Below are 265,000 nucleotides of genomic sequence, written 5' to 3'. Positions count from 1 at the left end.
CCAAAAGCTATGCACCATCACGCCCAATATAAGGTTTTCAAAGTTAGACATGTGTACAACATCCTTAGGAAAATTTCTAATAGCAATTTGTATTAGTCTTATACAATTTTCTATTGGTTTTATAAGTCTTGTATTAGACTAATAGAAATGTGCATTGGTCTTTACAGTTCTGTACTAGTTGCATTGAACTAATACAAATATATATTGGTTGTACATACTGATGTACAACACCAATAACTAGGTCCTCTGTAATATACTTACCAGTTTTATAGAGGTTGAGCTGCTCGTCTATTAGTGTATAATTGGTTACCCTTATGCGACCGTGTGGTCGTATACAAGAAACAAGAAAAATGGTCGTATACAAGAAATGTGTCCGAAAATTCTCAAAAAAGGAAATTGCAAGGTGAGGGGGAAGTGTACCCCCCCCCCCCCCAATGCTGAGTCATCGACGTAGGGGCTTTGCAAATAAATTGCTAACATCGTTGCTTTCATGGACGTCCTTGGGACACGATATTCACATTTGTGCCGCAGAATCGCATAATGTTCATCAATAGATATAAAATATTGTATTACCTCTTGGGAAAATACTTATTACACTCACATATCTCGTTTGGTTAGCATCCAGAAACGCACGCTAAAAATTATAACCTTTACATCCCCCCGTTCATCATCCAAGCCCCTATTTCTAAAATTTAGTGTGCTACCTGTTGTTTGCACATACAAAGCTAGTCTGATGGTCTTGCTGCATAAAGTGATCAACCGCCAAGTTTCTATTGATGCCTTTCCAATTGATCAATTCATTAATAAGAACACGACCAGGTTTGCTCTGTCAAATAATTTTCTGTTACCGAAAGTCGCTAAGAATTATGGCAAGCAAACTGCTTGTTTCAGCGCGGTTTCCATTTGGAACACTTTAAACCCTCATTTAAAAACGTTATCACTAAACCGTTTTCGATCATCTTTGAAAAAATACTTGCTCTCGTGACTTTAATTAATATACCATTCCGTTTTTGCATTGCCTTTATTGATCCTTTACCGTGTGTTTTTACGTGTTTCTGAACATACGTGTTCTCATCACTTTAGTTATTGTACCATTCCGCTTTTGCATTGCCTGTATTGATGTTTTGCCGAGTGTTTTTTATACTGTTTTTAAACATACCTGCTTTCATCGCATTAATTCGTCTATTCAATTGGTTATTGTGTTGCCCATATTGAGCTTTTCTATATATTTTTTTATTATATTTGTGAATGTATATTAAATTTATTCCCTGTGCTTAATAAAAAATTTTTTTTTGTCCAATTCTGAGAGGAGGTCCTCCCGCAGTTTTTACTTTTGGGCCTCCTTCTGAAAACTTTGCACTTCGACATATATATTGTATACTACGATTCTTTTTAATAAACTAATAATAATAATAATTAAGGATAGAAAGCAAGTGTGGTAAAACGACTCGCAGAAAATCTTAAACTTTTCATCAAGTTTCATCCTCGCAAGAAATAAGCGCGAGCGAGAACAGAGTACAGTAATAAATGTTGTCTAACAAAATTCTCGAACAGGGAAATGTGATATTTGCTCTCTAATTACTTATTCTGTCGGCAGCCGTCTTAAGACGAATAGACACATAAATTACTGTTGTAATTAACAAATTAAATTAATTACCTTTGAAGACTGGCGGTAGGGTCAAATGGTAGAATTGCAGCCATTTCTTCGAAGAGCTCATTGTCATTTTCAGATAATAATAATAATAAAAAAAAAAAAACGGCCGCTTGCAATTTTCGCAGGGTGATGAAATTCATTGCCGCTGAGGCAATGAATGTCATCGCTCTGAAAAACCAGAAACTTTTTCGAGGGGGGTGCGCTGGAGAAGGGTTCAACTACGCTTTATGTATGTTCATGCGTGCGTTTGTATGTGTGCGTGTATATATACAGTGCATGCGGTTTTAGCGAACGCGTTCTCTTCGTTCGCAAAAACTGTGTGCAACTCAGCCATATAACCACTGGCCCCTGCAGAACCTTCAACTTATCGCCGCGGACTTCCCCTGCGGCAGCAGTGAAACTGTTATATTAAAATCACGGATGAATATGTTTCGTTATACCGAAGTTCAAAATACATGGTGCTCTATGGGCATGAAGTTGTCAAAAATTATATCGAGAATTTGGTCGGACTGAGGTTATTATAAAAGTTTAGGTACAACAGGAGAGCACATCGCGACATTAGAAAGCTTTGGTCCGTCCTTATAGACTTGTGTTTTTCCGATTAAAAGTTACCGCTGCATAAGTTATGCTAGCAACAACACTGGTATCGACATCTGCTGAAGAGTAGCCTAAAAGCTGTTTGTGACTGTGACGCGTATGGAGCAAGGCATTTTCGTATACAGAATGGCGCTATGTTTGTCTTATGCCAGTGGCAACATATGCGATAGGGCGTCACAGAACCAAATGGCAACATTTCTTTTGCTTTGACTTTTTCACATGCAGGTACTGCTTAGTCATGATGCATACGGCCCATAAACACTGAGCTTCAGAGCTCACACGAAAGGGGGAGGGGATTCTGGTCCATTGAAGGGAAAGGCAGGTGCCTTTTAAACCTGAACTTGTAGTCGCTACTAGAAATAGGAGGAATTACGCTAAACACTTAAAATAAAAAATTTACCCAACTGAACAAGCTTGTGCACACAAGTTTACCTTCATACTCCTCCCCCACCAAGGGTAGGTACCCTGATGGCAGTAGCTACCTTGATGAAGACAAATCCATTTGCAGAGACATTACTTGCGCAACAAGTATTCGTGCTTTTGCAAATGATTCGCTTTATTCACACACACACAAAAAACATAACGGTGGTCCCTTGCAACCTTAAAGTGCCCCCACACGTCATCAGTCTTTCTTTAAGTCCTCTAGAGTAAGAGAAAGCTTGTCTAGAACACTGTCTACAAATTCTTGAGTGAGGCCAACCTCCGACAGCGTCGTATCTTTAGCCCTGCCTTGAGCATACTTTAGAGCTAGTACCTCCTTGTGGTGGTCTACGGACCACATCGCCGGCATGAACTGGGGCTGCATTGAGTCCAGAAAATGCTGCCTCCACCTCATTTCAAAGGAGACCAGTCCGCTTGTGCTTTTGAAGTGTTCCACAACTTTGAAGCCGTGCGGAATGAACTCCTCGTTGTAAATCTTGGTGTCGATTTCCGAGGCCGTCCTAATGACGTCGTCTGTGACTTCGTCAACGTCAAAGTGCTTCTTGAGGACATCCTCGAGAAGTGCCACCCTGTCCTGCGGAAGTGACTTCCGCGCCTTGAACAATGCTCGCCCGGCTGAACGCACTTTCCGCAGCTCGGGGTCGTCCATCACTTTTCCCAGCACGCCGCTCTCGATGGGTGCATTACATTCCTTCGCCAGTGCTCTGCGAAGTTCTCCGTCCCTTAAATTACTGATCTGGTGACAGCGGAGGCACAGCAGCAGGATGTCGTGTGATATGTGGTTCTTCATGATCTCTGGGAAATATTTTCTGAAAAGAAGAAACAAAGGATGCGATTCAGTTCACACTTTGTTTCAGCGATAACATTCATCTGCAGGCCCCTTAGTTACATTAAAGCTGTTTTTCAAAGCGTACCTTTTCCACAAAGCAATAACAACATGCAGCGATGCCCTAAGCACTTATTCATTGCAGGGATATTGCTAGCAATGTCTTACATTATGAGGCTGAGACAGAAGGTGGATATACTATATACGATTAGTGCGGCATGTCCAATGCATAGATGGTGACAGAATCTTTTTTTTCTCAGCAACCTGCATCTGTAATTTCACGAGGCTTGTTGTACTTAAAAGCAAAATTCAAAAAAAAAATCTTAGTGATCAAATCTACAACTCGTAACTATGCGTTTAAAATGACATCACAGTCATGAAGCACACAAGATATAGTCTACACCACTCCAATGTATAATGCTTCAGGTGAAGTATATTTTTTGCAATACCCTCATAAACAGTGCATAAATTTGAACATGGTAGCATGTGCAAACACTGACACAAGAGAAAAGAACAAGGCAACAGAAACATAGACTATCCACTGACAGCAGTGCACTCTGTCACGCAGAACCAAAAGCTTATCTGAGTGTGCGCAGGCATGACAGCACCACATGTTTGTCCAATACATGTTGTTCAGACATTTTATTTCATTTCTTCGTTATGTAAGTTATTCGAAGGGCGACTCATGCATGCACTCTCACTAGTACTATTGATTTGCCAGGCCTGAAGCATTAGACATGTTTCTTCATTCTTGTGCCTGCATAACATTGCACATTCATTAAATTTTGGCAGGCAATTACACTCATGACAATGCAAAGAAAGATTAGGCTGTAAGCCTCTGGTTAATAACCTCTTATGCTCCATTAGTCTCTGATTAACACAGTTGTCCATTTGCCCTATGTAGAAGCATCATACTTTCTTTTGTGATAAATCCTTACCAACAAGCTCAACTTTTTGTCATTCTAAGCATAAATTTGATTTTATGCATGCTGTATTTATCTGATTTACTCTGATCTGACATGCGCCTTTATTCCAATAAAATGAGTCCAACAATTGCCTGTGTATTAAAATTGAGTACAAAACAAAAGATTCATATAGAGTCTCATTGATGTTTAAGGGTACAGTTTTATTGGAAGTTGGAGCCTTCAATAGAACGTTTTTAGGCAGCATCGGCATAGGGTTCTTCATCTTTCCAGGGTTCGTCAGCATCTAGATGGGCTCCATGCAATGCGCATCCCATGACCCCCAAAATGTGTGTTTGGCAGTCGGAATTTTTCTGATGTGTACAAACTTTCAGGTTGGCTTTACATATTGTTCTAAAGGGGGCTTTTGTTCAAGCACCATGAAACTCAACAAAGCCTTCATGAAAAGTGTTCTTTAAAACATTTTTTTCACACCGCAGGTACAGCACATTCGTATGGTTCACATATATACACATTCTACAAGCATAGTTGCGCAGCCCAGTGGTTCAGATACTTGCATTTGAAGCGCGGGGCCAGGGTTTAAACCCAGCCCCACCAAGAAAATTTATTTTTTTGTATTTATCCATTTATTTATAGTGGTGATTGTCTTACGTGACAGAGGAATGGACAGTTTATTTTTTTCATTGTGTCGGCATAGAAATGCTTACGGATTTAAATCATGTTTGCAGCATTGGCAGCAGCATTGGCAACGTGAGAGGGGTCAGATGCAATACCATCACCATCACAAAATGGCTTTGGAGCACATTTTGTTGCAAGTTCACGTAGGTTCATTTTACGCTCAAATGGAATCTGTGTGCATTATATCTGTTCCCAATGAAGTGCGAACGGTGATGCACCACTTTCATTACAAAATCTCATGTCAAAGGTAAGTTATTCTGTACACTTAGGTAGCTGCGTCATGTCTTTTATTGAGTTCCTGATGCCTGTGGCTGTGAGTAGCATGAACAAAGGGGGGGGGGGGGGATCTTCAGCTGGATGTCAACCAGGAAAAGTTTCTAGGGGCTGAAAATGGGAAGATGTCTGGACCTCAAAGACAAGCTTACACACTGTCTTAGGCAATTCAATGTAGACTGAGCTTGTCAAAGTAACCACCTTTGGCTCGACATGCGATCGAGGCATATCCAGAAGCAATCTCAAAGATAGGAATTCTGTAGGCTTGTGCAAATAGTAAATTTTAGGTTCGAAGCGAATAGTGATTTTGGTCTAATAATTTCGAATCGAATTCGAATAGTATATATCACATATTATAAAGAAAAATGAGCATATCTGTCATGACCCAACCAACCTGCACGACGGTTTTTTTTAATTGTAACAAGGATTGTGCAAATGTAATTCTTTTTGGTTCAAAGGAAGTGGAAGCAACTTTGAATAGTAGCAGTATTTGGCTTTCGGTAGAATGCAAATGACAACCTGAAAAATATGTTACGTTTTAAAATTTACTATACTTGGAGCATATAAGCCGGTATAACAAGTTTTTAAACTTAAAAAATGATGAATCGATGTGAGGGTAATGTGTTCATTTAACCTTAAAGTGGGGTTTCACGGAAGTGCGGATTTTCTTTGGAAAGGTGTACTCACGGTATAGCACCCCTTCACTGCAGTGAAACCACCTTTACAAAAAATTACAAACGGACCATGCGGATTTTTTTCGAAAAGGTGTATTCACGGTATAACACTACAGCGCTGCAGTGAAAGCACCTTTACAAGGGGGTTATAAGCGGATTAATATACACCTATTCGTTCATTTCGAATACTTCGAAATTTTCAATAATTTAAATTCGAATCGAAGGGAATTCGAATACTGTATTATTCGTTCGAATATTCGAAGTGCTCGAATATTCGCACAAGCCTAGAATTCTGGCTCACAAGAAAGGGAACAGTCAGAAGAATAAACTTCCTATTCTATGAAGGCAAATCGTACTTGTCTCTTTACCTTTCGTGGGAATCGAGCGCGCCCTCCCCTTCGGCACCTCGTTCCTCGGCTAGCACATGTGCTGGCCCCGCGCACTTATCCACTTATTAGACGTGTAACTGGCAACTTTGGTCCCTAAAGCACACCACCATCATGAAGAGCAACTGAATGCCCCTGACCTACAAGCCTAGTGGCTATGGTGCTCGACTGCTGACCCGAAGGTTGCGGGATCGAATCCCAGCCGTGGCGGCTGCATTTCGATGGAGGCGATATGCAAGAGGCCCGTGTACAGTACTCACGGATTGAAACAGGACAATTTAGGGCTAAGTAGCGCTCATACTTTCATTTCCACCGCCTTCAGTTCAAGTCATATCCGCTTAATTTCAACACCAACGCGTAGATCAGAGCCAACATTACCATTACAGACCAGATTTGTCGCGACATAATGTGGTTATCTCGAGCAATTGCACATACCAGTCGCTATACTAAAAAAGTGATGTCGCTTTTGAATCCATGAGTACTGTACTTAGGTTTAGGTGCACGTTAAAGAATTGCAGGTGGTCAAAAGTTCCGGAGCCCTCCGCTACAGCGTTCCTCATAATCATATTGTGGTTGTAGGACATAAAACCCCCCAGAATTGTTGTTAATTATTAATGCCCCTGACCTGTACTCGTGAGGAACCACATTCTTGCGGACGAGTGACTGCCTGGAGTTGCAGACAACGCACAGGTTGTCCTTGTTTTGCGTGTAGTACTGGCTGTCAAGCACTGGCCGGTTGGATGGCTCAAAGTTAAGCTGCACGGCCACTGGCTCGTCGTCACGGGAAACAAGTCTCCCTAAGCCCTTGTCGATGTACCACTGCACCTTCTTGTAGTTGCAGCTGCTGAGGGGCTCGCCATCCGGTGCCTGCGAGTAAAGGTGTGCAGAGATGAAATGGCATGGTTGGGAGCCTAGTCTTGTCTTTTCACCACAGCGATGACAACCTCCACTATTTGCCGTTGTTATTAAAAGTTGACTGCAACAAAACTTTAGACTGCATAGAATCCCAACGTCAGACAGTGTTACTATAGAGGTGCCTACTAGCAAGATTTTTCGTTTGCAATAAGAGTGCAAGCATCACAGAAAGCTTGCAAAAGTGACCTTTGTGAAACCAGAACGGAAAAAAAGTGCCACTATTACCACTTGCCGGGAGTAACGCTCGACATTACCGACATTATGTATGCATCTTTGGCGCCGTGCCTCTTATGCACAGCACAGGAGGTCATGGGGCGCCGAAACATTTCGGAGACGTCCTTCGACTAAACCACAGTGACAACCGCCAGGCACATGCGTGAGCTAACAAGAAAACAATACACCTACTAGCCCTACATCCTTGCAGAGGTTGCGTCGTCTGTATACAACTCGCTCATAACGAATTTAGTGAAAGCGAAGTTCCATTGCAGTTCACCCCTACGCACTGTTACACCATTCGATGGTCATGCTCGGAGATTCATGTGACGTAACTCTGGTTATTCTTCTTTATGCACCATCGAGCTTCCAAACTTAAAAGTGATTGAAAAAGGACTGTTGTTGGAGCCACCGTTTTGACAAGTGCATTCGCCTATGCGGACGTACGACGTCGCTACAGCAAGCATTCACAAACTTTACAGACTGCCTCCTTTCGAAACACTGGCTCAAGCGACAATCCTTGTCTGGCCACTTCAAGCCTCCAAGTTTCTGTGGACTCCTGTTCCATTTCAGCCTTCCCAACATTTCTTGCTAATGTTCAGTGTGCCAACATTTAATTTACAATCAGTGTCTTTAAAACTCCAAAGCTTCCTCAAAACAGGGCCCATTCCTGTTCACTTCAGAATGTGTGCCTCGGGCGCTCCTTGCTTAATTTAGTGTGCTTGCAGTTTACGAAACTGCACACTTCCTCAATCTATTTTGCTTCCAGCATGAAAGGTGCGCAGCTAAGAGCAAGGTTGTAACTGCTATAGCTTGCAAATGCCTTTGAGGCAATCCAAGCCAATGTCTCAGTGACACCTGTGAGATGAGCAGAAACAGGCCTACAACATGAGCATAGGCATCTTGTTATTCACACAAGAGGGGATGCCGTGTCAAATCAGCCGCCATGAACAAGCCCAGTGATGCCAACCAGCGAGTCAGCCGCCGTGCCACAACTGTTCTTAGTCAATAAACTAGCTTAAAGTGTTTACTTTTTCCTATCTATATCAATAAAAAAAAACTTGCTGTGCATCTAGTACACCGTCACTTTATTTAGTTCAAATCTAAGCTAAAATACCGCATAGCACGGATTCAACATGGGGCAGAGAAAGAACACTGATGTACAGGACAAGTGGCGCTACTCACAACTGTTGCTACAACTAATAACGGCAACAGGCAAGTGCATTACAGCACCTGCCGCGGTGATATAGCGGCTATGGCGTTTCACTGCTGAGCACGAGGGTGCGGGTTCAATTTCCAGCCATGGTGGCCACATCTTACTGGTGGTGAAATGCGCAGGAACACATGCGTACTTAGATTTAACTGCACATTAAAGAACCCCAAGGAGGATTAAAAGAAAACTGCTGGAGTTGAAGTTATGCCTAAAAAATGACAAGAATCTGCCATCTTACCAGTGGCAAGATAAAAAGTTAGCAGCGTTTTTCTCAGACGTTATACCGGTTTAATATGGGAAATTTTTTCGGACAGATAGTGCTCAATGTGCAGCTTTGTGTTACAAGCTTCCTTAAGAAGCAAAGAAGTCCAGGCAAATTTTAATGCCGATCAAGTCATGAGCCCCCTTCCCCCTTGCTACACCAGTGTCAGTACTCATCTCTGCAGGTTACTTTCATTAAGAACGATTGCTTAAATTATAATTAGCCTTTGTGTCTAGACGGGCGCCACCCGAAAAGAGCATGTTTCCAAGACAAACAATGGGCAAACCGTGGCTTCACTTTTGCCAGTATTGCGTTATGAGAGCTTCCACTCCAGAATTTTTTTTTAATCCTCCTTGAGGTGGTCAACGTGAATCGAGAGCCCCCCCACTACGGCGTGTCTGACAATCATATTGAGGTCTTGTAATGTGAAACACCAGAACATAAATAACTTTTTAACAGCATCAGTGGCAATTATGAAGTTCGTCTCTATCTTGACATTTGAGTCGAACAATGCATGTATGCGTAGTGTACGTAAGCCATATCCACAAAATCTAATGAAAAAGCTTGCATTTGTCTCGAAGTAAGCAACACTCTGGTACACTACGCTGGTTTCTCCAAACTTCCTGGGATCGTTTACTAGAACAGCATGTGTACAGTAGTAAGAGCAGTCCTAGAATGTTGGCTACTCTCGTGCTGAAAATCTTTACCAGCAACCGTAGTGCATTAGAATGGTGTACACCATACCAGCAACATGCAGTTGTCGTACAGCGGCGTCTTGCGCGTCATGTAAGACCGGAAACAGCCCAGTTTCTTGGGCGTCGTGCCCGAATGGGTCGAGCCGTTTGCTGCCATGCTTGCTGCCTTCGTCGCGGACATTCGATTGCACTTTTCCTCGGAGAAAGGAACGTCCAGCAGCGGTCCGCAGGCGTCCAAGGTTTGGGCCCTGAGCCGGCGATACCAGCCGGGCCTGAACGAGAACAGCGTCAGCCTGTCGCGTACGATCTGCTCGAAGATTTGAACGGGGAGCAAGACGTCGGTCGCGGCGTAGTCGATCTGCGCCTCGTTGAGGGCGTCGGCCTCCCAGTTGCTGCATGCGAGCTTTGTGGTGTCGCCCGTACGCGCGCCCAGGATCGCCAGCGCCTGTTTCTTCAGCCCGGCGGCCGGGTAGTGCCGGAGCTCCGGAAAGAAAGTCAACACATATCTGAGGTCGAGACAGCCGCGAACGGACAGTCCGTAGTCGCGGCGAAGCTTGGAGGCGTCGTCGCACACTGCGACGCCTAGCTTGACGATGGACTCGTCGTCCAGCACGGCTCTCAGCGACTCCGGAAGCACCGACGCGTCCTCGTTGGGAAGCATTTTGCACAGCCTCAGAAGCACGCTGAAGTCTCTCGTGGGGGCCAGCTGAAGCAGGGCAATCTTGTTCCTCTCCTTCTTGCTGCAGGGCACCCATTCGCAGTCGAGTCCCAAGATTCTAGACTGGCGACACAGCTCCAGGAAGAGAGCTTCCACTCTCTCGAAATCCTCGAGAGACGAACACACGACGACATTCGGGGCAGACCTCTGCTGGAAGTACTTGTAAAACTTCTTTTCGCACAGATACGCACCGAGCCCAATGAACGCGGCAGCACCTGCGGCGAGGCCGATCAACTTGTACGAGCCATCAGTGCCCATCGTGGTAGCGAGTGCGATGGTTGACGCGCGACCACTGTGTTTTTATAGGGCAGCCCGATACAAACGGGCAGCATAACCGTCGGCATGCACGTAGCACCATTCTAGCGAATCGAACGACAGTAAATGACTAGACACAAAGAGATGATTTCGGGCACGTCAAGCCGTTTGATAGACATCGCAACCGTCACAACAGAAACAGAAAGCACGTGTCCGAATGGGGAGGTGGCATTTCCTAGACAAATGAACACAGTGAATGAACACACGGGCGGACAGATGAGACACAAGCCAATTCCCCCTTGAAGCGCCGTGGTTAACATTACTTAATCACGCGTAAAAAAATTATTCGTTAACATATTCGCAACAAAACGCGAGCAGAGTTCGCAAGCGTCAAGTGTAGGTATTTTTGGAAATACGTTTAACGGAAACCGTTACGTAATCGTCTCTTCTTTCGGAGCATGAGATAGCTGAAAATCAACAACGCGCGTTGCATCATGGGATAGAAATGGCCATATGCTCGTCTTGCGACGAAGTTGTCTGCGTAGGTTACAGCTAACTTTGCGCCTAAAAGTTGTCCACTTGCGCAGCTTTGTATTTAGCGATACCAACTCTTAGCGACAGAGGGAGGACGGAAGATACTTCTAATACGGTCAGTACTTCGTCTTCGATGTCATCGCTAGAGCGAAGAAGAAGTAAAGAAAAGACGTCACCGCGCGGCGCGCGGCTTGCTCGCGCGTTTCCAGGGGCAGTGACTAGTGGAATTTAGCTGCGCCTGCCACCGAAGTTCTTTTTCCCTTCTCGTTCTCAAACCGAGGGTGTTCTTCGCTTGTGGTCGCGCCGGTACCAGGCGCGTCGTCGTAAGTTACTGTTTTTGTTGTAGAAAATGCGGCTCTGTCGCGTTCTGGCTCGCTCCACTTCGACTCCTCGGGAAGTGACCTAATTCTTTGTCGTCCGCATCAGAGCTGCGATTCTACGCGCATCGAGCACCTCACACTCGGCTCACGTGTAGCGAACACCTCTTAGCTTTTGGTATGCATAGAGATGAAAATACGCCTGAATTTGCGCGTACTGTACGCACGTAATATTTGTACGACCGCGCGCTTAGTCTCGTTGCGTCGGCTTGAAAAAGAAACCTATGCTGTAACACGAGAACGACGTTTAATCTTCCAGATTAACAGCGCCTCTTACGAGTGGTACTTCGATCGAGTCACCTCTTGCATTTTGGCAGCCTACTGGGGCCATGTTCCAAGACGATCGCTTTTCGGAGATGTCACTTTCAGTGCGCGCGGTATGTTGAGTAAAAACGGGTAACTAGCCGCTTCAACCGTTGAGATTCTACGTCACGCTAAAGCGACACTGTCGCCGAAAGTTATCGTCTCAGACTACGGCCCTGCTTTTGATTCTTGAATCACCTTAGTACCGAGCGCTTGGTGTTAGAATTAAGCGCCTACATGAATCCCGAATAGAGTTGCACGACGGAAGCACACACTGCGTAATAGACCTAAACAAGCAATGCTTTGTTGCATGTACTACGCCGTGCACATATGTTATTTGTCATACTCTGTTTCTGTTATAACCTTACGTAAGTAAAACTTGTTGTTGGGCTAGTTGGTGTATGCTTCATGAAACTACAAAAGGCAAAACACCAAGAAAAGACAGGCGAAAGCAAAGAGCGTCTTTTTTCTTTATCCTGTCATTTCTTGGTGGTTTGCGTCTTGTAATTTTATGTAACTTTATGTAACTTGCCCCGTAAACAGTCTCTGTAACAGTAATTTGTTGTCTACCCTCTACAAAGAACTATCATCGGGGCAAAGTTGTCTGCTGGAAATGGCAAAAAAATAAATAAATAAAAGTTCAGGCTAAATCAGCTCTGGTTTTTGCCCATGTTCTATGCAGAGAGCGTATGACTCGGACGCACATTACGACACTAAATTCTTTGCTCTTGATGTCTTTGTTCACTCTGCATCTCATTTTCGACTCTCACAATGGAAAAAAATTGTGCGCTGAATGCTAAAGTATGTGGCATATCTGGAACCTTTTAGCTGCGTATCAAGTCGGTCGACAGCTAAGTCACTGAATTCGGACCAAATGAGGGCAGTGCAAACAACATACAAGACCGCAAAACATTTCTTTGTGGTCTCGCGTGTTTGCGCCACTGCTCAGTTATGCATTTCAACCAGCTAGCTCAAGTATTAGTGTTATTACTACGTTGCTTTTATAAGATCCAACAGCCGACAAGCAACCATTTAGCCAACATTAGTCGGTGCTAGTAGTGCAAAAGTAAGTGCGGTAGGCAAAGGCACGATTGCTGCTTGCACACCACTCGTTCTAAAATCGCGAGTAGAACCCGGCCACGACAGTTGCATTTTGATAGAGGTGAAATGCTAGAGACCAGTGTGCTTGTATTTAGGTGCACGTTAAAGAACCCCAAGAGGTCAAAGTTTCCAGAGCCCTCCACTGGGCATGCCTCATAACCATATCGTGGTTTTGGCATGTAAAACCTCAGATTTTATTGTTAAATTCGCGTGTAAGGGAGGTGGGGAGGTAAGATATATTGTGAATAAAATTGTGCCTTTGTCCCCCTCACACACAATGCAACTGGCCACACACGTGCACCTTTTTTTGTTACTAATGAGCACTAACAAACAATAATGCCACGGAAAGTATAGGGGATGTTATTTGTAATAACTGGGATATAAATGAGAAGAAAGTAAAGCGGACGAAAAGATAACGTGCCACCGGCAGGGACCGAACCTGCGACCTTCGAATAACGTGTCCGATGCTCTACCACTGAGCTACGGCGGTGGTCATCCTCCCGTCCACTTTATGGGGTATATACAGCGTTTCAAGAAATGTGTTCAACCTTCTAAAAAAATCGGGAAAATGCGATATTTGCTCAGGGCTTTCAGAATTGCTTTTTCTGTAGCGGCATGAATCTTAAGGTAGTTAAGGACATCATTTAGGACAGTAATTAAGAAAGTTACATTAATTAACTTTTTAATTAGTGGAGTTAGGTGATTGTGTCAAATGGGAGAATTGAAGTTCTTCATGCGAGGAACCCATCCGAGCTTTGAGATTTCGAAAAAGTGTCCTCTAGTAATTGTTGTGGCGTAATGAAATTCAACGAAATGCAACGGCTTTTAACAGCAAAGCCATCGAATTCGGTTGAATTTCATTACTTTGTAATTATTACTAGAGGCCGCTTTTTTGAAATCTCAATGTTGGGATGGGTTTCTGGCTCGAAGAACTTCAATTCCCCAATTTGACACAGTCACCTAATTCCACTAATTAAAAAGTTAATTAATTTAACTTTCTTAATTACTATCTCAAGTCATGTCTAACCATTTTAAGATGCCTAGCGCTAAAGAAAAAGTCATTCACTCATTTTGGACGTCTCAGAAGAATATGGCAGTTGCGTTCTTCCATGTTTCTGTTTAGGTTTCGCCATTGAGTTTGGTTGAATTTCATTACTTCGTAATTATTACTAGATGCCACTTTTTCGAAATCTTAAAGTTGGGTTGGGTTTCTAGCATGAAGAACTTCAATTCTCCCATTTGACACAACCACCTAACTCCACTAATTAAAAGGTTAATTAATTTAACTTTTTAATTACAGTCCCAAATATTTTCTTTAACCATCTTAAAATCCCTGCCACTACAGAAAAACCAATTCTGAAGGCAGCAATCAAATATTGCATTTTCCTGATTTTTTGAGAAGGTTGGACACATTTCTTGAAACACACTGTATGTGCATTTAAACCTAGAAGTGTTAGTCAGCGCCAATCGCAGCCATGGCGGCGAGTGTGGAACACTCACCGCCATGGCAAGTTATCCTTTCGTCCACTTTACTTCACATTTATATCCTATTTACTACTAAATAACATCCCCTATACTTTCCGTGGCATTATTGTCTGTTAGTCCTCATTAATATTATGTCTAACAACGAAAAACGAGCCCTTAAATATATATATATATATATATATATATATATATTCTTTTTTGTTACTGTAACTCAACAGTAACTAAAAACTGTTTGGCTGTCTTGTAGTAACTGGCAGTCGGGAAAGAGACGAGGCATGTTGAGGAGATGGACAAGAAGCAGCCGCAGCACGCTCCAGCTGTTGATGACCTGCAGACTGCGTTCAAGAAGTTGAGGGTCAATTTCAACAGGTACGGAACTCTGTTGCCCAGTTGCAGTCAGCTATCAGCAGGGTAATAATCCTCAGTAATGCCATTTTACAAGCTGTTCCGGGTGCTCCCTTCTTTTGGTTGCTTTTATGCCTGCCTGCGTCTGTTGAGAGTCCCGTAGTCTTTTGCGAAAAGGCCTATCAATGGCTAAAAACAATTTGCAGTACTCCTAGGTAGTCAGAGCTTAACTCTCGGCCACTTGATCGATGGTACAATGGTGCATCGATAGCTGGAGGTTGTGTTGCTACTGTCTTTTTCGGGCCTTTAAGGGACACCTAAGTGAAAATGCTGCATCAATTTAGGCCAATAAATTATGCGTTGACAGCTCCATCGTGGTTAACGTTGCAATAATAGGTTCATTATTGGGAAAGAAAGTGAAGGTCTGTTTCATTTGGAATATCACTTTCATTTTCGAATTTTAGAAACAGCAGAATGTCAAATGGGGATGTGAATTTCACTCTTTTCACATATTTTGTCCACATTAGATCAATAATTTCATGAAACTTGCAGCTAAGTTTTTCTCTGTTACGAGCTACAATATGATGTAATTTGTTTTTGCTAATGAGTTGTTTAGGACCAGCAGACACTGTCAGAATCTATGATGTCATGGTGAGCTGATGCGGGCATCTTGATTGGTATTGCCACCCGCATTTTCTTTTGGCACATTGCATGGCTTACTAGGCATCTTGTGTCAATAGTGGTGCATTTCGTATTCTGTGAAGGCAATGCAAGTGAATCTGTTTTTCAATTGTTTTGCTGTGGTACTACAGGTATTAAAGGGATACGGAACAAAAGTTTTGCCGCCAAGATTTTCAGCTAAATTGCAAGATTGGATGCGGAAACCGATAGACACAACCTTTATTTCAGTCAGAGACTAGGGGAAAATGATGAATTTATTGCATTTTTCACAAACTGCCGCATCTAGCTGTTGCGCCATGAACTAGAGGTGACGTTTCATAAACAGGCGTGCCAGCCGCTGCCTGCGTCTCTCAACCTGCTCGGCTCCCACTACAGTTCCGACAACCACTACGAACGGCACTGGCAGCGAACAATACTCCTGGCTGGGGTAAAGCCCCTAAATGGTGGGGCATGCCTCAGTGCCTTTGTAGAAGGGGGAGAGCAAGATGTAAAGGAGAGGTGGAGAAAGGGAAGAGGACAGGAAAACGGGCACCGTGCATGCGCCACGGTGAACGTGATGTCACGGCTCGCTCTGGCGTGCAGCCGCTAACAGTCCTCCAGAAATGCAGCCAACCATTCAATAATACGTGAAATAAACTCTGTTTATCAGAACACTCATGTTTTCCGAGTAGAATTTTGATGTTTTTGTCAGTTTTTCTAATTTTTGTTCAGTATCCCTTAAGTAATGAGAAATCCTTGAACAGGGGGTGTCGCTAGAGCTAGCATTTCAACAAGTGGTCTTGTCTTCAAGGCAGCAACTGCCTTCCTTAGCTGTGTGTATCTGTACACTTTTGTTGACTTACCCCCAGCCACGAAGAAGAGTGATAGAGTGCATGAAAAAATCACAGCATATCCACGGAGTGAATGATGATGAGTGGGCGAAGCTGCGGAGGTTCATCGGTAAACCGTGAATCTTCCGTGAATTCTGCCCAGTACATCATCACCGACATGAGATCGGGCGCGTTTGTACTAAAGGTTCGATGAGTTATGACGACTTGCAGCTCACTTTAGTTTTACATGTACGCTGTGAATTTTCATTGTTTAGAAAACCATTGCTTTAGAAAACATCTGGCGTCTTTCGTTAAGCAGCTGGCGTCTTTTCGTTTTGCTTTAGAAACATCTGGCGTTCTTTCGTTTTGCTTTTACAAAACATCTGGCGTCTTTCGTTGGTTTATTTCATCAATCAACGGCGTTTTGAACAAAATTTTTATTGTTTAATTACGCACAGGAGAAATCTCACCAGGCACTACCTTGGAGGTAAACAATGGCTGCTAATGGAAATGAGAGACAGAAGAAGTCGGCTTTTAGCTAACACTTACACTTCTACTTCTACTAACGTTTCGTACTGGAACATGCCAATGGCTGCTAATGGGGAATGAGAGACAGAAGAATTCGGCTTTTAGTTAACGCGCACGCTGCGAATTTTTATTGTTCAACAACGCACAGGAAAAATCTCCCACCGGCACCACCTTGGAGGTCAAAGCGTAAGACTTGTTACGGACTACGACTACGACTATACTACTCCTACGACGACGACGACTACGAGGGACGGACGGGTGCCGCCTTAAGGAGCTTCGCCCCTAAAAATGGAGAGGGGGAAAAAGACAGGAGGTGGATATTGAGATGGACTGGCCTGACAAATCTGGCAAGGGGGGAAAGCACATCAATCAAAGACAGAAAGTTAGGGGGCAGTACAAGCCGTGGGTAAGGGTTTTGTTTCTGTTCAAAGGGTGGGGGCACTTCCCTGAATTGTGAGAGATTTGACAGGCCAGCCTAGCTCAATATCCCCCCCTTTCTCCCTCCCCCCTTTCTCTCCTCCACTTTTGTAGGTGGGGGAGAGAGAAGGAAGCAGGTACAGATACACACAGCTAAGGAAGGCAGTTGCTGCCTTGAAGACGACCACTTGCTGAGACGTTGGCTCTGTATTTGTCGTCTCTTCAAGACTCCCGTCTTCCCATTAATTTAGGCCTTATTTGGATTTAGAAATGTTAAATGAGCACTTTTAGCAATGATGGATTACCGGCCATACTCAAACCTCGTTGCAGTCAAACATCACTCTAACAAAGTGTTTGGGACCTTCATTGCACTGTGTTACACAGGCCAGTTTGTTGTAAAGGTCCGGCACCATAACTCTCGCAGTGTTGCCGGGACTTAACGAATCCTTTGTTATACACGCGGTGATGGAAGTGCTGCTCCAGTTGCTTTAAACTGCTCCAAAATAGAAATGCTGCTCCAAAGTGTAATATTTGTTAGTAACTGCTCTGAACCTGCTCCAAAATGGTGCTGGGAAACTGAAAACAGTGAATTTAACTGTGTGACCATCCAGCAAGCCTAAACAAAAACAAGAACAAGCTGTATACTATCATCTAGTATGCAGCTTGTATACTAGCTGTATACTAGCACATTGACAATGCTACATATACTGGCATTGTCGATATATATCTGATTTAGTTGTATATTTGTATCTGACAAGCAGACTATTTTAATGAAATGTGTGCACGATTTGATCGATATCATACTGATCACTAACTGCTGCTTTGGAAGTAGTTACATGTGATTGTGGCTACTTTTGTAATTTGGTGCTAATCTTTTATCGCTTTTATATCATTTGTGCCACAAGTACTGGTATTTTAAATATTTGTTTCTCATCTTTGTGTTCAATGACCATCCTTGACTTACTTATTTGTTTCTTGCAATTTGAAGTGATTATTGTATGTGCAATATGTTTAATAATAAATATTAATTTGTGAAATATGCTTAATAATAAATATCGATACTTATGAGATGCTTAAATCATGCTTTAAACTCCAGGAGTTGTTTGGAATATTTTGCCATCTGCTCCGAAAACACTAATAGCTGCTCTAAACTAGCATTTTTCTGCTCGGAAAACACTTATGGCCGCTCCAAAGCACCATTTTTTCTGCTCCAGAATCTGCTCCAAAAATCAAAATGTCGCTTCCATCACTGTACATGTCATTTTGTTGTAGGGGTGTTCGACTGTATAACGAAGTCGCATCCGACGCGAAAATAACTTTGTTATACCCAAAAATTCGTTAAAGCCTATATGTGTAACACTGTATCTATGGTAAGACTATTCTTCATTTACTTTGTTGTAACTGATAATTCATTATATCAGTGTTCATTATGTTGAGGTTTGAGTGTAACCACAAATGCTAAGCGTGCCACATTTCTCTCGACATGCAGTGAAGGGCGGCGAGTGGCCTCCGGTCTTCAGAAGCACCACCACCACCATCACCACCACTATAACCACCTTTCTGCTCCGGTGCGCAAGTTCCGGTCACGGTCCACGTCCATGAGTGCCCCCGACGCCAGCAGCACGGAGCAGAAGTTGGCTGCTGTCTCCGAGCAACTGCAGCAGGCCAGGCTAGAACCCTCGCCTGCCTGCCCTCCCAACAATGTCTGGTAAGTCACACATGCCTGCCACTTATGCCTTCTGCGCGTTGAGTCTTTTGCAAGGTTTACATTTAGCCTGTTCGGTGCTGAACTATTGCTGATCATTGGCATACATGATGATGTTAACGATACATGATGATGATGGCATGCATCCAGGGCTAAAATTAACATGGGCTTGGAGGAGCCGGGTCCCTCCACTGGAATTTAGTACTCACGCGAAATTTTGCATGTGAGACAGCTTGCAAGATAGCTTTGTGTGGACACGAGCACGTCACCTACAAAGTATTGACGGCTCATATAGCCGTCAAACACGTTCAAAATCAATTTTTAAGTGTGTTCACACGACACAGAGCACCTTGCAGATTTGAAATCAACTGGGCTTGGATGTAAACAACCATCAACTGTCTAAATCACAGGTTTGTGTTGGCTGCCATGCTCACATGCACGCGATGTTGCATGCAGCACCCGTGGCTGACCTCAAGAGGTCAGCTGTGTTTAGAAACAAATCCCGCTGGGTCCCGCCACTCTCGGCACTCTCTGAAACCGGTACTGGGCTGGGTACTCTAAAAATGTCTCCAAATAATTAACTGTTGGGCATTAGAGTAAATGAGGCTTGCAGCAGTGATACAGTAGAACCCCGCTGATACGTTTTTGAAGGGACCGTAGGAAATAAACGTAAGAGACGGGAAACGTAAGAGACGAAAAACAGGAAAAACGGCAAAATATTTAGTGGTACAGAATTTCATTTCAATTCTTACGAGCAGCACGAAAATTGGCGCGCTCAGCCGCGATCTAGTCGATGGCTAGAAACGCGGAGCTAAGGACGGCCTCATCCACAGAAATGTAATCAACGTATGTGATTTTTTTAACACCAACAGCTGTAGGCATGAAAGAACTAAGCACACGCAATCACGACCAGCGCAGCGAGTCCGACCGCGAACCGCATGCACGACCATGCGAGCTCCAACCAGCTCGAATTCCTCCCGTTCTCCGACAAATAACGATGATGATGAGTCTACGCCAACGCGATGGCAGAAGTGAATGCCAATCTCGAAGGCCTTGCTTTCGCAAGCAATTACGTCATACACGCCATCTTTGTGCAATGCAAATCTCAAAGGCTATGCTTTTGTCAATAGTAAATGCCAATCTCGAAGGCCTTGCTTTCGCTCGCAGTTACGTTATAGACGCCATCATTGCATTTGAATCTCGAAGGCCATGCTTTTGTTTGCATCAATTGAAAGATTTTGTTGCTTGCGCCTCTCATGCGGCTAATATTACGGTCAAACGAGGCCAAGCTGCGTGAAAATGCACCATGGCCGCTCTCTTTGGTAGTCACTCGGTCGGCTCCGAGCGCACTTCGCGACGTATCATACGGGAACGGTCCGACAGTTACGACGTAACAGCGGGGTTCCCAATACATTGTATCCTATGGGAGCTATGCCGGGACCGGCGGAAAACGACGTAGCAGCCGGGAAAACGCAGCAGTGAGGAACGTAACAGCGGGGTTCTACTGTAATTGGGTTGTTGGCTACTTGTTGCAACAGAAAAAACAAGATGTCAAATTTTTGTGCAGGTACTTCGTTAGGGGGGGGGGGGCTCTCCCTTATCTAGGTCTTACCAAGGAGCCATTCGTTCTCGGTCATGTCCTTGTGCTGTGTCACTTCCGGCAGACTATCAGGCTGTTACTGTTTTCTGTATCAAGAACAGCTATCTTTGCTAGTTTTGCAAGTGGGCTTCTCTATATCTACAATATTGGGAGCTAGACTTTCTACATGTGTGTTCCAAAATTTTTTGTCGCAGCTGGCGTTTAAAGGTGCCCTGTAATACCTTTTGAATGTACAGTGAAATCTCGGTATAACGAACTTCAGGGGACCGCGGAAAAATGTCCGTTATTCTGAAAGGTCGTTATAGTGAAAGCCCAAAAATTTACCATAACAATAGAATTTCAGTAACGCAAACGTCCTACCTTTGCAACGGTACGTCCTTGAACTCGTTTCTCACAACAATGCACACGTGAACGTCAGACAAGGCACGTTTATTTGAAATAGTCCGTGATCGTTTTTTTGACGGGTGCAGCACAAACTCTGCGTCACGAACGATTCTAGACCGTCCGCATTTTTATCCGCCGCTTCGGTCGCTGTTCCGCTTTTTTCTATGAATATGCGGAGTTTCCTCAAGTAGTCCAACGCATCTGTGGCCGACACGGACTCGTCGCGATCTTCGGGTGCTACCGTGACATCGTCGTCCATGTCATCGCTGCAATCCTTTAAGGCCCAGCTGCATGCACGCGAGTTTCGAGCGACGGCCGACAGGATTTGCTGTCGCGGAGGGCCATCCATCGCCGTTGCTTGTCGCAGGGGTGCAATCGCGAAACGATGCTATTTCCGATTCCACACGGCTGGCTGATCGCGCTGATAACGCGGACAGACCGTCGTTCTGACCACTGGCCAAGCGCGAAAAGCACGAAAGGCATTGGAATCTGAAATAGAATCGTTCCGCGATAGCATCCCAGGTTTCTGGAAAGCCAGAAAACATCGCTTGTCGCCCGGAAGTGAGCGATATCCAACAACATGGCAGCATCTCTGACCCTTGCTTCGGTTGCAATTTGCTCGTGATGCTTCCAATCGGCGCGTACTTCAAGGAATGCAAGTTATAGACTACCTTATTTACAGCCCCATCTCACGCGGAGAGCGAGGCAGCGGCCGTATTTTGTCGTTATTTATGATCGACGGTTCGTTTTGATGTTTCGGTGGTAGCTTGCTGCAATGTCAACATCGTCGTTGTGTGAGGTAGCCCTTCTCCCTGCGAAGCAACGATGTCGACGATGTGAGGCGCTGCGGCTTTTCTTAAACGTTCTATGACAGCAAGAGGAAACGTTGTCGAGATGCGCCTCGTGGACTAACCCCGACATAACGCTGTTTACAAAAAAGTGCGACGTAGCGTAGGCAGCGTACGCTTCCGGGCGCCCCATGGGATCACAGCAGATACTACTGCCGCGGTTAAACATAAGATTGCGAAAAAAGGAAGTCCCGAAACGCTTTTATGGCATCTTTATCTCAAACAAGACAGTAATAAATTTGGCATGTCATTCGTCTACTCTGTAATTCTTTTTCGTAATTTGCCTGCGTGCGCGCAATAGTTTTCAATCGAGCAGCGCGACGGAGCCCGTTTGTCGCAGTCGCCTTCGCTCGAAAGTCGCGTGCTATGCATGCGGTTGGGCCTTTACAAAACCTGATGCGTTGTCGCCTCCGCAACGAAGGGGAAAAAAAAAAAGTTTCCCACCCGCGTCTTTCTCCTCCCGTGCCATCTCAGGTTTTAGCGGGAGGGCGTCCGCTCTTCGCGCTGCGTCGTCTGCTACCTTACAGCTCCGACTGCCATGACCGATACACTGAAATCTAAGAATCCTCGCATTTCGGGATATAAGTTCGTAGTACTGAGGTGTTGTTAAGATTACATGGGAATTAAATAACGATCGTTATTCTGAAATGTTCGTTATTCTGAAGTTCGTAGTAGTGAAATATTTTTACATTGAAACTATAAGCAGTCGGCACGGGATTTCTTAAAAGTTCGTTAATTTGAAATGTTCGTTAATGTGGTGTTCGTTGTAACGAGATTTGACTGTAGTTGGAAAACGCTGCTTATCGTTAGTCAAGGCTCCTGTGAACATGAGCCAAATATTTTATCACTGTAGGCGGCATGGAACTTCCAGCTCTGTCCCGAAAATGGCTAGAAATCGCTCGACCTTTTGTCGGTAAATTACGCCATTGATGAGCCTGACTACATCAACGGAGAGAAGGACTCGGCCATTGGCTGATTAGATGATCACAAGAACATCTTCAGTAGTATTCATTTCTCTGTCTCTAGTACAATAAATGAATAATATACACGTTTATTTCTTCAGAAACATTGAAAATGTAACCATCACAGTACTTCCAATCTCGATCTACGATCAAGCTAAGCAGTGTGCTTATTATCTTTTCTCCTATCTTCATATCTGAGGCCACATGTTGTGGACTACATCCATGCTGTTTCAAACACTTCGTGCCTCAGTCAGTTGCTTGCCTTGGAGCCCACTACTGCACTTCCCACCGATGCATATCATTGTTTCCTAAACCACCAGTACTGTCGCCATTACACATTTTGTCTCTTTTACGCACCTCGTGAGCAAAACTCCTTGCCAGACATCGCTTGGTGTTTAGCCACTTGATTTCACTTGACAATGCACTGTCTAGATTTGGCTTTTGTCCCTCGATCAAGCTGACACAAGACAATACCTTCACGCACCAACTACTCGCAGAGCTTGGCCAGACTTTTCTGGCGCGATGGTCTCAAACCAGTGTGCTCAAGGTCATGATGCAAGCTGACACGGCTTCATGATCCTTTGTCATCCCTTCCCTGTTTAGCCTCCAATGCACTTACCAGAACGAAAGAAATTCCTGTAACTCTGCTCGTACTTGACGAACTCGAAAACTTTTTGCTGCAACCGGTTCACGAATCAAACTCCAATAGTGAGGTCATTCTCTGGTTACTTGGGAGAAATGTTGCAGGGCCCCATTAAGGATGGCAGATCGGAGCAAGCGATAATTTTGATGGCTTATAGTCGGTAGCGGCAAATGTTAAAAACGTGCCAAGGAGGTTCCAGCAAACCTTTCTTTCTTTGCAGCCCTACAGTCAAGACGCCACCCGGGCCAGATCTGACGTGCTCGCAGCAGGCGAGGATGGACGACACGACCGTCGACGAGCTCGCGGGATATTTCGACAACCTCGTCTACATCCCGCGAAAGATGTCCGTGATGGCCGAAATGATGTACACGTAACAGCGTCGGCCGTATTATGACGCACAGCCCGAAAATGAAACGGAGTTGACCTCCGTTGCTATTATCTTGCCGGTTTGTGCCGAGGCAATTTGTGCCGAGGCAATAAACCGTAGGCAAACGAAGGCTGCAGAGGTAGAAAGTTCATCGCCCCTCTTATCCCCTACCCCATATTTCGTGATTTCGTGATACAGGTTTCTTACGCGCTTGCTTTTACTGGCCTAGAGCAAAACGTTTGTCCCCCTCCTTTGTGATAAGTGGGCCCCGCCTCTCTCTTGTACAGTTAGGTGAAGGCAAGCACATGCTCGTCTCTTGTCGCAGTTTTTTGTAAGCCGAGGAGTGTGTTTTATTTGGAGGTGTGTGCTTATTGAGAGTTTTTCATTCTTTGTACTTGATAAACTGCGCAAGACTGTTTGCTAAGATCAAACTCGTAATGTGTATTGGATACAATGCGCTGCAATATGCCAGAGTAAGTACGCACGGAAGGTTTGTGTGCGGGCAACTGTTACAGTGCCGTGCTATCAAACCCCCGAATCCCTCGGCGCAGCATGCAGTTGTGTCCAGTCATGTCTTTACAACAGTCCTTAGTCTAGCAGTGAGGTTTCAGAAGCCAGGTGAATGCGTTTAGAAGTATAGCCGAGTGTGTGCCCGCAGCCGTGTGTGATGCGTCGTGTGTGAAAACCGCAGTAGAGACCCCTTGGCCGAGCAGCAAAAGGATGTGATGGCTGGGTGATTTCCTGTGCGCCAAAGAGAACCCCTTAGACAACCTTTTCTAGCTTTACTACAATTTTTTTAATGCCTCACGGTGGCAACTTCGGTGTGTGGTTCCCTCTGGTGAGAGTTATGTGCAGGTTGTCGGACGGTACGAATAAAGATGTTTTCAAATTCTTTTTTCCTGTTTCTGTGTGACTTCTTTCTCTTGGAGTACTGACAGAAAGTTCAAGGTGGTCGTTCTTGTGTTGCGTCGGCCTGTCTTGTCCCTCGCTGTAACGGTGAACAAGCGCAGCGAAAGATGAAAGGGTGAGGAGGAATGCCTTGCTGCGTCGTGTGTTCATCTGCCAGCCAGTGCTCGGAATATGGTCACGTGGTAACTTTTCGTCAATGAACTTAAGTCTTACAATTGAGCTGTTAGAACCTCGCTAAAATGAGCACAGTGTCCGCAGCTTTGCCTAGCAGGTATATGGTCGGGCCTATTTAGCGCAGCCCAGAGAGGATTGGCGGCGCCCAAGGAGCCATCTGCAGTGATGAAAGTGCTGCTCCAATTCCTCCAAACTGCTCCAAAAGAGAAATGCTGCTCCATGCTGCTCCAAAGTGTAATATTTGTTAGCAACAGCTTCAAACCTGCTCCGAAATGGCGTTGGGAACTGGCAACAATGAACTATAACCATGAAACCATCCAGTGAGCCTAAACAAATCCAAAAACAAGCTGTATACTATCATCCTTATATGCTAGTATGCAGCTTGCATACTAGCTGCATACTAGCATATTGACAATGCCACAAGTACTGGCATTGTATATATATCTGATTTGGCTGTTTATTTGTACCTGGCAACCATACTGTTTCGGTGAAATGTGAGATTAGTTCAATATCATACTGATCACTAACTTCTGCTCTGACGACTTCGATATGGGGCTGATTACATTTACCACTTTATCAGCTTTGACGTCATTTATGCCACAAGAACTGGCATTTTAAGTGTATAGCTCATTTAGCAGTCTTTTTTTAAATTTTCAATGTGAAATATATATTGTGGAAATATGAAAATAAGATATCATTTTGACATTGTACCGATTATAAACTGCTGCTTTGGCGATAGTTACATGTGATTGCGGCTACTTTTATAATTTGGTGCTCAGCCTTATCGCTTTTATATTTCTGCCAAAGTGCTGGTATTTTAATTATGTGTAGCTCATCTTAGTGTTCAGTGACCATCCATCTGCTTAATTATTTGTTTCTGGCAATTTGGAGTGATTATTGTATGTGCAACATGTTTAATAATAAATATTAATATTTATGAGATGCCCAAATGATTCTTTAACCTCCAGGAGTCGCTTGGAATATTTTTGCATCTGCTCCGAAAACACCAATAGCAGCTCCAAGCTAGCATTTTTTCTGCTCCAGAATTCGCTCCAAAAAGCAAAGTCACTGCATCTGTGGAAAGGTCTGGACTCTGCTTGCCAGTAAAATACCACATTTGAGTTTCAGTAACGGCTACAAGCACCACCCATTTCCCCCAACTTTGCCCAAGCTCGTTGAGGTTGAGAAACAACTCGTTTCCCCTCGCCTACCCTTTATAAGCATACGTAGGCTGACCCACGGCAGTGGACAATATAGGATACGGGGTCAGGTTGTGAATGTGCCCATAGATGTTCAGGCTACTGTGAACTGCCTTCCCAGAAATATTTTCGACAATGTTCTAGAAAGAAACCGCTTTCGCTTGTACGAACTCATTGACTGGCTTCAAAATGCTTTAGAGTGCTTGTGAAGTTTCGTGAAGCTTAGCACTGTGACGGAGAACGCTTCGCTGTTTCATCATCCTTCGCGACGTTAAGTCACTGAAGCTGACCCCTCGGCTCCGCGAAAGTATTGAAAGACTCTATGACGTTAAGTCAGTTAAAGCCACACATAACTTTTTGCACCATGCCGACCTTTCGCTTCTCACGTCTTCAAGTGGATAAAGCAACATTCAACAATTTCACAACAATCGTTATTACTGTAGCATTCAGTAATTTTAAGAGTATATTACTTGTGTGGATACACACAAAATTTGTGCCATTGGGATTTATGTTGTCTGGCAGCCTGGAAAATGTGTAGAGCTGCGCTCAAATTGCGCATTAGGGAGTGTCGTAGTAGTCTGTAATTTCTTCTAGTCTTCATCGCTTTCTTCAAAGGTATACTGCGCTATAAGAAAAAAGGCACAGAAAAAGGAGGGGACAACACGCGCAGTGTTGTCCCCTCCTTTGAAGAATGACCATCCTTTGAAGTATACCTTTGACGAATGAGCATCAACCAACTAGACCAACTTGGCGCTCTTCATCGCTTTATTCATTTTGAATTCCTGGGACTTCTGGTCTGCAGATGTGCTAGTAATCACCATGGAGCCTTGGTTTCACGAGAGCGCAGCAGATAATTTTATTACTCACGTGGTGACCAGTTCAATATGTGTGCCACGTGTAGTGCGGTGCTGGGCACACACACAAAAAAAAGGGAAAGCTCCAGGTCGTCACGAGACCTAACCTCTTGTGGCACCTCTTGTGGCATCTCTGGTACCACTTGCAACCGACACACACAGTTTTTGAGTTGATGTTCAAGCATGTCATACAACATGATCGTTGTATAACCTGTCAAAAATGCTTATGCACTACCTATAAGCGAGTTAGAAGTTAGGTTATTTCATCCCAAGATGCTGCACATTCCATTGAAAGAAGGCCACGGTGATGAATGTTTCATTGTGCATTCTCTAACGAGATTTCATGACTGCAGAATAATTATATAATGAATAGGGGAATTACACATTAACTCTAAAATTTACATTTAATCTCTGAGTAATGCTTCTGGCATTACCTTGACAGCCATTGTAAATGAGTACTTTTGGTTGATTTGACCTCTGTACATTTTGTTTTGGAAAAATACATCTTGTAGCTAATCTGCTGTAGCGAATAGAACATTTGCATCGGATAAATTTTACGTCACTTTAAGCTCTGTGTATAGCTGTAGATTTGAAGAATATGTTACTGCATACATAACTGAGAAGACTTTTATAAATCATAAGTAAGAAAGGTCCAAGAATTCATCTTGGTGGATGAAATTGATCTTAGGCTGAAATCAAGACTCTTCTTATTTCAGCCCGAGACATTATTTATAATGATGTGCTGATAAGGCTATATTAAGTATTTTGTAAAAGTTCAGTATGACATCTCATACGCCGTAGTGTTCCAGCTTGCTTACTCATATTAAATCGAGACACACTGAATGAAATGCTTTTCCAAGGTCTCTAAATAATAATGTTTACATTCTGTTTGCAGTATTTGTTATTACTTCATGTTTGATATTAAACAGAGCTATTTCACACGACATATTTATTTTTATACAGGGTTTCAATTAGTGAAGCTATTTAATTGTTTTGATTTACTGCGCAAGTAATGACAAACACTGAGCTCAAGGGTCAAAATTGCACTGCACGCTCGAGTGATGCAAAAAAAATACATTATAGGCTTGTGTTTCACTCGCTTTCGAATCACAGATCACCTGCAGTATTGCAAAAGAGCTTTCAAAAGTGACCGTCATGTACAGCGTTCTAGGAATTTGTCTCAAAATACATGCAGTGTATAAACACCACACACGTGAAAAAGTTGCAGATACCCAAGCATTTTCTTACAGGATGAGAACATGAAAGCGTTTCTTACGAAGTGCACTGAGTATGCCTAATCCGCTTTCTTTCTATTTATTGAGTTGAGACTTCCTCCTGTGCTGCGGGGATTCCCTTCTCTTACATCGAGGCTGCAGCTGGTTGCTGTGGCATAGTAGAGCGCATGCCACTCTGTTGCCATGGTGATGCCACCTGGTTGCGTCCATTCGCCAACTTAGCCAAGAAATGCTTTTGCGTTCTTTAAATGCGAAGCATTTCTTAGCGAACTTCTGCGACTTTGAGCGTACTATCTATCTAGCTAGCCGCCTACGACTTCGTGCTCTCCTGGCCGTTTCGTTAATGGGATGTATACCTAAATTGATGTGGCACAACATGACTGTATGAAAAACATGAATGACAGGTCATAACATGAAAATCATGACAAGCATGTCATGAACGACATGATATACATGCCACTGTCTTGGTGCTCTTGTGGCCACTTCGTAAACTTGATTATATACAAAAATTGGTATGGTTCGACAAGAGTGTATGACAAACATAAGTTGAAGTTGAAGTTTATTTCACCACAGTGTTACATCATTTTTTTTTCAGACATTCTTGAAAAGTGACAGGTTCTACCGTGCGAATCACGTCACGCGTCATGCACAGCATGATTTACATGACATGGTCTCAGAGCGCTCACGGCTATTTAATTGAATGGATAATACCAAAATTGGCATCAGAAAACATTTCTGCATGACAAACATAAATGACAGGCGGTAACATGAAACTCATGACACGCATGTCATGCACGGCATGGTTTACATGCCACGGTCATGGTGAGCTCGTCGCCGTTTCGCTAGCTTGACATGTACCAAATTTGGTATTGCGTGGCGTGACTGCATGACGTAAATAAATGATAGGTGGTAACATGGCGATCATGACATGCATGTCATGTAGGGCATGATTTACATGCCACGCTCATGGTGTTCTCGCGACCTGTTTGCTGGCTTCATATACCTGAAAACTGGTATTCCGTAACGTGACTGTGTGAGGAATATAAATGACAGGTGGTGACATGAAAATCATGACATGCATGTCATGTACAGCATGATTTACATGCCATGCTCATGGTGCGCTCGCAGCCAGTTTGCTACCTTGATATACACCAAAACTGGTATTGCATAAGGTGACTGCACTATGAACATAAATTACAGGTGGTAACATGACAGTGATGACATGCATGTCATGTATCACATGGTGTGGTCACGGCCAGGTCGCTAGCTTGATATACACCAAAACTGGTATTGCATAAAGTGACTGTACGAGGAACATAAACGACAGGTGTTAACATGATAATCATGCATGTCATGTACGGCGTGACTTACATGCCATGCTCATGGTGCGCTCGCAGCCGTTTCGCTAGCTTGATATGCAACAGAATTGGTGTTGCTTGATGTGACTGTACGACGAACATAAATGACAGCTGGTAACACGAAAATTATAGTATGCATGTCATGTATGGCATGACTTACATGCCAAGCTCATGGTGCACTCGCGGTCGTTTCGCTAGCTTGATATGGACCAAAGTTGGTACTCCGCAACGTGACTGTATGATGAATATAAACAGGTCCTAACATTCAAATCATTACATGCATGTCAAGCTTTACATGACACTGTCTTGGGGCACTTCCGGTCGCTTTGCATGCTGGATATATATCAAAATTGGTATGGCATCATATGAGTGCATGACGAACATAAATGACAGGAATTGTATGTACCAGAATATACGTTTCATTAGCCTGGTATATACCATATTGTATATGCACGCATGACAAAGATGCAATATATAGTGGCCTAGATGTCATGACATGAATGACTTCATTTGCCTCAAAGACAAATAAGGCGATGTATGCAGCTGCTTGCTGGCTGCTTCGCATTACACCAATTCCCACAGTACGTGGGATCTGCCGGATTTTTTTTCTGCTATTGCTGTTCATATTGTGCATGCCATCATTTAAGCATGTGCAAATATTCAAGCACTTCGAATAATTCGATCAAATGTTATGGTATTTGAATTCGCTTCAACATGAATTGCAAACTTTCCGATAATTTGAAGTATTCAAAATGAACAAACAAACATTCGTCTTCAATGTCTATTTCAAAACCAACAAGCCAGAGTTCTCAATATCTTGAGTATTTTACCTACCTGAAGGATCTGAGGTATCCGATTATTTTATCTGAGGTATATTTTACCTTATGCAACTTGCCTGAAAAGGTGGTTTCACTGTAACATGGGGCCGCTATGCCGTGAAACCACCTACTCAGGAAAAATTCGCATAGACCGTACTGCTGTGAAGCCAGATTTAAAAGTTGCATGCATATTACGAGCTGTACATCGACTAAATGTCAATTCTTTTTAGTTGAAAGGCGTGTTGAAAGGGCTAGGTATGGCAAATTTTAAAACAATGTATTTTACTGCTTGTAACTTGCTCCCTGCTACTATTTCAATTTGCTTCAAAACTATTTGGTACTAATATTTACAGTTTACTATTATTGTACTAATGTGGTGTGTCATTGCGTTGCGTGAGCATTCCTTTCGTTGTACTGATGATTTTTTGAATAACGATTCTTTACGATTGTATAACTGTAGTTTCCCCATTACCCAATGCCTTCTTGAAGGTCTCCAAGCCTCTCAAGTATCCATAAACAGAATAGAACGAAGTCAGCAACAAGCACACGCGTCGTAGTACAGTGGGGCTACATATTTAGTTTTATTCTCACCATCAATGATTAACTGCCACATGTATCTTAACATATCTTGGCCTGTAATAGACATTGCATGAGATAATTTAACACTGTACAATTAGTCTGCTGAATTCGTTAATGAGAAGGTGTTTTAGTGTGTTCGAGAATTGGTGTAAACGTTCTCATAGACTGCTTTCTATGCTGTGGGAAATTGCACGAGTCTGTGCTGAGGAACGTAGCCAAGTGTATTTCCAAATTATATTGTCTCACCACAACAGCAGTACAACAAATATTTTGGTAATGAATATCAGCTGTAACGAAGTCATCTTCATCTGGGACGATAGTTCATTCTTATGTAGTCTCTTACTGCATTAAAGATGTAGGGTCATTTGAGGAGCCAAATGAATCTCTAAAGCTTCCCTTTTCTAATGCACTTCATGTTATGGAATAAACTCTTCAAGTACTTTGTTTGCAGAGTCTCAAATTGTCATCCATTGTTTTTATAAATTTTTCTGTTATTTGCTCGTTGGGTAAACCGTACCCACTTTGTGCTACAACAATGAGCCTATGTTCCAGGAGTTGATTGTCACCGAAGAATCGCTGCAATTTTATTCTCAGAAGTGTCGCAGTTTGGCCCTCAATGACACATTGGAAGAAATTAGCTTCGAAAGAAAGCACTTATGGGATAGTTGGTACATTTTGTTGAATTGTTCCAAGTACGCGCAGCGCAAGAGTCGGCACCAGTCCACGTCGTTTCTGTGTTCCCTTCAGTCTCAGTGTATTTTTTTCTGCTGCACTAACTTCGTACAAATCAGCATACTGGAAGAACCATCATCATTAACAATTATAAATGTGCCGACTCTCTGTGGACTTGGTGGTGGTACTGCATCAGAGATCACTTATCCACTTCTCATTATGCAAGTTGATGACCTGTCCGAGATAGGCATTGGGTTCCAGGTTCCATATACCCAGATGAAGCTTTCTTCTGCCACTGTGAACCGTTCCAAGAAACCTGATCTTTTAGCATCAGGCGACTTCCATTTTCCATTCATGAAATCTCAGTTAAGTGACGACTTTGTTCAGCAGCAAACCAACCATCCAGTTGAGATTATAGAAAAGACCAGAAATTTACAAGTCGCATAATGCACACAGCAGACTGCTCATTCATTCATTCTTTTGTCATCGAAATTGTTACAAAGCAAGAATTTTCTAACCTGCAATACTTACTCTAATGCCTCACTGATAGCTCTGCACGCCTATATTTTAACATTAGCTTTTATGTTGCTTTTAAAGTTATTTGCACTAAAATATTGTAAAATTTCCAACTTTTTTTGTTCAACATTAGCAGCAGTTAAACTGACAACTAGAACGTGCTCGGCGATCACTTCAATAATGTTCTAGGGAGCGAAGCATTTGATCCCCTCAACAAATTTGAAGCAGAACATAACGATTTACTCCAAGGCCAGAACAGGTAGCGACAAGAAGACAGACAGCTTATAGTACATGGTTTAAGTATCTTTATAGTTTAAAAAGAAGCATACATTGCACTCAACTGAATGCTACGCATGCGAACAACATGCGTGGCTCTGTTCATAAATTGTCAAGGGTGACGCTATCACAACCACTGACTTTGCACCACCCGGGACGACTTGAGTACGCGGAGGTTCAAATAAAAAAGGATGCAATAAGCAGTGCGACATCACATCATAAACCCTCGGCAATCCCAAGTTAGACTCGCTCTCACACAACCCCTGTGGCCGCCCCCACTCCTCCAAGGCAGCTGCCCGTTGACTGCACCACCTATCACATAAAACTCGCAAGTTAAGTTTAAAACTGCAGCTGAGGAAAATGTCTCAGCACTATGTCTTAGTAGCATAGCCACAGTAAATCAGTGATGGCGTGCAAGTCCATACATTGAGAGGCGATAAGATTTATAAATTGCCAACGGAGTCTGAGTTGCAGGAAAACGATGACTAAAGGCTCATTTGCAAAAGCGACTTTCAATGGTTGCACAACCACGTTGGTCGGCTTTGGTCAAAAAAAAGGCCATTCGCTCACTGCTCCATTTGTTCTGGCAGTGCGACTGCAGTCACAAAGCTTGTGAACCAATCAGATGTGCTGAAACCGGACGTCTGCTCGCTTGACACGCCACCATCGGTCCGAGCAGACGTGAACTGCACCAGTTGCGAGACGTTCCAGTGTGGTGAAGGGCAGGTTGCGCTAGCTGGTATGAATATCAGTCACCTCACGTTGCTGCTTGTTCACCAGTCACAATCGGTCATGTGACTGCTGTCGAATGCCAGGGCGAATGAGCCTTAAGAACCGGCCTCTATATAGCACGAAATGTCCACTGAACATGCATGGCAGGGATCGAGGAATGGTTAAAAAAAACGAAATAATAAAAAGGCTTTGCAGTCAAAGGGTTAAGTATAAGAGACAGGATATCACATCACATTCACATCGTTGGGTGATGTCTAATTTCAAGCATGATCAGTGCCTGGAACATACAATACTTGAAACAGGTCAACCGTCCCAAGGCAGCACGATTAACATCAGCAATCATTCACAGCCCAATGCTTACTCCTATCTCCATACAAAGTATGTGCAAATAAAACAAACAGATAAACATAGATAATAAATACAATGCACCCCTCTCTTTGTGAACTGCAGAATGCAGACAAAATTATAGTACTACGTATAACTCCATGGGTACCTTTACGCATGCAAAAAAATTTCCTACACAAGACATATCAATTCATTCAGACTACAAGTCACTTAAGCTGTGAACCCTTGATTCGTTGCAGCCACAGTACATGATTCAAGTTTGCTTGTAAGAAAAAAGAACTAATGCAAACATGATTACATCCAATAACCATGACTTGCTATCGAACTAAGAAAATACAGCTGAGCAATGCTTGCCCCAGCTCCCTGAAAAAAAATCAGTTTCTGTCTTTCCATCTGTTGTATTACTTCAGAACATAAAAATTTACACGCCGGAGAAAAAGTAAACGGGTTGGTCATTATACATGGCTAATGCCTAGTTCTTACGCAGAAGGTGTAGTGCCCCGTTCATTTGCTTTCTTCATAGGCTCTTTGGCAAGCAAAGTTTGTGGCTCTTCAGACTTTTTGCTCGTGGTTGACAGACTTAAAAACATGCACGTTCTGGCAAGCCATAAAACATACTTAGCAAAATAAAGGCATAAAAAAAAAAGTACAACGTGATATACATGGCGTAAGAGGGTAACGACAGACGTCTCATCAAAAACTGCCGAAGCGGTGCCAGTCTGCGGCTAAATCCGAACACAGTTGGATGCCGTCCGATCCTGGCACGACTGGTCTGGACGCAAAGGTGGACTGCAGTGGATGGGCTCGCTGGTGCATAAGCCTGCTTATATGTCCGGAATGGAGTGGTCCATAAGCTTCTTCAACATGCCTCCAGACGTGCTGAAAATCGCAGAAGATCGGACAATGGGCAGCTTTAGTAAAGCGTTTTTGGTTGTTTAGCTGGGTACAGGCAAAATGACAATGATCACGCTATCCACAGGCCCTTCATTACACATTTAGTATGTAGCTTCGTATAGGCGAGCAGATAGTTGATGCCACACATGGTGGTGCCACCTGGTACATAAGAATCAAAATGCTGTGGCTTCTTTCGTTAGGCCTCGCACCATCTGAACAGACGACTGACCTCAATAATGACGGTAACGTATCACCCACACTTGGTCCTCAAAGAGAGATCGGACCAAGTGAAAGATGATGTAAAGAGTTACGTTTTGCTGCTACAATGAAGAATGAGTAGTAAGTCCAAAACAGAGACAGCAAACAGAGACAGCAAAACAGAAAAGCAAGTGGCCTTGGTGCCACAATGTTGCTACGCCAATGAATTTGACAGTGGGACATAGCATAAAACGTCTTTGACTGTGTTCGGTGTTTACTAGGACTGTCACATGGGTGTGACTGTTAGGACAGCAGCGGCCCAATCGGTAAAGATTTAACTCCTCATTGGGCAAACTGGTGCACAGCAAAACAAGAGACTCACACTACACTGATAGCAGTGGACACAGTCATTTAAAATCTGATCCTTTGGCAAAGTGCATTGGCTTTCCTGTACATTCCATAAGTTCTAAAATGTACTAAACCATCAGCGCCATGCATGTTATGTGAATAAAGCATTGGAAAACATTCTAGGAGGATCTGACACAATCAAGTAGATTTTTCAGTATGCATCTTCCTCTCCCTTGTTTGCAGAGCAAGACTGAGTGTCAATGGGGCAAAAGAAGAGTAGAACACAATATTCCTTTTACTTACTGTTTGATCATGTGGTCGTAGACAAACGATGGGATTACTGTGACTGTGATGACGTCCCCTGCACTCTCGATAATCTTTGTTATTTCCGGGTCCTTGATCCCCACCACATTTTGTCCATTCACCTGCAAAGAGCCATGAACCATTGTCATATACACACCCCATATTTATAACCCACATATAATGAATTATTGTGTATATCAAACAATCGTGAAGTCCCCTTCAATATATCTTCGATATATAAAATATTTCATATATCGAATTATCCATATGCAGAACTTCTTTTTTGTGAATCCCTTCAGATTTGATATATCCGGCTTTGAATGTACAGTGACAGGTCATCCATCACAGTACCTTTTCCTTTATAAGTTTTTTTGCATGCATTAAGTGGCTCAAAGAAAAGGAAGCATGGTCGCGAGATTGAAACTTGCTTATAACTTGCAGATGCAATTAAAAAGTTGATTAGATGCTGGGTTTTTACATGCCAACACCACGTACGATTATAAGGCATGCTGTTGTGAGGAACTCCAGATTGATTTGGACTTCCTGGGGTTCTTAAGGGACACTAACAGCAAATATTACCGTATTTGCACGAATATAACGCGTTTTTTCCCAAAAATTTGCGAGTTAGAAAGGCGCCTCGCGTTATATTCGGGCTCGTGAAAAAAATAACATAAATATAGCGCGAAATTTTTTCGAGCTTTTTTTTTTTGTTTAAAAATCTTCATCCCTGTAGCGTGCGCCGCACGTTCCAGGGACTTGGCGGGTTCGTCGCACCATATAGCACATTTTATTCCTACTTGCGCCTCCGGTGACCGCGCGCGGGAAGGCACCGTGTCGCCGACGCCTGCCTGGCGTCTCGGAACACCGCCGCTCAGTACGGAAACCTCGTGCGTATCGCAGTTGACGCACGCGCCACTACGTTATGCTGCGGCGATCGCACTGTGCCGCTAGCGCTGCTAGCGCAATGGGAGCCACAGCGGCAACACGTGGATAACAATCATTTCAGAATAACTTCGCCTCCTTACGCCTCGCGCTCGCTCGTCGCTGTGTTCGGAACGCACTTCCTTCCGCACTGCCTGTCATAATGAACAAGCAGAATCAATATACTGCCGCGTTTAAAAAAACAGGCGATCCTGCTGGCCGAAGAGAGGGGCAATTCGGGTGCGGCGCGGCATCTCGGAGTGACGGAGTCAACCGTTCGAGGTTGGAGGAAGTGCCGTGACCGCATCTTCCAAGCTGCACCAACTCGCAAGGCGTTCCGTGGGCCCAAGACCGGCCGTTTCCCAAAAATCGAAGAGGACCTGGCAGAATTCGTGCGCCAAGGTCGCGGCCATTTTCTGCCTGTCAATTCCGAACTCGTCCAGATTAAGGCAAGGGAGCTTGCACGTGAGGCCGGCGTGCCCCGTGACACCTTTAAGGCTCGTGGGTGCAGAAGTTCATGCGTCGTGCGGGATTCTCGCTTCGCCGAAGGACTTCGATTTGCCAGAAGCTTCCGGCCGAGTACGAAGAGAAGCTAATTGAGTTTCAGCGGTATGTAATTAAGATGAGGAGGGAGAAGCAGTACCCCGTAGGCCAGATCGGAAACACGGATGAGACGCCAATCTTTTTGGACATTCCGGCTGGCTACGTGATCGATGAACTCGGCACCAAGGAGGTACGCGTCCGCACAACGGGCAACGAGAAGACTCGGGTGACGGTGATGCTGGCGTGCACGGCGGACGGGCGCAAGCTGCCGCCTTTTCTCATATTTAAAAGAAAGACTCTCCCAAAGAACGAGACATTCCTGCCCCGGATGTACGTCAGGTGCAACGAGAAGGGCTGGATGGACAGTACCATGATGACAGAGTGCATCCGTGTTGTGTGGGGAAGACGTCCGGGTGCGCTCCTCAACACTCCAGCTATGCTTGCGCTAGACGCATTTAGAGGCCACTTGATCGATGAGGTCAAAGAAGCGCTCCGCAAGTCTAACACCGACCGTGTTGTCATTCCCGGAGGAATGACTTCGCAGCTCCAGCCACTGGATGTCTGCATAAACAAGCCCTTCAAGGATCTCGTACGACGGGAATACGAGTAGTGGCTGGAGGCTAGCAATCCCCAACTGACTCCATCGGGTCGCATGAAGCGAGCGTCAGTGAGCGAGTTCGCTCGATGGATTCATAATGCTTGGGACGCCCTGCCGTTGGCAATAGTGTCACGGGCATTCCTGAAGTGCTGCCTCTCCAACAGCCTGAACGGCACGGACGACAACGCAGTTTTTGCTGACAGCGACAAGGACTCGAGCAGCGAGGAAGAGTAATCAGGCGAGCTAGTGGTTCTAGCATTTCCGACGGATGTAAATGTAAATAAAGCCCTGCGCGCGACCACTTTTTGACTGCTGTTTACAGTTGCATCACTTCGCGTTATAATCGTAATAAACTTTTTTTTTTTTTTTCGTCCAGGCCGATAGTACCCCCCTCGCGTTATATTCGCGGTCGCGTTATTTACGTGCAAATACGGTACGTCTATGTGCTGGTTTCACGCAAGAAAAGAAACACCTTAGTTTAAACGGACACTAAAGGCAAATGTTAAGTCGACGTTGATTGCTGAAATAGTGTTCCAGATACCTCGTAGTGCTTGTTTCGTGCCAAGGAAATGCTTATTTAGAAAGAAAATCACATTTTAGTGGTCCGCACAGCGTTAGCGCACTTCAAATCGCCCGCCTGAAGAGGGCCTTCTGATGTAACGTTTGCCTTGCCCAACGTTGCCCGCCTTTACCATCCGGCAACCGACACTGTGGTTTCTGCTCTGAAGGGTACATTACAAGCCTTGCCCAAGTTGCGGTTGATCTCGTAATCCTCTCCACGGAAGTGCAGCGAGCACACATGCAGATTTCTTGGTTGTTTAGCACACTGTTGCAGAGGCACGGCACTCGGCCACCTCGGCGTAGGAGTTTACTTGCAGCACCCATTGCTAAATCACGTTGGTTTCTTTGCTGCAGCTGCTGTTGCTCAAGCAGCGCACACTAAAACCAACACATGGAGGGGCAGCAGACACGATGGAGGGGCTTTGATGCACACTGTTCAGGCAGCCAGCAACACAACAGGGACGCAGCATTTTGTCGAACTTTCTGTAAGGGCGACTCATGAGCGTGCAAAGCACAAACAATAGCACGCGGTAATGAAACTACCACTGAAATGCGACCGCACAAGCGGAGAGCAGCCCGACGAAAACAACTTTTAAACCACCCGCACCGTTCTCCTTGGTAACGCCAAGTTCCTTTTTCCATGAATGAAACATACGCACAAGCAGCATTTTATTACGTTGTGTAATGGATGGAATGTCACTTTTTAATTATAAGTAGTTTGAGTACTAGTGATTAATTGTACTCTGGACTCTTAACATCATCGGGCTCATTCCAAAATGTCCCACTGGTGGCGCATATCGTGTCCTACATTTGCCTTAATTTTTCGGTGAGTAGAGCACTGCTGTTGATAATACTGACGTTCTAGGCATTTTCAAGCATTCACCTTTCCCTGACATAAATTGTTATTTGCCTTTAGTGTCCCTTCAAACAGCAATATCAATATGCAATTTCGGCTTAATGATATTCTACTTTACTACGTAATATGTTTTAGTCCACAGCTTTGCTGCAGTGGAGTTCACTAAAGAAAATTCATCATCGTAATGCACATCCACGTTTTGGAAGACATCTTGCTCTTTTTTCCTCCATGTCATGCACTTCCCTTTAGGTTCAATGCATTGTTTGACAGCGCCTATCAAAAATGCCAGTTTATCACCATGTACATTTCCAATGACACGCAAGATGGTGGTGCTGTTAAGAGACGTTTGCCTGTAGGGTTTGATTTATTGAATGTGGCATTAAATGTCTTCAAAATGCAGCAGAATCGCAGTAAACAGAATTGCTGCTTTTATGAAACAACTAATACAACTAAATCATCCCAGAACCACGATCCAATTATAAGGGACGCCGTTAGTGGAGGGCTCCGGATATTTCGACCACCTGGGGTTCTTCAATGTGCACCTAATCTAAGCACATGGGCCCTGAGCATTTTCGCCTCCATTGAAAATGCGGTCGCCACGGCTGGGATTGGCCATAACCACTAGACCACCATGGTGGGGCTTTATGGAACAACTGCTGCTAATACGATTGACTTTGTACTTGAATTCTACATCCCAGAACATTTCTCAATAAACGGAACTTCCATTAAATGTAACATATCTTCCTGGACTCTTCTGGTTATGTTTAACCCCTTGAGGGTTTTCGCCGTACATGTACGGCAGAAGCTTCCTGGTACCAAAGGGCTTTCGTCGTACATGTACAGCATACCGTTTATTTTTAAAACGCGCGCTTTTTTCGATCATTTCTCTTGCTTGAAATGTGCTGCCACGCTTCGGGAATACGTGGAATTTTTTTCATGCGCCGATGTCTCTCCCTTGTTGCTTTTTTTAAGCTTCGCAAAACGGCGCGCCGGCTATCGCTTGCGCAACCGAGAGCACCCGCGGTGCGGTTGGTTGGTTTCAAACGCGCCCCTTCTTCGATCATTTCTCTTGCTTGAAATGTGCTGCCACGCTTCGGGAATACGTGGAAATTTTTTTCATGCGCCGATGTCTCTCAGTCTTTTTTTTTTTTTCATTCCAAAGAGGCACGGTGGCTTTCAGTTGCCCATCAGAACGCGCGCACGCGGTCCGGCTGGTTTTGGTTTCGTCCTTCGGGTGGTTTTCGCTTCTTGCGCCCGCAAAGCTGATGGCTGTTTGGTTTCTAATCTATCAAAGGGTGACCGCTTGTTACTTTCTCGTTTATTGCTCCCCGGGGCGCGATTACATCTGTTTCCGTGCGGTGCTGAATTAATGAAACGATGCCGCTGTGATTGCGTTTCCTGTTCTGGCGTCTCGGAAAAACTAACTACGTTTTGTTGGCGATAAGACGAAGGATTACTGTAGCTTTTTCACTCGTTTTGTTTTCTGGACGGGCGCACAACCATAGAGTTTTCTTCCGTGCGCTCACTGACGCAGTTCGGTTATGCTATGGAATCGTGCACCGGTTGCTCTGCTGCCGGTGAGTCAAGCAGTGATTCTTCCGATGCAGACCAAGTGCCGAATCAGAATCTGATTCATTGGATTTCAGTTTGTTAGACAAGGATTTTTTGATGAGTTCAGACTCCAATGACGATCAAGGAGCGACATCTGAAAATTGTGCGCGGCGAGCCATGCTTCAAAGACTATCACACGCTGAAAAGTTTTTAGTGTTAGAGCACGAACATTTTTAACCGTAAAAGTACTCTGGTGCGCTTATTTTGTATGTCTGTGAGCTATGTTTAATACATGCATAATTTTTATTTATAAAAAACTTAAGTATTTTTGGGGGGGATATTGCTTGATTTTACTACAGTGCAGTCCACTTATAACGATACCACATATAACGATATATCGGTTATAACGATGGGTCGAGTTATGTGTGTGATTTTATGCATTAAGTCTATGAGGGAAAAAACCATATATAACGATATGTTATCGGCCGCATATCGGATATAACGATCAAAATTTGCCGTCTGGGCGGCATTTTCTGTGTATAATAATCGTTACATTTGCGTTTCCAAGTTCCCCTGAAACGAATGATGCCGAGACGGGGCGAAACGTTTACCTACGCGAGTTCGTATCTGCCGCCATTTCCGCGCTGCGTGCGCCGCCCGCCCGCCCGCGCAGCCCACGCGCCGAGTGCCATCGCGAGCTTGCGCAGCGCGCCACAAGATGGCGCTAGCCGCACATGTTGTGTAGGGAGCCTAATGTTGTGCCTCGCCACTCGTGCGTGGCCCACAATCGCACCGAAAGGAGAGGGAGAAGAAAAGAAAAAAAAAGAGGCGAAAAGCAAGGTGGCGCGCCGCTGCGGCGTCCCGGGCGTCTCAAAGAATTACGTCATGATTACGTCACCGACACCATCTTGTCGGCCCGCCTCCGTGCCGACAAAACTGTGCGCCCCGCGCCGGCTGCGCGCGCGCCGCGACGCTAGTTTTGAATTCCTTGGAAGTTCCGTTGTAGCACGAAGCGAGTGTTGAGCGCAGGCACCAGGCTGGCCGTGCAGGCAGGCTATGCTTGGCGGCAAGTCTCCCGTTGTGGTTGGCGGGTCATTGTTCGCTCTTGAGACTTATCGGAGTGGTCGTTATGTCAGCCGTGCTCCGTCGCCGCCATACTGGAGCTCGTCCTAGTCGCCGGCCTTGATATGAAGTTTCGTGATGTTCCGTTACATGAAGCGAGCTTTGGCCGGCGTGTGGAGTTTTCGTGGTGTTTGCGTGTTGTGCGCTCTTGCCGCCGTGGTGGTTAACGGCACGCACCATTCGTACATCATGCGATGGCGCACGGATACTTCAAGACTGTTGAGATATTTAGGTGCGCCTAAAGCTTGACGCTCTCGTTGGAGCTTAAAATAAAGCTTTGTTTTTGACATCCTGCTTTCTAGAACATCTATTCTTTAGTGCTAGTGGTAAATTCGGGATCGGAGCTACGAAGATACGTCCCGCGGTGGTTTTTTCTTTTTTTTTTCGGCAGTCCAGATATAGCGATCACCGGTTACAACGATCATATTTTTCGTTTTTCTCGATATTGTTATAAGTGGACTGCACTGTACGAATAAACAATGTGTATATAACAACAAAAACAATTTTTTTATCACTTTACGGTCACGAAAACAAATTTTAGACAATTTTTTTCTGAAATAGAATCGTCTGAAGAATGTATTTCAGCAATAAAAAAATTACAAATTTTTGGACTGGATTTCGCGAAAAAATTAGACCCTCAAAGGGTTAATGAGATTCTACTGCATATGGAATACGGTGCTGTAATTTTGCTACTGTTTCTCGCTATAATAGAAAATAATTTGATACGCTGGAGCTATAAAACTTAATGGCTAACTGGTATAGTTGCGTAAAAGGAAGCATAAATGCCCTATTTCATCTTTGCAATGGCGAGTTGCTGCATCCTTTCTCACCAAGCGCTTTTCAACATCACGCTACAAGTGTCACAAGTCGTACAGCCCTTTCTAGGGTCAGGAGTGCTAAGAGATCACGCAGTGGGTGGCAGAGAAGCACAATGTTGCAATACAAAACTAAAACTGCCATATCGAAGTACCAAATGCAAAAATTGCACAAAGATGACCAACATAATGCGTTAATTAATTTGCATTGCCTTCACTGATTCTAGCATGCATGTCGCGACTTTTATGTCTTAAATTTAAAGAAACACTAAAGAGTATGTTAAATCTGCTTTGGCTAGACAAGATTCAGAGCACTCTCAAAATTCTGTTTATATTTTATCAGAAAAAAGGAAACAGTGAACAAAATGAATGCTGCAGTTTTAATTCTCGAATTTCCCGCTGAAACGGCAGCAACAATGACAAAGTTTAACGCTTCCTCAGTCTAACATGCAATGTAATTATTTTGTCAAGACAGATAACTAATTATCCTGACAAAAGAACTTTAAATACCGGCACCATTACAAAACGAAAGAGCAAGAAATGCCGCAAAATGTTGCCTCTGTGTTTTACAAGCCTATAAAAATCTGCCGAGAGCATAAGACCCCAGGTATTTCGTTCAACAAAGGAGACCTGCTGTTTCAGTGGACAACATGCACATGTGGAAAAACCCACCTCCAGCAGTTGGTGGTCGACCAGAAGGCCGTTCCGCGTTGCTGACGAGTCCTTGACGAGGGAGATGATGCGGCCGTCTCGGAATGCAAATCCAACGTGGCCAGTGCTCGACTTGTGCATTGTTACGGTGCGCTCAAACGGCCTGCAAAAATTGAGTGCAAGGAACTTGTTACTGGAATGAGATTAGGACAATCCTCTTGGCTGAAGCACCAAGAAGCACATCAGTGTTAAAGGGACACTAAAGAGAATAAATGAATCTGTTTAGATCGATAAATTGTGCTCTGAGAACTCTAATGTTGTTAATTTCGCTATCATAGGTTTAATACCAGAGAAGAAAATCAAGTTCAAAGTTTCATTTTTTAATTTCGCGCCAAAATCTCCCTGCGTGACGTCGCGGATTTCAAAGTGTATTTATCGTATTTTGGCGCCATTGCCTCAACAAAATTACCCCAAACTTGGTATGTTAAGTCTATGGCCCCCTCAGAGGACAATGTACTTCATTTTTACCGATTAGGAACTATGTAGTCCCTAGCAGGCGCCGTCAAAACATGTGATGTCACGGCGAATGGTGCGGAAACTTCAAGGTGGCGTCGCCACCCACATTTTTTTTTCGCGTGTTTTCTCGCTTACTAAGCGTCTTCTTGCAGCAAGCGTGGTGTTTTTGGTATTGTGAAAGAGTACTTAACTAATATGGGAAAAATCGTTTTGCTCTTTTGTGTCCCTTTAAGGGACACCAAATGCAAAATACCATATTTTCTTGCATATAACCTGCAGAAATTACAGATAATTCGGAGCTGAAGTGGGGTGCAGCTATAAGCGAATTTTGGTGTGCAAGTTTGCTTCACGGCAATATGTGTATATTTTTTCTGAACTCTTATTTTTCTATAATTTGCAGTTGCAGTGCAGGTTACATGAAGGGTTATCTGTGAGAAGACACGGTATTACATTGATGTAAACTGTTAAAGCACCATTCCACAAACCTCTAAACACAAGGTTTATGCAAGGAAAATGCTTAGTTTAAGAGGAAATCATGTTTGGTTTGAAGGTTCTACATACTGCTATCACAATTCAAATGACTGACCACCCAAGTGAGGGCGGAGGGGTGATGTTTGATAAACATGAGTATCGTTGTCAAGGGCTTCTTTTACGTTTCTTTTATGTGCAAGCGTAAATTTGTCAAATTCCTGTCGCGGAGTGTGTCCCAACAAGTACAGTATAGACCGCTTATAACGTAAGTCGCCGGAGTCGCGAATATCTGCACTATAAGCGGTACCGCACTATAACCAAAACAACCTTCTACAAAGGCTGCACTTGCGCAAAACGTGTTGAGCATGTAGCCTCGCGTGTCCGATAATGGACATATGCGATTTGGGGCGCTTACAACCACTTAAATGTCCGAATGTTCAAAAATTAACCACCAAAGACCTGCATTGCCAACGAAATGAACACGGGGGAAAAAAGCAAACAAAGTGCCATCGCGGAAATTCGCCGACTACGTTTCAGGCCACCTCGAGGTATGCGCATTACACAGAAACCATGTCGAATCGCGACCGAAATTTCACGTGCTGAGCGGTACCGATCGTTCGATTTCGCGGGCGCGCACGCGATGTCCAAGACATTGCAATCGAATCCGGAACCACAATTCGAGAGTTGCATGTGCCAACCGTGCCCTCGTTTTCATTAACTATATGATTCTCTTCCCTTCAAGTGCAGCCATCGAAAAAAGTTTCGTTGATTCCGCACCAAACCGCAACTTTTATCGCCCGCGACCGCTACTCCGCTACCGAAAAGCAACCAACGCTGATTAGGCCTAGCGTGCCGTTCAGCATGTTGTCGTGGGAAGTTTGTCCAAGACAACATGAAGATCGGACGTCGAAAAGATCGCACTCAAGCACTAACTTAAGAACAGCGCGCGTGATACGAAGTTTGTGTTCGCGGCCGGGAGATCAACGGCGACAAAAGCCCGCCAAGCTCATTTAAGTCCGCGCACTGGCAGAAAAGGCGAAAGCTCGCGTCATGAAGCCGCAAAACTTTTTAATTTGCGGCCGAGGTCGCAAACGCGATATCTGTAGCAAGTGTGATAACGACGACGCTTTTCCCGACAGGAAACTTACTTTAAAGCGCACTTGATGAGGACGCGATCGTACGTTCCACGCGTAACGCGCTGCCGGCAAGCGGCCGCGGAGCCTTGCCGCCTTGCCGCCGCCGGTGCAAAGGCTACTCCGTCGCCTAGGCAACCACCATCCTTCCCCACTCGGCGAGCCCGCACAGCGCTGCCGCGGTCTTTTTCCTCCCTCCGCCCCTCGTTCGTTCACTGTGCGTGCCCTCGCCCTTCGTAACGACCTCGTCGCTCCCTCCCCAGCGGCGTACCTCCTTTGAGAACCGCACTCGCTACCGCGTTTGTCAGAAATATTTTCCCGCAACCGCATTATAAACGGTATTTCATCTTGGGGGACTGCACAATAAGCGGTATGCGTATACATGCGGTTCTATGGGAGGGTGAACGGGAGTCGAAAAAGACCGCATTATAACCGGTCCTGCACTATATGCGGTTACGTTATAAGTGGTCTGCACTGTAAATCCACCAAGGGGCAAAGCAGAAGGAAATAGATGAAGTGGTGAAGCGTCGCAAAAGGCATCCGTGAGCCAAGAACAGCAACGTAAGTAGGCGAAGAAAACATTCGCGTACTAATTACATTACCGTATTTACTCGATTCTACCGCGCCCTCGATTGTAACGCGCACCCGTTTTCCGCGACCAAAAAAAAAAAAAAAGTAATACATCGATTGTAACGCGCACCCATTTTTCGTGAGAGAAAAGAACAAAAAAAGTCCGTAGGAGTCAAACTTCGCACATTCAGAAGAACAAGTATTTGGGTTTTAAAGAACTGAAGTTTCAAAAAAGTAAAACACAAAGTCAAAAAGTGGGCCTTGCCGCTAAAACTGTCACCACTACGGCGGCGATACGAGTCGCGTAATGGATCAGTCCTCGTCGCTGTCGGACAACTCCTTGTCGCTGTCAACACTCTTCGATTTCGGGAAACCGGCCCTGCTTTGGTCCACTGAAACCTTTTCGTGAAGCTTTGCTGTAAAAAAATCTTCTGCTTCTGTTTGCGCCAGTCTCGCACGCACGTTTCGGGAACTCCGAACTATATCCGAACGACCGCGATGCGGCCCGATTTCCGTCCGTCTCTCTGCACATGTAATAACTATTTTAAATGCGGCATCGTGGTACACTCGTCGAGTATTTGGAGTCGGCACTTCCATGCCGTCGATGCGAACGCAGAACGGGATGACAATCTCCTCAGCACACGTACGAACTGAAAAAATGGCAGAAATGGCCAAGGCGCGTAGGAGGCGGCCATTTTGAAATGTCGATGGCAATACGATAACCGAGTTTCTTTTTTTTTTTCGGTACTCGATTCTAACGCGCATGCGATTTTTGGACTCGTTTTTCCGGAAAAAAGGTGCGCGTTAGATTCGAGTAAATACGGTAAATACCACGGTGTCTGGTTGCACAAGCAAACGCGAACACCTCATCTACACTCGATGACCCCGAAAATTTGATTTCCCGATGCTGAGTCAAGGGGTAGCGGGTCAAACCCTGTTAGGCGCAAGCGTAAATGCCCCATTTGTCAAATTGCTGTTGTGTAGTGTCAAAGCGATCCTGGTTAACATGAATAGACTTTCTACGGGGAACGCGCAAGGGAACAGCACCAATCCGCTTGTGTGTCACACAATTTCATGAAATGAAACATCACTGTAACTTTTTTTTTTCAAGAATCAAAGACTAGAAATGAAATAGCAATCTGTTCCATCTTACAAAGAACTGCATGACCTTTATATTACGAGCAGATGAGTACTACAGTTACAGAATTATGGAGAGAAGTTGCTACTCACCTGTCCCGGACGGCCATGACGATGCGATCCGGGTTGGCCTTGACAATGAGCGTGTGCACCTTGTCGACCGAATAGCCAGCGAGCACTTCCTCGTTGATGGTCAGCAACTGATCGCCAAAGCGAAGGCCTGCCATGGCTGCCGGGCTGTTCGCTTGGACAAGTACGACAAAGATGCCCTGCGAAATAAGGTTAACATATTGCAAGTTTTGTAACACAATCCAACAGCCCTCTACGGTAGCCGACGAGAATGCTGCCATTAACACTTACACTGCCACCTGTTGAGACAACCATAAGGTCAGCTTTTATAGAAGCCCTGTTACCAGGGCTTCTACATGAACCTCATCTACACATCAGCTACACATTTTTTAATATGTTCAAAAAATGTTTGGCGCTCTTGGGAGGCACGCACCTGTTAAATCCTGCAGCCTAGCCACAACGCAAGGAAAAAAGAAATCCCCACACAAGCCAGATAACGAATGAAATTCTATAAGGTGCCCCTCTCCACTGAGATAATGAGGGCACTGTTTTATAGATAAACGAGGCTTTATCAGAACAGACAGTGTCACACGACTATGCAAGCAACAAAGCTTTGTGATAGCCACTTACACTATCAGTGAGATTACAAGCATGCCCAATGGGAAAGTTGGCAAGAGCACAATATAAAAGAGTGGTTAAAAACAAGGGCACTAGATAAGGCAGACGGTGACACACACAATGACTATGACTGAAAGGCTTGCCTGCAACCCCCGACGCCATTACAGGTCCGAGATTAATCAGTCAACGGATAGTTGGATGCCAAGTGTGACTGAAAAGGGCCATGGCCAATAAAGATGCGCAGATTTCGCCTACTAGCAGTAGCGGTAGTAGTAGCAGTACTTCCTTGCATGTACACAAGAATGGAAGTAATGGGCACCATTCTATGCACCTGACAAAAAGCCTTCAGCAGCCATAGTTTGCAATGAAGGCAGATATGACATCTTCATTGACATCACACCTGATGCATCGACAGGTGTACAAAGATACTGTAACTTAATGAATACTAGGTACTCGCAGAAACCTCGCCTTTCTCTTGCAATATCTTGTCCTTACCACTGATTGCTTGAAATACAAATAAAATCGTGGAGAGATAGAAGTCGTTGTCTTACCTGGTTGATGGCTTGCACGCGCAGTCCAACCTTGCCCTTCTTGTCCTTGCAGAGGATGACCTCCCGAATGCCGTGGCTAACATGCGCCCTCTTCAGGCCAAGAGATGAACCCGAAATCGGCGCAACCATGTTTGAGAGGAAGCTGCCGCTTCCTGCAGGCTGTGGCACGGCAACTTGGTTCTGCTGTACATGACAGACAGATGCAAAATAAAAGGGTGTTAAAAAAACTAAACGGTGGGGCTCTATGTGCCAAAACCACGATATAATGATGAGACGTGCTGTAATGGGGTGCTCCGGATTAACTTTGACTACCTCGAAGGATCAACACAATTGATTGAGAAGAAAAAGAAGATGACTTTCGCCTTGGAGTCATCTTAGACGAAAGCATAAGAGACCGTTTGACTTTTTGGAAATGTTTCATGCTCGAGGCTGACTTATTTCACAATGATGCCTTCTTGGGAATCATCTAAGTGGTGGGAAGCATGGTAAGGGTCCAAGAATGCAAGCATGCTGCATGGTCTTATTACGAGACAGGCTGCCATGGCAAGCTGAAGCAAATGCCAGATAAAAAAAATGACAGGGTGCAGCAGCAAGATGAAATGAGTTTAGTCCAGGACGAAATGAGTCACTGCCACAGCAAAATGAAAGCAACTTGATAGAAGCAAAAGCCTCGTGCAGAAACAGGATCTAAAAGTCAGGAAAACCAGGCTCGGTCCTCGGAATTTTGACAGCCTAGTGTGTAATAGATTTCCTAATACGCATAACAAAGTACTATCGCGCTCAGTATGAGCTACATCACGCGAGCGCGTGGCCGAGCGCTCTGCAAGGTTGTACAGTGGCGCCGATTACGGCATATTTTCGAGTTATCGGGAGAGAGTTTGGCTGTCCCTGCGAGCGCGCATTGCCTCCACTTGCTTTCATCCTCGCTCTCGTTTTGCCCTGCGGTGATATCAGCTTCGAAAATGATAACTTCGAGGGTGAAAGCAAGCAAGTAGGGGCGATGCGTGTTCGCACGAGCAGCCAAACTCTCTCCCAATAACTCGAAAATATGCCATAATAGGCGCCACCGTACAACCTTGCAGAGCGCACGGCCACGCGCTCGCATGTTGTAGCTCACACTGAGTGCAATAGTATACATAATCATCTTGCATTCGGCCATCATCATAATGCAGACCCCATGGCTTGGTATGGAATGTGCAACTTTAGATAGCAACCTCAGTCACCGAGCTACAGCAGATGGTTTTGCGTGCACTTCAAGAGTGGCATGTCAGAACACTGTTTGAAAACGCGCCATGTGCATAGTGAAAGCAGAAGGGAACTGCTACAATCAGCCTTGTACTAAAGGTGCAAGCAAGTGCAAACCCATAATCTGCGAAACCGCGAGAAAGGCATGCGTGAAGTCTTGAGCACCCGACAAGTGAAACGGTGTGCAGTGCTTCTCTGCACGGAAGGCAGCACAGCTGGCATCATGCAATTTACTCGGCAAGGCAGGCACAGTTTTAAAGTACGATGCGATCAGCGGACCTATCTTCGCACCCTCAGGTAGGCCTACTTTCTGTTTTCTTTCAACCTGTGCAAGCTTTGCTTATGGATCAACAGAAACAGTATTTGACATTATCATGAACATCCTTCAACAATTAACATAGGGCATCACACGTGCACAGGAGTACAGCACCACTTTTTTGCAAAGACACGCATGCAGCACTGACGAGCAGCCATCATAACTGGCCACTTGCCAGTACAATTGATTTGTGCAAACTAAATAGTCATAAAAACACACCATTAAATGACAACATAACACACTTTTACAAAACACTTGTGTGCATATTAGTTGTAATAACCGTGTTAACATAAACAAGAAAGTGGAATGTGGGCCTCTTTGATTTGCCACTTGAGGCTGTGTGCAGTCTCCAAGAGCGCACACAGCTAGACATTTTTTTTCTTAGGTGTTCTGCCTATAGTGCATTGGTCGGGCATCTTCATCTGTTTGCAAAGCCTTGAGCTATGCAATTTTAATATGGCAGCTATTCTGAGGCTCTCAAACCGCAGGCAGATGCACTGTGTACTGCAACACAAGCACTGTGTACTGCAACTCCACACACCAGGTTAAAAACTGCATTCAAAGGAAGTCACAAAACTCTTCTCGGTGCTTTGAGATATTCGCAGATTATTAAATTATGTGCATCCCACATGGTTCCCATGCATCAAACAGTCGCCTCAGAGATCTTTGTTGATTGCGGACACCGTTCCACCCAACCTATACCACCACCTTTTTTTTTGCATTGCATGCGTTCGACCGGTTGCTTTCCAGCATGCAAAAATGAGTGCAAAGAAATTATGTACTATGGATTCCTTATTGCGGTCATTTGTAATAAAGTGCACTTGTTTTGTGCAGTCTTACACTGACACAGTATGTTAGCATTTTCGAAAAAGAGCTATGCTGGTATCTTGTATTTATCCCATTTCACGTCTTTCAGGTTCGGTGTTCTGCAGCTGCATCAGCGTTTAATGTTCACATATATTGAAGTATCGCTGCCGTTATCTCTGTACTTATCAAATGAAAATTGAAGTTCAGTGCTTGCAGCAGAATTGCTGTGTCAGTTACTCTACAATGAACTCTTCACCAATTCAGTGCACAGCTGCGGTTCTGAGCTGGCCTTGACTTCAACATGCTAAAACGACGGAACTAGACACACAGCATCAACAGATCTGTAGCACTGTCTGTGATGTTTGCTATGTTGGTACCACAAAGACTGTGACAGCGCATATGAGTGCCGAGAACATAGTCCCGCAGCAATTTTCGTGTGTCCTCACTGACCGTAACTCCTGTCAGACTCAAGAGTCAGAATTCCTCCACAGATCTGGAAATGTGGCATTGACTGGCGACATAATAGCAACGAAGCGAATTGCATTCAAGAAGGACAGCAAAGGAAAATGATGTAACTATGAGTAGATAGCTCACGACAACTGCACACTTCGAAGCAGGTGTGCTGACTTGACAGATCCCTTCTTAGTGAAACAGAGTTAGCTGCCTCCGCGTGCCCAACCTAACTTGCCGGCTGGAGCCATCGAGCTGCCCGATAGCGGCAAATCAAAGAGGCCCAGTGTTGTCCACGTGCGGACAAACCTGGGAAATGGTTGCCAGGGCAGTGATCTCGGGCGGGACGTCCCGAGACAGGGAAAGGCCCATGTAGTCATCTAGAGCAGGGTAAAGGGTCTCAAATCTGTCCGGGGCAGCTGGCGCTGACGGGTACAGTCCGTAAGGAAGGGGAGCGGATGCCACTGGAGCTGCCGGAGCAGACGATTCCAGGGGCCTCGTCTGCGCCTAGGAGTATGGGAGGAAATGAATGAACATGCACTTTCTGTTGATCAAAGAAAAAAAAAACATGAAATGTTGGGCCATGGAATTTGGTGAGTAAAAGAGGTCACCGTGTTAAATAAACCTAAGTGCACACTACAATGTGTTGATGAAAATGTGACTAGCACACACATCGCTTACTTTTCCCTGCTATTTAGTTGCTCCTACTCTTACACATGTTGCTACTTACGTCAAACAGTTAATTGACAGCAGGGCTGATTAGAAGGACATCTTGCGGTAAGCAATCCAAGAACAAGTCCGATTTTTGCACTGTGTTACGTACTTACACTGCTGAGGCTTTACAATTCGGTTTAACTTTACTATTGGTTTCACCAAGGTTAAAGAAACGGAACTTCATTTTATCCCAAGCATCACTGCCCAGTAAATCCTATCACGTAACACAGGCGTACTTGCATACTAAGCAGAGTGCCACACATACTAAACAGAAAATGGCATCATGAAAAAAAACACTATTTTGGGCCACGAAACTAGGAAGGAAGTAGAGGAATTCATTAAACAATGCTTTGTCATATAAAGCATGGCATAGCTGCTCTGAAAGAAACACAAATGCAAGGGTGAAAAAAAAAAACAATAAAATTCAACCACATGTGCTCAAACCTCATCCATAACACGTACTGAAACAATAGACCACATTCCATAGAAGAGTGCATTGTCACAAACATGGGAGCCAGGCTGCTGAGCTGCAGCAAACACGTTGTGGCCGCTTTTAAAGTCTTGTCAATGTTAACAAAGCCCGATGACTCATGAATTAATGCGTAGCTCAACACACACGTTTAACAGGTTCTTAACAGGCAACTGTGCAGGACAGAGCGTTTAACAAGAATCCCCAAGCTACATGCTTTGACAGATCTGAACATAGGACTAATTTGCCTAACTTTTTATTTAATTAAATCTAATTGATCCACTTCAATCTAATCGATCTACTGCAACCACCAAATCTGGTAGAAAAAAGTAATGTTTTAATGTTTTCCCAGTGATGTTTGGCTAGCTGAATTGGAGTGTGGTCTGTTATCGTAAATGCTTGTCTAATTGCAAAATCAAACTCGAACATTCCTGATGAAAGTGGTAACCTTAGTTTACTATCAATGACATTACCTCTAATCAAAATTTGCCACGATTTCACGGCTTCACTCTAAAACCAGCAGCACAAAGGTGTGTATGTACCAATATTTGCACGGCAAAACTAGCTGTGTTATACCCCTGTTACATGGCAAATCTAATGTCATTTGCAGTGAACGTCATTCGTTTGTAATGTCATTTGTTTGCTGTCACACTGGGAAACTAATGCCATTCGATGGAAACGACATTTCTTGTCAAATGAGTTCCCGAAACACATTTGCATTGAATTTCGAACCGAATGCGTAGCCTCGACGCCAGGGACCTTTTAGGGAGATGGCTGTTGACTTATGTATATGTAACTTTCGTAATTTGTAAATATCTTATTCTTTACTAGATTAACTTACTACTGGAGTGATGACATAACAGCACACGCGGAAGTTTCTAAAAGGAAGTCCTTCTGAACTACAGCGGCTGGCCGCCGGCCATGTTTCATTTGTGCTCTGTTGTTATTGTTGCCTGTATTGTGGGTGCTGATCGCCTGATTGCACGTGATCAAGGTGGCGACTACATGAATTAGCTGCCGCCATCTCATTTCTGCAGCCGTAGTGTCAGTTGTGCTCCCAAGCTTAGTTCACAGTACCCACGTTAGTCATATCGTTGGCCATGTTCGGTTTCGATTGGCTCTTGGCTTGAGTTCGTTTGTGTCGTGCAGCTGTGGCAAGTTGTGTAGAAGAGCTGCGTTTATATTCTTGGAGCAGCTTCTTAGCGATAAAAAATTATTTTCGAGGATACATGCGTGTTACATGCAAGATTTTGATAGATCTTTACTTCTCCCAAAGTCACGACTCAGGAGGGTTAAGGTCATAGTCATCATTTTAAAATATTTATTTTCGTCACGTGACAGCAGGCAGGTAAAATGACATTAAGTTCACCTAATGTCATTTGTTGTAAATTACGTTAGATTTTCCGTGTGACAAGGGTATAAGCTCAGTTAAATGGCAAATTTATTGTCATTTACAAGGAACGATATTCGTTTGTAATGTCATTTCTTTGCTGCCACACTGGGAAAACTAATGACCTTCGGTGAAAATGACATTTTCAATCAAACAGATCACGAAACTCATTTGCGTTTGATTTGAGAATGAGTGCATGGTTTCAACGCAAAGAGTATTATCACTAATGATTAAAGTTTTTCTACTCTATGTAATAGAAAAATTTGTTTGTTTTATGACGAAAAAGAAACACGATAGTCATGCTTCTTCCACACCCCATCTGCATACCATACTTAAAAGTATGGTATGAAGCTGTGATTAATCATGTAAAACACTCATGCACATATTTTTAGCGCTACTTTTATAACAAGATTATTTTAAGGACATACAAGTGTTAAGTGCAAGACCTGTCAGCTTCCCTCTGAGGAGTAATCGCTTTAAAATGAAATTTGTTTTCATTGTGTGACAGCACACAGGGAAAAGGAAAATGACATTAAATGCAATCATGCACAATGTTGAGCTAGTTGGTACACACTAAGAATCTAACTGCACTGAAAATGGGACACAAAATAATGCAGGACAAAGCACAGATTGCCAGATGGTTTCATTAATGTAAGAGAGGTTTTATAGAGCATTTTATTTGTGCAGAGAAGGATCCGACCCCTTTAAGGAGTCCTGGAACACTTTTACAAGTAATCACCGAATGACCTCATTATCCGAGTTTACTGCATTGTGAATTGACTACCACAAGATTTTTTTTAGTCTGTCAAGTACAAGCGGGGTAAAAGGGACAACCCCCAGGCTACAGCCATGCTCTGGCTCGAGGTGATTGGCAAACAAAGCCTCGCAAAATTCAAGCCTTGTCCCTTTTCTTGCTCTTTTCCTGCATTTTGCTAGCTTTCCCATTTTCCAATGGGTGCATGAAAGCCCCCTGGTGTTAATAAAACCTTTAAGTTGACAGTCATAGTTTCATTTAGTCCTATTTTCTTGTTTGTGTCAAATTCTCAGTACTGTTTGATTCTCAAAATGACATTTGATTTATAGTGTGAGAGGGGTATTAGGCAACCTTGGTTGCTAAGCACACTTCCACGCTCTTTATTTTTGAAAATGGGATTGCAGTGTGCCATACGTGATATGTGCGCACAATGCTCAAGTAAAAATTGTAGAGGTAATAATAATAATATATGGGGTTTAACGTCCCAAAACCAAGATATGATTATGAGAGACGCCGTAGTGGAGGGCTCCGGAAATTTTGGCCACCTGGGGTTCTTTAACGTGCACCTAAATCTAAGTACACGGGCCTCAAACATTTTCGCCTCCATCGAAAATGCAGCCGCCGCGGCCGGGATTCGATCCCGCGACCTTCGGGTCAGCAGTCGAGCGCCATAACCACTAGACCACCGTGGCGGGGCAAATTGTAGAGGTAGCTGACAGAACTTGCACAATGGCAGTGCACAGAGTGGCATAGGATGGTGCGACTATTTACCTAGTGTTTCTCGCTGCAGCCTCACTCAATAGGCAGCTTTAGAATAAGGTACCCAAAGCGTACGAAAATGCTTGCGCCTGTTTCCACAGAGGCGTGCGCCTTAAGTTAACCTCTACAAAAGCTTGCGTTCCCTGGGTACGCGAAACTTGGGTACCCAAGACAACGCTTGGTGCGAAAGTTTCGAGCATCGCTGCTCCAAGTGAAGCCCAAACCCCATATGCGCGAAAATGCACGCGACAGCGACGAGCGATGCTATGAGCGACGAAACGAGCCGTTCGTGCGACGTGTCGCGTGGTCGATTTCGCGCGATCGCTCGGTTTTTCAGATTTGGAATCCGTCGCTCGTCGCCCGGAAGTGCTGTGCTCATGCAGCCAATAGCAAAACACCGGAACAAGATGTATCAGTGACGTACTGCTACAGTACTGCTGATTGTCGCCGCTTTCTTATCGACGCGCATCAACAACAACGTTCATCAACATGGTCAACGGCGACGAGCGCAACGTTGACATTGTTGAACGCGAGCGTGCCCTCAGGGACGGGAACTACAAGTCCTGCGCCGTCGGTGACGCGGCTTGGCGGCACGTAGCAGCACTGATGGGATCGAAAAAAATGCTGCAAGACAATGATAAACATTTTATGTACCATTAAGCAACAAAACATCGTATTTTACATTGCATACCGCTGACTACGGGCCACTTTTGGCACGAGTAAACGCCCTCATGCCAGCAACAGTGGAGATCGCTCGCTGAAGCCGTCGCGTGAATGGGGTTTGCCCATCCAAGCGACCGCTTGCGCGAACACGATCTACGTCGCGTCGCTCGTCGCTGTCGCGTGCATTTTCGCGTATATGGGGTTTGGCCTTGAATGAGACAGAACACTCACCTGGATCATGTGATCCACTTTCATATCCTCCAGAGTCGGGTAAAGGCTCGACATCTTGCCTGCGATAGGGAACGAGCGACACAGTCAGATGAGAACCCGATGCAACAAGTACGTATGCCAAGCCCGCTTATGCGCACGGAGCTCTGTATGCTCTTATCGGCACACTAGATGAACTACCGAATGGCGATTGTTCGATAACGCGCGCCACAGCTCTTATCGGTTCAAGTCACAGGGAAACAAACGGTGTATGAGTAATTCCAAAAGCGTTATGAAAGCTACCGCAGCGAAGAACCTTTCTTATTGGACAACCCTTGTAGCAGAATGTCTTTATCAGTGAGCATTATAAGTTCAAAACCAAGGCTGTACCAAGGCAAGGGGAGCGACTTGTTTACGGAACTGCTGGCTCTACCATGGCCGCACTACTTTTCAGTTATAAACACTAAAGCGAAGTCAACCTGACTCAGTCAGCACGGTTACCTCGTTTCTAATCAGTCCTGTGCTACAACGGACGGTCAAAACAAGCGCTTGAACAGTACTGTCGGTTGCGTTGGCCTCGCTGAGCTTGGCGGCTGAAAAGGCTCTCCACCGTCACCGGATCTCTACACCGACGTCAAATGCGCACACCTACCCCGATGTATTGACGACCACCGTTGCAAGAGCCACACGCGCCTTTTTTTGTTGTTTCCGTTCACTTGAGCAGTGAGTGACTCACACAACACACACGTGACGAAAATGGGAGGGGAAAAACGCAGCGCGCAAGAGCGGAGCGAGCTTATCGCAGTGGCGCTAGTTGGTCAACAGCGCGCAGCACCTGACGTCAAGGTAGTCAAGGCGATTAACGCGCCAAGCATATGGCGCTAAGTTGGCCAAGTGACCAACAAGAAAACACCAAGATCAGCGTGGAAATTTGGCAGATATATTGAAAAAATGGAAGCAGTAGCGGCAAGAGTTTGGCTGTCGAGAGAACGCGGTGTGATGCAATCGAAAGATGTTCGAAAGCGAGCGATAAGAAAGCGAAACCGAAACTTCCTGAGCGCACGTCAGCGCGCGGCTTTACGGATGAAGTTTCGCGTTTTCGATCGAAGTAGCAAGAGCTTGTCTCAAATCGGCGGGAAATTATTGAATTTGCGTTCGTTGGATTTGTACAAGCGCACCATACATTATTTAGAATCGAGTTTGTTCTCTGTCTGCAAAGCCATACGCAAGTAAATCGTGCTGCGATCTTCACGTGATCAACGCAGAGGAGTTTTCGGAACAACTTGGGCACAGAACACCTGAACAACTTAGTTACGAGCGCTATATTGAAAACATGGGGGCTGGAGCAAGTTATCATTTGTTACAAACATCATGCAACTTTAGTATCACACCTTTAGACGATGCTGCGAGTAACCGGCTACCATTTCTGCGGCAGGATTGGGCTTTTCTTCATCATAATGCTTGACCACGCATTTGACTAATGGAAATGTCACTGCGTTGTCTCGATTGTCCTTCTCTCAGGTGCCCACACTGATATTTTCAGTGACACTTATGTTTTCATATATAAACGGATTTCCTTGTGGCTTCGTGCTACAAACGGGTGGTTGTCTATTTTCCCTTTATTAACCCTTCCGCCACCTTACGGGTTTCCGCAGAACTGATTTGCCATATATAAACGATGGAACATTCCTGACAAGAGTCTAAAAGTGACTGTTAATGAAGATAAACAAGATGTAAGGATCCACAGAAAACTCAAACAGCCAGGCCAGCTTGCTATTACTGCATTTTCACAAATTTACTAAATGTAACAGCTATAATTCCTCAGCTACTTTCTTGAAGCAGTAAGTGATTAGTGTAAACAATTACAATATTGAAGTAATTATAATAGATTACTTTTCCTATGCAACATGTAAAAGATTAGTAGCAACTGGCAGATAGTAATCTGTGCACGCCGTCTAGCACTAAACGATCAAGCACAAACTCAGAGAAGCAACCGGTAATTAAAACGGCTCTGAACACTGGTTGCTCATAGCATGGTTGCTTACTACTCAGCAAGTGCTGAAAGTGCGCTCCATAGAGTTTCCTACAATACTTACTAGAGGGAACTCTGGCGCTAGTGTCTATGGGAGCTGCAATGCATGACGCTTCAGCCAGCATGGGAATGATGGGTAGTACACGGATTTGTCTAAACTTCGCTCTTTCGGCTCAGTGTGGCTCCGTGTCGCTTGCATCCGTTTTGTCGCAAAACGATGTTCAGCAAAGGTCAGCAGTTCCACTTCACCACTTTAACTTTTTTAGGCTCACCAATTCAAATCTGGTCACGAAGTTCACAACAGTCTATTCTTTAATCCGAAACAAACGCCAAAACACAGCAATAAACAAAGCCACAAGTGCGTTCGAAGCCGTAAGCACAGATTAGGCAAATCAGTGTACTACCCATCATTCCCATGGTGGCTGAACGATCGCAGTGCCAGAGTCCCCTAGAGTTAATTTTAGGAAACGCTATGGTGTGCTCGACTGAAGCAACACGACAGATGTCATGCAGGCTAGCTAGAAGATAGCAATTCATCTACGGAGACTGAAATGGAGATCCTGCTTCAGCTGACTCAGTGCCTTGATAGTCTGTTGCATTGGGATGCACCTGTGGAACACCCCATTCAGTAGAAGGCTCCCTAGCAAACACCTGCTGCTGCTGCCACCTAATCACTTACTGCGCATGCTATAACTTCTACCCACTGCTCTCACATGCACGCTGATGCATCAAAGCTTTCCTCAAATAAGGTTGCCCTACTTTTGTATAGCAGCTTCCACATTGAGCTGGAGGATTTAGCTCAATTTTGAATCTGCATTTGCAGTCCTTCCCAGCTTAACTTTTCTATGTTACACATAAAGCCGAAACCAAAAAACGACTGCGTAAGAGGAGACATTTAATTGTCATAATTGCTGACAACATGGTACAGTACAAAAAAAAAATTCAATTGAGGTGAATGAAACAAGGAAATGTGGTTGCACTGCTTTGAACAGTTTCAGCTGAAACGAAGCCTGCAGACGTCAGAGTTGCACAAATAGGTGTCGCAAACTCTCAGCTGCATTCAAAATCCACTCCTTGCCGCCTAGCCACATGACAAACTTACATTAATCTAGATTCTTGGACATGCCACTGGGTTAACTTTCACTTCCAAAGCTGCTTCTGGAATATCTTGTTCAAAATAAGCAGGATATTGGTAACAGCTACCACTGACCATAGGTCGGCAAAAAAATTGGAGCTCACTCAGACTCGCTAAAGAAATATATTTTGCTCTGAGGACTCACTCAGGCTCAGACTCTCCAAAATTTTCTTGAACCGGACTCACTCACACTCAGCCTCACTAAACTTTTTCTCAAACAGACTCACTCGGACTCAAACTCACTAGCACATTACTCAGCCGAACTTACTCAAACTCGGACTCACGGCTTGACCTGAGACTGAGTGAGCCTGAGTGAGTGGACTCGAGAGTCCGTTAGGGTAAAATTTGCTGTTTTGAACATGGTGTCAATGCTTTTTAACGCCAATATCTCACATAATCTGTGCTCTACGATACCCCATTTGACCTTGTACCGTCTCATAAGAGTTACCAGTGGTTTCAATCCACTAAGGACACTTTTATGAAATACGTGACTTACACCAGATACCTATATCATGAACTTCCCGTAAAAGGTTTGCGGGTGAAGTCGACCCCCCCCCCCCCCCGAACTCGCACCTCTGATCAATAAATATTGAGATGGCACATGAACGCTAGTGCATTAAGATATATGCGAGTAGACTTGAGTATAAACTTAAGCCTATATAAGGCTGGTAGTAATGCTGAACATCAGTAGATAGGACCATAGGTTGGCAATAACAGGTGGAGCTCATTCAGACTGACTCAAGAAATATATTTTGCGCTTAGGGTTCACTCGGACCCAGACTCGGCAATATTTTCCTCAACCAGACTCGCTCGGACCCAGACTCACTAAAAATTTCCTCAGCCTGACTCACTCGAGCTCAAACTCACCAAACTATTACTCACCCGGACTCACTCAGACTCACGGCCCAGTCTGAGTGAGACCAAGTGAGTTGACTCATGAGTGAGCCTGCCAACCTAGGCTGTTGACCACAAGTTGAAGCACTGACATGCACATTGCCTACACCATCTTGAATGTGGATTTAAAAACTACATAACAGCAAAGTTTTCAGGTAGAACTCTGAACAGTGCGGCAAATGCTATCGGCAGAGCTGAAAACGCCATACGTCCATACACGACGCAAAAGAAGACTCAACCAGTAGTTAACAATGATGTTCACGTTGAAGTTTGCAAAAGTATCTTTATTTCTTTTGATTGTTGCATTCTGATCAAGAACAGCAGTTTCTCAACACAAGCAACTCCAGGGACGGGCAGATCAATGAATATTTGTAAATGTAAAAAATATTCCATGTCGTTAACATGAGGAATGCTTGTGTGATTTGCACAAAAACGCCAAAAAGATGTGGCACATATGCTGCGAAATCATACGCGGTGAAACACCTCGTCGGATATGGCACGAAAGAAATAACAGGGAAAAAAAAAACAGTATGTATATTTTCGGCAACAAGAAACATCAACAAGGTAAAGAAGAAGGTAGCACATATTCCAATCTACGATCACATATGAAACTACCGTGTCACAATACTCATTCCATTAGAAGGTACAGTAGTTCCTATCGTCGACTATTGTAACATCCACATATTAAACAGAGTGTAAAGAAATGATTTTCACGAAACATACGTCTCCTATCTCAGCATAACAACAAGAAAACAGCAAAGTACGCAAAACCGCATGGCTTATTAAGTCATCGAAAAGAGGCAGGACGGGAAACAGCAAAAGTACCCGCAAAACCCAGCTGCAAGCATTCAGCAAGCTTTCCATGCTGGATTCAGGTGCCTCAGATCAGTACCTTGCAACGCCACCAGCAGAGCTTATGATTGGCACCTCAAAACAGGATTGCACCAATGTGATATGCGCTGTAACTTGGGTTACAACAAAAATTAAGAACTAACTGTACAGCGACTGCGAAGGTCCCCTAGCTGAACCTGGACAGTAATGTTGTGACAAAAGGTGTTAGGATGCAAACAATGACGTCGTAAATACAAATGCTTGGGCACACAGCTCAACAGAAGAAATATTTCCGTCACTAAGAATAAAACGATAGCGGTACGCAGGGAACTTTCCGGCAATCGCAAGCGCGTCACTCGAGAGATGTGCTTCTACGTATAAAAATCGTGAAAATGTCAAAAGTATGCCGTGCCAAACCGAAAGTTGATTCCAAACATCCGCAAGGCACAGTTTTTGTCGTCCACAACATTATATAAGTACCGTGTTCACCCATTATCACAATGAGGCAGTCACAAGAGAGAACTGTGAAGAAGAAAAATAACGAAAAGAGCCGAGGGGAAGAGCCAGTGACTCGTCGAGATCACTGCGAAGCGCCGTGGATTCGGGCGCTTTCACACACGTCCGAGCACCATAGCTAGGAGTGCCATGCGGACGTACATTCCAGCCTCGGCTTGCCGGAAGTAGGCTGCTCGGGGGTCTGTGTCGAAGTCCGGACTGCATAAAGGGAGGATGAAACGGTGCACCAACGGTTAGGAACAAGCTTGTCATCATACTCAGTCTACTTTATGTCTGCTGCCAAGACAAAGGCTTCTCCCAACGACCTCACATTCACTCTATCTTGTGCGAGCGAACTGATTCCATTTCATCCCGGCGAAACTTCTTAATTTCGTCGCTCCATCTAACTGCCATCCTTGGCTGCGTTTCCCATTCCTTGGTATTCATTCTATTGCTCTAACTGACCTGCAGCTGCCTGCCCTGTGCCTTACGTGGCCAGTCCAGGTTGATTTCTTTGGTGACTTGTACTGACTTGTATGCTAAATTAAGCAATGAAGTTTTGCTGGCTGACTTGAGGTGGCACCAAATATCGCATTTTCTCGCGTATAACCAACCCAGGCATATAACCTACAAACTGTGAAAAAATAAAAATGAAAGAGATAACCGTGAAGCCACGCTGTAAAGCAAGCTTGCGCAACATCCACACCCCAACTTTAGCTCTGAACTTTCTGCATACTTTGAGCTGGTTACATGCGTGAAAATACAGTACTGCCGAATAACATCACGATGTGAGCCATATTAGACCAATGCCTGTGATTCTCTGCCCATTGCCCATTTGTGGTTGTTGCAGTCTTCCATCTTAAAGCTAAGCATTTCTTGCCTCACTCCAGCTGCTTTATGGAAGGTAGGTTCCTATCTTATGGTTTCAGGTCTCCTTGAAAATTCAAACTGAAGCGAGGGGCCCGAGTAACTGCAATGATTATGAGAAACTTGCAGCACCAAAAAGGAAGCTTGGCAGACCATAAAACTCAGCCATTTTCCAGACATCCTGCCCTTAGTGAAAACCCGCATAGACGGCGACATATGGATTGGCAAATGTGCAACATGGTGAGCCCACACTTGCAAACTAGGAAAATGGGTCCAATGGCATGCTATGAAAAGCACGTCTACACACCTGATTTCGAAGACCCGTGGCAAGGGATGCATAACAATCATGCGTTTCTTGGCCTTCGTCATCAGCTGAGGTGTCACCACATAGAGGCCACAAGCCTGCGCAATATCCAAAGAAAGAAGAAAAAAAATTAGACAGGACAGTTGAGCACAGGAGCACACACACGTACAGCTGAACCTATACAGAATTTCTGAAGTTTGATCTCTTATGCAACGTATACAGTCGGCAACAGATTCTTTCTTTACATGGTGCTGCAAAAATGTTTGAATAATAGAGCACTGCAGGGGCCAAAAAAAAATTACTTCAATTTTCCAAGAAAATCAATTTTGTCAAATGCGAGATCTGGTAAAAATGACCTGATGTCACACTGTGGTGAAGTCCCCTCTTCACCGTGGCTGTACACCACGCATAAAGCAAAAAAGCATGTCCAATGCAGTGTGGTAATTAGGTAAGCAAAGCTGTCACGCTGATTCCGCCACTGCAGTTTGCCATAAAAACTTTGGTTGTTGTACACAGTTGTACGACACTGAACTGAACTACTTGCCCTCCACTTGTGCAATGAGTGCACTTTGAAAACTGTCATGTGCTTCAAGAACGAAGCGGCTTCCAACCTGAATTACAGCATCTTTTCTCACGATGCCCACAGTTTCTGTTTTGAGATGTTACACGAAGATGATGCCTGAAGAAGTCAGCAATAACTGACACAGCATCTGGAAGGGCTTCTCCTCTTGTTGGCTCTTTGACAAGCTTTTCTATGGCCATGTGCTGCCACTGTGCTTGAGCATTGCATTTCGTTGTCATGGGAGCTCCGGGCCCAAAAAATTTTCAGTGCTTGTTCACAGCAGCGTTTAAGAGGGCTGCTGTTTTTTATGCCGAAAAACTAACTGCGCTACGGGGTGCACATCTGGAACTTCTCAACTGACAGTGCAGCAGTGGCAACTGCAGCATGACCAAATTTTTTACATGTGACGTCAGGCGCGGGGCCTTTTATGGGCTGAAATTGAGACGCTTTCCAGAGCTTGCAGCACAATGGAAAAAAAGGAAGGAAAAAGAAAGAAAAATGAAGAAAATCTACCAATAGACTAATTTCAGTTTCGCTAACAAAAGGGCCAGTGGCATCATTAGCAATGCACAAAGGTACTTGTCCTGCTGTCTTCTGTGACAGTTCTAAGAACTGGGTGAGTGGTGAGTGATTGGGATGAGAAGAATGGGGAGTATATTCTTGCCACCACACACGCAGTTTTCAAAGATAGTTTGTTTCAAAATACCACGTGACTGATTCTACAATCTTTACTAAGAGGCAAGAAGAATTTCTCACAAATCCTGGAATTAACAGCACTATGTGATGAGATATTAAACTGCAATTTTCTGATCTTTGCAGTCACATGTATTCTTATGGGGGAAAAAAAAGGAAAGGAAGCTCAACACCTCAATGGGGTTTTGTTACTGGCAAAGGTCCCGCTGCTGCCAGCTTTTGGCAGCAACGGAGGTGGGTCTATATTTCAGTTTCAACAGTAAGAGAACTCGAAAGTGTACTGAGCAATGTTGCAAATAAATCCCTAAGCTTTGACCATCACGTTCGTTTCACTCTAGAATGAACATGAGGTGGCCGTACCCTCTCATATTCCTCCACGCTGCTGAAACGCTCCTTCTGAATCCTGGTCATGTACAGTACGTCCGTGTCTGGCAGTGCTGCTTCCAGGCTCTCAATGTCCTCCTGCTCGAAAGAAAAAGAGCCAGGAAAATCCATCATGAGGTCCAAATTTACACCTTGCGCACACATGAAAGACAAAGAAATGTGTTGTAAAACGAAGGGGAAAAAAAAATACAGCAGAATCCAGCTGTTACGTTCCTCACTGCTGCGTTTCACCATGAAAGGTAAAATTTTTTGGGAGAAGAATTTTGGAAATCAAACAAATTGCAAATCGAAATTTTTAGGATGGCTACCGCAACCAAAGAATATCAGGCTGGCCTGACACATTCACTTCGCTTTGCATGAATTTCTCCACAAAAATCATGGTGTATATGTGAAGGATCGCAAAAATTGAAAGAAGGAAACTGGCCATTTCAACATATCCAATGCCAGTATGCTTACTTTTATCTACGCTGCCTTTGATCTACATTATATGAAAACGATTTTTCAGTTGTATGTAGCTATTTGTAAGACTGTAATCTCAATAATGTATTTTTTGCATGCAGTGTACCATTGTGTACCGTATCTTTGTTTCTGGATGACAATGATGTTCATGTTTCTGAATTTTTCTTGGTCTAATAATTTTCTTTTGAATCTTCTATACCTATATATGAGAATTACAATTTCAATGCATATGCCCTGTTGCCACGTTGCCACACTGCCCGTGAAGTGTCATATTGTCATGTTAACCATGGTGCTGTTACCACTCAGACTATTTTCTTTTTGTGCTTTTTTTTTTCTGGGGCTGAGAACTAGTCAAGCTGTTTTATACACAGCTTTTGTTTCAGTCCTTTCTTTCTGTAAGACAGAATGAAAAAATAAACATGACTTGATTTCGTTGAAAGCGTGTGCACTGTGCCCAAAGCAAGTAACTTAGCACGGTTGATCAGAAAAAAGCTCAAGAATGCACAAAAACACCAAAATCCACGAAGGTGCGTCCCATCTTTCCCGCTTTCAAGCACCACCATCTCAGTGTGATTCAAAAGCTCAAGGTTTTGCCTTTCTGTTCCCACCCTCCTTGCATACAGTGGCTGCGTAACAAAATAGTTGGGAGAGGGGAATGATGATACAGGCCTGTCTGACGAAGTTAGTGAAGTATGCAGACCCCTGACTGGCTGTTGCTATGGCGATTTATGCACTGTCGCTACTGGTGCTCACTTCTAGGCCTGCTCTGAAAACATCGCGGCTCCACAGTTTCTTTACTGGACAACTTTGCGACCACAAACTGCAGCGAACCAAAGTTCGTTTTGAGAAGTTCAAAACCGGAACCATGTATAAAGAACTTGGCGTGACCTTTATCTGACTATGTGGAGAAAAAGAGGAGGTGCTTGTTACAAGACTCAGACGAGCCTGTGATTGCGTGGGAACAAAAAAGTGAAACACATCAAGCAATCCTTTGTCACACAGGCAACTTAGCTATAGCAAGGCAATACTTTGTCTCACCAAGTCATGCACTATGTGCAGCAATCCAAAGGTTGTGCGGAAGAGAGCACAGATGATGTGCTGGCACTGCTTCCCTCGCCCCCCCGCATGGCTGCGGGCTTTTGTCAAATGTTTCGAGGTACGGTGCATCTAACGTCACCATTAGAGAAACGATGTGGGACAGTAGCACGTTTGAGTGCATACTGAATAGGTTTTAATGGCAGACATGTGCACACCGCATTCATGCCAAAAGGCACAAGGTATATAACATGCGAGCGTGGTAGCCACCTTGCAAAACAATGGACATGCAACATCATCGCTGCCGTCATCGCAATGTTACATCTCCTCAGTAAGTTCGGGATGCGATCATTAGGCGAATGTGATCATTAACCCAGCAAACATGGTATCCCCGTTGTTTTGTTGTTCTTCCAGCAGTTGTAGCAGTAGAACACATTATTTTTGGTTGTTTATCTTCAGAGGATAGAGCTCTCAGTGATGCGCTTGTCTAAACCACTTTGATTTACCAAACATTTGTCGTGTTCTTCTCCCTTGAAAAGACTGCGACAACACTAACACACTCGGTGCAAATTATGCAATTTTTGCCCAAATGTAGCAGGCTGTAGCGTGCGTCGACTCTTGGTGCAGTTTGGCAAAGTGGCAAAGTAAACACATACCGTATATACTCGTGTAAGGGCCGCACTTTTTTTTCGAAATTTTTGCTTGGTGCGGCCCTTACACGAATCAGGCCGATGACAGCTCACCAAAGGTCTGTACTGTTTCCGCGACAGTAGCAGAGTGTAAGAGAGTCGCAAATGACATTCCAGGAATGTTTTTATTACGATTCCATTTCGCTATCGCTGTCCTCGTTCTCGGAAGAGCTCGCCTCGGCGTCGGCGTCCTCCCAGAGACGTTCATCCTCAGCGCTGCTCATGCAGTTTGAAATTCCAGTCACCTTGAAGCTTTTCGCGACTGTTTCAAATGACACGGCACGCCACGCACTCAAAATCCACGCACACACTTGTTGTAGCGATGCCCGCTTCAGCCGTCCTGTAGGGGTCTTCTCATGATGGCCTCCAGCCATCCATTCCGAGTAGCATCGGCGAAATGCCAATTTAAACGGACGATTAATGCAGACGTCGAGCGGCTGCAGCACACTCGTCAGTCCTCCAGGAATAACGGCCAAGTCCGTACGAGTCGTGGCGAGTTGGTCCTTGACGCGGTTTGTCAAGTGGCCCCTGAAACTGTGCAGAACAAGGAAGGCTTTCCGTTGTAACAGGCCTCCAGGTCTGTTTGCCCAGACGGTCTTTGTCCAATCTACGACGAGTTCCTCGGACATCCAACCCTTTTCCTGGGCACGTACGATGATTACCTGGGGGAACTTCTCTTTAGACGGACTCTTTCGCTTGAATACGACGTACGGCGGAAGTTTTCTGCCGTCTGCCGTGATGCACAGCATCACAGTGCATCTTTGACGTTCTGCGCCGTTCGTGTGCATAGACACACTTTTCGCACCTTTTAAATCCACTGTGGTGCTTTCAGGTGCATCGAACCACACAGGAGTCTGGTCCACATTCCCAATTTGGGAGAGGTCATACTTATGCTCCCTCCTGAGACCATTCACAAAGCGATGGAACTTAATCACATGGCTTTCGTACTCGCTTGGAAGCCTTTGACAAGGCGTTGTTCGGCAGGGGATGGAGAGCTGGTTACGGTTCATAAACCGCGCAGCCCACCCCCGATTTGCCTTGAATTGTGCCTGGGGTATTTCCATGTGGCAAGCGATGGCCAGGGCTTTCACGTGGATCATGTCAGTTGAGACGGCGTAGCCGTCCCTTCGAGTGTCGATGACATATTTGACAAGTTCGCCTTCGAGTTCCGGGTACTTGCACTTCTTTCCGCGAAACGCCTTTCGGCTCCTGTTGGTAGCGGCGAGGGCATCTTTCTGTTTCATCCAGTAACGCACGCGCTTCTCATCGACGTCAAATTTGCGTCCAGCTTCTCGCTTGCCGTGCTCCTCGGCATATTCAAACACTTGCAGTTTAAAGGCTGCAGTGAAAGATCTCAAGTGCCGGCCCATCGTCCCTCACCTGCGATGGCTCAAACAGGGCTCACTACTACAGACAAAGTGACACCGACAACACCAATCTGAAGAAGCACTTCCAAGCTACCCACACGATGCCAACGATGCGCCACACAAAGCAATAATGACGCCATCGAGGTCGGCGGAAGCGGAAAAGCTGGCAGCACCATCTAGCTGCAATTTAACTAAGTACACTTTTCTGGTGGGACTTTTTGAATTTTTTTTTTCGAAATTCCCCCTCCAAAGTAGGGGTGCGGCCCTTACACGAGTATATACGGTAGCTGTACCACATAACCATACATATAAATGGCAAGGTAGGCTACACTAAAGCCAGTTTTCAGAGACACAGTAAAAGAATGCTGTCTACAAACAAACATAGGTGTACACCCCTGAAAATTTCCGAACTTAAAGGGACACTAAAGTCAAATATTAAGTCGACGTTGATTGTTGAAATAGCGTTCCAGAAACCTCGTAGTGATTGTTTCATGTCAAGGAAATGCTTATTTTGAAAGAAAGTCACGTTTTAATGGTCCGCACAGCGTTAGCACACTTCAAATCACCCGCCTAATGGGCCTTCTGACGTAGCAGTTGCCATGCCCAACGCTGACCGCCTTTACTGCCCGGCCGCCAACGCTACGGTTTCTTGCGCAACAGTGGCCATCAACCTTGTCAAGATGCAGCCATGGGCCACTCCGAAACTGTACAGTTAACTGTAATGGAGCTTAGCTTGGCCAGCAGCACCAGTAGAGTATCAACAGTGTGAAAATAGCGAGAGCCAAGCACACGCAGCAGTACGTGATACCCAAACTATCACTGAGACAAGCAGCTCGGTGAAAAAGGAACTTTTGAACCACTCGTGCCGTTCCCCATGGTAACACCAAGAGGTTGTTTTTTCCATGAATCAAACAGAAACAAACAAGCAGCATTTTATTATGTCTTGTGATGCACGGTAAGTTCTTTTTTATCACAACTAGTTTGATTACTAGTGGTTAATTGTACTCGGGACTCTTGACGTCATCGGTATCATTTCCAAAATGTCCCACTCGTGGCGCACATCGTGGCCTACAGTTACCTTGATTTCTCGATTGCTAGAGCACTGCTGTTGATACTATTGATGTTTTAGACGTTCTCACACACTGACCTTTCACTCTGACATAAATTGTTATTTGCCTTTAGTGTCCCTTTAATCAGATCATTCAACTGTCGACTGTCTTTGACTGCGCTTTTCGCCTGGCATCCATTCTGAACTACGGTATGAAAGGCCACCGTTTACCAGAACTACGCATCGTATAGGCTGGTCCAACCACAAAACCAGCTAAGTTAATGTGACCATATTGTTTGATTACGAATGAATGCCCGTGGAAAGAGATCATAGCACACAGCACTCCAAACAAGGCAAACATGGCAAAACACTAAATTGATCCTCTCACCTGAGTGATTCCCTGCGCAGCCACGACATCGCGCACAGACTGTGGCATGCCCAGGTTAGCTGGGGCCACGTACCGCAGCTGAACGTTGTAGTGGGTGAGCAGCCGTGCTAGGGAATGCACCGTGCGGCCGTGCTTTAAGTCACCCACGAGTGTCACCTGCGTCAAATTTTAAGGTCGTAACGTGCATAACGCAATTACCTTCTGAAAACAATGGCATACTTGCCAAGTTTGGAGAAACGGAATTCGGGAGATCTACTCAACGAGGGGTGGGGGGGCAACTGCGATAGCAATTATATGGACACTGTCAGCGGGATTTTGAGGTCGCCGCTGATCTCTACAGAGTCCAAACTGATAACATCGCTTACGCATCGTCTGTTTCACGGGCAAGTAAAAGCACTGTGGAAGCTACAGAGCTAAAGTGCCTGCATGCGCGCGCGCCAGGAAATAGTACCTATCTTTATTTTCTAATTCCAAAAGTTACCTAGCTCGAATAAATAAAGATTTCTTCATTATACTAATAGAACGAGTATGGGAAGCCGTTTGTAAAAAAAAGTTATTGTAAACTTCAATTTTGTTTCTGTCTTTTTTATTTCTTGGACACCAACACGTTTTCCTCACGCCTGCTCTCTCAGTAAACATGGCGTCCGCGATGTCGACTGAACCGTGTGCGGCCGCAAACTCGCCGTCTCGTTCTCCGAAGAAGCTGTACACTAAATGTGACAGAAAGTGGCTATCAAAACAGACCAAGCAAGTTATCTGCAACGTCTACGCTGGAGTGAGGCGCTGTCAGCGTGACTTGTCTGCAAATGCAGTGTGCCGGACTGTCACCGAGCTCACCGCAGTGAGCGAGCGAACGGTTAAGTGTATCAAGGCTGAAGCTCTGTGGGCCCCACGTGCCTCCTCGAAGTGCAAGCAATTGAATTCCTCGGGCCAAACTGAGAAGCGCATCACCGGCAAGACGCGGCGGCAGCACTATGACGTTTGCGTTGGCAGCACTGCGGCGCAAAGTGCACAGCTACTTCATGCGCAATGAAACTGAGTTGAACCTTTCTACCATCGTTAAAAAAAAAGAACCCTTTCTACTACGTGGCCAGACAAAGTTTGCTCATGTGGCCAGACAAAGCACTGGACGCGCGGGGCAAAACTGGATTTCCGGGAGATTTTCCTATGACCCGTACAACCGGGAGAAACATTAAAAATCCGGGAGTCTCCCGGATAAACCGGGAGACTTGGCAGGTATGCAATGGCATCGTGTTAAGATTAATCAAATATTGAATCGAATAGCGTCCCATTTAATTCAACCTTTAAGTTGACTACTCACTATTCATAAATACAAGTGCTCTTCAAATAGTTCAAGAATATTTCAAAATGTCAACAATATCCCCTGACAGACACAATATTGGTGACAAAAATGCAATCAATCTCCTCCTGGCAGGCACAGAATAGGCAGAATATACATGGAAAGCAGCTGGCTTTGTCGCTCATGGAGTCAGAGTTTGTTGACTTTACCACGATCATTTCCACCCTCCGAGGACTTCTGAGCATGTGAAGAATATGCTCCTGTGTTCCCGACTGCCCATTTTTGCTTTTCATGTCAAAATTATGAATAGTATAGTCAAGTGCAAAATAGAAGGCAGCGGCATTTCTTCAAATGTGAATGAATAGGAGCCTGCACCAATGGGCACAGAATATAGACTGATGTCATGAGTCAGACAGCCAGTGACTCTTTTGTCAATCTCATGAGTGGGACTACTACTTTAGTCGAAGGAGCAATTGGCGGCCGCGATTTGACAATCTGGATGGGGCCTCTCCTGCCTTCCCAAGTTGTATCCAACTATAGTATGAGAAACTCGATTTATACTGATTGCATAAGTGGCTTTTCAATACTAATTGAGAAACATTCAAAGAGTAATCAAACTGTTTCACTTCGGGCACTATTCGATTCGATTTGCTCTCCGAGATTACTATTCCCGCACACATACACAAAAGCATCCAAGTGTGACATTGAATTAGCAGTAAGCTCCTGTGAGCAACGACGCCAATCTGCTATAGAAGAACTCGCCATTGCACTAGTTGGCAACTCTACAACAAAGGTCTCTCAGCTTTTCTGCCATAATAAACCTTTTCTCTCTACAACAAAGGTAACTAAGTTTCTGGTAAAGTGGCTCCGCTTACAAAGGCACACTAGGCTTCTTCAATTTACAAGTATGAACGGCTCCAGATGGCCCAGGATGCCCGTGCAGCATCCATTTCTCTTGGGCACAGACGGTCATCTTAACACTGAAAACTTTCAGCATGCTGTTTCACTCTCGTCACTTTTCTCAGCACTTCTTGTGCTCTCTCGAATCTCGCATAAGTTGTGCACCCAAGTTGTTGTGTCATCTGTACTGCATGCCTCGATAAGCATGTGCACATTTCTGAAGATTGAAAAAATACACATGGCACTAGGCAGAAAAACACTGACGCAACACCAATCTTTGACAAAGGAATGCTGCAGTAGTTTTGATGGCAAGTCGTACCCCAACAGAAATAATTATTCTTCCTTATAACCCCAGTTGAGGTTGGGATCAGGTAGGCATTGAGGCCGGTACTGCCACTGGGAAAGTGATTACCACAGCAGCAGTAGGGCAAGACGGCATGCAGTTTGGATTACCCATGGCGAAGCTGATTTGCACGTGAATTAATGAGCTTTTAAATACACAGTGCTCCGCAATGCTTGGGCCACTCAGTTTAAATAATTGAAAAACGAAAAATAAAGAGATGCGAATTAATGAGCTTTTACTGCAACAGAAAGAAAAATCTGCAGGTGACCCTACCGTCAGGTTGTTGACTGTGCCGATTTCCTCACGGATTGTGTAGACGTCGAGGAGAGCCTGCGTAGGGTGCTCGCCAATGCCGTCACCGGCGTTGATCACCGGCTTGCGGCAATGCTTCGAGGCACGCTGTGAGAAATGAATTGAAGCTTACACTCTCACATACATGGCAGACAGTGCTACAGAGGTTAGGGACACTCCTCTCCCCACTTGTGCTTGGAAACAAGGAACAGAGCACCACACATAACAATATACGCATGCATCATGTAACTGAAAATAATGTCAAGTTCGATAGTCTTATGCTGTAAAATGTGATGGTTGCCACATAAAAGGCATTGCAGATTTCAACCTATTTAGCCTTACTAAGTTTAGAGCTCAGTAATGTGTTTCCATGGCCACTGGCCACTGTGCACTTCAAGTTTCAAAGAGGACAATTAATTACAGTATTGCTTACACATAAGGTAGTGCAAGTCCTAACTGTGAAGGAAGAGCACGGGACGAGAGCATTCTTCACAGTGTTCTGGTTTGTGCTACAGCGCAAACCATTTATAACGTAACTGCTTACAGTGCAGGACCGGCTATAATGCGGTTTTTTCTGACTCCCGTTTACCCTCCCATAGAACTCTATGTGTACGCATACCGCTTATTGTGCAGTCCCCCGAGATGAAAGACCGGTTATAATGGGGCTGCCGGAGATTTCTCAGAGAAGCGAGGGAGCGAGCGCACTTCTCAGCAGAGATGCGCAGGCCAGGGAGAGCGACAACAGCGTTAAAAGGAAGAGGGGACACAGAACGAACGAACAAGGAGAGGGGGGAGAAAAGAGAAAAGGAGTGGTGAGGTGCAGCAGCCCGACGCGGGTGTGTGGTGTGAGGAGGGGGAGAAGCCCCCTTTGCTTTGGCCGCTTGTCATGCGCGCTCCGCTACAAACGGGCGCCCGCATCAAGTGCACGTTACTGCTGTTTGTCTCTTCGGTTTTCTGTCGGGAAAATAGTTGCGTCGTCGTAGAGCACAGATTTCTCGCGTGCCAACTTGATTCCTCCGCAAGTTACTAGGCTTTGAGACGCTATCGAGCTTTCGCCTTTGACCCCCAACAGGCGGACTTACAAGCTTGGATGACTTTTTCAGGAAAGTTCGCCGGATGTACTCCCGACCGCAAACCGAAACTTCATTTCACGTGTGCTGCCCTCGGTTTGACTCGTGAGTGCAATTTCTTCTACGCCCAATCTCCATGTTGTTTTGGGCAAGCTTCTCACGACAGCATGCCAAGTTGCAACTCACACGGTAGGCCTAACGAGCGCTAGTAGTCTCGTCGATAGTGGCCGCGGTCTATCAAAGTTGTGGTTTGGTGCCGAGTCAACGAAACGTTTTGCAATTGTTGAATTTAGAAAGGGTGAAACATCTTCAACGAAAACAAGGGCGTGTGTGTGCAACACTTGAGTGGTTGTTTGTGGTCGCCACTGTTTTTGACATCGCGCACGCGCCTGGAAAATTGAAAGCGTGCGGAAATTTCAATTGCTGTTTGACGTAAAGTTTCTGCGCAGTGTGGTACCGTGGCGAAGTCCGCATAAACGAGGAGGTCCAAAAGGTTAGTTGGTGACTTTCCGTTATGGTGCATTTCTTTTTTCCATGTTCATTATGTTTGCATGGCAGGTCCGCGGATGCTAAAAGTTCAACATTTTCAAATTTAAGCGGATGCAAATTTATCCCAGCTGCATGCCTCGATTGTCAGAATCAAGTGGCTGCCTGTTGGTCATGTTTTGCACACATGCAGCCTTTAAAAATGTTTTTTTGGTTATAGTGCGGTACCACTTATAGTGCGGATATTCGCGACTCCGGTGACTTACGTTATAAGTAGGCTTGTGCGGATATTCGAGCACTTCGAATATTCGAACAAATATTACAGTATTCGAATTCGCTTCGAAACGAATTTAAATTCTAGGAAATTTCGAAGTATTTGAAATGACCGAATAAACATATATAAACCGCATGTAACCCCCTGTAAAGGTGGTTTCACTGCAGTAGAGGTGTGCTATACCGTGAATACACCTTTCCAGGAGAAATCCGCACAGCCGCGAAGCCTCACTTCAAGTTTAAATGAACATACAGTAAAAACTCGTTAATTCAAAGTCACTGGGACTGTGAAAAATCTAATTATGCGGGTTTTCGAATTAACCAAACATACAAAAAGCGGGATGCAAGGAACTTTGAATTACTGGAAGTAATCAGATGTGCTCGTTTGCTGTTCATGCTAGTTTGCGGCTACAAGGGCTATGTCTTCCAGCAGTACCTGGTCCCAACTTTGCCGCTAAACCGGGAAAACGGTGGGCCTCGCTGCTGCCAGCGCAAGAAAAGAAAAGGAAGAGGGGGAAAAAACGGTCTCGTGATCAACCGAAATGCGCGCCTGCGGAAAAGACGTGCTTCGCTGCAACACAGCGGTGACACGCAGGCAGCATGTCACCTGCTCCTCGCAGCGTCAGCGCGTCATGATGCAACCATTCGCCCATTCTTTCTGGTAAAATAAAGAATTTAATAATGACCAGTGTGCGATGTGTTCTGGGTGGAAAAGATTATCATTGAAGTTTTCGAACTGAGTTTTCGAAGTAGGCGTTACAGGCAAGTACTCCGCCAGCAGTGCAAGTGCGCAAATTACCGGAACAACCGCCAATCGAAGGTTCGCATACATTGCGAATTCCATCAGACCGCACTTTAATAATTTCTCTATATTCCCAGAAAGAATGGGTAAATCATGACGCGCTGACGTTGAGAGAAGCATGCATCATGCTGCCCGCCTGTCACTGCTGTGTTGCAGTGAAGCACGTCTTTTCTGCAGGCGCACTTTTCAGGTGACCACGAGACCGCCTTTTGCTTAGTTTTTTTTCTTGCGCTGGCAGCAGAGAGGCTTGGATGCTTCACTTGTCACTCATTAGTATCGCTACACTGCATTGCCTTGTGGCTCCTAAGGGCCATTGTTTCTGCAAATTTGCAGCTAAATCGGGATCGGGGGAATTGGCACATGGCAGCCATAGTTTTCGAATTAACCAGGCTGGTACCGACCACCGCTTCAAATTATCCACTCAAATTTACATTGCAAAATACGGGGCCAAGGAAATCCTTCTAATTATGCGGGATTTCGAAATAAACGAGTTCGAATTAATGAGGTTTTACTGCATTACCTTCAGATCGATTCATAATTTTCAAGTTTAAAGCTTGTTATACAGTCTTATATGCTCCAAGTATAGTAAATCTTAAAACGTAACATGTTTTACAGGTTATCACTTGCATTCTACCGAAAGTCAAATCCTGCTTCCACTTCCCTTTGAACCAAAAAGAATGACATGTGCATATACCTTGTTTGAACTTTAAAAATATTGCGCTGGTTAGTTGGGTCATGACAAATATGCTCATTTTTCTTCATAATATGTGATATAAACTATTCAAATTCGCTTTTAAATTCGCTTTGACTAAATCACTATTCGCTTCGGACCTAAAATTTACTATTCGCACAAGCCTAGTTATAAGCAGTCTATGCTGTACTTTACATTTATCGAAGCCCAGCTACAAGTCCAGTGAACATTCTTTAACTCAAGCTCTCATCTTTTGAAATATCGATTAAATTGAACTTTTTTTTTCTGGCGACAGTGAATTCAATGTATTTTTCACCTCTTATCTAGAAAATTGCCTGCGCCAGATTCTGGATGTCTCAAAATCTTGACGGCAAGAACACCCCGAAAAGCTCATTTTTCATAAGTGTGCCACCTCAACATCAAAAAAAAGGAAAATGAAATTCTGCGACGCAACCTTTGTGTGGGGATTGGAGCTAGCATGAGCGATTGCATGAAGAAAATGCGGGAGATCCTTTCAAGACAGACGCTACAAAGCTGCACTCCCCACTTCACCTTCTTCTGTCCACACATTTGTTCATACGTGCGCACACATTTGTTCTGCTGCTCTCAGCCATTTCACTGCGACTTCACTCTGCAGCGGTTAGTTAGGGCTCATGTCTCCTCTCTTCCCCCACTCATTTGGGATGCTGTCAGTTGTGCACCAAACCTCAGCAAGATGACTGGCACTTTTGGGCAGGTGCAATATATTCATCCATGCTCAAGCAAGGTAATGATGCCAGCCCAAAGCACGTCACTGAGATCATTCATGCCATGATAAGGGCGCTTGCTCCGTCCTCGTAACGTTAACAGTGATAAGGACGCTCGCTTTATGCTCTTGTGACATTCATAAGTTGAGGGGCCTAACCAACATGTCATACGTGGGCATCTGCGAAAGGCATGACAGCGCTGCCCTTAGGCATGCTGTTTTGGTACAGTGCCAGGAGCACTGCTGCCTGCAAATGGCAAGGTGTCCGGTACTAAGGCATGCAAAACTGTTACTGTATTACTGACAGCATTAAGGAAGCCACCATGGGTCTATGCAAAGCGAGCAGTTTTTCTTTTTGCAATTTCACTTATCTGGTATTTCTTTTCGAGTTAATGGGGTTTTTCCCTGTACAGCTAATAATACTGTGTCAACAGCCCATAAGTAGTAGCTTGTTTTAAGAAACACAGTGCACAGAAAGGTCATCTTACAACTGAGATATGTATGCCTTCAATATTTATTTAATGAGCAAGGCAAATGAAAGGTTATGCATCGTCAAGCAACAGTCAAAAGGCAAACACAATAATCTTACCATAACAGCTCCAGGTTGCGGATGCCTCAGCACAACCACGTCGCTGTAATTGGACATGACGGTAATGGTGTCTGTGGAAAAGAATCGCAGAGGAAAGCCAATGCATTCAGAAGGAGAGCAAGGCAGTCAATTAGATTCATAAAACACAAAGTAAGGCAGTGCGCAATCCCGAACACTAGGGATGGGCGAATATTCGGACGTTTCGAATATTCGAATGAATATCAAAGTATTCAAATTCGCTTCAATACGAATTTATATTATTCGAAATTTCGAAGTATTCGAAATGAACGAATATATGTATGTTCGACCGCACATAACCCCCTGTAAAGATGGTTTCACTGCAGCGTCGGGTTGCTGTACCGTGAAACCACCCTGCCAGGGGAAATCTGCACTGCCGCGAAGCCACACTTCAAGGCTAAGTGCACATATTTTTTTAAAATTTAACAGCTTGCTATATGGGCTTATATGCGCTAAGTACAGTCATTTTTAACTTGTAACATATTGTACCACTTATAACTCCCACCCTACTGCTATTCAAATTTTGATACCATTCAAGGCTTCTTCCACTTTATTTCAAACCAAAAAAGTGACACTCACTCATACCTAGTTCTAATTCTTAAAAATACTGTGCAAGGGTCATGAAGAAAATGCTAATTTTTTCTTAATAATATGTGGTGATTGCTATTCGATTCGAAATTATTCGACCAAATCACTGTTCGCTTCGGATTCGCTTCGAACCTCAAATTTACTATTCGCCCATCCCTACCGAATACCCTTCCAGTACATCTTGGCAAAAAATTAACCAGCGTACAAGGGGCATCCGTTAAGGACAGTGACATAACGTGCATCAGTAGGGAAGCAGTGCTCATGCTAACTCATGCAAATTATCTTATGCATACCGTATTTATTCGAAAATAGGTCGGGCACGAATATAGGTCGACCCCTACTTATAGCACTCTACGAGAAATAAAAAAAAATATTCGAAAATAAGTCGACCCATGTTTTTTTTTTTTTTTTTAGAAACAGGAAAATTGAAACATAGCACACCTTTATTTACAATTAACTTAGCGCCCTAGTCGCTGCCGGGAGTGTCATGTTCGTCAGATGTGCAAGGAAGGTTGTCGGATTCTTCGCAGGCATCCTCGGCATCCCAAATGACGTCGACTTCGCTGCCATCGATTGCGTTGGAAATGCAGCACTTTTTAAATCCAGTCACGATAATTTCCGCTGGCCAGTCTTTCCGCGCGTCCTTCACCCACGTCGCAACTTCATTGAGGGAAGCCCTTCTCGCGGCGTCCCGTCGGTGTCATTGCAGCATCCTCCTTCAAGCCACTCATTGTAACTCTTCGCCACCCGGTCCTTAATGTAGCCGGGACGTCATACCTAGCGGTATGACGACCAGGTCTGTTGGCCTTCTGCAGGGCCTCCTTGACGCCCGGAGCCTCAGTTCTTTTTCAAGAGCGTCATGCCTGCCAGTTGCTGGGCCGCGAAAAGCACGACGCTATCCATTGCACACGAACAGTCGGTCCCGCTGCTTCCGCCAACCCCTAATCAACTTTTACGTCGAACTCACGCTGAGCGGCACAATTGCTGGAATTCTCGGCAAAAAGTATCACTTGACGCTTGAAGTCAGCTGTGTAGTTCTACCGACGTGACACCGTCCAACCGCGCATTTGCAAATGCGAACCGTCACGTCAGATCAAACAACAAACAAAGAGTGAGGCCTTAGGCCAGTGCCAGTGCGGCCGTGCGGCTGCGCGTCGGCAGGCAGCACGGCCAGCACGGCTAGGGGGCTAGGGACTTCACGGCCTACCTAGGGAAATCACGGGTTCCAGCGCAAACATGGCGGAGCGGCTGCATTTCGCGGGGGCTTTGAAAAGGCGGTGTGCAGCTATTGCACAAATAACTTTTTTTTTCTTAGTTACTTAGTCGGAAAAGGCGAACGGGTACGGTTTTTATACCAAATTTAATGGAATATAATGTGCGTATGTAGCAGGAACTGCTTGAAGAACAGCAGGCGCGGCAGTTGAACGCCATAGGTGCGGTGCTTTTGGTCGCTTTGATCGCGAATATAGGTCGAGATTCTTTGGTCACGAATATAGGTCGATAGCTGATTATGGGCAACATTTTTGGGAAAAAAAGGTCGACCTATATTCGAATAAATACGGTACGTATCGCATATACTGCACTTACACAATTGTAGGTAGATGTGTTATGTTGGGGCGTCAGTTTACAATCGAAACCAGAGCTAGACGTACCACCAGTAAAGACAAAATAAACGGGAAATCTGGGGCACTACGGCATGGTCACTTCTTTATGTTTACCTCCTGGCTCTACCCATAGTACATGGCTATTCCGGGCATTTGTTTGGAGAGTTTTTTTTTTTCTTTTCAACTTTTTCTGTTTGTGCCTACATATTTTTTTGTCCTGTCTTTTACGTGCGCTACAAGGAAGCTTACTGAAGATACACCATAGAGTTCATATATGTCGTGTGCGGTGTGTATGCATCTTGTAGGAATGTCAATCGGAGCCGCTGTTCCAACATGCAGCAGCACCCTTTGGCAAACAGCAGTGATTTGTTCAGGGGGCACCAGTAATTGATGGAAGGGCCTCTCTTTTTGGCTATTTGGCACATTTCTTTGAACTGTCATTCCCAGCACTGTTCAAGAGGGCTACTATACATCATGCCAAAAAAACTAACAACTGGGCAGCATAATGCATGTTTGGAGTTTCTCCCCAGGTGGTGCGGCAGTGGCGACTGAAGTGTGACCAAATTTTTCCACGAATGAAAGAAGGGGGGGAATGGCTAGGGGTGGTGTTGACTAACACGCCCAGGCTCGCATGCACATAAATGCCCAACAAAAGTGGACGAGAGGACGACCGCCACCATAGCTCAATTGGCAGAGCATCGGGCACATTATCCAAAGGTTACAGGTTCGGTCCCTGCCGACGGCAAGTTGTCTTTTCGGCCACTTTCTTCACATCTATATCCCAATTCCTACAATACACTTAAAACAGTGCAATTAATGTCCCCTATACCTTCCTTCGCTTCATTTATTAAAATTTTTACGTGTGACATGAAGTGCCAAGGTTTTCGCGGATTGAAGTCTGGACGCTTTCTCTAGCTTACGTGACCGAACTATGCAAATGGTCTACACTGGTGACATCTGAAATGGTCGTGCATGAAGCCCTTGTCTTTGCTTGGGCATTGGAAATACCAAAGATGCACTTCAGAAATAGCAGTGTCTGGCCATCAAACTTCATAACGAGCACTGGCTTGACGTTGATGCTAGTCAGGAGAAATAGTCACTTAAGCGACTAAGTTAATAAATTTTCAGGGTGAAGTACACAAGCGTGCATTATGTTCCTTTTTTTTCTGATGTGCAACACAGGAGGGTCGACCGACATACAAATTGATATACAATCGCGTAAATACTGCACATCTCATTACAATGCTTTGTTTTTCATTCTCATTTTTTGCAACACAAAACAAAAAGAGAAAGAGCCATTCCAGCTTTCATGTAATGAAGTATCATTTCATACAGATTAAGAAATGGATGCAAACAATTCTGTTCTAAGCGCTCTCCCGGATACTTCGTTCCTGCGTGCTATGGCCATGATATCTAAGGCATGCTCCAATGCTTGTGACAAATGGCACTTTTGACTCAGTTATAGCTCTCGAGATAGGAAGCATAGAAAGCCGCCCCAGCTGAATGCACTAGCTGCGGTCAGAGTAGGGAACAGCCCCACTATTCCAGTCTCATCTTGGTCGCACTCTTGCCTCGAAGGTTAGAGCACCTCCAAAGCTCAGAGAACATCTTAGCAACTTGCTGGCACAAGCTGTGGGTTCCACCATAGCATATTATTACAGTTTGAAAACAGTTACATGGCTCAACATATTTTTACATAAACCTACATTTCCCAGTCAGGCATTAAATGTAGGAGGAGGGGGGGGGGGGGGCTTCTGTGTTTTGAGTGAGAACAGACAGATCATTTTGAGTGAGAACAGACAGATCATAACGAATTTTTAAATCTGACTTATTTTTCTGCTTTTCACTTGCATATTTGTACAAACGTGACACTATTGCACATGCACGCTAACCTGAATTGGTGTCTCTTCTAAAAAACCAAAATCGATGTCACAGGCTACCTGAATGTGGTGCAGTAATGCATGTAAGTACTCACGGATTGAAACAGGACACTCGGAGCGTGTGGCCGCCGGTACATGCAGCGCCGTTCCTGGGTACTAGTGGAACCAAGGTGTTGCATTGTGGCATAGAACGAGGGAGAGAACATCTACGCTGCAGAATTGCTCCTTCCGGTCGCCAGCGAGCCGGCCTGCAGTTCACCACACTGCCAGCGGGGCGCTGCGAGGCTTGCACGCTTTCTTATGCGAAACGAAAGGGCTTGCCAGTGCACACCTATATTGTGGCGCGAGCTGAGGAAGCTCTCATTAGACGCGGTTTGGCGATGCGGCACACATGCTGCGGAAATAATACACCGGATCCAGTTAAGTGGTTGCGCCTTACGTGTGTTCGTTGATGCTACATCGGTCGCTGCTTGCGACACGATGTCGAACGTGGGCGAAGAAAGCGGGAAGAACGCAGACATTATTTTAGTTCCCCGTGATTTGTGACTGCGATTGATAACCGCGACGATAGCGGGCCCTCCACTTGAATGTTGGCAGAATGCAATGCTTGCATGCACGCTGTAAGGCGCAATCTCTTAGCTGAGTCCTGTGTTTTACTTGCACAGTATGCATGCGGCATCGCCAAAGCGCATGCAACCAAAGTGTCAGTTGCTCTCGTTGCAATATACAAGGCGCACACTGGTGAATCATTTCAGTCGGCATACGAAAGCGCGCAAGCGTTGCAGCGCTACGCTGGCAGTGTGGTGACGGTGAACTACGAGCCGGCTCGTCGGCTACCGGAAGGAGCAATTCTGCTGCCCAGATGTTCTCCCCCTCGTTCTATACCAGAATGCAGCACCTTGATTTCATGAGCTCTCACGAGCAGCGCTGCATACACCAGCGGGCACGCGCTCCGAGTGTCTTATTTCAATCCGTGAGTACTGTACACAAGCTCTGCCTTTCCATTCACTCCTGTGGTGAAACGAGTACAAGTACACGAGGACGTCATCATTTTGCCGAATGGCCAAGGCTGGTCAGAAACAGCCTTTTGGTACCTTCAAGCGTCTCGCCCTTTTGCGTTGACGACGTGGCCTGGTCCATGTAGATGACCGAGCCTCCTAGCCGCTGCATGGCTGCAGCAAAGCTGCATGATGTCCGTGTGCTCACCTCATAGAACACGGAGGCCATCACCTTGCCCTGGTGGAAGATCGATGGGCAACATGGTCACATAAGTGCCCAGATTGTCAAAACTGTCACAATGAATCAAACTGAATCACTAAGAGCACCCAAAAGAAAACAATACTTTCAGAGAAATAAGTACATCAGCGCTGTGTGTGTCGTTTTTATGTCTTGTTCGTCTGAAATTTGTTTAGGTTACCAAAGAATTAACAAAAATGGTGCTTTAAAGGGGTCATGAACAACCCCTCGTGCTTGATGAAAAAACCCATCATGAGGAAAATAGACACTGCTGTGAGCATCTCAGCCAAACCTTGCAGTCGTGCGCGGCAAGGAGAGTTTAGAAGTGGAGTGGAAAGCTGCCATTTTATTAGGCGGCCTCTTTTCACACAGAGGCCTGTGCTCACTCTCTTCGGAGCTGCCGGCGCCTGCTGTTCAACGTCACACAACAGATAGCATGCTATTAACGAAGAGCAGGCGTATATCAAGAGTGGTGTTTGGATCAGATGTGCTGCTTGCCATGGGGTTCTGCCACGTGTCGGTGCTGCGCTCCATAGTCTGCTAACATTACACAGTAACCACACTAGCATACACAGGAATTACAAGTGGAGAGAGCAATCATGCTTCATCGTGCATGCTCAAGGTCAGGACGTGCACTGACACAAATTCTTTCCCCCTTGCCATCCCTCCCTGTGTAGCTTACAGATGGGGCGAGAGAAGAAAGAAAGTGCTTAAGGGGCACCTAAACCACCTCCGCTAAATTTTTTAACAATTCAAGTAAACGTGCACATAGAGTTCAGAAGCCATCATGATCAACAATGCCAAACGCGGCAGCGCTACGAACTGCCGGCACCCCACAAATTCCAAGAAACAATCCCTTCTCCTCTCCGTGCCTTTTGGCATTCCTCATCCCCATAGCGTTAAAGGGACTGTCTACCGCTCGGAAAAATATTTCTGATTGAGGTGAAAATGAGAAGATCGTTCGTCACATCGGTGGCAACGAGTATGCTTTTGTCCCATCAAAAAGGAATTATATTTTTAATTTGATGTTGAAAATCGTGAAAGAATGATCGCGAGCGTCACCCAACGGCGATGTGGTTCAATCTATTGGTAGGACAGAAAATCCTCGCAGGTAGACTCATTTTGCTTAAAAACAAACATGTATAACTTACAATTGTATTTTACGCACTTGAGGCAGCTTTCGGTTGCGTCAGAAAATTTTTTGCCTTTTTTTCCTCAAGCGTCTAAAAAAAGGTGCCCGGTGGTGCTGCTTGCGCCACCGCCTTCTATTTCGTCTGCTTCAACTCATGCGCTATTCAATGCGGCCCTCCGCGCTGGTCTTACCGTGCCGCCGTATTGCTGTTAGGATGTCTCACATGTGTTGCATGCATTTATAGTCTCCTTTTGATGAATCAACTTGGCTTGAATTGCAGCAGCAGTGCTAAAATAAATGCATAGACTGCAATACAGCAAAAGAAGTGTTCTGTAATTGTATAATAAGGCTTCATTTAACTGCTAGCACGCTGAAGACGACTGTTATATTCATTTCATTAGTGTTCAGCGAAAACAATGTAATCCTACAGAAATCACATGTGCTTTCGGTTTTAATTTTTACCGGCACTACAATCGTCATCACGTCCACCAACCAGTGTTGTGGGCATGTTTCACGCCAATGGAAGAAGACCGAACGCAGATCGAAAAATTCTGTTTGTAAAAATTTCTACTCACTTTCCAGAGAAACCACTGCAGGGTTGGACACTTCAGGCTGTATGCTTTCGATTGCGGTACAAAACAGAAAAGCGATGAAGGACGGTAGACAGTCCCTTTAACCGTGATGTCAACATGTCTGCTCATCATCTACAACATCTGTTTGTCCGCTAGCAGGTACGTACGCTTGCTGCTCTTCCTCCTCGCATGATGAGGAGGAGCACTCGGCCAGGAGGAGAGACGAGCCGACAAACGGAGCATAACAAAGGAAAGAGGGAAACGAGTGAGGGTTTCTTTTGTATCATCTAACGCGTGTAAATCCACTGTTACGGCACCATTTCAAAAAATTCTCATGGCTACGTGTTTGTTGGAGACTGCAACACCACAATTAAATTTCGACCTCTGGGTGGTTTAGGGGGCCTCTAAGGTGTGCAACAAATACCCGTAACTTCGCTCATTCTTGGCGGATTTGAGAAATTATTGAGGCAATAAATTCCAATATTGAGGTCATTCGATGATGACTTAAAAATGTGGTTCAGGACCCCTTTAAAGAATACTTTACATAAGCTTGATGCAATGTTTACCTTCAGTGCTCTTCTAAAATAGAAGCTTGTCGGCTATATATCGTGAATGTGCAAATAAAAATGAGATGATAAAGAAAAAAAAAGTTAATGAATGTACAAAAGGAATCCTGTACTATTGTTTCCTTTGTTTCAGTCTTTCTGGGACAGTTCAGTACAATTTTCTTGTTACTTCCAGTGCACTGTTTATATTATAAAGCACCGTTTAAACTGCCAGTCCCTTCTTTATTCTTCTGCGCAGGTGCCTGACCACTCAGGCCCAAGGGGTGATGGTGAGCATAAACAGATGAGAAGATGAAGTGTATGAATAATGCTCACACTAATTGCTCCTGTATGTGTGAGCAGACAGTCCAGCTGCTTCTTGAGACAGGAAAAGAAACACCGAATGAATGGCTTTAGACATGAAACGAGAACTATCTCGGAACCACCGAAATTACAGTCCGAAGAAGCCTTGATGGGAGTGACATGATGGTTCCTTGCAAATGATTTCTGCGGAATCCTGCGATGTGGCAGCAGGGTTATGAAAGGGATAAGTGACAACCACTTATTCGTAGCACAAAGCCACGAGGAAATTCATACGGATTTCTCAGAAAGAAAAGCTACCAGTTAAAGACAAATTCATCCTGGCCCAGGGATAGAATCCATGACCAATGCCTTTCTGGAGTGGTCACTCTACACGTTGAGCTAACCAGGACGCTAGTAACGGGCAGCACTAGAGTGAATTAGTTGATAACTCTAAGCACATGGACACAGAATATTGCAAGTGAGTTCTGCGGAATCCCACAAGGTGGCAGAAGGGTTATGAAATGGATACACTCAAACCTCGATATAACGAACACGAATATAATGAATTATTGGTTATAAGAAAGTAAATGAAGAATAGTCTTGTCACAGATACAGTGTTACCAATAAACGTTTATAACGAATTTTTGGATATAACGAAGTTATTTTTGTGGCAGATGTGACTTTGTTATAATGAGGTTTGAGTGTATTTGACAACCACCTGTCTGTAGCATGAAGCCACAAAAATTTGTGACTAATTTGCCCTCGCACTGCCAACTACAGTAAAAGCTCAAAAATTCGGATTTCACGGGACTGCAAAAAATGTCCAAATTAACCAAATGCCAAATTAATGAATGAACAGGAAAAACAACATTAAAATCAAGTTGGAGAAGCATACCTTTAGTTACTGAAGTCTTTTGTAATGGTCGTCTGCGTTTTGACGCAGATTCCGGCTGACATTACAATTTTTCCTAACTCTTCCAAATGGCCAACAGCACGCAAACTGTCGGAAGTGCTCAGGCAAACGTCCTCTAATATCAAAAGCGCCTCCGAGACTTCCCGTGAGGTGCGATGAGGTCGCAACATCATTAATAATTTCTTGATCGGTCAGGAGACCAGTCTTGGCGACACAATCATCAATCGCGATGTAGTCCTGAAGGGTCACATCTATGGGAACGACAGCATCGAAGGTTGGGCAGTCAATGTTGGTGGACTCGGCTGACACCTCGTCGACGCCATCGTCAGCTACTGCCGCATGCTCAGGCCTCACATGCAAACACCGACACAAAGAAAAAAAAAAAAAAAAAACAGAACTCCGCAAGAAGAGACGGTGCCGACACAACACAAGGGAAAATGGCGTCGGAGGCGCAGTGGAGCGAAGAAAGAAGACGCCGACGTTCGGTGATGCTGCGATCGCCCCCCCTAGTTGATGACAATGGCGATCTCACTCAGGTTTCGGTTTCACTCCAGTGGTGCCAGCGCTGCTTTACCACACGTTTGTGTAGCGGCAGCCGTCAGCATTTGTCCGAATTAAGCGGTGCGGAGCTGAATTCTGACGAATTAACGAAGGTTTGGTCCCATAGATTAACATGCACTTTGGCCGCGACCAACAGAGCCGTCCGAATTATCTGAATTAACGGGTGTCGAATTAACGAGCTTTTACTGTACCAGCATCCTGGTTAGCTCAACTGGTAGAGGGACCGCCAAGAAAGGCGTTGGGTCATGGGTTCGATCCCCAGACCAAGACGAATCTTTGTTCAACTAGATTTTCTTTCTGAGAAATCCATAAGGATTTCCTTGTGGCTTTGTGCTACAAGTGGGTGGTTGACAACATGATAGTTCATCGGGGATGTTTGTTCGATAATAATGTTGGGTCCAAGGAAGCATGATTGGAACTTTTCACACAATCCGGAAGTATGAATAGGTGTCCAATTCAGTACTTCATCTCCAGGCTGGAAGGAGACATTGTAATGAGAACTGTCGTAACATTGCTTGCGATCTTGCCGACTGGCTTCTGTGCCGAGGCAAGCATGTCGCTGACATTTGTCAAGTCTTTGCCGAGGTATTAGCAGAAATATTAGCAGAACAGTGAGCCAACGATTAGTGGTATGGCCTAAAACCTGCTGAACACCACAACCATCAAGGTGTTGCCACAGGCGATTGTAACTGCAGCACTCATTACCCACCTTGAGCACATGATCGAGAGGGCGGTCCTTCTGCACAAAGACGCTGAAGGCGTGTGCCAGGTTGAACAACGAGTGCATCTGGTCCTTGGAGAACATGTCGGCAGTCAGGATGTGCCTACCGTGCAGCGCGTTGGGAATGTCCGGGAGGTTCCACGACAGAGACATCGTTCCTGCCGCCAACGCTGCCCCGCCACCGGAAGTGCTCATCAGCGGACTGATGCTGCGCAGTGATGACACGGCAGCTGACGCAGATGTGGTGCCCAATCGTGACCCCGACACCGCTTCATCAGACGAGCTTGCTGCTGCAGCAGCCACGCTCGTTGGCACCATCAGTTTATCCGGGAGGCCCAACTCCTGGAACATCTTGTTGTACATTTCTGCCGAAAAAAAAAAAAAAAATAACAATAATAACTGTTAGGGTAGTACGTCCCAAAACAGTGATATGATTATGAGGGACGCTGTAGTGGAGGGCTCTGGAAATTTAACCGCCTGGGTTCTTTAACAAGCACCTAAACCTAAGCAGCCCCTAGCATTTTGCCTCCACCGAAATGCGACCACCGCAGCCAAGATCTGACCTCGCAACATTTGAGGCAGCAGTCGAGCACCATCAACACTAGACCACCACTGCGGGTGGTTCGGAATTTTCAGCTTTTATTCATTTCATATACGTCGAAATTTCGAGTGAATATTTGTGACGAAGTGAGTTTGAATAGTGTAATATTCGTTGGAATATTCAAAGCGCTCGAATATTCGCACATGCCTAGTTTTTACACATCAGCAATCACACTGATACCTATTATTATACAGTGCGTACAAGTGTGTATAATTAAGAGACGAAATGTGTTCCGTGACAGCTGGTGGCCCCTTCCCAATCATTAGACGCTTTCCCGCATTACACCAGGTACTGCGGCGAAAGTGACGTGAAGTGTTTGGCACGCGAAACACCAAGACCAGACCGTGTAGTTTTTTTTTTCTTTTCTTCCTCAGTATGACATTGTTGGTGTGTGCGGTTTAGTCATTTTGTAGGCAGACAATCGGCTTCATTTACGACTGTTACATAAAAACGTGAATGTTCGGCTAAAAGCAACAAATGCAGCAGATACCGTATTTACTCGATTGTACTGCGCCCTCGATTGTAACGCGCACCCGTTTTCCGCGACCAAAAAAAAAAGTAATACATCGATTGTAACGCGCACCCATTTTTCGTGAGAGAAAAGAACAAAAAAAGTCCGTAGGAGTCAAACATCGCACATTCAGAAGAACAAGTATTTGGGTTTTAAAGAACTGAAGTTTCAAAAAAGTAAAACACAAAGTCAAAAAGCGGGCCTTGCCGCTAAAACTGTCACCACTACAGCGGAGATACGAGTCGCGTAATGGATCAGTCCTCGTCGCTGTCGGACAACTTGTCGCTGTCAACACTCTTCGATTTCGGGAAACCGGCCCTGCTTTGGTCCACTGAAACCTTTTCGTGAAGCTTTGCTGTAAAAAATCTTCTGCTTCTGTTTGCGCCAGTCTCGCACGCACGTTTCGGGAACTCTGAACTATATCCGAACGACCGCGATGCGGCCCGATTTCCGTCCGTCTCTCTGCACATGTAATAACTATTCTTTTAAATGCGGCATTGTGGTACACTCGTCGAGTATTTGGAGTCGGCACTTCCATGCCGTCGATGCGAACGCAGAACGGGATGACAATCTCCTCAGCACACGTACGAACTGAAAAAATGGCAGAAATAACCAAGGCGCGTAGGAGGCGGCCATTATGAAATGTCGATGGCAATAAGATAACCGAGTTTCTTTTTTGTTTTTTTTCGGTACTCGATTCTAACACGCATGCGATTTTTGGACTCGTTTTTCCGGAAAAAAGGTGCACGTTAGATTCGAGTAAATATGGTATTTCCAGGCATGGAAAAGCAAAAAATTTGAACTGACCGAACTTGTGCAGTAGGGCAGTTTGAATTAAACGGCTTTAATATACATTGAAAACATAGCGGACCAACCCAAAATTTAGGATTTGTTTGAATTAACTGAAAGTTTAAACTATCGAGAGTCTACTGTAAATCATGGGGCCTGAGAAAGATGGCAATTTGTCTGCTACATTTGCAAAAAAAGAAAAGAAAACGTCTACGGCCCAGCCACTCCATGAAGATGGTATAGTACATTGAAGCTGTACTGTCTATGCGCGACGATCTGCCTTGTGACATTCCTTGCAGTGGCCCTTGCTGCTCTCGGTAGTGGCAGCAAGCCTGTGTTGCTGTGTTGCTGTGTTGCCTCGGCTTCGCAAGTTTGCACTTCGAAGCCTTCGGCTCTCCACAAGCGAATTGCCTAAGCTTAGTGAGCTCACAGTTCAGAGTCGTTGGCTCTCCGCTGGCGCTTGGCCTCTGCTTCGCGAGCTCACAATGCTGTCTTCAGCACGGTAACATCCACATGCGTGAGTTTTTACGATTGGCTAGCGAGATAATGGCTGGTTAGGAAAGTCGGGTAGGTCTATATGATTGGGTAGCGAGATCACGTGATGTTGTGAATCCGTTGCTAGAGTTGAAATGCGCATGCTTAAACCTGATTGGTCAAAGCAGATGACATGACTTGATGGCCAATGGCGCATACCCATTAGGAGTTTTCTGCGGATGCCGACTACTACTACTATGGCACAGGCTAGACTAAGCCTCCCTGTAAAAAAAACCAAACATGACAGAGCAAATTGCAGAAATCACATTACTGCAGGAACGCACACCCTGAAAATGCCAACTTATAAATTCAAACAACACCTTCACCTGTGGTTAGAGACTTGACCGAGTTCCGCCAGTGTCGTGGCTTCCCAACTGCAGCGCCTGCAACACCGAATGTTTCGGAAACACCGGGGCTTCCTTTTTCAGTTGATGCCTGAAACAAATGGAAGTTGACCAGTCCCAGCTAATTTAAAACAAATATAAAGTGAAGCCCAAACCATGACATTCCTTCTCTCTTCTTTTTGGAACAATGTGGCTATGACTGATAGAAACTTAACCCCACTAAATGCCACAGCTACGTCCAACTGCATAAGAGATGCCTTCGCCAAACACACTCAGCTTCAAAAGTGGATGGTTATATTGCCTCCAGACTAAAGTGTTCCCTGTACTTAAGTGACACTTCTTGGTAATTAGCGGATACAAATTTCCACTCACAGCAACTACCATAAAATAAACGAACAAACATAAGATTCTCAAGCGAACAATCATTGCAGCAATTAGTGCCAACTGTTAGTGAACTGGTCTGGTGGAGTGAAAAGGCAAGACTATACAATGCCTTGAATGCCGTGAATGCCTTGAAGGAAAGACGATGACTTTTAAGGGCTCGTTTCTTAGTTAGACACAATATTAATGAGAACCAACAGACAATAACGCCAAAGAAAGTACAGGGGATGTTATTCGTTGTAATTAGGATAAAGTGTGAAGAAAATAAAGTGGACGAAAAGATAACTTGCCGCCAGCAGGGACCGAACCTGTGACCTTCGAATAACGCCTCCGATGCTCTACCACTGAGCTACGGCGGCGGTCATCCTCCCGTCCACTTTATGGAGTATATACAGTGGAACTTCGATTATACGTCCCCTGGTCCTGCGATGACCCGCGTTTTACGACGAATTGGCTTGGTCCCGGCAAAACCCCCATAGAAATAATGTATTAAAAACCTCAATTGTACGACGCAATTTTACGCCGGCCCTACCTCGTACGACGCTTCGCTGGACTGTCCGAGAAAAAAAAAAAAGACCTACGATGACGCGGGCTGGCACGCAAACACACTGCGACCGGGCGAAAAAAGTCGGGAAACCGAGGAACCGAGTTCGTATCCGCGCTGCCACCACAGGGCCTCTTCAATTTTTCGACACGCAATCGGCCATAGCTAGCCAGAGCTAATGTTGGCCGGATCCAGCCAGAGCGCATTCGTTTTGTCGCATTGCACTGCGCACTTCCGTTGTCGCCTTTTTTTTTCTCTCTCTCTTCTTTTGGGTGGTTTTGTAGTGACCGTTGTGAGCCGATAACATGGCAGATAATTTCGAGCTCGCTTTCTAGTTTGCGATAACTTTCACTAGATTTCGTGTCGTTATACCGGACGTGTTGAACGGCGATTGTTGAGCCAACGTTTGCGACAGCCGCGGGAACCGGAACTCACCGCTGTCTAGCTACAAGAGGGCTGGGGCGTTTTAGCCGCTCGCGATTGGTTGAAGCTTGCAAATCGAATAGGCCTACTGCCGTGCTGCCATTCAGCCATTCCTTCACGTGTTTGCCTCATCGGTTGGTTGTGCTGCGCCGCAGCTGCTGTGTCCACGTGCAACATTTTCTGTGTTCGGACATTGGTGTGCGAGGAAGCTTTCGAATTCTTGGTTGCGAGTGCTGCGTCTCGAAATGTCGTGGAACCGAAAACCGCTGACGCTTGGAGAAAAGCTTCACATAATCGAGGAGGCGGAGAAGCGGAACGGAGCAACAAAGGCCAGCATTGCCCGCGACCTGAACATTCCCGAGTCGTCGCTGAAAACGATCCTCGCGAAGAAGGACAGCATCCTACTAAATGCGGCAAAGTTCGGCCTGAACAGGAAGGCCGCGAAAGATGGCAAATATGCTGCCATGGAGAAGGCCCTCGTCGAGTGGTTGCATCAGGCCCGCAGTTCAGGAATTGCCGTGGATGGCGCAATTTTGAAGGAGAAGGCTGAGACAGTTGCATTGCGCTGCAGCATTGACGACTTTAAAGCCTCCAATGGCTGGTTGGATTGCTTTAAAAAACGCAGTGGAGTTGTGTACAGCTGCTGCTGTGGAGAGAGCGCGTCAGTCAGCTCCGACACTGTAGAAAAGTGGACTGCATTGCTGCCGGAATCGATACGGGAATACAAGCTGTCCGACGTGTTCAACGCGGACGAAACTGGATTATTTTATAATATGCAGCCAGAACAGACATTGGCATTCAAAGGAGAGAGCTGTCACGGGGGTAAGCGAAGAAAAGAGCATCTTACCGTATTGCTTTGCGCTAATGAAGACGGCTCTGAAAAGCTTCCTGCCCACGTGATCGGCAAGTCTGAGAAGCCGCGATGCTTCAAGAATTTGAAAAGGCTGCCGTGCCAGTACACGTTCAACTGGAAAGCCTGGATGACGGCTGCTATGTTTTCTACATATCTGCAGCAGCTGGACTCCAAAATGGGGGCTAAGAACAGAAAGATTCTTCTGCTTGACAATGCGCCATGCCATCCACCAGATATGTCGCATTTGAGAAATGTGAAAGTTGTATTTCTGCCCCCCAATTGCACTAGCCAGCTGCAGCCACTTGACGCTGGCGTCATCAAGTGCATGAAACAGAAATATCGGAAGCTTCTGGTGCAGCGTCGGCTGGCGGGCATGGAACGCAAGCAGTTGGATAAGAAGCTTTCTGTGCTTGATGCAATGCACTACATTGCTAGTGCATGGGACGCAGTCAGGCCAGAAACCATCGCCAACTCCTTCAGGCACTGCGGCTTTAATAGAAGTGGTGCTTGTTCTACCAGTGAAGCTGCAGTGCCTGTTGACGACGAACCAGAGTTCGGCAGCCTGGAGCTGCCTGGATCTTTCGCGGACTATGCTGGTGCCGACAACGACGTTGCAGTGTGCAGTGAAGTGTCGCTGGATGACATTATCGAAACTGTGCGTCCCGACACTGCGGGAACTTCCGACGAGGAAGAGATGGACGACGCTGCAGAGGCTAGCGTGTCCGTTCCGACTTACGCGGACGTGTTGTGCTACGTTGACCACATTCGGCGGTTTGCTTGCGCACGCGACGAGATCGGCGACTTGCTGCCAGATGTTGCAGCTATCGAAAGAAAGCTGATGCGTCGTGGCTGGGCAAACTCTCAGAAGAAAATCACAGATTTTTTTAAAAGGTGAGAAATAAAGGTTCGTTCACACCTCCGATAAAATGCGTGGTTGTCATTTTTTCAATTAATTTAATCTACGTTCCTCGGAGCAGCGTAGGTTTGCGCCGCGGACTTTCTCAGGCATTAGGTGCCCGCTGTTGTGAGGCAACAATGACCGTCACTGCCCATATTCTCGGTTTTTCGATTATACGACACCCGGATTATACGACGATTTTGCGCGGTCCCTTGAAAGTCGTATAATCGAAGTTCCACTGTATGTGCATTTAAACCTAGGAGTGTTAGTTAGCGCCAGTCGCAGCCATGGCAGCGAGTGTGGAACACTCTTTTTCTGCCTGTTGGCGTCACACGTAGCACGTGATCTTTTTACGACCTGGCAGCTAATAATTAGGGGTGTGCGAATATTCAAAATTTCGAACATTTTTCGAATAGTGTTTGCTATTCGATTCGAATCGCACTGGAATTTTACTATTCGAACTATTCGAACTTCCCAAAAACAAATACAGCCAACGTCTGATTGAAAGCGACCCCTTCAGATTTTCAATTTTTTTCACCTCGTCACACCTCGGTATTGCGGCAAAGCTACCTTTCGAGCTCAGTTACGGTCGAACTTTGTCAAGACACAGTCAACGTCCGATTGGAAGTGGTCCCTAGATTTTCAATATGCTTCACCTCATCACAGCCCGGTACTGCGGCAAAGCTGCCTTTCAAGCTCCGTTACGGTCGAACTTTGCCAAGACACAGTCAACGTCCCATTGGAAGTGGTCCCTAGATTTTCAATATGCTTAACCTCATCACACCCTTGTATTGTGGCAAACCTGCCTTTCAAGCCCCGCTACGGTCGCAAATGTATTAGCTCAAGAAAACGCTGGTTGCAACATGGAGATGAAAGATGTGGCAGAGGTGGGGGCTCAATTAATGCTGTTTTGGACCTAAAATTTGGGCAGGAAGTCCGAAGCTTTTTAGCATCCAAAATTTCAGATGTTCTTATATATCGACGTCTACGAGGCAGATTTGGAACTCCGGACTTGAAGGGAGCACACCCTTGTCTACCACATCAGTTGGGCTTCCACAGAAGTTGAAAGAGGAGGAGAGGCTGAGGAAATGGCATCTTTGCCCATCATGTGCAAAGTGTTATCAGCAACACTTTGGTTGCACCAAATCATGTACATAAATACAATTCGGCCTCCACATTGCCTCATTCTTGATAAGACAACTATGAAACACCACTCCGCCGGTGCTTCATCAATTTAACGAAAAGAAACACTTTCATGTTGCTATCTCATAAGAATATGCCTAGGAATCCTCTACAACTTTTTTTCTGCAATTTCACTTCGAAGTATTCGAGAAACATTCTAAAAATATTCGAGAAATATTCGAGAAATATTCGAAAAATATTCGATTCGATTCGCACTCACACTTCAATATTCGAATTCGCTTCGCACCCAAAATTTTGCTATTCGCACAGCTCTACTAATAATCCCTCGCATACTACCTGAAGGCATCAAGTCTGCCAGAATGAGACCCTCGCTATGAATGAAGGAAAGACGATGACTTTTAAGGGCTCGTTTCTTAGTTAGACACAATATTAATGAGAACCAACAGACAATAATGCCAAAGAAAGTACAGGGGATGTTATTCGTTGTAATTAGGATAAAGTGTGAAGAAAGTAAAGTGGACGAAAAGATAACTTGCCGCCGGCAGAGACTGAACCTGCGACCTTCGAATAATGCCTTGAAAAGACAAAGTATCAACTTACATGCGTAAGGCTCGATATACTTCCACTCCGTTCCAGTTCCGAAATGGCCAAGACATCTTGCCCAAAGCCAGGCTCCACAAGCACCTGTTGTGGGAGAGGCAGAAAGAGGCCAAGATGCTGAACCGATGCAGCTATGTTTGTGCTGCTTAGTTGTATCATTTAGTGCGTCAGACTCTTCAAGACCTCTGGAGAATGATATCTCGTAAGGAGAGAAAAAAACCAAAGAAAGCCTGCCTAAATGCTGGGCTACATGGCGAAAAATTTGTTTATAGAACGAAGACTGCTTGTAGAATGAAGTCGGTTATTTCTTCATGAATTCAAGATTTTGGACTCCGAATTCTTCTGACATTTAGATAATCCCCATTGAACCAGTCTTCGGACATCTTACATATCACGATGTTCTGTTCAACTTTTTTTTTTGCACAAAGAGCACAGCACGTGATAGCAAGGACGCACCTGACCATCGACAAAGACTACTTCACCACGGATGACCACCCGACGGACTTGGCCGCGAACCCTACGGCCGGCGAAGGGTGTCCAGCCGGCACGACTGTAAGTTGGAGCTTCGGGTATCGTCCATTCCTCGTCGAGGTCGACCTCTATGTACGTGTCCTGCTGGACTGGAATGTTGAAGATCCGTCTCGGGTTGTCGTACATCTTTTTGACCAGGGCCTGCGCATCAGTAAACATTCAAGCACTTGAACTACCTCGACAGAGTGCCTAGCAAATCGCTCTCAAAATCCTCAGTTTTACAGGTTTTCCTCTAGCTAAACAAAAAACTGGGGCAGCTATGCACTAGTGGTGCGAAGACTGAGGAAGACGCGGAGCTGGTGGCATTCCCCTCCTCCTCCTCCTCACCCTCACATCGCTTTCCCACCTCTTGCTATACTATACAACACTATGCTATGCTTTACCCTCTATACTCGGCGACAACTTATCTTGGCATTGGAGCGAAGGCTACGGAGGCGGGGCATCCGCACATTTGTGTTACTACACAAGTAGTTCGGCATCTTGCAGCCGATTTCAGTTCCAGTTTCGGTTTCGCTTGCTCGCATCGCTGGAGCGTTTAGCCCCACGTATACATGCAGAATGGGAACATCCGTGTGCGTAGATGCATCTACCTACTGTACTGTATATTGTCACAGGGTTGTTACGTTGACGAAGGCAGCAGTGGGCCTGTCGAAGATGAAATTCTTTATTTGGCCGAACTTGTGGGCGGGAAACGAGTCAGTCAGAGCGTCGTCCGTCAATAATTTTGACAGGGGTGAAACGTATCGGCTTTTATACATGTTCTTGCGAATGTTACAGCGTTATCGCTGGTGGCCACGTAATCTCTCGACTATTCGCGTACCGCGCGCAATCTTAACGGAAAGATCTAGAACAATCGTGACGCTTCTGGAACATCGCATCGCGTTCTGCGCGGAAGATTCCAAACAGTCTTTGCGGGTGAAGCCCGAAGACAACAAAATAAGACACATGGGAATATGATGAACACCGCCAAGCGCACACCGCAGCCTGAATACGGTGTTTGCTCGATTGTAACGCGATCACGATTGTAACGCGAGGGGCGACTTTAGTAGCAAAAATTTGGAGAAAAAGCTCGCATTGTATTCGAATAAATACGGAATGCAAGTACCATGATGCCGCTGAATTGGGTTTCGATTTAAGGAGAGCTCTCGCTTAATTAAAAAGAGACTGACGCAGAATATTTTATCAAGCTTCGCTGGTCACACACCTTCACAGAGCGTAGTTTCTCGGCCGTAGGTATTTCATTGCGCATGAAGTAGCTGTGCACTTTGCGCCGCAATGCTGCCAACGCAAACGTGTAATAGCGCAGCAGCCGCGTCTTGCCGGGTGATGCGCTTCTAAGTTTGGCCCGAGAATTCAATTTCTTTCGCTTCGGGGAGGCAAGTGGGGCCCGCAGAGCTTCAGCCTTGATACACTTAACTGTTCGCTCACTCACTCCGGTGAGCTCGGCGACAGTCCGGCACACTGCATTTGCAGACAAGTCACGCTGACGGCGCCTCACTCCAGCGATGACATTGCAGATAACTTGCGTGGTCTGGTTTGATGACCACTTTCTGTCACATTTAGAGTACAGCTTCTTCGGAGAACGAAACGGCGAGTTTGCGGCCGCACACGGTTCAGGCCAGCGGTTCAGGCGGCATCGCGGACGCTATGTTGACTGAGACTCTGAGAGAGCAGGCGTGAGGAAAATGTGGTGCAGGCGCGAGGAAAACGTGGTGCTGTCCAAGAAATAAAAAGACAGAAACAAAATTGATGTTTACGATAACTTTTTTTTACGAACGCTTCCCATACTCGTTCTCTTTTTATTATGAAGAAATTTTTATTTATTCGAGCTAGGTAACTTTTCGAATTAGAAAATAAATATAGGTACTATTTCCTGGCGCGCGCGCATGCAGGCACTTTGGCTCTGTAGCTTCCACAGTGGTGCCAAGAAAAGTTGTCGCCGAGTATAGCTTTCCTGCCTTCCCTCCTTTCCCACCTCCTCGGCTATACTACAGTCGAACCCATTTACAACAAACTCGAAAGTGCCGCGAAAAATGGCCGTAATATCAGTAGTTTGTTGCAAATGGACTCGCCCTCAAAAACGTGCATTTAGCGACCAAGCCGCTTTTTTTTTTTCTGCGCATTTTTATTGAGAAGTGCTAACAACCTCTCCGGTGTCACGTTAAGCTTTTTCGCTTTGTGAAGCGACGCCCGCTGCGTTTCACCTGCTGCGTGCACGAGTGTTTGCAGCTAAATGACACCGTTTTACTGAAGCGTGGTACTGCCATGTGGAGCCGATCATCCCTGGCTAGTTGCGTGCAGCGCGTCGCCTACACAGCTCACGCCATCACTGCCGGGCCGCTTGCTGTATTAAGCACGCACATTTGTGCGTTCTTCGTGTCCGCATCCCTTCAGACCGTGCGCGGGTGCGGCAGGTAAGCTGTTCGTTCAACATGGCAAATACAAGCATTTTGCAAGGAATGCGCACTCTACGTTTCCATGACGCTCTGACAGTCCTGTGCAACGAGGCGCGGCGCGCTTCGGTCGTCGCCATAGTTGTCGCCTAATAAAACACGAAGTAAATGCGGTATATGCTCGCTGCTAGTGAATCGACGTTTCTCGGTGCCGTGCCGCTCAACATCAGCGAGCTACTTTCGTTTTCACGAAGCGACGCGCACTTTATCTCGCACGGCGTGGCGGTGGCGAACTTGCGAACGGCAGCATCGTGCTTGTACTGCTCGTACCGCCGTCAATCCGAACAGTTTACGCCACGCGTGCAGCCACGCAGATAGCTGCAGATGACTGCAATAAGGTTGTCGGCGATAAGTCATAATGGCACGTTCATCGCCAATCGCCTTCACTCTCTTCTGATGCTTATCCGTGAAGGCATCGCCACAATCGCGTGGAAGTCGTAATCATAGATCGACTGGTCTCTGCCGTTACCGAAAAGATGAGACATTTTGCTGCACATTGTGCCGTCAACACAGTTGACTTTTATGCGCCGAAAAGTTATCGCTGTCATCGCTTATTGCATTTTATGACTTCTTGCGTTCCAAGGCATAGGTTCATCGTAGGCGGTCATAGCTGCAGAGAATGGCGCCAGAAAAGGTTACCGTGCGAAAAGCTGACCACAAGGCTTCATGCTGCCTCTTATTTTTCTTTGTTTATTCCTCACTGCCATTCTGCCACTGAAGAAATGACTTGAAAGTGAGCGACCTCGCTCGCAGCGTCCGAAATCAGCGTGCGGTGCTCGCCGATCTAGGGTATCTTCGTCGCAAGTAAAATGGAGCTGAGCACGCGCGAGCGCGCGCCTCTCTCATGCTTTAAAACATGCTTTAGAAGGCCTGTTTTAATTTTTTTCGCTTCGTATACGCCATATTTTTACCGCGACCGTGTATGAAGTGTTCGTAGTAAAAGTGGGAGGCTTTGAAAAATGTTAGCTATATATGGACGCAATTTCAATGAATAGCATAGGAAAATCGTAAGAGCACCGAAATATGGTCGTTATGACCGATAGATCGTTATATCTGGGATTGTCAAAAGTGGGTTCGACTATACTATACAAGGCTATGCTATACTTTAACCTGCCCCTCCTCCTTTCCCTCCACCTCACCTCATTCATCCTCGCTTCCTTTCCTACCCCCTTGCTATACTATACAAGACTACAACGGCGCATGTGTTTGGGAAGCGAAGATGAAGAGGACGAAGAGAGTACATGCCAGCATGATGATAGTTCTCAGATCATGCCACGCGGCGCATGACGAAAAAGCTTGAAGGGACACCAAAGAGCAAAACGTTTTTTCTCGTATAAATAAACTACCCTTCCACAATACCAAAAACACCACGCTTGCTCCGAGAAGACGCTTATTAAGCGAGAAATCGCGCAAAAAAAAAAACGCCAGGCCTGCGCTGAAACCGCAGCACAGTCACAGCGAAAGCTGGAAGAGCAACGCTTCTAGAGCCCGTTGTAAGATCTCTTGGGGTTACAATACAAGTACACTAGAAAGGTACCCACTACGCCATAAATCACAATTTTTGTGAAGTTGGCAAGCACCTACTAAGCCATTATTCGTCATTCTGCGGAGAAGCGAGGCACCAACTACACCTCTGTAAGGCATTATGTGCACTTTGTAGACGCGACGACTGATGACGATGAAGAATTACGGCTCAGCCCTTTCTAATGGGTTGGAAGTTTTAAACGGCCCACCAGTTATGTAATTTAAGTTATGTAAGTTAAGTGGGAGAGAGACGGGGGGGGGCGAAGAACTTTACTGAGACCCCGAGGAAATGGATCATGCGCTTATGGGCTTCCTTGGCAACCAATACAAGCGCACTTGCGAGGAACCCACTACGCTATAAATCATTGTAATTTTTTAGAAGTAGGGCAGCAGGTACTGTGCCACTTTTCGTCATTCTACGGAGAGCCGTGGTACCTGCTAAACGCATGTAAGGCGTTATGCGCACTTTGTTGATGCTGTGCCTCATGACAACGAAGAATTATGGCAGAGTCCTTTGTAATAGGTTGGAAGCATTCAACAACCTACTCGTTGCGCAATTCGCATTGCGTGACGCCTGGTTACAGAATTCGCGTTGTGCGACGCTTGGTGCTTATTTTACTCTTCTACCACGCTATATTGCATGTGCTAATGTGGTTCCTTCCCGACACGAAGCCTGTATAGGACCTTTTTGCAAAGCAGTTTCAAGCACCGGCATGGCTCAGAGGTTGAATACTGGGCTCCCACTCAGAGGGCCCAGGTTCGAACCTCGTTCCTTCCTGGGCTTTTTTTCTTATTTCGTTTTTTTTTCTTATTTCGAGCGATACTGGTTACGGACACCGGCGGCGGCGGCGGCGGCGGACAACTACGGCGCCAAAAACGGCCGGTGAAATGATCTCATAACAGCTTTCGCTGTAAAAAAAAAAAAAAATGTGGGTGGCGACGCCACCTTGAAGTTTCCACTCCATTCGCTGTGACGTCACATATCTTGATCGCACCTACTAGGGCCTACGTAGTTCCTAAACGGGAAAAATGAAGTACACTGTCCTCTGAAGGGGCCATGTAGTTAACATACAAAGTTCAAGGAAATTTTGTTGAACCAATGGCTCCAAGCACGTGGAGATTTTGGCGCAAAATTAAAAATGAAACTTTGAACTTCATTTTCTCCTTTATTAATACACCTGTGATGGTGAAATTAACGACATTATAGTTCTCAATGTACAATTTATCAATCTAAATCGATTCATTGTTTCTCTTTAGTGTCCCTTTAACAGATTCACTGTACAATCTCAGTCTGAAAAATGAGACGACTATTGGAGGCACTCTTGTCGATGAGAAGTAATTCAACAAGGAATGTCATTGAACCGAACGTGTCAAGGGGGCTTGTCTTAGTAAAGACTGCAGCGACACTGCTTGCTCAACACCTTTTCATTGCTTTTGAACGTCCATCTTGCCCCACACATCTGTCTTGTATAGATTTTCTTGTTGAGAAACAATAAAACGTAACTTTCATAGCAATAGCTGAAAGAAGTGCTACACAACCTCAGGCTCTGTCCTTTTACACTCACATTTCCCTGTTCAGGTCAACCAAATTGAGCAATGAATATCTTTATTTACACTTCCAAGAAAAAAATTGGCCGCGTAACTGCGTGCTTCGCTGCAAATGTCGCCGAAAGACGATAGTCTTCTGCCGGCCTACATGAGTCCTCTTCCTGTACGTTGAATTGCTGCACCTGGCTCATAGCGTCGCATTTGCAGTGCAGCCCAAAAAACACTTAGCATTTTTCGCGCAGTCTAAGAAACACTAGGGTCTTTAGAATTATGTATCTATGCATTTTCTAGTAAAGGAACACACCACCTAATACTTACGTATTGATTTGCGCCTCAGATATGCGTAACATTTGCTTTTTGATCGACAATGTTCACAAGTATGAACGGCACCACCAGTTCAAGATGGCTGGGCGTTCAGCAAGTGGTTAAACTTTGGCCGGGTGGCTGAATCGGGTGACAGACAAACAGAAAGAAAGAAAGACAGACAGACAGACAAAATTTCTGCGTTTAAGTCTCCCAAGAAAGACTATCGTCTTTAAAAGCTTGAAGTGTGGTTTTCATTCGGATGTGTATAGAAACCGTATTTTCTCTCGTGCAACCCACAAAACATACAGAAAAACTCTGACCATGTGAATTATACACAAATTTCGATGCATAAGTTGGTTTCACAGGACTGCTTCATGGTACTGCAATGAAGACTGCTTCGCAACAATATGCGGGGAGCTTTTATTTTCTAATTTTTATTTGGACGCAGTTTGAAGTTGAGGGAGCAGGATGTATGCAGGGGTGCATTATACACAAGAAAATACATTATACAAAATGTATCATTTCACTGAAATGAGGCAAAAGGAAACAGGCAAAGTGCGCTACTCAATGACGCCTGCATCCCTGATAAAAAGACATCAGCAAAAAAAAAAACAACTGAGCCTGACAGGGTTTTCGAGTTGCGAGCCCAGAGGCCGTGTGCTTAGGACCACAAACGCAGAGACGAAAGCTCTGCCTTTGCAGAATACTAAAGCAATTCTTTAGTTGAGAGAATGTTTCGAAGGTAGGGCAATGTGCAGCTCACCGCCATGGTTATCTTCCCCTCGGCCACGGCTGTGAGCATGAGTGGCAGGGAGGTCTCCAGACCTGGGAAGCCAGGTGGTGCGTTGGGCTGGATCTTTTCATCGTAGGTGTGAGGTGCTGCCAAGGATAAGAACATGGCCTGTGTAAATTTACAGCTTAGTATGTAACATTACAAAGTGCACCCAGTGAGAAGTTCTTTTAAGTGGTCTTTGAGTGCGCTCTGCATTCTTGCAAAGTAAAGAACGAGGCAGATTACAGGCACTCCAATCAGAATTGACAAAAGTTCCGATGACACATTCCAACAGCCGTAGATTTCGACTTCCTGGCCATCAAGGTGTCTAATTACCTGAAGTCTAACAGACTGAAGTTGCAACATTGCGGTACATCGACCTAAACTCATTAATCCAAACGGGGCCCCCTGTGAAGAGAAATCTTAATTTGGATGCCATGCATGGCCATTTAGCAACAACCAGTCGCCATTTCAGCCTAGTGGACGAAAAATGCACCAGCACAGTGCTCCATAGGAAGGTGAACGGTACAAAACAAACTTGCGTGGCTATATTTATACAGGTATATTAATTTAAAGCACCATGTCTACAGAATTCAATGTGTCACAGACTGCCATAAAATGAGAAACCGATTTACCCGGCAAACCAGGGTTTGTCTAGTGCAAAAGCACGCAAGCATGAAGGCACTGTTACGTGCAAGAAGCCCCGTTTTGGATTTTGTCACTTGAGGCAGTGAAAGGAGGATGCAAGAATAACTTTTCACCTTCTTAGCTCGCGTACAAGCAGTTCCAACTGCAGTTCAAATGCTCTTCTTTAGGAAAATAAAACCCAAGCTATAAAGATAAAAAAAAAAGAAGGAATTTTATTTTGTTTGAATGAAAAAAAGAAGGCTGCCTTGTTTTAATTAAAATGCTTAACAGTGAACGTTCATAATAATGTCATTGACTACTTGCACTTAATAACAGCTCTGATAACTCAGCTCATTGGCTTCAAAACTCACTCGAATGGACCTTTGGTTTGTGATGTCTGTAGCCATGAAGCGTGCTTGTAAATATGATTCCCAATTATTGGCCCAGTCATAGTTTGCACACTGTGCATTTTGTTGTAGCATAATACTCCATGAAATAAAACCTGACAATGCAAATTTGGGCTTACTTTGTTGTACCATATAACAGATAATGTCAACATCTGAGAGTATTCAACTTGCTGCAACCGGTACTCTGAAACCTTGATATAACGAACATAGATATAACAAAATGTCGGTTATAACAAAATAAACGAAAAATAGTCTTGCTATACATACAGTGTTACGAATATACGTTTATAACGAATTTTTGGATATAACGAAGTTATTTTCGTGTAAGATGTAACTTCATTATAATGAGGTTTGAGTGTATTGCCTCGGATACAGCATTTTTGGTTTAGCTACAGCAGAAGAATACTCACTGACGAAGAATAGCCAACCAAATCTTAGAATTGCCTTGTTACGTACAATAATATTTCATGCAGAGGATCGACCGTCCATGTTTCATAAACATGCATTAACCCCCACTTATTTGGCCAGTGTCCAGTTTTTTTTTTTTTACAACAGAGCTGTTAAGCTTTTTTTTTATGCCAGTTCGAGTCACCAGAAAGCTATCATCAACAGAAACGGGCATGAGCCGCTAAAAGCGGGCAATCCAAGTCGCATTCCCAGTGAGGCTAGTGAAGCCAAGCTCAGGGAGACACTAATTACCAGTGACCGAGTCGAGACAATTAAGCCTAATTAAGTCTAATTTGTGTTATTTAAACAGCCTAATTATGACTAAGTTGCATGTTAACGAACCAAACACACCCGAGAAACGAGTTTCATGTGGTCTAATTATGCTAATTAAGCCTAATTGAGATTGAGCCAAGCCGGCACTAGCTGGGAAACCACCAGCTCTGCTGTAACTCAGCCTTGTGCCTCTAGTGCAAGATGCCCACATTTTTCTTTTATGTGTCCATTACAGCAGTCAAGTTTCATCTGTTCAGAAAATGTGTGCCACTAAAAGTATCGTGCCCATTCTCGAGAGATAGCCCACCGTGGTCAGTGGCGATGCAGTCGATGATGTCAATGTTGTCCCAGAGTGCCTTCTGGTCCTTGGCTGTCATCAGGGGTGGCTTGACCTTGGCCACGTTTGGGCCGAGCCGGTCGATGTCGTCAACGGTGAGGAACAAGTGGTGCGGTGTCACCTCGCAGGTCACTGCGTGGCCCTGTGCCTTGGCTGCCTTGATTATGGATATCTGCATCGCAATGTACGACTTAGTACAATCAACTCCCCATAATTCGTACATGCTGAGAGCACAGCACGAGCAAAGGTACGGGCAGTCTGCTGATCCTCGTCAAGATAGGGTGCACATGAACGCACCCACGTCAATCAAAGTACATAGTCCATGCAGGAGCAACGTAACATTTTGCTCAATTGAAAATCAGTTCTGCGGAATCCCGCAAGGTGGCGGATTCCGCAGTTCAACGCCCTCCCCTTTCGTAACATTTTGCTGCATAGGCAGTACAAAAAACACTTATAGAAGGCACGAAAGAACACAACATGAACAGGTGGGTGCAAAGTAACAACTGTCTAATCATTCATGAGGTGCCACGTCAAGTTACACTCAAAATAGAAGGAAAAAGCAGGAACATGGGAAGGGGTGAAAGTATGAACAGGAAAAACGAAACATGAAAACAGAATGATAGAATTGCTTATCGAGACTGGTGCGCATAACAATGTTCTCCATTTGCAAGTCTATGTCGTTCACTGTTTTCCAGTAAGACAGTTGGCGGCACTTGACATGTTAGCATGTTTTCTTTGGGAGCACCTTTGATAAGATGAACTTCTCATAAGATGTACAAGCTTTCACTGTCCTTTTCAGTTTGTCTTAAAAAGAGACTACTGTACATATTAGCATCAGTGTTAGAGAGCCAAAGAAGACCTTAAGAACGGCTGCTCTCATGGCTCACCTCTTCCTCCCTGGCGACGTGGCAGATGTGCACGGGCCGCTGCTGAAGACTAGCCAACAGTATGACAGCTGCCGTCCTGGGGCCCTCTGCGTGACAGCACAATGGCATGTGCCTCGGCCATTTCTCGAAGTGCTGCGAATGCAGGGGGCAGCATGCCATGAGGTTCATACTTCGGCACACGTCAACACTCCTGAAGATCACTGTTTCTTTTTGAACCAGTCTGCCCAAGTGCGCTGCTGTCTTTACTATGTTGTTAATTGAAATTATAAGTAGAGCTGTGCGAATAGCAAAGCTTTGGGTGCGAAGCGAATTCAAATATTGAAGTGTGAGTGCGAATTGAATCGAATATTTCTCGAATATTTCTAGAATATTTTTCTAATACAGTCGAACCCGGGTATATCGAACTCGCCAAAAAACGTTTATTAGTTCGATATATGGCATAATTCGATATAGGCCCGCTATAGGATTTAATGACACAAAGGCACATAACAATAAGAAAAGTACTTTATTAATATGGTGGCTTACTTGCGTGCCCTACTTTGGAACAAAATAGTCCTGGATTTTCTTCTGTGTCAACGACTTCGCTGCCTGCGACAGCACGCACGCCTCCACGTTGTCCAACGAGTCAAAGCAGCTGAGGCCGCAACCTTCCACATTCACGCAGTAGCGCCGGACCAACGCAAGTGCACTAATCACTTCGGAGGATGTAGGCAATGGGCCATCGTCAATTTCCTTATTGCTGTCGCTTTGGCTCGTGGTCGGCACGACGTCTGCAACGTAGTCCTCATCTTGTAGCTCACCCATGATGGCGACATCATCGTCCGCACTGACGAACTCGTCGAATGTCGATCCGTCGATAGCTCCCGAGAACTCTGCCAGCTCGCTCCAAACTTCGGCGGAAACAGCTGCGGTGTCTTCAGTGCTGTCATCGGAATTTGGGGTGTCATCACCAGGCATGCGGAAGCCGGCATGCCTAAAGCAGTTCTGGATCGTCTCCTTCGTGACATCTGCCCACGATTTATGATTTATGATTTCAAGTTTCGCGGCGAACGGCAAATTCTGCCTCTTTGCACAAGCCATGACGACAGCACGCCAATAAAGTTCACAGAGCACCAACAGGCAACACCACCAGCACGGACCACGCTGAATGAGGACTCGAGGAAAACAGGCAGCAGCAGGCACACAAGCATAAAGAAAGAAAAAATGGCGCTCACTTCTACCGCCTCCGCGCCTCGGAGAAAGCACGACGGCCTCTGATTGGCTGTAAGCGCTGCGAGCGGGCCAGGATCATTTCTTGCAGGGGGGTGTTCGCCCATGCACAACCGGGTCTGAACCACTTTTTCTAGGGTGGCGCCGGCAGTTTTCCCCGCCACCGCGAGCGAAAGCCAACTTGCTGGAGCACTTTTGAGGCACATGGAGTTTGATATATCGGTTGTCGTTGCTATTTTCGTTCGATGTAACAGTAACTTTTGCTATATACTCTCAATGTAAATTTACCGTGTTTAGAAATTGTTCGATATACGGGATAATTTGATATAAACGGGTTCGATATAGTCGGGCTCGACTGTACTTCGAAGCGAAATTGCAGAAAAAAAAGTTAGAGAGGATTCCTAAGCATATTCTTATGGGATAGCAAAATGAAAGTGTTTCTATTAGCTAGGTTGATGAAGCACTGGAGGGGTGGTGTTTCATAGTTGTCTTATCAAGAATGAGGCAATGTAGAGGCCGAATTCTATTTATGTACATGATTTGGTGCAACCAAAGTGTTGCTGATAACACTTTGCACATGATGGGCAAAGATGCCATTTCCTCAGCCTCTCCTCCTCTTTCAACTTCTGTGGAAGCCCAACTGATGTGGTAGACAAGGGTGTGCTCCCTTCAAGTCTGGAGTTTCAAATCTGCCTCGTAATCGTCGATATACAAGAACATCTGAAATTTTCGATGCTAAAAAGCTTCGGCTTCCGATTTTTCAGACTTCCTGCCCAAATTTCAGGTCCAAAACAGCATTAATTGAGCCCGCACCTCTACCACATCTTTCATCTCCATGTTGGAACCAGCGTTTTCTTGAGTTACACTCAAACCTCGATATAACGAACACGGATATAACGAATTATCGGTTATAACGAAGTAAATGAAAAATAGTCTTGTCATAGCTACAGTATTAGAAATAAACGTTTATAACGAATTTTCGGATATAACGAAGTTATTTTTGTGGCAGATGTGACTTCGTTATAATGAGGTTTGAGTGTAGTACATTTGCGACCGTAACGGAGCTTGAAAGGCAGCTTTGCCGCAATACCGTGGTGTGATGAGGTGAAGCATATTGAAAATCTAGGGACCACTTCCAATCGGACATTGATTGTGTCTTGGCAAAGTTCGACCGTAACGGAGCTTCAAAGGCAGCTTTGTCGCAATACCGGGGTGTAATGAGGTGAAGCATACTGAAAATCTAGGGACCACTTTCAATCGGACGTTGACTGTGTCTTGGTCTTGGCAAAGTTCGACCGTAACGGAGCTTCAAAGGCAGCTTTGCCGCAATACGATAGTGTAATGAGCTGAAGCATATTGAAAATTTGAAGGGGTCACTTTCAATCGGACGTTGACTGTATTTGTTTTTGGGAAGTTCAAATAGTACGAATAGTAAAATTCCAGTGCGAATCAAGTCGAATAGCAAACACTATTAAAAAAATATTCGAAATTTCGAATATTCGCACACCCCTAATTATAAGTGAAGAGCTCTGGCGTACTCATAAGTGTTTCAATGTTTACCGAAGCTATGAACGTCAGTGGCAAAGCTGTTTGACACATATTGTGACATTGTGTGACGCAACACTGTGTGCATGAGAGTGCTCAGTTTTGTTGGCGGCTCATTATTTTTGTAGTTGCATGTGTGTGAAGTTATGCATGAAAGTAACATTGAATAGGTGACACGTGACCATAGTTAAAGTGCAACTTCAAACTAGTGAACTAGGATGACTGATGTTCATTACTGTACATATGACACCACAGCTCAAACTTCTGTGATATCAAGAGAGGTCCTGCATCAGGCTCAAAGTTAGACTTTTAACTAAGTATGTGTTTTCCACAAGTCGCTTTAAAAGAGGCCATAAATCATTTACATTATGCCTGAGAACTTGAACCTGCATACAGAGATTACGGAGTTGGCAGCTACCACACGAAGCAACAGAAGAGAGGTACTTTGGCAGATCTTGCTTTTTTAGGAACACCCGCCGCGGTGGTGTAGTGGTTATGGTGCTTGACAGCTGACCCGAAGGTTGCGAGATCGAATCCTTGCCACGGTAGGCGCATTTCGATGGAGGTGAAATGCTAGAGGCCTGTATGCTTAGATTTAGGTGCAAGCTACAGAACCCCAGGTGGTCGAAATTTTTAAGACCCTCCACTACGTCTCTCATCATATTGTGGTTTTGGGATGTAAAACCGTAACAATAATAATCACAACAAGAATAATTATTATTGTTTAGGAGCACCAGCTCTGACTGCAGTGATCTACCAGGAGTACAGTAGTCACTATCAGTAGTGGAGCCAGAGAATGCATGATGGTCTCACCGTAACTTATCAAATCTAGCGTACGAACGTTTGGGCAGTTGACCAGCAGTGGCAAGTTACAGGGTGAAATAAAGAACACAGATGTGTATCAATGCTCACCTTGAGCCAATCCGAGACTGTGTCCATGCAGAGAGGTCCATAAGTGTCGTTCAGATACATCTTGAGCCCGACAACAAATGGTGCCAGTGACACCACAGTCTCGGCATTTGTCTGATTGGCGCCCGCAAAGAGGGCGTAGTCACACCGAGCGCCAGCTCTGGCTGCCTGCACGTTGGCAACAGGGAGGCACAAACAGACTGCACACTTAGAGATGCTTATCTGGATGATTTGTAATCTATAAACTATTGGAAACCCGCTTCCTGAAGCTGTCACATCAGCAAAAAATGTGAAATAGCCCGAAGTTGCCATCAGTAACAGGTAAGGTGAGAAACACACGTTTATGTCTGTGGCACTTGTTGAAACTTTAAATTTGAATGGCGTAAGCAATTTGTAGAACAGCAAGGGTCTCCATTAGAGAGCTTAAGAGAGTGTAAAACGCTTACATTATCGTGTAACACAACTAGGCTTGTGCAAATAGTAAATTTCAGGTTTGAAGCGAATAGTGATTTGGCCTAATAATTTCGAATGGAATTCGAATAGTATGTATCACATATTATAAGAAAAATGAGCCTATTTGTCGTGACCCAACTAACCTCCACAATAATTTTTAAAATTGAAACAAGGCATGTGCAAATGTCATTCTTTTTGGTTCAAAGGAAATGGAAGCAACTTCGAATAGTTGCAGGATTTGACTTCCGGTAGAATGCGAGTGATAGCCTGCATAATATGTTAAGTTTTAAAATTTACTATATTTAGAGCATATAAGCCGGTATAACAAACTTTTAAAGTTAAAAAACGATGATGCGATGGGAGGTTAATTTGTTGATTTAACCTTGAAGTGGTGCTTTGCAGCAGTGCGGATAGGTGTATTCACAGTATAGCACCCCTCCGCCGCAGTGAAACGACCGTTACAGGGACTACATGCAGTTTGTACATGTCTATTCGTTCATTTCTAATACTTCAGAATTTTGCATAATTTAAATTTGTTTCGAAGCAAATTCGAAAACTGTAATATTCGTTTGAGTATTCGAACTGCTCAAATATTTGCACAAGCTTAACCACACCGCTATTGCTAAGGTAAGCGGCATTGCACAGCACAAAGTAGTCTTTTAGGAGTGACACGCTAATGCTAACAAAAAAATATGTACAGCAACATGTATGCAGATGTAAAAACACTAATTACTGAGAAGCCGAACCTGTAGGATCATGCCTTGTTTTGCCTCAGAAAATATGATAGGTCTCGGTTCGACTTGTGGCCACATCCTTTGAAACAGGCGACAATGAAAAATACTGTCGCCAACCATTTATTCAGACACTGAAAATTAGGACATGCTCGTTTATTCAGACACCTTTTCAGCACCGCCACTCATCCCATTGAAGTAATGTAAACTCACGACCGAAAATTCAGGCACCCTACAGTGCGCCGTTCAATTTTTCGGACTCCGGTCGGCTGATTGAGTGCAACGTGGAACGCCATGACAAGCTGTCAGCGATGTTTATAATATTTTTGCTAGGGTTCCAGTACTGAAATGTTGCACTGGCTATAGCTGGAGATCGTGTCAAGTGTCAAAATCCCCACAGAAATTACAACTGCCGATCTCGAAGGCTATGTTTGTTGGCTACACGTAACGGTTGCCTTTTGGCTTTAGCCAGTCAAGTATCCATTGAACGGCTACCACGGCCAGAGAGCAGGGCAAGCCAAGTCAATATCGCAATCAGCTCGGTGCGGCATTTGAGGTGAATGACAGCACATATGAGTACGACGTGAATCCTAACTCAGACGAAGAGAGAATGACAACACGAGCGCTGCAACATCAACTTGCACAACGTCGTTCCCTTTTGGCGTTTGAGAGTTTGCGTTGTCAGATGTTTCTGTGGCTAGGTCTGATCTGCGTCCCACCCTTCGTGTCTTGCTCCCTTGTTTGTTGCTTCGCCAAGCAAATGGCTTCAATGCCACCCATGTGCGCTATCTGAACTAAAGAAACACGGCAACTACAAGGCCCTGACGATGGCAAAAAGAGCATCAGTTATTCACCAGGTGGAAGTCGGCTGACCTCAATTGGAAGTTGCTCGGGAGTTTTCGCCTAGTTGGGTGATGAGATCATGTCAGCTACTCGAACCAGTGCACATGGACAGTGACTGCCATGATGACGCACCTCCCACACCACAGCCATCAAATGCAGATTTAGCGTAAGCCATTACAGTGCTATTGCCGGCCTGCAGGAGTGGCCAAACATTGGCTGAAATACAGGTCGACTTGGTCGTGCGTAAGCATGCACGTGTACAGATGCGCATTGACAAGTTTCTCTTGGCCAATGAGCCAAAAAGGGTGCTTTTTTCGGGTGAGTCCTTTTTTTGGGACTCCCGTTTATTCGGACTTTTAGGCAGTTCCCGCCGAATCCGAATAAACGGTCGGCTACTGTATAGGCAATGATGCCATTTCAATGCAGTTACGGCAGACATGAGACAATTTTTTTTTTCAGGACATGGATCCTGAAATGTTTTTTTAATTCTTTATCGATTGAGATGAAACTAGCCGAGTTAAATGTATATTTGTGTGCAGATTTCAAATATGCAATTATTTTTCTAGTATAATATGTAGTTTTCAAAACATGAAACATTTTATATGCTTTTAGGGAGCCAAAGTTTGCCTAAACTGAGAGAGTTACAAAGTAATAATAATAATATCTGGGGTTTAACGTCCCAAAACCACGATATGATTATGAGAGACGCCGTAGTGGAGGGCTCCGGAAATTTCGACCACCTGGGGTTCTTTAACGTGCACCTAAATCTAAGTACACGGAGAGTTACAAAGTAAACAAGCATATCAGAATGACCTGGAATGAGTGCTGAATGCAAGAAAACAAGAATGGATGTTCTAAACCCGTTTGAACAAAAGTTATGGCATGTTGAACATTTGCAAGTGAGTCAACGTCAAGTTGGGATTTCAGTCACAAATATTCAACATATCACAACTTTTGTTCAAATGGGCTTAGAACATCCATTCTTGCTTTTTTTGCATTGAGTACTCATTCCAGGTCATTCTGATGTGCTTAATTACTTTGTAACTCTCTCAGTTTAGCGAACTATGGCTCCCAAAATGTCGCCTGGAATTTAAAAACATGTTGTACTAGGAAAATAATTGCATATTCGAAATCAGCACACAAATATACAGTCGATCCCGGATATATCGAATTATTGGCTATATCGAACAGTTGAGAAATCCCCTTGAATTTCCCATGCAAAAGTATGGGGTTGGTGTGCACGTATATCGAACTCCCGCACAGCGAAACATCCGCTATATCGAACGCTGCCCCGCACCGAAGCCCAGAAAGTGCATTTTTCCTAACAACTATTGACCATTTTTCGGCCGCGTTCTTATAAGTTCCAATCCCTCGTCGCGCGCAGGTGACGAAATTGCGTTGCTCTAGTTCGTTGCGCAGCGCTTGTCAGTTCACCGGTATATTTGACGCCCGGTCCGCAGGTTTTAACGCATGGGCTAGTGTTTTTCAAAGAGGCTGATTGCGGAGGGCACCAAAATGAGAATATGAAGTGACTTGGCAGCCTTGTTGTAACGTTTGCATTCCCTTCTCTGTATCTTCGCGCACGATGGCATGCGGGCCCGCAAAGCATGGCCTTCGAGATCCGCAACTCGTGACGTATTTTTAGTGTTTTCGGTTTTAAAATGCTGATCTCAGAGGCTACGCTTTTTTCGCATTTCTCGCCAAAGTAGCGGCTGCCTTCTGCAAAGCCACAAGTGCCATCGGTATCGCCAACATGTCGACGATGGAGAAATGTTTCTTCGTGCAGCGTCACTCTGGCAGCGTTCTCTCTTGCAGAATGTGTACTACAGTTGAACCCGTTTATAACGAACTCGAAAGTGTCATGAAAAGTGGTCGTTATATCAGTAGTTCGTTGTATATGGACTCGCCCTTAAAAACGTGCGCTTAGTGGCCAAGCAGTTTTTTTTTCTTTGCACTTTTATTAAAGTGCTAACAACCCCTTCGGTGACAAGCTAAGCCTTTTCGCGTCGTGAAGCGACGCCCGCTGCGTGCTCACGAGTGAATTAACCACCTTTGCAATGAGCTGACACCATTTCACCGAAGCGCGGTACCGCGACGTGGAGCCGATCATCCCTGGCTAGTTGCGTGCAGCGCGTCGCCTACTCAGCTCACGGAGTCACTGCCGGGCCGCTTGCTGTATGCCGTAAGTGCGCGCTTGTACGTTCTTCGTGCTTGCTTCACTCCGGACCGTGCACGGGTGTGGCGACTAGCCTCTTCATTCAACGCGGCGAAAAGAAGCATTTTACAAGCAACGCGCACTCGACGTCTCCGCGATGCTCTCGCGGCCCTGCACGACGATGCGCGGCGCACTTGAGTCGTCACGTAGTCAAACACGCAGTATATGCTCGCTGTCAGTGCATCGACGTTTCTCGGTGCCCGCGCCGCTACACAACAGCGAGCTACTTTCGTTTCCACAAAGCGACGCGTACTTTAAAGCGGTCTCGTACAACGCGGCGGCGGCGAACTTGCGAACGGCAGGCAGCATGGCGCGCCCGTCGTCAATCTGCAGTGTACGGCGTACGCCACACGCGCAGCCGAACGGATATCTACAGATGACTGTGATAAGGTTGTCGGCTATAAGTCATAATGGCACGTTCATCGACGGCCGCCACCTCGCCTTCACTCTTTTCTGATGCTTATCCGCAAAAGCATCGCCGCAATCGCGCGAAAGTCGTAATCACCGATCGACCGGTCTCTGCCGTTACCGAAAAGACGGACGACCTTTTGCGGCACATTATGGCGTCGACGAGTTTAGGGACGCAGTGAACCTTTTTGCGATGGAAAGTTATCGCGGTTATCACTTCTTGCATTTATGCCTTCTTGCGTTCCAAGGCATTGTTTGGTTCATCGCAGGCGGTCATAGCTGCAGAGAACGGCGTCAGGAAAGGTTACCGTGCGAAAGCTGACCGCAAGGCTTCATGCTGCCTGCTATTCTTTTTCTTCCTCACTGCCATTCCTGCCACTGAAGAAACGCCTGGAAAGTGAGCGACCTCGCTCGCAGCGTCCGAAATCTCGCCGATCTGGGATATCTTAGTCGCGAGTTAACTGGAGCGGGGCACGCGCGAGCGCGCTCCCCTGTCACGCTTTAGAAGGAATGTTTTAACTTTTTTTCACTTCGTCTGCGCCATATTTTTACCGCGACCGTGTCTGAAGTGTTCGTTGTAAAAGTAGGAGGCTTTAAAAAAATGTTCGCTATACAGTAGAAGCTCGTTATAACGAAGCGGGATATAACGAACTAATGGATATAACGAAGCAATCGTAATTCCCCTTGAAATTCCCATAGACGCCCATGCATTTAAAACCTCGTTTTAACGAAGCTAAAATTTCCTCACAATGGATATAACGAACCTTTTTTTTTCCCCCACCGAGCATTTCCTGACCATTTTGGTAGCCGGCAAGTCAATGTCTTATAGCGCGCTACGGTTTACGTCCCATCACGGATGCGGTAATTCAAAACTCGAGCCTCGCGCTCCCGCGAAGCCGCCTGCCAACACGCGCGAGGGTGCGCGTCTGCCTGCCTGCCTCCCCTTCCACTGAAACTCGTGGACCCACCCGCGCAAGTCACCCGGCCTCCCCTCTCACGCGGAACTCGTGAACCCGCCCGCTCTCCTGTTACGCACGTGGACCGCGTGGACGGCGACGCGGCGACCGCGCGGGCCTTTTTGCTTGTCGTTCGCTGCGTGTGCATCAGAACAGCGTCTCTCTCGGTTCCCGCCGCTAGACAAGAGATGGACGACGGCAACGGCAAATGAAAGCGCAAAACGATTACAATCGAGCAGAAGGCGGCTATGTTGAAAGCCGTTGAGTCCGGCGTCAAGAAGAAAAAAGTTGCCGAAGATTTCGGCGTGGCGTTGAGCACGGTACCGCAAGCGTGTAATCGACCGAATTCTACTCAATATGAGCACGAAGCGCGAAACTACAATCGACCTCTACATGGCGATCGAGATGCTACAGACTGCTTGGATGTCTAACAGCAAGCACGATCGCCAACTGCTTTCGGCATGCCTCATTTGGCGTCAACAGCGGCAGTGACAGCGAAGATATCGGTGCTGCCGCCAATGAGGGTGCCGCGGGTGACCAAGACCTGGCGTCGTGGGACGCTCTCCTTGACGCCAAAGTTGTGCCCGACTGCGACACCTTCTGCACGTACGTCAGTGCCGATGCTGACGCGGTGACAACCGAAGAGCTGACAGAGGCTGAAATTGTGCGCGCGGTGACAGGGGTGGTGAATGACGACAGTCACGAATGTGTCGACGACAGCCCGGAGTTGGTCAACCCGAGGTTCCGACGTCCGCGCGAGCGCTGGATGCGGCAGACCTGCTGCGCCACTTCTTCGGCGCTCACGATGACGGCGAGGACGGACTCGACATAGCGGCAGCGGCCGAAAAAGCCATCATCCGTCTGAGGAAGACACGGCAGAAGTCTATTAAGGACTATTTTTCTGCTAAGTGAGCCGCCAGCTGGTGTGCCGAGTTTGGCGTGAATAAAGTAGCAGTTCTTTGCTGTTCTTTCTTTTTTTTTTCTTTTGCTAGTTTTTCTCCGTGCGACGGCCGTTTTTCGTTCGCGGGGCGGGCTGCTGTGGGATTTGGTGGTCAGTACATCCTCTCTTGCGTGCTATTTTTCGGTAGAAATGGATATTGGCTATAACGAACTAATGGTTATAACAAAGTAATTACGACTCCCCCTTCAACTTCGTTATAACGAGGTTTTACTGTATGTGGACGCAGCTTTAATGGTTAGCATAGGGAAATCGTAAGTGCACCGAAATATGGCCGTTATAACCGATAGATCGTTATAAGTGGGTTCGACTGTATGTGTACTTCGCGCTTTGTTCTTGATAAATCATCATTCGGGAGTCAAACTAAGCATTGTCCCGCTCGTAGCGATAAAAATGACGACCGGTGCTTGGAACGACGTTAAGTAAAGCACCGTCGTGCACTGTTTCCTTACGGGCCTTGGTGCCAGGTGACGACTTCGGGCGCGTCATGACCGCCAACTACGGCGACTAAAGCACCGTCAGTGAATTTTGCGACTTAGCGTTTCCGGGCGCCGTATCCGACGGGAGCACACCGAGTGACTTAATCGGTGCAGATAACGTTGTAGCTGTTTCTTACTGCATCGATGGCGAGATCATAGCTGACGTTGCTGGTGCTGCGGAAATGGAACCGTGCGGCGCCGTGCGGTTTGAAGATGCCAGCCGCCGTTGCCACCGCTAAACCCTTTACCGCGCTACAGAGCTCGCATCAGCGTTCAGCGTCGATCACCGCTGTTGTGGCGGAAGGTGCTGAATTTACTTATTTGGAAAGCTTCAATAATGTTGACGATGACTTGATGAATTCACGGCCCGCAAGAAGCAAGACAAGTTGACGGACTTTTTTTCATGCGAAATAAAGTGCGCTAACTTGCAAAAGAAGTTCTCACCTTGTTCTTTAGCATATGTGAGCGAATCGTCATGTTCGCGCTTTTTACGATTTCAGAAAACTGTGTCGAGGCCTGCAGTGCTTTAATTAAAGCCTTACATACGCATATTTCGTATTTCAAATTATCGATATATCCGGGATCGACTGTATACATAAGCTCAGCGAGTTTCATTTAAGTCGATAAAGAATTTGAAAAAAGAAAAAAACGTTTTCAGGCGCAGTGTCCCCCTTAAACCTCCTACATACAGTAGAACCCCGCTGTTACGTTCCTCACTGCTGCGTTTTCCCGGCTGTTACGTCGTTTTCCGCCGGTCCCGGCATAGCTCCCATAGGATACAATGTATTGGGAACCCCGCTGTTACATCGTAACTGTCGGACCGTTCCCGTATGATACGTCGAGAAGTGCGCTCGGAGCCGACCGAGTGACTACCAAAGAGAGCGGCCATGGTGCATTTTCACGCAGCTTGGCCTCGTTTGACCGTAATATTAGCCGCATGAGAGGCGCAAGCAACAGAATCTTTCAACTGATGCAAACAAAAGCATGGCCTTCGAGATGCAAATTGCAAAGATGGCGTCTATGGCGTAACTGCTTGCGAAAGCAAGGCCTTCGAGATTGGCATTTACTATTGACAAAAGCATAGCCTTTGAGATTTGTATTGCACAAACATGGCGTGTATGACGTAATTGCTTGCGAAAGCAAGGCCTTCGAGATTGGCATTCACTTCTGCCATCGCGTTGGCGTAGACTCGTCATCATCGTTATTTGTCGGAGAACGGGAGGAGTTCGAGCTGGTTGGAGCTTGCATGGTCGTGCGTGCGGTTCGCGGTCGGACTCGCCGCGCCGGTCGTGATTGCGTGTACTTAGTTCTTTCATGCCTACAGCTGTTGGTGTTAAAAAAATCACATACGTTGATTACATTTCTGTGGATGAGGCCGTCCTAAGCTCCGCGTTTCTATCCATCGAGCTAGATCGCGGCTGAGCGCGCCAATTTTCGTGCTGCTCGTAAGAATTGAAATAAAATTCTGTACCACTAAATATTTTGCCGTTTTTCCTGTTTTTCGGCTCTTACGTTTCCCGTCTCTTACGTTTATTTCCTACGGTCCCTTCAAAAACGTATCAGCGGGGTTCTACTGTATCTCAAAAACGAAGCCAATGCATGATCAGTATGTGGCTGTCAAAGCATCTTTACTCAAATCTAAAGCAAGTATGAGGAGTACTCGGCAATGAATGAGCTGGACAGCAGAGGCCAATGACATCACAGATTAAAAGAGGGTTGCCTCACTCTGATGGGCGTTGTAAAGTTGCACTATGTGAGGCTCCCCTTGTGTGCGCTGAATTCAGCGCAGAATGCTACTTACAAAAACAGCATATCTATCTAAGAGTACCGGCTAAAGTTACACACAGTGCGTGCAACACTCATGCTATCTCCTTGTATTTGCTGCCTTATGCCGTACTAAAGCGGTACTAAAGACGATAAATGTGGTAATGCACAAAAAGTGCAAGAGCTTGCCAACTTAACACTGAGATACTAATGACAATATTAACAGTTGACAGGTTTCGTTATGATATTTTTTATGTGGCTAACAAGTTAAGGACAAGAGCAACATGTCACATCTTTTACATTCATTTATGAGGAGAGGAAGGCAAGTAAATTATAAATTATGAGCACAGACGTCAGAGAAGGAAAACAACTAGGAGGAGATGGTGTGTGTGAGGCATCTTCCATAGCACTGCCGCAGATTTAAAGCGCCCACCATTGCATTTGAAGTTTTGCATGGGTCACTGTATGAAACGAGATGTGCGTAAATTTATTTCGCCTAATTCGAGGCCTTTAACCATTTTGTGGTCCAAAATCCTTTCACACCTTCCATCTGTTCTGGTCCGAAAGTAAAAGACTCAAAGCTCAAGCAAAAGAAGCTTACTTTCTCTATTACACATGGCGCATAGTGTAGTGAGGAAATGCACGCGTGAACCGCGAAAGAACTTGTTCAGCAGTGCCCTACCACGAACTGCTGCGGCTGTGTTGCGTTGTCGGGCAGGGGCGACAAGCGTAGTAATCCGTTGTAAAACCTGAAATATCGCAAGATCTATGGACAGATAACTAGATTACTAGGGTTCTACAGCATATTGCTGGAATGAACAATTTGTAAGGAATGAATCATGTGCTATAAAGCTTTAAAATATTGATAATTTTTTTTTAGTGTGCCTCCAGACGCACTGTTAGTTCAGCTTCCACAGCAAACCTCCCTCCACTCTCATAAGAAAAAAGCGAGAGGTTCTTGTAGTGCGACTGGTTTTTGGCAGAGTGGTGCACTCTTCAAAACACCACCACACTGCACATTCACCACTGTCTTACCATTTGGCAGACTGCGAGTGACTCAGAATCACACAGGGGTGGCCGGGTGTTTGGCATGGCACAGACAACTGTGAAGCCGCCAGCCAGGGCAGCAGCTGTGCCGGAGGCATAGTCCTCCTTTTCGGTCGCACCAGGCTCCCGCATGTGGACGTGCACGTCGATGAGACCCGGAAGGCGTACAATGTTGCGTGAAGTCAGGCAGTCAATGTGCGTTTTGACGGGTGGTGCTTTACGAATCAGCCGCAGAGCCTGTACAGAAAAAAGTGAAAAAGAAAAACAGGGATATGGATAAGCATTCCATCCAAATTGTGGCAAGAAAATATGATCATGGAAACAAAACAGCATAATGGAAAGTTGGGCGAGCTAGCTTTGACTCATGACATGAAAAAGCGCGAAAAAGACTCCAACAAAGAGTAGAAAACACAGGACTAGAATTAACCATTTTATAAATACAGTAGAACCCCGCTGTTACGTTCCTCACTGCTGCGTTTTCCCGGCTGTTACGTCGTTTTCCGCCGGTCCCGGCATAGCTTCCATAGGATACAAAGTATTGGGAACCCCGCTGTTACGTCGTAACTGTCGGACCGTTCCCGTATGATACGTCGCGAAGTGCGCTCGGAGCCGACCGAGTGACTACCAAAGAGAGCGGCCATGGTGCATTTTCACGCACTTTGGCCTCGTTTGACCGTAATATTAGCCGCATGAGAGGCGCAAGCAACAGAATCTTTCAATTGATGCAAACAAAAGCATGGCCTTCGAGATTCAAATTGCAAAGATGGCGTCTATGACGTAACTGCTCGCGAAAGCAAGGCCTTCGAGATTGGCACTTACTATTGACAAAAGCATAGCCTCTGAGATTAGTATTGCACCAACATGGCATGTATGACGTAATTGCTTGCGAAAGCAAGGCCTTCGAGATTGGCATTCACTTCTGCCATCGCGTTGGCGTAGACTCATCATCATCGTTATTTGTCGGAGAACGGGAGGAGTTCGAGCTGGTTGGAGCTCGCGTGGTCGTGCGTGCGGTTCGCGGTCGGACTCGCCGCGCCGGTCGTGATTGCGTGTGCTTAGTTCTTTCATGCCTACAGCTGTTGGTGTTAAAAAAATCACATACGTTGATTACATTTCTGTGGATGAGGCCGTCCTAAGCTCCGCGTTTCTATCCATCGACTAGATCGCGGCTGAGCGCGCCAATTTTCGTGCTGCTCGTAAGAATTGAAATAAAATTCTGTACCACTAAATATTTTGCCGTTTTTTCCTGTTTTTCGGCTCTTACGTTTCCCGTCTCTTACGTTTATTTCCTACGGTCCCTTCAAAAACGTATCAGCGGGGTTCTACTGTAAATGTTTTCTAGAATAAATAATGTCAGCTGCTAGCAGCCACTTTGTTCGAATAATCGAAAGATTTAAATGCACAAAGATCGCAGAAAGCATACAGCATGTTTTGTCAGCATGTCATTGCAGCCATGAAGAAGCCAATAAAAATTTATTTAGCCCCCTGCCCGAGGCCCCAGTTTGCAAAGATAAATTGTAAAATGTGAAAGATCCTGCACTTAAGAAATGTAAAATATGGCCAGAGTATATGGCACAATGGCCAGGAATTCATGAAACGAAAGGACTCTACTTTTCGGAGTAAAGATACCATTTAGGTTTGATTGCTACAATAAATAACAAATCTTAAAGTATGGTATTAACCTGCTGAGGTGTTTTGTACACATTTGTGTACACAACTTGTTTTTGTTAGTTGTGCCAACTAGGCGCTAAGAAAGAGAAATATACATTGAGATTTGGATGAATTGAACCTCCCGCATAATAAACGTGTCTTCATTAAACTTAATTCTGCAATGTACTGTTGCATATATTCACTTTGCTGAAGGCACTACCATGCTTGACAAATTGTTTGATGTGCCACTTTCTGCGAGCCATGTAAAAAGTTAAATTTTTCTTTGCTCGAAATGAACATAAGTGAATACAAAATTGCACTGTATTTATAGCCCAAAATTTGATTCCATTAATGCAAAAACAGAACACTGATTACTTCAGCATCAAGTGAAACTTAATTAGGATTACTTTAAAACACAAGTCAACATGATTCTTTTTGTTGCAATAGAACAGGGGTCGGCAATCTGCGGCTCAAGTAGCAGTGTCATGCAGTCCCCGGCACGACGTCAGAACCCCCCTCCATCCCCTTGTCGCTTCATATCTGAAGACCGACTTGGCAGTTTTGACCTCAAATGGGTTTATTGCTTGTAACCTGGGTTTGTAAATTTCAACCTTGTGGCATGCGTGCTGAAAATACACATTTTTATTTCAGTTTTGTACATTACACTCAAACCTCGATATAACAAACATGGATAAACGAATTATCGATTCTAACGAAGTAAATGAAGAATAGTCTTGTAATAGATACAGTGTTACAAATAAAACGTTCATAACAAATTTGCGGGTATAACGAAGTTATTTTCGTGGCTGATGTGACTTTGTTATAATGAGGTTTGAGTGTATTGTAAATTCGCCGAATTTACAATAATTCCCCCCCCCCCCCCCCCAAATCGTGGTTTGGCCCCCGCAGTGTCCGCTTCATGCAACTCAGCCCTCCGCCTCAAAAGGTTGCTGACTGCTGCAATAATATATCGAACGCCCCTTGAAATAATTTGTAAATTTGATGCATTTACAGACAGTTCTTCATAGGTCGTGCCTGAAGGGGTTAAATGCAGCAGAAAAGTGGAAATTGTGGCGACACACGGCACATAAGTGGCGCAGCCTCCGCCTCGTCACTAGCTAGCCCGGCGTGACACGGCTGCATGCTGCACCGCGCCTCCGATAAGGGACAGTGCCACCGCAACATCACCGAAGGCTTACGTCACCGATGGTGGCTATAAACCCAAGCTGCAAAGCTCGGAGCACAGCGTTGGTATCCTCGCCCCGCTGCTGCTACTACACTAATAACATGGTTCGTACAGGTTTCAAAGGAGAAAATTCAAGGATATTCAAGAACTTTCAAGGCGCTATAGGAGGATTTTCAAGGCCCTCTTCGAGAGGTAAGCTTTTTTTCCCATGTCGAAGATCTTGAAACAGTGCTCTCAAAAGGTCTGACATTTATGGTACAAAGAAAAATACATGCCACAATACAAGTCTGCTTGTATTGCACGCAATAAAAAATAAATAAAGATATGTTTACCAAATATCACAATGTAAATTCGTCAGTGACAAGCTCGTGCGTTTTAGAAGCACCATTTAAGCTTGGCGACTGCAACGGAGACGCTGTAGTGGACTGCTCTGTCGCAACAGGCGTCAGGTAGCTTTTCAACGCACTCCCTTGCTTCGTCTTGATTGCGCCAATATGCTTGGCACTTTTCATGTGACTTTTTAAAGCGGATTCACCCGTGGCAGTCACATCAAAAGTTTTGCCGCAAAGCTCGCACTTAGCCTGATGTGGATTCATCGTGTCAGGTGCCATCCAGTGCTTTTAGTCGTCATGGTGGAGCCACGTAGTCTGAAATTTGCTTTTTCTGAGCATTGTTTCCCATATCCACACATCACTTGCACCCCTTGCACTAACACGTAGAAGGCAGGCTCATTCAAAAAAGCGCTGGTAGCACAAGGACACGACTACGTTAATGCCCGCGCACAAGCGCGGACGCCGCTGACGCCACGTTGCACTAGTTGGACAGAGACAAGACAATGGACATGCGATAGCAATGGGGCGACTGTGCTCGCAGCCGATACTACTTCCGCTAGTACCGGTGGTGACGTTTTAAGTCACTGACACGACGTCTAAGGTGAACGCTGCCTCCGAGACTCGCACCAAGTCTAATGTTGCCAGCTACCTAACGAGAGTCAGCTAAATAGGTATAAAAATTGGTATGGTTTCTTGGCTGCATTTCAGAACTCCAAACAAAAGACAAAAGTTCAGCAATGAAAACCGTTTCCATGATGACAAATACCAATTCAAATTTAGCATTCAACAAATTCAAGGTTTTTAAGGGCCTTGAAAACAGACTTTCGATTTTCAAGGGTATTCAAGGGTTTCAAGGACCTGTGCGCACCCTGTAATAAACAGTCGTTATGTTTTATGTTGGGATGCGTCCTTCCATCAACACGGCATCCCACAAAATTAAGGACAGGCTTGGTGAGACCAGTCACCGCTGCATTTCAGAGGTGATTCTCTCCCAACTTCAACCCATTCGCCTATTCATTTGCGCAACTTGCCTCCACAAGTAGCTTGGCGCACTTGACGTCTGTGACGAGAGGCACGGCGTAGTCGACAGCCATGCGACGCGTCCGGTATCCCTGGGTGAACATGGTCGAGATGCGGCGGGCCCCGCTGCTGCACATGGGCAGATTCACTACCAGGTCAAACTCCTTCTGCTCCAGGAAGTCCGCAATGCTCAGCTGCGCCTGCTGCGAGATGCACTGGTTCCCACCGTCCGACCCTCCGTTCACTGTGTCCTCGTCGTGGTCGTGGAAAGGCCACGTCATCGGTTCTATCTGCCAGAAGCATAGAAAAAGATAACAGTCACTTGGTTGCTGATGCAAAGAAAGCGTTCACATTCGAAGGAAGGCGTTGCCACACAAAACACAGCAAAAGAATCGTCACAGATGACTCGGTTCCAACCACATTACTGGGAAGCATAAGCGCAACCATGTTCCTCAAAATTTCTGGCCAACATACATGGCCTTAGAGCAGACTATTTTTGCAATTGCAATACCACAATGCCCTCAAAGGGGCCCTCCAACAATTTTGGAGCACCTATTTTTTATTTGAGGGTTGCGTAAACTAAAGGCTGGGGATAATTTTAGCATAGGTCAAAGCACCAATATCAATAGATTTATCGTTTTAATCACGCAATGAAATCACTACATCGCTGCCGACCACATCAATGCGTAGTGGCGCACGCCATAACTATTGCGGGTGGAAATGATGGAGAAGAGCACAGGCGTTTGATTCAATAAACGTGACATTAGAAGTGATAGAGACAATGCATCATAAAAGAGATTATTATCGGGTTTTCTTTTGCGTGCTTTTCCAAAGAACGCCAACTAGACACCGTTACGACAGAAAAAACCTAGATTATTAGCAAGGTATTAATTAGTATGACCTTAATTGGAAAAGGTCTTAATTAGCCCGAGCTTAGTTAGGACAGCACCTCCTCTATTTTTTTCAATGTCAGTCAGATGTGTCTGATCCGGCCGTTTACCACCCTCTCCTCTTATTCTTTCCTACTCTACCCCATTGGCTAGCCTTCGCGCCTGCTTTGCATTCATGGGGGAGAGTACCTTTTACGAGGTGCCACATGACGGAAACCAGCAGAGGTAATTTTTTGTTCAGTTGTGTTCATATCCGCGGAGCGGCATCTTGCATCCCTCATGATCACTATGTTGGCTGTCACTCTAAGAGACGCGGTGTTTTGAGATTGGCGCATCTCTGTTCCTGGCACTGTGCAGGCTACCAACGGGAACGTGTCACTGCACGCTGCTGCATGCGCTGGCTTGAGATGTGCCACATGAGCACTGTGAGGTGGTGGCGGCACTGCCTCGAGCCACAAAGGAAGGAGTACGAAGGAGCAAATCTGACAGACACACGATGCAGGAGAGGGACGGCGCACCTACTGCATCTCCACGGGAATGCGCTCTGATGCATGGTGACGCAAGCCGTTATACCCTTTAGGTGGTGTCGCACCATGAGAACTCCTTGAACTAAAGAGGACCAATGGTTGCCATTGAGAAGCGAGCGTTCGCTCTGGCAGTGAAAAAAAATAGAGACCTTGGTTAGGACGGTCCTAATTAAAGCTCTTAAGGGGGAACGTGGCAATGAAAACTATCTTGGTTATTTATGGAGATAAAGTGATGAAATTTGGCATGCAGATGTGATATGTTGTGCTGATATCATAACTGAAATCGGTTTTGAGCTTCCTGTTGTAGTTTTTGAGTTACAACACTTGATATTCTCTCATTGTCATCGCAAAATTAATTAATGAATTAGACATAAGTTTGTCACAATTTTTACATAAGCATATTCACAAGGGCCCATTCTATGCCGTAAAGCTATTGGTTTATTTTTTAGTATTCAGATAAGCACAGAAAAAAAATTTTTGAAATTTCTTGTACTCATTGTCTTACTAACAACTTTTACAAAAAGCCAATTATAAAATTCTGTATGACGTGCAGACAAATATGGACAGCTTTACGGCACTCACCAATGCCTGAGGATCTAGGCGCAGAAAACGGAATGGTTATATCCTTATTTGTCGAGAAATGGCACAGGGATGACTGACAGCAACTGTTCAAAAAAATTAAGGCTGAGAAAATGGAGCTCCAAGAAAATGGAGCTAAAAGCTAAGAAAATGGAACTCAGAAGGAAGCTGGTTTTATTTTTCATTGGAGAAATGTAGCTTTGTGCCTATCTTGAGCTCTATCTGTCCTCTTTATGATGATGCCAATAGGGTGGCATTGTGTCAAGGGAAAACAGCAGATTTTCATTTTCTAAAGCCCAATTTTCTCATCGTTTTTGATGACAGCACACTAGTAAAATGCTTTTTTTTTTCAACTTCTACTGCTCATTTTGGTTTAATATTTCACCATGACGTAAAACATGGTCTGAGGATTGCAGAAAAAAATAAATTGAAAAACTGAACATTTTGACCAAATTGACCATTCCCATTGCCACGTCCCCCCTTAATTAACATGGTCTTAATTGGCAGTGCCCTAATTAGCAAGATTTTATCTATCATGGTGTTAATTAGCGCTGCATCAGGAAGGTCTTAATTAGAAAGGTCGTAACTAGCACGGTCTTAATGTGGTCTTAAAAAGCAAGGTCCTCACTCTCTTTTCCTTTCTCTTCCTGTTTCTTTTTCTCATTTTCTCCGTTTGTTTCTCTTCCGTTTATCTGTTCTGTGCTTCTCATTTTTTTTTTTCAGAAGGCACATGCACTGAAGAAATGCCTACACTGCACGTCTATTGTGTCAACCTCAATGGGTGTGCCAGCCACAGGCCTTATTATCCGCCAGATTACTAGGCGATACAGAAAAATGTACTGTAACTGTACTCAGTTCTCGAATGTACGTTGCCAAGAGCAACCTGTCTATTTATAGTCAATCCTAAGATGAAGAGGACAGAGAGTGCGCCGGCCAAGTTATTGCAAGTGCTAGGCGCAGCCACGCAATATAGTTTTCTGGTCACACAAAAGGAAACCACATAACGAAAAGCTTACAAAACACAATAGAGGCGCTGGCTGCTATTTCATCTCTGGCTTTTTGCTTGTGCACATCGAATGTCTATATGAAAGGCTCCTCTCGCTCTTCCTCTAGCTTGTGTACGTCCGCGAGCCGCCTCATTTTGCACATGCGGTATGCCCCCTTTAAGTTTGAAGAATATTTGCTTGCTGTAATTTTTATACTAACGAAAACGGACAGTGCCATAAAAAAAAAGAACTTGGAAACGTGGTAGGGGCACTGCCTGCTTTTCAGCCTGTGGCCTCCGAGCATAGAAAAATGCACTGACGTTTGTCGTAACACGAAAGGTTTTCTTCTTGCCTGTGTGCCCTCCGAGCAGCCTCTTGTGAGTTTTATGGCATTCAAAAGGTGTAAGTTTTTCACCTCGACGCATTTATATTGGTCTCACCTTTTTTTCCCAAAGTGTGAGGGGTGCAGCGCCACATTGTTTGTAACTGTAACAAGCGCGTGATCGCTGCATTGAATGGAACAGGCAACAATGATGCACAAGCTTACCCTACATAGGACCTTTCAGCTCATTCCATTGGTGGCGCCTGGGTGTGTTCAGATAAGGACAGACCAAGGGGGGTCCCGACTATTTTTTGTTTTGCACGAAATTTTTATATGAGCTGGGCAAATGTCTCTATAGAAAGGAATGAACCTTCGTTTTGCGGAAATTATCACGGATTTCTAGGAAAAAATTCACGTTTCACAACAGGTGGAAAAAGGCAATTCTGCAACTTTCAGATTTCACAACTTTGGAGGCCTATCACTAAAAACTTAACGCATTGTGGACATCAGTGTTAATTTTTCGTAAATCTTCAGTAATAGTACTATCGGCCTACGGAAATTTCAATTTGTGTGACTGACAAAACATTTTTGAAAAATTGCCAAACTTTGATTTTTGAGCGGCTGCCTCTGGCTGACCCCAAATTCAAGGGTCTTTTTTCGCAGTTTTCGCTAAAGCGCTGAAGCTGAAAATATTTCTCACAAGTCTATGAAAGGTTTTTCGCTAATTAAGCAAAAAGTTATGCGACTACACTGCATATTTATTTCGTTATAAAATCCCAAAAATGCCATAATTCCAAAACTAGCGAAAATTGCAACATTTTACGGTCGTTTTAAAAAAAATAATCATCACCGATTTTTATGAAAATGATGAACTATACCCGGCCATGACTGCTAAATATTGTGCTGCAAAAATATGTTGCATTATTTTGTTTTAAGTGAGAAAATTGAGCTTATTTTAATACCCATGTGTGGTCTTAACATCAATGTGTGGCGTTCTTATAATAAAATAAATTTAATAGACATATTTAGTTCGTAGCTCGCTTTTCTGGTTTTAATAATGACGATTGACCCAGCTTGTGTCTTTTTGACCGTTTTGAGTCACAGAAAAGCTGAGCTTGAATTTTCAGAGCTCCTCTGTCTGTGTCCCTACCAGTACATTGAGGCAGCCGGCGCCCGAGAGCGCGTACAAATGAAAGCTCGTGGTGTAGAGTGCAAATCTTTCTGCACGTCAACCATTTTAGTTCACATCATACCACGTGTCTAACGCAAAAGAGATTTAACTAGTATTTCCCTAACAGTACGGGAAAATGTTATTGTTGCGTTAGTGTGCCTAGACCCAATTGCTCGCTGCTGGGTGGTAGAGAAAGGGGGCCCGAAATGTGAGGTTCGCGTTTGTTTCTTTAAGGAAAATGATTATAACCTGCCCTAAGACTACTTGAGGGCCATATTTCGATGAAAATCCTGCAAAAATATCTTCCTATACTTTATTAATAATAAAAGCCTTCGTGTTACCATCTTCAACTGCGTACTTACCCTGATTTTCTTCCATCAAACAATGAAATTTATGGACTAGAGTTGGTTACAATAATGTACAAGTGGCTCGAGCATTACCATTGTGTGGGAATATTAAGACCGTTGCGGTCTTAATATTTCGACGAATTTATCATTCGCAGAAACGGGTTGAGATGGTGGGAATGAGGGAGTTATGAATCTACAAGAAGCACGTTCATGTTGCGCATTAAATAGTTTATTCACGTCACCTAGAATGAGTAATATCCATTCGGGCAATCAAATTTTGCACACTGCAGATTCACAACTCCTTCCACTCTGTGTCTGCGCACCGCGCTACGTACAGGAAATTCCCGTGGTCCGATTTCATGTGTTTGCACATGTGGGTTGCCTGAATACCTTGAACCCGTCTGGCAAGTTTCCATTCCTTCTTCAGTTCTCTGAAGGCTTCCACTTCATTCTTCTCCATATGCAGTAAGAAAACCTTTTTAAGTTTACTGGCTACAATAGTAACAAAATCACTTGCGCACTGAACGACCTCGGTGGCGGGTGAACGCAGGTTATGTAGTGTGGCTTGGTGTTTCACAAGGCCACCGACGCCGTCGCAGGCATTTTTGCCGTGCCCCGTTGCCGAAAAAAGCCACTTGGTTGTCTGAAGCTGACTGCATTGCAATTCGTGCAGTTGGAAGCGCTTCTTAAAATGGGCAGCTGCTCCATCACTCACAAGTGTTAGTTTCGTGTAAATTGGAGCATAATCTTCAATGTGATCCTTGATTTTTCTCAGGGCCTAGCAAGCATGTGCAGAGTCGTGGCAAACGACATCGCTAATTATTGCGTAGTTCCATGTCGACTTTCTTGTCGATACAACGCAAGTAAAGATGCTAACTTGCGTACTTTGCCAATGGTAAGGTTGTACTTCATCTGGGAGTACGATGGACCAATTTTCGGCAAAGTCAAAGTGGAAAACAATGGAACCCTTTTCAAAACACTGTTTTTCCTCGTGTATGACATTTGCTTGCGTGCGCGTGAGGTAGTTATGAGGGATCCATTTTATGGTCACATTTTGAAATTCCTTTAGGAATGCTGGAGGCATCATGGTCTTCTTTATTAGTTCACCTGATTCCCAATAAAGTAGCAAATACAATTTCTTCGTCCGGTGCTATGCCAAGAGTTCCCAGGCTGAGACCATTCTTCACAGGACATTGTTTGCACTCGCCTAAGAAGCATTTGGTGCTAGGCTGCGTGCACACACAGAGCGCCTGCACATCATCAGTCGACATCAAAGGCCCCGACGCATTTTTGATCCCAATAAGGCATAGTTCGAAATTTGCACAATATGCCCATACACACCCCTCCCGATGCGGTGAGCATTTGACCCATTCTGGGCGCAAAGATATGAATTTTGTCAGACCAACCGCTGACAGCGGATTAGCAAGTTTGTAGACTGAGTATGTCTCTCGTAGCGACCGCGTCATGAAACGCTTCGAAATGAATTCGGCTTTTCCATCGATGCGCACGCGCACCACATCTTTCTTGTTTGGACTCTGTCTTGAACAGTCCAGCTCATCTTTTGTGTAGTATTCAAGGATTTTGTTGGTGTCTGCTTCACTCAATTTTTCTCTGCAGTACGGCTCCAAAAGGCTCCACAAACCTTATTCTGCAGCTATCTTCCTGGCCCTTAGAATCGCGTGCCTCGTTGCCTCTGGAATGAAGCGTTGCACCTCTTTTATTGTTAGGCTCAGGTGTATCAAGGGTAGCAGACGGCAGCGCTCTCGAAAAGATGTGCACTTGATGTACGCTGTGTGTAGGTTTTTCTTCCAGCTGGCACAGGCGCAGCAACTGAATTGTGATGGAATGTCTTTAATACCGTATGCTGTGCGAATTCCGCATCGAATGTTTCTTACAGCAGCTCTAGTAATTCCATTTGCCTTGCGCTTTGCGTACGAGAGTCCCTTCCCTTTCTTTACACTCCGAGGAGGCTTTAGTGGCGACACTGCTGATGGGGCACGAACGACTGCCTTAATGCTTTCCATAACTTTCTCTGTAGTCTGGAAACCTTCATCGGACTGACTGGATTCCTCTTCCATATGCTCAATGTCTTCCTTAAAGTTCCTAAAGCAATTCTGGCACACAAAGTGCGATTCATGCACTTTGTGTGCTGTGTCAGCTTCCAACACTTTCTTTAGATTGTCAATTCCCAAGTCTTTGACACTGCGGAAATTCCTTTGAAACCTGATCTTCCGCTTGTGTCTCTTTAAGTAGTCGGCGCAGCAATTTCGTTCAGGAAACTTTGCCATCAGAACTGTGCCACATTGAGGTCTCTCGGTGACACAGTAGGTTACAGTGAGTATAAGGTACAATCACTTTGGGGTGAATGTAGCGTCCAAGGAAGTTCTTAGTGCAATAACGAAAGTTCAGTAGCCGGATCGCAGCTGATGTCTTGACACCAGGGTTTACGTGAAGAGAGCTGCTTGCAGTGGGCTTCTTACTTACTCCGCAATCTCCATCTTATCTGCTTACGAAATAACTTATTATTAATAATAGAGGACGACACGAGAGTAACTACAATGAGATGAAAAAACTGCATCAGTGACACACGTAGAAAACAACACGACTTCTTTGTTCGAGTTCACTATCCAGACTGACATATGGTCTACACCCAAAAAACTGCTTTTCAGGGGTGAGGGGAACGCTCTCTTCTGTCTGGGTCCGACCATTGCAGGCGCACCGCGGTGCGTCTCGCATTTCACGACGGTCATGTGTTCTCCTTCACAGGTTCTCGAAGTGCTTGGCTGTTATACGTACTTTTGTTTCCCTCTCTTGCGGGTGGCATTCAATTACGCTCTGGTCTTGCTGGACGCGCTCTCGCGTGCCTGCTGCCTCAATGTGCCGTAGTATGGATACAGACAGAGGAGCTCTGAAAAGTTCAAGCTCAGCTTTTCTGTGACTCAAAACAGTCAAAAAGACACAAGCTGGGTCCATCGTCATTATTAAAACCAAAAAAGCGAGCTACGAACTAAATATGTCTATTAAATTTATTTTATCATTAGAACGCCACACATTGATGTTAAGACCATACATGGGTATTAAAATAAGCTCAGTTTTCTCACTTCAAACAAAATAATGCAACATATTTTTGCAGCACAATATTTAGCAATCACGGCCGGGTATAGTCCATCATTTTCATAAAAATCGGTGATGATTATTTTTTTTTAAACGACCCTAAAATGTTGCAATTTTCGCTAGTTTTGGAATTATGGCATTTTTGGGATTTTATAACGAAATAAATATACAGTGTAGTCACATAACGTTTTGCTTAATTAGCGAAAAACCTTTCGTAGACTTGCGAGAAATATTTTCAGCTTCAGCGCTTTAGCGAAAACTGCGAAAAAAGACCCTTGAATTTGGGGTCAGCCAGAGGCAGCCGCTCAAAAATCAAAGTTTGGCAATTTTTCAAAAATGTACTGTCAGTCACACAAATTTAAATTTCCGTAGGCCGATAGTACTATTGCTGAAGATTTGCGAAAAATTAACACTGATGTCCACAATGCGTTAAGGGGGGAGGTGGCATTGAAAAAAAACTTTTTTGTTTGTTGACCTAGAGCAATGAAATTTGGCATGCATACTAATAAGTGTCTTGTATAAAGAAATATGCAGTTTCATCATGATACCTTGAGTAGTTCTCAAGTTACATCATGCTACATGGTCCAATTATATGGTCTGCTTGTGGAAAGCCTAGCGCTGTAACAAAACATGCCAGGAAGCTGCAAATGGTGTTGATCTTTACTCAAAAGAAGACTACAGGGTATGACACTCTCAGAATTGTTTAGTAAATTCTCTTTTTTTTTTAGAGATCATCATGGCTGCTGACACACATTGTCAGAAACAGTGTCATGGACAAATCATTATCTAGAAAAATAACTGGGCCATAAACAAGAAATTGAAGAATGTCATACCCACAAGCAGTGTTCAGGGATTCAGGAAAAAGAAACAGAATCAAAATCGGTCCAGTCATTCCCGTGCTACTCTTTCCACGAGCAATGCACAATGTCCAAAACACACTTGTGAGAAAAAGCCTATCAAAGTTTTCGAAGTTGTTTACATTTGTTAGAAGGCACCAGCACTGTAGTCCTTGGTGCTCTTGTGTAGAGGCAACCTTTTGCGTCTCTGCCCTTTCACTTCATGCATGTGCGATGACTTCCTTGCTCGCTGAGCGTCTTTTTAGCAGCCCTGTGGAGGGTAAGGGCCCCAGGTTGCACACCCATTGCAGCGCAAATCTTGGTGTAAGCTTGAAAGTTGCCTGCATTGTACCTCGCTACTGCCTCATGGACTGCTACTTCCACAGTGAAGTGGGAGGCATGCTGCTGCTTAGAAATTAGTGACCAAATCACCGAGTGAAGGCTTTCAGCGGCATTTTGTGTCTTGTTGCCACTGCAACGAGCCTGCAGTTGACGGTCAGACAGGCGTTGGTACACTGGCCGCAACGCTTCAACAACTTTGTTGGGCAGGTTATACGTGTGTGGAAGTTGTGGCTTCCCCTCTGCCTCTGCTGCACGGTGCCTGCACCAGCTGCGGGCACCGGAAGGACAGAGCCCTTGATGAGGTTCTGCATCTGTCGATGAAACAGTATGAAAGGTGGCCATCACTGCTTTCTTCATATCTTCGACGTCCGTGTTGCTCCGCAGTGCTAGGCCATAATAGCTGGTGAGCCTTTTGATCAAGTCCTGCGTCAGGCCAATGTTGTCACGGATAGCCATGCCATAACAACTAGTCAGTCTTTTAATCAGGTCTTCAGTCAGGCTGCCCCATCCTCCTAGTCTATCCTTCTTGCTTCTTGACATGTGTTGGAGAGCTGCACCCATCCTCTCTTTGACATGATTTATACAGTCTTCTTTAGCCAGTGGAATAAATCTGTATGTTCTTTCTTCAGAGTGAGGGAAGTATCACTGTCTTCATCACAAACAATGCATGCGTACCGGAGGTCATTCTTTCCACCTTCTGAATAAAATTAAGGTGGGGGACGTGGCATTCAGTACCAACTTTCTTATTCCTTCGTAGGTTTTGATGAAAATTGGCACAGTTATTGCAAACATTTCTGGGATCAAATATCTGAGCAGTTTATTCAATAACGCGAGTTGGTCAGATATAAATTCAACTCCCTGCTTCACACACGCCACGCTCATTTGCAAACCCCGCCTGTGATGCGTTTCATCATCCACTCGGTCGCGGAAACGGTAATTTGCGAGGCATTCGTTATTTTCGAAGATTCATCAGAGCTAGCGGCGATACCAAGCACGAATCCAAACGTGCCTAAATTGCGTCACCAGCGCTTTCTTTCAAGCCGATGTACTCGGCCGCGGGGTCCGGGAAGTCGGCGCACGATATGCTGGCTGGCGGCATTCGGTGACAATGCACAATGCTCCTAGCCGCGGCGACGAAACATCGGCGCACATAACGTGCTTGGTCTCGCATTTTGCGGCGCCGACGCGCGAAATTGCTAGCCGCTGTTCCGAGCGGTCAATGCGCGACGAGCTTGGCCAGGAGGTCCGCTGCCGATTCGTAAAATGTCCATCCGCACTTTCGAGGAGCCAGCGGACGATGCGATTTGCTGCTTGTGACGAAGCACAGTGCGGCTTGCCCGCTAGCGCGATGTCCTTGCCCGCAAAGTTCGGATTCGTCTCGTAAACCAGCGCCGTGAGCGGAGTTAGGCCTAGCCACGACTCCGAGCAGTAAGCTCGGTCGCGGTGTGCGTAGCCGCGGTGCCCGATGTTTCAAAGCAAGTCATGTTCGATCGCGAGTACAAAGAGTAGTGGCGCGAAGTTATTCGTCTCTGAGTACGAAGTGCTGACAAGCTGAACTTCTACCCGAGACGCGCATCTGCGATGTTCGCGACGAGCGCGGCACGCTATCGTCTATCGTACATTGATGACTGCGCTTCCGCTTGCGGCTGTCAAACTACAGGGTAATCATATTCTAAATTATCGTCGACCCGTGCACTCGGGACGAGTGAACGCGTCACTAAGTAGCGCGATTTTCGACAGTCGTAACATCAGGTAACATCGCGACGCGTAAGCAGCAGACGGCTGTCCTCTCGGAGCGAGCATCGGACCAATGACGAGGCGTGCTGGAGCAACATGGCGGACGCGGCCAATCGGAGGCCTCGAAACGACCTTCAGAGATTTGCTTTTTGTGCGCTTGTTTTCAAAGGGAAGAGCCAGCTGAGGCGGGGAATTTGAAAACTAAGAAATGCTCTTTACGGCGAGCTCAAAATGGCGGCGCCCGGTTGTGCCGTTGCGGAGCAAGACTTTTTTGAAAACCACCGTTTTTTTGCGATCTCCACAATAATTTTCGCCAACTCAGCACGTGCAACAAATTTTTTAAAGCACTTCTAGGTGGTTTTCAGTGAAGATATTTTGGAATCAGATAGAAAAAGGGCTACAGAAACTGAAAATGTGATTTTCAAAAAATCGATTTTTTTGCCATTTTGCGCGATACGAAAGCCGCGTCCCCCCTTAAGTTTTTAGTGATAGGCCTCCAAAGTTGTGAAATCTGAAAGTTGCAGAATTGCCTTTTTCCACCTGTTGTGAAACGCGAATTTTTTCCCAGAAATCCGTGATAATTTCCGCAAAACGAAGGTTCATTCCTTTCTATAGACATTTGCCCAGCTCATATAAAAATTTCGTGCAAAACAAAAAATAGTCGGGACCCCCCTTGGTCTGTCCTTATCTGAACACACCCGCCTTTCAATGCCAGTGGAGAGTGAAATGTGTTCATGTGGCCCCGAAAAAAATTTAGTTGAGGGTAGGCAGTTTTTTCTTGTATTTTGAATTTTCTAGGCTGAATAACATCGGACTGCATGCCCCTATCGCTGCCGTTCTTGCTGCATTAATCTTTCCATCCTTTAGTCTATGCAACCCGCAAGTAAAAAAATGGGGGCTTGAATAGTGTTGGAGGGCCCCTTTAATGTATGTGCTTAAATAAGGTCTGGCCTCGAGTAAAGCCTGCATCCCAACTTTGAAAAAATTTATGCGCTGCAAAAAAAAATTATGAATGGGTGGCTTCACTGCACGGTCAGCCTTTATGCTATGAAACCACCCAATCCAGGGAAACCAGCACTGCCGTGAAGCCACACCTCAGGGTAAAGTGTGCATTTATTACCTGCACCCAGATTCATTTCTCAAAATTAAACGTAACCTTACACGAGCTCATATCGACTGAGTAAGGCAAATTTTGAAATGTAACGCATTGCACCGCTAGTAACTTCCACCCTACTACTATTCAAATCCTACTACTATTCGAATTCGCTTCGACTTAACTTTGAATCTAAGAAGTGATATTTGCACAAGCCCCCAATTGACGTCATTGTTGGGAAGATGTACCTACCCCTGCCCTATTACTTTCAGCGTTTTCCAAAGAATATCGTACCTTGATACCGTGTTCCATATAGAAGTCCGAGGTGCCAAGGCTGCCGTACAACTCGAAGCCCATCTTCTCCAAAGTCCGAACACTCGGCAGGAACTCGGCCTTGTGCTGCATGAGCGACATAACAAATTCAGCATAGTGTTGCCACTTTTAATGATGATGCAATCTGGTCACATTTTCAAACTCGAAGTGGGTTGCAATATAAATATGTCTGCTGTGTGTGCTGCTTCGCTATGTTTCACAGTGAAACAAAGAAACCAAAATGGAGGAGGAAGAGAGAGACCTAGAAAAGAAAAAGATACCACCATTCAAACATTACCTTGGCTTGACTTGCAGGTTGTATAAACCACATGACCAGTCATCCCAGTAGCAAAACATGGTGAAGAATTAATTAAAATGAAATATTCGCAAACAGACTACAGTCAAACCTCGATATAACGAACACTGATATTTGATCAGTTATAACGAAGCAAATGAACGGTCTTGTCATAGATACAGTGTTAAAAATAAACGCTTATAACGAATTTTCAGATATAACGAAGTTATTTTAGTGGCAGATGTGACTGTTATAATGACGTCTGAGTGTTTAAAGGAGTACTGACATGAATTAAAAAATTTTTCGGGTTGTTGCTCTCAATGAAAGCACGGGTGTCGAGAACCCTAAAAAGAGTGTCTTGGTGCCTGGGGATGCATTGCATATATTTTTAATACCGCTTCTTTCAACCAGCAGTTTCGGTTTCGAGAGGGCGGCTTCATAGTGACGTGTCAAGTCTGCCCGTGATGTCACGGGCAGACTGCAACCCACGAAATATGCGCCTGCGGTCCTTTGCTGTCAGTCGAACATGGTTCACGATGAGTGAACTGTCGTCCAGTGCCTCCGACAGCAATTTCTGTGATTTAGGCTGCATGCAGAACCCAGATTTCGCAAACCAAGTGAGCTGACTTGAAACGTCATAGGGCTCTCCATGCGGTGAAGCTGCCTTGCAGATGCTGGGAGATGAAAACTTTAAAATCAAACTTAAATATTTATACGTGTTTTCCGGATGCGGTGTGGGAAGAGCGTTAACACTACAAGCCAAGGGAAACAAAAACGTCCGTTTTGCTGCACTTCAAAATCGTGTCAGTACTCCTTTAAGGGGGGACGCGGCTTTCGTATCGCGAAAAATGGCAAAAAAATAGATTTTTTGAAAATCACATTTTCAGTTTCTGTAGCCCTTTTTATATCCGATTCCAAAATATCTTCACCGAAAACCGCGTAGAAGTGCTATAAAAAAATTGTTGCGCCTGCCGAGGTGGCGAAAATTATTGGGGAAATCGCAAAAAAACACTGATTTTCAAAAAATCATAGCTTCGCAACGACGCCACCGGGCGCCGATATCTTGGGCTCATCGGAAAGCGCATTTCTCCGTCTTCAAATTCCCCGCCGCAGCTGGCTCCTCCCTTCGAAAACAAGCGCACAAAAAGCAAATGTTCGAAGGTCGTTTCGAGCCCTCCGATTGGCCGCGTCCGCCATGTTGCCCCAGCGCGCCTCGCCATTGGTCCGATGCTCGCTCCGGGAGATCGTCGTCTGCAGCTCGTGCGTCTCGAGCTCACGGCTGTCGAAAGTCGCGCTACTTCGTTGCGTGTTCGCAATCGCTCTGTGTTCACGGCTCGACAATAACTTTGAACAAGAACTACGTTTTAGTTTGGAGCTACTAGCGGAAGCTCGGTGGGATTACGATGGCGCGCCGCACTCGTAGCGAACATCGCAAACGCGCGTCTCGGACCGACTCTCTAGCGTTGACTCGTCGGATCCGTGGTTGGAGGTTCTGCTTATGCGCACTTCGGACGTCGTGACGAAGATGATCGCAGGACGACTCTTTGTACTCGCGACCACGCATTACGTACTTTGAAACATCGGGCACCGCGGCCGGCGCGTCTACTGCTCGGAGTCGTCACTAGGCCTAACTCCGCTCACGGCGTCGGCACGCGAGACGAACCTCGAACTTTGCGGGCAAGAGCAACGCGTTAACGGACTCGCGGCAGTGTGCTTCTTCGCAAGGAACGAAGCACTTCCCCCGCCGGCTTCTCGGTACAGCGGATGGTCATTTTACGCATCGGCAGCGGACCCCACGGCCAAGCTCGTCACGCAGCGGGCGCGCGTCGGCGTCCCGCAATGCGAGGCCAAACACGTTGCGCGCCTATTTTTCGTCGCCGCACCTAGCCATATTGCGCATCGTCACCGAATGCCGCCACCCAGCACATCGCGTGCCGAGCACTTAGAGGTGAAATAAAGCACTGGTGATGCAATTTAGGCGCGCTTGGGGCCGTGGTTGGTATCGCCGTAAGCGCTCATGAATCATCTGAAAAAATAAAAGCCTCGCAGAAAACCGTGTCCGCGACCGGGTGAATGATGAAGCGCATCGCAGGCGAGGTTTACAAATTAGCTTGACGAGTGAAACAGGGAGATGAATTCATATCTGCCCAGTTCGCGTCTTGAATAAACTTCTAAGGAATTCCTATTCCACCAATGTCTTGGCCACAACTGCCTGTTATTTAGGAGGAAGGGATAGGTTGCCATGATGAGAGCAGTATCCTATAAAAATGATTCAATGATCAATTGCAATCAAGACTTAATAATTAATATCTGGGGTTTAACGTCCCAAAACCACGATATGATTATGAGAGACGCCGTAGTGGAGGGCTCCGGAAATTTTTTGACCACCTGGGGTTCTTTAACGTGCACCTAAATCTAAGTACACGGGCCTCAGACATTTTCGCCTCCATCGAAAATGCAGCCGCCGCGGCCGGAATTCGATCCCGCGACCTTCGGGTCAGCAGTCGAGCGCCATAACCACTAGACCACCGTGGCGGGGCTGCAATCAAGACTGTTAATTATGTTAATGAGAGCATGAATACAAGAAAGCTGGCAAATCATCATAGTACGTGACCTACTTGCATTACAATATATTGTTTTTTGTCATGCCTATTACACCACTTCATAACTTCTTTTAAAATTCATGCTACGTGTTCTTTGTATATCAGAAAAGGATTTTAAGAAAAAAGAAAGAAAACAAAGGCACAACCTATGAAAGGCCACATGTGCAGGAGGTCCAACCTTATAAAACACCTTAAAGATCACAATCTTCTTGTGTTTTAGAGAAGCAAGCCACCTCAAACTAAAGACAGGGCACTCAAGAAAGTGCACATTATGAAGGACTCAAAAGATTACGACCTTAGTGCCTTTTGATGAAGTAATATCGTTGGTACAAATTTAAAAGCCGTTTTCTCAAAACGACTTTTCTTGCTTCCTGCTTCGCTTGTTCCGCTGATTTCTCACTGACCGCTGGGTCTATTTCAGTTCTGTTTTTTGTTCTATATTCCTTGAAGCACAGTTCAGGGCGTGACATTCTTGCTTTTTCAGTATGGCGTTCTGATAATTAGCTATTTGACGAGTTGCACAAAGCCTCGATGCCTGTTGCACAGTCACCTCATGAAAAATGAAAACTAAAAAAAATTTTGTTGCAAATAAAAAAATCTAAGAATGTCATGCCCTTAATCGGACATCTTAGAATGCATAGCACTTTGAACGAGTTTCCTATCGCATTTTTTAACCGAGTCAGACTCGGAACAAGAGCAGAAGGTGAAATATATTGTAAATCAAAAAGTTGTAAAGATATATTCATGAAATTTCTGCAGTAGCATTAAAAAAACATTTCAAATAAGTGTGCCAATTTTCATCAAAATCCATGAAGAAATAAGAAAGTTGGTACCGAAAGCCACGTCCCCCCTTAATATGAAGTGACAGTTTCAGACTGGAACTTGCGAAGTGCTGTTTACGGATCATTCTAACAAAAGAATTTGAAAACACTGTAGTGGCCAAAACAGAAAGAAATAAGAATTTGGCAAGACTGTAGTGCAAAAATGGTAAAGCTGCCCTCCCCACAGCAGCAGCTCTTCCCTCTGCCTCGATTGCAGGCTGCACCTGGCTTTCCACCACCGCTTTCTCTCACATAGAATACAAGGACCTAAGTAATACTCATCCTGCAACACGTGCCTGAATTTTATTCCCTCTTTCTTATTTTCTTGCCCAAACAACCCTGAGCAAAAAATTGTGAGCACTGGCACATCACTGTCAAGAATGTGGGATATGAGGGGTAAGAATTTGTTGGTTGCCGCTGGTCTTTTTTCTTCCCCAATAAGTAAGGCTTAGCTATTTTGGCCCAAATGGCTGAGCTCTGACGACCGAAGAGGCCGAAAGAACAGCCTCCCAAGTCAGTTTTAGCCCAGAGTTTTACCCTAGAGTGTTACCTTGGAGTGTTACCCTAGATCAGGGATCTAAGACACGTGGCTTGCAGACCTCTCGCTTGCGGCCTGGCCCCCACATGACCTCATGACCGTTTTGCCCCATATTTTTTTCTAATAAGTATGTTCATGAGCTACAGAGACGTGACTGGTCTCAAGTATTTTTTTTTTCGTGAGGCACCCCATGCTGTCACCGCATGTTAAGCCATAACCATGGGACAAAAACTCTTATTTTTTCAGAATCGGTGTCCACATTTCTGTCATTCTGGAGATTAGTGTGGATATGTTTCTCGAAATTCGACGTTAAATCTCCGTCAGAAATCAACCATATATGAGATATGGGAAAGGCTGCCTTTCGAATGGCAACGTCCGCTGACATTTTCTTCGAACAATCCCCCTCCCCCTCCGCTCCAATCTCCTTCACCGTCCCGGCCCTTGTGGTAGACAAGTTCCTGCCTGTGGCATGCTGGCTGTGGTGTGTGGTGAGCTTGAGACGCCTGTCTTAGGCGAATGCATAAGGAACCCTGTGAACTTCAGTGAAATCTCAATCTTCAATAATTGTAAATTTTTCGCTGACATTCTTCGAAAAAATCCCCCCCCTCCCCCCCCCTCAAGTATTTAACCTTCTTTACTGTCCCGGCCCTTGCAGGAGACACTGTCGTGACTGCGGCCCACAAGCTAAGGTGAGTTTGAGACCCCTGCCCTGGATGAATGCGAACCAGTCACCTTGTAGCTTCCAATGGAGAGGAATATTTTCTTCTCGGGAATGCAGAACCCAGTGCTGAGCAGGGCCTTGAGATAAGCCTCGTATCGGTTCTCGCCGAAGCAGGCCACCTCTCCCGTCGAGGCCATCTCCACACCGAGACGGATGTCTGCGCCAGCCAGCCGAGAGTAGGAGAACTGGGGCACCTGCACAAGAAATACTGTATGAAGCAGGGGTGGCCAGCCAGATGAGTGTATAAACCCCTTGGAATGGTAAAAACTAAAAAAGGGAAAGAAGAATAACTTGTAGAAAAAGTGGGATCTTTTTCTGTGATTGGAAAAGATTCTGATAACCATATCAAATAAGAATGCGCACAAAATTTCTGTCAGAAGTGCGGTAATCACTCCAAGCAAGTTCTTTTTGTTACACTTAACGAAGTTGGGTGTTATGCACACCACTGCAATCAAAGGCCAGATGTAATAAACGCACACATTACGCAGGAACTACATGCACTGCATATTGCCCTTTAATTTTTTCATTCACTGAGCCCCTAACTTTCATTCAGAGTCTGAATCCTCACTGGTGTCAGTGTCGTCGCCACTCGATTCCCTGTTGGAACCGGCAGTGTCATCGCTGTCCCACAGAAGGTTATCTTCCGTTCCGTCGAGCGCGTTAGATATGCCTGTCTTTTTGAAGCTGTTGGCGACCACCTTCTCACGCTGATTTTTCCAATATCTGATTCGGATTTCGTCGACGCGGAAATGCCTGCCGGCAGCGCGGTTGCCGTGCTCGAGCGCGTAATCAACCGCCTTTAGCTTAAACGCGGCAGCGAAACTCGCATATCGCCTTATCGTGAACCGGCACTCAAACAATCAACCACAAAGCGGGCCACCACGTTACAGAATGGTGAAAAAACGCGGCGATGGCGGCGACGCGGCTTTTTCAGGAATTATAGGAACGCGTCGGCAGCTTGTTGCTGCGGGATGACAAGTCAACCAACAGGCGGCTGCCGCTGTAACACTGCGGGATATCAAAACCACGTGATCAAAACAAACATGGCGACTGACGGAGCTAAGCGAATGCGTTTTTTCTCGTGAGTCATGGAGGTCGTGAGTGCGTCATGCACGTCAAAACAGTTTCTTCCGTCGAAATAATGTATTTCATTTAAATCAATAAATTTGCGGCAACAGCATAGCCATGTCCGCTTTTAGAGGACAGAAGCAGAGATGGGCACGTTCAGCAGCCACAGACGTAGAAACACATGGCGGGCATGTGGTGAAAACTACAGCATTTGTCTTTATTGCTATCCTAATATGGCATGCTTCCGCCAAGGGTGGGCAAAAATTAGGAATCTGTTTGGTGCGTGCAGTTCACTTGGTGAGTCTTGAAGAGTAATTTAAGTAACGTTCAACAGATGGTAAACATGATTATCGTCAGCTAGACTTGGCACACGACATACAGTCGAAAACCGCGATAACGAAATCCCGAGGGAACGGAATTCTCACCACAACGAAATATTTTCGGAGCACCGGCGAATGCCCATAGGGGTCAATGCATTTCGTAACTCGCGACTACGAAAGATATTCATACCGAAGTCCCTCATTCACAAAATTTTTGAAACACGAGTGAGCAAACAATGTACTCTCTCAACATTAACTACATTCGAAAACTGCTGAAATGTGTTCATGCTACACTTAAATTTTGCAAAACTATCACTACAGCGCACTTGAGAAGCAGCCGCCATTATTGTTTACAAAAAACATAAAGCTGGCGACAATGATGATGATGATGGCTTGCTGAAACACCTGGTCGTTATCGCGGACTACGTAGCCAAATCCACATTCCTCATGGAGTTTCGTTCGTTGGCTTGGCTCTGTGCTTGGCTTTGACGGCTTTGCGCGCACATGGTTGCGTGTGTGGAGCCATTTGTGGAGTTGGTGGCTTGGTGCAACGTGAAGTATGTGTTGCGATTGCTTCGTCCGGTTTTGCTGCCTGCGAAGATGCCGCCTCCAACGAAAAAGCGGAAGTTCATCACGCTGGAAGATAAGACTGCAATGATCAGGGAGGTGGAAAAGGGCAGGAAAAAAATTTACATCTTCGGTGCGATCATTATGCGGGGGAAAAAAAAATCGAATTTTGACAACAAAATTTAGGGGTGCAATCATTATGCGAGTAAATACGGTATGTGGAAGACCTGCTGTGCAATGAGGTGTGTTAGGGATTCACCCAATACGAAGTTTCCCAGTGACAAGAGCCTACAGGTGAGGTTAGTTGCTGCCATTTGTCGCGGCAGTAGGTTTCCATCGGAACATTCGAGGCTGTGCTCGGTGCAATGTGAAGACGAATGCTATACAAGTTAAGGGTGCGCGTCTTGCCGGTCTTTGGTGTAGCTATTAGTGGAAGACCGCGAGCATGGCAGCAAGGCCCGGATGATGCACCTCCTTGAAAATGTGTGCTCACCTTGACTCCGACCCGGGCAACGCCGAAGGTGACATCGCGAGCCTCAACAGGGAGTCCAAGGATGACTTGGGTGGCCAGTGCGACAAAGTCACAGTTGAGCGTCTTGGAGACAAACGGGAAAGAACGGGACACACGCAGGTTGCACTCTATCACCTTCAGCTGGTTGTCCTGTGGACAAAAAGCAGATTCACATTAGCATACCTAACAACAGCAATAGGAAGGTTGCGAGCCAGTGATAACTCCTACGACTGAAACACCACAAACCTGCCTTACGCATTACCATTTTCAAGTAGTGAAACCAAAAGTTAATGAACACCAAGTATATAAATTATATCCAACAAATCTTTAGATGCCCGAATTTTCAAGGCTTGCTCAATTGCAGTTGTTGATTCTAAATCAAAGTCGGTGACAATAGCTGAAAAGCCTCTATAAATGGAAATCTGGAATACCACATATGCCAGATAATAAATAACTTCATCACAAGTACAATAGACTATCAGTTAACGGAAATCCCTTAATTGGAACTGCTGCTTAAATGGAACTGCCCCTAATATGATTGGTTTCATACTTGGGTTCTGCACTCCCGTTCATCTCTCAGTAAACGGAACTCCTGTTAAACGGAACAAATATTCCTGGTCCTTTCAGGTTCCACTAAATGAGAGTCTACTGTATTGCACACTCAATAAAACTTGCCAATGCATAGTACTTGCCTGTAGTCAACTGCTGATTTCTACCACTTTCATGCTGTTGCTATGAAGACCGAAGTACAGTCAACACACCATACCAACCGCTCCAGGTAACATAAAGGAAATCAACAATGCCACTGTAACCAAATAATTGTGGGTCCCTTGGCAACAGTCATTCTCAGGCAACTCCTCGACTCAAACCCTGCCCTCGTCGATTCAGGCATCGAGGGTACAGTTGGTGTCCATTGAAACTACTTAATGGTAGTGACCGACAAAAGCTCACAGCATAGCCTAGAACCACGCTGTTGACCATGTGGAACTCTCATGACAAAATGCAGGTACAACCTTGACTTAGCAGCATCGCTTGGTTTCTCCTGTACTTTTTGCACGACTGGCGACTGTAAGGGATTGACTAAGCTTCACTAGAGTCAGTTTTGAGAAAACGGCCACAAGCTTTCTGACGATTACGTTGGTGATGTGTTCAAACAAAAAGTTGAATGTGATAGCATCAATGCGAAATGTTTTAGACCACCAGTGCCTCAACCAGAGACGAAACGCAGAGCCACACCCAAAGCGGGACGCAGCCACTGCTGAAGAATCTTCATGAACACAGACTGACACTTACCTGCACCTGCAACTGCACTATGTGATATGACCCACAGCCTATCCAAGCCAGTGCCCCACTGTGGAGAGAAGCCATCTCTACCCCACATTACATGGGAATGCCCGAGCAGAATATCTAAAATTAATTACCCTCTGTTGGAGTATTCATGACCAATTCATCAAGAAAGGTGCAGGAGGCCATACTTTGGTGGACTGACTTGGAGTTGAAGAGAGGTCTCTTGGACCAAGATGGATGCGTGACTGAGGTCACGCATCCGTCTTGGTCCCACCCACCTGCTCCATCATAATCATCATCATCAGCCGGACTACGCCCACTGCAGGGCAAAGGCCTCTCCCATGTTCTTCCAATCAACCTGGTCCTGTGCTTACTGCTGCACGTTATCCCCGCAAATTTCTTAATCTCATCTGCCCACCTAACTTCCTGCCTCCCCCTCGTGCGCTTGCTGCCTATTGGAATCCAGTCAGTTACTCTTAAGGAGCAGCGGTGATCTTGCCTACACTCTACATGCCCTGCCCATGTCCATTTCTTCTTGATTTCAACTAAGGTGTCCTTAACACCCGTTTGTTCCCTCACCCACCTGCTCTATAAATCCCACCAAATCCTCGTAAATGTTTCCTATCTATCTCAATGAAATGAAAAATAATTAAGGGGGGACGTGGCTTTCGGTACCAACTTTCTTATTTCTTCATGGATTTTGATGAAAATTGGCACACTTATTTGAAATGTTTTTTTAATGCTACTGTAGAAATTTCATGAATATATCTTTACAACTTTTTGATGTACAATATATTTCACCTTCTGCTCTTGTTCCGAGTCTGACTCGCTTAAAAAATGCGATAGGAAACTCGTTCAAAGTGCTATGCATTCTAAGATGTCTGATTGCGGGCGTGACATTCTTAGATTTTTTTATTTGCAACAAAATTTTTTTTAGTTTTCATTTTTCATGAGGTGACTGTGCAACAGGCATCGAGGCTTTGTGTGCAACTCGTCAAATAGCTAATTATCAAAAGGCCATACTGAAAAAGCAAGAATGTCACGCCCTGAACTGTGCTTCAAGGAATATAGAACAAAAAACGGAACTGAAATAGACCCAGCGGTCAGTGAGAAATCAGCGGAACAAGCGAAGCAGGAAGCAAGAAAAGTCGTTTTGAGAAAACGGCTTTTAAAGTTGTACCAATGATATTACTTCATCAAAAGGCACTAGTGTCGTAATCTTTTGAGTCCTTCGTAATGTGCAGTTTCTTGAGTGCCCTGTCTTTAGTTTGAGGTGCCTTGCTTCTCTAAAACACAAGAAGATTGTGATCTTTAATGTGTTTTATAAGGTTGGACCTCCTGCACATGTGGCCTTTCATCTGTTGTGCCTTTGTTTTCTTTCTTTTTTCTTAAAATCCTTTTCTGACATACAAAGAACATGTAGCATGAATGTTAAATGAAGTTATGAAGTGGTGTAATAGACATGACAAAAAAACAAGATATTGTAATGCAAGTAGGTCATGTACTATGATGATTTGCCAGCTTTCTTGTATTCATGCTCTCATTAACATAATTAACAGTCTTGATTGCAATTGATCATTGAATCATTTTTATAGGATACTAAGAGGAGCTCTCATCATGACAACCTATCCCTTCCTCCTAAATAACAGGCAGTTATGGCCAAGACATTGGTGGAATAGGAATTCCTTAGCAGTTTATTCAAGACGAGAACTGGGCAGATATGAATTATCTCCGTTTCACTCGTCAAGCTAATTTGTAAACCTCGCCTGCGATGCGCTTCATCATTCACCCCGTCGCGGACACGGTTTTCTGCGAGGCTTTTATTTTTACAGATGATTCATGAGCGCTTATGGCGATACCAAGCACGGCCCCAAGCGCGCCTAAATTGCATCACCAGTGCTTTATTTCACCTCTAAGTGCTCGGCCGCATAGTCCGGGAAGTCGGCACGCGATGTGCTGGGTGGCGGCATTCGGTGACGATGCGCAATATGCCTAGGTGCGGCGACGAAAAATATGCGCGCAACGTGTTTGGCCTCGCATTTCGGGACGCCGACGCGCGCCCGCTGCGCGACGAGCTTGGCCGTGGGGTCCGCTGCCGATGCGTAAAATGACCATCCGCTTTACCGAGGAGCCGGCGGGGGAAGCGCTTCGTTCCTTGCGAAGAAGCATACTGCCGCGAGTCCGCTAACGCGTTGTTCTTGCCCGCAAAGTTCGAGGTTCGTCTCGCGTGCCGACGCCGTGAGCGGAGTTAGGCCTAGTGACGACTCCGAGCAGTAGACGCGCCGGCCGCGGTGCCCGATGTTTCAAAGTACAGTACGTAATGCGTGGTCGCGAGTACAAAGAGTCGTCCTGCGATCATCTTCGTCACGACGTCCGAAGTGCGCATAAGCAGACCCTCCAACCACGGATCCGACTAGTCAACGCTAGAGAGTCTGTCCGAGACGCGCGTTTGCGATGTTCGCTACGAGTGCGGCGCGCCATCGTAATCCCACCGAGCTTCCGCTAGTAGCTCCAAACTAAAACGTAGTTCTTGTTCAAAGTTATCGTCGAGCCGTGAACACAGAGCGATTGCGAACCACGAAGTAGCGCGACTTTCGACAGCCGTGAGCTCGAGACGCACGAGCTGCAGACGACGATCTCCCGGAGCGAGCATCGGACCAATGGCGAGGCGCGCTGGGGCAACATGGCGGACGAGGCCAATCGGAGGCCTCGAAACGACCTTCGAACATTTGCTTTTTGTGCGCTTGTTTACGAAGGGAGGAGCCAGCGGCGGCGGGGAATTTGAAGACGGAGAAATGCGCTTTCCGATGAGCCCAAGATATCGGCGCCCGGTGGCGTCGTTGCGGAGCTATGATTTTTTGAAAATCAGTGTTTTTTTGCGATTTCCCCAATAATTTTCGCCACCTCGGCAGGCGCAACAATTTTTTGATAGCACTTCTACGCGGTTTTCGGTGAAGATATTTTGGAATCTGATATAAAAAGGGCTACAGAAACTTAAAATGTGATTTTCAAAAAATCGATTTTTTTGCCATTTTTCGCGATACGAAAGCTGCGTCCCCCCTTAAAGCAAGACGGAGGTTATGTGACTGATTTCGTGCTTATGACAAGCAACCCAATGACATTAAACACATGCGTAATGTCAGTGGAAGGACACAACTCACCTTGGCAATAAGCTGCATGTTGTACGGTCCACTGACAATGAGCGCCTCGCCAATGGCCTGGCAAATGGAGCGAATCTTGGCAAGCGTCTCAGAGTTCAGATCCTGAGGCGGAGTCACCAGCGTTGCGTCTCCCGAGTGCACACCAGCATTCTCAACGTGCTCGGAGACTGCCATGGCCACCAGAACACCGTCCTTAGCCACAGCGTCCACGTCAATTTCCTGCAAAAAGTTTTGATGACTCATGTAAGACCTGTTTCACTCTTGTCACACTACACATGTCAAGCCACAAGTTTTTGAACTCCTTTCACTGTACACCAGTGGTGTTGAATTGCCCAATGTTTATGCTCAGCCAGAGAAATGATAAATCGGTAGAGCTGTGCGAATAGCAAAATTTTGGGTGCGAATCGAATCGAATAATTTCGAATAATTTTCGAATATTTCTCAAACATTTTTCGAATAATTCGAAGTGAAATTACAGAAAAAGTTTCAGAGAATCCCTAAGTATGTTCTTGTGAGATCGCAACATGAAAGTGTTTCTTTTCGCTAGGTTGATGAAGCGCTGGTGGGGTCTATTTCATAGTTGTCTTTCTTATCAAGAGTGAGGCAATGTAGAGGCCGAACTGTATTTATGTACATGATTTGGTGCAACCAAAGTGTTGCCGACAACACTTTACACGTGATAGACAGAGATGCCATTTCCTCAGCCTCTCCTCCTCTTTCAACTGCTGTGGAAGGCCAACTGATGTGGCAGACAAGGGTGTGCTCCCTTCAAGTCCGGAGTTCCAAATCTGCCTCGTAGACGTCGATATATAAGAACATCTGAAATTTTGGATGCTAAAAAGCTTCGGCGTCCGATTTTTCTGACTTCCTGCCCAAATTTCAGGTCCAAAACAGCATTAATTCAGCCCCCAACTCTGCCACATCTTTCATCTCCATATTGGAACCAGCGTTTTCTTGAGTTAATACATTTGCGACCGTAGCGGAGCTTGAAAGGCAGCTTTGCCGCAATACGGGGGTGTGATGAGGTGAAGCATACTGAAAATCAAGGGACCACTTCCAAACGGACGTTGACTGTCTCTTGGCTAAGTTCGACCGTAACGGAGCTTGAAAAACAGCTTTGCCGCATACGGGGGTGTGAGGAGGTGAAGCATATTGAAAATCTAGGGACCATTTCCAACCGGACTTTGTCTCTTGGCCAAGTTCGACCGTAACGGAGCTTGAAAGGCAGCTTTGCCGCAATACGAGAGTGTGATGAGGTGAAGTATATTGAAAATCTGAAGGGGTCACTTTCAACCGGACGTTGACTGCATTTGTCTTTGGGAAGTTCGAATAGTTCGAATAGTAAAATTTCAGTGCGAATCGAATCGAATAGCAAACACTATTCGAGAAATATTCGAAATTTCGAATATTCGCACACCCCTATAAATCGGGAAAAGATGAGGATGCACAGAAAACTTTTGTCCTATCATTGCATTGCCTTGTCATGCTATATGAGCAATTATGTTATTGCATGATGGTCATTTTACATTAGTTTGTTATCACTAGTGATATATACAACATTATGCTTTCACCTGCCACATTGCCTGCGCGCATCAATGCACTCAGTGTGTTCCTAAATTAGTCCACTTATCACTGTGAATGCCTTTACAGTCGAACCTGCATATATCAAACAGTTGTAAAATCCCCTTGAATATACTTTCAGTATATACAATGTTTGATACATCGAATTACCTATATGCAGAATTTTTTTGTGATCCCCTTAAGATTCGATATATCTGGGTTCGACTGTACTTGACACTCTCAGCTGCTTTGGGAACATTCGTTGTGGCATGCTAACAGGAAATTTTTGCAGTGTGCATACAGCTACTGGCCAAGAGCCACTTCAATTCTGATTCAATTGAAGGTGTCCTATAGCTTTCATCTTAAGGCACACATCTACACTGCAAGGGGCACAATTTTTTGTTGACTCTGTTACCAAATGTTCATCACTACTATACGACAACGCAAGCCTTTGCAAGACCGCCCCTTTTTGCCGCGGTAGCGACTCACCTTGGCTTCACAGATGAACTTTGAGATGACTACAGGGTGTTCCTTGGAAACGGCACTGGCTTCGTTGAGATAACCCTCGAGGTCACGATGCGAGTAGGCCACATTCATGGCAGCCCCACTCAGCACGTAACTAGGGCGTACCAGACAAGGGTAGCCAGCCTCCTCGCAGAATGACTTGATGTTCTGCGCCAAAGTTTTTTTTTGAGACAGAGATGGAGAGATGAACAGTTGCAAGAACAAGGCCATGATTTTAAAGACTGTAAGCTTGAAAATGTTGTTATTATACCAAGATACACACAGACAGCACAAAGACCGATTAGCACTTGTTGCTGGGCTTGTTTGTTTATACTGTTCAAAGAGATCAACCACAAACTATCGTCACTTGGTGCAAAAATAAAAACAGAGCTTCATTTCATTTCATTTCATTTCATTTTATTACCTTAAAAGCCCTCATCCCCCTCACATCTGTTCTTATTCTTACCCCAAGTGACCATACTTAATGGTCTGTTTCAAGAGTATACGCTATTTTCTCGCGTATTACCCGCACCCCCAACAACGAACTACGGAAATTTTTTTAAAAAGGATCCTCACGTATTGCCGTGAAGCTAGCTTCTCTCTATAACTGTGAAGCACTACCTTGAAGCTACCTTGCACACTAGAATTTGAGTATTTTGTTTAAACTTTAGCTCAAAATGTTATGTATTTCTTGTGCAGACTTTCATAAAGCAGACAAAGCGCTCAGTCTATGTCTTTATGCTATCACATATTTTGTGCAATAAAAAGCTGAATGGTCGTCATACTTACGCAATGCCATTTTAAGGAAGCCCTGCAAAAGTTATTGCATCGCAAAAGTTATTGCATTACCAAAAGCACTGCATTACCCTCTTCCCACAGCAATAATTTTAGAATGCATCTTGTTTTGAACAAGTCATGATAAGCCTAAAGCAGTCTTTTCATCACATTAGACTCTAGGTTTTTCATCGCTGCAAATCCTAGCCCACCAGAAGGAGCAGCTTGAATAGTAAAGGACATGCGCTATTGAAGTCATTATCTAGAAATGAAAGGGTTTGCCAAACACTTTAGCATCATTAACAAAACAGGCTGCTTACCAAAGTCAGTGATGCACATGATTCTGCAACACAATGTCTTAAGGTGTGTACTCAACTTCAACTACAGATCTGCACAGAATGCGAAATGCTGATGCGCTTCTGACATTTGGCAGGGACCCATTTTAAAAAGCCATGGTTGTGTTGAACGTACTTCCTTTTGCCATTGTTTCTCCGTTGTTCGGTGGAAGTTAGAGTTACTAGATGCACAAAAGATGAAGACCCTACACATCCTGCGCATCAGCTCACAAGTACAGTGATGGCAAGTTCTTGATTCAAATGATCTTCTGGTCAGTGTTTAGACTAACAAACCAAAAAAATACCCTAACCCGAGCATTCACTTTTTTGGTCCCAAGTCACTCATTCTATCATTGAAACTTTTTTTTTTCCTGCGGGAAATAATAAGCTGCTATGCCCTGACACAAACATACACAATAACATAAGAACAACATGAGCCCTGCTCGCCCCCAGCCCCAGCCTCACCTCTAAGTTGGTAAGCTCCTTCCACTGTGGCTGGGAGATGCCAATGGAGTCCAGCATGCGGGAGAACTTGAAACGGTTCTCGGCACAGTCAATTGATTCCGGTGATGTGCCCAGGATGCGAGCCTAAAATTAGGAGAAAAAAAGAAAAGAAACTGCAACTCACAATACCACTCTCGATTTAAGCGGGACCAGCAAGGAAAGTGTTCACTGACACTTTAAAACATTACTGCCCACAATTATTGCCATCGATGGCATGCTATAAATAATTGCAAGTTCAAATTTCCCACTTCTGAAGCATGCCTGGACAACTATCGTCATCCAGAAGTAAAAAACAACACTACTTTTGGCATTTTGCTTGTTTGTTTCGTTTCTCCACTGCGCGGGGGGGTTTAAAAGTGCCACTGAAGTGAGTTGACGTAGTACCAACATGGTGTCTACGATGCACACTGCGACTCCGTGGAGATGGTTCGTTTCTATAGATTGCAACGCATCTGCGTAAAATTTTGGACCCTGACAGCATCAGTAACCTATAATATAAACTTTATAATACAAATTTTATTTCAATTTGTCACATTTGTTTGCGGTATTAGAGGTTTTTGTATTTTGACTTTGAAAAATTGCTGTATTTGCTCTTTGTCTGTTGTTTCAAATTTGCATTTATGTACAACGATACGACCACCTGCTATGGTCTCAACATGAGACTGGCAGTATTGTAAATAATAAATAGTACAACTTTGGTTTGCCAGGTTTCAGTAGCATAGATAGAGAAAATGCATCAAACCGGCCCGGAATGTAAAGAGATATCCTCTGGCAAGTATATTTTTCCTTTCCGCGTTGTTTCACCGTTTCTTTGCATTTATCTGAATATCTACAGTGTTTCGGCATTACTTGCCAGTCAATGCATGGGTACTTTTCCGCAAGAAGACTGTGGGTAGTCAATCGACCTTGGTGTCAATACCACTGATCACACTTCAGAGTGCTGTGCTGGAGCACTGCATGGGCCGAGTTTTACGGCCCAGGACCGGCTCAAGACCAAAAGTGCCATATTCCAACCCACCCGAGCCCAGCCCGCTGAATTGAAACACGGCCCGTATCTGGCTGTTCTTCAATGGTTGTGCAAGCCAAGCTCTGTCACTCACCTTTTGCCTGTACAGATCCATTGCAATGTTGTTGGGGAGCTGGCCACCCATGTTAAGGATGATGCCTTCGGGTTGCTCCATGCAGTAAATGTCCATCACAGTCTGCAAATGGAAGTAAGACATCATGGTGTATATCTAAGTATTTCAAATTGAAGTAGACTACAGTGACTTTTACTCCAGTTAATTTGATTTTTCAGTTTGTGGACCCCTGACACCAAAATCTCAAACTCGAAATGTTAGTGTTGTTCCATACTCCCGCATACACAGGTATCTTTGAACGCATTATTGGTGAACGTAGCCTTGAACATAATTTACCGAAGTTTTAAAGTGAGTCTGACTGCCTATCTGAGTTTACTGCCCCTTGCGTCATCGTCATCAACAGGGCACATTTAGTGGCTGCTCAGGCTCCCTGTGACATTTTGCCCATTCTGCATGTGTTGTCAACGTCACAGACAGATGTTTGAAGGGCCACATCACATGGTCAATATTAGACTGCATTGCTAAAAAACTTCGAAGCATTTCAAAGAAAGCAATTCCAGGCGTTTCAAGGGCCTTGGAAACATACTTTTACATTTCAAGAGTTTTCAAGGGTTTTAAGGACCTGTATGTGCCCTGAGCTAAGTGAACGTCAATTCTACCGTTTACTACTTGCTGTCCCGTCCGAAAGTAGCAAGGGTGAATTCAGGTCAAAGCAGGCAGTCTATGTATCCTGGTTACTACCCAGAAGCCCCTGCGTGGACTTCAAAGTAACAGGCAAAGCTTTGCAGCTGGTAAACAAACTTGAATATATACACGAAACAACGACAAAAAACTGCCCTTTGGGACACCAACATGCGCCACAGGCATTTGAAGATTGTGTAAAAGTGGTTTACCCTTTACTGCTTTTAACTACAACATGCATCATCCGATTAATTTCATCAGCAGTGTAAAGTACCATTAAAACGAAACCACCGCAGATTGACGTAACTTTTCAAGTCGCAGAGCAACCTCTGCAATAAACACCCGCTGTGCCTATCCTAACTCACCTCAAAGCTGATTTCATCGAAATACAGGCGGTCGCACATGTCGTAGTCTGTGCTGACAGTCTCGGGATTGCAGTTGACCATGATGGTTGCCTTGCCGAGCTGCAAGTGAGAAAAAGAAACCTCAGGTTGAGAACGTTTACACTCTGGTTTTTGATCATCGTAGCTTTCAGGATTTGCTAGGGCATGCTAGAAGGCAGCCGAGACTTCCTACACCGTCAGGAAAGCTTGAGCGAAAGCTGACAGCATGGCACAAACAACAAAACAGGTGAATACCTGGTGCTGTCCCAAACGCTGTACAGCATAGACCGCTTATAACGTAAGTCGCCGCAGTCGCGAATATCCGCACCATAACCAAAACAACATTTTTGAAAGGTTGCACGTGTGCAAAACACGACCAACGGGTAGGCGCGCGATTCCAACTATCAAGGCATGCGACTGGGACGCAAGTTTGCGTCTGCTTACATTTGGAAATGTTGAACGGTTAGCGTCCGCGGACCTGCGGTGCCGACATAACGAACGCGGAAAAAATGCGCCGTCACGGGAAGTCGCCGCGGTGGCACACTGCGCGAGCACCATGTCGAAAACGGTGGCGACCACAAACCACCACTCGAGTGTTTCACACGCACGCCCGCGTTTTCGTTAAAGATGTAAGTCACCCCTTCTAAATGCAACAACTGCAAGATGTTTCATTGACTCGGCACCAAACCGCAACTTCTGCAGTCCGCGGCCGCCGACGTGGCTACTAGCGCTCGTTAGGCCTAGCGTGCGCTTTGCAACTTGGCATGCTGCCACGAGAAGCTTGCCCTAGGCAATACGGAGATCGGGCGTAGAAGAGATCGCACTTGCGAGCTAAACCTAGGGCATCACGCGTGAAATGCAGTTGCGGTTCGCGGTCGGGAGAACAGCCGCGGCAACTATCCTGAAAGTCTCTCAAGCTTGTAGGTCCGCCTGTTGGTGGCAAAGGCAAAAGCTCAATCGCGTCTCAAAGCACTGTTACTTGCAGGGGAATCGAGGTTGCACGTGCGATATCTGCGCTCTACCCACGAAGCACTATTTTCCCGACGGAGACAAATAGCGGTAACGCGCTCTTAATGCAGAAGTGGGCGCGCGTACGTAGCGGAGAGCGCATGTCATGCGGCCGAGACAAAGCACGCATGTCAAGGGGGTAAAGGCTTCTCCGCCGGCTACGCCTCCGCTCCCCCTCCTCACACCACACACCCGCGCCGGGCTGCTGTCCCTCACCGCCATCCCCTTTCCCCCCCTCCCCCCCGCTCCTTGTTCATTCGTTGCGCGTCCCCTCTTCCTTCATAAAGCCGTCGCCGCTGTCTCCCCCGTCGGCGCATCTCCGCTGAGAAGCACGCTCGCTCCCTCGCATCTCTGAGAACGTTCCGGCAGCCGCATTACAACCGGTCTTTCATCTCGGGGGACTGCACAATAAGCGGTATGCGTATACATGGAGTTCTATGGGAGGGTAAACAAGAGTCAGAAAAAACTGCATTATAGCCGGTACTGCACTGTAAGCGGTTACGCTATAAGTGGTCTGAGCTGTACTGATTTTATGAGTTCGGTTTTATCCCTAGCATACACACTTATGAAACTTGTGAGTACGTACAGACGAAGCAGGAACAGAGCAAACGAAACTTATGGAACACCACACGCAAACAGCTATCACACATTACGAACCGATCGACACATTTCATTACATGGAGTTGTGAATCTACATTTCAAGAACGTAACAGTGCAGAATTTGATTTAGCTTCATAACTTAATTTTACTGGAATGTTTGAAGATATTTATACTGTATTCATACTGCATTTTAAAAATACTTAGCACAGAGAGCAAATGAAATGCAGATAGTGCAGCCTCCGTGACTTATACTCTAATGGCAGTTTTGGCAATGACTCAAAATGTAACCATTCACAAAGTTCCATGCCCTTATGGAACAAAAGAAGGTGTACCTTGCGGAGCTCCTGGACACAACTGACAGCGCACCAGTCAAACTCAACCGAGCTGCCGATGCGGTAGACACCAGACCCTAGCACCATGATGGCGCTCTGTGGCTCAAACTGCAAGTCATCCCCTTTGGCATTGTACGTCAGGTAGAGGTAGTTGGTTGCAGCAGGCCATTCGGCAGCCACCGTGTCCACCTGCTTCACCTGAGGCACCACACCGAGTTCCTGGCGGGTCTTGCGGACTACAAGCTCTGTGCTGGATGTGGATAGATGGTGTGAATGAGAAGCGAGAAGAAAAAAGTCTTGTCAGTGCTACAGGGTGTGTCCAAACTGCACTGAGGTGGCTAAAAATAACGATTGGGGGGTTTACGTACTAAAACCCTGATTGTGAGAGACGCTGAAGTGAAGGGCTTCGGAAAATTCGACCACCTGGGGACTTCTAACGTGCACCTAAACCTAAGTACTTGGGCATCTAGCATCTTGACTCCAACGAAATGCAGCCGCCGTGGCCGAGATTCAATGCTGCGACCTTCGGGTCAGTAGTTAAGCACCATAACCACTAAACCACCACGGTGGGTGGTCGTGACACTGTAGCGCTTGTCCTGTTTATATGTGTACAACTGTTTGCTCACACAAGCAACTAAACTGCGGTTCTTTGCTTACCTCCTTGCTCGAAGCCATTACAGGATAGGAGGGTATCCTGGTAAAGGAAATCAGCGCAAAAGATTTGAAGACAAGGTGTAGAAGCCAACCGAGACAAGTCTTGTTGTCTATGATTTTCCACCTCACCAAACAGTAACCTTCTGAGGGCGTCCTGTAGCAAGGTCGACAAGTGGGCTATTCGGTACGGCTTCATTTCAGTTGCGAGCGCTTAGATGCAACTGAAAGGCTTATTGAAAGAACACATAAAATGAAGGTCACCTCAAACCTTATTAAGCACTTCTTGTGCCTGTCTGACTGTCTCCACTGCTTACACTCCTTTAATCATAAATGAAGGGCATCCTATTTCACTTGGCAGGAAGACGGAGGCTGCAGGAAATCACTGACCTGCCCACGCACTGGCCGATCTGCTTGTCCGAGAAGCCAAGCTGCTTGGCCCGCAGGAGAACGTCGTACGTAAGCAGAGCAGGCTGCAGGTACACAGCGAACATTGCATGAAACAATGTCAGAGATGCGTGTTTGCATGGGTAACACTTGTGCTACTTGAGTACAGAGAATGATGGGACCCAAGGGCCTCAATTCTTTACAAGTCACAAGAATACACGGTACACTAGACTCTCGGTAAGCGGAAATCTCTTAAACGGAATTGCTGGAACTGCCTGTAATACCATTGCTTTTGTACTTGAATTATACACCCCTGTTCATCTCTCAGTAAATAAAACTCCTTTAAAAGGAATATATTTTTCTGAACCCTTCGGGTTCCGTTTAATGAGAGTCTACTACACATAAACTGCAAGCTAGAGAAAGAAAAAGAAAGCGGAACAATAAGTCGCCGCAGTAAAAAGCAATACCCACACTATGCACTTCACCTCTGCGGCATTTTCCAATGCTATTAGGCCCCCGCAATGGCTGCAATCAGTTTTTTAGCAATTTTATGCGTGAACATCATTAACTCTGAGAATGTTAGTGTCATGACATGGTGTATGAAAGTAGTGCAGAGAAACAAATACTGTAAAAAAAATTTTTAAGGTGCTCTAATACTTGCCAGTCTTTCTTTCTACCGATTTTCTCAAGAAAAAGAATGTTAGGTCAGTATTTCATGCCATATGTGCACTGCCACGTAGGTATAATACTCATTTGTATTAACAGTTGATGCCACATGTAGTGCATTTCATTAGCTCTTTCAACCATCAAATGTGTAAACCAATCTTCCTCCAGGTTAGCAGTTATGGCTTAGGCAGTTAAGCCAACCAACAAGTTAAAAGCATTCGTCTAAAAATGACTAAGCTAAATGCATCAACAAACGATTGAACAAAATTAAGAATTCAAAATTTGTAATCACCTTGTAAGGATTATAAATGACATACCTGTTGACCACACCATACAATTATTGTTATCAACTTGCACATTCAAAGACAACTAAGAGAAATGCCAGTCATTGATGCCAGTTTATTCCCAAGGGTCCAGTTCATTGTTGGCAAGTGTTATATAATTCTGTTACCTTAACATCTGCTTCTCTATAACGTCACTTTCTTGCAGACATGATTACATTTCAAAACCACTGACCAATGGACTATATTGGCTCATTCTATCATGGTGAGCACAGCTAATTAGTACCATGATTAATCACACCCTAATCTATCCATCGCAGACTACTGAATTTTGTACTGCACACAAAAAGTGTCTCTGCAAACATATAGCACAGCTGAACCACTGTGCCTACTGCAAGTTTACTACACCTGCCTTGCTGTGAAGGCCCTCCAGGAAGGTGTGGTACTCGATGATGTTGATGATCTTGCTGAGGAACCATGGGTCAATCTGGGTGAGCTCGTTGAGCTGCTTCACCGTGTAGCCAGCCTTGATGGCCGACGCAAGGTGGAACATGCGCTTGTCCGTGGGGCAGGCCAGCTCCTGGTGACAAGGACATACCATATATACTCGTGTAAGGGCCACACCCTCAACTTAAGAGCAGAAATCTCAAAAAACAATTTGTTTTTACCCGCCAAGTGCGCAAGTTCGTGCACCAGCGCAAGAGGGCGACACTCCAACAATGTTTGTGGATTCTGAGTACCCATTGTTCGGTGTCATGTGACACCACCATTGTGAAAAGCTTCACGGTGATGGGAATCGCGAATCACATGGATGGCATGGAAGATGACTACCTCTGGGAAGGCGCCCGCCTGTGATATGGGCTTGTGAAGTAGCAGTGAGAGCGAAAGCGATGACGAACATCCATAAATAAAGTATGTATGATCACTTGGCACTGTTTACACTGTCATTTACAACAGTACAGCAACAGTGTGAGGCCCTTCTGGAAAGATGTAGGCCCGACTCTTGTAAGAACAGCACCCGGTCAAAATGGTGGGAAAAAGGCGCAGCCCTTACACGAGTACATACGGTATATGTCACGAATGTCCCTGTCCACTACCATGCATGGCATGCCTCAATTTAGGAGTCTAAGTGCAGTAAAGGACGAGCTACAACAGTATTCATGAATGTGAAGAGTGAATGAATTGACCAAATGCGCTTGAATCTCAGGGAGTGTTTTGCACAAGGGACAGATCGACTCTCTAGAGAAATGAGGATCATATCTTTACCAGACAGTGTGGTCCCATAACCCTCTGCAACACGCATTATGATCGACCGTCTATAAATGCATGAAAGTTGTAGTACCATTTGAAGCTAATGTTCTAGCGACTCAAGCGAGTGGAAATGTTTGAATAAACTGTGGTGTACTTCATAGCAATTAATTTCAGCTACAACATAATCTAATTACTGTACAGTTAGTCATGCTACATTTCTTCATAAAACGAATTCAACTACACTCTCATATTAAATCCATAAGTTATCTGCTGACGGCAAGGATTCCTAAAAAATATCAAGAACATTTCAAAATTCCTGCCGAAATGCTCTACATCGAGCGTCTCATCAACCACTGTACTGTTTTCACCAAAGCCATCTTGTGTAGCAACATATTTTATCCAAAAGTCATATACAGTGAAACCTCGTTAATACGTACCTGCCGGGAACGCGGCAAAACTACGCACTAAACAGTAGTACGCATTAACCACCAAGTACAAATTTGCCTCTCCTGGCGTACGCCATCGCCACCAGCAAAGAAAAAAAGAGCACCGCAGCAAATATTGCCTAAACTACCAGCTGCAAAGCCTTTTCTTTCTTTTTGCCAAAGTGAAGAAAAGATCCTGGCACACTCGCACGACTGCCCGATAGCGCGCAGTGGCCTCCACGCCAAAGAGCCTTTTGAAACCATTACAGGGTCCGGGATACTCAGTGCCCGACATGGCGACAGAACAGACAGTGTCTGCATTCTGCGACATATGTGTATGCGTCTGTGCCGTGATCTACTACTAAACGAAAACGGACATGCGGAATGGCTGCGTGGAGCAGCTAGTCTCCTGGGTAGTTGCGTGCAGCGCGTCGCCTACTTGGCTCACGCCGTCACTGCCGGGTCACTTGCCGTACCGCACGCGCGCATTAGTCGTGGGAGTGTTCTTCGTGCCCGCTTCGCTCCAGACCTTGCATAGATGCGGCGAGTAGCTTGTTCAGATAACGCGGCGATGTCTTGCTTCCTCTGCGACACTATAGCGGTCCTGGCAGCGGACGGAGGCTCGTTGGGTGGTCGCCTAATAAACGCATGCAGTATGGTTACAACAGCGCTATGCTTGCTATACCGTACGCGTGCGTTTATCGTGATAGCGTCAATGCAGCGAGGTTTCACGGCAACCGCGACCCGCTACGCTCAGCTCCGCAACAGCGAGCTGCTTTCGTTTCTACAAAGTGGTGCGCACTTGAACACGGCCCCGCACGAGGTGGCAGCGATCGGCGGCCCAGCACGTTCAGGTTGTCGCCAAATAAAAGCGTGCAGTATGCTTAAAGTAGCGCTGCGCTGCACGCGTGCCCACGCAGATAGCTGAAGATACTAATTGTGAAAAGGTTGTCGGCGCTAAGTCACGCTGGCGCGTTTGTCGGTGGCCGCCGCTTCGCCTTCGTTCTTTCCTGATGCTTACCTGCAAAGGCGTCGCCGCAATCGCGTGGAGGTCGGAATCGGTGATCGACCGATCTCCACACTTCTCGAAAAGACGGGAAACCTTTGGCAGCACACTGTGGCGTCGAGAATTTCACTCGCGCAGTAAAATTTTATGGCAGAAAAAGTTATCGCGGTACGCGCAGGTATGCACTAACCGGTAGGCATAGGGCGAACCACTGCGGCTTAAGCGGTCAGCGAATGCATTGGGCTCTATGGGACTCGGTCGGGGATTCGCCACAACTACGTTTTAACCGTTAGTATGTTTAAAGCGGGTACGTATTAACGAGGTTTGACTGTATACCATATTTACTCGCATAATCCTCGCACTCGCGTAATTCTCGCACCCCCCACATCGCCCAACAAAAATGCGATTTTTTTTTTCCTCTCGTAATTATCGCACCCCGAAAAATCGCAGCATCAAATGTCGTCTGCTTCTTCCAGCCAATGATGATGATAGCGCGCGGCAGCCTAGCGCCATCTCTTACGCATCATGCATACTACCAGCGCACGGAGCCCTAATCCAATCCAGGCCAAGCCACAAGTGAAGTTTGCGTACCGAGCGCCGTGTTTAGTGTTAGTGTTCCGTGTCGTGTGTGTAGTAGTGTCCATTCTGCAGCAACACAATGGGCCGATACGGAAGCTACACAGCTGCTTTCAAGTTAAAGGTCATCGATCATGCACTGGAAAACGGCAACAGGGCCGCCGGCAGGCACTTCGGCGTGGACGAGTTTTGTGTGCGCTACTGGCGACGGCAGCACGAACAGCTGAAAGCCACGAACAAGACACGCAAGGCCTTCCATTGGCCTAAGACTGGGAAATATCAGCAGGTTGAGGCGGCACTGCTCGACTACATCCAGGGTCTCCGTGCGGACGGGTGTGCCGTTTCGATCGACTTGATCAGAAACCAGGCGCGCATAATTGCCCGGAAGGAGCGCATCTCGGCGCAAGATTTTCGCGCGAGCAACGGGTGGGCCACACGATTTATGCGCCGAAGTGGATTGTCACTCAGGAGGCGGACGACTTTGTGTCAGCGGCTACCCTCGGCGTATGAAGACAAGATCGTCGATTTTCATCGATTCGTGATTAGGATCCGGGAGGAAAAGAACTTGCTGCTCTCGCAGATTGGAAACGCGGATCAAACGCCGCTCAACTTTGACATGCCTTCGAGCACAACTGTTGAACAAAAAGGTGCGCGGAGTGTGCACATCAGGACAACAGGTGCCGAGAAGCAGAGGGGCACCGTCATGCTCGCCGTAACAGCGGATGGGCGGAAGCTACCACTGTTTGTTATTTTTAAACGGAAGACCCTCTCGAAGGCCAAGTTCCCCCCTGGAGTTCACGTACGAGTACAGGAAAAAGGTTGTATGATCGCTGACCTTATGGTCGATTGGGTAAAGACTGTCTGGGGACGCCGCCCAGGGGCACTTCTTTACCCATCGCTGCTGGTCGTCGACAGCTTCCGCAGTCACCTTGTCGACTCCGTTCGGACGAAGCTGAAGGAGCTGCGGACTGATCTCGCCGTCATTCCAGGTGGTCTGACATCGATGCTGCAGCCTCTGGACGTAGCCTTGAACAAACTGTTCAAGGATAATGTTCGGAGGCTGTATGCCGAACGGATGGCTGAAGGCGACCGTGCCATGACTCCCGGGGGAAAGATAAAGCCGTCAGTGGAGCTCCTCTGTGCGTGGGTAATGAAGGCATGGGCCATGATTTCCCCAGAAATCATAGTCCGCAGTTAAAAAAAAACTGGAATTTCCAACGCCTTGGACGGGACGGAAGACGACGTGGTTCACGATGGCGATGGAGACAATGCTGAAGCTGGCGACGACTCTGATGACGCCGCTATGAGCGACGTCAACGGCAGTCTTGACTCTGACTCCAAGAGACACTTTATTTGCTAGTGGCTTTAGTGTCGGCAAATAAACATTGATTTTTTTTGTGTTAAACCTGTAGTTTTAGTGTTAAAGGGACACTAAAGGCAAATAACAATTTATGTCAGAGTGAAAGCCCAATGTATGACAACTTCTAAAACGGCAATATTATCAACAGCAGTGCCCTACTTACCGAGAAATTAAGCTAAATGTATCACATGATGAGCGCCACGAGTGAGACATTTTCGAAGTGATCCCGATGACGTAGGGAAGTCGGCCTACAATAAATCACTAGTAATCAAACTAGCAGCAGTAAAAAAAGAACATTCCGAGCAACAAAAGACGTAATAAAATGCTGTTTGTTCGTTTCCGATTGATTCATGGAAAACAAAACCTCCGTGGCGTTGCCATGGGGAACGGCGCGCGTGGTTCAAACATGGTTCAAAGGTTCCGTTTTCGCCGAACTGTGCCTCGCCCGTCTCAGTGGTAGTTTCGGGATCGCGTACTGCCGTGCGTGTCTTGCGCGCTCGTGAAAGTCACTCTGACAGAAAGTTCGACAAAATGCCGCATGCGTGTGATATTGCCGGATGCCCGAATGGTGCACAACGCCAGTGCTGCAGCAAGGAAACCGGTGTGTCTTTTCACTGGGTGCCGCGGAATGAACCCTTACGCTCGAAGTGGCTTAGTGTCATGCCATTGCGCCAGTGTGCTAAACAGTCAAAACCTCCGCGTGTGCGCTCGCTGCACTTTCGTACTGAGGATTACGAGACCAACCGCAACTTGGTGACGGTTTTGAATGTGCCCATCCGAGCAAGTCTTTGCCGCAGCGCCGTTGTTGCTACTGTGGGTCCCGCTACTTCCGCTCGGCTGCTACTAGTGTCGGCGGCCGCGCAGTAAAAGCGGGCAACGTTGGGCACGGCAGCAGTGACGTATGAGAGTCGTATTTTCAGGCGGGAGATTTGAAGCGCGCTAACGCGATGCGGACCACTAAAAACGTGATTTTATTTCAAAATAAGCACTTCTTTGGCACAAAAGCAGCACTACGAGGTTTCTGGACCGCTATTTCAGCAATCAACGTCGACTTAATATTTGCCTTTAGTGTCCCTTTAAGGTAAGTCTTGTATTAGCACTTTTTATAGCTTGTAGTTAGCTGCTGGCGGGAGAACCCCGATTTGCGGCCGCTTCGTTTTACAGCGAAAGCTGTTATGAGATCATTTCACCGGCCGTTTTTGGCGCCGTAGTTGTCCGCCGCTGCCGCCGCCGGTGTCCGTAACCAGTATCGCTCGAAATAAGAAAAAAAAAAAACGAAATAAGAAAAAAATTCCAGGATGGAACGAGGTTCGAACCTGGGCCCTCTGCGTGGGAGCCCAGTATTCAATCTCTGAGCCATGCCGCTGCTTGAAACTGCGTTGCAAAAAGGTCCTATACAGGCTTCATGTCGGGAAGGAACCACATTAGCATATGCAATATAGCGTGGTAGAAGAGTAAAATAAGCAGCAAGCGTCGCACAACGCGAATTCTGTAACCAGGCGTCACACAATGCGAATTGCGCAACAAGTAGGTTGTTGAATGCTTCCAACCCATTACAAAGGGCTCTGCCATAATTCTTCATCGTCATCAGGCACAGCATCAACAAAGTGCGCATAATGCCTTACATGCGTTTAGCAGGTACCAACGCTCTCCGTAGAATGATGAAAAATGGCACAGTGCCTGCTGCCCTACTTCTCAAAAATTACAATGATTTATAGCGTAGTGGGTTCCTCGCAAGTGCACTTGTATTCGTTGCCAAGGAAGCCCATAAGCGCATGATCCATTTCCTCGGGGTCTCAGTAAAATTACAATGATTTATAGCGTAGTGGGTTCCTCGCAAGTGCACTTGTATTGGTTGCCAAGGAAGCCCATAAGCGCACGATCCATTTCCTCGGGGTCTCAGTAAATTCCTTCGCCCCCCTCCCCCCCTCCCCCCGTCTCTCTCCCATGTCAACGTATGTTATACAGCATGACGGGAGAGGGAAATAGCGACCGGGCTTCACCCAATGCAAATTACATAACTGGTGGGCCGTTTAATGCTTCCAACCCATTACAGAGGGCTGAGCCATAATTCTTCATCGTAATGAGTCTTCGCGTCAACAAAGTGCACATAATGCCTTACAGACGTGTAGCTGGTGCCTCGCTTCTCCGCAGAATGACGAATAATGGCTTAGTAGGTGCTTCCCAACTTCACAAAAATTGTTATTTATGGCGTAGTGGGTACCTTTCTAGTGTACTTGTATTGTAGTCCCAAGAGAGCTTAACGGGCTCTAGAAACGCCGCTCTTCACGCTTTCGCTGTGAGTGTGCTGCGGTTTCAGCGCAGGCCTGGCATTTTTTTTTTTTTCTAGCGCTCTACGTTTTCGCGGAAAATTTTCCCCGCGTAATTCTCGCACCCCCCAACTTTCCATCGGTTTTCTGGAAAAAAAAGTGCGAGGATTATGCGAGTAAATACGGTAAGAACTTTAGGCAACAAGAATGTTACCTAAAGCTCAGTGTTTATTGTGACTTCATTCCCACTAGTGCACAGAAATGGCAAAAGTAATTCGCATGTACAGGGTGTGCTGCGAAGACATAGAACTTCTCATAGGAAAATTCCGGGCTCAAAAGCCACGAAATAACCCCGTATGAACAACCTAAGCTTTTGCAAGTGCGCCTCCCAGGTAACAGCATGTGACTTTATTGCTTACAAGTGATGAAAGGTACGTTTGCCAAGAACTGCCACAGTTAATTCCTCTCCTAACCCCTTGGATTAAGTCCCGTGCGAATAATAGTCCTTAATTGTTGCGAAGAAACATTGATGGTGATGACAACTCGGCATCATAGTTTGATGCCGGTACACCAGCTAACAATGCCGAAGTGCTAGATTAATTACAACCTGAGCTTGTAGGCGTTTTTTTTTTTTCATGGCATGAGAGTTTCGAGACCTGGCAGGAATGCAAACATCATAACACTGCAAAAGTTTAAGTTTACCGAAGAAGCGTCAATAGCAGACCCCTTAGCATGTGTGTACTGCAGTCTGCCTTTCTTTGCTTTTTTTTTTTGTTACAGAAGTGAAATTGCAATTCAGCATGGCTCACCCAGGAGTAGCATAAACGTACAGTGCTGGGTAACTGAAACACGATACTTGGAGTGCGTGGTTGCTGGCAGTGAGGGTCACGGTGGAGGCGAGACTGTCTGTGATGCATGGTGACATCGTCCAGTAGACAACCACTCAGTCTGTGGTTCTTGGTGGTACCGTCGGAGCACCGCTTGCCATAGCTTCAAAACAATGTGCTGATGTGCCGCACCGCGTGAAGCGGCTGGAGCTGGTGGGCACGCGTTACGAAGGATTGCAGTGCTCCGCCGGCACCACCAAGAACCACAGACTGAATTACTGTTTACCGGATGCAGTCACTATGTGTCGTGGACTCTCTCGCCCTCACCATCACTCTCACTGACAGGAGCCATACACTCCAAGCATTGCATTTCAATCGTCCAACACTGTGCATACATACACCAAGCTGATCTACACTTCCAGTCTAGCCGGCTGCAGCCTAAAGCCAGCCATCACCTTCTGAATTGTTTTACCACCAGGGGTGGGACTACCAATTATGATTAATGAATGATATTGAGAGACTGAGTTCTTGGTGCCATAAACAACAAAATGTTGGTGATGTCATTACAGATAAGCTGCACAAGTTTAAAACACCTTTAAAAAACATGGAGACCAGCCAAACCCATTAAAGTGATTAAACAACTCACCCGGTCGCTCACGGGCTTGAGGTAGGGATCCAAGCCGGAGACGTGTTCTTCCACCATCCGAATTGCCTTTTGGAAGGCCTCCTCAAACGATCGTCCTATGGACATCACTTCACCCACGCTCTTCATTGAGCTGCCAATCTGTTAGAGCATGAAAACCCGCAACACAATTACAATTAAGTAAACAAAAATTAAGAAAGGCACATAGACAAACATCTTTTATTCATATAGTAGAATGGAATCTAGTTGCTACAGTTTTCACAGGAATTGGAAAATAACATATATCATTCGAAAATCTTAATGCCCAAAGCAAGCCCCAAAAATATGAAAATAGGCAGGTTTGTGCAAATATCCCTTTCTTGGTTCGATGCGAAGTCCAAGTGAATGGTAATTAGTACATGAATTTGAAGAGCAGGATTTGTATAGTAGTAAGATGAAAGTTATAGGCGACAAAATATGTTACATTTTAAAATTTGAAAGTTCACTCGTGTAGACTCTGTAACATGCTTTTTTAACCCTTTGAGGTTCAAAGATGTACATGTACGTCATTGCCTGTATGTTTAAAACGCGTGCCTTTTTCGATGATTTATCTTGCTTCGCACGTGCTGCCACACTGTGGGAATACGTGGAATTTTTTTCTTGCACTGATGTCTCTCCAGTTTTTTTTAGACTTTACTACAGCAGTGTGCCAGCTAGTTCCGGTTTTGTTCTTCGGCCGGTTCCTGCTTGTTGCGCCCGCAAAACTGATGGCTTTCCAGTTTGGAATCTTTCAAAAGGTGACTGATTTGTTCATCTCTTTTATTGTTCCCCATTACGCGATTACGCCTGTTTCCGTGCAGGCACTGACTGACTGACACAAACGATACCGCTGTGGTTGCGTTTCCTGTTTTGGGGACTCACAAAAACCCCTTCCATCTCGTTGGTGATAAGATGAAGAATTATCATAGGTTTCAGACTTGTTTTTGCTTTCCGGACCGCCCACAACTACAGTTTCCTTCAGTGCGCTCACCCATGCCGTTTGCTTGTGCTATCGAAGTGCGCGCCGGTTTCTCTGCCGCAAGTGAGTCTAGCGGCGATTCAGAGGAATCGGCGCTCAACTGCCGAATCAAAATCTGATTCAGTAATGTCAGCCCATCATATGAGGAGTTACTTACGAGTTAAGACTCAGATGTTGACAAGTGAGCGACATCTCAAAAGTCTGCACAGGGAGACGATGCTGACTGGATCAAAAGTGACTTTTCTCCCCCTGTGTTTCCACTTAATGCTACTTCGTGCACTTATTTTAGGGGCAAAGCTCCTAAAGCCGTGGATCTGTCCCTCCTAGCTCGTACGTGACCGCCTAGTTCGATGACGCACTCGCACGTGACTCGCACATGCGCACGTGCACGTGAGTGACGTGCACGTGAGTCACGCACGAGGCGGCTGCAAAACGCATCAAGCGAGCTCAGCCCAAAGCTGCCGACGCGCGGTTAAAGCGAGACTTTCTAGACGTTTTGTGCGGCCACAGTTGTGATGTGTGCGACAGATTGTGGTTTTCCAACAATTTAGTCACTATTTTTTCAATCAAGAACGACAACGCTCGAGCCACTGCCACCGCCATGCTGCAGTCCGCGTTCCCCACCGCCGCCGTCAGCTGCGAGTACAAAGTTTGTGCGAGCTGTAAAGGTTCCCTGATAGCCGGAAAGGTGCCTTCTATGAGCGTCTCCCACGGTTTCAAATATCCACCGAGACCGGATCACTTGCCTCTGCTGAACCCCGTGGAAGAACGACTGATTGCGCCTCGTCTACCGTTCATGAGCATAAGGCGGTTGACACATGGGAGCGGTCAGTACGGCATCAAGGGAAAAGTGGTTAACGTGCCGATAAACGTCCCCAACAAACGAACAAGAACAAAATAAAAGTTGATTTTGTATAATACACACACAGTCTTACGTCTTTCTAATGATGTAATGGGCTAACTTTCACGGGTGAGTTATGGTTTACCGATGATCTCCCCCTCTCGAGCTTCGCCCACTTATCATTCATTCCATGGATATGGCGTGATTTTTTGTGCGTCTTTGAGCTCATTTCAACGCATAATTTTTTAACAGTCGTATGGTTCATTTTTTTAGAATTTATCTTGCTGTTACTCACTAATAAACCATGTGTATGTAACAACAAAAACAATGTTTTGTCACTTCACTGTCACCCAAAAAGATTTTAGACAATTTTTTTCTTCAACAGATTCGTGTGAAGAATTTAATTCAGCAATAAAAAAATACGCACTGCGAGGACGCATTTCGCAAAAAAAAAAAAATCTACCCTCAAAGAGTTAAACTTAAAAAAAAAATTTATCAGGATGCAAGTAATATGTGCCCTTAACCTTAAAGGGGCCCTGCAACACTTTTTCAGCATGGTGAGAAAATGCTGCCGATTGGTAGTCGAGGAGGCTCCGAGAACACATGAGCCATACATTATAGCGCAGCACACGGCCTGGGATTTACAATTCTCAGTCAGCTAAAAATCGCTTCCTCTTCTCTCAACGAATGATGCTATTTACTCAAAATCACTGCATCACTGACTCAAGTTCCACGCCACTGGCTGATTTAAAGGCGTGCTCGGTAGTAACTGCAGCCGTCGCAAGAGGCCGCCACTTGCCCGCGTGATTGTACTGAAAGTAAGCTGCGCGTTCGAAGAAAAAAGAAAAAGAAGTGCTCAAGGTCACGAGGCGCGCGTGACGTACCTTCTTACCCCGTGCCATCTCTCCCTGCTTAGCTTCCAGAGCGTTTGTCGGGCCGAGAGAAGAGAGAAAGCAATTGCAGCATGCGACAAATCTTCGTAACTCCGCTCGTACTCGACGGATTCTAAAAATTACTGCTGCGGTCGATTCGTAAGCTCCTTTAGCACTTTTCCAAGTAGCCATTCCATGGCTATTCGCAAAAGTGTTGCAGGGCCTCTTTAAAGTGTGGCTTCACAACAACACGGATTTCCGCTGAATATATGGCTTCATGAAAGAGTGGCCCCACACTGCAGCGAAACCACCATTACAGGTGGGTTAAATGCAGCAAAATGCATTTACATGCTTGTTCCAAATACTTCAAAATTTTGAAAATTTTTAATTTGTGTCAATGTGAATTTAAATACCGTAATATTCCTTTGAATAATCGCACAGCCCTAGTTTCAGAGCGCAGACACATCTTCAATAATTTCCATTCTCTTCGCTACCATCTGTTATGATGACTATGTTTGAACCTTACATATGTCATTAGAAAAGACAATAACTGAAGAGTGCTACAGATCTGTTACAAGAAGAACCAATGCAAGTGTGGAAAGAAAAAAAAAGTGAAAGAAAGATTTAGTGAAAATATGATAAAAGGCCCTCTTCACATGAGTTTGTGCCTTACGTGCGAGACCAAGCTGCAAGGGAGAGAAAGAACCCAAGTTTATGTACAAAACCGATGAATGAACCGCGCAGTTGCGAGACATAAGACTGATTTGATTCATACGCATTTACACCTGTAGTTCAGGTAGTGCTGAACTTGATTTTTGATGAAAGCAATGTGGCAGCAATTCAATGTCACCATTTGTTCTATGCAGTGTTTTAACTTCTGACATGCAGTTCACCAAATAGCCCTCAATGCTTGGAATGGAACCCTTGTAGTCCAACTTGTGCGATGATAAAGTCGCAGACTCATTAATGAAGAACTTCTCACGGTCACTACTTTAAAGACACCGGTATGGAACCAGCAAGACTTGTTCGTGCCAGATTGAGAATACAGTCGAACCCGTTTATAACGAACTCGAAAGTGCCGCGAAAACTGGTCGTTATATCAGTAGTTCGTTGTAAATGGACTCGCCCTCAAAAACGTGCATTTAGCAACCAAGCCGCCTTTTTTCTCTGCGCATTTTTATTGAAAAGTGCTAACAACTCCTCCGGTGAGAAGTTACGCCTTTTCGCGTTGTGAAGCGAGGCCCGCTGCGTGCACGAGTGAATTAAACCGCCTTTGCAGTGAAGCGACAACGTTTCATTGAACCGCGGTACCGCTACGTGGAGCCGATCATCCCTGGCTAGGTGCGTGCAGCGCGTCGCCTTCTCGGATCACGCCATCACTGCCGGGCCGCTTGCATTTGTACGCGCATTTGTGCGCTCTTTGTGCCCGCTTCACTTCGGAACGTGCACGGGTGCGACGAGCGGCCTGTTCGTTCAATGTGGCGAAGACAAGCATTTTGGAAGCAACGCGCACTCTACGTCTCCGCGATGCTCTGACGGCCCTGCACGAAAGGCGCGGCGCGCCTGGGTTGCCGCCTAATAAAACACGCTGTATACGCTCGCTGTAAGTGCATCAACGTTTCTCAGTGCCTGTGTCGCTCAACACCAGCGAGCTAGTTTCATTTACACGAAGCGACGCGCACTTTATCTCGCACGGCGCGGCGGAAGCGAACTTTCGAACGGCAATGGCATCGCGCGCTTGTACTGCTTGTACCGCCGTCACCCCGAACAGTTTACGCCTCACATGCAGCCGCGCTGATAGCTGCAGATGACTGTGATAAGGTTGTCGGCGATAAATCATAATGGCACATTCATCGTCGGCTGCCACATCACCTTCGCTCTCTTCTAATGCTTATCCGTGAAGGAATCGCCGCAATCGCGCGGAAGTCGTAATCATTGATCGGCCGGTCTCTGCCATTACCGAAAAGATGAAAGACATTTTGCAGCACATTGTGACGTCGACGCAGTGAACATATAAGCGCCGAAAAGTTATCGCGGTCATCGCTTATTGCATTTTATGGATTCTTGCGTTCCAAGACATAGGTTCATCGTAGGCGGTCGTAACTGCAGAGAACGGCACCAGGAAAGGTTGCCGTGCGAAAGCTGACTGCAAGGCGTCATGCTGCCTACTATTTCTTTCTTTCTGTTTTTTTTTTATTCCCCACTGCCATTCTGCCACTGAAGAAACGACCGGAAAGCGAGCGACCTCGCTTGTAGCGTCCGAAAGCAGCGCTTGCGGCGCTCGCCGGTCTCGGGTATCTTCGTCACGAGTAAACTGGACCGGGGTACGCGCGAGCGCGCGCCTCTCATGCTTTAGAAGGCCTACTTTTTTTCGTTTCGTATACGCCATATTTTTACCGTGACCGTGTCTGAAGTGTTCGTTGTAAAAGTAGGAGGCTTTGAAAAATGTTAGCTATATGTGGACGCAATTTCAATGGGTAGCATAGGAAAATCTTAAGTGCACCGAAATATGGTCGTTATAACCGATAGATCGTTATATCTGGGATCATTATAAGTGGGTTCGACTGTACTGCAATAGTCAGCACACGATATACAGGGTGTCCCAAATATCACGCAGCGCTATTTAAAAAAAAAGAGGAACGTCGTTATGCGAGGCACACATAGTGCATATTGTTCTCAGTTTACTATAGTAGCCACTAATTTTTTTCGTTAATGAGATTTAGTTAATGAGTCCTAATTATCTTTCTAACTCGACAAATACTCACCTAATCATTAAAATATCAATGAGGCATATGTAGGCATGTTCAAATGACATCTAACGGCGCTATTTTCAACAACATACTAACTGCGTGCTCGCATTTTTTGGCTACTAAAGCTACTACTAAAGAAAGAAATCTGGCTACTACGGAAGAAAGAAATCTGGAAAATGACACGTGACTAGACTGCAGCGCACATCAGGAAGCAGCGCTCTCAAACAGGATCACTGTGAGGTAGCAAGTCAAGATTAAGCTCCCACCTTTTGCGAGTGGGAGAGTATTCACGTGTTATTTTTCACTATTTCGTGTGCTTCCTTTATCAGCTGGAAAAAATAAGCACATAATTAGTATGTTGCTGAAAATAGTGCAGTTAGATGTCATTTGAACATGCCTACATATGCCTCATTGGCATTTTAATGATTAGGTGAGTATTTGTCGAATTAGAAACATAATTAGGACTCATTAATTAGCTTCATTAACAAAAAAAAGTAGTAGCGGCTACTACAGTATACTGGGAACAATATGCACTAGGTGTGCTTCACGTAACGACGTTCCTCTTCTTTTAAATCGTGCTGCGCGATATTTAAGACACCCCGTATATTGTTGCGTGCTATTTTAAAATTATGTTGGGCATATGAGTGCACAAGATATAAGTTGCTTTAAAATATAGTTTTATTGGTGTACCCAAGAAATTTTGCACTCACAATCGCTTAGGTAAGTCAACTAGAAGGTTGACAATTAACCGTAATTATTCTTTAGGAAATAAGAAAATACTCATGACAAGCATGCGCAAGGATTGAAGCCACAGTCGGACAATCATGCAATGTCTTTTCGTAGCGACACTTGCCTTGTTGCTGACATGTGGGAACTTGCCAAGGTCCCAGCGTGGGATCTTGACCACGCAGTAGTCGAGGCTGGGTTCAAAACAGGCCGTGGTCTGGCAGGTGACTGTGTTGCGAAGCGACGGCAGCGAGATGCCTAGCGCCAGCTTAGCTGCGATGTAGGCAAGTGGGTAGCCTGTTGCTTTGCTCGCCAACGCTGAGCTCCGTGACAATCGGGCATTCACCTCCACGATGTAGTACTGCAGCAATTACAGAAAGAAGGAAATGACGCACGATTCACACAATAACAAGATGCTGATCAAGGAACGTCACTGGAGCCAATGTTTCAGCAAGAAGACTTGTCTTTGACAGGGAAGTACCATATTTTCCGCTGTATAAGACACCCCTTTTCTAAGGATGGGCGAATAGTGAATTTGAGGTTCGAAGCGAATCCGAAGCGAGTAGTGATTTGGTCGAACAATTTCGAATCGAATAGTTCGAATAGTATTTACCGCATATTATTTTTTTAAAAAATGAGCATTCTTGTCACGACCCTTGCACAATATTTTTAAGGATTGGAACTAGGTATGAGTGAATATCACTTTTTTAGTTTGAAATGAAGTGGAAGCAGCCTTGAATAGTATCAAGATTTGAATAGCCGTAGGGTGCAAGTTATAAGTGGCGCAATACGTTACAATTGAAAAATTACTATACTTAGCGCATATAAGCCCATATAACACGCTTTTAAACTTAAAAAAATATGTATACATTTAACCTTAAAGTGTGAATTCGCGGCAGTGAAGATTTCCCCTAGATGGGTTGTTTCACGGCACTGCAACCAGACACTGCAGTGAAACCACCTTTACAGGGGGTTATGTGCGGCCAAATGTATACATATATTCGTTCATTTCGAATACTTCGAAATTTCGAATAATCTAAATTCGTATCGAAGCGAATTCGAATACTGTAATATTCATTCGAATATTCGAAACGCCCGAATATTCGCCCATCCCTACTTTTTTTTTTATATTTTCGCAGGTGCATCTCATACAATGGTGCGTCTTATATATGCAAAAAGTCATGTGGTTCTGCGAGACCAATATGCCCATATTTAATTCATGAGTACGATAAACTGAGTGCAAGAGCATTTGTAAAAAGATATCTAATCTTGCTATAACAATGAAGCAGGTGTGGTCTTAGATGTCAGCTGCTTGTTCAAGCAGTGCTGGTGGCCACGGAGATTACGGCCGCAATAAAAGCCACCACCATAATGCGCACCATCGTACTGTTCGAATTGTTTGTTCTTAATCGAAGCATTAAACCCACGCAACTCAGGCAATAAATAAAAAAGGGCACCAAGTTTCATTGTAACGTCGCAGTGCCCACAATACCAGTTACAAAAATAGAACTACCACTTCTTTATCACCATCATCAGTTTCCGTGCGAGACATCGCTGCAGTCCAGCAGTTGTCGCAGTTTTCGGTCGCCATTTACATTTTGTATGCGTGTGTCTGGGTGTTAACCATGCGGGGCGACGATGATTTATGTGTTCCTGCCAAGCTTCATAATGCCGTAAAGACAACACCAACAATGTGCTTACAATATAGGTCAGCAAAAAATGTGGAGCTCACTGAGACTTACTCATGAAATATAGTGTACCCTTAGAGCTCACTTGGACTCAGACTAACTGAAATTTTTCTCAGCCGGACTCACTCGGACTCAAACTCACCAAAATATTACTCGCTCGGACTCACTCAGATTCAGACTCATGGCTCTACTTGGGTCTGAGAGTCGACTCATGAGTCCGTCAGTGTATAATTGGCTTTTTTGACACTGATGTCCGTGCTCCTTAACACTAATATCCATAGGTCGGCAAACTCACTCATGAGTCGACTCACTCAGGCTCACTCACACTCAGATCGAGCCGTGAGTCTGAGTCTGAGTGAGTCCGGGTGAGTAATATTTCGGTGAGCTTGTGTCCGAGTGAGTCCAGTTGAGAAAATGTTTAGTGAGTCTGAGTCTGAGTGAGTCCGGCTGAAGAAAATTTTTGTGAGTCTGAGTCCGAGTGAGCTCTAAGGGCAAAATATATTTCATGAGTGAGCCTGAGTGAGCTCCACATTTTTTGCCGACCTATGCCAATATCTCACATACAGTACAACCTCGTTGATACGTTTCCGAAAAAAAAAAACGTGGAAAAGAAACGTACGATCCGGGAAAACGTACGATGCGAATCAAGTAAAAATTGAGGCTGACAAGGCCACATTGAGGTGCAAGGGCAAAGACATTTATTTCTCAAAAAAAACAAAAAATGGAGGGACTCTTCGATTTTCGAACTCCTGGAATCTCGCTGGCAGCCAGAGGTCAGCCAGCTAGTTCCGGTCCTGACCGGAAATAACGTCGTGGTCGTGTGTGTTGAAATCCCGAGTCAACCCGAATATTGCAAAATCGAACTGTGGGACAACCAGTGTAAATGTAGAGAAACGCTACCGCCATGCCAGCAGACGAAACTTCGCGCCGCACGAGCGTCGGTTCTTTCTGCATTGCCGCTTGAAAATATGTGGCTAGGTATGCCGAAGAGCGGAAGTGATATTCGTACGTTCGCAAGATCACGCGCGACTCACCCCGTCCGTGAAGAAAACTGCCGCCCCGCTAAGACGTAACAAGCTCAACTCTCCGCAGTGCACGTAACAATCGCGGTACAACACGATATGCGAAATCTCGCGAAAGTGATAAGCGTCCGTGAAAGCGACAGCTGCTCGCGGCTATCGCATACTACGTCGCCCACTCGCGCTGATCAGTTTGCGTTCTGTCTTAACTTGAGGAATGCGCTGGTATGTTCGCCGCCACTCGTAATCTCACCATCTCACACGGCAAAACGCGCCTTAAAAGAAAACGCCCGTCATAATAGCAACCGATGGTGAAGTCCCCAAGCACGCATTGCGATCTCTCGAGTCCTCACAAAGATGGCGGCGAGCGCGCATCGTCTCGTTCTGGCGTCTGATAACCAGAAACCTCCCAGATATCTTCCAGAACAAATTTTTTCTGCCAGCTTTTGATGACCCGCTCGTAGGCAGAATTTCCCAGCCAGAGAAAAACGAGGAGCAACCCGAAAACGAATGCGCTCCGGGAGAAAAGTGTGGGGAAAATTAGCTGCCATATTTACTGGGCACAATGGCGGCGTTGCTATGGTTACGTGTCGCGGCGTGTTGTGCAGCGGCGGCGGCCACATGTGCGTTTCCATAGGTCTTGCACCAAACCATGGCGGACTGGAGGAGCGACAGCCTCCATTCTTTGGGCCGCATTCTTAGTTCCCCCGGCTGTTGTTGTAGCCATGGGGTCTGAACAAAAGTGTTTGGAACGAGTGTGCATCTGTACCGTGCTACGGATGAAGGATTTGCAATGCTCAGCAAAATCGCGCCAGGTGCTACAGAAAATACTTTTTTTTTTTAAAGCCGTTTGAAGATTTTGGCGGCCAGCGTCGCCACCTGCATTTGGGTCGGTGTGTGGTTGACAGAAGACACGGAGGGGACCGGGCAATGCGGAAGAGACACGGAGGGGACAATTGAGCAAAGCAGAGAAAGCGCGGAGGGAGGAAAGTCACTGCGGAGAATCCGCCGTCGCCGCGCGGCGGCTGTCTGCCACTTCGCGCTTCACAAGTACACGAGAGCGCCCTTTTTGCACACCTGAATGAGAGTTTCTGAGTACAAAACGTATCATACGACCGCAGTTTTCCGCGGTGCTGAACGTTGCTGCCGAATAATCGTATTTTCCGGGAACGTATTAACCAGAACGTATTACACACAGCTGTATTGGGTTATTTTTAATTTTCGTGATTTCGAGCGTAGCAGCCGGGAAATCGTACTAAGCGAGAACGTATCAACAAGGTTCTACTGTATTTGGTGCTCTACTTGGTGCCTTTTGATCTCAAACCGTCAAATATGAGTTATCAGTGGTTGCAATCCAGTAAGGACATTTTTATTGAAAGTGGTGACTCATACGTGATATTTTTATCAAGAACTTCCTGCGAAAGAGCTTGCAGGTGGGGGTCAACCTGCCCCCCCCCCCCCCCCCTCCTTATACGTAACTCATGTCTCTGATTAATAAATATTGAGCAGGCGTATGAATGCTAGTGCTTTGAAGTATGTGTGAATCGGCGGGAGTATAAACGTGAGCCAACATAAGGCTGATAGTAATGCTGAAGTTGTGTAGATAGAACCATAGGTCGGCAAAGAAGTGTGGAGCTCACTCAGACTCACTCAAGAAATATATTTTGCGCTTGGGGCTCACTCGGACTCCAACTCATCAAAACTTCCCTCTACCGGACTCACTTAGACTCAGACTCACTAAACATTTTCTCAACCGGACTCACTCGGACTCAAGCTCACCGAAATATTACTTACCCGGACTCTAAAGGAGGCTAAATCGGCAAACGCGAATGGTGTTCTGAGCAGTACGGACGTATTTTACCTCTAATAAATTGTTGAATATATCGTTTGTTCAGTGATGCTACCGAGGACTTCTGATTTGGAGCAATTTTTGGAGCAGCAAAATTTCCGTTTTGGAGCACTTTGGAGCAGCAAAATTTTCATCTTGGAGCACTTTGGAGCAGATAATTTTGCATCTGGGAGCACTTTGGAGCAGCGAATTTTACATCCTGGAGTGCAATACAGAAGCATATCATTAACATTCAAGCACCTGAGTATTATTATGGGGCTCTTATGAAGGCTACAAATATTTCGATTCATTGCAAATCTCATGGAAAAAATCATCTCAGGAGAATAGGCGTGCGCACAGGGGGGTCCGGGGGGGGGGGGGGGCGGCCGCCTCCCCCCAATCACCTAAGAGGGGGGCGCAAAATCTGCCCCGTACATTGACCCTTGCGATAGCAATTATATGGACACTCTCGGCGGATTTTTGCCGTCGCCGTTGCCGTAATTTTCCGTATAAAGTCCAAATTAATAACATCACCACGCTTATTCTAGCCGCGGGTAAAAGCTCGCGAGCGCTGGCGACGAACGCGGCTGAAGCGGAGATTAAACTAGCCGGCCGTCTGTCTCCGGCGCACGGACAGCGCATGAGATAACATCTTCCTGCGTGCGGGCCTGGCGCCGATTGCTCATCAAACAGAGAGGAAACGCCCCGCCCGTCTTTCGTAAGGAGCATGAAGGGACGCCAGGGGAGCAGAAGGGGGGGGGGGGCATCTTTCGAAGGGCGCAGTCGCTTGCGCGCGCACTATCTCGAGGCATCAGGAGACGGCTCGTAAACTTGCTGTGCTCTCAACGCTTACTTCGCGTTTTGTAAACTCAAAGCAAGAAAACGCTTCGGTTCCTGGAGAGGCCATATTCCCTTAAACCAGCGTTTTGTTGAGTTACGCGAGATCGGATCCAAAAGAGTTAGCTGCTAGTCTTACTTCGTTTCACAATACATTTTTTTCGTATCGCATTCATTGCTTCGCTCTTAAGCGAAACTGAGTTTTTTGAACCGTTAGCTATTGACCCCCGAAAGCGAGGGGCGGACGTGTAACATGGCGTAGCCGCTTCACTGTGGGCCGTCAGCGACGGGCCCGCTACTGACAGCTGCGCATTTGCGGCTGCTCCGACCAGGAGATATGATTTTACTAATGAGATGACATTTTTAAAAAAGCAAGCGAAAAATTCGAATTGGAACCCTAGCACGTGAGCTCGAAAGGGCAGGGCCTTTTAGGGGGTATTTACCGCAGAGTGATTACAAACTCGGACGTGCTGGTGGAAGGAATTACGAAAAAGCTGTTCTGGATGAAGATCCATGGATAAAGTATATCTGAGGAAAAGTGCCAACGCGTTTCCACCGTTCGCGTGCTCTTCCATAAACGCGAAGCAAGGAAAATTCGATATTGTCCCATATATCTACTGCGAGCGATCACAGATTTCATTCCGCGATGTCCGGAAACAGAAGTGACAGACATTTTAGCGGCACTCATGTAGTTATTACTGAACATTGCTTTCCTTACGTGCCGTGCGACGCTTGAAACGAGCTATCAGCAGCGTTTCTGGAACAGACGACATCCACCGATGAATCGCCGTCGCACTTTCTCGCTACCGATAGGCCTAGACGTCACGAGCCTCTGCGGAGAGCGCGTTTTATTGTCGAGCCGACTTGCAGAACAGAAGCTGCGTCGGCACCGTGCATGGCATCGTGGCTTACTCGGAACGCACGCGCTAGCGCTATTTATTCAGTGGAATAATTCTTGGTCCATGATTGCGACTTTACTGGCAGCCCCAAGATCGAGCTGCACATGTTCTGACGCGCCGGCAGTGCAATTGCCGGTGATAGACGCCCCCAAACCCGAGACTTTGGCGCAGTTTGGCGCAAATTTCGTCGATATTATCAGGATGGCGCAGTAAATACAATTTGGCGCACTTTGGCGCAGTTGGCGCAGGAGTGGAATCACTGTTTGTTGTTGTTATTCACCGGACTGCTTACTTTTGTGGACAGGATAGGAGAGTCTGTCCTGTTCAAAACGTTTCTTCCTGTTTTGTGTTCTTGCCAGCCAGCATGGCCCAAGTGCGCGTCTCCAGGTGTCTACTCGTCGCCGCTCGGATCGGCGTCGATTTCAGCATCTTTGTAGAGGATCAAAGCAAGAATGATTCGCGACATCGTGAATCGCAGCGATTTTTAATATCTCAGTAGTTTCTTCACTTGTAGACAATGATGACGGCGGCGACGACGGTGGTGGTGGCGAAGGCTTGACTACACGTGCGCACCTAGCAGAAAGCTGAAACTCGCGTCACCATATTGTGTGGCCACGCGATCAGATGGGGCGCTTTCGGGGTGTGACCGCGGGGGTGACCGTGCAGCAGCGCTGTCAGCGCTACAAAGTGGCGGGCTTTGCACCCATTTTGAACCGCGCTGGTTACTGGTCATACTAAAGCATATTACAGATATTTATTAGGGGTGTGCGAATATTCGAAATTTCGAATATTTTTCGAATAGTGTTTGCTATTCAATTCGATTCGCACTGGAATTTTACTATTCGAACTATTCGAACTTCCCAAAAACAACTAGAGTCAACATCCAATTGAAAGTCACCCCTTCAAATTTTCAATATGCTTCACCTCATTACACTCTCGTATTGCGGCAAAGCTGCCTTTCAAGCTTCGTTACGGTCCAACTTTGTCCAGACCAAGGAGGTTTAAAAAAACTTCTGGAGTGGAGGTCCCCTATACGCGCCCACGCGAGCGGGTGAAGCCTGGGAAACCGGTTGGCAGCCATTTTGCTCCGGGCAAGAGGCAGCGCAGCTTGAGCGCGGACAGCGTAATTGTGAGCTTCCGCGGGGGCGTTTCAGTGTGAGAACTGGATAGTTAGTGTCACTTATTTGGCCGATTTTTTTTTTTGTTGTCCTGCAGGATTGAAGAAGGCAGTTTTTTACATCATTATACATGGGCTGAAGCGTGCCTGATAACACGCAGAATTCGCTTCCAGCATTCCCGAAATGAAGCACATGGAGGAGTTAATAAGTGGTACATAAAATTTTATTCACCCCCCGCTTTTACACAACTTCAAAAGAAAAAAGAAGAATATACAATGTGGCTTATACGTGAATCGATAAAGCAACAAATCCAAAATAACTTCAAAATGCATCATAATGCACACAGTCACGAAACTAACCGTATGAAACACGCGCCCTGAAAAACTAAACACAGCAAAAGAAAAGATACAAAAGCAAACTAGTTGACCAGTTTGCTGCAGCTCTGGTTTACGCATAATGCAGACAATCACGAAACTAACCATATGAAACACGCACCCTTAAAAAGTAAATACAGCAAAAAGAAGAGATACGAAAGCAGATTAATTGACTAGCTTGCTGCAGCTCTTGTTTACACTCGTCTGTAAATTTTTAAAAAATAACAGTCCTTAATTGTCAGCCGCGTTCTTACTCCGCTCTGGGATTTTTAAATGCTAGGCATTTCTTAGCGAACCTTTGGCACATTCAGCGTTTTTATCTACGAATCTATGTACCTAGCCACCTACGCCGAGGTGCCCTCATGATCGCCTCCTTAACTTGGTGTAGACCAAAATCGGCATGGGAGGGTAAGAGGATTTGACGGATATGGCTGTCGTATCATGACATGAATAACAAGAAAATCTTGTCGCGTAGGTCGTCAAACCCTTTCCTCCAGACACGTGTGGCACATAGCCGTTTACCACTGGCCGTGGTGTACGGGTATGCGCCACATGTGATTGACGGTTTATATCTACCCAGGAACGGCGAAAACAGACATTGGTACTTTAAATGCGAGAGCGTTAAGAAAAACCGACATCGGGAGCGTTGACCCGACGAATGGAAAGAATAAATATTAAGATCACAGCAGGAATGTAACCCAAGCATTCTGCGTGGCAATCAAGTATTCTACCACAGAGGCACGTCGGGTATATAGACTGGTTTGGAAAAACAGCCTATGCAGGCGTAATTTCGGTGCAACGTTAAGTGCGGTTGTGGTGCTGGCTATCTAATTTTGCAAGAAAGCAATGCACAGTACGTATGTACTCCTACGATACAGGCGTCATATCAGATTAACGTCTGCGGTTCCAGTGTTGGCTCCGCTTTTATAGCAGTGTAATAAACATTACATTTGTATTCCTCTGTTTCAGCAAGCTATACTGAAGCATTGCTCGACCCAGAGGAATACATTAACGAAAGTTACGTATCATATCCACATGGTTGCACCATAATGTGCAGTTAGTTTCGATAATACTGACCTATGTACTCTTACGTGAGGGCTGGCGTTACGCTGCACCATAAGTTACCCTTCAAACGCCAGTGTTGTCGACGTGCCTGGTAAGCCCACGATGTGGACACAGCTACTGCACTTACAAAAACACGTTGATCCATCTCGTAACGCTTGGCTCAAAGCCATCAAATACAGCACAGAAGTACTCGCTGACTGCTTCGCATGAAACAGATTTCCACAGCGCGTGGGATCTGCCGAATTTTTTTCCGGTTGATTTCTTTTGAAATGTGGTGAAGCCTGATTTTACAGCGAAAGCTGTTATCAGATCACAACGGCTGTGGGGTGGTTGTCCGTTGCCGCCGCCGGTGTCCGTAACTACTATCGCGAGAAATAAGAAAAATGAAATAAATAAAAATAAACAGGCTCATAAGTGATTTGAACCCCGGTCCTCTCCATGGGAGTCGAGTATTCTACCACAGAGCCATGCTAGTGACTGGAACTCCTTCGCATAAACATCCTTACAGGCGTCATGTCGGGCAAGGAATTGCGTTAAATGTGTAATATAGCGTGTCAGAAGAGTAAAATAACCACCAGGCGTCACATAATGCTAATTACGCAACGAGTGACCGGATCGTTAATTGCTTCAAATCTATTACAAAAGGCTCAGCCGTAATTCTTCATCCAGCAACCACAGGCAGCATCAACAAAGTTCACATAATGCCTTACAGATGTGTAGCGGGTACCTCGCTTACCGCAGAAAGACGAATAATGGCATAGTGATTGCTTCCGTACTTCACAAAAATTATGATTTGCGGCGTAGTGGGTACCTTGCAAGTGTACTTGTATTAGTTCCCCCAAGAGAGTTTAGAACGGGATCTAGAAAGGCCGCTCTTCCAGCTTTCGCTGTGACTGTGTTGCGCGCAGGCCCGGCGTTTTTTATGTACAGCTTGGCAGTCTTCGACAAATTGTAAATGTGGTTGTCGAGTGGATCGCAGTCCAAAAAATGATACATCCACAACACTCGCTTGTCATCAAAAGAATGGAGAAATTTGCCATCTGTGGAACTTCCGCGCGGGCTCAAGCGACAACCCACACGTTTTCTGCCTGGAGCAATATGGCGGTCGTCGGCTTCAGCGGCGGCGCGCCGCCTCCACTCCAGAAGCTTTTTTTCAACCTCCTTGGTCCAGACACAGTCAACGTCCGATTGGAAGTGGTCCCTAGATTTTCTATATGCTTCACCTCATAACACCCTGGTATTGCAGCAAAGCTGCCTTTCAAGCTCCGTTACGGTCGCAAATGTATTAACTCAAGAAAATGCTGATTCCAACATGCAGATGAAAGATGTGGCAGAGGTGGGAGCTCAATTAATGCTGCTTTGCACCTGAAATTTGGGGCAGGAAGTCCGAAAAATTGGAAGCCAAAGCTTTTTAGCATCCAAAATTTCAGATGTTCTTAAATATTTATTAGGGGTGTGCGAATATTCGAAATTTCGAATATTTTTCGAATAGTGTTTGCTATTCGATTCGATTCGCACTGAAATTTTTACTATTCGAACTATTCGAACTTCCCAAAGACAAATGCAGTCAACGTCCGGTTGAAAGTGACCCCTTCAGATTTTCAATATGCTTCACATCATTACACTCTCGTATTGCGGCAAAGCTGTCTTTTAAGCTCCGTTACGGTCGAGCTTAGCCAAGAGACAAAGTCCGGTTGGAAATGGTCCCTAGATTTTCAATATGCTTCACCTCATCACACCCCCGTATTGCGGCAAAGCTGCCTTTCGAGCTCCGTTACGGTCGAACTTAGGCAAGAGACAGTCAACGTCTGATTGGAAGTGGTTTCTAGATTTTCAATATGCTTCACCTCCTCACACCCCCGTATTGCGGCAAAGCTGCCTTTCAAGGTCCGTTACGGTCGAACTTAGCCAAGAGACAGTCAACGTCCGTTTGAAAGTGGTCCCTAGATTTTCAATATGCTTCACCTCATCACGCCCCCGTATAGCGGCAAAGCTGCCTTTCAAGCTCCGCTACGGTCGCAAATGTATTAACTCAAGAAAACGCTGGTTCCAACATGGAGATGAAAGATGTGGCAGAGTTGGGGGCTCAATTAATGCTGTTTCGACCTGAAATTTGGGCAGGAAGTCCGAAAAATCGGACGCCGAAGCTTTTTAGCATTCAAAATTTCAGATATTCTTATATATCGACGTCTACTAGGCAGATTAGGAACTCCAAACTTGAAGGGAGCACATCCTTGTCCGCCATATCAGTTGGGCCTCCACAGAAGTTGAAAGAGGAGGAGAGGCTGAGGAAATGGCATCTCTGCCTATCACGTGTAAAGTGTTGTCGGCAACACTTTGGTTGCACCAAATCATGTACATAAATACAATTTGGCCTCTACATTGCCTCACTCTTGATAAGAAAGACAACTATGAAATATGACCCCACCAGTGCTTCATCGACCTAGCGAAAAGAAACACTTTCATGTTGCGATCTCACAAGAACATACTTAGGGATTCTCTGCAACTTTTTCTGTAATTTCACTTCGAATTATTCGAAAAATGTTTGAGAAATATTCGAAAATTATTCGAAATTATTCGATTCGATTCGCACTCAATCTTTATTATTCGAATTCGCTTCGCACCCAAAATTTTGCTATTCGCACAGCTCTAATATTTATGTCTATGAGGCAGATTTGGAACTCCGGACTTGAAGGGAGCACATCCTTGTCCGCCACATCATTGGGCTTCCACAGAAGTTCCACAGAAAGAGGAGGAGAGGCTGAGGAAATGGCATCTTTGCCTAGCACGTGTAAAGTGTTGTCAGCAACTCTTTGGTTGCACCAAATCATGTACATAAATACAATTCGGCCTCTACATTGCCTCATTCTTGATAAGACAACTATGAAACACCACCCTGCCAGCGCTTCATCAACCTAGCGAAAGGAAACACTTTCACGTTGCTATCTCATAAGAATATGCTTAGGAATCCTCTCTAACATTTTTTTCTGCAATTTCGCTTCGAAGTATTAGAAAAATATTCTAGAAATATTGGATAAATATTCGAAATATATTCAATTCGATTCACTCTCACACTTCAATATTCGAATTCGCTTCGCACCCAAAATTTTGCTATTCGCACAGCTCTAATATTTACTCATCCCCCCATGGCATTATTAGTGGTGAATCGGTACTAGGGGGTCGATAACTACACGTTGATCCAAAAAACGCAGCATGTGTAAAGTTGATGTCACTGCACCTTTAAATATCCAATATTGTCTTTTACTAGTGACAAGAGCACTCAACCAGGCAAACAAATGTTTCTGAACTCACAGAACTTGCAACTTCATTGCTGTGTACGTGTCAACAACTGGGTTTGCAAGCATGAGCCTTTAATGCATGAAGCTACCGCAGGTCCGCAAATTACACAAACTGAGGTGCGCATTTGACAATGAGTCACTGCTGTTGTGTGGGTCTGTGTCCGGTAAAAAGGCTCCTGATGTGTGAATGCGGGTTGCAATGGCTTTGTCAAAACAAGATATTTTCTCTAAACCAATAACTTGTGCATTAAATAGGGTAAAAAGTGATCTAGTCGCACTTATATAGACAGCCTGTGGAACCTGGGTATTGCCGAAAATAGCTCTAGAACCCTTGCAGTAGAGCATGCATCTCCAAAATGAAGAAGCATAAAGACACGAAGCCTTGCACAGGCATGCATAGTACCTCAAACGAGTGGGGGCTGAGGGCATACTGGACGTTGCACTCGCCCACGATACCCAGGCGTCGAACGACACGGATGGCAGTGGTTCGTAGCCTGTTGTACTCCTCGTTTGTCAGCGTCTGGCTGGGTGCCACCACGATGGACTCGCCTGTGTGAATGCCCAGAGGGTCCAGGTTCTCCATGTTGCACACCTGCAGAGTGACAAGTGGTCACTTCGGAGGACACTCTGTCTCATCTTCCTTCTATCCTTCTCGATAAGTGAAGCACAATAGACAGGACAGAAATGTGAGACACACGAGAAAACCTTGTCTGCCTTGTTCCGTCTATTGCTCTTCACTTTACCAGATGCATCACCAACTCGCCCAAACTCCTACTCTTCTAAAGTTCTATCGTAAGAACATAAGTGAGGAACAACTAAGTGAAAGGTTTGTACATTATCACAAAGCAGAGTGGGTCAGGGAACAAGTGGGTGTTAAGGACATCTAAGTTGAAATCAAGAAGAACAAATGGGCATCGGCAGGGCATGTAGCGCGAAGGAAAGTTAACCGCTAGTCATTGAAGGAGTACTGGCACGAAATTTAAATATTTTCGGCTTCTTGCTCTAAATAAAAACACGGGTGTCAAGAACCCTAAAAACACAGTCGTAGAGCTTGGGAATGCACTGAACATATTTTTAATACCCCCACCATAAAAAAGCACTTTCGGTTCTGGTATCCAGGAGGTGGCTTCGCAGTGATGTGTCAACACAAGTATGACGTCACGGGAAGACTGCAACTCGCGAAATACTAGAGCCAGCTCTCATTTGGTGTCGGTTGCATGTGGTTCACGTAAATAACTAGTGAATTGTCATCCAGTGACTCTGAAAGCGATTTCTGCAATTTAGGCTGCATGCAGGATGCAGACTTCGCAAACCCGGCGAACTGTGTTGACTCGCTGTGATAATGTCCATTGCGATGGGGCTGGTTTGCAGATGATGGGTGACGAAAACTTTAAAATCAAAGCAAAATATTTTATACGTGTTGTCCGGCTCCAGTGCATGGAGAGCGTTCATAGTACATATCATGGAAACGCAAAATTTTCCTTTTGGGGTGCCTCAAAATCGTGTCATTACTCCTTTAAGAGTAACATGACTGGATTCCAAGAGAAGTCACACCCGCGAACGCGATGCAGAAAGTTAGGTGGGCAGACATAAATTAAGGGGGGAGGTGGCATTGAAAAAAAACTTTTTGTTTGTTGACCTAGAGCAATGAAATTTGCCATGCATACTAATAAGTGTCTTGTATAGGGAAGTATGCAGTTTCATCATGATACCTTGAGTAGTTCTCAAGTTACATCATGCTACATGGTCCAATTATATGGTCTGCTTGTGGAAAGCCTAGCGCTGTAACAAAACATGCCAGGAAGCTGCAAATGGTGTTGATCTTTACTCAAAAGAAGACTACAGGGTATGACACTCTCAGAATTGTTTAGTAAATTCTCTTTTTTTTTTTTTAGAGATCATCATGGCTGCTGACACACATTGTCAGAAACAGTGTCATGGACAAATCATCATCTAGAAAAATAACTGGGCCATAAGCAAGAAATTGAAGAATGTCATACCCACAAGCAGTGTTCAGGGATTCAGGAAAAAAAAAACAGAATCAAAATCGGTCCAGTCATTCCCGTGCTACTCTTTCCACGAGCAATGCACAATGTCCAAAACACACTTGTGAGAAAAAGCCTATCAAAGTTTTCGAAGTTGTTTACATTTGTTAGAAGGCACCAGCACTGTAGTCCTTGGTGTTCTTGTGTAGAGGCAACCTTTTGCGTCTCTGCCCTTTCACTTCATGCATGTGCGATGACTTCCTTGCTCGCTGAGCGTCTTTTTAGCAGCCCTGTGGAGGGTAAGGGCCCCAGGTTGCACACCCATTGCAGCACAAATCTTGGTGTAAGCTTGAAAGTTGCCTGCATTGTACCTCGCAACTGCCTCATGGACTGCTACTTCCACAGTGAAGTGAGAGGCATGCTGCTGCTTAGAAATTAGTGACCAAATCACCGAGTGAAGGCTTTCAGCGGCATTTTGTGTCTTGTTGCCACTGCAACGAGCCTGCAGTTGAGGGTCAGACAGGCGTTGGTACACTGGCCGCAACGCTTCAACAACTTTGTTGGGCAGGTTATACGTGTGTGGAAGTTGTGGCTTCCCCTCTGCCTCTGCTGCACGGTGCCTGCACCAGCTGCGGGCACCGGAAGGACAGAGCTCTTGATGAGGTTCTGCATCTGTCGATGAAACATTATGAAAGGTGGCCATCACTGCTTTCTTCATATCTTCGACGTCCGTGTTGCTTCGCAGTGCTAGGCCATAATAGCTGGTGAGCCTTTTGATCAAGTCCTGCGTCAGGCCAATGTTGTCACGGATAGCCATGCCATAACAACTAGTCAGTCTTTTAATCAGGTCTTCAGTCAGGCTGCCCCATCCTCCTAGTCTATCCTTCTTGCTTCTTGACACATGTGTTGGAGAGCTGTACGCATCCTCTCTTTGACATGATTTATACAGTCTTCTTTAGCCAGTGGAATAAATCTGTATGTTCTTTCTTCAGAGTGAGGGAAGTATCACTGTCTTCATCACAAACAATGCATGCGTACCGGAGGTCATTCTTTCCAGTGACCTTCTGAATAAAATTAAGCTGGGGGACGTGGCATTTTCCTTCGTAGGTTTTGATGAAAATTGGCACAGTTATTGCAAACATTTCTGGGATCAAATATCTGAGCAGTTTATTCAATAACGCGAGTTGGTCAGATATAAATTCAACTCCCTGCTTCACACACGCCACGCTCATTTGCAAACCCCGCCTGTGATGCGTTTCATCATCCACTCGGTCGCGGAAACGGTAATTTGCGAGGTATTCGTTATTTTCGAAGATTCATCAGAGCTAGCGGCGATACCAAGCACGAATCCAAACGTGCCTAAATTGCGTCACCAGCGCTTTCTTTCAAGCCGATGTACTCGGCCGCGGGGTCCGGGAAGTCGGCGCACGATATGCTGGCTGGCGGCATTCGGTGACAATACACAATGCTCCTAGCCGTGGCGACGAAACATCGGCGCACATAACGTGCTTGGTCTCGCATTTTGCGGCGCCGACGCGCGAAATTGCTAGCCGCTGTTCCGAGCGGTCAATGCGCGACGAGCTTGGCCGGGAGGTCCGCTGCCGATTCGTAAAATGTCCATCCGCACTTTCGAGGAGCCAGCGGACGATGCGATTTGCTGCTTGTGACGAAGCACAGTGCGGCTTGTCCGCTAGCGCGATGTCCTTGCCCGCAAAGTTCGGATTCGTCTCGTAAACCAGCGCCGTGAGCGGAGTTAGGCCTAGCCACGACTCCGAGCAGTAAGCTCGGTCGCGGTGTGCGTGGCCGCGGTGCCCGATGTTTCAAAGCAAGTCATGTTCGATCGCGAGTACAAAGAGTAGTAGCGCGAAGTTATTCGTCTCGGAGTACGAAGTGCTGACAAGCTGAACTTCTACCCGAGACGCGCATCTGCGATGTTCGCGACGAGCGCGGCACGCTTGCTATCGTCTATCGTACACTGATGACTGCGCTTCCGCTTGCAGCTGTCAAACTACAGGGTAATCATATTCTAAATTATCGTCGACCCGTGCACACAGGACGAGTGAACGCGTCACTAAGTAGCGCGATTTTCGGCAGTCGTAACATCAGGTAACATCGCGACGCGTAAGCAGCAGACGGCTGTCCTCTCGGAGCGAGCATCGGACCAATGACGAGGCGTGCTGGAGCAACATGGCGGACGCGGCCAATCGGAGGCCTCGAAACGACCTTCAGAGATTTGCTTTTTGTGCGCTTGTTTTCAAAGGGAGGAGCCAGCTGAGGCGGGGAATTTGAAAACGAAGAAATGCTCTTTACGGCGAGCTCAAAATGGCGGCGCCCGGTTGTGCCGTTGCGGAGCAAGACTTTTTTGAAAAGCACCGTTTTTTTGCGATCTCCACAATAATTTTTGCCAACTCAGCACGTGCAACAAATTTTTTAAAGCACTTCTAGGTGGTTTTCAGTGAAGATATTTTGGAATCAGATAGAAAAAGGGCTATAGAAACTGAAAATGTGATTTTCAAAAAATCGATTTTTTTTGCCATTTTGCGCGATACGATAGCCGCGTCCCCCCTTAAGAAGTTTTTTTGTGGGGATAACGTGGACACAGCGAGTATAGGACCAGGCTGATTGTATGAAACATGGGAGTGACCTTTGCCCTGCAGTGAGCGTAGTCAGGCTGCTGCTGCTGATGATGATAGGTGGAGGACAACAGAGTGCAGGGCACAAAAAAGGCTCACCGTGATGCAGTTGTCGTAGGCGTCTCGCACCACCTCGTACTCGACCTCCTTCCATCCCTTGAGGCTCCTGTCCAGCAGCACCTGGCTGGAGCGGACAAGGGCCTGTGCCACCAGGGCGCGCAGTTCGTCCTGGTTGTGCGCAAAGCCCGAGCCCAGGCCTCCGAGGCAGAAGGCACCGCGCACCAGGATTGGGAAGCCCAGCTTCTCGGCCGCTGTCAGGGCCTGCAGTCATGCAGCACAACGTGGGAACACAATCAAGAGTGCTATTGTGGACACTGTAAAGACTGGAAAGACCAAGTCCGCGGGAGCCTAGAAAATGTACCGATAAGCATGACTGCACCCTGAAAAATTAATTACAACATGTTTTAAAAGCTAGTTTCGGTTCCTACTGTACCCCAATGTCACGACACAGTCAGAGCTTCTCGTCACGTGCTCGCACAAGGTATAGTGACGTTTCCATGGCCACTTCACTGCGTCATTCTGTTGGTGATGCACAAGCAGCCATTTAGAATGTTTCAGTGATGCGCAAGTGGCTATTTTGAATGTTTTGGTACCTGACGTCATCACAACGAGTCATACTGGTGCATGAAGTCACCAGAATTGACCCTGTAGCCTGACGTCATGAGAGTGTAAATGTCAGTAGGTGCAGTATGCGAAAATTTACTTTAATATCAAAATAAAATATCTTATCAGCATTTACAGAGTTTCCCACTTGCTCAGAGTAGCCTCTGCAGAAAGGAGATTTGTATGACTGCGTAAACACAGCTTCGAAAATTGGTGTCAGTACCCCTTTAATGGACACTAAAGTGAAACAAATAATTTAGATGATCAATTGTACTCTGAGAACTCAAATGTCGTTAATTTCACCACCACAGGTTTAATAATAGAGGAGAAAATTGAGGTCAAAGTTTCGTTTTTAAAATTTTGTGTCGATGTCACCGCGCGTGACGCCACGAATTTCAAAGGGCATTTTTCGCGACATTGGCTCAATGAAATTTCCTGAAACTTGATAAGTTAAATCTCTAGACCCCTCAAAGGACAATGTACTTCATCTTTACTGATTAGGAACTACGTATGACCTAGTAGGCTCCATCAAAATCTATGACGTCACGGCTTTTGATGCGCGAATTTCAAGGCGGTGTCACCACCCGCATTTTTTTTTTCGTGTTTTCTCGCCATCTTCTTGCGGCAAGCATGATGATCTTGAAATTGTGAAAGAATTACTTACTAAGATGAGAAAAATTGTCTTTAGTGTCGGAAACAATCTGCTCTGGACACATTTTGTCCCTGTAGAAAGGAATAAGACTGAATTGGGGGGCCCATATTTTTTTAACACAACTTAATGAAAGCAACAGATAACGAAGCCAAGGAAAGTATAAGGGACACTATTTCTATACTCAATTGAAGTATAGTAATTGTGACACGAAGGAAAATTGAAGCAAATTGGACAACCCAACAGCTACCCTCAAGTGGGGACTGAAGCCACAACCTTCAAAAGTTGTGGGTTCAGTCCACACCGGCATCAAGTTGTTTTTTTCGTCCACTTTAATTAACCTCGGATGTCAGAGGTCACGCTTCCATCATGTCTTACAAGCTCGTCCAAGCTTCCGTGCTTCTAAACAATGTGCTACCGCTTGCTTTTACCTAGCAGCCCAAATGAAGAGGGTGCAATGTGCCCATTAAAGCACCCGCAGAGCAGTGAAAAAAAAAAAACATCAGTGAATTCCTCGGCATAACCAAACAAACAAAAGTTTGTCAACAAGTTACCTCCTCCACGGTGTAGACAGCACAGTTGGGCACAACTTTCTCGCCAATTTCCTCGACCAGTTCGGCAAAGAGCTTGCGGTCTTCCGAATTGATGATGGACTCGATGGGCGTGCCCAGCACGGCCACCCCGTAGCGGTCCAGCGTGCCATTCTTCTGCAGTTCCAAGCCGCAGTTAAGTGCAGTCTGGCCGCCAAACGTGAGCAGAACGCCGTCCGGTCGTTCGGACTTGATCACCTCGCCCACGTAGTACGGTGTGATAGGCAAGAAGTACACCTTGTCTGCAAGCCCCGGCGAGGTCTGCACTGTTGCTATGTTTGGGTTGATTACGATTGTCTGGATCTTTTCTTCCTTCAACGCCTTGATGGCCTGGAAAAGAAATAACGTGCAAACATGCCAGTGTAACTTTCATCACTTTCTCCCAATCTCTGCAGCCATTTAACCCTTTCAGGCGCAAATCAATTTTGTTCAATGTAAGCAACTGGTTTTCACTAGGCTTGTGCGAATAGTAAATTTTAGGTTCAAAGTGAATTTGACGCGAATAGTGATTAATCGAATAATTTCGAATCGCATTCGAATAGTAGTAGTATATACAGTGGAACCTCGATTTTACGTCCCCCGGTTTTCCGACGACCTGCATTTTACGACAAATCAGTTTGGTCCCGGCAAAACCACCATAGGAATAATATATTTAAAACCTTGGTTATACGACACAATTTTACGCCAATCCCGCATCTTACGACGAATTTTCGATTCAGTCCGATAGAAAACACCACCTTTACTCGAATCGGACGTCAACAAAAATATTCCCGAGTGCAAAATAAGAACTTAAGTTCCCCTAGGTTGTCGATTAGAAAAGTAGAGAGTGAGACAGTATGCCTTCTTAGAATGGAAAATTTATTCTCCAGGCAGTTCATGCGCTTCTGTGATCCAGTTTCCCTGACTTTTAAGATCGCTTCAGGATACGCCTCGATCGCGTGCGTATCCAGAGTCGTTACCTAGACAAGCTCTATCTAGTACACGGAGAAGCTCCAACTGGCTGTAAAGCACATCTTTGAGATCCGGGTATTTTCACGTTTTCGGTCCGTGGAAACTTTTCCTGGTCGACATCCAGCTGATCTCCTGCCTTTGTTTGCAGCACTTGCAGTCACAGGCCTTGAGCACGGAAAAGGACGTGACGCAGCTATTTTCACAGTGCAAAATAACTTTCGCTTGACATGGACGTTCATAATAACAGCGGGACATCACATAAGGGACTTCACAAGGGAACAAATATGATGCGCACAGCTCAGTCGCGCATGAAAGTATCCTATGCAAACTCGTGCTCCGTCAGCATTATGTGATGGCGATGACACTGTGTCTGACTCTTCTGACGGGAGGCTGTTGCCGACGCGGTTTCGGTTTCGTTTTCATGTGCAGGCACTTCTCAGGCTCGATTTATCGGGAGAATGATGCGTGTTCGATTCGATATTTTAAAGTTAAGAATAACGACTCGCTCACACCTCATTTAACAAAGTAATGCTGCCATTAGCTGCCATTTTCAAAAATAATTTAATCTACCATCCTTGGAGAACCTCAGGGTCGTGTCGTGGGCTATTGAGACGGTCTGTTCCCCCTTTTTGGGCAAAGCTGTCTGCCACTGCCAATATTTTTAGTTTTTCGATTATACGACGGTTTTGCGTGGTCCCCTCAAAGTCGTAAAATCGGGGTTCCACTGTATCACAGATTATTAAAAAAATGACCATATTTGTCATGACCCAACTAACCTGCACAGTATTTTTAAAATTGAAACAAGGCATGTGCAAATGTCATTCTCTTTGGTTTAAAGGGCTGTGGAAGCAACTTTGAATAGTTGCAGGATTTAAACTTCGGTAGAATGAAAGTGATAACATGTAAAATACGCTAAGTTTTAAATATACAATGCTCAAAGCATATAAACTGGTATAACAAGCTTTTAAACTTAAAAAAATGATGAATCGATGTGAGGGTAATATATTTATTTAACCTTGAAGTGGGGCTTTGCGGCAGTGTGGATTTCCCCTAGATAGGTGTATTCATGGTACAGCACCTCTCCACTGCAGTGAAACCACTTTTACAAGGGGTTACATGCAGTTTATATATGTCTGTTCGTTCCTTTCGAATAGTTCGAAATTTGGAAAAACTTATCTTCGTGTCGAAGCAAATTCGAATACTGCAATATTCGCACATGCCTACATTTAACCCTTCAAGCCCAAACTAATTGTGTTCAATGTAATAATAATTGTTGGGGTTTAACGTCCAAAAAACCACGACACGATTATGAGAGACGCCGTAGTAGAGGGCTCCGGAAATTTCGACCATCTGGGGCTCTTAACGTGCACCTAAATCTAAGCACACAAGCCTCTAGCACTTTTGCCTCTATTGAAAATGTGGCTGCCGCGGCCGGGATTCTATCCCGCGACCTTCAGGTCAGCAGTCGAGCACCATAACCACTAGACCACCATGGCGGGGTTGTGTTCAATGCAAGTAACTGGTTTTCAAGACTTGAGATGCACATGATCATGGTAGTCCAAAAGAAATGAAAAAAAAAAAATCTACGCTCACGCTTTTCAATAAAAATTAGTGATTGAATTATTATTTAATAACATTTTAATATTTTTGTAATTTATTACATAAAAATTCTTTCAATGGTACAGAACAGTACCCAATAGCCAAATTTTCTATACAGAACTAAAATAAATACCCTACCTCTGCAGGGTGAAAGAAGAAGCTGCCTCAGCGAATTTCCAGAAGTGCAACGTAAAGGAAATTTCAACAGCGCGGGAGTAAACACGAATGAGCGAAAAGATAGCTGACACAGTCAAGCGCTGACTTTCAACTGACTGATTTTATTTCGTCATCACAAGTTGTTTAATTTTTCACTACATATATGTGCCTTTTCTGAATAAAAAGATCAGTTGAAAGCCAGTGCTTGTCCGTGCCAGCTCTCTTTTCGTGCATTCGTGTTTATTCCTGCGCTGTTGAAATTTCCTTTACGATGAACTACCAACTCGCCCAAACTCTCACGTTAATCAGAAGTGCAAGTGCTTCTGTGATTTTTTCATTCACAACTGACCTCACTTGAGTCTACCAGGTTAGCAGCATAGGTAGAGCAGATGCTAAATATGAGTTGTAGCGGAAGAACAACCTTTTTCTTTCTACTGGGGTGGTTGCGGACTGACTTACAAAATTGATGATTCCAATTGGAATCATGGCCTTGAAAGGGTTAAAAGCATTGTCACCCATCGTACACAGATAGCATTGGCTTCATGCAAAATTTTACAGGTAATATTCAAGTGGGTGGGTCAGAGAGAACACTTGTATGTCACAAGGCCAGCAAGTGCACTACCATAGGTAACTCATAGCTATTAATGTACAGCCCTCTGTGCTGGATCCTGAAATCTGTCTAGTCTGCTCACTCATGTCGTTTTGGTTCCCTGCACGGCAAGAAATGCTACAGCAGAAGCCAACATACCTATGCAGCTGCACCATTTGATGTTGGTATGTTTGCACCAACTATTAATCAACGATGCTTCACAATACCATCAGTGCTTTTGTTGCCTAAACATTTTCAATGCCGCACAACTAGCACACTAAAAGTGGAGCTCCTACCTGAGAGCCTGAGTAGTCGAACTCTCCAGCCTGGCCAATAGACAGTCCTCCAGAGCCGAGGATGAGAACCTTGTGGGGTCGCTTGGAGGCAAGGATGGGGGGCGGTGCAAGCGCCGCAAACTTGGCCGAGATGCGATCCTCAATGGGGGTGCTGGTGAGAGTCGAGAAATGCTACACGTCACACTACAGTCACGTTTGGGTTCATTCTAAGCAAATGTGCACTACTAAGCAAACAATCACGGACTTTTTTTACGAGTGACTGACAGTGGTGCAACCTGACCCTTTCGAGAAAACCCGAAGAAAAGAAACTCTGTGGAGGCAGACAGCTTCAGGAATCAGCACTAGACTCTTTGAGCAGAGCTTCACCTGCCGGCTGTCGGTCACTGGAAATTGCTGTTAATGGAACAGCAAGAACTAAATCACCTAGCAGTATTTGTAGTGCTTATAAGTATCTACTGTAGCTGTAATTATGCCTGTTCACATCCCAGTTTGTATTGCCAGGAGTTTACCAGGAACTCTAAATTGGAAGAGAGGGAGGGGTTTACAAATCCTGTACATAGAGAGCCGTACATCTCTCCCCCCTGTGCTTTCTGGGAAAATAAAGTGTGATGGGTGAAAACCCTGAGAGGGGGGGGGGGCTAGTTTTGAAGAACTTGTTCCTAGGCAAGTTGGTGCCTAAGTTTGCTAAACATGTTATTTCTGGCGCAATGCTAGAAACATGGGGAAAGCACAGGGAAAAGAGAGAGGAGTGCCAAACTACCAACTGCTTATTGCCAGCAAAGGCTGGAAATCAAGTAAACTTCCAAAAATGCGCAGTGGAGTGAAAGAGTGATGTAAAACTTTTAAGGGACAGTTTACGTGATGGCTAGGCTTGTGCGAATATTCGAGCACTTCGAATGTTCGAACGAATATTACAGTATTACAATTCGTTTCGACACAAATTGAAATTATTCGAAATGAACGAATAGACATGTAGGGTGATTCCACGTAAGATCGAACAAACGATGGCTGTTCGACCTCTCAAATTTATTTCAAAATTTTATATATTATTGCCTGATGAGTGGAAAGAAGTGATCCGCAATTTGTTTTGCCGCCAAAAAATTTTTCGAAGCACAGGAAATGAATAATGACGAAGAGGTGGAGTAGAGCGCTCATCCGCTCTGCTGTTTTGGCCAACTTTCGTTATGCATTGCACAAAATATATTAAAGTTAGGTGGCTGAAAGCTTTTTAACGAAATATATGCATGTTTTTGCTTCTGCTCAGGTATTTTTAATTTTGATGTGTAGTGTAGATGTTTTTATAAAAAACCTCAAAATTGGCCCAGGAGACGTTATTTTCTTTACTTTGAAGGTCTTTATCTCGAAAAATCCTTGTAGCAGAGCGACAAAAATTGCGCATTACGTTCTTCGCATGCTTATCTATCACACTTACGAATCTTATATTTATATAACTTTTCAGTAAAGAGATATGATCGGGCTAAGTTAAAGAAAACACCGGACAATGAAAACTTCTGACGACAATTAAAAAAAAATCCCATTTTTCATATTTCTTAAACTTTGTCCACTTATTGTCCTCCACATCAGCTTTCATAATCATTGAAAACATGTTGCATAATGTCGTTGCACCAATAGTTACGACCCCTCCAATGAGACCCTTGGGCAAGGATTGGCAATTCCGACTCTTGCCCAGCAAGTGTATAAAATGTAGGCAGGATTGAATTGCTTTTTTATTAAAGGGCCAGCAGGTACCGAAAAAGGTGTCGCCGGCACTGAAGACGTTAATTTTGAAATTATTTGGTCACTGCAGCGGCCACGAGCGCGGGGCTATCGAGCAGGCGCGCGCGCACCCGAGATGCTCGTTGTAAGAGACGGCGCAGTGAGAGCTCGTTTTCGCGTCCTCAGACCGATTGAGTTCGTAACAGCAACGCCTCTCCGGTGACTTGAACGCACGTGCACTGGAGCTTCGCTATTCTATCCGCCCTCTGTTCGCATCGCAGCTAGGCGCTGATACAAGGCAGAGATGGAAGCAAGATGAGAACTCTATAAGGGAGCTATGAGCGCTCGCTTCACGCACGCTGCTGCCAAAGAAACTGCGCTGCCCCAGTTGCGATCAGTGGAAAGCATTAACGTGGCGCTCCAGTGGCAAAGCAAAATATGGAATGTCAAAGGAAAGAAAAGCAAAACTATTGGTAACCGGATGCGCTTGCCTATCTTAGATGTCGGCAGCAGACGGCCTGAACTAGCCGCGCGTTCAGAGCGCTGTTCACACTTCATTCGGCGCGGATAATTCTTGTGTTTTGCTCTTACTCTACTCCTCCTGTGCGTCTCATGGCGAGAAAGTATAGCTCGGAATTAGTGTATTCTGGAGAATACCTTTCGAAGCACAAGAAGCTTAAAGGAGTACTGACACGAATTTTTAAAAATTTTGGATTGTTGCTCTAAATAAAAATACTGGTGTCGAGAAACCTAAAACGACTATTGTGGTGCCTGGGAATGCATCGTATATATTTTAATTAGCGCCACCTTAAAAAGACACTTTCAGTTTAGATATCGAGGGTGTGGCTTCTCAGTGTCGTTTCATAGCAGTGTGACGTCACGGAGATACAGAAACTCGCGACGTACTAGCAGCAAAATTCGTCATCTGCTCGTGGTGCACATAAACAACGATGAGTGAATTGTCGTCCTGTGACACTGGCAGTGATTTCTGCTATTTAGGCTGCATGCAGGACGCAAAACTCGCTACTCGGGGGAACTGTCTTGACTCTTCGGGATAATGTCCTTGCAGTGGAGCTGGCTTGCAGATGCTCAGCGACGAAAACTTCAAAGTCAAATTAAAATATTTTATACGTGTTCTCCGACTACAGTGTGTGGACAGCGTTGACACTGCACACCAACAAAGCAAAAAATGTCCCTTTTGCGATGTCTCAAAATCGTGTCAGTACTCCTTTAATTATTGCAAAGAAGCCAAAATTTCGTAGAGTTACCGACCTAGACGTATACGCTTTGAAGAGACGTTTAACGCCCGAAAGATCAGTGACTGCCAGTGAGATGGACTACTTGTGCTACGCGTGCTTTTGCTACTGCTGCAATGAAAGATCTTCACGGAACGCACAGTTTAACGATGACATTCTTATGCCCCCTGAAAAAGAAATCGACGTCATTAACCAGATCACTGCGACTACCGGTGTACGTGCGTTCAAGTCACCCGCGAGGTGTTGCTGTTTCGAACTCAATCGGTCTGAGGACGCGAAAACGAGCTCTCACTGCGCCGTCTCTTACAACGCGCGCCTGCTCGGGAGCCCCGCGCTCGTGGCTGCTGCAGTGACCAAATACAGTCGACGACCGATAATTCGGACTCCACGGGGAACGTAAATAAGTCCGAATTATCGAATGTCCGAAAAAACGAATGCGTCAGAAAAAAAATACTTTTATTGACACTTCAGGGTCCCGGTGGCCGAAAAAAGTTGTCATTGCGTTGCTGCCCGCACTTCCGCTTACGTGCAACCAAGTCCGCCTGTATCTCCGCCAGTGTGATGTGATCGCTGTACGATGGTGAGCTGGTTTCGTTCGTGAAGGCAACGCGTCTGTGCAGCGCACTTAGCGGTCGCACAAAGAGGCAGCATGAATGGCGGCGCGGCGCGTTTGGGTTCTCGCCTATTAAATGCATGCACTACGCATGCAACTGCACCAGGCCACATGCACTATTGAGCAGTTGACTGAAGATGCTTATCGTAAGGCTTGTCAGCGATTGAGCCGTACTGGTGCGTTTGCCACCTGCCGCCATCACGCCTCCGTGCATTTCCACTGCTTATCCGTAAGATATCGCCGTACGGCGCCGTGATAGCGGCCCATTTGAATTTCCGGTCCGCTTCACCCCATAATACGTCGGCATCGCGACAAAGCTGACTTTCGGACTCTGCCACTGTCGCAAACAGGTCGACTCGCGAAAGCGCTGGTTCGAACCTACGAGATGATAGACGCGGCAGAGGTGGGGGCTTCAATTATTGCCTTTCGAACCTGCAATTTGGGCAGAAAGTCCGAAAAATCGGACGCCGAAGAGCTTTAGCGTCCGAAATTTCCGACGTTCTCGACCATTGACGTCTATGGGGCTGGTGACGGTGCCGCGAAAGCGTCCGAATTTTCGAGCATGTCCGGAAAATCGGCAGTTGACTTATCTGCCGCGTTTCGTTGTCGTCGGCGCAGCCTTCCGCGCTGGCTGTGAGGGCACCGTTGGCGCCATTTAACTCAGATCTTTTGAGACAGCAGAGCGTAAAAATAAAGCAAGTCTCAAGATAAAAATGAACGCGCGCGCAGAACGCTTTACCGCAGACGCATTCGACAGAACGGCGGCGGATAGCAGCGCAGCGCGGGGATACAGGAACCGGAATGTAGGATGTTCGCGATGTCGATAGGATTTCCCACAGTTGACCAGTGCCTCCAAGATCGGCATTTCAAATCACAAATCTGAGGCATAAAGTAGCGATCGAAATAGAGCCTCAAGATCACCATTTTGCTTTCGTTTTGATCTCTGAGGCCATACTTTGTATGGTACGGGTGCCGGAGGAGATAATGGCTGGCGATTCGGCGTGCGCGAGTCTCGGACAGGGTCCGGATTATCGAATGTAGATCTCGCAGCTGTCCGAAATATCGGTCGTCTTTACACATTACTTCTATGGGATCAACGGCGGTGCCGCGCGACTGTCCGAATTACCGAGCATGTCCGAATTATCGGTGTCCGATTTATCGGTCGGCGACTGTAATTTGAAAATTAACGTCTTCAGTGCCGGCGACACCTTTTTCGGTACCTGCTGGCCCTTTAATAAAAAATCAATTCAATCCTGCCTGCATTTTATACACTTGCTGGGCAAGAAGTCGGAATTGCCAATCCTGCCCAAGGGTCTCATTGGAGGGGTCGTAACTATTAGTGCAACGACATTATGCAACATGTTTTCAATGATTATGAAAGCTGATGTGGAGGAGAATAAGTGGACAAAGTTTAAGAAATATGAAAAATGGGGTTTTTTTAATTGTCGTCAGAAGTTTTCATTGTCCGGTGTTTTCTTTAACTTAGCCCGATAATATCTCTTTACTGAAAAGTTATATAAATACGAGATTCGGAAGTGTGGTAGATAAGCATGCGAACAACGTAATGCGCAATTTTTGTCGCTCTGCTATAAGGATTTTTTGAGATAAGGACCTTCAAAGTAAAGAAAATAACGTCTCCTGGGCCAATTTTGAGGTTTTTTATAAAAACGTCTACACTACACATCAAAATTAAAAATACCTGAGCAGAAGCAAAAACATGCATATACAGTCGAACCCACTTATAACGATCCCACATATAACGATCTATCGGTTATAACGACCATATTTGGGTGCACTTACGATTTTCCTATGCTAACCATTGAAGCTGCGTCCACATATAGCGAACATATTTCAAAGCCTCCTACTTTTACAACGAACACTTCAGACACGGTCACGGTAAAAATAAGGCGCATACGAAGCGAAAAAAAGTTAAAACATTCCTTCTAAACCGTGACAGGAGCGCGCGCTCGCGTGTGCCCCGCTCCGGTTTACTCGCGACTAAGATATCCCAGATCGGCGAGCACCGCACGCAGATTTCGGACGCTGCGAGCGAGGTCGCTCGCTTTCCAGGCGTTTCTTATCAGTGGCAGAATGGCAGTGAGGAAAAAAAAATAGTAGGCAGCATAAAGCCTTGCGGTCAGCTTTCGCGCGGTAACCTTTCCTGAAGCCGTTCTCTGCAGCTACGACCGCCTACGGTGAACCAAACAATGCCTTGGAACGCAAGAAGGCATAAATGCAAGAAGTGATAACCGCGATAACTTTCCATCGCAAAAAGGTTCACTGCGTCCCTAAACTCGTCGACGCCACAATGTGCCGCAAAAGGTCGTCCGTCTTTTCGGTAACGGCAGAGACCGGTCGATCGGTGATTACGACTTCCGCGCGATTGTGGCGATGCCTTCGCGGATAAGCATCAGAAAAGAGCGAAGGCGAGGTGGCAGCCGTCGATGAACGTGCCATTATGGCTTACAGCCGACAACCTTACCACAGTCATCTGTAGGTATCTGCTCGGCTGCGCGTGTGGCGTACGCCGTACACTATATACGTTGCCGTACACTGCGGAGTGACGGCGGTACGAGCGCGCGCCATGCTGCCGTTCGCAAGTCCGCCGCCGCCGCGTCGTGCGAGACCGCTTTAAGGTGCGCTTTGTAGGAACGAAAGTAGCTCGCTGTTGTTGAGCGGTGCGGGCACCGAGAAACGTCGATGCGTGTTTGACTAGGTGACAACTCAAGTGCGCCGCGCATCGTCGTGCACGGCCGCGAGAGCATCGCGGAGACGTCGAGTGCGCGTTGCTTGCAAAATGCTCGTTTTCCCCGCGTTGAACGAACAGACTAGTCGCCACACCTCTGCACGGTCCGGAGTGAAGCAAGCACGAAGAACGTACAAACGTGCGCATACGGCATACAGCAAGCGGCCCGGCAGTGACTCCGCAAGCCGAGTAGGCGATGCGCTGCACGCAACTAGCCACGGATGATCGGCTCCACGACGCGGTACCGCGCTTCGGTGAAATGATGTCAGCTCATTGCAAAGGCGGTTAATTCACTCGTGAGCACGCAGCGGGCGTCGCTTCACGACGCGAAAAGGCTTAGCTTGTCACCGAAGGGGTTGTTAGCACTTTAATAAAAGTGCTCAAAGGGAAAAAAAAAAACGGCTTGGCCGCAAAAACGCACGTTTTTAAGGGCGAGTCCATATACAACGAACTACTGATATAACGACCACTTTTCGCGACACTTCCGAGTTCGTTATAAACTGGTTCAACTGTATTTAGTTAAAAAACTCTCAGCCACCTAACTTTAATATATTTTGTGCAATGCTTAACGAAAGTTGGCCAAAACAGCAGAGCGGATGAGCGCTCTACTCCACCTCTTCGTCATTATTCATTTCCTGTGCTTCGAAAAAAATTTTTGGCGGCAAAACAAATTGCGGATCTCTTCTTTCCACTCATCAGGCAATCATATATAAAATTTTGAAATAAATTTGAGAGGTCGACCAGCCATCGATTGTTCGATCTTACATGGAATCACCCTGTAACCACATGTAACCCCCCTGTAAAGGTGGTTTCACTGCAGTGGAGGGGTGCTATACCGTGAATACACCTACCCAGGGTAAATCCACACTACCGTGAAGCCCCACTTTAAAGGGACCGACAACTGCCCAGAACATGAAATGAGATGACCCCATTGATGGAAAGATTGTCTGTCGCATTGACTCAAACCAACCCTGTTTTTTTCGTGAGAGATGGATTTATATTTTTATTTCGTAATTGAAAGTCGCGAAAAATGACCAGTGGCGCCTCTGGTGGCAAAAACATGAACAATCCAATGAACCCGGCCACGTGACCGTTGATTATTGTACGCGGTCGACGATTTTTTTGTTAGTTTTGAAATATTGTTTGTTTCTTTATATTAAAAGGTATTACTCCATAATAATGTACATATAAGCCTGCATTAGTAGTATGCATTAAAGTGGCACTGCCTTCGCGTGACGCAATGATCCCATGCTCGTGTGCATCTTGAGCAACTTTTTAGCGTGCTCATGCAACCGTGCACGCGGTTTCCAGGTCGCTAAGATTTTGGAACAACATAGTTTTGCTACCTATACTTCGTCTCAGAAATGACGCGCGCTGCTACTCGGCGTGGCCGCGCATATGCGTAGTGACATTTTGGATGACTTGAGTTGGCTCGTGCATCGAGAGAGTAACGACGCCGGGACAAGCCACCCATGACACAGGCGCAGGCAACCTTGGACGCATGCGCACAAAACGCAGTACAGATACAGGGAAAGTGTATAATGCTACATCACCTCATTGTAACAGCTTGTTATTTTGAAAAATAGTTGAAAAGCTATAAATACAGGTGGTTAAGCATAGTTACAGGAACTCCTGTGAAAGCTGAACAACGATAGCTTTGCCAAATCGCGAGAAGGGCTGGCGGCATCGGTATCAATTCTCAGCGTTGCTGAAGGAAAGATGCATCAGTGTTCAGAGCCTTTCAGATCGAAAAATACTGCTTCTAAGATAACTATACTATACATACTAACTATAAATAGTTATAGATATAACTATGGGATTAACTACTGCAGCTACAAACACTGCGAAAGGTGAGCTTTATGTCACGCCGTAAAAGGTGGGTCGAGAAAAATCAGTTGTCGGTCCCTTTAAGGTTAAACAAAAACAAACATAGTACCCTCGCATCAATTAATTTTTCAAGTTTAAAAGCTCATTATACCGCCTTATATGCTCTAGGTATAGTCAATTTCAAACTTAATGTATTCTACAGGTTATCACTTGTGTTCTACCGAAAGTCAAATCCTGCTACTATTCAAAGTTGCTTTCACTTCCCTATGAACAACAGCAAAAAAAAGACATTTGCACATGCCTTGTCCGAAATTAAAAAAATATTGTGCAGGTTAGCTAGATCATGAAAAATATGCTTTTTTTTAATAATACGTGATACATACTATATTCGAATTCAATTCGAAATTATTCGACCAAATCAATATTCACTTCAAATTTGCTTCGAACCTAAAATTTACTATTGGCACAAGCCTAGAATTGACATGTTTGATGTCACGCTTTCAAGCCACTGCGCGTGCTTGGAAATTAACTTGATTTCCAGCTTTTGCTGTCAATAAACGGTTGGTAGTTTGGCACTCCTGTGTCTCTTTTATCTGTCCTTTCCTCATGTTTCTAGCATTGCGCCAGAAACAACATGTTTAGCATAGTAAACTATCGTATATTGCAAAGCCTGTCCACCGACCTGCCTGCCCGCAAAGTAACAAACACAAGGCAATATCAGCTCTCTTTTGTTATACTTTGTTATACAGTCAAACTGCCAATTTTTCGGACGCCCGATTTTCCGGACATGCTCGAAAATTCGGACGCTTTCGCGGCACCGTCACCAGCCCCATAGACGTCAATGTATAAGAACGTCCGAAATTTCGGACGCTGAAAGTCTTCGGTGTCCGATTTTTCTGACTTTCTGCCCAAATTTCAGGTCCGAAAGGCATTAATTGAAGCCCCCACCTCTGACGCATCTATCATCTCGTAGGTTCAAATCAGCGATTTCGCGAGTCGATCTGTATGCGAGTGTAGCAGAGTCCGAAAGTCAGCTTTGCCGCAATGCCGAAGTGTTATGGGGTGAAGCAGACCAGAATTCAAAGGGGCCGCTATCACGGTGCCGTGCGGCGATGTCTTTACGGATGAGCAGCGGAAATGCACGGAGGCGTGATGGCGGCAGGTGGCAAACGCGCCAGTACAGCTTAATCGCTGACACCCCTTACGATAAGCATCTTCAGTTAACTGCTCGGTAGTGCATGTGGCCTAGCGCAGCTGCATGCGTAATGCACGCATTTAATAGGCGAGAACCTAAACGCGCCGCGCCGCTATTGACACTACTTCTTTGTGCGAGAGCGCCAACTGCGCCGCACAGACGCATCGCCTTCACGAACGAAACCCGCTCGCCATTGCCGCGCCCGTGTGCGGTCAGGAACGGGAGCGGGCATCACGAACCCTTTCATGACAAATGCGTGCGTACGGTACAGCAACAGTACAGTGACTGCGTCAGCTTAGTAGGCAATGTACTGCACACAACTAGAAACTATCTGCTTAACACGGCAGCAAATGCTGCATATCGGCGGAGATTCGGCGACGTGTATGCGCATCGTTTACGTGCGCACAAGCATCGCGAAAAGCCGGACGAGTCGTCCGCTCTTCCGCCACAGTCTTTGTGTTCCGTGTCATCGTTTCCAAACGCTCCATGCAAGAGAGCCGTAATCTATTCCGCGCTTTGCTAGTATCAGCAGCGCTCATCACGAGACGCAAATGCAAGCGACAGTTGGCACGTAATTAAGCATTGTTCGTGGCAGGTACCGAATGTATTTTCGAGAGCCTGGGCGCGTACCAAAATGCCTGATAAGTGTACTGGGAGGCATTGAAGCTATTTCGGAGGTGGCTGTGACGATTTGATCGCTTGAGCAGAATAAAAAAGCATGAATTCGCTTTTTCGGACGATTTTGCGGTTCCTAGGGAGTCCGAAAAATCGGACGTTGACTATACCTTGTTATACTTTGTTATAGTGAGGCTCGAGCATAGTACTGTGTAGGTGCAAATGGTTGTGACAAAGGCTTTCTTGCCCACTGCAAGGACACAAACTGGACTCACTAAGCTTTGCTGGCGACGGAGTCCTTCACGGATTCGATGAAGACGTCGAACAGAAACTCCAGGTCAGCTGGACCAGCCATGTGCTCAGGATGAAACTGCACACTGAAAGGAAGGTTGTCATGAAAATGGCAAACTGTTGCCAGTGCAAGCTTTATATAGAACAAACTGTTTTAGTGAAACATTTAATCGCATAACCCTGGGAATGAGGTGCAGTTATCTCTATAAAAGTCAGTGCACCACCTGCAATTTCATTATCTTCCCCCCTTTACATTGTATAAAGTCTTTCAAGCTAGCCTGATGCTTACTTAAACGTACTGCAGTAAGGATCGTATACATTGCAAGTATCACAAAGACTTACGCAAGGTGTAGCAGCTCCTGAACAAGCTGGAGGAACTCCCAAGAGATGGCAAGAGTGATTTTAACCAACTGTCAACATAAGAAATCACTCGAGCCTTCCTTGATGTCTTTATTCAACATGTAAAGGCACTGTTTAACCCCTTGAGGGTTTTCGCCGTACATGTACAGCAGAAGCTTCCTGGTACCAAAGGGTTTTCGTCGTACATGTACGGCATAGCGTTTATTTTTAAAACACGCGCCTTTTTCGATCGTTTCTCTTGCTTGGCCTGTGCTGCCACACTTCGGGAATACGTGGAATTTTTTTCATGCGCCGATGTCTCTCCATTGTATTTTTTTTTCGCTTCCCAAAACGGCGCGCCGGCTATCGCTCGCCCATCCGAGCGAATTCGCGGTGCAGCTGGTTTAAAGTGCGCGCCTTTTTCGATCATTTCTCTTCCTTTGCATGTGCTGCCACACTTCGGGAGTAAGTGGAATTTTTTTCATGCGCCGATGTCTCTCCCTTCTTGCTTTTTTTAAGCTTCGCAAAACGGCGCGCCGGCTATCGCTTGCGCAACCGAGAGCGCCCGCGGCGCGGTTGGTTGGTTTTAAACGCGCGCCTTCTTTGATCATTTCTCTTGCTTGAAATGTGCTGCCACGCTTCGGGAATACGTAGAAATTTTTTAATGCGACGATGTCTCTCCGTCTTTTTTTTTTCTTTCCAAAGAGGCGCGGCGGCTTTCAGTTGCCCATCAGAACGCGCGCACGCGGTCTGGCTGGTTTCGGTTTCGTACATCGGGTGGTTTTCGCTTCTTGCGCCCGCAAAGCTGATGGCTGTTTGGTTTCTAATCTATCAGAGGGTGACCACTTGTTACTCTCTCGTTTGTTGCACCCCGGGGCGCGATTACATCTGTTTCCGTGCGGCGCCAAATTACACAAACTACGCCGCCGTGATTGCGTTTCCTGTTTTGGCGTCTCGGAAAAACTAACTACGTCTTGTTGGCGATAAGACGAAGGATTACTGTAGCTTTTTCACTCGTTTTGCTTTCCGGACGGGCGCACAACCATAGAGTTTTCTTCCATGCGCTCACTGACGCAGTTCGCTTACGCTGTGGAATAGCGCGCCGGTTGCTCTGCTGCCGGTGACTCGAGCAGCGATTCTTCTGATGCGGATATTCCCCAAGTGCCGAATCATGAATCTGATTCATTGGATTTCAGTTTGTTAGACGAGGATTTTTTGACGAGTTCAGACTCCGATGACGATCAAAGAGCGACATCTGAAAATCGTGCGCAGCGAGCCATGCTTCAAAGACTATCACACGCTGAAAAGTTTTTAGTGTTAGAGCACGAACATTTTTAACCGTAAAAAGACTCTGGTGTGCTTATTTTTGTATGTCTGTGAGCTATGTTTAATACAATGCATAATTTCTATTTATAAAAAACTGCTAAGTTTTTTTGGGGGGGATTTTGCTTGATTTTACTACGAATAAACCATGTGTATATAACAAAAACGATTTTTTTTGTCACTTCACGGTCACGCAAAAAAATTTTAGATGATTTTTTCCTTAAATAGAATCGTCTGAAAAATTTATTTCAGCAATAAAAAAATTACACATTTTTGGACTGGATTTCGCGAAAAAATTCGACCCTCAAAGGGTTAAAGGGGCCCTGCAACACTTTTGCAAATAATCATTAAATGGTTTCAATAAAAGAGCGAATTTTCTCACAAATCAACTACTGAAAAAATTTTGAGAATCCGACAAGTACGAGCGGAGTTACAGGGATTTGTCGCACACTTCCAGCGCTTTCCCTCTCCTTTCGTACTAGCGAGCGCGCCGAGAGCTATGCAGAGGGGTGGATGACAAGGGGGCAAGAAGATGCATCCGTTCGTCCAGCGCGCATCATGACCTTGAGCCGTTTCTTGGTTTCTTTGAAAGCGCGGCTTACTTTCAGTGTTATCACGAGCGCATGCACGGGCATGTGGCAGCATCCCGTGGCGGCCACGGTAACTTTGCAGCTCACGATGCTCAAGTCAGCGAATGGCCGTGGACTTTGGGTTTATGGCATCATTTGTCAAGAGAAAGGAAACGATTTCCAGCTGACTTTGAGAGTTAATTGGAAATTGCACGCCGCCTGCTGCGCTATAATGTTTGGCTCGCGTGTTCTCAGAAGCCTCGACTACCGATCGGCAGCAATTTCTGACCATGCTGAAAAAGTGATGCAGGGCCCCTTTAAAGTCTTCATGCCTCAGGGTGAAGGCAAAGAATAAACACATTCTTTTGAAAAACAGGAGTATACATCCAAGCACGGTGTAAGAATACTAAGGTGTTGGCACTCTCCGCCCGCCGCGACGGAGAGTGCGTCCAGATAATGTTCGGCTATAGTACGTGCGCCGGCCGCAGTTTCGTGGGGGGCGCTGCGACTTAGGGAGATTCGAAGAGAGGCTGAGGAAAATGAAGAAGAGTAGATGGGCAGAGAAGGTTTTCAGGTATTTGTATAGAAAAAGCGTTGACACGCAGTGGAGAAAAAGAACTAGGAGGCTCACCAGTAAATATACGGCTGGCAGTGCGGGCGATATGGCAACAAGGAGCATTAAGCGGAAGGTCAGAGAGGCGGAGAGGACTTATTGGATGACAGCGATGGAAAAGAAGCCGGCTCTGAGTAACTACCGAAAAGGAAAAAACGAAATAAGGAGGGAAAGGTTCTATGATAATTCAAGGGGAAGCGCTTTACTGTTTGAAGCAAGGTCGGGCTGCCTTAGAACGCGTAGTTATAAAGCGAGATTCAGTAACGAAGAAGAACAATGTACATGCTGCGGGGGAACTAGGGAAACGATGGAACATGTACTGATTGAATGTGGCGATATTCACCCAGGTATACGTGTGGGCACGAGTCTACAGGAAGCCTTGGGTTTTAGGGACAACAATGGAAAGCTGAACTCGTCCGCGATAGAAATAAGTAAGAGACGGTTAGAGTATTGGTGGCAGAAAAGTAAAGTACAAAAATAAATAATGGGGAAAAATAAGGTCATTCTGCCTTAAGAGGCAGAGAGATGGACCGTGAATTTATATTTTTTTTGGTATAATAACATAGATTTAATCAGTGTAGATAAGGTATTAAGCCAACTTGAAACAAGGAAGTTTTTTTTTTTCTTCCTTCGAGCCTGGTGGCAGACATGTCACCGCCCCGTTATAAAGGGGACGCTCATAGCATCCATCCATCCATCTGAGCGCGACGAGGCGGACGCATGTTTTTTCTTTTTGTTTTTCTCCTTGCTTTTTTCTTAAAGCGCCGTGCACGCTAGCAACTAGAGCTAGAAACGCATGCCACATTTTTCGTGACCGAAAAACGTCACGTGCGGCGAATGCCGCAGCTGCCTCCACAGCATGGCGTCAGCTTCTTACACCGTGGTTCTAACGCTGCGTTCTCTACATACGCAGCTCGTCGTTATAGTACATGCGCCGGCTGCATTTTCGTGGGGGGCACTGCGACGAAGGGACCGAAAGCACCGAACATTATCTGGACGCACCGTGGGGCGGAGTGTCAACACCTGAATTATTTTTCTTACACCCTGCATCCAAGCCAAGCTCAACAGTTTACAACAATGCATGTTCATTTGAACTGCAGTGCCGCAATTGGTAGCTTTTATGCACTCGTCCGTTGTGAAAGCAGCATTGTAAATTCAGCCCTTCAGAAGACGTGACGAGCCATCGTCGAACGAGGAACGTCCCTGGTGCCAACGTTTCGACAAAGGGTGTGTCCTCATAAGAGCCCCTTTTTAACATTATGGCCAAATGTTTCGAGAGTTCCCGTCACTGAAACATTAAACAGCTCCAGCAACATTCCTAGTTTGACGATTCTTCCTCACTTCAAGTCTCCGTCTTCCCCTGAATGTTCTTTCTTGGACCTTTAGAAGAAAGGCATACAAACACAAGAATGCCGAACACTGGAGAAGCAAATACATTCCAGGGATGGAAACGCGCAGTAGGTGCTTCATACCAACCTGAAGAAGGGTAAGTTCTTGTGGACAATGCCTTCATTGGTGCGATCATTCGCGTTGGTGAAGAGGGCCGACCAGTCGGAGGGAAGCGTTGACGCATCCACAGCATAGCCATGATTCTGCGTGGTTATGCAGCAGCGGCCTGAATCGCCAAAGAGGCAAGGCTGGTTGTGGCCACGGTTGCCGTACCTGGAAACGTGAAAAACAGTGATGCAAAAAGGAGATAATCTCTCTTCCACGTTTCTTTGAAAACCGAGGGCCAATTATACGTACTTCATTTTGTATGTGGCGGCCCCAATGGCACGGGACATCAGCTGGTGTCCCAGGCAGATGCCAAAGACTGGCTTCAGCTTGGCAGGGTCGTTGCATCCAAGAAACGTCTGTAACATCTTGATCGTCGCAGTGCATTGCGTCGGGTCGCCCGGACCGTTGCTTACGAATAAGCCATCACAACCTGTGCAAGACGATGTGGCAAATGCCTACAGGATACCCTTGGAATGTTCATTTGATAAAAGCCAAGGTTAAATGTTCTTACTTTCTTTATACTCCCCTTGTACTCTGTTCTAGTGCAAATAGTTGCATTCAATTAAGAATGCTGGTAGATGTCCACAGAGCCCATTTAATTTTGCTAAAAGAACATATTTGGTGTCTTAGTCCCTAGGATCACAATACCGATCTTTGTATCAAGAAAAAAATTTTGCCTTAGCTGAAAAATTAAGAAGTCTCCACTGAGTTGGAACCATCTTTTGCTAATTGTGCAGAAATTAGCGAAAGATGGTACCCCCCCCCCCCCGGATGAGATCCTACAAGAAAAACTATTGTAGCTGTGGGTCTAAAATTTTTTTGTGAAATACTATGAATAGTGTACGTTGACAAAATTTTGTTACCTTGCAGTTCTGGTGCTTTTAATTCAAGAAAAAAAAAACTGCGAATGCAGCACGTTCTTCAACAGTGCTCAAATATTTAATTTTTTTTCTCCCCATCTCTAATAGCCAGAATATTCAAACCTTCACAGAATGTTGTCATACACTGCCAAGCAGCAAGTGCTTTGCCTTAACGTTGTGCCTGGTTGTTCTGGTTGTCAGTACTTCCTGTTATCTTACTGGTGCTGTAAGTAGCCACCACAGCGCACACCCCACCCACTCACAAGTTACCTTTCATAAAGGACCACCCTGTAAGGCTATACAACGCAGCAACAGCTATAAACCACTTTCAGTGAGTAAAAAAACTCTTGCATCACTTGAAATTGTTGGACGTTTGCCCCTTTGGGCACGCCTCGTCGTGGCATCAGAAGGAAACTCACTCTTCGGGTCGACAGGGTGGTCCCAGGGAACCACCGTAACGCAAGCCCCCCGGGATATGAGACAGCGCAGCTGGTTGTACTTCATGCCGCAGTCCACCACGGTGATGGATGGCGTGCCTCCCCTGTTGTACACAACGGGCGCCTGCAACGGGAGGACATGAAAAGAATTGGAGATGTAAGCAAGAACTGTACTTTTGGTGAACTGCTTGCAAGTATAACATCAAATTTAGCATTCCCATACTGTTTAGTGCATGTGCCTTGGCTTATCCAATGAACGCACATCAAAAGTGACATCCTTGAGAAGAGTTGAAGTATCGATTTAATTAAATGCCTACAGAGCTGACTGTACAGCATTGCCAGCTCTGCCATTAGGTTGATAGGCTAGCGAACGTTTAGTTCAAAGTGCTCCTGCAATGCTAGTATAAAAGGCATGCGCTTTCGCTTCTTCCTGTCTTTGTTTCATTTGTGCAAGAAGCCATCTTGCACATGCTCCCAGAGGCGCCACTGGAAACGCCAGATGTGCTAAAAAAACGTGCAGTTTGTCACATAAACTCAAGAGTGCCAGCAGTTGCGGTTGTAGTGCTCCTAAACCGCAATGCAATACTTTTCTCACCTTGAGAGACACTTCCTTGACAAGGTTGAGCAAGTTTGGGTTTTCAAACTTCAGGGGGGTGTTTTCCATGCCTTCCACTATAATCTGAAAGTCAGCAAAAAAAAAAAAAAAAAAGAAAAAGAATTAGCAAAATAAATTTGCATGTCAGTTTGATGCATAAGGTTTAATAACAGTCACGGACTATGAAACTAGTCTTTACAAAAGCTACAACTCAGTATAAAACAACGCATCCTTTTCTTACACATGAATGTGAGCCACAATCAGCTGTACGAAGATGGTAGTGAATGTAATGGCACTCAAGAATACTTATCATTGGTATTCTTATGTACACATGCGAATGCAAGACAAGAGCCTTGAAAATAGACTTGCAGCATATTCAGGTATATAGAGGCATGTACAGGCAATATACAGGTTGCACACTTAATCCTGACGAGTGACTTCGCGACAGTGTGGATTTCCCCTGAATAGGTGGTTTCATGACATAGCAGCCCCAAGCTGCAGTGAAACCACCTTTTCAGGGGGTTACATGCGGAGGTTACATCTATTAATTCATTAAAATGCTTCAAAATTTCAGAATTTTTCAAATTTGTGTTGAAGAGGATTCAAATACTTAAAATTTGTTTGAATATTCAAAAGGCCTGATATTTGCACAGGCATAAAGCTAAGAACTGTACTATTTTTAGAACTCAGCTAATTAAAATTCAGCAAAATTAAGATTAACAAATGTCTCTTTTAGTGTACGGTGTGTAAAAATGTGGCAACCGTCGCAAGCAATTGCTGCCTTTATCTGTCTCTCCAGTCTCAGTTCACATCTCACAGTGAAGAACACAAGTCGACATGTGATTAAATGACAAATTTTTTAATAGGCACATATTCTGACAATCCATTTCTGTTGCCCTCTGGCATGCACATTCATGAAGAATGCGTACGTGTCTTCTCTGAATAATGTTTAGCTGCAAGTGACTCTTTCCTGTTTGGTCCTTTCTCCACACAATCCTGCACCCCTTCAATTGAAAGAAGTGCAAATCAACAATCTGACCATCAAGCAGTGATACATTATATCTCAGTCCACATGTAAGAATGTCTTCATAACCAACAAATGCCCCCTGCTTATACACTCACTGAGAGTTCTCAAGCAAGTTGCAAAATTTTAGCAAATTGACCACTGAAAGCCATCTCAATGGAAGCCCGATGTTACCCCTGGGAATGAAAAACTGAGCCGCACATGTGTGCCAATTACGGCTATGAAATGAAAAGCACGTCTGACCTTTCCAAGCATGGTGCCCTTTTCCCGAATCTTCTTGGTCAGCTCTCGAGTGTCAATACCTGTAAGACATCGTTGCTCGTGAAAAGAGCTTCTGGCAGTTTCAAGGGGAGTCGTGGGTCTTGAAAAAAATTTTTTTTATTCGTTGGGTTAACTGAATGAAATTTAATACACTTTGCAGTTTTTTCTGCAGATTACAAATATTCATGTAGATTTTTATTATCTGCATTAGAAGAAAAGATATGCAATTTCTGAGAGCATATTTCTTACGGTACTTTTTTGCACCTTTGCTTTGTCAAACACAAGAACAAAATATATGGCAAGACTGCCAGAGAGCTCGTCTAGCCAATGATGCTAATTTGATTTTTTTCATCAAACTTCGAATGCAAAATAAACGGGTGCAAATATGAGTGAAAAATTTTTGCTTCATACACTTTATGATTATCGAGAATTATCATTTGGTAAACAACATTATAAGAAAATAAATAGCATCATCGGCTAGACCAGCTTTCTGGCAATCTTTCCGCATACTTTGCTTTTGTGTTTGACGAAAAAAAGTTGCCAAAAATCCCCATAAAAATTGTGCTAGAAGACGTTGTAGAACTAGCATATCTTTTGTTCTAATGCAGCTATTAAAAATCTACTCAGGTTTGGAATCTGCAGAAAAAACTGAATAAGTGTATTAAATTTCATTCCGTTCACCCAACCGTTAACAGACTTTTCAAGACCAACATCTCCCCTTAAGGAGCCCTGAAACACTCTACAGGAAACTCATCGAACGACCCTGATAGCAGTGTAACAATGCAGCAATTTAATGTACCTTGTGTGACAGATGCAACGGCAGTGGGTGCCACTACAATCACTGGTTGAAAGTGCAAGGTGCAAATTACATTTCTACGACAATACAAAGCCCCACAAAAAAAACATATACAAGGGAATTATGACTTACAGCCATTTTAAAAATCTATGGCCTGATCATCACACAGTCATGGGTGAGGTTCTGCAACAGTGTGAACAGTGTGTACATGCCAAGAGCATGGCCCACCAATGGACGCTTCGCAGAAGCTGCTGTAACCATAGGAGTGTCAACATTGCCTTAGATGCTAGACCACAAGCGAACAAATGACGGTGGTCTTTAAAAACAACATCGATCTGCTGCAGGCTTGGCCAATATGGCAACTGCTATCTAACCCTGCCGAGACACTAAAATGCACACACTGTTAACAGAGTTTTCAAACATGAACAGGATCTTAGATGAATTCATGCAGTGCTGCTATGGCCACCAGTTGCTCAAGCATATCCTCTCACGCTCAGTCGCTTATAAGGTATACAACTGCAAGACCCGGAAATGTACACACTGCTGCAGACTTCTTGGACAAAGAGGCCATGTGAATCGGTGCTACACTATTACAGAAGTCTGTCAAGCTCGTGTGTCTCACCTCACATTAAATCATGGATAGTGTATAAAGTACAGGGTCTGTCCGCAAAGTAATGAGACTGGGTTGGAAAAAAAAAAAATATATATATATATATATATATATATATATATATATATATATATATATATTGATTCGATCGGTAATTACTATCAAAATTCTTTAAAATAGTTTCCTTGGGTTTCGATACATCGCTTACAATGCGATTCCCAAGCTGCAAAGGCTCCCTGAAAGTGGGTTGCCGTGACCTCTTTCAGAGACTCTGTGACAGCCTACTGGATGGCGGGAATACCGTCGAAACAGGGATCTTCCAGGCTTCTCTTGCGCTTTTAGAACAGGAAGAAGTCTGCTGGGCTGACATCGGGACAGGGTTACAGCAAAAGCTGGAGGAGCGACCTTTCTAGAGCTCATTGTAAACTCTCTCGGGGCTACTTCTACAAGAAGAGCTCCAAGGTACCCATTACACCATTAATCATAATTTTGCAAAGTGGGGAACTACTCACTACGCCGTTATTCGTCATTCCGCTGAGAGGCGAGGTACTCGCTACACATCTGTAAAGCATTATAAGCACTTCATTGACGCTGTGGCTGAAGACCAAGAATTATGCCCGAGTCCTTTGTGATGGGAGAGAACCACCCACTCTTTATGCAATTTGCACTGTGCGACACCTGGTTGCGGTTTTACTCTTCTGTCATACTATACAGTAAAAGCTCGATCATTTGAACTCGAATGGGACTCTAAAATTGTTTGAATTAAGCGGAGTTCGAATTAGCGGGCGGGCGCCAGAATGAACGGAGATCGCACCCCACTACGCGGGCAGTCCCCAAAGAAGTCCCCTCTGGACACGCCATGTGTGTGCTTTGGTTTTTGAGCGAGGGAAGAGAGAAAAAGGGTCTGAAAATTTTCTTTGCGCATCAGTGCTTGTTCTTGTCATTCCTTCCTGTGTTTCTTTGCGCATCAGCGCTTGTTCTTGTCATTCCTTCCTGTGTGCGTCGTCTTGCTTTTCGCGCTGCTTACTTCCATGGATCCACACCAACTGGCCCAGCTATCTACACTTCTACATTGTGAATCCTCTGGGCAGACTTCTGCGAGGAGCAATGAAAACCAGGGGCTCCCAGTTCGAATTAACCATTGGGGATACCGATACGTTCGAATTATCAGGAGTTTTCCCTCCCAAAAATACACAGGGCTGTGCCGGGAGCAGGGCGTCAGTTCGAATTAACGAGCTTTTACTATGTTACATCCGTTAACGTGATTCCTTGCCCGACATGCCACCCAGGGACGTAGCCAGGGGGGGGGGTTGGGGGGTTCAAACCCCCCCCCCCCGAAATTTTTCAGTTTTGCTTGCGTATATATACACGCGCACATACAAACGCACGCACGAACATACATAAAGTATGGTTGAACCCCCCCCGAAAAAAATTTCTGGCTACAGCCCTGATGCCACCCATATAGGGTCTTTTTGCACCGGAGTTTTAAAGCATCGGCATGGCTCTGTGGCAGAATACTCAACTGCCATGCAGAGGGCCTGGGTTCAAATCCCGCTCAATCATGGATGTCTTTTTTCTCACCGTGCGTGACAGTGGTTACCGACACCAGTGGCGGCGGACATCTATGCCACTAGAATTAGCTGTTGTGATCTCATAACAGCTTTCGTTGTAAAACATTCCCTAACCTGAGATTCCAGGCACGGCTGAGGCGTCAAGCCAGTCCGACAAGGAACGGCGGGCACTCCAGTGGCTGTACTTGTCGACACATTCGCCCACGACCAAGCCAGCCGCCCAAATCTTGTGCGACTCGAAGTTGACGGGAATGCCATGCGCATCCTTCTCCTCACTGCTGGGAACGCCATAGTTGCCAATCAGGGGATAAGTCAACACGAGAATCTGCCGGCAGTACGACGGGTCGGTGAGCGACTCCACGTAGCCCACCATGCCTGTCTGGAACACTGCATAGTGGGGAGAACAGAAACATGGTAAGAGAAAAGAAAGAAAAAATTTCAGTCAGTTTCATGCCGTGAAAACCATCAGACGTCGAAGCTGTAAACGCACGAGTGTATGTGAGGGTAGACTAAGGCAGCTTAATCTAATTTTTAGCATTACCATCACTGTCATCATCATCATTTTTGCTTCATTTATTTCTTTATTCACTCTCTCTCTGCTCAGGTGACCTGCGTGACACCACCTACTACTACTACGATGACGAAGCTGTTTTGGTTTGTTCTGTGGTTAAGACACTTTAACCACAGAGCAAACCAAAACAGCTTCGGAGGAGAGCAAGACGTGTATGTTGGCAGTCTGTTCCTCCTTCCCCGGCATAGCACCATGGTAGCAACAGGTGCCGTTGCGCAGAAAAAGGAGGGCACACTGGCCTAAATCATGGAGGGTCCCGACAACCCTTGTGTTCAGGTTGGGGAGGGGGAGGGTGGTCGACACCCCTCGCAAGTGTGCATTTCCCAGCATCACCTCCTCTCCCCCTCCCTTGAGACTTGTCTTTAAAACAACGTATTTGAATTGCTTGACAGTAGGCTTGTGCGAATATTCGAGCTCTTCGAATATTCGAACGAATATTACAGTATTCGAATTCGCTTCGACTCGAATTTAAATTATTGGAAATTTCGAAGTATTCGAATTGAACGAATAGGTGTATATTAGTCCTCATGTAACCCCCCTGTAAAGGTGGTTTCACTGCAGTGGAGGAGTGCTATGCCGTGAATGCACCTTTCCATGAAGAATCCGCACTGCCGCGAAGCCCCCTTTCAAGGTTAAATGAACAGATTACCCTCAAATCGATTCATCATTTTTTAAGTTTAAAAGCTTGTTATACCAGCTTATATGCCCCAAGTATAGTAAATTTTAAAACGTCACATATTTTACAGGTTATCACCTGCATTCTACTGAAAGCCGAATCCTGCTACTATTCAAAGTTGCTGCCACTTCCTTTGAACCAAAAAGAGTGACATTTGCACATGCCTTGTTACAGTTTTAAAACATTGTGCCGGTTGGTTGGGTCATGACAAATATGGTCATTTTTCTTTATAATATGTGACATATACTATTCGAATTCGATTCGAAATTATTCGACCAAAATCACTATTCGCTTCGAATTCGCTTCGAACCTAAAATTTGCTATTCGCACAAGCCTACTTGACAGTTAAGCATAGTGCCCTCTTCGTAACATTAACTCTGAAATCTAAAGCCCTTCCAAGGAGTACAAAAAAGTGCAAAAGTGAATGCTACTTTTTGTTTTAAAAGGCACAGTAGAGCACGAGCTTTTTTAAATGCTGTGGGTTGACTCAACAGCTCAATGAAATTACATGAAGTATGAACCCATGTTCGTTTTTCTTTTAATTTCAAAGCACAATTTGAATTTTCATATGATTAAAAACGAGACTTTTGTTTATAAAAACAATATGGCCCCGATAGTAACAAGTGTCCCACCTTGTGGTTTTTCTGGATTTACGCCACTGGGCGGGCACACATGTTCTGCACAGGTGCATTCCACAAACGCAGAAGTGGTGCATTGGCAGTGACCTCAGAAGGGAGACCAGGGATGGGAGAGTCGGTGCACCCTCATCCAAAGGAAGGAACGCTATGCTACAATTGAGGAGGCTTGGTCGGCTGCAACCGCACAAGAACGTTATCAGCAGTTCCCGTTTGGATGTGTTACCTTGCGCTTGGATGTGTTACCAATGTGCAGCTTGACTGTTGCCTGCTTGTTACAGAAGTGTAATACCTGCCGAACTTTCGTGCTTGTTTATATATAACATCACATATAACAAGGAGTCGACGTGCTACGTGCCCGGCCCATATCCATTTCTTCTTCTTAATTTCAACTATGATATCCTTAACCCCCGTTTGTTCCCTGACCCACTCTGCTCTCTTCCGGTCTCTTAAGGTTACACCTATCATTTTCCTTTCCATCGCTCGCTGCGTCGTCCTCAATTTAAGTTGAACCCTCTTTGTTTTCTGCTCCGTAGGTAAGTACCGGTAAGATGCCTGTAAACAGATGGTAAGGTACCGGTAGACAGGCTGATGATGATGATAACAAGGAGTTGCTGAGCAGTAAAATCAACAGTGCATACTTCACTTGCAGCTAGCTGTCAATTTGAAAACTGCATCCTTTTTGTTACCTTAGTACACTTCGAGTTGTGTTGAAAACAAAACAAAATGTGGCAAATCAGAGTTTTGGCTCTTTGTGAGCGATAATGAACTGGCTTTAGGACACGGCGTTGAGCTCATTTGTGAGCACTGAAGGTCACTCTCGTTAGCGTTGACAATTCTTTCAAACACTAAACACCGCCCTTCCGGCCATTTCATTTAGCTGAAAAGTGAAGAAAATGTGATGATTGCAAGAGCTTGTTTTTTTAGAGTGCAAGTGAATTTGAGCTCGCACCGAACAGTGCTGTGCAGTGAAGCCCCCCCCCCCTTAAATTTTTAGTAAAAATTTGTTTTCTAGTAAACTTCGCTCATGAAAGGGAAAATCAGCATTTACACATTTGTAGCACAAAGCTACAAGAAAATCTATACAGATTTTTCTACCTTTCCAACAATTTTTTTTTTCTGTCTGCCGCCGTGGTGTAGCGGTTACGGTGCTCGGCTGCTGACCCGAAGGTCGCGGGCTCGATCCTGGCTGCGGCAGTCGCATTTAATTGGAGGCCAAATGCTAGAGGCCTGTGTACTGTGCAGTGTCAGTGCGCGTTAAAGAACACCAGATGGTCCAAATTTCCAAAGCCCTACACTACGGCGTCCCTCAATATCATATTGTGGTTTTGGGACATAAAACCCCAGATATTATTATTATTACAGCAATTTTTTTTGTATTACTGCTTTTATATGACCATTAAAAACATTTGTATGAAAATAAAATTTTTTGCTCTTGCAAGTTTTCCACATTCTTTTCCCATCCTGAAATGGTTAATATTGAAGGGCAGCGCCAAAATTAGTACATACCATGGAAGTACGTGTAATAATGCCAGCCAGCAGGCACATGTTGGCAAAGCGTCCTGCTTATGCACATGTTGTCGACAGTTAATAAATGACAAACAGATGCTAGTGCTTTTAACTAGGCCACCATTCCAGATAAATTTTTGTCTGGATTTAGCCAGGACATTGTGGAATGTGTGCATCACGCACTACAGATCTGTTTTGCGGTTCTTCAACTCATTTAATAAACATGCCACTGCTGCACCAAGAACACACCTTCACCAACATTTTTCGGAGACTTCGAAAAGCGGCCACTGGAATTTTGATAACTGCTGGCTCTTTGAGTTTGTCAGACATTTATGGCTTCCATTTTGACGTTTGACGTTGTGGCTGGCTACCAGGAAGCATTGGACTTGCTTAATATCAGCAATCCTCCGTAACAATAATGCAAAATTGAAATGACTGGGCTTAATGTCTCAATACAACACACAAGTGTTGAGGTTTCAGCATTTCCCAATACACATATCAGGGCACCCACGTGGGGAAATCGGGGAGAGTTCAGACAAGCATACAATGCGGTCCACAGCTTCCTTGGCTGTAGTGACTTGAAACAGCGGGAATAGATGAGGCCAGGAACAAAACAACAACCACAACATGACGAGCGCAGACTGCCAACAGAATTTTATTTGAGGGAGCATCATTTATACTCAAGGCCGGTCTTGTTGAGGAATGGGGTGACAACGCCATCAAACTCACCGACTTCTCCAGAGATGCACCTCGGATTTCCAAACGAGACGCCCGCATAGGTAGTCCCATCTTCAAGGATGAGCTGCGCGGGTCTTCGCTTTGGCGCGGTCTCCATGGCCGTGCGGTGGACGACACCGTTGCTTCCAGGCTCCTAGGACAATCTAAAGAAATTTATTTAACGTCAACGAGCGCATTTGAAAACACTGCGTACACAGCAAACAACAAACATATGCAGTAATTTCTACCTACACCCGAGGCAGCAGTACGATGCGTTTTCGTTTGAAGTCTAAGTTGTCACCCCTTCGAAAAGATGCTGAGCGTCATAAATTCCAAACGAGTGAACGTGAACGGAGCTGTACGCCGTCTATTAAACGACTCGTCTAAACAATAGCAGACGGTAACAACAAAGAAGTGCAGCCTCACTACCCCCCATTATTCTTTCTCTCCATGCTGAGCGCGGGAGTTGGCATCGTCGGCTCTAGCTCGCTAGCTTAAATCCCAGTGAAAGTTTCGAGCCAGAGCGAGTTTCATTCTTAGGTTATGTTTCGTTAGGTCCCTGAAATGGGCTGGGCAAACGTTTTCTTACTGCGCAGTCGTATGAAAGCATAAAATTGGTATGTATTACGTCTGGGAAACCACGGTGCCCAGCTGCAGACCGCTCGAGTGGGCTAGCTGGGTCTAGAAACAAACACCGCAGCACGAATGTTCGCCTCGACGAGCTGTCAGGTGTGAAACAATCACTGACAGTGTCTCAGCCCAGTGAGCACTCGAGCCAGAGCACACGTGCGGCGCGCGTGCTTGCATAATGCCGGCACTGCGGATAGCTACGGAAATGGCACAGAGCGCTTACCGCCTTGTTCACCGCGCACAGGAAAGAAATCACGAAGGCTACGAGAGCCTGCAGTTCAAGCCTGGGGGGTGATGTGCTGTCTTGGAACACGACAAATTTCTTACCGAGGCGCTCAACACAGCGACATTGTTTACGGGAAAACACGTGTGCCTGATTCAAGTCGTGCTCTGCGCCGCCGGCTGGCACGCTAGTCTTGGGCAGCAACCACCACGTGGCGCCACAGGACGTTTTCGCGGCAAAAATCAGCTGATTTGGCGGTATTTTCCGGGAGTAAATTTTCGCGCGCTTGATGTCCGCCGCAAGCAGCCTTGGTGAGCTTATGTGAGCAATAATTCCTTATTAATCAGTAGAAACTCAGTTGTGTGGACAATATGGCGATCATGACGTGCTTCCAGAGCTTTGCTGACGGTCTGCTCTCCGACCATCTATCTCTTCCTTCATGTCTCCGACGCATTCAGCCCGCATAAACATAGCCTTCGAGATTGGGTCTTTATCACTGGGTGGTAGTTGATTTGGGCATTGCCTAGAAGGCAGGCTTGCGTATCCAAAAAAAAATTCGGGGTTAGCTATTTCTTTTAGAAGCCTGAATTTGTCTTTCACTCTCTGAGAAACCTCACTCAAAAAGCGAAACCAAACACGCCCCTAGCGGCAATCCTCCGCAGCTGCTCAGTACCCACAGCAACCGAAACCAATGGCAGTAAACAACATGGCAGCGTACACGCTGGACGGAGTGCGGCAGCTCTTGCAGCGGGTCGTAAGCAGCGGAACGTTCACGAGGCACTTCGAAGCGGTGAATACGTTTGCACATTTTACGAGACAGCTCTGCTCTCTTCGAGTTCATACAGCAGTGCGTTGACCATGGTACAATAACCACGGGGCCGCTCGTGCACTTAGTTCGATCGACTCGCGATGGATCGAGCACTGCTACATTACTGCACTACACTCAAATTTATGCCAATAAGTTCACTGCAGATCGGCCTATAGCCGGTGTGACGTAGTGTCGCGCGCGTACTAATCTTTCAGGAAGGAAATACGTTCAACAGTGCTGATCTTTCACGAACAAAATGCGCTCAACAGTTCTAATCTTTCAGGAAGGAAATGTGTTCAACAATACTGATCTTTCAGGAAGAAAATGTGTTCAACTTTGGTGTCCCTTCTGTTTTGACAGGTCCGTATCGTTTCGGCAGGGGATGGAAAATGCACCGCAGAAGTCACGGTCAACGAGAACATCCTCAATAACCTTGGAACTATGCAGGGGAGCTTCTCGGCCAGCCTAGTCGACGTGATTAGCACCTACGCGCTCCTGACGCTACGCGACGTGCGCAACGTCAGCGTAGACATGAACATGAGGTACACTTTCGACGATTTGCATATAGCGGCACAAAACGCGATGTATCTTGCTGGCACGCAGCCGAGACAAAAAAAAAAAAAGAAAAAAACGGGTTCCGTTTCAGCCAGCTGGGTTATTTAACAGGGAAATTTCCAGCTGGAAATGCTTTCGGTTTGATAATTCAGCTCGAAGTGGATGAATATTCACAGGCGCTCTGTCACGTTGGAATTCGGCCATATTCCAGCTACAGGTTCATCCATTTCGATCTGAGTTATAGTGATATAGCTGAGTTACCAAACATGAAGTATTTCCAGCTGGAAAAATTTCCGGTTCAGTCATCTAGCTGGAAATGTAGCTTTTTCCATCTGGGAGTAGACGGACATCCAGAAGCGTAACCACGGGCTACATGGCACACCGGGCACGGGCCTGCCGAAATTTTAAACTACAAAGGATACTTAGCATAAAATTTAAACAACACACCACTTTGGGTAAAGGGTGTGCCCCCTTCGAAAAGCAAATGTCTACACAGTGAACTGCAAGACATGTAACGCCAATAAAGTCCTCTGATAACCTAGGCTAGCGATTCTTATAATCCGCATTGGAGTAGCGAGAAAGGAGGGGGGGGGTCAACCTTTCCTTCCGTGATTTCTGGAGTTTCTGTGTGTATACACACACACATACATACATAAAAGGGGGGGGGGGGGCGACGTTTCTGGCTTCACCCCTGATCATCCGCATTTCATGCAGCTGACAAGAGCGCTTAAATTCAATACTACAAAAAATGGTATTTTATTCGTTTCAATAAGAATGAATAGCTTCTTTCGGAATTCGTGTTGTCCAGTGTGACTTGCATTGTATAGGTCCCCTCACAGGTCGTTCAGGGAACCCCTCTGTACCGTCATATTGTCTTTTTGGGTAGCAATATTACGTTTACACAATAACCGTAAGAAGCGACGGGAGTACATTATTACGGTTATTATCTGTGGCAGCAACGCTGTCACCTAAGATCCAACTCGCCGCCCGAAAGTGTCACGATTCTGTCAAACTGTTAATCCCCGTCATTACGTATAATTGTTCGTTCGTGCCTATCCCGCAAAATCACTTGCCACTAAATAGGTAAATATATAATTATGGTTACAAATAGACAAATCCTGTTATATACACTCTCACATTGTTATATAGTCAGCGACTCAGCCACGGGAAGCATACTAGACACATCTGGCGAGGAATGAACGTTTATTCTGCGGCTTAAGGTGGGAGAGATAGAAAGGAAAGAGACCAGAAATGGCTATCGCTTTTGAGCCATCCACAAAAACGAGGAGGAGGGACAGGGGGGACATTGCAAGAGACATGATTACTCTCATGCGACGTACGTCTACAGTCTGCGATTGATGTTTTACTCAGTTTTATTTTATTGTTGGAGTTTAACGTCCCAAAACCATGATATGATTACGAGGGACGCCGTAGTGGAGGGCTCCGGAAATTTCGACCGCCAGGGGTTGCAGAAGGGTGTCTTGAAGGGCCAGTTGGTACATGATACTGCGAGGAAACAGCGCGAAAACGGGACTAAGTCGAAGGAACAAACAACACAAGCGCTGACGAACAAGTGTGCGCAAGTTTATTGCAACGGAAAATATGTACACCGAAAATAAGAACTAAAGAGAAGAAAAAGACATGTAACTGTCACATGGTCACAGTGATGAAACTACAAAGAATGTCCGCCACGAGTCCGCTGCTTGAACGGACGTCTTGGGGAACATGCGTGCAATATCAGGTCTCCAACAAGCAGCACCTTGGCAGCACACTGTTATTCGGCTAACGTTCTTCAGCACATTGTTCTTCGATAATGCGACGCTGTGTCCGAACAGTGTCGCGGCAGTAAATGTCATAGGCTCCCTGCGCTGGCACGCTACATAGCTCGATCTCTGTCGTTTATCAGAACGTCGGGTTCATTTGCCACCACAGTGTCGCCTACATCGACCGCCAGGGGGGATGAGGAAAAGGAGGCGACGTTAAAAATGGCACGCACATACGCTTCATAAATTATAGTCCATAGCATGCCTCCATGGTCCATAGCATGCGGGGCACGCGCACTTTGACACGGTCATGTCGCGACCACATTTCCCGTGACAAAAAAAGAAAAAAGTCACAGTTTCGCCGCAGGGGCGAAGCATTGGATGCAAAAGCAACAAATTGGACGTTATACCAAGTAAGGCAAGCAGCTAGCTTCTGTCGCATCCAGGGCTTAAAGTCTCCCTTCATTGGAGGACCCCCCCTGATAGGGCAGCGACACACACACACACACACACACACACACACACACACACACACACACCACACACACACACACACACACACACACACACCACACACACACACACACCCACACACACACACACACACACACACACACACATATATATATATATATATATATATATATATATATATATATATATATATATAATATATATATATATATAACCCACGGCCGAAACGTCGATTTAAACTGTGCTACGTACGTCGTGTCTCAAATACCTTCCTACAGTATCAGGGCCTGCGGGATGCTGCTTATAACCCTTTTATATATATATATATATATATATATATATATATATATATATATATATATATATTATATATATATATATATATATATATATATATATATATATATATATATATATATCTGTGTGTGTGTGTCAAATAACATTAGTTGACTCGCTGCATTGAGCGCCTCAGGCACGAAAATGCTTTGCTTTATTTTCACGCCTACCTGTATAAAAGTAGGCAAAAAAGCACGCAAAATACATGCGTCTTTGGCATTGCACCAGACTTGTAATGCACAACTAAACTAATGAAAATTGACTAAAGAGACCGAGGTGAACCTTCACTGATTTACGAGCAGGTAGCTTGACGCTCAGCTGCCTTGTGAAGTAACATTCTGTGCCAAGAAGCTTAGTCGAGCAGGGTGGTGGCCAGTGGTGTGCCGCGTGTATCGGTGAATTGCATTCAGAAGTACGACGATATCGTTTTTTTTCTATTTTACTGACGGTCCATCAACCGAATAATCGCGATTAAATCATTATTCGGAAAATTGGAGATTTATAATTTCCCCGCATGAAGCACTAGTACCAAGAAATCGGCTAAAACGCTTGTAAAATGGGTGCCGCAGTGGTACAGTTGACCTGGTCGCATCCAACCTGACGTAACTCAACAAGACTCCAATGTAAGGAAACACGACCTCTACAGAGAGCGAAGCGACCTTCGCGCTGTTTAGCACTTCATAACAAACCGAGCGGCGAGACGAGCACGTACAAAGGTTTGAGTACAGTTGAAACTTGATTTAATGGAGTGATGGGAACGCTCGAATCATTTCGTTAGATCCGGAATTTCGTAAAATCGAGAAAGAGATTTACCGGTCCTTCGAAATCTGAAATTGTAACGTAGCGGCACCCAGAAGCTACCATGGCATTGTTTCTGTCGGCAACCAATGCATGCGGGTCTGAAAAATCCGCGAGGGCGGCCTGAGGGTGGCCCAGACATAAGGGAAACCATTTCCGGGCGATGCAGGCCAAGTAGATGGTCACGTTTAGTTACGACTGAGTATGCGACGACGAATGCAGTGACTGTGTCAGCAGGACGAGAAAGAAAGATGGAAGGCGATGATCAGTGCTATATCCGTCGCATAAACCATGAAATAACCAAGGCAACCACCGCCGCCTCTAGCACATCCGGTGCATAAGAACGCTAACGGCTGCCGAGTCCGTTGCTCCGTGCGTTGGCGCGTCGTGCAGCCTCGTCCAAACAAAGCTACAGGGCCCAGTGGCGTAGCCAGGGGGGGGGGGGGACACACCGGGCCCATGCCCCCCCTCCCGATTTTTTTTTTTTTTGCCAAGGCATACATAGCTCAAAATGACTCGATCACATTTGCCTGCCTGACCCCCACTACAGATCAAAGAGGTGTCCCCCCCCCCCCCCCCCGAAAAAAATTTCTGGCTACGCCCCTGATAGGGCCGTAACTATGGCACCTAGATGTTCTAACGCGATAGCGTTAATGCTCACGCTCGAAGAAAAACCTGCCTGTTTGAAAATTAGAAGGAAATTACCGCTTTTTCACACAGTTACTTTAGGGAAGACTTCGTTAGATAGGGCTCGGTGGCCAAATTAGTTCGTTAAATCGGGTTGATGGCAACACTAAATCCTATGGGTATTTGCTGGGGAATGGAACTTTCATCGATATATCGGGACCTTCGTAAAATCGGGTTTCGTTAGGTTGAGTTTTAACTATAGCCTGGTGATCATTGACCGCTCCCGGCTTACCAAAGTGCGGAACCATGCAGCCGCCCCTCCGTCCCATCCCCATGGGCCTCTCGCGCGACGAAAGACGACCGGCGCCTTTACTCTCCACTAGATACACGTTCGCTGGCTGCGCTCGCACGCTTTCACTAGCGCATGGAACATGCGACGCGCGGGGAGATGTTATCGATTTGGACTTTATACGGAACATCACGGCCGTGCCGACGGCGACGGCAAAAACGCGCAGATAGTGTCTATATAATTACTTTCGCAACAAAAGGTTCCAGATGACGTAGTGAATGTTTATGATATTGCCCCAGTTATGTTCATTCGGCTTGCTAAGCTGTGCGTTCTGGCACTTCTCTCGCATACGGAAAGTTCCAGCCCAGCGTGCCCTTTTTAATATATTCGGGTCTCGTCTTTGCGCGGCTGCATCGCTCTTTCGACATTCAGAAACCACCTGCGTCGGCTGTAGTTCATGCAACTGGCTTTGCGAGCACTCATTAAAATTTTGTTCTCGTTGTGTTGTAAATTGCGTGGAAAGTCAAACGCTTCATGACGCTTTGACAGCTCCATCAGAACAGAGTGCGGTTATGCTGCTGTTTGTGTGAAGAGAGCCCATGCGCTTCAGGTTCACGAACCCACGGCAGAAACGAAACGTCGGTAACATATGCGTAACGAAATGTATAGATGTAGTAGAAGTATACAAATGCTTTAAAGTGTGTTTGAACCGGTTGGGAATTTGAAGAATTTATTATTATTATTATTTTTACTAAATTTGTTAAGGAGAGGTTGGTGCCTGTATAGGTGTGGCTCCGGCTACTCCTGTTTTGTTACATAACAGTTTTCATCGTGAAGTTGTCAGTAACCATAAAACAGAACAACATTCGTACATGAACGGAAATTCACATTCCTAATTCCAGTGATACAATATCATTGTCCACGCATGAGCAATGTTCACACGTCATAAATTTTCACACACACGGAACGTTCACGCTTTACGGAAGAGTTCATCGAGGTTATCACAGAAGTCACTGGACACCTGCCCGCACTTTGTATATATCAGTATTTTTTTCATGACAGCTGTGTTTGAAACATTTGAAGTTCTAATCTCAAGTTCTGCTCAACTATACTTTGTGTGTTCGTGCGTGCGTTTGTATGCGTGCGTGTATACGTATATATGCATGCAAAATTTAAACATTTCGGGGAGGGGGGAGGTCTGAACCCCCTCCCTCGGCTACGCCAGTGCCATGGCTCCACCATAAACCGTTCGAATGCAGTGATATATGTACACTAATTATTTAATAACTATTTACTAATTCATTAATTCAAGGTATATGCTGTTGACCGTGTATAATGAAAGAACATGTGGCGATCACGCAAACTGTCTAAAAACCGTCCGGGCATTCTCTCTGATTCGACGACCTCGTCCATGCTGTGCAGCTACGTCGACAAGGCAGTGCTCGGGGACATGGTGTTGGTGGAGGCGACGACCACAAAGGTGGGCAGAAGCACAGCCTTCCTCACCGTGGACATCCGCAACAAGAAGACGGGCAGACTGCTTGTCAAAGGCCTGCACACCAAGCATCTGCTCAACAACATGGACTACCTGGGGAACAAGCTGGAAAGCGGCGCCACGCCGGCCGCCTCTTCTAAGGCGTGATGGACACCTCGCCCGCCCCTGCTGTTCGACTTGTTTATATTTCGATATAGCCGCAATGTTGTTTGGTACAGAAATAAATTTGGCAAAAAAGACTATCGTCAGTGTCAGCGGTAGCCTGATGCATGATCTTCTAACCTCTTGCATATCCGCGTACCATCAGCCAATCACGACGGCAGGCACATCAAGTGTATTTAATCAATGCATTAGACGCGGTACAAATTCGTGCCGCCAGATTCATTCACTCATCTTACTCGTACACGATATCAGTATTTTATCTTTGAAAGCAAAATCTGGACTGCCACCCCTTTCTTTGCGTCGCCGCACTGCAACTCTCGTGCTTTATCACAAATTCTTTCACTCTTCACTCAATCATCCACCTTATATAACAGCCGCAGCACGCATATCTCATCGAACCAGCCATCCATTTCAGGTTGCCCGCCCATCACAAGAGGCGATCAGAGGCCTGGATATGGGAACAGTTAGAAATAACAGGTGATGGACAGTACCCTAGTAGTAATTACCTACGAATCGCTGATGGCATTGCATTGCTGAGTAACTCAGTGCACGAATTGCAAAGCATGATTACTAGACTTGGACAGGCAGAAACCGAACAGTCATGACCAGGATTTGGGGACGTGTGCGCGTAGCGCCATCTCTCGTCGATGGCAGCGGTGGCCTGCGTAACTGAATGGGAAATAGGCGAAAAAAAATCATATCTGACGAAAAAAGCAAGTTATCAGAAACGACTCCCGGTTCTATACAGCAGAGACTTATTTGAACATTCTCCAGATGTTAAAGGAGTCCTGACACAAAAATTTTCGTCCCGCGTTTTCTTGCTGCAATGTGTTGCTGGGGGCCTGTTAGTCATAACACAGCACATCGTTTGCTGCAGCGCGCGACAGATAATTAATTACAAGCTCCTCATTACCGACACAGCCTCAGTTTCGGTTTGACAGAGCTCCAAAAACGGCAAGCCGCCGGGTGCAACTATCACCACCTAGCGAGTGAAATGCTCGGTCACGTGAGCACACAGAACAGTGACGCATTTCCGCGCGGTCTGTCGTCGTTGGGCTCATCATCGTCTGATGGCGACGATTTTTTTGCGGCGGGGATCGAAGGAATTTTTGACGTGGCGAATCACTTCAGGTTTGACCCGCTGGCGAGGAGCGATTCGTCGGGAAGCGCGTCAAAACAGAAATGGCGGCTACGACGTCATCGTAACTTGTACCGGCTGCAACGGTTACGTAGGGGGAAGTAGGGGGGTCACCTCGGGTCACCTCCGAGGGTGTCAATGCACTAGGTGCGGCCTATAATGCTGGATCGCGCTCGCGAACTTCAAAATTCATATAAAATACCTTCCAAGCTTTATTCGCTGTCGATATTTTGCAGATGGTACACGCACGTACACGGGAATCGATCCAGCAGGCTATCTCGGCCGCGAAATTTTGTGTCAGTACCCCTTTAAAATTACAGTGTTGCGCTCCAAACCACGTCGCTTCCCAGAGTGTTTAATATGTGTTTCTCTAATGGCCGGTGTTCAAATGTCCGGGAAGCCACACGCTTAGAAGTGCGATACCGCAATTTTACCACAATGCTCCAGTAGGTCTCTGCTGTATAGGAGACGGAGTTGTTTTTGATAGCTAGCTTTTTTCAAGAGATGTGATTGTTTTCCCCCTATTTCCCATTCAGTTATGGCAGGACGCCTTTGCTGCCGCCAAGAGATGGCGCGCCACGTACAGGTGTCCCCAAATCCTGGGAATGTAGGTCCGAAAATTAATACGCAGAAAACTGAAATATTGCTCAACAATCTCTGAATAGAACGACACTTCGCGAAAGCTTGGTGGAGATGCAGCAACACCACATGGTGGAGGCGTGTGCCTTGGAATGGGCGTAATCAGGCTGGCGGTGATGACGACGTCTTGTTTAACTTCTACTCATTTACTCATCTATTGCGGGGGATTGGCTAAGACGAGGCAAACACGGATCGCCAGGTTTGCCTGCTGCGGCGGGAAAGATAACTCTTTATCGACATGCAGATAGTTCTGCCTACATGATTGGCATGAGGATGAGTATCGGAGACAGAAGAACGGAAATAGTGGCCGTACTATATAAATGTAATGATACCGATATTTATATACTTGGACAGGGGGTACCGCTGGAGCCAGCGTCTAGAAAAGCAGAATTGCATGTCAAGGCATCGCACTTGCTCTCATCTCCTCCTCCCCTTCTGGCGTTGGAGGAGGGAGTTGAAGGCTATAGCACATGCACGCGTTGCTAAGGAAAACAGTTGCCGTCTTGACAAAGGCAAGTCTGCTTCTCGAAACGTTGGCTTCAGAGACACCTCTTGTTCAAGGATTATTAATCTATTCAAGCGCCCATCTTCCCCTGAACTTCTGCTTTTGTTGGATTTACAGCGATGAAAAGGAACACAACTAGTACACAGTTTCCTACCAGTATACCGTTCAGTTTCCCACCAGCGCCTGTACCTACACTTACGAAATGGGCACATGTATACTGACAGGAAACTGGTATGGTTATCCATCGGCAATTATTCGCTCTGCATCGTAGAAATAGCCCCGCTGACGCTTAGCGGATTCAAAACGGTAGGAAAACATGAACTCGTCAGCAGTCCAGGAGAGCGACAGACGTTTATTAGAGATTTAGCAAGAAAGAAAAAAGAACGAGGTTCATACAACTGCATTCATTATAGTCGCTGGTAAAAATCACTATATATACAGGCTTGGATGGACAAAGAACACGCTAGAATGACGTATATAGTCAAGAACGCCAGATTGCGGTATAGGCGTATATATGAAGCGAGACTTGAAGAAACATGCTAGGTGACAATTTGTCGCCATCCTGTTTGAGAAGAGTCGCCAGCAAACATAGATCATAATTATGATGCAACGAAGTAACTTTGCTCTATATAATAATCTAAATAATGTTACATACTAATAATGTTACACAAGGGTGCCACACTTTCGCATAATGCTAGAATTATCAGTGGCAGCGTGGCAGCTAACTGATATATTGTGCGTAGGTAAATAAAAAAAAAAACATGGCTGATCCCTCCGTCATATAGGAATCGGTATAACACGTAAGCGAAACGTGTCCTGACAGAAGTAGTTGAATGTTTATTGTACATTGACATACGAGAGCTTGCACATTGTATATTGGCGTTTGGCAGATGTAGCATCGCTTGATGTGTACGCAACCACGCTGACGCCTGGTGGCACATCTCCATCCCTACGACTAACGTTCATGATCATGATTAAACCTTTGTGGTAGCTCCATTATTTAACATACACCTGGACGCAGCATATGGTGAATCCCGCGCAAAGATGGCATAAACATGCACATAATAAACACTGGCACTCGATATTCACTCTTTCAAAAGCCCCGTCATTTGAGGAGAGAAATGGCAAGGTGTGCGCTCCCTAGTATTATTAGTCAGTATTATTAAGCAGTAGGCGGCGGAGAAACATCGTTGGTCCATTTGGAAGCTGCCCTACGCTGGCGAGGAGGCGTCACACGCTGACGCGAAAGGCGAGTCACGGTAAGTGCGTCGTCACGGAATCGAAGCACCTCGCACGTCGCATTTCACTCACCATAGAGTTTATTGCAGCGAAAGCCTCCGCTGCGATGAGACTACCGAAATGCCCGCAGTCGGCGCTCGTTATTGTCATGATGCATGACTCGTGGCATCCGAGATTGGCTCCGGCAACGCGCCGTTTGCTGGTGTTGCTCAGGCCGTTCCATTTGCACGGGTATAGAGTGTAAACAGAGAAAACGGTGCGACAGCCAGAAGAGCGTCGCTGATTGGGCGCTGAGCCATCCCGAAGAATGTTAAAGATTTACCAAAAATATCACACCACGGCCGGGCTAGAAACGCGGAGGGAAACGAGACGCGCGTCGTGTCTCCCCTCTATCATGACCGTGATTTCTCGCAGGGCGAGCGGGGAACGCGTGTAACAGCCTCCATGGTGACAGCCAGGCGAGCGTCGGAGAGCTATTTTTTAATATGGATAGACGCTATGAGTGAGATTTTAAGGTCCCTTTATTTTTCAAAGGTAGCGCGAACCATTGTAAAAAAAGGAAATGGAGAATCTCCTCCCCACCCTCTACGTCTCCCCTCACTTCGCTCTTTTGTGCTCCCCTATTGGACCAGGCTCTACACGTGACCAGTAATCCCCGATGACTCGTCCGCCGCTTTCGCTCTCGCCGGAAAACGAAGCCATTATCGGGCGTAGAAACACCGCCGCACGTGTGCGCTGTACGCCAGCGCAGGCTTTTTACAGTTTGCAAGGCTTTTTAGAGTTTGCAAGATTTAGTTTTTTACAGTTTGCGTCGGCTACAACAAGATGCCAACTTGCTGCGCCGTTGGCTGCTCGAATATTGCCAAGGTTGACAAGCTTTTTTCTGTCCCTCGTGTAAAGGAAAACCTCAAACGACGAGCGATATGGCTCCGTCGTAACGGGAGAAAGAACTTTGATTGCCACCGAGGGAAGCTTTGTGAGGCAAGTCGATCAGTACTAAACCCTTTCGCGTATATTTGCCATTCGAAATCTTTTAGATGAAACTGAAACTCGATACTGACGCATGAGTTAGACACGTACAAAAGAAGCAGCATGACATTTGCCAAAGTACATAAATAGAGGGTGGTGATGAGATGTGTAGGATAAAAAAAGAGACATGGCACGTACGTAGCATCGATTGATGAGCGTAATTTACTTAGCAATATTCTGCGAAACTGTCCGTCTGCAAACTATAATTTTAAACGCGTGTTTGTTCTCTAACCCTCTGATTATTTTTTCTCTTGAACTATTTGTTTATTTGAAGCGGGTGTAAGCGTTTTTTATTCTTTGTGTTGTCGGTTTTTACATTTTTTTTAATTTATCCGCATTTCTCAGTGATTTCCCACTGATTTCTCAGTGATGTAGCTTGCTTTTCGGAAATGCGTCTAGTAGGCAAGCACCACGGTATCTGAAAAGAAAAACGGCAGCAGTAAAGACTTCCTAGGATTGCGTTTCACATGTTCTGCCTCTTGTTTTACTGGTGTGAGCGACGCATCCCGCACTTATGAACTCAATTAGAATGCGCAAATGCTAGGTTTTTCACGTTGTCAAAACAGGTCCCAGGTCCAGAAAGTTGTTCGCGCGTAAGGTGCCGCAATGGGATTTCTTATATATGCCGGCACCAGTGTGCAATTTGTTGCTTACAAAACGCGAGATGATTGCTGAGGTACCGAAAAACCAAAAAGTGTTTTTACTACGCATCTTACGTACGAACAGCTTTGTGAATCTGCGCCGAGAATTGTCGCGTTTCAAGCAAGCGCTTCGACGCGCCGCATGCGGGCCGGGCGCGCCTTACGAGTCGCACGCTAATGGCGGCCGAGAGTGACGGACGAGGAGGAAACGGCGCTGAGAGGAGGAGTTTGCGCTACCTGTGAAAAATACAGGGGCCCAACGAGGCTTTGGCTAAAGCCGCCACCTCGCGGTGTGTTAAGGCATTGACAAAATTACACTCCTCCTTTTGGAAACGCGCCGAATGGGACACCCGTAGCAACAGCGCGTTGCCGGAGCTAATCGTGGAGGCCACGCATTGCTTCACTCTACCGCTTCCAGACGGCGACACCACCCCGCGAACCAAGAGCACTGAGAGAGGAAAGTGTGAGAGATAAAAGGCGTGTTCTTGTAGCTTCCTTCACGTGTTTGACGATACAGGAAGCTTGCCTGTGAAGCTTGCCTCTTCGGCGGGGGGCCCACTTGCTGAAAACCTTGACTATTTGAGAAAAACACCTATTTTCATTATTTATTTTTGGTAAGAACACATACTTCAGCAAAATTTCAAAGGGGGAAAGGGCGGGTCCCTAGCCCCCCTCCCCCTTACTGGCTACGGGCCTGCTAATTACTATGCCTAAGGGCAGGCTTTCGAAATAAAAAAAAAACTATGAGCTTTCTTAAAACCCTGTCGCATATGACATGGTGTAGTAATACGAAGTGCCTTATCAACCTACTCAAAAGCATTAAAAGAATAAGTATACGTGTTTAGACTATGGCGCCCCAGCTTGCTAGTCGGCTACACCAAAAATTTCGAAGATACCTGGGGCCGAAATTGCAGAACTTCTCTATAGTCGGATACAACTTAAGAAGTCAGGAGAAGCCCCGCCCAGACGACCGAAGCGCGGCAGCCGATCGCCTCCGTGACTAAAGAAATAGTCCCGCTCATGCACGCGCAGATGTTCTCCGAAGGTGGAACCACCGGCCGTCCCGCTCATGTCGTCAGTCCCGAGTGCGCACCCATTGGTGCAGGCTTGTGCTCATCCGCCTTTGAGGAGGAAATGCCGCTGACTTCTAAAGTTGTGTCCGACTATATATAGTTACTTTTCACGAAATCGCATCACATTACAGAGGTGATAGGCAGAGATTTCCCTTTCCCCATCATAAGCTGAACAGATCACAAGCTAGCACGTTCCACATGCTCAAGACGGGGTCCTACCCCTCCGTTCTGAGCATTCTCCACCCCGACGTTGATCCACTCTGCCTAGATTGTGGCGCTGAATTTTGCTTATTTATTAAGGATTTTAACCAAGAAGAACACTAGAGGAAGGCCATCACAGACCCCAGACAAGACGTCCAGCTCCTGGCTATTCAGAGGGCCCGTGAACGAGTGGAGAGGTCTCTCTGTTCCGACATGGGACTAGTCAACGGCCGAGTAGGGGCCTACCTAGTAGGACCTCCTGCCTAGCTTCTCAGGACCTCAATAAAGTTGTTTGCTACTACTACTACTCTTTCATAAGCGCCCTTTCTTATTGGCGAGCCGGCTTCTCTATTGGTAAGTCCAGCATTAGGATTGACTGAAATATTCTCTTACGAACACTTTCAGCGTAAGATGTTTTTGTGGTTACGAGCGCCGATTCTGTTCACCGTTAGGCATATCCAGCTGGCCACACGGTCTTTCAGAACCGGTCCTACATAAAATCCGTACGTGTAATTGAACGAGTGGACAATCTATCTGCCGAGGTCGCATGCCAGTTTCACGTGTGTTCTAAGAGCGCATTCTAAACGGAAACATATATTCAGCGCTAAATTACATACCACTAATGTATACAATACTCAATAATAACCGACCACCACGATATGATTATGAGAGACGCCGTAGTGGAGGGCTCCGGAGATTCCGAGAACCTAGGGTTCTTTTATAGTGCTTCTAGATCTAAGCACACGGGCCTCTAGCATTTTGCCCTCACCGAAATGCGGTCACCGGGACCGGGATTCGATCCCGCGAGCTTTGAGCCAGCAGTCGAGCACCATGACCATGGACCACCGCGGCGGGTAGCAAGATACACAAAAAATTATGTTGGGCGAGTTGGTTTCTAGCTTCCACATTTACAACGCGAGACGAAACCACAGAGACGAAGTGTGTCTACAGCGCTCCGTGTGTCTTGTGTGCCCTCTGTGGTGTCGTGTCCTGCTGTATATATAGAAATGTAGCTAGAGAAACTCTACTCACTGTGTGCAAGGAAAGTTATGTTAGAGAAATGAGTGTTCCAGTCTTTTAGACTCCTCTGATGTCTGCAGCGAGGCTGTTGCCACTGTGGCAGCTATTTGAATGCGACACGTCGTTTGTACAAACAACGAAGCACGTACGCTCGAAACCGAAACACATTCCAAAATGCATTTGTGGGATTACATTTGAAGTGCCCATGCCGCAAATTCCGCGCAGACGCGTCATAGCCACACGCTGGCGTCTCTTATGCAGCTGCCGGCCCATTGTTTTCAGAATGCAATGTCATGCATCTTGATACGAGTAAGATGACGGCAGATCCTTATGCGTCATTGTCGTCCGTAAAAGAACGCACAAGAGAAAAGTCCCACAAGTATACCCTATATACGCAGCAGGCCCGTAGCCAGGGGGCGTGCCCGAGGGGCCCGGCGCAACCCCCCCCCCCCCACTCTCCAAAATTCTGACGGAGTGGGGGTGTTCTACTGAAAATAAATAATTAAAATAGGTGTTTTTCTGAAATAGCCACTGCCTTCAGCAAGCACCCCCCACCCCCTCAGAAAAAAATTCAAATGACGTCGTGAGGTCGTAGAGGAATTCAAATGGCCGCAAAAACGCAAAGATCTTGTTACTAGAAAACTTTATTCGATGACATACGCTGCTTGTGCATGTGAGCAATATATATTTTTAACGTGCTTGTGTTAGGACAGAGAGGCATCGAGGGTAACGGGCTTGCAGATAAAACCGCTACATATTGTTCTTTCAGCTCCCTGCAAACTTGCTAGCCTATGCCCACGTGTGGCTCGTGGAAAGACTAGCAATCCGGTTTGCACTACGAAACACGAGCGTTGCTTCACTAAATGTGCCACACATGTTGTGTATAACATTCCGTTGACCTGCGATAAAGTATACATCGGCCAAACCGGCCGATGTATTAATACTAGGTTGCGTGAGCATCGCGCTTCTCTGAGTTCGAAGGATGGGGCGAATCTTGCACGTCACTGTCGGGAATGCGGTTGCTACCCGCTTTTCAGTAATGTCACTTATCTGGGAAGAGGAAAGGGCAAAGAAGAAAGGGAAATTGTGGAGGCATACTACATTAGGAAAAGCGGAGATAGATGTATATGCACACCGTCAATTTGCCTCATTGACAAGGAATTTAGTGTGTTGCAACGATGGCAAGAAAGATGATTGCGTAATCTTTCACCGGGTGACGTTGTAGGTGATACAGACGTGCTGCACATGCGTTGTGAGGTGTCTTGGTTGAATGTTTTTCTTAAATAAATCACAGTTGTTAGTTCCAGCGCTGTGTGTGTCTGCTTTTCTCGTGTCCCGTTCTTTTGCTGGCTTTCGTCAAGTATCATGAACCAACTGGCCCAGATCTCAACTCTTCTACAACCACGGAAACTAACTATACAAACACTGCTGTTTCTACCACGGTCCTCAACGCCTTTCCTGCGCAGATATCTTAGAATTTATTGGCAACAGTCGTGATATGCTGAAACCTTGAACAAGCTCCATTTAATCGAACCCGGACGCCTGGGTAGTTGGTCAACGTTGACGAAGGCATGACGAAAGGCGTTGTCTTCAGTCGTTTGATACTTGGACGTACACAGAGCGGACACAATTATTTGACCGGTGAGGGACCTTCTGTGCTAAGTACCCGCGTGAAGCGCTGACCGTCGTCCACGTTTTGTTACACTGTCGCGGAAAGGAAGCTGAAAGAAACACGAATCTTTCTTAGGCTAGCAATGAAATACGTATTCCACTCAATTCAGCAATCTTTAGAAAGCAAAGTTCTAGAATTTTTTAAAACAATGTTCCAAGCTTTAGGTGATACATCAAGTTAACTCGCGCGTCAAGTGATTATCATTATGATAACTGCCTCCCGGTACTTGACTTCGGGGGCCCGAGTGATGAATTAATGCCATACTTGCAGCTGTGAATAATATTTATATTTTCATTCTTAACCCCGTTTTCAATGTACACCGCACTCTCACTTGTCAGTGACAAGAGCCTTACGATACCCATGGAGTTCCCCTTGGCGAAATTGGGTGCCTGCTACGAAATCGCATGCGATGTCACATGCACAAGCGAACCAAACAGAGTACTGCGATAATGATGAAACTGTCCGCATTTCATAAACATGCAGAAGTATTGATAGTACCTGTTATTTTTACGTCCCAAAATACAACATGAACGGTCAACAATGAATGCAGTAATTATGTTGAATACTTTTCTTTTTATAAAGGGCCCCTAAACCACTCCGAGTCTAGAGAGGGGTGTCCTCGACCCTTCCTACAAGCGCTATATCCTCTCGCCATTTATGTCTTCGTAAATAACGTGGACAATGTCAGCAATAAGCGTTCAGCTTATCAGGATTTCGCGCTTTTCGGCTACACGATGTTACCTCCGCTTCCGTAGTCGAAAACGCACAAAACGAAGTGAAATCGGTTTACAGCGCACGATAGTCATGCGAGGCAAGGCAGAATGGGCGTGCGACATCATGGCGAAGCAGAACAGGAGACAATTCACAACTGATATCCCTCGTATATGGTCCGATCGAGAGCTTGTTTCTTCATGACGTCACGTGAACAGTCTGCTGGCGTCACGAATTGTGCCGAAAAGACGGGAAACGCCGGGAGGGATAGCCTTGGCTTTCTGTGCTTTCGGAGTTTGTTTAGAGGCCCTTAAACCTCTCGCTCGTGATAACTGGGTTTACAAAAGTTAAACCTCAGCCAATTTTTTCTTTCTCTTTCGGCGCCTTCTTTGTGCTTATTCCGTTGTTACCGTATGTACGTCTTTATGCGAAAACAAACAAACAAACAAACAAACAAACAAACGCTCACAGGGTCCCTTATGCATTCGCCAAAAGACGAGTCGAAGGCAAAAGCCATCTTCTTCTTCTTCTCAGCCGATGCATTGATTCTCCCCCGCCTCCCTCCGAAAGCTTTCTGCACCTAACGTGGTTTTGCAGTGCTTCCAGGATCGGAGGCATTACAAGCATTCTGCAGCTCACATGGTTTTGCATGGCCTCCATGATCGGCCCACTTTTGACCAATTAGGCGACGATGTCATGCGATGACGTCACAAATTTTGGCTATATGTGACGTCATCGCGTGATGATGATTTTTTTTTTCAACGCTTGTGTTGGCGCCGCCGACAGTAAATTTCCGCGTTTGATGAGGCATCTAAGTACTTGAACATGTTTAACTTAGCGCAACGACGACGTGGACACAAGAGAAGAGGAGACAAGTCACAGCGCTAACTCGCAACTGAATATTTATTAGAAAATATGAACGAAAAAAGGACACTTCAACCCTCACACTCATGTGACATACAAAACCAACGAAACGGCAGGTCAGCTGACATCTTGAACAATAAAGAGCCTCAAGCAGACCACTTGTACTCTTTAACACCAGAAAAGTTAAGATACCGTGCTATCTAAAAACCTAACCTCGCTATAATGTAGGCCTAAAAAAACAGATTTGGGAAAACAACCAGCTCTTTTTGTCGTCTTCTGGAGACTCTCAAACAAAGCAACGCACAATCGAGGGCGGCTGACTAAGAAGCCACAGAACCGCAGCCCTGTTCCGTAACGAAGCATTGTTAGATTTTTTTTTTTTTGGCTAGACTTAACTGCCTCATTAGTGTGTATTTAGTTCGTTGTCTCTGAAGACCTTGAAGCTGCCCCAGGATCTCAGGGAGACACTTGTACGCACGTAGAATTGTATCTGTCTTCTCTTCTCTGTTGCCCTTGTTATAGCACAGTTAAAACCATTACGAAATGAACGTCAACTAACTAGCCTAAGTTGGTGCTCTTCTCCAACCACTGCCTTTAAACGCCGAGTGATAGTTAATCAATCCTCATGATGTGTCTGGTACAGCTAACTGAGATGAACGCTGCTCCTAAACATGGCGGTTTGGGTGACTCACGCACGAGTATACTTATTTAGCTCTGTAATGCCCACCCAGTCATAACTGCTACGTTGAATACAGTGCCTCAAGAAGGATAAAAGCGAGCAAAGCTTCATGGAAAGCCGATTGTTGCATTTGTAATACGCCATAACGAAGTTCCACTGATAATTACACATTTTAATCAAAGTGTTGGTAAATAAATCATTTATATACTAATTATGTCATACCCCAAGTAAGTTTTCATTGTTTTTTTCAAGTTCACTCTCCAGGCACAGAAGAGATGGTCAGGATTTTGTTCCGATTTTTCTTCACGTGGAACGGTTTGTGGTTAAGAATGCAATACAGGGTTTCCAGCACTGCTCTCCGATTGAGCTAAAAATGCTGTGAGGTACCAACAACGGGTAAAAGTTATCCGCGATTTAGAAAATTGCTGTCATCACCGGGATTAATGGGAATGACGTGAGGCGGTAGGGAGATTTGTGGCTCTAAGTGCGCAGTTACGACAAAGCACACTTGAGTCTTGTCGAAAGGCAAGCTCTTGGGGTGCATGCTTTGAATAGGGTGGTGATGTAGAAGCGTAGCTTTAGTGAATCTCCGTCTATTGTCTATACGCCTATGTGAATTAGGTATGCACACCCCACCGCCATCACCACTTTGCATGCAGACAGCTTGTAGAAAATTTGAGACATATACAATCGATTCACTCAGCATATTGATGGAGACAGTCGGATACGCTGGGCCAGGTGTCGTTGTCTGCACAGTGCTTGATAAAAAAGAGGTAATGTTTACTGTGCACAACGTTGGATGACTTCTTTTTACTGCGACAGCGAATATATGGACCCGCCAGATGCATTCCAGCCGTAGGCGTCACCGTCGCCGTGATGTTCCGTGTAAAGTATAAATCGATAAAATCACCCCGCGCTTCAATAAGACGTTGTTGTGTGTCGCGTTCTTCGCCTTTCAGTCCGGTTGTTTTGTTGTGGTGCGCTGTTACGCTCAAGTATCGACCCACGCGTCGTATGTCCTATGTGCGAGTGAAAGCGTGCGAAGGCTGCCGACGATCGCTGCTCAAGCAGAGAGGAAACGCGCCGGCAGTCTCCCGTCGCGCGAAAGGCGCATGGAGTTGGAGCCGGAGGGTGGGCTGCGTGCCTCCGGCAGGAAATGCGTACTTTGCCCATGGAGAAAGAAGTATTTGAGGAGGAGAGTCTTCTATGCCGCGGCAGCGGCGCGAGGGCGGCGCGTTAGAGTCACGGAGGAAATGCGGTTTTCGCTGCAGCACGAGAGATGACGCTTCCGGCGTGTGCCATCGTTTACATGCTATATACTGACGCGACGCATAATATTCGTGGTACCGCCTCGTACATTGTAAAATTTCTCAGATTTCTGTCTGTAACATCAATTGGTAGATGTGACAGATATTTTAGCTGGAGCTGCTAGTAGTATCCCCTGAGTAGACGACGCCTGCCAAGTGCACGGGCCGCTCGCATGTGGTGCGCACGCTTGCGTAGGTGGCCTTGGGAGGGAAAGTTCACTATACGAGCGAGCAAGCTGTCGCGCATTCCTTCGCGATTTGCAGGCTTTCTGTCTCTTTAGCGCACTCAGTGACTTCCGCGTTGCGCCGGCGGCGCTGACTTCTCGATCTTTGCGCGCGCACTTTTCACGCCACGACAAAGGAGAGCGCTTTGCTGATTTTCGCCAGTGCTTGTTCAGTATGGGGCGGAAATGTGTGGTGCCGAACTTCAACAGTGAGTACGCATCCTGCAAGGATAAGGTACCTTCAAAGTTCCAAGTGACTCGGTAATGTTGGAAGCGGGGGGCTCGTCACATACCAAGAAAAGATCGAGAACTTACACCTCGTGACTAAGTTTGCGAGAAGCACTTCTCGGTGACTAAGTCCCATTATTCGTTGAAAAAACTCACAGGGTCCCTTATGCATTAGACTAAGACGACTCGAAGGCGACAGTTATCTTCTTCGTTTTCTTCAGTCGATGGGTCTGTCCTGCCAACCCCTCTGTGAAAGCTTTCTGCACCAAACGAGCTTTGCACTGCCTCCAGGATCGGAGGCATCCGTGATCGGCCCATTGATCACAGAGGCTGTGCAAAGCGACGATGTCATGTGATAACGTCATCATATCACGTCACGTCATGTGACGTCACAAATTTTGGCGATATGTGACGTCGTAATAACATCATGCGGTGACGTCATCAACTGATGATTTTTTTTATCACTCATGTTGATGCCGCCGACGCGGGACGCCGCCGATGATCAAATTTCACGTTTTATGAGGCATCTAAGGCTTTCGCCTTAAAAATTATACCTAACCTATCGAGTTCACGTTATCAAAAATTGTACATTTCGCGTTCTACAAGATATAACATCACTCAGGTAATTTTCCTGTATGTGACGCCATTTTCCCCGTTAATTAACCGAAAATTTTGGAGCCGGCGAGGACGCGCAAGAAACACACCCACTTGCGCGAACGGCGAATCGGTGCCAAATGGCCTTGAACCGGCGAGCTTCGTCGAAGAGCGCCACGCGCGTTTTTCCTTCTGCGCTACCGGACTCTCACGACAGAGGGCGCGTCAATGCTGTGCCCGATTCCGTGACTTTATTAGGACGCCATAGCGAGCGCAGTTTCGCCTCCTCAATAATTCTTGCTCCGCGACTTTGACCAACTGGGCGTGGTCACCCGCAGTCGTACGCGCCGTATCTTTAAAGGTGATCAGCAGACGGCTCATACCTATTTACGCACAGTGCTCTCATCGCAAAGTTCGCGCAGAAGCCATAGACAGCACGAAGGACACTTGGATAATTGATGCGGCCGCGTCTATTAAAGGCTGCTAACCTTACTTCGTATAACATTCCAATTTGTTGCTATCGCATTCATTGCTTCACCTTTGCGATGAAACTGTGACTTTTTTATTATAACGGCAAAACACTTATTTGTAGATATGGCGCAAGGTGTACGCAGCTTGTTTTCACAGACGGACAAGGCGTACACATCATGGAGTATCTTTCTTTTTTTTTTTAACACGAAAGTGTTTTATGCCGGGGTCCACTACGACTCCACTGACGTATTTCCGTCACGGATATGACGTTGTAAAATATAAAGACTAACAGATGTCAAAGAGAAAAACTAGGAGAAAAAGTTCCGTCACTGGGAGTCGGACTTACGACCCCTCGCTCCGCAGCGCGCGGCGCGAAACGATTAGGCCACAGACGGCACGTTCTTCGCCATGCTAACGGCGAGCTATTTATATACATCATTTGCCGGTGGCGGTACTCAGAGATCGGTGGTACATCAGCGTGTCTTCGTTATCACTAGCGAGATCACTATCACGCGTCGCGATGATTGCGCGCCTCTACAGGGCGTGGTCGCTCGTGAGCGCGCTTATCTCTTGATGGCGGTGGTTTGTACGTCTTGTGCTCTCACCGCAAGTTGGCGTTGAGAGCACGAAGGTCACTTCGCTCACTGCAGCGGCCGCTTTTGCAAAAGGAGCGCGCTGCTCACACAAAAATAAGTTGTGTGACATGAACATAAAATAAACTGTGACAGTTCGCGCTCATCCTGTGTATGTTCGTTCCGTGCGTCCTTTCTGCTTGAGCAGCGCGTTGCAAGTCTCGAGCTGCTAGCCATTCTTCGCGTGACATTACAATTTGTTGCTATAACATTCATTCCTTCACCGTTGGGGTGAAAGAATGCCCAACAGACGCTCAACTATACGTCTGTGAAGACACGTTTAACTTTCGTGTTATACCGATTCCTATGACAGAGGGATTAGCCATGATTTTTAAACCGAAGCTGCACATTTCAGCCCGCGCATTAACAAAGGACGCAAACATTCAATGCAGCGATTTTCCGAATCTCTCTCACATTCACACATGTTTTACACGTTCATGGGCAGAAAAAAAATCGGCAGATCGCACGCGTTGTGGGAATCGGTTTCATGCGAAGCAGTCAGCGAGTACTTCTATGCTGTATTTTATGGCTTTGAGCCAAGCGTTACGAGGTGGATAGACGTGTTTTTTGTAAGTGTAGTAGCTGTATGCACATCGTGCGCTCACCAGGCACGTCGGCAACACTGGCGTTTAAAGGGTAACTTGTGGTGCGACGAAACGTCAGCCCTCACGTTAGTGTGCATACGTCAGTACTATCGAAACTAAGTGCACTTTATGGTGCAATCATGTGAATATCATACGTAACTTTCGTTAATGTATTCCTCCGGGGTCGAGCAATGCTTCAATATAGCTTGCTGAATTATAGGAATACAAATGTAATGATTATTAGAGTGCTATAAAAGCGGAGCCAACACTGGAGCCACAGACGTTAATCTGACACCTGTATCATATGAGTACATATAGTGTTTATTGCTTTCTTGTAAAATTAGTTGGCCAGCACCACAACCACAATTGACGTTTCATCGACAGTACGCCTGCACAGGCTATTTTTTTAGTCAGTTCATAGACCTGGCGTGGCTCTGTGGTAGAATACCTGATAGCCACGCAGAATGTTTGGGTTCGATCCCTGCTGGGATCCTAATTTTTATTCTTTCCATTCGTCGGGTCAACGCTGCTGATGTCGGTTTTTCTTAAAACTCTCGCATTTAAATTACCAATGTCTGTTCTCGCCGTTCCTAAGTATATAAACTGTCAGTCACCTGTGGCGCATACCCGTACACCGCGGCCCGTGGTAAACGGGCATGTGCCACACGTGTCTGGAGGAAACGGTTTGACGACGTGACCCGGCAGTCATATTCGTCAAATCCTCTTACCCTCCCACGCCAATTTTGGTCTACACCAAGTTAAGGAGGCGATCATGAGAGCACCCAGACGTAGATAGATAGATAGATAGATAGATAGATAGATAGATAGATAGATAGATAGATAGATAGATAGATAGATAGATAGATAGATAGATAGATAGATAGATAGATAGAAGCGCCCAGAGGTTTGCTAAGACACGCTTCGCATTTAAAACCGTCACGCCTTTCAGACTCGCACGAATAGTTTTACCATGCTTTTCTTTTTCGTGGACTGCATTTGGAACGCCCGCCAACTCGATCGCCGCGGTGTGTTCACGTGACCGTCTCATTTGCCCACGTCGACATTGACGGCTGCGTATAGTTACGTCTGTTGAGCTGTCACGTTTGACTGCTGGACTAAGAGGACTGCGACGCGCTGTATACAATAGGCAGCCGCGTAAAGAGACAGCCCAGGCAAAAGGATCGCACGTCTTTCGCCGTAACCTTGCGACGGCCGAGCCGAGTGCGCCCTGCAGTGCAAGAGCAAGCTGGCACTACCGAGACGATGCACAACTCGGAAGCTAAAGGGAGGCCGCGTCAAACGCTGGCACGCTCGCATGTTAACCGCACAGACCGCGATCTCCGAGGCACAATCCCAAGGAAACGCTGCTGCAAGAGTTTAGACAGACAGACAGATAGATAGATAGATAGATAGATAGATAGATAGATAGATAGATAGATAGATAGATAGATAGATAGATAGATAGATAGATAGATAGATAGATAGATAGATAGATAGATAGATAGATAGATAGATAGATAGATAGATAGATAGATAGCAATATTTTAATTATTACCCCGAATATGTTAGCTTGGTTTATCGCCTGGCTTGCTACTCCAAGTGTCCGGTGTTGACCATGACAATGACCACACATACAATGACCACTACAATGATCATTATAAGAAAAATACAGCGTGAAAACGGACGGATCATGACAAACGGACGCGAACAGACAACGATCATTACAATGAAGTATACAATGATCACATATACACAAAAATGGCACGTACTGTCGCGCGCACACATGTAGACAAAAAAAATTATCCATAACGTTTTCTTAAGGCGAGTAGTCCTCACAAACACCAACAGAGCTTTTGTTCTTAAGAGTTTAAGGTCTCACTATCTTTACGCTCTTTCTCCGATTCCCGCGATACATGGAGGCGGACGATGCGGTGTTTATAAATATAGGCGATGGGAAAATGTGGCACGGGGTTCCTTCGAGGGAATACGAGAGAGTGAGCGCGAGGGCGTTTATTTCGGGACGCACTATTTGGCCGTCGCCTCTGAATGTCATGGTCGTCGTGTGACTGACAGCTGCGTCACGATGAAATCGCAATCCATGCTTACGTGGCTTCACTGCATCGCTGTTGCTTTCTGATGCGCTGGATAGGAGACCAGAGCAGCGGTCGTATGGCGGCGGAGTAGAAGGCATAGCACGTTGACCTTGTTCTGACGGAGCTGGAGTGTCAAGGCACATACGTCTGATTGTATCCGCCTGCGCGTGAATGAACGTCAGATGGTCAATAATAGTTCGAAACGATGACTTATATACCTTCAGGTATACCTTTTGACTCCCAAATATACATATACATTGACGCATAACTTTGACAGTCAAAAATCTGTTTGTTAGGTAACCACACATTTCCTTCAAATATATGAATGCAAAAGACAGGCTCTACTACGAGTCGTGGTTATTTTGTCATATGCAGTACCGGGATACTTTCAATTTCGAGGTGGTCTCGTTTTTCAGTCAACCACGAGGCTCACTGTTTATGATGGAGATCTTGAGTGTGCACGTATTACATGCTGAACAAAAAGTAGAACCCACATATGATTACGCATCGTTTTGATTTCGAGCCAATCCTTTCTGGTAGGTAGATAGGTAGGCCTGAAAGACCTCGTGCCCGAGCCTGGGGCAACTCATTAACGTTGGCTAGCCCCCCTACTTCGGCGCCCTCGTGCGCCGGGAACCATGTAATGACGTGATGAGTAAGCACCTCACCCGCAAGTGCCCTAGCAACCTCCTCACAAACAGCCCCAGCCGAGAAGGCTCGAAGGGCTGATCTCGAGTTCGTATAAATCTCTTCTCTTTCCGACCTAAGGAGCGCAATGGCCAGCTGCTCCGCCTTGCAAGCCGACGACGTCCTGATCGACGCAGCTGATAATACTCGGCCCCTTATGTCCACAACGTTAGCAACAAAGCGACTGGAGTCGCCTTCGTATTGGGCATCTACAAAACATGACTCTGCCTCGTGCGCATGCGCGTACCGCAGAAGCGCGGAGGCGCGAGCCGTACTCCTGCCAGTGTTGAAATTGGATGTACGTTTCTCGGAATGGGGGAGACCAGTCTGCCACACACTGTCCGAAAGCTGAACGCTCCGATCCCTTAACGTCGTATACATATAGGATTGATCCCGACCTTAATCAGGATCACCCTTCCCGCCGCCGTAGACGAGAGTCTGGCAATATGTGCCGACTGCTGCGCTTCGATCACTTCCTCCAATATGTTGTGGACGCCGAGGCTTGCTAGGTTATCTGTGCTTGTGCGCATTGGGAGTCCTATAATAATACTCTTCCTGATGAGCATGTTTAGCTTGCTCATTTCGTGTGTCGGCCATCTGTGCATGGGAGTGACATAATTCCCATGGCTCATGAGAAACACGTGAAATAGTCTCAGGAGATTATCTTCCCTAAGCCCTCCTTTTCTGTTCGAAGCCCTTGCAATGAGTCAGATTTTTCCTTCAGCTCGCCCTGTAAGCTTATCTATATAGTGTACGCCCGTGCTGATCGCTAGCTTCAATGATCATGTCTAGCACCCGGAAAGAACGGACCCTGGTGATCTCGCAGCTGGACGACGTTCGCACCCCTATATCTATGCACCTCTATATCTAGGCCTCCACCCTCTAGGCTTGGGTCCCTTTCTAGTGGAACGATATAGTATATGGCTACTCTGATTCAGAAGGCGAGAGCCGGAGACCCATATGACTGACGTGTTTTTCTATGCAATGCACCGCCTCTTGCATTGCGTCTTCAACGTGGCCGTCCGACCCGCCAGAGCACCAGAGGGCGACGTCATCTGCATAGATTGCGAAGCCAATACCCTCCATCTGCTGAAGCTCGACAGCTAAGCCCTGCATCGCTACATTAAACAAGAGCGGCGTGATAACCGATCCCTGTGGCGTACCTCGTTGCCCGAGATCGTAAGCGTCCGATCTTAGGTCGTGTCCAATTTGATTGTGGCCATTCTACCTCTCAGAAAGGACTGCACGAATCTGTAAAAAATTTCCACAAGTCAAGGCGGGAGATCGAGTCTACAACATGCCCTTCTGGAGGGCACATAAAATAAAGCGGCGATGATTTAAAAGTAAGAGATTGCGTTTACAATGAACGCCGCGTGACGAGCGGGAATCAAAGACGATTGCCGTACTCTACTGTTGCAGCGGACGATTTAAAGCGATTTCAATGTGCGAGAAATCTTACCAAGGGGCATCGGCCGCCCCGGCACACGGCGCGCCACTCGCAGAGACAAAAAGAAATCTTACCGTTCCACTTCATACTCTCCTTGTTTAATGTTACACTTAGTTGTTTGTATGTTAATAATAATAATTGCTTTGTAAATACCATTTGTTTGCATCAGCAGTTTCTACCACTGCCTCTTCTCTGCAAAGGCTGCTTCAGACCCTGCAAAGGTTCGATTCAAGGGCTAATCTGCGGCAGCAAGGAAAGACGGGTTTGTGACCTCTGCTGCAAAGTTGCTGACAGTTGTGAAACCGTGACGAATTATGAAATATGGTCCCCGAGGCGAAGACGTTGCCACAAAGTCAGCATCTCGACGACTGTGCAAACTTGGATGGGATATGTAGGCCTGTTGATATGTAGGACATTGCCATTTGCAGTGACGTATGTGCGGGTTAACTTGACTCTGCAACTATGCGCGCATCCGCCACTTATTCTTCCCAGCCTCTTGAAGAACTCCGGCTTCCTTGCTTCTTTTTCTTGCGGTAATCGAAACATTCGAGAGGCTATTTCCAGACGGGTCAGATGCTCCCGTTGCATACAGCGATATCAGCGTGCCGGACATTGTGCCGGAGATGATTGACCCCTTTAAAGTCGCCTACCTCAGTGTTTTGATGTTCGCGACCGTTGCTGCCAAGCTGTATCAAAGTGGCACTGCCAACACCTTCCCGCTGATAGCGCTAGAGGAAAATCTGGCGCAACTAGCATATACCTGCATTTGCCACCACTATGTGGTGGAAAATGCAGGCATATGCAGTGCTCGAGATTAACTGTTAGAAAGATGGGAAACTTGTTGATTTTCCTTAATGTAATCCCCCTGGCTCCATAAGACGAATATGATTGCGTGCTTTAAGCTTTCTATATGCCGCATTTTCTTCCCATAAATGAAAAAAAAAAAAAAACGTGCACGGGGAGTGTGTGTGTGTGGAGGGGGGCGGGAATGTGCTGCTTGCTATAATCACGATATACATCTGAGGAGGAAATAAATTTCTTAGTCGCTTTAGTGTCATATATAGCCTCATATCTGCAATTCCGGAATTTTCGCGCAACGGCACAGATGAAAAAAAAAATGCTTAAATATGAAAACCGATGAAGAAAAGTGGTTTGTTACAAAACATACTCGTGAAGTAGCTTCATGCATGCGCAAGAGGCCCACGAATTTCGCGCGCTATTAACGCAGACAGAAACGTGAAAAAAGAGAGAAATGGGAATGGAAAGGACGAAGAAATTATGGTCTGGTTTGCGTAAGGGCAAATGAAAGGGGTCTTACGAGAAAGGAATGGGTAGAGGAAAGTACAAAGTACGCAAATTATATGAATTAGTTGTGGGTGCAGCCTGCAGAAAGCCCCATTGCTTTTGTGGAACACTTTGTACTGTGTCAAATGCTATTGTCAAATGTATGTGCTTTCTACAATTCAATCATGGTGGCTAAGTGAACGATTCTGGGGCTGTATTTTCTTCAGCTAATGTTAGCAAAATCATACGACAATCATTACGGTTAGTACCGATAATGAGCTAACTGAAGGCGCTTTCTCCCCCCTCCCCCGATGCCAAAGTGTTGCCACGACACATGGACAACTCGAGCTTCATATTTTAAATGTATATATGTGAAGCGTATACAACCGGTCTCATTCAGCAATCAACAAAGCATTTCCAAAATAATTCATCGCATTAAACAGAGCGGTTCTCGTGACTCGTGGCTTTGGAATGTTTCCACTTACCCTGCGTCATGCGCAACCTCAAAGGTGTTTATTTTATTTATTTATTTTTTTTTGTCAGCTCTGATTTCTACGGTGTGCTTCAGTATCCGCTCCTTCGACGATACATACACTTAGTAGCAAGATCCAGCATTGAACAACGTGGCAGCTTGGTCATATAACCAAAGAAGGATCATGAAATAACGACGGGCAAGAAAATCGACACCAATCCTCGGAAGGCGAAGAAATTACTTTAAAAAAATTTGCAGTGGCCTAGCTCGGGTATGCCAGGATATACGTAGCGTTAGCAAAGGTTCGCTTCTCGGCTCTTCTGCGCCGTCGAGCAGCATTTGCGCTCTCCTTCTCCATCGCGTTACCCACCTGCAAACGCCAGTCAGAGGCGCTATCAAGCGGCCCCAGCGCAGTGTCACACGGCGACTGCACAGCGAAGGCGAATAGCTGCGCGCGCGCCGACGCCACTGTGTCTATGGCTACGACGTCACTCCTCTCGAATGCGGCGCAGACCAGCAGCGGCGAGCCGCGCGCGGCGGTGGCGGAGTCTGCGCGCGCGCCGGCGCCAGCGTGTCTGCCGCGCCTACGACGCCACTCCTCTCAAACGCGCAGACCAGCAGCGGCGAGCCGCGCGCGGCGGTGTCAGAGAGCGCGTGAGATTCCAGCTCCGGTGACCCAGCTGTGTGACATCACTGATCCTCGCGCATGCGCAGCACGGGTCATGGCCCTCCACGCGGAATCGGCTCCGGCTAGGCAAGTGTAGCTAACGCTACAAAAAATTAAGGCACCTTCGCAGTAGGGGCACCAAGCCTGAAGGAAGTGCAGAGCTGGGCAGCCTTCTTTCAGTTTCTTTCATTTTCTCTCATCTCTCTGTTTTTTCCAATGTCTTTTTTTGTCTCTATTTATTTCTATTTCTTTCTTTCTCTCTCTATGTACTTCTTTGTCGTCCTCGCTCTTTCTATATTTCTCTTTCTGGCCATTGTTTCTCTCTCTCTTTATTTCATTCTCTTTCTCACTTTATTTTTATGTATTTCTTTCCTTTCTTTCTTTCCATTTTTCTCTTTCTATTTCTTTCTATGCTATGCTTTACTCTCCCTTCTCATCATCTCCCTCTTTCCCGCCACCTTGCTATGCTATACTATACAAGGGTGTGCTGTGCTCTGCTAGCGTGCCTGGATAGCCGAGTGGTTAGGACGTTCGCCTTCGGATCGGGCGTACGAGTGATCGAATCCCGCCTCACCAAGAATTTTTTTCGCCATAAATTTCTCTCTTTCTCTTTCTTTCTCTCTGTACTCGTTCCTTCACCCATCAGAGTTATTCCATCCCGCGCCGGAGAAATCGGTGCAACCGTTGTGGGAACGAAGCAGAAGATGAAGAAGAGTGCGAAGAGAGCACGTGCCGATTCACGATGGTGATAACTTCTGTTCGCATTACCCGGCGCAATGAAAAATCTTAAAGAGCTCCGCTCCTAAAAGGGAAATGAGTGAAAGAAACGCGCGGTGGTTATTCCTGCCGCTTGCAAGAGGACGGGGCCGCCTATAGAAGGCTACTGAGGCCCGCCAAATAAGCTTCCCTCGGTCCCTCGAAATCCTGCTGCACAGTTATCTCAACCTCGAAAGGACCATCTCATCGCGCCACGTGATTCAAACGACCGTAGCGGGACGGTGTTCGACAAAACCGGCTGGTGGGCTGGCTGCACACCAGTTAGCGTTCTGTCCTCCTGTTCTCTTTTGTGTTCTCCTCGCGTGTCTCCTTGCGCTAAACCTAAAGGGTGGGTGTTACAGGGGCTTCGCGCGGGGACGCCATTACCCTTGCATTCACTCACAGATGGCCACAGCACCTGCATGGGTAGATTTGATGTCCCGTCGTGGGGCTCCTGCATCCAAGCGCCACCGCTGAACATTTTGTAATATATAATAATATATAATTGTTGAGGTTTTACATCCCAAAACCAAGATATCAGTATGAGGAACGCCGTAGTGGAGGGCTCCGAAAATTTCGACAACCTGAGGTCCTTTAACGTGCACATAAATATAAGCACGTGACCCTCTAGCATTTCGCCTTCCCCGAAATGCGGCCGCCACGGCCGGGACTCGCTCCCGCGACCTTCGGGTCAGCGGTCAAGCACCATAACCACTAGACCACCGTGACGGCTAGGAGTCTTCAACTTTTGAGCATATATTCAGCGTTGTTCGATTCGTTGTATATTGTTTACTCATAGATTTATATTAGTATCTGGTTTCTGAAGTTTCGCGCTAATTCTACCAAATGTAGTTATCACACGTGTACAGCGATCCTAGTGCCCGATAAGCGACAGTTCTGTCATTTTATTGTCTGATGGGAATGTAGCACCCGCGACCGAGAATTGCACTGAAGACCTTTTGGAGAGTAGTAAAAAGCCATAAAGCCCCGAGCCCCTACGGTGGAGGAGTTGTGTGAAAAAAAAAAAACATACAAATAGGAGAGCTTCGATGATAGTCATTGACTTAAAGACAGAGACAAGCATTTCCGAGCGTTTGTGATCACAACCGCATTCTTCTATTTCCATTCCTGGCATCTTCGTCGATGATTTCATCCATGGAGCGTCACGTGCGCGTTTACTGCATGCCCGTTTTGCACTTCAGATATTTGAAGCATCGGTTGCCGCGTTTAAGAGCAAAAGGCACGCACGAATGCTCAGTCTTGGTGGCCTGCCTGCTTCGAATTCCTCCCGAGGCACGCGCGAACCAAATCCCGGTCCCAGAAATTTCGAAAACGCCGAGAGGAATGCGCTGCGCTGACTTTGCGAATTGCAGAGGCGCACGGACACTCCGTCGCTGGCTTCTCGAACGTTAGCAATCGGTAAAAGAAAAGAAACAAAATGAGTGTTGGTGAGAACAATGTTATGTTTTTTAAGCGAAGCTTCCATGAGTTACAGATTTCGGTGGCGGCGGCGGCGGCGGCGTAGTTAGTGAAAAACTCGGCACCGGCGAGCGTAACAGAAATGCGGGTGTGCACAAGTGGGGTTCTCGAAGGTTCGCCGGTCCCGTGCGTGTATGCGCCGTTTTCCAATAACTGATGCTCTCTCGATCGTGAGCTTGTCAGCGATCAGCCGTTTCTAATGTAGAAGTCTAATCTTTTATCGAAGCTACACTTGTAATTTCACGCTGTCACATTTCAGTGTCGCCTTTCATTGCTGTATTTCATTGCTTCACGCATGAGAGTCGTTGATGCCTGTAGCGACAGAAGTGTTGCGCTGATGAGCACGTGGGTGAAGGTCCAATGGAGGAAGGAAAAAGTTAGGAGGGAGGATTGCGTTTTGTTATTTGTAGTTTTGCAAAACTTGTTGGTGCAAACCGCGTTCGACGCTTACTCCCGAGAAAAAAAAAATTGTCGCCGTATCTGTCGATCTGCTCCTTTCGAGCATACTCTCATTCTTGCGTGGAGCAGTGAGAAGCTCGAAGCCTCACTGGGACGGACATTCCGTGGTATATACTGTAAGAATCTGAGACGTGAATTAGAACGGTAAGCAATTGCGCGATTGACGGAACACAAGAAGAAGTAGTACACAGGACGACTGCGCTCGTCCTGTGTACTGCGCTGACACTGTGATACTGCGGACACGGTGATATCTGCGCTCGTCCTGTGTACTACTTCTTCTTGTGAGTCAATCGCGCAGTTGCTTACCGTTCTAATGTCATACCAACTAGCCCCCCAATGCACTTTACCTGAGACGTGAAAATAACCGTAGCGAGTGGAATGCCACACCGACGGTAACAGCCACTTCCGACGGCACCGCCAACCAGCGTGGGCTGAAAACGATATCCAGTCGATGGACGTCGATCCATAAGGAGTCCCGTTCTAGACGGCCACTATTTCGCTGTAAGATGCCATACACTTTACTGTGTAACTTACATTTGTAATTAAAATTTGGTATTTTAACCGTTAGACCACCGCAGCCATGGTCTAACGGTTAGGTCGTCCGACTCGGCTGCGGGAGGTGGCAGGTTCGAAACACACGGCCGGATACCCACCGGTAAAATTGGATATACAGGCGTATCTCGGCCAGGCCTTTACAGGGTGTTGCTCTTGGGAGAAGCCTCGCAAACCCCGCTAAGCCCTCCCCTCCTCCCGCGCGGGGTTGGGGGGGGGGGGGGGTCAAACTCACTTTCGAACGTAAACATAGCCTGCAAAGGTGGTTCTTGTTACGTGGATTCCACCGTGGATAACTTTCGAGTCTGTTCAAACCAAGAATACATGTGTTCGCACGCGGGCGTTGCAAAACACAGAGAGTTTCGCGTACTCGCGAAAGCTTACAAAGCGTTCCTACCACAGAACCAGTGAAATAAGTCACTAGGCCGGGTCAGTTTCGCACTGTGATGGCTGGAAGTGGCAAGCAATGATATTAATAGTGTATATTTTCAACTGTCATTTTAAGTGGAAATTTTGAACTGCCATATTATGCTTCGTGGGTTTAAACATTACTGCGCTGATCTCTTGTCGACACATCGATCGGGGCAAGCCTCGCTTATCGGATGGTCCTCAAGTTTTTATCGTTCACGTTGGTTCTTGTTTTTTTACGGCTTCGGTGCTGCGATAAGCTGCGCTGCAGTAAGAACACCTAGATATCTGGACGAAGTCTTTTTTTAATACAAAGCGAATGACCTGCCGCAACGTGTAAACAAAACAAAACAAAACAAAAAAACCCGAAGGTCATATAAGAGCCTGTAGTTCTGCGCCGTGCAGCAAGCATTTGCAACAGCGTCTCCCAGGAAGCTTATCAGTCAACCTGTAGACCTAGTTCCGCGATACAACAAGCGCCTTGCCTGTCATGACATCTTGAGTGTGATGGCACGTGCACCCGCGGCAGGCAAAGCTTGCACATCGACAAAACTTCGTGCAGTAAGTCGCAGAAGCCGAGCACTCGAGAGGCGTTCTTTATTCACCCGTTGTCGGTCGGGCCCTTCGCTTCCTACTGACATCGACCGCCCCCGGCGGCTGCTGACCCCGAAAGACGCGGGTTCGAGCGCCGCCGCGGCGGTCGCATTTCCATGGAGCCGGAATGCTAGAGGCCCGTGTCGAAAGAAAGAGAGAAAGATTTAGGTGCACGTTAAAGAACTCCAGGTCATTGGCGTAGCCAGGGGGATTGGGGGAGGGGGGTTCAAACCTTTCAATTTTGTATATGTATATGTACAAGTACACATACAAACGAACGCACGAACTTCCATAAAGTGTGGTTGAACATCCCCCTCCCCCTCTCCCCCCGCCATAAAAAAAATTTCTGGCTACGCCCATCTCCCAGATGACCGAACTTATCCCGAGTCCTCCATTACGGCGTCTCTTGTAGCCCAAGTCGCTTAGGGACGTTAAACACCATAAAATAACCAATCAACAGACGCTTTCACCGAGATATTTGTGGTTCTGTTAACTACACACAATCGTGGAAGTGGTTACAATGAAATCACCATGTATCATAGATTGGCGAGGGCTCAGTATCCCCCTGCCCACACTAGACTCAATAAGCCGCAGACGGTGGTCTGGCGCCTTCTCCAAACAACACTTATCTGAATCCGGTGGCCTACAGCCGTTATTACCCAGACCAATACGATGACGAATGCCAGTTATGCGGAGAACGGGCGCATCTGAAGCACACCCTGTAGGCTTGCCCTCAGGTGTCTCTACGGGGCCGCAGAACAGCTAATGATGAGCAGTGGGAGGCCGTCTTAGCTGGGATCCGGAAGAGCAACTCTGGGCCGTCCAGCTGGCTGAAAACACCGCCAGGGCCCAATAAGGGCTACTAGCCGCCGTTTAGGCGGGGACCTGGTCCCCAAACCGTTGTACCTAATAAAGTTGTCTCTCTCTGTCGTGCGCATGCGTAAGTGTTTTGACGAGACCGCCGAACTTCAATTTCTCGGTACTTTCAAGAAGACGCGCCTCTGTCCAGCAATACCGCCACGCCTTGCTCGCACAACTGGTTGCTGCTGTCTTCCTGGACGGTGCTTCACACTGCCACGCCAGTCATACTGATAGCATTATTGAAGGAACGCACCGGTAATAAACTTCTTCACGGCGGTTTTATTTGCCTGCTTTGTTCGTTCGCTCGTAACAGTTGGTGTCAAAAACTTCGCACCAGAGGCTCTAATTATCCACCTATTCTTAAACCGTCGCGCTAGACAATGTTTTTTTTTTGTATTTAAATATAAGAAAGCAAGATTCAACAGAATATAGAAATGGGCATCGATCAGCATAGGCACGTGGACCAATGAATGTCTGGAACCATGCACATTGCAAAAGGCACTTGCACTATTAAAGCGAAGACAAGTTCAAAGGTTTAAATGTTGATTATAAACAGATGATCAGATGAAATCTGGCATATAAAGATTCTATGAACTGGAGATCAGATTGCCGCATCGTCAGGAGGCCACTTTAGGACAATGCACTTGGAACGCAAACATACTTTTGTCCGCAACCACTGCATCGAATTTGATGTGATTTACAGAATTTCAAAGGAAAATAAAGGGAATTAGACTGCGGTAAATGTATCAACTTAGAAAGCACAGTCTTTCATTTAGGCTGTTAGTTTTCAACAAAAAATACCGAAAACTCACTCCTGAGTGATGCTCCATCACATCAAACTATATCGAAAGCGGACGAAATCGGCGAGTTTTGCGACTAATTATATCGGTAGTTTATGAATAGGAATGTTTCAAAATCTTCGTGTGAACTCCGTCAAGATTACCGTTGAGGGTATCGCGCTTGAATGGACTGACGTTTTTCACCACTCCCGCTGTGTTTCTTCTCGCACGTTTACTTCATTTCTCCAATGTTTTTAGAGCCAAAGCTGTTATCAGATCATAATGGCAGTGGGTTAGTTGTCCGCCGCCGCCGGTGTCCGTAACAGCTATCGCGCGAAATAAGGAAAAATTAAATACGTAAATAAAAAGAAATACTCAGGATCGAATGTGATTTGAAGCCGGGGCCCCTGCGTGGCAGTCGAGTATTCTACCGCAGAGCCACGATGGTGCCTGTAACTCCTTTGCAAAAAGACCCTATACAGGCGTAATGTCGGACAAGGAATCGCGTTAACATGTGTATATAGCGTGGCAGAAGAGGTAAAATAACAACCAGGCGTCACACAATGCTAAATGCGCAACGAGTGTGTGGTTTAAAGCTTCCCACACACTGCAAAGTGCTCAGCCAAAATTCTTCATCGTCATCAGCCACATGCAGCATCAACAAAGTGCACATAGTGCCTTACAGATGTGTAGCTGGTACCTCGCTTATATGCAGAGAGAGAGAGAGAGAGACAGACACAAAGGTTAACCAGGAATGTCCTCCGGTTGGCTACCCTGTACTTGGGAAGGGGAAAGGGGATACAAAAGAATGAAAGAGAAGGAAAGTCTTAAGGAGGAGGGGAGGAGGAGAAGAAAAAACGGAAAGACAGGGAGGTTAGCCAATTCTCAGACCGGCTGGCTACCCTGTGCTGGGGAAAGGGGAAGGGGGAGTGAAAGGTGATAGAAAAGAGATGTTACAAAAAGAAGAAAAAAAAAGAACAATAGTGCGATAAACGACACTGCTTAAAGTCTGTCTATGAGGCTAGTTTTGCGCAAAAAGCGCAATAACGCTTTCAGAGCTTTCTGTGCCGAGGATGGTTTCGGCCAGTGTCCTAAGATCTTTTCCTCCGACAGTGGACGATTGTCAAGTCTATTTAACACTTTGGACAGTTCTTCTCTTTGTGGACTGAAGCGCGGACACTCACAGAGAAGATGGGCGATTGTCTCCTCGCAGCTACAGTTATCACATGTCGGGCTGCTGGCCATTCCAATTCGAAATGAGTAGGCCTTCGTGAAGGCCACCCCGAGCCACAGGCGGCACAGGAGCGTCTCCTCAGCTCTAGTTATTCCCGACGGAAGACGGAGCTGTAGATTCGGGTCCAAGTTGTGAAGACGGGCGTTGGTAAATTCCGTCGAGTTCCACTGTGCCAGTGTCAGTTCACGTGCATGGGAACGAAGCCTTGTTGCGGCGTCCGTTCTTGACAGCGGTATAGCTGCACAATGGACAGCATCATGAGCAGATCGGGCAGCTTCATCAGCACGGTCATTTCCGTAGATACCGCAATGGCCCGGTATCCACTGATAGATTAGGCTGTGGTGCTTCTCAATGGCGCGGTAGCAGTCTTATGTCAGCGACTAACTGTTCATTTGGTCCATGACGATATGGGGACATAATGCACTGGAGCGCTGCTTTGGAGTCAGAGAAGACTCACCACGCCTGTGGCGTTTCTTCCACTACGAACTCTAGAGCAGCACGGATGGCGGTGAGTTCTGCAGCAGTCGATGATGTCAAATGCGACGCCTTGAACTTTATGGTGACGGATTTCTCGGGTCTTAAACGACACTACAAGGTCACTGCCTAAAAGCATTGTATGAGACCACTCATAACTTGTCGTTCAGTCCGGTTTGCCGAAGAAATCGCAGCAATGCCCTTACAGCCGCTCGCGTTGAAGACCGGGTAGGCCAGTGCCCTAGGATTTTGTACTCTGTTAGAGGCCGGTTATCTAGCTGGCCCAATGCGGCTGAGAGGGCTGCTCTTTGGATGTCGAAACGGGTGCATTGGCAGAGAAGGTGCACGATGGTTTCGCTGCGCCCGCAGAGTTCACACAATGGGCCATCAGCCATTCCAATGGTGAATGAATATGCATTCGAGAATGCCACTCCAAGCCAAATACGGACAAGCAGGGTATATAGAATCACGTCGTAGTAGGTTGGATGGCACCTGTAATTGAAGGTCTCTGTATAACGCATGTAGGCGTGGACTTGCAAAAGTCGGTGAATTCCACCTGTCCAACGTTAGATGATGTGCTAGCACACGAAGGTGTTTTGCTGCATCAGATCTTGATAACGGGATGATGACACTGCTGACGCCATAGTTGGCGGATCGGGCAGCTGCATCCACTTGATCATTGCCCTGAATGCCGCAGTGACTTGGTATCCACTGGAATATTATGTCGTGTCCTTTCCCTATAGGGGAGGGGGGGGGGCTTCATGGTGAACGTGCCTGATCTCGGCAACGAGGTGATCATGTGATCTGTGGCGTAAAGCGGAAACCAAACTTTGTAGGGCTGCTTTGCAATCACAAAGGATGGACCACGAATGAGGTGGTTCTTGCGTGACAAACTGAAGAGCTGCACGTAGGGCTACAAGTTCAGCAGCTGTAGAAAGACGAATAATGGCATAGTGGGTGCTTTCCTACCTCACAAAAATTATGATTTGTGGCGTAGTCGATACCTTGCATGTGTACTTGTATACTAGTTTCCCCAACAGAGTTTAGAACGGGCTCAGGCCGCTCTTCCAGCTTTCGCTGTGACTGTGCAGCGCGCTCCGCGCAGGCCTGGCGTTTCTTTTTTAATTAAGCTTGTTGTTGCGCCGGGTAGTGCGAACAGGAATTATCATCATCAGGAACCGGTGCGCGCCCATTTCGTTTTCTTCAACTTCTGCTTTGCTCTCACAACATGCACGGCGATTTGTCCGGCGTGAATGCAAAAAACTATGATGGGCGAGTCTGTTACGTGACTAAAGATAACGTAACATCACGTAACTAGTGACAGGACTGAAATCACGTAACATCACGTAACATCTAGTCACGTGACTAAAAATCGCGCAACATCACGTAACAAATAGTCACGTGACTGAAAGTCACGTAACAACACTCACGTGACTAAAAATCACGCAGCATCACGTAACTGTTCGCGCGATTAAAAATCACGTACATCACGCAACATCTATTTACGTGACTGAAATCACTTAACATCGCGTAGTAAGCTAGTCACGCGACATGTCATGCCAGAAACCACATAACAGCTTGTCACGTGGACTGAAACCACAATATCACGTAGCAAGTGGTCACGCGACTGTCCAGCCAGTCTAGCCATACTTAGTACTACTAGTGAAAACTTTGCATCTCTAGCAAAAGCTTGGCATTACTAGCAAAACTTATCTATCGAACACTAGCTCCGCTGATGGTTCCAGCCTTGCGCCACTAGTGCAGAGTTGCGCATTTTTATTGCGTTGCAATTATATGGACAGTCTCGGACTGACTGAATTTTGCCGTCGCCGTCATGCACCGTATATGTATAGTATGTATGTAAGATATATATATATAGATATATGTATAGTATGTATAAGTAATGTATATATATATATATGATTATATATATATATATGTGTATGATAAGTATGTATATAGTATTATATATATATATATATATATATATATATAGATCATATATAGATAAGCCCCAAAGAAAAAAATAATTTCAAGAAAACTGCTCCCGAAGGAGCGGAATCGAACCAGGGACCTATTGCTCCGCCAGCGACGTGGCGCTAGCCCACTACGCCACGAAACGGCAGATCCTCCACGTAGGTAACGGCGAGCGTATATACACACCATTTACAGCTGGAGGACTCGGAACGGCCTGCGTGCTTTTTAAAGCGTTTCTTCATTACCGCGGATGGACGTTAGGAGAACGACGGGCGCATTTAAAAGACGTCGGCGAGCTCGCTCGCTTCTTCTTATTGCGCAGGGAGAACCTTGCCCTCCGCTGTCTGCTCGCGTGGTTTTCTGGTGGTGAGGGGAGAGGGTTGTTTCAAGCTTTCACCGTGGTATCCGCGGTCATGTACGGAGCGTACGGAAGTCACTCGATCTCAAGGGACCCGCTAAACGAACAAACAGACGATGAGCGCGAACTATCAAATGTCACAGCTCGACACTTGAAGCACGCTCATGTTTCTTCGCTGCTTCGGCCGCCTTTGCAACAGGAGCGCTGTTTTTTTCTTTTCGTGTTTGTTCATTCTTTCTTTGGTCCTCACACCCGTCCACCCTCCCCTTGTAGGGCAGCAAACAAGAAGCCTCCCTTCCGGTTAATCTGCCTATGTTTCTTATGTAATTGATCTCTCTCTCTTTAATAAACCGCATTAGCAACATCGCGTGAGCTTAACATCTAAATGTAAATGTCACATTTGTCACCGGAGATACTTAACAGATGTAGTTCACATAACTGAAACACGTGTTTGTGTGTGTTGTGTATTGCTTGTATGTGCGTGCGTGTGTGCGTGAGTGTGTGTGCGTGTGTGTAATAACAATATGTGGCAAACTTTACGTGCAAAAACCACAATATCATTATGAGGCACGCCGTAGTAGAGGGCTCCGGAAATTTTGACCATCTTGTGTTCTTTAAGGTGCACTGGCATCGCACATTACACGGGCCTATAGCATTTCGCCTCCATCGAAAATGCGACCGCCGCGGTCGGGATCGAACCCGCGCCCTTCGGGGTCAGCAGCCGAGCACCGTAACCGCTACAGCACCGCGGCGGACTGTCTGTGTTTTGTGTGTGTACGTGCGTGTGTGTGTGAAGGTACATTCGTAAAGTTAGTGATCTGTTACTTTGACGATAAAATTTAATGCGATGTGATGATAAGAACCACTACATTACGCCTGCTGAGGCCTGCATCTTTGTTAGTACTGTTGCTAATATTATCATTATTCGCGCCATCGCCTTCTTTTCTCCTGGTTGTTCGTGTATGTCACATCTCTTCAGCTTTTGCCTTTTCTGTACAATTTCTCTTTGTAACCGCACACAATTTTTACCTTTCGTCTTATGTACATTATTTATTTATTTCTATTTCCACATGAATACATGGGAAGGTAGGGTGTCTTTAAGCCGCCTATGTCAACATGATTAAACTGATATATAAAATCAACAAATAAACAAAAAATAAAAGAAATGAGCAACAGCACCTATGTCCACATACAATCGCCAGCGTACAATTAATGTCTTTGAAGGCGGAGTCCATAACATACAGGGCAGTCACACAGATTACCGCGGATAGAGTACAAATAATATTTTGTGTACTCTGTGCGACACGTTACAAGTGCGCCACTACAAGCCATTATATATAAGCTGTTCTGGACCCTATACACTAACCATTTCATTGATTGTTTATGAAGTGACACCCCTGCGACATCGATGCGACTCCTAAAACCTCAGCATAAGCCTTGGCGGATGCGGATTGCCCGCTTTGCGAGGCGGGGCGCCAAAAGAGCCCGCGTCGCGCGTGACACGGGCTGCCTCTCGACACTTCTCGCATTCAGTCGCCGCCGCCGCTCCAAATTTCTGTCGCTAATGCCAAGTGGTGAGAGAGAGACAGAGCCTCGACAAAGCGCACGGAGCTGAAAAGCGAATAAAAACGAAAAAAAAAAAGGAAATCGAAAACAGCATTCTCTTCTCGGGCTCCCTGGATTCGAGTCCTCTCTCACACACGCGCACCCTCTTCACATCCTCGGAAGCAACAATCACAGCCCGGAGTCCGTTTCCCTCCTCCTCCGCCAACTGCGTCCATCTCTTTCGCTCGTACGCGAATCGGCAGCTTCTCACTCTTCTCACTCTTCTCACTCGCTAACACCTTGCGTCGGCAGCCGCACTGCCCGCACAAGAGCGTCGGGCCCACCGGGAGAGAGCCTGCGGCTAACCCACCGGAACCGTATAAAGGCGCTCAAGCACGCTCCTACCCATACCTTAAACCTCGAGGTGAACCGTAAAGGTATGTAACCTATATTCGCACTCTGATCTCATCAGCTCAGCAAGAGTAATAGTGTGGGTTTTGTGGCTAGCAATAAAAAAAAAATTGGACAAAAGAAAGAGACACGCTCTCAACAACGTTTCGTTATATCAGACAAAAGTTGTACTTATACGCTAAGTCGCATGTGCGCGTTCACGCGCCAAATCAGGAGCAAAAAATTTCGGTACTAATTAGTACCGCAAATAATTCACACTCTTGCATCCTGAGTTTACGTTGGTTGAAACCGAGTGGTTCGACAAACGCAATGTATTGAAGCAATCGACATTTCGGAGCTGTGCTAGAAGAAAATTTAAACACTTTTGCCTGGTACCATAGGCCCGCAATCTTTTTCATCGTGCCTATTATAATGTATTAAACAAATAAAAGAGATCTCTAAACTCGGGAAATGACAACAATTATCTTAAAATACGTCGTACAAGCCGTCATTTCACACCCTCTTCCCAAGGGGGGCACCCATACCACTTTAACCAAAGCGCTCGAAACGAAGGCTGTCCTGCTTCTGCGGTCGCATGTCCGCAATTTATGTAGTCATTGTAATACTATGCGCTTGCATTCCTTAGCTTATTTCGGCCGTAAGGAACGAAGCTCAAACGAAGACTTAGGCCTTCGTGATAACAAAGTATGAGGTGTGCTTTGGTTGCTGCACGAAGAGAAGTCGACCTTTGTGAAACGTCGTGTTGGAGGGACCTGGTTAGAAGACTTCTCGCCTCTTCGAGCCTCCCATGTTCCTTTGAACTTCTGCCTTGCTTTGAATCGAGATGTAATCGCCAAAGACGCTCACAGTGGTACCAGTCCTGTAATGAACGACACGTTATCGAAAGTTCTCAAAAAGCTTAATTCATTAAGTGCGAGCTGTCAGGCGAGGAAGGGTATACGGAGCAATCCAATGATGAGTTCTGTCAGGGCATTAGTACAAATATTTACTAAATTCGTGTACTGATCACTCGTGTCCTTAGAGCCGTAGACGCTTTCGCCGAGACGTTTTCGTACACCTCACGGGAGCGAGAAACCACAGATCACTTAGGGTCACAAATCGACGAATCAGTGTTGTGAAAATCTAGAGCTTTATTCGCAGTGACATACAGAAGCCGTATAGACCTTACGTAGACTATTATTAGCAACAAAAAATATTCGCTTCATTTACGTAACATTTAAACTGTGTCTTTTGCAAGTCAACGGGTTATTCGCAGATTTTTACTTGTATTTTGACTGATATGGCGTGGTACACGCTTTAAAACTGTACTGTTGCACAAAGTGAAGTTGCATGCCACCGACATTTATTTGTTTCTGAGACTCAGTTTCGACGCTTGTGATAAGTGACACTTCAGTAGCCCGTTTCCTCGCAACCTCACAAGGGCGTCTTACAACCGTGGTCGACAATACGTGTATCTTGTATCGTGGTGATAACTAAGCGGCCGGTCTAACCGGGCCGCTTACCCCGCTGTGCGCACGCCTATGCATGCTGACGAACACAAATCCCTTTGTGGAAACGTTGCCTTCACGAGCAGTCCTTGTTCGACGATTTCTCGCATCACTGTGTGGACCACAGATAAGCAGGAAGTGTGATAACTGGCTACCTAGGATTAAGCCATCAGCCACAGCACCAGATAATACTGTCAACCCATGCTTTCGTTACAGGTCGGAGACATGTCTTCAAGAAGGACGACGCGGCCCAGCGTTCCGCTGGGCCAGTGGGTCTTGCTTTGCTGTCTTGCGGCGTCCGCTGCGGCCATCGATCCCGACCTGGTGGGCGACTTCTGCGCCGCGCGTAGAGACCCCTGCTGTCGAGGCCGCATGGACGACTGCTCGGTTCCCATCTTGGGGACCCTCTGCTATTGCGACGTCTTCTGCGAGCGGCCGGGCAACGGAGACTGCTGCCCCGACTACCCGAGGGTTTGCAAGGGCATCATTGAGCCACCCCCAGCGCTAGTCAAACTGAGTGAGTTGCGTGCGCACGAAAGTGTATCGAGAGATTTGCCGTGATAGATAACTACATATATTTATAAATTGTGACGGACAAGCAGTTGTATCGCATTGCTCTGAAAGATTATTGTGCGATTTGCTGCCCGTTACAGGAACTATGCTGTGCGTTAATGAGGACTACGTGTAGTGTTTATCCACGGTTCAATTTCTTCACCGTTCTGTACCGCTGGCCCGTAGCAAATAGCGGACAGTATCGCTTGTTGCTTCCACGCTCCCAACTAAATGCGGCCGCCGTGGGTAGGAATCGAACCCGCGACTCCGCGCTCGACAGTGCGAAGCCATTAATCGCCGATTCGGCACAAGACGCATCGTTGGACGCAGGAACCCAGCAGCCAGCATCGCAAAGGAATCACTTTGCCAAGCGAGCTGCAGGTTAGGTTAATTGTCCAGGTTAACCTGGTGGGTTCGTCACGGGTTGTGAACTCTTTGGTCACTCTGTTGACCACTATGTAGCAGGATAGAAGGCGCCATTTATCTGTGTAGACCACTATGCCGCAGGACAGAACGCGCCAATGTGGTCCTAGAGCATCTCGACGATGCTCGCGGGTTCCCAAGGGACGTCAAGTGCGGTGCAAGAAAGCGGAGGTTTGCTTTGGCCGACGCGGAAGACGCACTAAGGAGAGCTTGCCGACGGGGCTAACGGTCGAGAACCAAAGAGATCGCGATAACGCACTTGGCAGGCATCGCATCGCGAGAGCAGTGTTTGTCAGGAACACGGGCAAACCGATAATGCGTCGCTCGCCTGCGAGCCTTCTGAGGACTTGAGTGTTCAATGGGCGCCGAGAGAATTATACGGTGCCCGTTCGCAATACATGTGCCTTGCTGGCAGCGACGTCGTGAGTTACAGGTCGTTTTCAAAAGAAGGACAGCGTTTTATGTTGTCTGATTCGATCACCAGTACCAGAACCGACAGGTTTCTGTGATAATTATGCCAGCTGTTCGGGCCTTAGAGTTTCATAATAGTACATTAGATTGAAATCTGGCGCTATAGTAAGAGAGCGCCAGATTTCTACGGGAGGTGCAACGCATGACGCTTCAGCCAGCACGGGCATGAATGGTACTACATGGACTCGCCTAAACTTCGTTCTTTCGGCTCCGTGTGGCCTGCAGCCGCTTTGTCGCAAGACGGAAGTTCGGCACAAGTTCAGCAGTCCGACTTCGCCAGCTTGACCCTTTTAGGCTCACCAATTCAAATCAGCTCACGAGGTTCACAACGAGCCGTTCTTTTATCCGAAAACAAAAGCCAAAACACAATAAACAAAGCCACAAGTGCGTTTGAATCCGCAAGCACGAAGTCTGGGCCAGTCCATGTACCACCCATCATTCCCATGGTGACTGAACAATCGCAGCGCCGCACTTCGCTCTTGTAAATATTCCAGGAAACTCTGTGGTCTGGGCATGATGGGTGCTTTCCAGAAAGTGGGCAGCTTGAAAATGTTTGCTCGTCAGTGTTTTATACCCAAGTGTAGATATGAGCGTCGTGAGATGCCTCGTACCGGAGATCCCTTGCCTCGTTTCTGTCCGGCGCTCCAAGTGGAAATTCGCTTCGCACGGGCGAAGGAAACGTTGGCCCGCGCGATGTGCGAGACCAAATCATCGGCATAGAAAACACGCACATACGTTTCCTAAGATAAACCACTCATCCGGCACTCACACGAGATCAATATTTTGTCGCCTCTTAATGTCGTTGGCGTGGAAAAAGAAGACACGATAAGCCAGCCGCTGTATCTGAATAGGTCCATTCCGAGGACTCCGACCTTGACTCCGCAGACGGCTGGTGACGGCTGGTGACGTCTGTGTTCCAGCAGCGGACCCGACTTCCCCTTCCTACAAGTCGCGCTAGCCCGCGCAATCGAAGACCGCTTGGGTCAGTGTGCCACCACACTCGAAGCTTATCGAGCTGCCTCTCGTGCAGAGTACGAGGAAACCCTACGTATAGTTGATGAAAGATGCCGACGAAGTTGCTCTGTACACATGGAAGGCAGTGACGTTGCGGTTGTACGCGGAACACTCCCGCCCGGACTCTCGCCTGCTGCGTAGTCGGGGTGTCCAACATAGTGTGGAGTCCAAAACACTCAATACACGAGGGCAGGTCACGTGTAGTACACTAAGTGCGCAAAGGGGTGCGCCGCGGTCGAGAACCGATTCAGTGCTTCTTGGAAAGGTTTTGTCGCCACGCTATCTCTGGCCGCTTGTCGGTCACCGACGCTGGAAGAACATAAAAATGACCATATTTTGGGGAGAATGCGCGTGTTACACTGGACCTCTTGAGACAGCCGTCGATACGAGCTTTTTTTTATTGCTGGCCCCTTCAGATTACGATATTTTGTTTCGTATAGCTCTTATTACCTCTCTGTTTCAAACACGCAAGCACACGCATTTATTTATTTATTTATTTATTTATTTATTTATTTATTTATTTATTTATTTATTTATTTATTTATTTATTTATTTATTTATTTATTCTTCATTTGACATGCCCTCGATCTCCGAAACACCGTAGAAAGAAGTGGGTTACAGATTGCATAACAAAATGAAAGAGCAGGCTGAAACGTGGTCTGTTTCAGGGCTGCCGGGTTTGCCTACTTTGAGTCAATTTACCTACTTCTTTAGGCTTGTGGCGGCAGGAGAAGTGGCTTGGCTACTTGGCTACTTTTTGGCTGCTTTCATGTTTCCTCGATTTGAACCAAATGATCAATCTCTGGTGAGGTGGCAAACGCTGGCATTCGAGTATGCGATGTCAAAACATGGCGGCCAAGGCATGTTTAAACCTCCCGAAATTGAATTTGGCACTTGTGTTAGACAAAAGAAAAGGCTTTCGGATGCGTGGCTGGGTCTCAAGGAAAACTGTTGCATGGGGCCTAATTTTTCCAGAACACCTATTAATGAAGGCAACTTTAAACCGCAATTGGAAGTGAACAGGACAATCGAAAGCGCTCATCCGCATCCACGGCGCTCTGCACTCATCTTTTATCCCCCTTACCCCTTCCCCCAGCACAGGGTAGCCAGCCTGTCTAAGAACTGGCTAACCTCCCTGTCTTTCCGCTTGTTTCTTCCTTCCTTCCGCGACATTAGTAACTGTATATGTGACGAAGTGCTTGTGTCATTTCTTCTGATCAGGAACAAACTGTTACTAAGAAATATTAACTGTTCGGACTTCGACATCACGCAATTGAAATGATTGCGAAAGTGACTACAGTTTATGTGTCAATCCCAGCAACTGTGATTTTGTGCACACTTAACCGTACTCATTTTTATCGTCGCGCAAGGCTGTGTTGTGCTGAAACATGACTCCACCACCCACCCACCCCTCTATGGGGAACCCTGCGCCCGTCCATGGTAGTCTCGGTAAATTTATAAGCTGAGTAATTTACCGCAGGCAACACAACTGCCCGCGATAGGGT

The 265,000-nt window shown here is 45.8% G+C and overlaps 5 protein-coding genes across 7 annotated transcripts; 2 read left to right on the top strand and 3 right to left on the bottom strand.

Moving 5' to 3' along the window:
• Positions 1–2,812: 2,812 nt before the first annotated feature.
• Positions 2,813–10,946, bottom strand: LOC119372517 (exonuclease 3'-5' domain-containing protein 2). Its single transcript, XM_037642996.2, has 3 exons — positions 9,800–10,946; positions 7,078–7,319; positions 2,813–3,501 (listed from the first exon to the last, which is right to left on the bottom strand). Exons 1-3 carry the CDS (start codon positions 10,724–10,726, stop codon positions 2,874–2,876), a joined length of 1,797 nt encoding a protein of 598 aa, XP_037498924.1. The 5' UTR covers positions 10,727–10,946; the 3' UTR covers positions 2,813–2,873.
• A 253-nt stretch (positions 10,947–11,199) lies between these two features.
• LOC119372516 (uncharacterized) lies at positions 11,200–24,675 on the top strand. The gene is made up of 4 exons (XM_037642993.2): positions 11,200–11,372; positions 14,771–14,892; positions 18,793–19,011; positions 23,666–24,675. Exons 2-4 carry the CDS (start codon positions 14,810–14,812, stop codon positions 23,817–23,819), a joined length of 456 nt encoding a protein of 151 aa, XP_037498921.1. The 5' UTR covers positions 11,200–11,372; positions 14,771–14,809; the 3' UTR covers positions 23,820–24,675.
• Positions 24,676–32,420: 7,745 nt separating this feature from the next.
• LOC119372515 (syntenin-1) lies at positions 32,421–56,467 on the bottom strand. Of its 3 annotated transcripts, none has more exons than XM_049419792.1 (8): positions 56,332–56,467; positions 55,704–55,762; positions 51,033–51,230; positions 47,906–48,088; positions 46,761–46,936; positions 42,862–43,003; positions 35,223–35,344; positions 32,421–34,358 (listed from the first exon to the last, which is right to left on the bottom strand). In XM_049419792.1, exons 2-8 carry the CDS (start codon positions 55,755–55,757, stop codon positions 34,304–34,306), a joined length of 930 nt encoding a protein of 309 aa, XP_049275749.1. In that variant the 5' UTR covers positions 55,758–55,762; positions 56,332–56,467; the 3' UTR covers positions 32,421–34,303. The 3 variants fall into 3 exon arrangements, with proteins under 3 accessions (XP_049275749.1, XP_037498920.1, XP_049275750.1); XM_037642992.2 differs by having other exon boundaries at positions 47,906–48,085; XM_049419793.1 differs by lacking the exon at positions 56,332–56,467 and adding an exon at positions 56,181–56,308.
• Positions 56,468–60,003: 3,536 nt separating this feature from the next.
• Positions 60,004–218,417, bottom strand: LOC119372514 (CAD protein). Its single transcript, XM_037642991.2, has 43 exons — positions 218,254–218,417; positions 217,413–217,564; positions 213,407–213,679; positions 210,298–210,356; positions 209,031–209,114; positions 208,418–208,559; positions 207,388–207,568; positions 207,118–207,303; positions 202,782–202,883; positions 192,539–192,689; positions 188,912–189,277; positions 187,145–187,366; positions 182,831–183,019; positions 170,428–170,661; positions 164,118–164,255; positions 156,169–156,336; positions 154,813–154,895; positions 153,772–154,021; positions 151,814–151,912; positions 150,789–150,890; positions 149,650–149,772; positions 148,061–148,243; positions 146,012–146,230; positions 141,546–141,713; positions 139,109–139,291; positions 134,102–134,206; positions 121,875–122,153; positions 117,664–117,912; positions 107,825–107,989; positions 104,159–104,290; positions 103,242–103,443; positions 101,172–101,287; positions 94,503–94,718; positions 94,047–94,130; positions 89,187–89,295; positions 86,414–86,790; positions 81,537–81,678; positions 76,353–76,423; positions 71,679–71,804; positions 68,863–69,018; positions 63,853–63,954; positions 62,241–62,335; positions 60,004–61,285 (listed from the first exon to the last, which is right to left on the bottom strand). The coding sequence occupies exons 2-43, from the start codon at positions 217,516–217,518 to the stop codon at positions 61,183–61,185; spliced, it is 6,840 nt and encodes a 2,279-aa protein (XP_037498919.1). The 5' UTR covers positions 217,519–217,564; positions 218,254–218,417; the 3' UTR covers positions 60,004–61,182.
• A 513-nt stretch (positions 218,418–218,930) lies between these two features.
• On the top strand, positions 218,931–225,652 carry LOC119372513 (acyl-coenzyme A thioesterase 13). The gene is made up of 3 exons (XM_037642990.2): positions 218,931–219,043; positions 219,422–219,603; positions 225,326–225,652. The coding sequence occupies exons 1-3, from the start codon at positions 218,945–218,947 to the stop codon at positions 225,543–225,545; spliced, it is 501 nt and encodes a 166-aa protein (XP_037498918.1). The 5' UTR covers positions 218,931–218,944; the 3' UTR covers positions 225,546–225,652.
• The last annotated feature ends 39,348 nt before the right edge of the window (positions 225,653–265,000 follow it).

This window comes from Rhipicephalus sanguineus, chromosome 10, assembly GCF_013339695.2.
Source record: "Rhipicephalus sanguineus isolate Rsan-2018 chromosome 10, BIME_Rsan_1.4, whole genome shotgun sequence".
NCBI classification, from domain to species: Eukaryota; Metazoa; Arthropoda; class Arachnida; order Ixodida; family Ixodidae; genus Rhipicephalus; species Rhipicephalus sanguineus.
This window is presented reverse-complemented; position numbering and strand designations above follow the sequence as displayed.

What these genes read in the sequence shown, in the direction of transcription:
- LOC119372517 (XM_037642996.2), bottom strand. Translation starts at nt 10,726, where the DNA reads ATGGGCACTGATGGCTCGTACAAGTTGATCGGCCTCGCCGCAGGTGCT. An exon ending in ACGACAACTGCATGTTGCTG is followed by an intron (nt 7,320 to 9,799) that starts GTATGGTGTACA and finishes CTTTACTCGCAG; the next exon opens with GCACCGGATGGCGAGCCCCT. An exon ending in GTGGTTCCTCACGAGTACAG is followed by an intron (nt 3,502 to 7,077) that starts GTCAGGGGCATT and finishes TCTTCTTTTCAG; the next exon opens with AAAATATTTCCCAGAGATCA.
- LOC119372514 (XM_037642991.2), bottom strand. Translation starts at nt 217,518, where the DNA reads ATGGAGACCGCGCCAAAGCGAAGACCCGCGCAGCTCATCCTTGAAGAT. An exon ending in AAGAACTTACCCTTCTTCAG is followed by an intron (nt 202,884 to 207,117) that starts GTTGGTATGAAG and finishes CCTTCCTTTCAG; the next exon opens with TGTGCAGTTTCATCCTGAGC. An exon ending in TAGTCTTTGTCGATGGTCAG is followed by an intron (nt 94,131 to 94,502) that starts GTGCGTCCTTGC and finishes CTCCCACAACAG; the next exon opens with GTGCTTGTGGAGCCTGGCTT.
- LOC119372515 (XM_049419792.1), bottom strand. Translation starts at nt 55,757, where the DNA reads ATGTCGAGCCTTTACCCGACTCTGGAGGATATGAAAGTGGATCACATG. An exon ending in GCGTGCAAGCCATCAACCAG is followed by an intron (nt 46,937 to 47,905) that starts GTAAGACAACGA and finishes CTTATTTCGCAG; the next exon opens with GGCATCTTTGTCGTACTTGT. An exon ending in TCGACCACCAACTGCTGGAG is followed by an intron (nt 35,345 to 42,861) that starts GTGGGTTTTTCC and finishes GGCTCTTTGCAG; the next exon opens with GTGAATGGACAAAATGTGGT.
- LOC119372513 (XM_037642990.2), top strand. Translation starts at nt 218,945, where the DNA reads ATGGCAGTAAACAACATGGCAGCGTACACGCTGGACGGAGTGCGGCAG. An exon ending in TCACGAGGCACTTCGAAGCG is followed by an intron (nt 219,044 to 219,421) that starts GTGAATACGTTT and finishes CTGTTTTGACAG; the next exon opens with GTCCGTATCGTTTCGGCAGG. An exon ending in AGCGTAGACATGAACATGAG is followed by an intron (nt 219,604 to 225,325) that starts GTACACTTTCGA and finishes CATGCTGTGCAG; the next exon opens with CTACGTCGACAAGGCAGTGC.
- LOC119372516 (XM_037642993.2), top strand. Translation starts at nt 14,810, where the DNA reads ATGGACAAGAAGCAGCCGCAGCACGCTCCAGCTGTTGATGACCTGCAG. An exon ending in TTGAGGGTCAATTTCAACAG is followed by an intron (nt 14,893 to 18,792) that starts GTACGGAACTCT and finishes CTCGACATGCAG; the next exon opens with TGAAGGGCGGCGAGTGGCCT. An exon ending in TGCCCTCCCAACAATGTCTG is followed by an intron (nt 19,012 to 23,665) that starts GTAAGTCACACA and finishes CTTTCTTTGCAG; the next exon opens with CCCTACAGTCAAGACGCCAC.